General features: G+C 41.1%; 3 protein-coding genes and 1 non-coding gene across 8 annotated transcripts; all 4 read left to right on the forward strand.

Annotated features, from left to right (window-relative positions):
• Positions 1 to 1,720: 1,720 nt before the first annotated feature.
• sdhc (succinate dehydrogenase complex, subunit C, integral membrane protein) lies at positions 1,721 to 6,427 on the forward strand. The gene is made up of 6 exons (XM_074688863.1): positions 1,721 to 1,816; positions 3,104 to 3,163; positions 3,308 to 3,409; positions 4,459 to 4,520; positions 5,729 to 5,892; positions 6,171 to 6,427. Exons 1-6 carry the CDS (start codon positions 1,800 to 1,802, stop codon positions 6,273 to 6,275), a joined length of 510 nt encoding a protein of 169 aa, XP_074544964.1. The 5' UTR covers positions 1,721 to 1,799; the 3' UTR covers positions 6,276 to 6,427.
• A 1,640-nt stretch (positions 6,428 to 8,067) lies between these two features.
• trnar-ucu (transfer RNA arginine (anticodon UCU)) lies at positions 8,068 to 8,141 on the forward strand. The gene has a single exon. It is a non-coding gene; the product is annotated as a tRNA-Arg (tRNA).
• A 2,037-nt stretch (positions 8,142 to 10,178) lies between these two features.
• On the forward strand, positions 10,179 to 144,638 carry cadm3 (cell adhesion molecule 3). Of its 3 annotated transcripts, XM_074688710.1 has the most exons (12): positions 10,179 to 10,467; positions 12,146 to 12,304; positions 67,017 to 67,166; positions 93,876 to 94,028; positions 103,016 to 103,153; positions 119,631 to 119,801; positions 120,386 to 120,476; positions 131,871 to 132,043; positions 132,428 to 132,853; positions 134,616 to 134,636; positions 137,312 to 137,437; positions 140,457 to 144,638. In XM_074688710.1, the coding sequence occupies exons 2-12, from the start codon at positions 12,214 to 12,216 to the stop codon at positions 140,573 to 140,575; spliced, it is 1,659 nt and encodes a 552-aa protein (XP_074544811.1). In that variant the 5' UTR covers positions 10,179 to 10,467; positions 12,146 to 12,213; the 3' UTR covers positions 140,576 to 144,638. The 3 variants fall into 3 exon arrangements, with proteins under 3 accessions (XP_074544811.1, XP_074544809.1, XP_074544808.1); XM_074688708.1 differs by lacking the exons at positions 132,428 to 132,853; positions 134,616 to 134,636 and having other exon boundaries at positions 10,188 to 10,467; positions 137,321 to 137,437; XM_074688707.1 differs by lacking the exons at positions 132,428 to 132,853; positions 134,616 to 134,636 and having other exon boundaries at positions 10,194 to 10,467.
• Positions 144,639 to 148,261: 3,623 nt separating this feature from the next.
• On the forward strand, positions 148,262 to 276,523 carry kirrel1b (kirre like nephrin family adhesion molecule 1b). Of its 3 annotated transcripts, none has more exons than XM_074688305.1 (16): positions 148,262 to 148,348; positions 150,626 to 150,768; positions 228,468 to 228,617; positions 233,210 to 233,359; positions 236,556 to 236,713; positions 241,467 to 241,617; positions 242,185 to 242,290; positions 244,789 to 244,937; positions 246,965 to 247,092; positions 247,547 to 247,673; positions 250,746 to 250,846; positions 256,573 to 256,789; positions 259,395 to 259,502; positions 264,716 to 264,843; positions 265,314 to 265,424; positions 266,993 to 276,523. In XM_074688305.1, the coding sequence occupies exons 2-16, from the start codon at positions 150,723 to 150,725 to the stop codon at positions 267,632 to 267,634; spliced, it is 2,472 nt and encodes an 823-aa protein (XP_074544406.1). In that variant the 5' UTR covers positions 148,262 to 148,348; positions 150,626 to 150,722; the 3' UTR covers positions 267,635 to 276,523. The 3 variants fall into 3 exon arrangements, with proteins under 3 accessions (XP_074544406.1, XP_074544407.1, XP_074544408.1); XM_074688306.1 differs by lacking the exon at positions 148,262 to 148,348 and adding an exon at positions 149,307 to 149,435; XM_074688307.1 differs by lacking the exon at positions 148,262 to 148,348 and having other exon boundaries at positions 150,373 to 150,768; positions 265,350 to 265,424.
• Positions 276,524 to 288,358: the final 11,835 nt, after the last annotated feature.

Genomic DNA, 288,358 nt, shown 5'->3' on the forward strand with positions numbered 1-288,358 from the left:
TGGCTGATATTAAGTTATAGCACATGAATCAGTAGCAGTATATATGCCAGCCTTAATGTACGGTAACAAGAAATTGCTGCGCAAAATTGCCAAGGATATGACCGAGGTAATTCAGAAACCATTACTGAGTTTGCTCCCTTCAGAGTGATGACAGGTTTATATTTCAGATGTAAAATGTCCCACTCAATTATTTAACACCAGTAGAAAAATGTTCTTCATCTGTATTAAATAATCAGAACATGACATGTTACCTGATACAAATGTTATCAGATTTTAACTCTCAATATCAATTGCTTTCAGTCCCAAAATTTCATTGCTCAGGCTTACATTACCCTGATCTCTTCATCTATTATGTATTTCCTGGTGTATTTTCTTCACTGGACACTCGTTACCTCACTGTTAAAACAGTCAAGAGAAAAGTCAACTCACATCAGACTGTTTCCACCCCAGCTACTCTGGAATCAGCTCTTCCTGGAAGCTCTCTGCTCAGAGTTATTTAAATATTCAGGAAAGGGAAACCTGGAAATTATTCTTAGATCAAGTTGAAGAGGCTTTCAGCTTTTGTAGAGCCAACCACAATCTGTATTGAGCCCTTCGTGGTCTTTTTGAACACTTTGTGGAGCATGCTTACTCTAACAGGTCTTTGAGAACTCAGTACACGCTCCTTCAAGGCATCATTAACCTTATTAACTATTCAAATCAGATTGTGGGTGTGGGTCAATACTTTTAATTACTGTTACATGGATTTATTATTCCTTGACAGTGAGCGCTTGTATTTTTTTTTACATGTCTCTTCAAATCTCATCGTCAGGCTGATCATTTTACATTTTTATTTTGATAATGAAAAATTGGGCCTCATATTTGAGTGCTGAGTTCAGTCAACCTTTTTTTGTATAAATGTCTTGAGGGGCCTTGAGGTGGGTAGAGCAGTAGCAGGTTTAGATGTGGGCTGTCTATGAAAGTATGTCTTTTTCATGTCCTTTCCCTAATAAACTCAATGGACTGTCAGTGTAGGTGTGTAACATCAATAAACTGGACTAGGGCTATATTGATAGATATTATTGAACTGCACATTATAGAATATGCCAAACTGAGACATATGGTTGTAAGCTTTGGATGCAAACATAATAGTAAATGTACTTTTCCTGATCATACCATTGATTCATCAGCAGGCTGGCCATTTTCATATTAGATTGACTAATAAAAAAAATTGAAATGGTTATTGGTTTCAAGATTTTATTACAGTTTTCACAGAAATCACAACCATGTCATAAGAAGAGGTAAACAATTATCTATTCAAACTTTGTGAGCAACAGTGTCATAGATAAAAAGGCAAACAGGAAGTTTCTTGGATTGTTTCAGCAACATTTGAAAAGATGCATATAGCTTGCCTTACAGAGATGAAGGTGAGCTGCAGATATTCTGAGTGTGTTTGTGAAATTTAACAAAATATTTTTATTCACTGTTTTATTGGTAGCATTTTTCTTATTTTTTCTTCTTTTACAGCTTCTTAGAATATAAAAAAAAAAACTGTAAAAATATTTATTTGCTATCTCATAAGTATGGAAATGCTTGTTACTGAATTACGTGGCTTGGAAGACCATCAAGCTGAATTAAACTGAAAACAGTGTGGGTGTCACCTGTAGTGACAGCTTTAAACATCTGTCTTCACCTCACTCTTCACTCTGACCGACACTGACCTTCTCCACAACCCAGGACGCTGAAAACCTTCTGGCGACTGTTCAACTGAGAGTTCAATAACATCCGGTGACATCATTTCCGCCCAATTCCTGTCAAACATGGCGCTGCTTCTAAGGTCAGTATATCTGTGCGTCTTACATTTTGGGGTAGAAGAAAACATTTTTATGTCGTTTATCAGAATTATCACTTTAAATAAGCATGTCCGCGTGATAAAAACGCTACAACCGTGAACAACCCGCTCGAAAATATCTCCTTACCTTGGTGTTTGACGCGCGTTTACGTAAACATGCTACCACACAGCTAACTGACATTAGCTCACGGGCTAACGCTACCCCGTTATCGGCTCTTTCTCAGATAACGGAGTGGACTTTGGCTCACTAAAGACGGACTCAAACGCTTTCTAAGAACGTTTTCGGCCTCACTATGAACTTTATGTGTCAAATACGTAATCCCCCACACGTTAAAATGGCTAATATTATACCTCGTTTGAATGTGAAGTCTAGAGCAGTTGCCTGAAGTGAACCCACAGGTTTCACATGATCTCTTCATCTCCGTCCTCAAATATAAGTCTAAAACCAATGGTATGTGGGTTTATTTTTAGCCAGGTCACTCATATTTGAATACCTGTCAAACTTAACCAAAAGTTTTACGGTCTTCTTCTTGAAGTGGATGATTTGAATTGCCTGTGTTGTATTCTACGACACTTTCGATAGCAGTCCCTGGAAGTGGAGTTGCACAATCTCATTGTTACACTTACGGACATCTTAGAGGACAGACTTTTATAATGGTTGCACAACAAACATTAATTCTTGATGTTTTCACAATAATGTTGGATGAAAGTGTGGGAGTTGGTACCCCAAAGCTGCGGAACAGCCAGAGGTGATCAGTCCCTTGTTTTGCTTTCTATTAGAGACTCATTTTTTACAAAAAAGCTTTTATACTGTGATTTTATCTCATTTTGACTTTGATTCTATTGGTTTTTTTTTTATTATTTGTTTATTTTATTGTTCTGCTGCTTTTTTTATATCCTAGTACTGCCCAGTGCTACATAAACAAAGTATTATTATTATTATTATGACCATTCCTTTTCACACAACTTTAAAAAAATCAAGTCTTGGCAAGCTGTCAGTTACCTCCTGTGTCAAATTTTTGTTGCAAGAAAATGTTTTGTGGCTTCATGTTGGACTCAGGAGCTCTACACAGCAGTTCATCAGCTTTTCTTGGACAATAGATTCAAGACTTTCCGAAAATATTGATACAGGTGTAAGGAAGATGAGGAATAGTGATCTGAATGTGTATGTTGAGCTAAAAAAAGGGGGAAATGATTTGGAACAGTTTTGACGTATGTGCTGCTTTGTTGTTTTGCTTATACCTGTTCCAAAAACGTTTTTCTTGACTGCAGGACGTTTGCCCGTCAGGGTGTCTGCATCTCTAGACCGAGCTACAGTATCCTCTACAGACAGTAAGTTTTGTTTGTTTGTGTAATGTTCTGTGAGAGAACGGCTTCAAGATACACATCACATCCTACCGTGACTGATGGTTCTTTGAATTAGTGCTGTCCTTTTTTCTCCTTTAATCCAAATAATTTCCTCTCTCTCTGCTGCAGTGCTGCTCCAATGGGGACCACAGCTAAGGAGGAGATGAACAAATTTTGGTCCAAAAATGCCAGACTAAACAGACCCATGTCTCCTCATCTCACCATTTACAAGTACGTGTTGTTATGCATGTAAAACACAGTATTCCTCTGGCTTCTTCAGAAAGTAATGAAAAGAAAATGGTTAAGACAAAAGCTGAATGGTTAAGATATAAACAACTGTCTTTCCTGGAAAACATTATATACTGCTGTGTAAATGGACAGAGGTTTGTGGAATCTGTTGACCATTGTGGCAATAACAGCTCTATATGTTGTACTACCTTTAACTCACGCATCAGTATGAACCTCACAGGTGTTGTCATTAAAGAAATTACTCAGCTGCTCCACCTCAGTGTTAACCAGAGTTTTCTTAAAAGCTGTTTTTGTGTTACCATACACCTTTGAGGATCCGGTTGAAAACTCTGACAGTAGTGGCTTCTTGTTTATGTTTTCAGATACTTCATGCACCGTAATCAGTTCTCTGTGTGACTTCTTGAAGGGTGTTTTTGTAAAATCTGGCTTACTTTCCTTGGTTGTGGGTGTTAGAACCAGTTTGGTTTTCTTTTTGATGTAAAGGATACAAAAAGTAGCAGCATGTTTCATCAACCATAGCCAATGTGAAGCTGTGTTGTTGTTAAATAACTTAAAGACAAATCATGCCTTCTGTCTTATCATTTAAACTCAGTCTTTTAAAAGTGAAATTTAAATCTCGTTAAAGTTAATTTGTAGCTCATGCAGCTATTCAGTCTATCAGCGGTTCTCAGACAGCAGGTCATAGCACCATTATAAGACATTTTTATTCAAGGCAGTTATTGGAACACTAAAACCTGCTGTAAAGACAAAATATTAATTCAGTATGTGACTCATAATTTCTCATCAGGTTTCCTCCTTTGTCGTTTGCTTTGTGAGTCCCAGTCTCTTTGATGTAGCTCTGCTGCCTGAGGCTGCGAAACAGAACAGTTTTTTAGTCTGTGTAACGCTGCAGTGATGCAACGTATGATGGCTAAAACTGAAACATAACTGTTAGAAATTTGAGGAGCCATGGCAATAAGGGCCTGAGATGCTGGTTGTAACTCTATGATGGATTTGTGTATTTCATTGTATGTAATGTTTGTGTGTCTCAGATGGTCTGTCCCCATGATGATGTCCGTCACACACAGAGGAACTGGAGTTGGGCTCAGTGGAGGTAAAACACAGTTCTTTTTTTGTACTTCCTTTCTATAATTCATGAATAAAACGGTCTATTTGCTTTTGAAAAGTCAGCTTTGGAGCCAGTTTGATCCTTTGAATATCCAGTTTGTACCATACAGGTGATAAATGATGATGAGCCGTGTTTGTGTCCTTCCTGTTATTATTCTAATACTGAAGTGAAGCTATTCCTCTGCCACTGTCAGCATTTGATTGACCCTGAAAGCTCTTCAGGGCATTTTAATCCATGGCTATTGATTGCTGCTAAGAGCATTTACTGGCATTACAACACCGAAGTTGTTCAATACAATTCATGCCTTCGCATGGGAAAAACCAACTCTTAACACTGGCCTGCTAACAGCTTGGACTCATTTACCCCGTGTTACATAGCACATTAGCGCTGTTGACCTTGATGCAGCATGTTGGAAAGGGGGATGTCCAGTTTGTTTATTAATGTGCTCAATAAAGGTCAGTAGCCTCCTCTGTCAGTTTGGATACAGCCACACTTTATGTCTCCTCTTCCCAGCGAAACACTAACTGTCACTTCCCTGTGTCTGAAATCAACTCTGCCTCTCACACACGGCTTTTAAACTCAAATTATCTCCTGCTGGGAGTAAATCTTACACACTGCATTGATTAATACCATTTTGATTGTAATTTCTAGATTTCCTGCTGCTCTTTTCAATAAGGTTTTGCATTTGTAATTAACAATTGGGTATAATCTAATGTTTGGTTTAAAAGGTCATCCATTTACATGTGCAATGGGGATTATTTCTTGCTTGTTTTAATGCAACTCTCCCTTTGTGTTAACATCGATCCACACTTTCTGTGCATTTCCTCGAGGAAATAAAGTTGGGTTTCTTCGACCATTAAACCTTTTAATCATCCAGACAGAGCAGAAATAGAAGCTAGACAGGACCATTGAGCGCAGCTCATTGTAAAAGGCAGACCAATGACTAGCCTGCTTGATACAGACCCATTGTTTTGCCTTCATTCTCCAGACAGCAGGGAAAATAGTCTCCTCAGAGCTGAGACAATCTGATGTTTCTAAACAACTGCCCGGTGGAAGTAGAGTGACTCATGGAGACTAATCTAAGGCAGAAGAATGGCAGCAGCCTGGAGGTCTTTGAAATGTTGACTGTCTCACCTTTGTGTGTTTCTCACAAAACAAGCATCTCTGGTCTCATTACTTCTGTTTATGTTTAGCTATCTCAGCCTTCGCCTTGGCTGCGCTGGTATTACCAGGAAGTTATCCGTACTACTTGGACTTGATTCACTCACTGTCCATCGGCCCCTTTCTCATCGGTTTGGCCAAATTCGGCATCGCCTTCCCTGTATCGTACCACACCTATAACGGCATCCGTCACTTGGTAAGTCTTCATAAATCGACTCACAGATGTTGAAAATGTGTTTCTTTTTTCTCATATCATGATAATTTAAAATCATTTTGTAGATCATGGCTTGGGCATGTTATTTCTGTCATTCCTTTTTGGGAAACATCTTTTTGCCAAATAGTTTGTCTTTGAAGACTTCTCATTTTACTTGTTTTGAGAACGTTGAATTGTGTTTGGTGAGATTGCTAGCCAGTGGTGGTTCTGAAGCTTAATCTTCTTCTCTTTCTCCTGTTTTTTCTTGTGACTCAAACCAGTGGTGGGACATCGGAAAAGGATTCAAAATCCCAGAGGTCTACCGCACCGGCTACACAGTCATCGGTCTGTCTGTCCTGACCTCCATAGCCGTGGCTTTCCTCTAAACACAGCATGAGAAAAGCAGCAGAAAAGAGGAGGGTGATGAAGGGAAAGTTGACTGATGCACTGTGGGGAGTTTTATGTATATGTTCTGTTCTGGCCTGCTGCAGGCCCTGTTTCATCTTAAATATTAAATAAAAGATTCTATTATGCTGTATGCAGATAATGTGTTGTGATGTTTTGTCCCTTGGAATTAATTAAACGGTGGGAAGCTCTGAGGTCATCAAATGCAGCAGGAGTGCAAAGTGCATGCAAATGTGACCCAGTTTGTTTAACACTTATTATCCACTTGAACAGCAACCAGCAGCCAGTTTTAGACATGTCCTACGAGCTGTCTCCTCATGTAGTTTGTGTGATCGTGCTGTGACGTCAGGTCCGTTAATCACTTCTTTTGCCCCTTGGTGTTTATTCACTGCTTACCACATCCAGTGTGCCTGCAGGTCAGTTCTGTGCACAGGAGGCTGTGTGTGTGTTAAGAGTAGCTGTTTACTGTAGGCTGTCATTCATATTTTACCTATTCTAGGGCTGCAGCTGCTCAGATGCATTTTTTAACACCAGGAAAGCGAGTGGCTGAAATGTGAAGAGGCAGCCCAGTGGTGGAAGCTGTGAATGTGAGCAGGCTCCTCACCAGCAGCCTGCCTGAGGCTTTACCTCCCACCGAGACAAAGACGAGCTACACACTACACCTGAACAGCTTTTGTCCTGCAGTGTGGGTAAAAGCAAAGCCATGATGAAATGTCAGATACAACTTCACTTATATGGGGTACAGTGACAAGTGCACACAGGGGGAAGCGAACAACGTTAAACGTTCAGGAGAAGGGGCCGCACATGTGGTTTTGTACCACCTGGTTTGAAAATGTGTCCGCTTAGATAAATCGAAGTCACACTGAGAGAAACAACAGGACCACTTAGTCAAGTTAGCTGCAGCGGAATTGGTTTAGCAATTTGTTACCCTGTGGCTCAAAGGGAGAATGCCTGTCAAACTGCATTTCTCTTCACTGTGCTGTTGATAGAATTTATTTGTGAGCACATGTGATCAAACATAGTGTTTATAAAAGGCAAAGGAAACAATCTATGGCGACTGTCACTGTTTATAAAATTCAAGAGGCAATTCAATGCTTTCCTTACAGTTTTATTCTCCTTAGACTCATTAGCACAATAACTGGACATAAATTGTTGTATCTGACTAAATAGTTATCAAGTATATAATCAACACTTGCACAGTTTCCCACTGTTAGGGATTTTTTAATGCAACAGATTTGGATGATTAGAAGGCATACTTCCACTAGTGCCAGAAATCCATCATGAGACTGCTTCTAATCGATTGTGACTGACAGGAAAATTACTCAGATTCTGCAGACTTTAAGGCTAAGGTGGTTTATAGTCTACTCACACTAAACCCTGTAGAAATATTCCCTGTTTTTAAAAGAAAGCAAACAGAAGTGGTAATAAAAACATGGCCTGTTCACTGGAGCTATTCCCTGCAAAGAGTGAACATTTTTCCACACACTTACTGTTGTATTCACAAAGTAAGAAGTCCAATCTTCAAGCTTTGCTCAGATAACATCACTATTGTGATGTTTTTATGAGATAACCTTTGTGGAAGCAACGGGGGATGGGAAGTCTCTATGAGGCATAAATAGACTACTGATTCAGCAGCAACAGCACCCCCTACCGGTCGGTCATGTATTTTCCACAGGGCTGCGGTCCTGATGCTGAGGGAGGATGGAGAGGATGCTGCACAGAGCAGGGAGGGGGAGTATAAACCCGCTTTTGATCGAAAAAAATGTGTCACAAGTCTCTGTGGCGCAATGGAATAGCGCGCTGGACTTCTAATCCAGAGGCTCCGGGTTCGAGTCCCGGCAGAGATGTTCTAAGATGGGATGTGGCTTTTTGGATGACAGAAAATAGAGTGATGAGGTGTAAAAAAAAGAAGGAGCGTAGTTATATTGCCTTCGCAGCTAGGATGCATCTAACAAGGCTGCTCTGTCTGCAGATAGACGGATGGCTGGCTGAAAGGATGAATGATGGATTGCTGGATGAAAAGACAGATCGTGGCTTCCAGTGATGTGTTTATTTTGCAGAGGTCCATCACCCAGTGGACTGGATTGTGGGATAAATTTCATATGAAGCCTTTTCAGCCAGAAAAGGTCACTGCTTTAATATGCAGATTTGATACGGGCAAAACGCCTAAACCCTGAGCTCCGGTGTGGCAACACAGCACGGGCTTCATTACCAGCCTATTACTGTCCGGGCTGCACGCGCAGGCTCCGCTCTCATAGACGACCATCACGTAGCAGGCACCGCAGGACGACACGGAGCCGCGTGGAAGCGTCGTCGTGTGAAAGTCAATGGACCCACACACACACACGTGCGCGCGCTCTCTCCTCACTCACTTCTGGTTGGCTGGCTCGCGCACCATTTCAGCACCTGGGGCTGTCCACCCTTTTGAGCCAGAGCTAAAGCTTTTGTAATGCAGCGCCAACAACAGAACATTTAAAGCTTTTCCCGTCCTCATAACAAGTGTTTAATGATGCCAGATGCTGCTTCCAGTCTCCCATTTGGTTCAGAGACTGAGGGAGGGATAAACTCTCCGTTTCACTTTGAACATAAAGGCCGGGAAATGGTGTCATCTCAAGACTGTTGTGTGCAGATTTTGTATTGAAATACATGCTCTTACTATAATGTGGAGAATTAGAGTCGTCATTATGTATTTTTAATTTACTGCAACAAGAGTGTGGTCTTTCAAGGACCCCTGAAGGTGGACTTTAGTTCCAACTCTTTAGCTTACCCCAACCATGTAAGCCTGCAGCAGCCCTGTTTCTGTTTACAGTGTGGAGGCAGCTGCTTGCTTGAAGATCTCCCGAACAAACCCCGCCACTCCAGCCTTCCCCAGCTCCCGTTGATTTTTCTATTATTATTTTCTTTTTTCCCTCAAACCCACCCCTCCTCTCCCCTCCCCGGTGTCACTTTGTCGCCACCAACCACCACTGACTGATTGGGCTGTCGTGCGGCTGCCGCCATCCATGTTTAACCCCATCATGCCTCCCCACACACAGACCTAATCCGCCAGTAAAACTAATCCCTAATCCTCTCTGGCAAGTTGAACAACCCCTCCCTCCCTCCTTCTCCCTCCATCTCCCTCCCTCCCTCCTCTGTCCCTTGGATCCTGGTTCCCAAGTGGGTCTGATGCATGCAACGTCAGAACTGTACAATGATAAAGTTTACAAGCACGCAAAACTGAATTCCAATGCCTATAAACAGGGATGTGGACGTTATGTAAGTATTATACAAATTTGCAGCTGATAAGAGCTGGAGCCACTGTAAAAGGGCTCAAAGAAGTACTGCAGGGAGGGAGAGAAAGTCCCAGAACTCCTCAAAGCAAGGATTCATCTTCCCCATTTCGCAAATTATCAGTCCTACGGGAAATACAGCGAGCCCATCTGCAAGATATGAGTAATAGCTCCTTAATATCAACGATAAGAGACTCCACATAAAAACTGTGACAATCACAGAGGACCTCTGCTGCTTCAGCTCAGGAGAGATTCAAGCCAAAACCTATAGAAATTTAAGAGAGATACTGGACCTGCTCTGTGTCAGACCTGGTGATAAATTCTGCAGAGCTTCAGCAGGAAATCCTCCTGTAATGTGCCACTACAGGAGATGATAATAAGAAAAACCCGATAAGGTCAGTGTGGACTCACCGTGGGGCATTATGGGAACATTATGGTGATTTTTTCCGGTGTGGTGAGATCACACTTCACGATCTCCTCCATCTCCCTCATGTTGCTCTCAGCCAGTAGGCCCCTGCTCTGGCCCTGTTATCCCGATGGTACGGGCCAAATCGTATTAAAATCCCCTCCCTCCCCTCCCTTCTCTTCCCTTCCTCCCCTCCTCCCCTCACCTCCCTCCCTTGTCCCCTCCCTCTCGTCTTTCAGACAGACTGTTTTTGCTGCAGTGAACGGCAGCCGTGGAGAGCGAGCGAAGGAGAGATAAACACAGAGTAGAAGAAAGAGAAAAAGAAAGCAAGAAAACAAAGAGTCAGAAGAAAGAAAAAAGGAATAAAAAAAGTCGGTGAAAGAAGATTGAGAGGAAGCTCCGGACAAGCGAGTGCTGCGCATCAAAGGAAGGACCTTACTGGGGACCTTATTGGAGACCAGCGACAGCAAAACCGGACTCCGGAGACGGAATATAACGGTGTGTGTATGTGTGTGTGTGCATGAGTGCTTATTGCCGTGCATTGCTTTGCAGTTTGTATTATTGTCCGGCTGTAGCCTATAGGGCGGACAGGAGACACCTGTCAGTGGTGACGCTTTTCCGTCTCCAGGAATGTGTGTGTGCGCACTCTGGGTAGGTAGGTGGCTTGTTGGGCTGGTGTGTGTGCGCACATTTGTGTGTGTGTGTAATCCGTTATGCCAGCCAAGAGATAGAGAGAGCGAGGGAGAGCTGTATAATCCCTACATGTTCCATAATTTACTCTGAAAATGGGTTTTGTTGTCTTGCAGCCTGCGCTGTACCCAGCTCCTCTCCCCTTTCTTTTCTGCGTCTCTTCCTGCTCTTGTGGCTTTATCGCTTTGCAAAATTAAAACATCTCAACTAGGCAACTGAGTGCAGCAGCAGCCGCCTCTCCCCAGCCGTCACAGGAGTCTCTAAATCTCATCCCATCAGCTCCACATCTCCCCTGCCTGAGAGTGCAGGAGCAGGTGTTGGAGAGAACAGGCTCCAGTGCTCCCGCGCTCCGTCGCAGCGATCGTCGCAGGCCACCACGCACGAGCTCTTATTTCAGTATCTTGACTGTTATTTTCATCGTTACTACTATCACTCTGCACCGACAACAACTTCTGTCAAATCACGCCCAGAGTGTCCGCGTTATTTCCCCGTGGATGCACTTGTTCTAGTTTTGTTTTCATTTCTCGCCATCACTCAACAGGAAAAGGCTGGAGCAACAATAAACACAGCTCCCTCCCTCCCTCCCTGCCCCTCCCCTCTCAATCCCTTGCATCCACATCCCCATCCCATGCCCCCTCCATCTGCCCCCACTCCCTCCTCCTCCTCTCCCTCTATCCCCGCCCTGTAACCGCTCGCCCGTCCCGCAGGCAACACTCCGGATACACCGCTCCTCTCCCTGCGTTCACAGAAAAGGGAGCGTTTCGCAGATGGACCGAGCGCTCACCTCGGCTCAGGCTATTTTAAGGATTGTGCGTGCGTGTGTGTGTGTGTGTGTGTGTGAGAGAGAGAGAGATGAAGAGAGGGAGAGAAGTGTGTGTGTGCGTTTGTGTGTGACAAAGAGAAAGAGAGAAAGAGGACGAGTGCTTAAGCAGCTCACATGCACGCGTGTCCAGTAATGTGCAAAGCGCACCGAGTATTCTCAGCGGGCGACAGGTGCATCCCTCTCATGCTGCTGTATTTTCCCCCTCTTTCTTCTTTGTCTTTGTTTTATTTTCTCGCAACCAACTGAGGCAAACGTTCCTCGGCATTATTTCTAATTAGCGCGAGTTAGTTGAAGCTGTCCAACGCACTCGTTTTCCTTCACTCCACACGCGCACAGCTTGTTAAAGTGGATGAGTAAATCCCCTTTCCTCTTTTCCCCTCATTACCACCCATACACCACCACGACCATCATCAACGTTCGCCCTTACACACACCCCACCACCACCACCCTCAATCTCTCACTTCCTCTCACCCCTCCTCTCTCAATCGCATCTCAGTATGGTATGACACAAGCAGATCGATGAATACCCATGGAGCAACGCGCGAGTAGCGTTGGGCCAAGCGTTTATTCAGCAGCAGCCAGCCAATGGCAGGGGACACAATTAGTGGCCGGTCTTCCTCGCCCTGCTTGTTTTCCTCATCTCTTCTCTCTCCTTCTCTGCAGGTGACACTCCAGAGCTCCTCTGCCCCTCCTGAGGATTCAGCGAGACAGGCGGATCTGTGCGTCCAACCATGGCCTTCCCATCAGCCCCCTCCGCATTATGGAGTGTCAGCTTATTGACAGTACTATTCGCAGCTGCGGTTCACAGCAACATTGTCTACGGTAAGCACCTCTCCCTTTCACTTTATCTCTCCACTTCCTATTCTTTCCATCTCTCCGGCTCTCTCAGGGCCCCTGACCTCCCCGACCTGCTCTTTCTGTCTCTGGTGGTGCCCCTTATCTGTTGACTTGAGGCTTTTTTGTTGTTTCCTGTATTATGACAAGGGAATCAGAGAGCCGTTAATAAGCACATGGGACACTCCCACCTCCCTGGACCCCAGAGGAATTCCTGCCGTTGTTTTTGAGGAATGTGTGTGACTTGCACGTGGGCACTGGACTCCAATATGAACAGTACAGGCTCTTGCTGGAGCGACTCGCTTGCCCCATGACCTCCTTTTCTTTTTGATACCACATCAACAATCACTTTGATACGCTCTCACAAAAGTACAAAAACAAGCACTCGCTCACGCTCCAGCGTTCTTTCTTTCATTCTCACCTGCTCAGCATCTGTTCTCCTCACATGTGTGCAGGCTGTATCTGTGTCAGAGGTTCATGCTGCCTGGAGATAAGCAGTAATCATCTTGTACTTTCTCAAATAGCAACACAGAGGCATGCACACCTAACACTCACATCCTTTAGAGACACATGACACGCATCATGGCAGAAGCTCAACCTGTGATGAGCTGGGTGCTGCTGAAAGTGGATGGTAAGAGAGGATTTGATGAGAGAAGCACTTTGTAATGATATCATCCCTGCTGTGAGCACTGAGTGAACAGGAATACACTGTTCAGTGTGCTTTTTCCAATTACATAACACTCGAGTGACTGGCTGCCGGTAATACAACCTTTAGAGGGCAAGCTGTGCCGATGGCAAATGGTGCATCATGATTGTCACTCAATCCATGGAAAATTGATTGACACAGGTAGAATCCTGTTGGCATTTTCTCATTACAGTTTGGATTTAATTGCACTGAGTGTTTGGTGAAGAATTGCAAGATGATCCAGCAGGCAAGACGGATTCTAATAGACGTTCCCTGATTTGCATTTGCAATATATATTCTCAGAGGCCGCCCGCACTCACTTGCTCACCCACACAAATTCGCCAATCTGAATTCATCTTTGAGTACACTGTGCACGCACAAGCATGGACACACGTGTGTGCACACAGATATGCAAGCGCACGCTCCACATTTACTCTACTTCCACTTGTTTTATCCACATCAGCTGTTTTTACTTTCTGTTGAATTATGCATTCCTGTGTTTTCTGAGCATTTGTGGATGAAATGTGGGGAAGAGGAGGGCTGTCAGTGGGAGCTCTCGGTGGTCAGCGCAGTTAAAAGTGAGAAACGATCCGGCTGTGCCAAGAAGCCGGGATGAGGTCACTGCTAAACAAATGCAAATGTAGGCCTGTCAGGGCCCAGAAAGCTGCTGAAAATGAGAAACGCACAAACAATCTCCAGATTGCGGCACTGATGATGAAATATCAATCTCTCATCAGTCCGCTGACCCCGGCCGTGTAGCTCGTCATTGAAACCCAAGCAGGGGTTCGTTATTTGGGTTTGAAAACGATTTTGGCTCGCATTCAGACGCACGTCACTTTTGATTAAGGTGTGCCTAGCAGGAGGGCTGACCATGCATGACCAATTCCTGCTTTGGTTTCACCTAAGCGCTGTTTTACATTATCATGTCAGTCAAGGAGAATAATTAAGCCTGGGACGTCTGACAGTGTTCAGGAGATGAGAAAACACGTCAGAGATTGCATTTGAGAGGAGAAAGGAGGCCGGGGAAGGATTGCTGGCTTCACAGTTTTACTGTGCACGTTGTAAACCATTAAGCTGTACTCAAGGTCTTTTATGTCATTAATTTTTGCTATCAAAGCATAATCACAGTCCCATAATGATTGTACTGAAACAAAACTGATAAAAATTCTATAGTGAAATCAATTAGGACCACTTTTGTGTAAACATTTTAAAATGATGTTCTCTTGCTGTGTGAAAAGCCGATAATTATAGTAATACAGCATTTTTTTCAATCAGTGGAGTACAGGAAGTGCCTCAATGATGCCCAGACTTTGTCACCGGCAAATATCTAAGTTAGTTCCAGTAGGACCTGAGCGAAGACAGAGCAACGTTGCCAAAAATTCAGCCAAAAGGAAACTATACACACTTTATCTCTTGTTTGGTGTTAGTTAGCTTCCAGACGTTTGAGCAATGTGGCAAACAGTGATGAGTCAGCTTCAGTGGTGGATGTGAGTAACGCACAGAGCCCAGGTCTATCGCTCACATCTGCTCTGATTCGACTGATTGTTGTTGTTGTTGTGACCCAGCAGCAGAGCTGTTAAGCAGAAGATGGAGCAGGGGCGGGGCAGTCAGTCACATAATGCCGTCATAATGGAGATCTCCATGCTAAGAGGTGCTGGAACAGAAGGGTCTACTTAGCATAAATAATTCAATGTTATGTATTGGAGAGAGGAAAAACGATTAGCTCAGCAAATCAATGCAGGAGCAGATGAGCCATCAGAGAGCAGAACTGCCCATCACTGCTATACTCAGAGTCCACAGTGAATTAAAAACATGCAGACGGCTTGTCTCTTTTCATCATTCAGAGAAGCAAAGAGAGAGGAAGCTTCCCCCTATGACTTATGTGGTTGATTATCATGTCTCGAAGGTTTAAAAATTCCCTTCAACACTCAACTCCAAACTCTTCCACTTCCTCTGACACGTCTTCATTTAATGTATGTCAAAGTCAGGGAACGGCAGTACTATAACCCTGTATTTTCTGCTTCTTAAAGTGACCAGGCTTCCTTAGAGCGAGTGAACGAATTGGGGAGACACTAATTGCGCGCCATTTGACATATCCATTTCCACAGCTGGATGTGCAGCCATGCGCCGCGGATGGAAAATGCCTCTCAGAAGGGCACAGATTAGGCATGCAATTGGCCGGCTGTGCCCTGGTTCTGTACTGCTGACCCAGTTACCTCGGGGCTTCTGTGGATTGTGGAGGGTCTGTCCATGGAGCTCTCAGCAGACAGTGTGTAGAATAGCAAGCTGAAGCCTCCCGTCAACAACCTGGACACCAGCTCCATGGCAGCCTGTTCGCAGACCCCTGGAGAAGGTTTGCCTTCGTGGCAAGAAGCATGCCTAATAGTTTGTTTACCTCCTCGAGTTCTGCTGGTCAGGACAAGTGAATGAATCCCTGATGTTTCCAGCTGAGACCAATAATGAATACGGATTATCAGACGGCAGCAGAGCGGACCAATCGTTAGTGTGCGAAGATTTATAGGCGGGAGGGCTCGGCATGTGTTTGTCTCTGCCAGCGGTTCACTTTATCCTGTAACAGAATGGGCTCCTTCCCCAATTGACCGGCTCTTTCTCGTTGGCTTGTGGCCCACTTCCTGTGTGTGCCTCTGTTGTTTACTGTTGACTTCCTGTGTGCCAAGATGGGGGAACATTTGGCTAATACACAGAACGGCTAGCACACAATAGCAGTAGGCGGTTTGGATGGGAGGCCTCTGCCTGTTAACAAGGCTGACTGATAAGCAGTGACTCATTAACAAGCCGAGGTACACAGAGCCTGGGGGAATTACCGCCTAGCCACTGTGACATTAATAAGAGGCCTGAGCTATTTTTCCATTTGGCTCTGCTGGCTAAACCACTGGTTTCCAATCTCAACTGTGGCGATTTACTGGCTCGAGTGCTTTTCCATTTTGTTTCAGCCACTGGTTACCTGGACTGACTGGAGCTGGGCAGAGCAGTATTTTCAGTGTGGGCTTCAGTTAATGACATCTGCTGCTTCAATAGAAATGCTGACACCCCTCATTAGTTTGCCGCAGATTCATTCAGAAACATCTGGGGAGGAGCCCAATTAATCCTCCTCATCCCGATCATGCCAATTAATTAGCAATATGTTTGGTTTTTAAAGGGAGAAAAAAGCAGTGACATAATCCAGCACATATCCCAGATTTCAATCAATGAGATGATGATGATTCTGACACAGATCCAATTAGGCATCTAAAACACACAGCACATGTAGAGGAGCTCCAAGCAACTGTCTCCTATCACAGTCTTAAATCCAAAGCCATATTACTTCCCATTGTCTCCTGTGTTTATTTTCTTCTGATCCTTTAAGCGTTTTGTTGTCCTGATCACTTTCACGATTATGAACTGGATCCTGATTGGCTGGCATTAGTTTGCAACAGATTCACATCTGGCGGAAAACCAATTATTTCTCCTGTTCATCATGCCGATTAATTAAGGCGCTGTGGCTGATTGATTAAACTCCCAACAAAGCTCCAACCAGGAGCACTTGAGCCCTGGGGAGGATTTTCATCACACATTATGCATATTGCTGCGTCTTCATGTCACATTTATACAGCTCCTCAGACAGGCTGAAACATCACACATGCGTAAGCGTTAGGGAAAGGAACTCACAGCTCAAGAAGGCACAGCTCAAAGTGTTGATAAGTACTAAGTGACTAAATTAAGCCGAATTAAAATGCAGCAACGCCCCAGTATCATCGCATCTTGGAGGGATCAGGGGCACCCAAACAAGACTCATCCATTAGACCTCATCAATCTGAGGCAGATCTCATCCACCCGGGCCCCCTCTCAGGCTGCGTGAGATTACATCAGAACAGATCAATCTCGCCTGCCAGCATCATAATAACAGCAAATGGCATTTGGAAATTGAAAGAGAGGAGTGCTCAGGAGAATTTAGCGGAGCAGTCTCTGCTTCCTCTTAGGTGCTCTTAAACACGTCACCGTTGGGCGGGTAAAAATTACGGGTCCGACATTTGCGGAGCTGTCAGCTTTAGATCATCACTTCATAAAGACAGAGCAGATTAAACAAACCTAACAACAATAACAACGTCAGCCCAGAATAAATTAATTCACCCTCTTTTCTGTCAACAAGAGCCCCTATTATCGGCTCTGCACTCCCCTGGCTTCCCTTTGATCAGGCCCTTCAATCTCAGCCACCCCCACAAACCAGAGCCCTCTGTTCCCCTCACTACCTGCCAGAATCACAGAATGGTGTTTTAATTGAATGCTGCAGGGAGGGTTGGAAATCACCCATCCTATCATTGTTTCATGGATGGTCAAAGCAAAGGCTCCCTGGAAAGGTGCATTGGTTTGTGGGAGCCCATCACCGCACACTGCACTATGTGTGAAACTCCGACCATGACGGGGTGCCGGAAGACGTGAGTGCATGGCTGTAAAAGCGCAGCGCTTCTATTGATTGAGTCTGAGTGCTGAGGGTTTCCCCTTGAGCACAGGAGCTCCACCAATGAGAGCGCAGAGGGTGCTCCTGTTTACAGCCTCTTTTTTGATGATGCCATCAGTTCAGCCGGTGGTGTGGAGTGTGTCTGTGGGGGGAGATCTCAGCGCTGATACCACGACCATAAAGCCATTTTAATTCACCTCTGTGCTGTCCAGGGAATTCTCCCCGGTGTGATTTCTGCTGAGGAAATCACCGTCCATTCACAGGGTGGTGAGCCTTATTGAGCCTCTAACATACTTCTGTCCCATTAAAGCGGCTGTTCGGAAAGTGAAGTGGTTCTCCAGGTCGGCACTTTAAACTCTCAATGAAAGAACCTGGTGTGTCACAAAATTAATATTTTTAATTTTAACTAATCACATAGTAGTCTATAGATAACTCTGTAAAAAGGGATGAAGTTTTTAATTCTCCTATCAACTTGACAATGGAGAAATATGCTTGCTTTATGCAAATAAATGCCTATTTGTATTCCAGCAGTTTAAAACAATGACAGACTGTCCAGAACATTCTGGTGAACAGACTCAAATGTGCTTAAAAAAACAGGCTGAAAGCATTAAATGAAAAACTTAAGCCCTAAAAAACAACAGATGTTACATTTCCAAGTAATACCAGCACAATACAATGTCCAGCTTTAAGGCTAAAGGTTAAGCAAACATCCGCTGTTATTTTAAGAAGCTTGACACAAAATGATGAGCCTCATCACAAGAACAGACACATTGTGCAACAAGTTAATTTTTTTTCCATCACACAAAGATCATTCTCTGGATCCTTCACACTTAAAGCAGTAATCTCACACAATGGGACTTGATGTACTCGGGTGATAACTCACTTCACATCTCGGTAAATGCAAATAACTTGGGTCTTGTTAAGAGAACCATCTGGCAGCTCTTTGAAACTGAACTTGCCATTCAAACAGCTCGTTTCAGTATCCGTTTCTGAGCAAGGTTTTTTTCTTTTTTCCCTGCCTGCCATTCTCAACATTACTGCTGCTCTCTTCTTGATTTCCCACAAGGTGTGCTGAGAGTCGCAATCACAGAACATGCACATGCTGAAAGCCTGTAGAAGAAAAAATAGGTGGGTTAAAGGAATTTTTCACAAATGTATTAACAACAGGTCATTAACATGTTATGAATAAGTCATTAACATGATATTAATGTGTTATTAGCGTATCATAAATGCATTATCAACATATTTGTTGATGTTTTTAATGTGGTCCAGCATGTCAACACAATAGCTTTTACGGCTTTTGTATAAATCTTGGCAGTGTGTGCATTTCAAGTTTTGTTTGAAAGACAATTTGGTGACACCTTAGCATAGCCTAAAGGTAGGGTCTGATGGATATTTTGTTACTAGTTAGTAAACACGACATTCAAACTGGACTCCCCCTCCTTGGCTCAGTGCCAGCAGCAGCACCACACCCTCTTCCTCTGACCAAAGCTACGTGAACACATTCACCAGCCCAGCAATCACCTGAGGCATTGTGTATGTGGGAGAGACTTGAGAGCCGTACACCTGACTTGGCGTGTTAGCACAAGCTAATCATGGGTATTTGACACATACTTGTTTGGCAGAAAGCCAACTCCTGTCACTCTTCATCCAGAGCTGCTCTCTAAGGGCCCGAAAGCGAGTGAAAGTCAAGCAAAGCTTCACCCTCTATTAGTAAAAAGCTTTATCCGATTGATGTTTTGTTGCACTTTGGTTGTGTTTTTCTTTCTCCGTGCTACGTTCACTATCTTAGCCACTCAGGATAGCCTCTTTCAATTACTAATCAACATGCAAAGTCAGTTGCTCTGGCTGGTGTAACCACACTTAATATCTGCCCAGAAACGTCCTGACTCAGCCAAAACATCAACATACAGGCAGAGGAGAGGGTTTGAGGCAGACATAGACACTGACACACATGTATAGAGAGCCTTGGGAGACGATTAAACAGGATCATTTCTGTAAAAATTGGCATTACGAATAGGAAAGTCCTCTGGACTCTACCTTTAGATGAACTTTTTGTCGGGTCATTAAAAAACATCCAACTGTTTGTTCATTAATGCCAGAGCCGTCAAGTCTTCAAATTTGAATTTGTAAACTACTCAATTATTCTCAGTGAAAATGTCTGAGAATGAAGCATCTCCATCTTTTTTTCAGCCTTCAAAACTCATAAAAAAGAAGCTGCTCTACTGCAAGCTTACTTGTTAATTTGACTTCCTTGCTCTTTAATAAATATATAATCTGAAGTATGATGGATATAATGTGTGATAAATCTCCCAGCTTAGGATGGAACTGCCTACAGTCGGAAGCAGAGTCTGGCACTTGTAGATTCCCTGCTGATACAGAGTCAAAGTGGATCAGCAGCCAGACTGACAGAGACCTCCAGGCTGTGTCCTTTTTTGGCACAAGGAGCAAAGTTTTTGATAGTTTCAGTCAGAGCGATAAACGGGGAGTTAGCTGCAGCCAAAAAATCTGAGACAAAGATGTTCTGAGAGTATATTATTGTACTGAAGCTGTTTGGGATATTGCTTCCTATACGTCGTATCCCTTTTTATATTGTTTCTCACTCGTGTTTGTTGAGAGCAGATATATGGTTTCAGCATTCACACTGTCGGATGGTTTCGTATTGTAACACAGCTTCTGCTCCGTGGAGTTCATTTATGCTTCCACTGCACTGCTGCACTCCTTATGCCTCACAATGACACTTTACCGCGCTGCTTGAATGCTCATAGCTCTCATATTCATCTGCTATTAAAATGCACTCTGTATTATTTGAATGTCCTCTATATTAAAACAGTACCTGGCGTTTAGTGTATGTGTTTTCATCACCATTTATAGCCGCATTGTAATTTGATTGAACATTTCACGAGCCCTATACAAAGCGGGGAAGCCGTTCGGGAGGTTGCTTGTCAACTAGAGCGAGCATGAAGGGTGTGGGATCATTAGATTTGATGCCATACAGCCTGGATTTACTTTTCATCGAAGTGGAAAAGGTCGTCTTTTATGAGTCTTTCCTGGAAGGCAACAACAACAAAAAAAAAACGATGACGTGTGGCTTTTTGCTGCAGTTTGCAACTAAACTCGGGAAGAGGAGAAATAGTGGGAGCTTGTGGGGATGAAGTGAGATACTGGTGGTATCTTTGAGGGGATGACAAAACTTTGGAGTGAGCTTAAACTTCTCTGCATTGTTTGCAAGAATTAACACAAAGTGTGTGCACTCCTTCCTGGCAGAGGTTTGATCACTCTGTAGGTGGGTAAGAAGACCTGATAACTTTCATACCACATTGCACTTTATTCACTGTTTAAGCAAGATTTTTTTCTCATCCAGTCATAACCTCGGGCGTTGCATTTTAATAGAAGGTATAAATGAGGTCAGGCTGCTAAATGTTTAAACAGAAAGAGGAGTAAATAGTCTCTTATCTTTCTCTCACTCTACCTCTACAACACATTTTTCCTGTGCTTTGTCTTCATTGCTTGAATACCTTCATTGCAACATGTGAATAGCGTTATTGTGACCTACAGAAGGTATCGCTTCTCTTTTCATGAGATTTGCTGCTCCTAATGTTTCCTTTCTTGAGAGGAGAAATAGAAATCATGATCACTTCAGGATTCCAAACATCAGCCCATTGATGAAACAGAAAACGAGCATGTAGGCTTTAGTGTGTTAGCCTTGAGTTTTTCTACACTGATGTGTGTGTGTGTGTGTGTGTGTGTGTTTTCTTGTGATGAATGGTGTAGAGAATGTATTGTCTTCATTCAAACATTAGATAAGGTCAGCCGATCAATCTAGCAGTCAATCACCGTGATGCAAGTGCATGCAAACTCACACTGCAGCCGCTGGTCAGACGCAGCCTTGGCTTTTCTTCCTGACACTGATCCGGGTATGATGAGCACATGATGAGTGGATGTTGCTTTAGACGACGGGGCCATCGGCACGTTGCGTAACTGTGAGCTACCGCGCCGGTTGGAGACAAAGGCACCAAATAGGCATCTCTAATCTCCCTGCTGAATGAATCCGAAACAAAGAGAGGAGGAACGCAGACATAGAGGCTTGGACACACATAGGATAAGCTGATTACCCAAGAAAGGAGGGAGGCCGAGGGGAGACGGAGGGAGAAAGACAGAGGCATGCACGTGAACAAGAAAAAAATCCATACAGTAAAGGGAGCGTGAGGGCAGGGGGAGCAGGAGAGGAGGGGAGGAGATATTTCTAATGATTGGGTGCACAGCTCAGAGAGAAAAGGAAAAGATAGCGCAGGGAGAATAAAGGTGAACGTTGCAAAAGCATGGCGTACCACATGGAGCATGCGACAGGGAAATGAAGGGGAAGCATATTTGCCTGTGATATCCTCCTTAGCCATGCGACACAATCAAAAAAACAGGACATTATGCAAATGTGAGGCTGCTACGGCAATATAATCGCTACCTGAGTCATTTCACCTGCTCTGCTCTCTAGTCGCTATATATACAAACAGAATTACACCCAATCCAGGTGTATGGGCTAAATATACAGCTAATTAAAATTAATGAGATTTACTTAGAAAAGAATATGCTCCTTCTCTAAGCTGCTTATCCCCGCATGAGAATCTACTCCACACACTGACACACACACTGACACACACTCACGCGCACACACCTTTGCCAGAATGCTCCAAAATAAACACACTCACACATCGGCGGCTTGTTTTGATTCACTCTCCTTCATTTTCTCACACTCGGCTATGCTGAGAGTTGAAGATCTTCTTGCACACACAGGCGCACACACACACAGTGTTTCTCTATCTGTCTCCACACACTCTGAGGTACTTGAGTCGTGAAAACACAAGCACATGTATATTGACAGGCATTGAGAGATTCTCAGAGAGCCACACACTCACACGCACAAAACAATTTAAGGAAAACACTTCTGTACATATTTATGCATGCAGACGTGCACAAGTGCAAACACAACCGCACAAACATGCTTTGAAGGCCTTCTAGTCTTTAAATACCCCTGTGAGCCAAGCTGTTGACTGTCAGGCGAAAAATTGTGTGCGAGCCCGCCGTGCTATCTGTGTGTATGCAGAAGATTGAGTGTGTATTTGTGTTTGTGTGTGTGTGTGTTTTGCAGGCCAGCCAATGAATGCATATATCCTCCACACAAGGGGCCACTTCTGTAGGCATTTGATATGTAACGTTTTCCAAACTGCTTACAGATAGATTTATTTTTTTTCTTTCTCGTAATGTGGTGTCCAACCAGGGACGCTTGGTTTCATAGTGAGCAAAGTGCTGAGTAATTAAACTCCTCTTCAAGCCCTCTCTGTTGAAGGAGAGGAAAGAGGGGGCTGGGAAAAAATGACACAGCGTGAATTAATCACACAGTTTATTAACAGACTTTTGGTGGAACTCTGCCGTCTCCAACACGGCTTCTTTTGGCTCCCAACCAACTTCTGTTTCACCCGACCCCCAGCACGTACAGTAGCTTGCACATGCACTTCCACACATGCACCCGCTCCCTATCTCCATTTCTCTCCTTCTGTCGCCGCTTCATTTCTCAGCTTGGTGAGTACTCGAATGTCATTATGACTTTTGCTATCAAAAGCAAACAGCGGGGCAGGATTGAGGAGTACACGCCAGACCTCCCGTTCTCCTCGCTGAGAGTGCCACAGCATGTCGAGTGCTATTGTGATTGTTCTGGCTCTATTTTTCTCTGTCTTTTCAACACATGGACAGGCCTTTTTTAAAAGAACAGAGTTATTGACGGAGCTTCTGCTGTGAGGCTCAGCAAAACCACGTGGTGGAGTTTCTGAATGGAGCACCTCCCCTCCTCCCTGTATTTACAGTACAATCATTCTCCTTTGCCCTCCGTGTCAATGAAGATGACTCCATATCTGCCGGCAAATTCGATCCCATTTGCGTAATGCATGGGCAGACGGCACAAGTGAACGATATAATTGAGTTAATGAGCTACATGCCCTTATCTGCTGTTCATTCATACAGGCAGCCCGAGGCGTGACGACTATCAGCCTCTTACACAGGCTACTGTATGTTTGATGAGTCCCTTGAAGGGAGAATTTGATAATGTAGTCAAACTTCCTCAAGGCAAACTGTTTTGATTTGTAAGGCAAGGAAGAAGGAGTTTATCCTCTGTGTTTCCCTTTCTTTCTCCCCCTCTTATTCCACTCTGAATATTTAAATATTATTGTGATTTATTTATCGCGGCTCAGTGTTCTGCTGCACCGAGCTATTTTCAGGTTGATATCTTCACAGCCAGGAGGGAGGAAACTTGTACATGGGAGGTGTCACGCTTGACTTTGTGTCGGTGCTGGCTGGTGAGCCTGGGAGAGCGTCTTTTTGTTGTTGTTTGAAGGGTTCGGTGACATTTTCTGGTTCTTTCCCCTCTGAGGCTGAAAGAGTCAGCGCTGGCCTGGTTTCATCAACCTCCCGGTACAATTTAGCATGGTTGTGTTTTGAAAGGACGGAGAGAAAGGAAGGGTCATTGACGTCATGAGGTCAGTTGACGGTGGCGGGATGACTCCATGCTGACATTCTTCCTCACCGTTGTGAATTGCACCTTTATTCAGCTTACATGAAAAACCATGGCAACCTGTTTTGAGCTGCCATCCCACTGTGCAGAGTCTTAAAAGGGAAACTATTTTAAGAATTCAGCGGAAAAGTTATGTATGCCTACACATTGCAGGAGATAAGCCAACAGTGAAGTTCACTTTATAGCCTATATGGGCTGAAAATAAAAGAAGCTTTAGAAGGGCCTCTTTGTAAACCAAACTTTGACAAAGTTATTAATTCATAACTGAGTCTATGACAGAAGTTGACCTTTAAACTTAAAGCTTCTTCAAGGAACTTTTGGTTTGTGACAAGTTTGGTGCCCCATGTGGACAAAGCAAGCGGCAACCTCTGGTGTAAAAATGTGAGACAATGCTGAAGTGCTAAAATCTGCTGTTTCCTGAGTGTGTCCTCTTGAGGATGGCTTTGGAAGTACTGGAAGTCACACACACACCAATCCAAAAAAAAGCTGTTTTCACAGCAAAAATTAACCAGTTTACAGTCTGGTACCAAAAAAGCCTCATGTCTGAATCTGAATGTCTGATAATTTTACTATACAGGGGGTGAATATTTCTCTCAATCAGAAGTTTAGAGGATATTAAGATTGTGAGCTCATCCAATCAGGAGCACAGCTCAACTCACGTGACTGATGCGTGCCCTATAGTTGTACTCGAAGCCCCCATTACTTTCAATATGGCCGAGATTTGCTTCAAAAGTCTGTTTCAGAAACAGACAGGTGACAGCGGGGAGACTATGCCCATTAGTTTTACAGTCTATGGGACAAAGCTAACTTCATGATGTACAAAAGTCCTAATGGTTTCTTGAAAAAAAAACCATCCTGCTCTGTTTAAATTCTAAAATGTACCACTTGTTGACAACCTTTGTGGTTGAACATTGCAGTATCGATGCTTCTTGCCAATAAATCTTGGGAGAGGATCACACTGGCAAACAAAATCATGCTTAAACACACTTCAACCCTTAAGTCAAGTTTGTTTGGCTAGTGTTACCGCAGTTGTGCTGTGCTGGAGCAAGGTTTACTTCTGTGATTTGGCACAAGAGGTGCACTTCAGCGCGGTAGACTTTATACACAAGCACGTGGACATGAGGTATGATCCATGACCCATGAACATTGCGACAGCTCCTCACGACAATCATTTTAAACAATAGCAAGGGTGTTAGAGGGCTGTGTCGGACCAAAACAACTTAACATAAGCCAAAAAGTCACTGTAGTTGTAGCCGTAGTTGTGCTGATTCTGATGAGATAGCGCTTCTTGTAAACAGATGCTTTACGATGGCTTGGGCAGGCCATGCATGCGCGGGACATTTGGCAAAGTTTGCACAGGCACAAAACGCATACTCATATCCGTTGCTCATCTCACAAATGCATGCGACTTATAGCTGTGGCACCATTTAAAAGGGAAATAAACAGACTTTCCAATGGTATAAGATTTATTGCCAAGAAGCAATGCTACAAAAAAGAAATGATCTAGCTAATAAAACATCTGAATGTTTTACAACCAGATTGAAAACCCTGGCATAAGCTTTAAAGATTATCATTCTCGTCAAAGATTGTGAAACAAGTCAGACGTAGTTGCACATCTCCATATACAGTGAACAATGCAGAAACCCATTTACAATTAATGCTATACAGCTTTTTCATTTAACAGATGTGGCATGATCCGACACCAATTCTTCATTGCATTGGCTTAATTAGTAGATACTGGATCTGTTTGAGTTTGCAAACCTTCCTCTCACTGGCTTTTAAAGTCCTGAGCTGAAACAATTAGTTAATTTATTGATCGGTTAAACAGCAGAAAATGAAATGGCTTGATAATCGAGTCATCGTTAAAGCAATTTATTAAGCAGCATCAGCTCTCTGCCTTCAGCTTCTTGATTGCTTTCTCTGGAGTGATAGCTGGCTACATTTTCCTTGGATTTGTATATGTTGAGTTGAAAAGAAGACGCAATTTGAACGAAATACTTCTGGCAATGACTGGTGGAAAAAATCAGCGGATATTTAATGGTAAGTCGTAGGTCTTCTAAGCTTTTTGTTGTATTCGAGTCGATATTTAAGATTCAGAAAGTTTTGCTGCTGTGCTCACCGGAGTCAAGTCTCAAGACACAAGTGCACATCTTTGAGACAGCACTGCAACACAAACTTTCTTATTGTCAGACAGGTCGAGGGGGGTGGTTGTTCACCTTGATCCCATTCTGCTCAAAGTTTCTGTCCTTTAAAAGGAGTATTTTTCTTGCCACTGTCACAAAGCATCTCTCTGTGCAGGAACCATAAGGTATCTGTTCAACAGTAAGAGCACAAAGGAAACCCTCTTTAGAGATAACTTTAGTCATGATTTGGTGACTTATGAGTTAGAAAGGCAGGCTTGTTTGACTGCACTGTTTAACCCTCTTTATATCTTAAGATATCTGCTGAGTCACTGTGCTTGGCTCTGTCTTAAAGCTTCACTTCAATAGCTGGCATATTGAGACGTGCAGTAACTCCATCTTTAAAATTACAGCCATTTCTGATTAGCTCTGGCCAGCACATCATAAAGTGACTGGTGCTTATTCCCCAAACAGTGAATGTCTGTCACAGCTTATGCAGACAGAACTACTCGAGGAGTCGCTCCCATTGTGACGGAGTGACATCAGAAGACGCAGATAATGCTGGTCTGTGGCTTAATTGTAAATCTTCCAATTTGGCTCATCCTCAGTGAGCTGCTTCTATCAATTTTCCTGTCAGAGTCGATTCATTTAAAACCAAAAACCAAAAGCGCTTCTAAATCACGCCTGATGTATAAAGCTTCAAGCAACAAAGGAAAATTCAACAGAGAGACACTTGTGAATATTTCAATGAGCAATTGACTCTATTATAGAGGTCTGCCAGCAAAGCCTATACATTAAATATTCATAAAAGCAGTGTTAATATTCTTATTAGCTGCTATCTGTGTTTAGAAACACACAGACATGTAGAGAAAGCATAAAATATCTGATGTGCTATAATCAGGAAGCACCTTCCTGTAGAGCAGTGTTAAAAACATGAATGTACTTGACAAACACCAAAAAGCATCATTATTTCTTTATACAAAAATACACTACAGTAAGGCCTCCAAAGCTCCACTTGGATACCGCTAAGATAAATATTAATAATTCAGAGTGCCAGGCGTGAAAGACAGGATGACAGAATAACTATTTATACAGCACTTTCAAAGCAGAGTCTCATACATATTCACTGTCAGGAAAGTTAATCCATTAAAAACAAGAAACAGAACAATGATGCAACACCTGCCATTTGTCGGATGATTTCTCCCAAAGCGCTTTGGAGCTTGCATAAATTTTTGAGCAGCGCTGGCCCGAGGGGGAATCCCTTACCATGACAGTGTTAGTGCAAGGATCTATCCGCGGAGGAACAGCGATGCAGCAGATTTTTATGCAAGATTTGAGTGGGTAAGGCCAGTAGAGAATGTCAGACTTTAGGGAAAAAAGACTCCTTTGCTCACTGATACGAGACTTTTTCATATCTTAAAGTGGTACATCCAAGGTAACTGGACTTTGAGATTCTCCTCCTGCTTTCAGCTCAGTTTCAAACACCATCATGGTCAAACAGAGAGTTAAGGGGTTTTTGGTGCTAAGGGAGAAGAGTATTGCCTGGGTGCATTTCATTTTCAGAAGCAGAAGCAGATCCTAGTTGAAGATGATTACTGTGTCTTGACTATAATTTCTCAAAACTGATGACTATTCGCCAATAAACTCCACCCTTTTCTTTATTTACAAGGAGAATTTTTAGCTGTTCACTAAAACTTTTATGATGCAAATTCCAAAAAGAACACAACTTAGTACATAAACCTACAAGACAAGCTCATTTTTTACTGTATTTCAGAAGAAATGCTTTAATCTTAAATTGAGGTTATAAAAACTCACTTTGCAGCTTCTCACATGCCTCACAGAGTAGACCACGCTGTCCAACAGCTCATAACATCCATGATACTAACTGTGACACGGAGCAGTTCATCCAAGTAATGGGAGACAAAATGGGCTGTATTGTCACACATTCATTCATTACTTCCAGGCACCTCTTTATCTTCTTTGGTGTCTTTCTGTGGCCCTTTGAGAGAAACACACTGAAGTGAAACAGGGCAGAGGTCAAACAGCACGTCCTTTGAATACTCCATCCATCCATTCAGAGCTCAAAGTGGCACTCTCGTCCTAAGTTTCAATAACGCAGAGATTTACTCCAGGCTGCCCTGACTCAGGAACTATGCTGATGTTTCTTTTTCTTCTTTAGAAAGACAAGAATTAACCTTTCTATTTGTTAGCTGATGAATGCCTTTACCCCATTAATGGCTTGAGTTATTATACAGCGACTGGTAGCCTAGAGATGCTCTCCCCTGCTCTGCATGTGTCTGGATTGCAGGACATAATGTTCTTCCTCTTTTCTGTCTCAGATATGATTGTGGCATTGTGGCAGCAGGTATTTAAACTCCTCTGTGCCTGCTAGCTGTCATTATTTCCCCAATCTTAAGACCAGAATGAGAGCTTAACTAGTGTTTTGACCACAGACTGTATAAAAAAAGATTAAAAAAAAAAGACGTAGCATCTGTGACGTCATGAAGCCAGTCCGTGGACGCAGCCACATTTGATGTGACGCCAGCTGTGAGTTTCCTTTCGAACAGCTACAAGGCGCTTGTCAGTCACGTGACCTAAGCTGTGTCTCTGATTGGACAATGAAATGATCCTGATATCTTTTGAACCGCCAATTTTGAAAAAAATTCACCCACTGTACAGTGTGTGCCGATTGTAAAATCAGCGTTTTAGACCCAATCCAGTTTTGAATCAGGCTGTAAATATGTTTTTATGCTGCAAAAGTCTGTTTTTATGGCTGGGTGTGTACGTGACTTCTGGTGTTTCTCTAGCCAGCCTCAAGCAGATTCGCGGTGAACAGCAATTTAAAAAGATGTTGCCTGTGGTTTTGGCCACAGTGTCAACAGGCAGAGGTGAAATGTGCTTGATTCCTCTCTTCAGATTTGATATGATGTGACTGTGATCATGTTGTCTCTGGCATTGCTTTTGCTATTTTAATCACAGCTGTTGTGAGGTCTTGACCAATCAAATTTAGAAGTAATAGGAAGTAATAAATAGTGTCAAACCTGTGCTGAAATTCAACTGAACTGTCATTTTTTTAATTATCCTGCATGTGGCAAGGTCTGAGCAACAAAATGACATGCAAGTATTAACTCTGACATGGAGTTTCCCATGGGATCTGTCACTTGTCACTTGATCAGCACAGGTTGAAGTCCCGTGTTAGCTTCCCAGGCCATTTAAAGCACAGTTATAGCTCTGTATTCCAGAGCTCAGGGGCTCTCGCCTGGGGAGAAATGATCATGCCTAATAATCTAGACTGACTGTGTAAGTAAGCAGATGACTGCTAATGTAAAAACACAAAGTTAGCTTGGGCAGAAGAAAATGTGCTAGTTTTCTTGAGTTTTGATCATGAAGCATCAGGAAAAGTGAGATGTCAACCCTGATAATTAGACCATATAAAGAGTTCAGGGATAGCAAACTCCTGAAATATGTTTTAACAGAGAGCATCAGGTCACAGACACATTTCACAGTGATTCGCTCATTACTTGGTGCTATAGTTAGTCTACACCTCTGTTTGTGGATGAGAAAAAAAAAGTCAGGCCAGAAGCAAAGTCCCCAGCTGTCTGGACCAACATGATAAGCCGACAACAACATTGTTATGCTTGAGCTACAAGGCTAGCATGGCTAAAAAAGCTGGCAAACGTGGACCATAAATAAATTCTGTTATAGATGCCTCTCAGTCTGACGAATCAGCAATAAGTGGAAATGTAGAGATCATAAAACCAAGACAACAAATAATTGCTGAAAAGTGAAATCATCACAGCAGCACGATGTCAGCATCTCCTCCTCCTTCTCTTCCTCTCAGGGCTGTGTTGTAGTCAGAATGTCAATCACAGCAGCTCGTGCTCCCCAGCCAATAGACAGTCAACAAATTACCATCGGGAGCGGAACCCGGCTGTAAATGCGATTGGGTTGGATTTGAGTCTGCTCTCTCGGCTTTGGATTTGAATAGAATAGAGTCTGTCCTCTTCGATATTTTTTCTTTTTTTCTGGCTCTGTGGCTTCAGAAAGCAAGATTAGATAGAGGTAAGGGAGGGAGGGAGACGAAAAGAAGGAGGGAGGGAGGGAGAGGAGACAAGAGGAAAAAGAAAAACAGAGCAAGAGAGAGCATCCATGGGTCTTTAAATTGTAAGAGCCTTAAAATTAATCTAAATTTAAGGCCTTGAATAGTGTGGAAAAGCGTGAAACGTCTGTATTAAAGGTCTTATTTTTCTGCCGCTCTATGATAAGTGTCTTTGTCCTGCATGTCTCCTCTTAGATTATTCCAGAGCAGGCCAGGGTTAGCGACGCACAATAGGCTGTGTAATGTTTTATTCATCATTTCTGCTTTAGTAAACAAAATTGGACCTTGTGTTCCTCAGCAAATAATTCCATGTTGTCCTTTTTATTACACTGGCCATTCATAATTTCAAAGTTTTTATTAGCTTAGCTGAATTGCAAATATTTTCTTTTGGCAGTTTTATCATCTTCTGTTTGTAGCACTGTAAGATCTGCTGGTCCTCGCCACATTCTGACAATAAAGTAATTACCATAAACAAATGACACTATTACCGGGATGAGAGACTCCACAGGGTCCTATCAAGTTTGATTTGGCAGGAAATATGTAAGATTGCAGAAAACACGAAGCCTGTATGTTCAGGTATAAAGCAGGTGCCATAGCAACACTGCCAGGGATACACATGAAAATATTCATGAGTTTATGAGAAATGCAATTCCACACGTACTCAATCCAGAGACTAGGGATGTTCCATAGTGACTAATTTCCTACTGGAAACTTGAATTTAAATAAACCAACACATTTAAAGGTAAGAGAAAACTCAGGAAACAGGCGACACTGAGCCCAATTTGTTTAACATGACTGAACATGAGATCCCAGTCTGTGGGTAAACAATGTTAGATTAGTTTGCCAAGTGCAATTTAAGCTAGCAGAGCTAGCTAGCTAGCACCATTAGCCTTCAGACTTAAAAGAACAGAGCAGGAACATGTAAGGTCATCTTGGGGCTAAAAAAAAAATCAGGAAGCCCAAATTTACAGTCTTATTAAATCTGCTCACAGTTTGTCTTAAAAAGGACATGATTTTAACCAAAGTTCTGCCTCTTACCTGACCACTCTTGTAGGCGAGGTGGCAATCAGGTTTTTAAGGAGGGCCATCAGACTTAGAAATACTTTATTAATCCCCAGGGGGGAAATTTGGTGGTACCAGTTGCTCATCACACAGTACAAATGAGGTAATAAAGTAGACAATAAAACATAATATACATAGCATAATAGAACGGGCAATAAAACAAGAAGTGATAAAATAAGTAAACAGTAAGTGAAAAATAGTTAGCCTTAAGTACCAAGTGTATACACAAAATAAAGCAATATTTGTATGATGGATGTGACAACCACTTGCACTGCATGGTCATCCTTTCTGGACACATCTCTGCAGTCTGCAAAGAAGATAACTTATGAAATTGTGCAGTAGTTACAACTATACAACTTAACACCTGTGCCCTGTTAGAGCCTGAAATGTGAAAAAAAGTGATAAAACCATAGACTATAAAACATGGACGTCATCTCAGCTAGGTCACCCATGTGTTCCTGAAAGAGTAAAAAGAAGCGGATCCACAGACAAAGCCACATAAGTTTTGACGTGGTCTCTCTAACAGCTATGGGGCACCTGTCCATCAGTCGTGTGAGCTGAGCTGCGTCTCTGATTGGACAATCAGACGATCCCTCCCTACAGTGTGCTTTTAAATACTGTAAAAGTCAATTACTTGGATTGGTCTGTGCTTGGTTTCTGGTCTTTCTGCAGCCAGCCTCAAGTAGATTCTCGATGAACAGCAACTTCTAGCACTTCTGCGTAGGCTTCATTTTTCTAAACCAGATGATGCCCCTTGGATTAAACCCCTAATACAACAAGATCCTAAACCCAAAATGTAACATCTTGTTATATTTTGGGTCAGTTATTAATTTTTTAGTACATTTTGTACTCCAAATCAACAAGTCTTTGGCCTTCGTTGCATTTTGAGTCTTTTTTACAAATCGTGCTCTCACATGCCCTGATAGTGATAAGTTACATTTTGGAAATTTTTCCTTCTTTGAATCAATTTCTATTCTTTATTGACTTACTTCTCATGTTTTCTCTGTCATCTCTGTCGTCATCCCACAAATATTATCTTCTATTCATTTCACCTTTAACCCCCATTTTGCTACATTTTTGGTCCCCACCACCTCCTCCGGGAAATATCCAACCATTTAGCTGCCAAATGTTCCATTTTGTTCACCAGCTAGTCACTAACTGCAGTGTCTGCCTGCTCTTTGCCACCAAGCAGGTGGTGTTTAGTGGGTTTTCAGAGCTTCTCTTTTAAAAACAGCTGAAAGGAACATTCTGGGAGCACTGAGAGTGAACCAAAACTGTGAAGTTGCAGCAAAACAATTAGACTCTCTTTAGTGCTGTAAAGCGAAGAGGAGCTGCAGATCTCAGGTTATTCTTCCCAGCAGATTCATCAGTATGAAAAACAGATTTGCATTTTCACATGACCAGTTGAAGGATGTTGTTGTAAATGTATTGATTTAAAGCCTCTTTGATTAACATTTCTCATTAAGGGAGCAACAGATTGAGAAAGAGGGATGCTGTGGTGGGCGATGGTCCCCTTTACTGACATTTTACTTCCTTCATGAGTGATTGTGTAATCCCAGAATATCTGACAGATTGATGATGTTGTAAACAAAGGTTAGACCCGGTCCAACATGTGTCACATTTAGACCTCACAAGGCAACATTTCATTTCAGCAACCCCGAGCGGCAGCAGGAGATCTATTAGCTCATTAGTAGTGACTCATTAGCAAGAAGTCATGTGATGTCGTAATCTTTCTGTAATGGTAGAGCTGTGTGTCAGTAATCTTTGCACTGCTCTGACCTGCTTTTCCTCCTTTTTTTCCACTAAATGAGTAAATGTCGGGCAGGCAGGTGGCTGCTCTGCTCACTTTATGGCATCTTGCTGGTGTTTGTTTCCTGCACTCGAGCTTTGATTTATGTGCAGTTTGCCAAGAACACTTCCTGCGTCTGACATTGTGCTGGTTAATTAGAACAAATGTAGAAGGTCTCAATAGTGGGATGCTCTTCTTTGCTGAATCCTGTGGAGAACCTGTGATTTAGCCTTATCAGACATGCACTTTTACTGTAAAATATTGCCTGTAACGTAAAACGGAAAACCTTGGGATATTCCATCTGAAACCTGCAGAGAGCCTGTGGAGGCAGAGACAGAGCGAGTGCTGCTGTGACTGAGGTCTGGGTATTTCAGGATAGTTGTCTTGCAGTCTAATGTGGTTTGGCACTTGAGTGTCTAGTCAGGAGGAGATATACGGCTGAATTTGCTTGAGTGGCTGGCTGGTTTCTGAATAGAGGAGCTCTGGTTTCCCTGGTTGCTGATTGCCACGGTCAAGACTTTTCTCAGCTATTTTTCATCCTTGTTTTCTTCTCTGTGTCTCTTTTAGTCTCATCTTCTCAGCATCTGCTTCTGGTTGTGTCCTCCTTTTTCCTCTTCTCTCCTAATTTCCTTCTTTTTTCTCTTTGTTTGTCTCTTCTCCTCTTTGTTTCCTCTTCGTGTTCTTTTATTTTTGGCCTCTCTGTTCCTCTTTTTTTCCCTTTGTGAAGCTTTCATCCCTTTTTTCATTTTTTCTCTCTCATTGTTTCTTTTGTTATATTTTTTGCCTTTCTTTCTTTTCCTCTTTTCATTTTCACTTCCTACTCATTTGCCTCCCGCCTTTTAACCCTTCTTCCTTGTTTTTCTCTTTCACCTTATGTCATCACTTTTTTTCCTCTCATCTCTTTTCTTTATTTTCTAAATTTATATCCCCTCCTCTCCTCATCACTGTGAGTACTTTTCTCTGTTCCCCTCTCATCCTTTTCTTCACTTGTCCAAGCCCTCTCACTTTATCCTCACCCTTTTGCCTTCATCCACATCGTTTCCCTCCCTGCCTCCTCCTCTGCTCTCCCTCTGTTTTTGTGCTTGCTGTTTTACCATACTCTGCAGGGAACACTCCTGCGATGCCAATTATATTGACTGAAGAAAAGGAGCAAGAGAAAGAGAAGGAGGGAGCCGGGAGGAGGAGGAGGATGAGGAGGAGGAGGGTTGGAAGACCTGTGCATGTGTGCACAAATGCACACATTCATGCAGATTTGAGGGGATGAATTGGAGGGGCTGGAGGTTTGATTGCAGAGGAGGAGGAGAAGGAGAGGAAGAGAGGGATGATGAAAGAAGGGGAGAACCGGGAGAAAGAGGACAGAGAGAAATTGGAGGAGAGCGAATCCGTCTGTGAGTGTAATAGTCTCCCGCTGTCGAACCCGAGGGAATTCACAGACTGCAGAGGGGGAGAGAGGAGGAGAGGCATGGCTCGAGTGGGAGAGGAGGGAGGAAGAGGGGAGAGGCTGGGTGCGATCACAGCAGAGGAGGAGATAGAGAGATACGAAGGGAGAGCAGGACAGAGCAAAAAACAGAGACGGCAGGAAAAGAAAGATGACTTCAGTCCTTTCCTCTCGGATCTCAGCTTGTAGGGCTCCACTCCAGGCAAATGTGGCTCGTGACATTAAATAAGACTCAGCGTCATGACGGAGTGTATGAATGGAGAGCATAAGTATATCATAGTAATGTGCTGCTGCTGCTGTACAGTGGCTCAGCCTGGAGAACTACTTATAATGTGTCAGTGGGAGTCTGTGCACTGACTGTTTACTCTGTATGCTTTTCTCTTTATGCTAAGCAGTAGAGCTTGACAGATTTAAGATCTTCCAGGCAGAAACCTTAAAGGAGATCACTGATTTTCTGATACAGGGGCCGATTCTGCTGTTTACACATTGATGGAGAGTCTGCATCACATTGCAAAGTTACTCAGATGGCTCCTATTTAAAGTAATGACTTTATTGAAGAATGTATAACTTCTTTATTGAGTTTCTCCACCCACTCCCATCCTCCACATGTACAGGCACTGAACCCTGACAGAAAGGTTGACCTGGATATTTTTGTAAGACGCCCAAATATGGAAATTCAAAGCCCAGGCATGCATGAACCTGCAAATAAAAGTGCAAACTACAGTCTTGAGAAATGAAAGGAAATGTCAAAAAGTGCAATTCCTGGAGTGTCCACTTGAGGCTTGTCCGAAAAAGCCCTAGTAGCCACATACACACCCACTTAAATAATAAAATAAAATAAAATAAAATAAAATGAAATAAAATAAAACAAAATAAAATAGAATAAAATAAAATTAAATAAAATTAATAGAATAAAATAAAATAGAATAAGATAGAATAGAATAAAACAAAATAAAATAAAATGAAATAATTTTAGATTAAATGAAAAAAAAGTTTAAACTAAATATACTTACATAAATTGTACTGGGGTGACTTTTTTTTTTTTCAAGATTTATAAGTTCTTAAGATATTTAGGTTATGAGTTTTGCATAATTACATAAATGGCTGACTGGGCCAGCACACTGTGGCTGTTAGCTTGGAGGCTCAAAGCTTGCCTCTTTCTTTAGGTTTCCCTAACTTTTCAGTTTATGAACTCCAACGTACCAAGGCCAGAGACTCACGACACCCTACTATAGGGAAGTTTTTTTTTTTAAGTCAGTCCAGAAACAGACAAAACAAACTCCTACAATGCTTAAAATAGGTGATGTGTATCAAATTAGACTCCCTATGTGTTTCCTACATTAATCTGCCTCCACTTGGGAGTCTTAAACAAAGACATTTGGACAAAACAGCCAACATTTTCTATCAAACTGACCCCTATTTGAATTTGTATTTTACAATAATGAATGAAATATGCAATTTTTAACAGTTTTTGGTCCTGGAAAGCACTTTGCAACCCCTACTTTGGGAACTACTAGTATAAACCTATCCCAGTCATTAATATGAGACTTCAAAGCATCCTTGACATGAAGATACAGTCTCTACTTTCTATGAACAAGGATTTGTGAGACACACTTTGGAGAAACCAAACAGATGTGACTCTGGAAAGAGCTGCTGAGTAATTCCATGAACACGGGGGCGTTAAATACCTTTTCAATGACCACTTACAGAAACATTTACCTCAGATGCCCTGTGAGAGCCAGTCCCTGTACATATGGAACTCATCAATGGATAGAGGGAAAGTCTTGATATGAATCCAAAACACTGTTTTCAAATCAAGCCTAAGTATTGTTTTCTGCAGCATATGATCTGTTCAAAAACTTTTTTAATGAAAGCACAAGCTGGAAATCAGATCAGACCAATATGGACTCAAACAGATGACAGAGTAGTACTTGTGATTGCCTTTTTGAACTGTGACTGAAAAATCAAACACCAAATAATCAAATTTAAAGCATGGAATCCCAGGCCATGTAAAAACACATCTAAATTGTAAAAATGAAAGACTGGGGTTTTAATTTGGGGCATCTAAAAAAACATGGTGTTCAACAGTTTATCTGTAACATGTGTGGAGTGGAGTGATGGATAATTCAGGCTTTCTATAGCAAAAAACTGGGTCTGGTTGTGTGAATTATGAGTGTCTATGTTCTGACTCACCTTCATGTTATCTAACCTTGCAGATTATTTGTGCTCTATTTGTTGAGCTTTTAAAATATTAGTCAGCAAGATTACTGCCTTCAGCTCGCAACAATGAGAGTGATGGTTTTTCATTTTTCACTCATAACATTGACAAATTTTATAAAAAAACAGAGAAGAAACTCGATTTGCAGATATGTCCCCATTTCTTTGGATAATCCCCAGACTTGGCTGTGAACATTTCTCAGCGGAGCTACTCTTTTCCAAAAAAAAAAAAAAAAATTATCATTGATTTTTGCAGCACCAAACAAAATTCCTCTCTGTTCGATTAAAGTAGGACAGCAACAGAAAGCTCAAAGAAGAAAATCTCACTTCTGCACAAGTTCAACCCAAACCAGTGTGGTAGTTTTTATAAAAGACGTCAATACTGGGACAGTCTAAACACTAAAGATGTGTAGTGGCTTAAATGTAGCAGTCAGCTGCTTTTCACCAACCTACTTATAACAAATGGCATATAAGGCTGTTGTCTTTCAGTCTGCTAGCAAATTAATACATCAAAAGCTGGCCGATTCTATGCCCTTTGCCCTCTTAAAGAGTCAGTTGGTTTGCATTGTTTGTTTGAGGCCCACCATAACTGCAAAAATAACTTGGAGACACATGAACAGGTGAGGAAGCTGGATTTGAGCCAAGCACCAGCTTTCCCCAAAGTACAAGACTGCTGTGCAAAACGAAAGTTAAACAAATTCAAAAAACGAAACAAAACCAAACCAAACCAAACAGAATTGACTTAAAATCTTTAATGTCCCCCAGGGGCATTTAGGTTTGCAACAAAGATTTAAACAGATATTCATACAGCCATCTTTCATCTCTGAACCATCTTGTACATTTGCCTGATTCCCAAATGGGACCCCGGAAAACACTTAGAATCAGGAAACCAACATAAACCTTCCACATATATATATTCAAGGAAAAACCTTCTATCGCCCAAAACTTGTGTTGCCCAAATAAGGACATCTGGTACAGAAGGGACGCCTAACACTGGGGTATAAAAGAAGCTGCCCACCCTTGGTGGAGGTTGAATTGGGAGGGGAGGATGAAGCTGAGTTGAGTGTGGGGAGATTGCTCTTGGTTGATTCTCTGCAGACATCTCATCTCACTTTGTTCAAAATAGCCTGATGTGAATAAAGTTTTTTGTTTCAAACTGACTGAACTCTTAGGCTGATTGGACACCATGGTTGTGTCTGAAATCATTCACTCATTCCCTACTCCCTACCCACTACATAGTGAATTAGATGTAGTGGACTGTATACTCCACTCAATCAGCTTAATTAAAACAACATTTCAGACACTACTCACTCACTCGCCAACCGCTGACATTGACAAAATTATTCTTGCGTTGATCATGGACGGCTGGATTCACAGTTAAATTTTTTCTTGGACACTACAAAATGGCATTGATTTCAGTTCACACTAATATTATACTAAGCATAATCTTGACAACAGTCAAATATGATAAAACATTTTACACATTATTTTTAAGTTATTGAACCATATATTCCCGCAGCAACTTATGCTCTGTCTGAGAATGACAAGGTTCAGTGAATGCATCACCCGTGATGAGCAGTTTAGCTGCTAACGTCTGTGTTGTTTGTTTCTCTGCTCGAAGTTGTATAACATCCGAGAGATAAACAGAGAGCTAAGTGTCATTATCTGACATTTTTTAAAGTTGTTTCATTTTACCAGTAATCAGTAATCATGTAATCAGCCATTTCTGCTATTTTAACGGCAATACATGATTGTATGTGTTACCCACATGGTGAGCATCGCACAACCCATGTCTTCTTCTTCTTCTTCTTCTTCTTCTTTTTCTTCTTCTTTGTCTTCTTTTATAGTCTAAGATTAGAGTATTTGAAAATTCAATGATGAAGTGTTTAGGCAGAGGAATTCGGGACCCGTCCAGACCAGGCCTGCAGGTGACCTTAGGAGGCCCCACACATTGGGAAAAAAAATTAAATAAAAACAAACAAACAAACAAACAAATAAATAAATAGATAAATAAAGTAACAACACTAGCTGCATGGTTAAGTCAAAACACTGATAAGAGAAAAAAATCAAACATATTATAATAAAATTTGTCTTCTTAAACATGCTGATTTACTTTAACGATTGGTTGAAAATCTTTCTAAACATGTAGAGAAATCTGATCAAACCTGAACTTTCAAATAAATAATAATCAACGACTGAGGATAAGCCTCCAAACAGAGTCTGTTTTCAGTCTATTTCCTAGATAGCAGTGCTTCAAACACCAAATTAGAGTTTGTCGTTTAGAAAAATGGTGCTCAGAGACTTGGAGAATCCATAACAAAGAGAATTAAAGCTGTTAAGGAGGTTCTTGGGAAGCAAAATTTAGAAAAGACTGTTGTTACTATTTATCAGGCGATAGATGTTTTATTAGGATAACAACCACTTCTGAGGACCTCGCAATTATGCTCTAAAAAGTGGAACATAAAAAACAGACAGCTGGGAAGATGAAAGAGGAAATTAGGGAAACTTGCGCTCCATGGGGTAAACATTTCTTGAAACTTTAAAGTGGAAAGTTTAAAGAAATGCAGCTGTTTTTCATAGTTGCCGACAGTTTTAAATTGTGTGACATTTCTTAAATGACATTGATGGTACAGTGCGCATACATCTGCACAGCCTGCTGTACATCCGTCATGCATCTGTGCTTGCACGAGTGGAGATATAGTGAAGGCTGTTTGGTGTTTATCCAGCATTTTAGCTTGACGTATACCTTTATGATATAAATTTATAGCACGCTTTGGAGACTGGATGATAAATCTTGCTGGTGTTTGCCTTCTTATACCACATATTAGGCAGCTGCGGCGCTGACGAAACGATGGCTCCTCTCTGTCCACAGCTGCAGAAAAACAATCTGGTACACCTGCATCCAATCCCTGATCTTGAACATTGATTCCTTTTATTATAAGACATTCCCTCTAATGTGTCCCAGGCTTTGGTCTAGCTTTGAAATAAAGTAATGTGTTGACTGATGTCAGGGATTTGCTGAGGGTTTAATGGTCAGGAAATGACTTTTAATGTTTCTTCAGAGGAGCACTGACAGGACTGAAATGTTCAAAGAAAGTTGGAGTCTTGATGATTTAAGTTTGAATCCAAGGTTAGAATAAATTACAGTAAGTAGTTTGAAATGGATATCGGTGACATTAAAGCTTCTTAAGAATAACAGGGCATTTTCTCTGAGCGCACAATACTTGAAAGGTTATGTAAATGCTGCTTTGTCTTTTGATCGACACTGACCTCGGTTCTTGCTTTAGTCACCTTTGTACCAGTGGTAAGATACCACTTTACTGTTAAATAAATACCCTACATTATCTACAGCCTGATGCATATCTTTGGCGTGTAGGTGGGTGTTTTTGCTATTTTAAAATTCATCAGGGTCCAGGGTTGTAGATGAAGCTTCCAGGAGATCTCAGGTGAAATAATTAATGACTTGATCTCACTCTGATTTAGTGAGTAGAAATTAATTTAGCAGATTGAATAAATCTAGATATGCATTTTTTTTTATCTCAACATGTTTAGCCTTTTGAATCTATGCATTTTAGGGACATAACATGATAAAGTCACCTTTTCATCTTACTCTGACTAAAAACTGACAAAATGTGAAAAAAATTGGTTCACCAATGATTTCCCACCTGGGTCTAGAAACGTACAATCTGACGGTCCATTCAGAATCTGCTCAACTTGTGAAGTCACAAAGCCTGCCCCCTCACCTTCAGAGCAACACCTTTGGAGTTGAATCTTTCTAATAGAAGCTAATAGCATCTCTGGAGAGGCAGCATTCAGCTTCTATGCTCCAAATATCTGGAACGAAATAAAATATCAGGTCTGCTGAAACTCTGAGCTCCTTTAAATCCAGGTTGAAGACTCACCTTTTTACAGCTGTCTTTTATTAGAGCATTTGAACAAATCATTTTAATATCTTTTCCTTAAAGAACAACAAAAACAACAACAAAACCCTCTTGTCTTAAAATCTGTTTTAAAATATGTTTACTTCTTTCTTTCTTTCTTTCTTTCTTTCTTTCTTTTATCATGTTTTGTTTTATTGTATCTTATTAATTTTAATCTGATTTTGAATTGAATTTTAATTGTTTTATGTTGATTTGTTCTGTCTGTTAAGCACTTTGAATTGCCTTGCTGAAATATGCTATATAAATAAACTTGCCTTACCTCTGCAAATGAGCTCAGTCTCATCCGATGGAGGAGGAAGGGTCGGGGTGAGAGGGAGCTCATTTGCACTTAAAGGGACACACACACACACACACAAAAGCATCTGTTATGAGTACTGCACTGGTTTATACATTACCAAAACCTCCTCTGGTGATCGATCTATTTCAGAATTTGACCAAAGTATGAAACAGACTTTTCATTTAGACCCCAAGAAACTGTGTTATATAGTTGGAAATCGGTTGAATATGCAAAGTGTTGGGCTAGCTAATTGTAAAATGTGATTGAGATAAGCTCCCCAGAGAAAAGTAGCCAGCTGATCTACAGCTAACCAAGAAAGTAGCTAGGTTACATCACAGATACTTTATCAGTTTGAACCAGTTGAAGTCAGACTCAGTGGATTAATAAACATCTTCATTTGGACTGCTCAGTGCTAAAACTCTGAGCTCTATCTATGAACTTTCTAAAACGCAGATTTGGCTGATTGCATAAAATCAACCTTGCATTTTAAAGCACAAGTTTAGTGGTAAAACTGACCAAGATAAATGTTGTTTTGCATTCTCAATATTTAAAGTGCTGAAATATTTCTGAGACAGATGAAATAATGGGGAGTTTTTCTTTGTTGTATGTGTAATTCAAAGAACTTCTTTAATATGTAATATATTATTATTAATATTAATATTAATAGTTGTACATTATGCATTTCTTCTCCCTCTGATGGTGGTTTCCTGCTGAGCTAACATCTCCCATTAACTGAACTGTGGTTTCCTATTGGTGAGGTGGACTTATAAATACATGTATTTGCCAATAGCAGGGACATTGTAAGAACGACCTGAAGGATAAGGCAGTGATGGTATCGTCATGCCGCAGATATAAATCTGTGTACCAGCTGGCATCATTCTACGACCCTTAAGAGCTTGCGCATCAGCTTCATTGGCGAGCTGCAAAACGTAGCGTGTGTGGAAGCTACTGCACTGCTTAATCAGCTAAACTGGAAAAGCTATTTGTTTGACAAAACAGCTATGCTCATGCTAATACCGCTAATGCTGCTATTTTGAGTGCTGTCACGGCCCAACTCTGACTAATCCTTACCTTTATAGTTCAACTCCAATGTCAAATGGGTCACCAGATGGTCACACGGCCGCGCCAATTCTGCGCAGTATGTGGCCATGACAGTTAGGACCACGTGGTGTGACCCTAATTAGTCAATTAGCCCACGAGAGGAGCCCTAACGAAGTCTGGAGCCGCCACGCCACACAGCATGCACGCACTTGAAAAATGCCACTCAAGCCTCTATTGTTTCTCTGTCTGTGCCTGCGCCTCTATTGTTTGGCGCAGCGAGCCCCCTCCTCGTCTTCATCTTCCTCATCATCCTTTCCCTCGCCTTGCTTTATCATTGATCTCCATTGTCTTGATTGGGAGTGACAAACCATGAGGGCCGTCTGAAAGGTTGCGTTCGTTAGTGGGCGTTCGTCGTTACAAGACACACAAAACATTCCTGAAGACATGATGGGGGAGGAGGTGGGAGCGTACAAGGGTCACTGGGGAAAAGAGACATGCCTGCAGAGAGGAGGACAGCATTCCAATACACTGTACGAACACAGATATTTCTTCTTCTCTCTGCGCTTGTTCCATTAAGACACACTCCAGAGCCTCAGCCATCACAAACACACGACCAAAACACTCTTTGTCCCTTCATGTCATTTTGCCGAGCAGTTTCAGACACAAAGATGAGAAGGAAGGAAGGAGGTCCGCCTGAAACGAAACAACAAAAAACATCAAGTCGAACATCCAGGCCCGTGTAGCTCGGCAACAATTACAGAATGAGAAGAGATGACGCGTTTATTTGAAGCAGCCAGGCAGGAGGGATACCAAAGAGACTGACTTCAGTACCACCTGCAACTATCAGGACAGGTTTTTTCCGACATCTCTCTAACTGTGCATGGGGAAAAATCCAGTCCCTGAAGCCTGCATGCTCCACTGATTTTTAAAATAATTTGAATGGATTTCTGATCAAAATCTGCGCCGACAGCAGACTTGAAGGAGGGGTGATGAAATTATGAGAGCTGTTAGGGTAAGCAGAGTTTATTCAAAGGCTTCTTAGATGGAACAAACTTACACATACACTGACCAGATAGAAAAATCTGACTGAATACTCTTTTCAAAAAGATTCCCCTGCAAAAATGAGTGAATATATGTTTTTCTTCTTATCGAGTAAAACCAAGAAGTTGGGAAAGTTGGGCAAACTTTTGGACGGTCATGGTGCAGATTGTATGCACTGACCAAGTGTGGCAAATTCAAGGTTTCTCAATTAGTTTGTCAGCTACCGTTTTGAAGCCACAGACTCAGGACTCCGGCTGTCACAGCCTTGTTTTCTGAGTCAGCAGTTGTCATATTTTGTTATATTTGGATGTGCATAAGCCGGGTCACCTTGGCGGCTGCTTATCAATCAGTCCTGCGAGACAGCTTTGTAGCTCTTTTGTCTCCTAATGGAATTATAATCTACCAAATGAATACCAGGCTGTATCAAGCTGACTCCAAATCAAGCAGCAACCTTCAGTGGGAGAAAATGAAGCCAGTGTGGAAGTGCAAAGAACTGCAGTTTGTCAGCTTGAGGCTGGCTGCAAAAGCTGAGGAATCCTCATTAGAGCTCATATTAAAATGCCCAATTTTACAGCAGAAATAAACATGTTTACAGCCTGGTACAAAAACTGTTTGGGTCTCCATGGCTCATTACTCTATTTATGACCAGTGTATGGGGCTGATTTCTTTTGTATAACACATCTGGCATGATTAGAATAAGGCTAAGAGTTACGCATACATTTGCATGATTATACCTCTTTGGCTGTCAGGTTTGTCAAGGTGGAGTCAAAATGTCTCATTATAGAGCAGTATGTGACATCACTGAGATATCTGGTTGACACAAATCTGTGTCTAAAACCATACCTTATACATAAAAATCTATTTTTTCTGTAGATCTTGTTCGAGAATCAGCCAATGGTACAAATTATTATGTAAAAAGAAATAAATGATGGAGACATCATCCATGTTTCTGTACAGTCTACACTTAAATGATACAGGATTATGAAGCAGTGTCTAACGATGAGATACAGAAACACTTGATCAACCTCCTTGATGAAGCTATGGTAGCTTTTAAGGACATAAAGCTCCTATAATACACGATAGATATAACTTTTCATCATTCAAGTTTCATTCAATACTGTTCTGTGCTTCTGTAGAAATCATAGTTATGCAAAATGGCCTGGATGGACTCGTTCCTTAAGAAGATGTTAGAGGCTCATTTTTTGTTTTCCTGCAATATTACTTAACTTAATGCCTGAATTAAATAACAGTTATTAAAAGAAGTTTTTATCAGAGATTTTAAAACTAATTAGAAAAGCACTCAGATAGCGCAGACCTCCACCAAGCATATTGTGATTGTCAACACTTTAGTCCTACTTTAATGTTATACTCCCTTTCAGCAGACTGTCTGCTACAATTTGGTGTTAGTTGCAGGTTTGTACGATAATTTGTTTCCTGACAGTGTTGAAAATTATGATGACCCAGTACATATTTCATATTCTGGCTCTTAGTATCCAGAATATTGCCAGGATCTGGAACATACTTTTACATCTGCTTGAAATGATTGTGACCTTGTCTTGTATTCTTTTGCAAAACAATCTGACCATTTATAGTGGAGTTATATACACAAACATATGGTGAAAACAGCCCTATCTCACAAGGATTAAGAATCCTTTAAAATAATACCTGGACCCAGACGGTGATCTGGATTGCCACCAAAATTTAATCACTTCTTTCTTATTTCATTTTGAACATTTCCTGAAAATTTCATCAAGATCCATTTGTTAGTTTTTGAGTTATGTTGTTCACAGGAAAACAAACAGACAGACAGACAAACTCTACCGAAATCATAACCTCCTTTATGGAGGTAAATATGGCACATACAATAGTTATTAATAAGTGATATGATATTTATAGATATAATAGGTTCACTCTCTGACCAATATAGTGGAACATAGTGCATTCAATACTATCCTTGGTATGTGTAGAACATAGTGGGATGTATAGGTCATCTCAGCAGTGTTGAGACCTGACATTTTATATCACAGCGACAACAGGCATCAAGGAAATGAGATGTTTATACCCAAATTTAAATATAGTTGTAAATTCATATTCCATTTCCTCCAAATGTGTTTAGCTAAACATGACACACTGCACCAGATTTGAGCCCAAAAAAAGCCCCTCCGCCCCCTGCTGGCCATTTAAAATACTACATACTGAAAGTCACATCAGCATTGGATTATTCTCCTCCTCTCCTTTTAACAGTTTAATTTAACAAGACCTTTAAGAGAGACATTTTAAAAAGCCTCCTCTTCAGTCCATCTCATTAAGCACAATATATCACACAAAGACTAATTACTGATAAGAATCACAGCTGAAGAGTCTGAACAGAAGAAAGATGACATTAATACATGTGATTAAAAAACTGGAGGAGAGATGGCACAGGCGAAAAGCAGAAGGTGTCCTGGGTTTTAATATTTCATTCAGTGTAAACATCATACAGCTTCACTGAAGAGCTGGGACTGCTTGATGTCGATTCACGGTTTGTGATGCTGGTACCAGATGCAGAGAGGATTTAGAAGATTTGAACAAAGTTAGTTTAACTTCACTGGAAGCTAAACGCTAAAAGTGTATGCTGATGGATGATATAAATCTGATGACATATTTTTGTAAGATTTTGCTCGGCTTGTATCAGTAGGTCTGTTTTTTCTTCCTCATGAAGAAAGTGCCTCAGTATTTCATGCTAAAACATCTCTAATAGTCCCTTAAATGAGGATTGCGCATCTTTTTCACTCCCTGAAGGAGAATCTGGGATCCATCCATCAAAACAGTGTTTGTGTACCGACAGCTCTGCCAAACCAGCTCTGAAAAATACAGCTCTGTTTATTTATTCTACGAGCTCATCTTGGACATTGGACGGTTTATGTGTTGTGCTCCACTAGCTGTTGATTTTGGCTAACGTCACCCATTAGCTGCCTAACCTCGCAGCCTCGCAGCTTTCCCTCCCCATGATTGAGCGCCTTGTTTTCCGTTTGTGTCAGGCGATGACATTTAAGTTGTGTTCTGCATTTTCCAGAAGGAACCTGCTGTCTGTTCCCGTTTGTCAGATGGGCCTGGAGAACAATTGAGAGAGAAAGGTGGAAGTGTGTGTCTGTGTGCGTGTATGTGTGTTTGTGCGCCGATAGACGACAAGGGCGACTCCATTTCTTAGGTCAAGCTTCGGGTCACCTCAGTTGCCCTGGTAACCCTGTTCTGGCTGGGTTGCTTGGCAACAATCCTCTTTTGTTCCAAATGATTTAATTTGAAGCATATCTTCCCTCGTCACCCTTTGCTCACAGGCTCACCCTTTCCTTTCCCTCCATCACTCCCTCTGTCCTTCTCGACTCAGCTTCCATATTTTCTGAAGCTTCAGGACTCTTCCTGTTTTTCTAATCTTGGCCCTTCTGCAGGCATTCAGAGCACTATTCTTCTTCTGCTTGGCGTTTGGGAGCCTGCTGCTGTCTGGAGGTTTAACCAGAGGAGAGTGTGTGTGTCTGTGTGTGTGTGCAGTCTACGATGGTGACTTTGCTTTCCTCTGGGTGGCTAATGGATATTTGTATATTTGTTTCTGGGAATGTTAAAAAGCTTACTTCTACTTCTGATTTGAGCTGCTTTGACAAAGGAAAAAGTTTCTATTTGGTGATTGTTAACAGTTAAGAACACATTACCCATGAGGACCGTCCTTTTAGCTCTTTCTTATGCTACTTTTTTTTTGATAGAGACAGCTTTTGGCAGGATGCAAAGTTATGACATGATGGATTGATTTGTGGCTACATTAAGTCATTGACTGTGGGGGCACCAGAAGTTAAACTTTCATGCCCTAAGTGCAGAAGCTTAAAACAAGCAGCTTGATTTCCATACCAACCTTTGGCCACTCAATTCCTCGCGTTGTCCTATCATCTCTCTGAATACAGGCACAGAAGCCAATGTATGACCTCATGATTAAAGAGGGGGTACTCTGCTTTCCCATATTTTCAACATGGATATAAAGTAACAATGCTCAGTGTTTATACTAAACGTGCAGATTTTCAAACCGCTTCAGATTCATGTTGTAGAAATCCCTGAATTTGTCTGTAAACTGATCAACTGTTCTCTGTGAGTCACAAATAGCATAAATTCATAGGTTGTACCAACAGGATTGATTTTGTTACATCTGATGACACAAACATACAATAAAACACATTTTGTATAACACAAGCTGATGTGCCAGCACTCGCAGATTACATAGAAAACATTGTCTTCCCAACTGTCTTCTGCATGTTGCAGACAGACTAAAGAAAATCAGGGTAACATCATTGCATCAAACGGTCTTGAAAGTTGTAAACTACTCTTGCTCTGCCTAAAACACAGCCAGTGAGTGGCACCAGGTGATGACGTAGTCGGGATCAAGTGGCGTCTCGTTTCCAAGGGATGATTTTTTAACCCTTCCCCTTAGCCCTTGAAACAGACGGCCAAGTGGTAGGGGTTGACAAAGGGGTAAGGCAAAGAGGAAGAGCTAAGGGCTAGAATTGGGATCGGCCCTAAAACTAGTTAGATCTTCACAAGACTTGCTGAAATGATGAGGTCATTGCATAAGGATCTCTGGATCATGTCAAGTTGGAGGGTAGGGCCTATAACACCAAGGTCTGCCCATAGCTATGCTCTAAACAGGCCTTTAAAGGGCTAGTCCAATCAGAAAGAAGTGGGTTTGTGAAGTGGAAATCTTAAAGAGACGTCAGCTAAAAGGAATTGTTTCAGACAGAGGCTTAGATAAGTGTTTCCAAAACACCAGTGAGTGAAAAATGGGGAGTCTTTTTTATCTGTGGAGCTAAAAATCAATAAAACACTACACCCCTCTTTAAACTTTTTATACCCTGATTTGTAAAGATGAGCTATATTACAAAACTTGATGAGAACTTTACTGGTGTCACACAGTTGGAAGTCCTTTGTCCTTTAGATAACAGTCAAGTGATCACACACTGGCATAAACATCAAATCCTCTTCACACTGTTTGTGATATTTTATTGAGTGATAGATTTTCAGTATACTAACAATACAGGCTAACAGAAAAACTCCCTTTTTCTAATCTCACTTTAGTCTCAGCCATGAGGACAAAACGTTATGCAACAAGAAAACTATCTAAGGGAACAGAACTATTCCTGCTTGATCTGAAGATAGACACTTAGAGGTGAGTGGTGAGTAGCGAGTGGCGTATAACAACCTGGTCCTTTTTTGTAAAGTCCCAGTGCACCCAGATTCAGTATAAAAAAATAATCTTGTCTCTGAAAATCTCCTTTTACTATGGAGGTCAGTGAAGAGGCACCTGTACAGGAGTGAGCTCAGGTCAAAATCATTGAACTCTGTACTATGCCCTTTACATTCAAACATACAGTTACTGTCTGAAGGTTAGAAGACATGCAACCTTCACTCTGTTACATAAATACTGAACATCTAATTCCAAAACCATTTGCAATAATCTCCTGCTTGAACGTCCTCTGGTCCTCTTGGAAAGCCGTCCATAAGATCTGGTAACCTTGCTGCAGGGATTTGCTCCGCTAAAAGAGCATTAGCGAGGTCAAGCACTGATATTAAACACAAAGTGAAGAGCAAGACCTTGACCTTGCTCTGTGCGGTAGGGTGAAGATGGGTTCAGACAGAAGAGGAACCTCTAACAGTTGCAACATTTTTGGACTGAGACTTTGAAAAAAGGTTGCAGACTGCAGAGTTAAGATGAAAAAAAAGACTCACAAGGATTTTCAACCGCCTTTGGCACAGATTCTTTGAATGATTAGGCAGTTTGAATACAAAACTATCTCATGGTCTGGTACATTCACCTAGTAATTGGATCAGTTTTTACTCCAGTTTGTGCAAAAACATTTCTGGGAAACATAATTTGGTGTAATTCTGATGTCATTGAGATCTTATTCCGCTGAAGGACCAACAATGATATTGAATTATCATCTAGTTAATGCTCGAGAAGGAGTGTGTGAGTGCCTGTATGTGTTTGTGTACTTCCCAGAACTGAGCAGAAAGTTTTCCTGCTGTGTTGTTATTGTCGTTTTAAGTATGGGTGTGTCAGTGCAGAGAGATGGAGAGATTGTGGCTGAAGAAAGGAGTGAGAGTGCAGGTTCTGAAGTTCCCCACAGCGAGTCCAGTGATCTTAGTCTAAAGGGCAGACTTCTGGTAATTGACTACTCATTTCTTTAAGTGGCCTATTGGCAGGGCCAGTCAGTGCATTTGCCAAGACATTAAAGATTTCACTCTCTTTATCTCCCCCCATGCCCGTTTGTGTGTGTGTGTGGTTTTGTGTATGTGTGTGTGTGTATGTACAGATAGATGGTGTGGCCTGATTTTTTTTTTTCTCTGTTGCCAAATGATGCTCTCCGGTTGGCTCACATGTAAACTGGACGCGCAATGCAGGGTGCATCTTTTCAAAGTGAAAAACATTGCCCTGTCTTTATGTATCTGTGTCTAATTCAGTTCATTTAGAAAAATCAGCTTTAAAATAATGAACAATTAGCACATTTTACAAGTCGCAATACAAGAGAGGTATCAAAACACTTTAGAAAGATGATTATAGAGCTAATTAAGATGTAGCAGGAGCTGGTAAAATGGATTCAGTGTGATAAGCCACTAAACAAAGCTTATCTGACATTAATGTGCAGGTTCTATTTTTGTCAATCCTTTCTTGTGTATGTAAAAAAACTGTTTAGGCATAGTAGTCATGTAAGCAATGAGCAATCATAATGTAAAACAGAAAACAGAAGCACGCACCCTATAATGTGTGACTTTTGGAACTCTTTTACCAGATATAAAACTTCAAAGAGGGGTATTATGTTTTTCTATGTCTTAAACATGGATATAAAGTAACAGTGCTGGATGCTTGGACTGCATGTGTACAGGTTTCCAAACCACTAAAGAGTCATATGTTGTAGAAATCCTGGAATCTGTCTGAAAATGGCTCAAAACAGGCTGTTCTAAAAATGACGAGATCTTCTCAAGACTTGCTGAATTGATGAGTTCATCACACAAGGATCTCTGGATCACGTCAAGTTGGAGGGTAGGGCCTCAAACACCAAGGTCTGTCCATTGCTCTGCCCTAAACAAGCCTCAAAAGGGCTGGCAAATCAGAAGGAAGTGGGTTTGTGAGGTGGAAACCTTAAAGAGACAGCAGCTAAAAGGAAGTGTCTCATTAGTACGAAAAACAAAGGGGTTGTGTTCTGCTGCAATACAATTAAAGCCACTATTGGAGACAGTAAGAGGAGAAGGACTGTACAAACCTGCAAATAAGCACAGTGCCCTCTCTTTAATAGTCTGATGTCATGGTTTGCATCTTAAAAGTTAAAGCATGTTTGATTTTTCAGTACAGACACACTTCCACAACAACTATTACTCTACTCTACTAACTATTAGTATTTCTGGGTGCTGTGTTGCCAAACCTGCCATACAATCAACGTCTACATATCCTTCAAGATGATTTGTTGGATACCTGTTATGGAGTGGATTCAGAGCCCATATGTATGGCTATGTGATTACTTAATCTGACACAGTCACTAAAGTAACAGACAAAAAGATTAGGCAGTCTTATCTCAGCAGTAGGTGGCTAAATCAGCCTTTGTTTAAGCATTTGTTCATTTTAGTGTAAACTGAGGTGATGCAGAAAAAATCAATTAGAAGACGGAGGGCTCAAGGAACTTAAATTATTCACTATAGCCAAATTCAATTCATTTATATCATCCTTGTTGAGTGTTGATAACAAAAAGGTTGTCAGCTGCAGACTCGTCCAGTTAAATGTACTTCTAAGGATACTTGGCTTTCTTCATACTGCACCAACCGCAAACATTTAGACACAATAGAAATTCCAAACCACCATTTAATATATAACATATATATGCCTTGAATTCGGCGCCTCCTGTGGAAAAGCTTAGAACTTCTTGTTTCAGTATCGATTTTGTCCATTTCATGTTTAACAAATGTTTTAGATAATGCAACTTTTACCTTCACCCATTAAGAACTTTTGCCATAAAAAATTTAAACAAAAGCTGTTTTGGTGACCAGCTCATGTAAGTGGCAGCAGTTCAAAGTCTTACAAATAAAAAAGGTAATGACAACCATCAGTTTGTCTCTTTGTTGTCTCTAGTGGTCTTGTTTTAATTTGATGGTCATATAAAGACAACACCATCTTAAAGGGCTGTTTATACAACAATGGTTTTAGGGTGAAATGCAAAAGTTTTGTTGCATTTCAGCCTCGCGCTTACACAGAAACGGTGTTTTAGCCGACCTATAACGCAAACTTTTTAAAACAACCTCCAGAGTGAAATTTTCTGAAACGCTGCCGCCGCAACTGTTGCCATGTAAACAGTAAGCCAGCGTTTCATTGCTTCCTGTAAGCCCACACAATAGTACAACAGTACCATTGTTATGATCGTCGTGGCCTACCATGTTGTGCTTGTGTTGCTCAATCTGCTAGATCTGCTAAATGTCTTTCAACAAAACGTGCATCTGTTACTCCACTTTTGCACTTAGCATTGGGCAATACACCAGATGATCAGCCCAACTCTACTTCGGTGGTCATCTACCAAAAGCGGCATCTGGACTAGACAGTTATAGCGCCATCCACGGGCCTGGCATGCTTTCTACAGCGTTCTTAGTCCCTCTTTTTTTTCACTGCATTTTAGCGTTTTTGGATGAAACGTCATGTAAATGAGGCCTAAAACTCCTCACAGGGGCTTTAAACTGAGACTTTAAGGGGTCTTGGAACTGTTGTCACCTTTGTCTGTTTAGCCATCCAGATCTTTTCTGTTTCCCTGAATCATCCTCCAAAAATGTATGACCTCTAAAAAGTGACATACAACTTGAGAATGTGACTGCAAAGTAATATCCTTCAGTTCATCAAATGTTGAAACTCTATTGCTTTCCCTCCTCTGCATCTTGTTCAGACTAATGTCTGTGTTGAAGCATCATTTCAACTTTCTCTGGTTAAGTTTAGGAAACAGAAGTTTATGTTATGAAGACCCACTGACTGTTTTTGCACTTGAACTTAGACTCGGGTCAGAGTCCTGTGTTGTTTGACCGGTGTATGGCCCCAAACCACAACCCCAAGTTGCCCGTGTTGGCTTTTCTACCACATTACCAGACATTACCACATGCTGCACGGCTGGAGCAGTTGCTTTGAGGGTTGGATATTGTGCACTGAAAACCTGCATTGCAGAGCCCAGCACATCAGCCTCCCTCTGCGTCAGAAAAGACCCCCAAATTGGGTTTCATACAAATTCTTGTGCATTCCTTTTTCCGGGGATAAGTACAAACAGTGAGCAAGAAATGCCTTACATGCAAGTAGCAGGAAAAATCCCTCTGCTGCGGATCAGCAAGGGAACACTTTCAAAGGAAACACAAATAGGGAATTTTCTCAACCGGAAGATTCTTGATTTGACTAAGTCAGACTGCTGAGGCATTATATTAACCAGTTGAACTTCAGAATAAGAGCAGTGGATTTTGTCCTCCTGTCACTTAGAGTGGATTTACCGCAGAGAGAGATCATGAAGAGGAGGGATGATAACAGAGACGATAACTCTGCTTGCTTATTGTATTAAGATAGACTCAGAAGAATGGGAGCCCATCCTCTCTCTTATCAGCTTCTGCTACTCTTTCTTTCTCTCCACCCTCCTTTTCTCTCATCCCCTCATTCTTCTCCCATCCCTCTGTCTCCTCTTTGACTTTCTGTCTCTTTACTCCGCTTCACTTCTCTCCATCTTGCACTCATTGTTTTTTCATGCACTTTCAGTCTTTTTTTGCCCTCTTTCGAAGTCACCCTGTCATCTCCCCTCATTGGTCCCATCTATCTATATATGCTTATTTCTGCCTCGTCCTTCGCTCACCTCACACTCTCCATCCCTCTTTCCCTCCGTCTCATTCTCCCCCCTGTTTCTCCCCTGTGTCTTTCCGCCTTCTCCCTCGCACTGCCCCAACTCTCTCTGTCTTTCTCTTCCTGGCAAATCATTATTCTTTTTCTTTTGTCAGCAGTGATGCTGCTGCCCTTTTCTGCAAGCTGAGCCCCTCTCCCTCCTCTCTCCGTCTCTTAACCCGTGCTCTCTTTTCTTTCTCATAGCGCTCTTCCAGTGGCAGGGTGGGGCGGCCGGCTTGGCGCCTCGCTGCTGCTGCAGACACTCTGCTGGACTGTGATGGGAGTGGTGTGTGTGGGTGTAGGGGGGGTATCTGGTGGAGGATGAGGATGAAGAGGTATGGGGGGGAGTTGTCTGAGCTTTTAGCTAACTATGTTTGACAGGCAGCAGAGGAAGGGTGGGGTGGCAGGGCTGGTGCTGCTGGAAGTAGACAGAGGGGGTACTTGATCAGAGAAGGGTGGGGGCTGCTTTAGTCTCCCAGAACTCCCTGCAAACGCTCAGCCCAGATAAAAAAGGCGGGCTTGAGGACAAACTAAGGGCTAAGGAGTTTGTTTGTGCTAAAACGGCAGGTGGGGGTGCTTAAATCCCAATAACACAGCCCAATCCTAGCCCCTGTACTTCTCCACCCACCCACCCCGCTAAGATTAGAAGTAATTTGTTCAGTGCCCCCAGATGACAGCGACAGGACGGCTGAATGAGAATCGCAACAACCGTTCCTCTATTAGGAGGCTGCAGAGCCGCGAAAATCAGGCGGAAAACAAAGCATTTCGCTACACCCGCTCTGCTCCGCACTTCACAGGCCAGAGAAGTGTTTGTCTCATAGTGAAAAAGGAGGCAAGGGAGAGAAGCGGGTTGGAGGGGGATGCTACTTGGAAAAAAAAAGAAAGATAGAGACTTGTTTTTCATTGCAGATGTTTTCATTCACTTGGTGAATTTTTCAAATATCTGGTTTGAATTTGCAGATTCCAAGCTGAAACAGGAAAACACGAGATGTTAGGGAGGGATTAAAAAGGGGAGGAGAGGTTGTAGAGGTTGGAGGTGGACAGAAGGGCACACACACGCACACACACACACACACACACACATAGACACTGTATATACTTATTGTTTCAAACACACACACACTTACCCAGGGGGATGGGCAGATTTGGGGACAGCTGGGCAAAGATGGATGGGGTGGGGGTGGCTGCTCTACGTGCACGAGTCTGAATGTGTCCTCTGTGCGCACAGTGGTCATATGTTTAATCTGTGTTTCCACCTGTATCTGATGGATTTTAAGCACATTTTATGTATTTATTTCGCTTTGAGAGCACAGGTTTTGTTTGTTCTTATGTCTTTTAGGAGTGTGTGACTATGTGTGTGTGCTGAGCCCCTGTGCACAACCCTGAGGGGGGGGGGCGTCCTGGCATGCCCGCACCGTGCCAGTGGATGCCTCTGTGTGTGTGTAATGGCCTGTATCATACCATGCCATATCAAACCGCACACTGTTGGCTGCATTTCCCATCAAATGTGTACAGCATCAGCACCACCAAGACACATGACTCTGTCTGTCACACACCGCAGCACAGTATTCCCTCTATGCAGCTGCAGTGGAAAAACAGGCGCACGCATGCCAACACACACATGCACTCAGCCGCAACCACATGCAGATAAAAACCATCTCATAAATCAAAAAGATACTTCTTCCCACACACTCGTGCACAAACAGATAAAATCCTCCCTGAAAAAAACAAACACTACGGCACTTTGAGCTCAAACACACACTTGGCGTGCAAACAGATCCACACAAACATAGATAATAAGCTTCCTGAGTCCAGAGCTTTCACACACACACACACACACACACACACACACACACACACACACACACACACACACACACACACACACACACACACACGCATGAGGAGGCATCCACATACTTAACACACATTTAGATAATTACCTCCTTGCATACAACTACAATTATCAGCCTTGCATGCAACACCTTGAAATTCACAACACACGTGCACATGCAGATAATAAGCTCATCATGCAAACACACACACACACACACTCACTCAGGCCTGCTTCAGAGGATACATGCACAGCCTCTTGTATTGCGGTAAATAAAGTTCATTAACCCGCGCTAATTAGCAGCAACACTGTAAAGCCTCCCTGGGAGGACAAAAAAAAGGAGGGAAAGACAGAATTAAGGATTTCAAGAAGCAAACGAGTTGATCGGGAATTGGGGGAAGGGAGGTGGGGAGGAGGCTCGACAGAAGGTCGAAGAGGTGAGGGAGGATGAGAGGAAACTGAGGAGGACATCGGGGCAGATGGAGAGGAGGAGGAGGGGGGAGATAGAGGGAGACAGATGGAGAAGGAAGGAGGAGAGGGGGAGAGCCTGGAGGAAGCTGTTTTAATTAAAGGAACAGTTCTTTTTTTATTTTAGAAGTAGGCTTATTTACTTTATTCCTCAGTGTGAGATAAGAATTAGATCTTGTCTGTTAATTCAGAGCCATACTAGCATCAGGACTTACAGGAGTTAGCCTAGCTTAGCTTAACAACTTGAGGAGAAATTGCAGCCCACTGAATTAAATAAATACATAAAATGTTGTAATTCACTTTTAAAATGCATGTTTCCTGTTTTTACCAGGATCCTCTGTGCAGCTGCTCTTTAAACTGAAAACAGATACGGTTACTGAGCCCCTGATTTCTGCCCCTGTGCCAAATCTGGCAACCTCACTGGAATGACAAGACTTAGGCTTGTTCCATGGATGTAAACAGGGAGCTGGATGAAGCAATGCTATTCATCTGCAGCTGCCACTCTGCCTCAGTGTGAAGCACTGGTACTGCAACAACAGAAAAAAAAAGTATCCTGTCAACATATTAAACATGCAAGGAGTACAAGATAGGTTTGAGACAACAATTACAGCAACATGTGAGCTCATTTCTTCTAAAGACAAAACTCACAATGTAATTAATGCTGTCAGGAGGAAAGAGAAGCCTACTTCTTTTGTTGAAGTTAAAGTTCATTAGCATATTGTGTAAACGGAAATAATAGAAAAGGAGAAAAATATGGAAATCTATGCCTCTGTCCTTGAATGAGACTGACAGAGTCCTTCTCCTGCTGCATGATGTTTTAAGAGGAAGCCGAGCAAACATGAAGCCAGTAATTAGTTCTTTCCATCAAAACTGCACATAGGCTGAATTAAGTGGACTTCACCGGCAGTGCATGACTTCCTTTAAAGAGCTCTCATTAGAACTGAGAGGAAGTGACTGACAAAGGTATGAAAACACTCATTAATAGAGTAAAACATGTATTTGTATGACACAAAGTATACCTCTGTGGGTTTTAAATGTTTCAGGAAGAAAAAGTTAACACAAGAGCTTTCTTTGAAACAGACAGAGCATTAAAGAAGAATAACTCTTTTTAAAGTCAGTTTTTCACATGTAATGCTTTAACTTCTCAAAACCCTCAGGAAGCTTAGAAAGGCTATTTTTGGTGTGTGGCGTCATTCCAGTGTTTTCAGCATGAGGGAGAAAAACACTGGATTTGGAAGAAGACCAGGTAGAAGAGACTCAACTACTGCTAACTGTTTTTGGTTTAGAAACATTTGTTTTTATTTTTGGTAACTGGTGGTTTGCTCTATTTTTATATTACCTCATCCTTTCAGGTCATACATTTGTTAAGTGACTTAAACCTCAGTTTTCACAGTATCTCCATACAAATTCCCTTTACTGTAAAATCTAAGATATAAGTCACTGTGGTATTTAAGACAGTCTGCTTTAGGGAGTCCCTCAGGGAAGAAGGTTTAAGCCCTCTCCCTCTGTGATGATTTTTATTGTGTTCAACAAAGTCCACGATGTAGTGTCTGTGCAGCTGTATAGCTTTCTCTACCGTCTGTTTTTTCCACGTGGAGTTTGTATCCTTCCAGCTTCCAGTGCAGCAGTGCATTAAGTGAACGATAAGTGCCAGAACAGCCGTTATTCACTTCTTGGTGGGTGTATCCTGTGGCCATCTTCAGTAAATCATTAGTGTTATGTTCTCTGTTTACGGTTAATAAAAGATACCACACAGTGGTGATGATTTCACAGCACTCATTTAGTAAAATAAACCCTCAGAGTCATACAAGCTGAATTTCTGCATCATGGTTGTTCTGTCTATGACTTTGCTTTCGAGTTCCTCGGTTACGACAGGGCCGATGATGATTTCAAGAATGGCAGAGCCCATGAGACCAGTTTTATTTACATTTAGTTAAAAGCCAAACACTTTTGTTATAAATTTGGAGATTTTTTTTGGCTATGCTACACTGTGTAAAGGCAGGGATATTTTTCTTACTCCAACTTAAATTCACTTTGTTTTTTAGTTGATGTTAAACACCAAGCATTTCTTTTACATGACTTAAAGAAGGGGTATTGTGCTTTCTTTAAGGCTTTATACTGTCTCTTTGGTACCCTGAAGTAGCCTTACATGATGTAAAGCTCAAAAGATCCCTATTTCCCCCACACTGGTGTTTTAGAAAACACTTATTTCAGCTGCGAGGAATGCTTCCTTTTGGCATCTGTATCTTTAAGGCTTCCCTCTCTAAAAGACCCCTTCCCTCTGATTGGTCATCCCTCTGAAGACGGGTTGAGGGAAGAGCTATGGGCAGCCCTTGGTGTTGGTGATGAAGCCCGCTCAGCCAACATGTCATGAACCAGTTGAGAGGTTTTGATGTGATGACCTCATTATTTCAGCAAGTTTTGTGAAGATCTCACATGATACTCTCATGATACATACAAACTATTTTGAGCAGTTTACAAACAGATTTGAAGATTTCTCCATCATATGAGTCCGTATCATTTGGTAATTTTTTTTTACATATTTCTGTATGTGCAACCAGCACTATTACTTCACATCCACATTAAAATTTGAGAAAGTCAAATACCCCCTCTTTAATCATATGACTGAATTCTTTACGATTTCCATTTGAACTTATTAACAGTTTTTGCTGTGCTCCAACGAGATGACAATCATTCTAATTTACCAAACACAGGAGGATAAACTTATAGGCAACATTCATAAATTAATTTTCCAACAAGATAAAAAAAGGACCCCAAACCTTAAAAAAATCAGTTATACAGGAAAAATGGAGGAACTCGAACTGAAAAGTCAATAATCCTGTTTTCAAAAACCATTTCTTTATGTTCCTCACACTCTCTCACTCGTGCTCTGTTGTCTCACTTCCCCTCCCTCAAGTTTTTCACACACAGACTCTCGCACGTCTCCTTGCCTCAGTTTTCATCACTTATCCTCCTCTACTTACCCTTATCCATCCATCCATCTCCTCCCCTTTTCCTTTCACTCCTCATCCCAGTCAGCCCTCTTCCTCTAAGTTCTCTCACCTTGTTTTTCCAGCGAAGGAAAGTGTAAATTGTGTTGCCTTAAATACCCGTGTCGTCCTCGGGCTTACAGCTCTGAGAAAGAGTGGGGAGTTAAAGAGTGGAGGAATGGATGAGAGGAGCGAAGAAAGAAGAGTAAGCCACAGTGTTTAACTTAACGTCTGCTAAGGATAGATAGGTCTTTCTTTTCATTTTTTGCAGTCGGGGTGTTTAGCCTGACTTAACTGTTTAAACTCTAGCTGAACTTAATTTCCCCTCTTTAACTTTGCTCTTAAGTAGCTTCAAAGGTAAGAAGAACACTTGTATCTGTATCTGAGGCTTATAAGGGTTGTATGCTATATCAGAAAGTAGCTCTTGTGGTGTTTGTGTGAGCTGTTTGGTCAGGCTCGATAATTCAGTTGTGGCGCCAGCATGGTTAAGGTGTACTGTTTAATTTGGCAACCAAGAAAACCTTGGCCATGGCAGCCATCTTGCTACCCAATGCAGCTAACCCCATCCATCTCAGGGAATAACACAAGCTCATATTTACTGCAAACATATCTGTGACTAAGATTTGACTGATGAGACTGCAACTGTTGCTGCGACATGTTCTCCTCAGCATTGACTCATTTGTATTCATAATGGAGCTTCAGATTTCAGATGCAGAATGCATATAAACATCAGTAAAACATTTAAGACCATATGTTCAAAAACAGCGGCAATTTGTCACATTTATTAGCTTGCATTAATTAAAGAGCAACTTTTGGTTTCCCACAACGATTTCACAGCTTATATCTGTCCAATTTTTATTTCTGTGATGAGATAATCATTTGGCATCAAAACTTGTCTCTAATAATAGTTTGACTGTTGTTATTGTTGCTGCTGTCTGCATGTGCCTCTGTATTCTTGATTTCATTTATTCAAACCTTTATTTATCACATCGAGACGCTGGGTTTCATTTTCAAGAGAGCGCTGTCTTGATTTAACACAAACATAACACATTGACAGACACAGAACACAAATGATCTGTTTGAGACCAACGCTACGACATAAAATCACAGTTTAGATGTTTTATATGTGCTCTTGCTCGTCTCTGTTTATCCATCTGTTTCTCTCAGTCATACTTTCTGAGCTACATGAGGCAGATGAGTGTCCACCAATGATTCCAGCTCTGTACCCAAAGTTTCTGCTGAAAGGAAAGCTTGATGGATCAGTGTGAGATCTTTTTTACATATTTTCCAAACAGAACTGTCTGTTAAAGCTCTTTATCCACAGTGTTGTGATTTGGATATTTAGTAACTGACTGTTTACATCAGTTTTGGAGTATTTCTTTTAAATTGAACTCCACTACCATTTAATTCTACCAACACATTGCTTTAACTGAGTGATATAAAACTTAACTGCGCATTGATTCATGCTCATATACTTTACAACATCCAGTGATTTGTAATTATAAGAGGAGCTTATCTTCTCAGACACAGGATGTATTTAATCATTAGCAAGGCAATAAGAGCAGCTTTAAGCAGTGTTTACCAGCGTTTTTCTAATTGATCTAGAAACTTTTTGGTGACTCAGCATAATTTGACCTCAGATTTGGCATATTTATGTTGCAATAAATACCAACAGATGAGTCAGGTTTTGCTTAAGGTGTCTGCCTGTGACTATGAAGTTTGTCCTACCTGTTGCCTTTAAGCTTTTAACTGCAAACAGTATGCACCAGACAAGCTTGATGAAGGATGTGTTTAATTGTCAGTGAAAAATTTGAGACTGTTTGCTCAAAAAGAGGCCATAAGTGATGTTTATCTTGTATTAGATGATGTAGAAACTTCTGATCTTCAGCAGTGGTTTTACTGACAGCTGTTTCTTTCTTCAGTGCCTCTAGTTCCTAAATGGTTTTATAGTTGAGCTCTATGGAACCAGGGGTGTCCTGATCCGATATTGTTATCAGATACCAGTCATATACCAGAAAAACAAAACAAAACAAAAAGGAAGCAAAAACACTGATGCAAATGCAACAACGTGAATGCAAACACGTCAACATGACAATGCAAAAGCCACAACACAACAGAAGTAAAGCCACAACTGAAGTTAGGGGACAGTTTTCCTAATGGACACAGAAAAGTTGTGAAAGTAAGTTAATGATTGTTTTCTTTTGTAACTTAAGCAATTGTAAATATAGCTCAGATGCTAATGTAAATAGAGAAATATAAGTACTTTGAAGGATATCACAAGGTGACAGCTCCACAAAGCTATATTTATCAGAGATTAAGTTATGTTATGATTAAGTTGTGGCCGTACTTCTGTTGTGTTGTGGCATTTTCAAATCTTCTGACATCCATCGGCCAACGTAAATATCAGATTTTATCGGCCTGCATCTATATATGCAACCCGATACAAGCCGTACATTTCAGACTTAGCTCCAGCAGCGCCCGGATCAAGCGTGGAGAGCCCACATGTTTACAACAACAGCTAGAGCTAAGGTGCTAACAAACTAGCAAGGAGTAGGAGTGATGTCCGTCTGTGACAGTATTTTTTGTTAAAAGTCCCAAAACCACATTGGTAAGCCTGTCATGCACAAGTTTACCTTGGTGGTACAGAAATGAGGAAGTTTAATACATTTAAACTTAACCCCCCCCCCCCCCCCCCCCAGGCTTACTCAAGCCTTGAAGACTTACAAAAAGAGCTGAAAGTAACACCAATCATCCTGATATTGTAACGGCTCAATATCGCTACTGGCTAATACTCAAGGCTACTATATTGCTTTCATATCGGAAGTGAAAAAGTTGTGTTGGGACACCCCTAAACAGAACTATAAATAAAAACATCACCCTGTCACTTTAAGCCCTACGAGAGCTGTCTCAAACAAAGAAAGTGGTGTTTACTGATTTCGGTTTATTTGCTTTCAAAACATATTTGTGTCCTGAAAAGTGTCACTCCCTGTGTGAAAATGTTTAACCCAGAAAAATACAACTAATTACGCCTTGAGGTGTTACAGTTTTTAGCGCCTAATGAACCAACAAATTATATACTCTGCACAAGCTTTACATCAAGTCTCATTTATTGATGCTTTGGCAACTGATCAGCCTACACTGGCTGGAAATATTAGCAGAAGCTGAAACAGTTAAATTCTTCCCACACAGCGCTCTAACTGAACTGCATAAAAGTTATTTATGTATTAATATTTGACCGATAGGGCTAATGAGGTTGCTGCCATGCTCATATACTTTACAACATTAAGTGATTTGTATTCATAAGTAGAGCTTTAGTGTTCAGATGCAGAATGCATTTAATTATCATTAAAACATTGAGGCCATATGCTCAATGAGAGTGAGATGAGGCTTGCTAGCATTAATCAACACTGAAACTTTTTTGTTTCTTAGCCGTCAGACTCCACTTTAGTTTTAATTAATTTAATAGTGGTAGATGTCTGATTGTGTTTCTGTGGTCAGTCCAAACTCCTTGATCCCTACTTATGAAGTAGTGGGCTCTGTTTCAGACACTACATGTCGTATTACTGGATGCTGAATAATAATGTCACTGCTATCAATCATTAATAGAAGAGATATGGTCTACTTTGTTTCCTACCAGTAAATTAACACAATAGTGCAGACGTATTAATTGTGTACGCTTTCTATTTGTGCAGAGATGATTTTTACACCACGTTGTTAAAACACACAGTAATAGTATGATGATGTGAGTGTTGCAGAGTAAAAGAGTGAAACTAAAACATACTGCTCAGCTCCAGACAGTTGATGAAATAATGAGACCACACTTACATTCATGCCAATATGTCTTTATTTCTGGTGTGTGCACTGACTTTTGTGTCTTGTATCTGTCATCATTATGTAAAACTAACAGTACTGTGGCCGAAATCCTTTAGTCTTTATGAAACAGCTTGGTTTCTGTGAAATGCCACCAAATATTGACTTTCTGCACGCTCTCCTCTCGTCTGTCAGACACTTCCAGTGCACCTGGTATATACTGCTTGGTTGATTGTACAGTACTTATCATTATGCATTGTGGGATACACATGCACTGTTTAAGGTGTAGTAATCCACTCTAAGTATTTGGACAGCTGCACAAAATCAAAATGCTGTGTTAACTAAATTGAAAGCAGTGGGTGATTTTTAACACAGCTTGTGCAGGGGCGTGACCAGACTTTTTGATCATGGTGGCTAGATCGGGCACTGACCTATGTGGGTGGGGTGTTAGGTAAAAAAGTATCATGTATTGTTCACTGTTAGCCCAGCAACCTTGGTTGCACACTTAAGTAGGTTGCCCAGGTTTGGATCCAGCCTGTGGGCTCTTTCCTGTATGTCACTCCCCACTCACCCTGTTTCCTGCGCTATCCATGGACCTGTCCTGTGATGAAAGGCATGCAAACCAGGAGGGGAAAAAACAAGTTCAAAAACGAAGACCGTAATTGGCCTCTAGTCTCTGCTCCAGCATAGCAAAGAGCCAATCAGGTGTTAGATGTTAGATAAGATTATTTATTGTTTATTTAATTTGCTGTACCCTGGAGCACAGCTGGTCTTCCTGGGGTCCAGGCTAAAAATCAAACATATTTACAAGTCTATAGTATATTAGACATGCACCGATCCAATGGATCAGTGCCGATTTCCTTAGTTTTGGGGGATTGGTGATCAGAGATCGGAGATCAGTGATTGGCCCATTCTTACATATCAAACTGATCTTATATACCTCTGGGAAGGTCTGAGAGCTAGCCTTTCTTGCTTATAGCTCTGAGACCTAAAACTCAGAACACTTTATTGGTTGTTTAAGTTAAAACCTAAAGATTTTATTGTTTCAAAGGTATTGTTTAATGGTTTTCAATGGAATAAGACTGGAGCATTGAAGGTGTATGCTGTCAGTTATAAAAAATAAAAAGTAAAAATCGGGATTGGCCCAAATCGGTATTGGCAGCTCAGCCTTTTTAAGATCGACGATCGGCCAGAAAATTGTGATCCGTGCACCCCTGCAGTATATACATCTAAATTAACAGAAATGCAACAGAGTCTGTACAAACAATCACATTTTGAAAAGAGAAACAAAAACATATGACATACAAATTGAAACGGTAACATTTTTCAGAAATAAATTAATAAATGTTATCCACAAAACATTGAAGGACACAACCACTATGTGCCTATTGTACTACAAGTATGATGAGCCAATGTGTTTTTTTAATTGAAAAAACAAAACAAAACAAAACAAAACAAAACATGTATGTATTAATGTAGTTCATGACAGTTGTGGGGAGTTCCATGCCTTCATTGCTCTGTATTGTACATTTTAGGAAATTAGTATTTGCTTTTGGTAATGAAAACTGTCAATTGGTTGTCTGTCTAGTATTGCATACGTACCATTCTAGGTTGAGTTTAAGTTTCTTAGACTGGTATTCAGGGTTTTTAAATTGCAGAAGTTTCCATAGTGCCAGAAGTCATAAAGCAGTCATCTTGTCCTCCACCTTCAGCCAGCCCAGACTTCTGTGCATGCTATTGATACTAGTATCACATGGACATTGCAGAGCCACAGGTGCTGCCTTGTTTTGTATGAGCTGCAGTTTAATTAAATCTTTTTCTCGTAGCATTTGACCATAGTAATTAATTGTAATCGAGCTGTGAAAGGACAAGAGTATTCAGTGCAAGTATAGTTAATTTGGGGGTAAGAAATTCTCTGTTTCTCCTTACTGCTGCCAAAGACCATCCCATTTTGCGGACAATATTTTCTGTGTAAGGCAATGCCCAAGAGTTTGATTTATTTTACCTGTTCTCTAGGTGAATTACTGATTAAGAGTTTAAGCTCTGGCTCAGATAAGATGGGAAGTTAGCACAGGAGATGGACAATCATAATTCTAGAGATCCCATTTCAACCCCTCTGGACACACCTCTCAGAAAACTTCTTTAATCACTCAACTCGTACTTTTTTAGCACAGTTAGCAGACAGCTGTTTGTTGGTGTCTGCTTCTGGTTTCTCCTTTAAAGAGAAATTTTCACTTCTTGTTTCTTTGTGTTCCCAGCAAATCCAGCTGCTTCCTTTTGAATAATTTAATAAACATTTTTATTAAGCCCTCTGCTATGATCCAGCCTTTCAAGTGATTTGCCATTTTTAAAATAGAAAATAGAAAAAAGAAAAACTTATTGATTATTTGATTGGCACCGTGTGCCTAATGAACAAGCTACAGGTGCTGCTTTGGCCTCCCAGATAAACCCTGCAGGTTCATGGATCGAGCCTGTCATCTCCGAGGCGCCTTCTCACTTATCTTACTTTAAGGCCACCAGTGCGGCAGATCAATAATCTGAAATGAAAATAAAAGACTCTGAAATGACCAGATAATAGAAAAGACAGAGATATATGTAGAAATCACACAGGTGTTCCCGCTAAATATGTGCTATTGATCCTTCTTTACTTTTCTAGACTTTGGTGTAATATGAACAAAACATTAAAAAGAAGAAGAAGGATGCGACAATTTGCACATTGTTATAAAGCTGTTTCAATGCTGGTACCATAAAGAAATACAGTAGATGTGCAAAAGAATCATACACATGGATCAGATGGGCATAGCATGACTTAATAGCTGAAAAAAACATCATTTATATCAGTCAAGGTTAGTGCCTTGGATACATATTTCTATTTCTTTATTAGTCATAAGATTTTATCAGTTGGAAGTTTGAAAAAGAAATAAGTCAGAACAGCGAAGTGCATTAAAATGAGCGATAGTGGATCATCAAAAAAGAAATGGCCTTAAGTGAAATGATGTATCTGGATAGACTGTAAGATTTTCTCCTCTCAGCGTCCCAGATTCTGCTCCTTAAGATCTAACTATTTACCCCTGGAATTGTTTTACATCACAGTTATCGCTTTAAGCCTCGAACACAGGTTGTTCTCCGCTAATAAATGCCAGCACTCCCTCGCAGCCAAACATTAAACACAAGTTTGGCCAACTTGCCGGAGCTCATTGCGGTTGGCTTGATGACTGATACACTGGGACAGCCAATTCAGCCCAAGTGTTCATGCCAAGTAGAGGAGCTCTTACGATCAGCCGCAAGAATTAGCCCAAGATGCTATTAGAGGAGACACTAATCCGAGGTGCACTTGACCACACATTCAGCCCTCAGCCATCATGGTGCTTAGATAAACTAACCACAAGGTCAGAGCTGCAGTGAAACACCACAGAGAGAGAGAGGGAGGACTTACTCCTCACGAAGAGCTCTGGAAGCCTCTCAGCACTGAGCTGTACCTTTAAGACCTGTTATAGCTCTGAATCCTCTCAGCCCAGAGGCAAACCCAAGGCAGCTTTTTCTTTTCTAATATCTGAAATGCTCATTTTCCTGTCCGGCTTCAAAAACTACAAAATGATGCTGCAAGTGTATGTTCTGCAAATGTTTTGATGCTACATGCAGTCACCTCCTCCTCTGCATCCTCTCCTGCGTGTGTTCCTCTTCTTTTATGCCTAGATGGGAGTTCCGCCGTAGCGCACTTAAGCAGATGTTCTTCCTGCAAGAAAAAAAAAAAAATCAATTCCACCGCCAGTGCAAGGATGTGATAACGCCACAACACTGAATATAAACCTGTCTCCTGCTTGACAATTTGGTTCCAATTAAACTATTTATACACGCCATATTTTCAAGGGTGAGGAGAGCGCTTTGAGGCACGTCTCCTGATGAGATGTTCTCTCGGTCGGCTTGGTTTCGTTGTCAATTAAGCCGCATTTTTGTTTCGCTTTAGATTTGCTTGAGTGAGTGCTGGCATGTTTTTTGAAGCACGGCTTGGTCTGCTCAAGGATGCAATAACTTTAATATGTAAAAAGCAGCGTAGTGACCATGCTCAGCATCACTCTTTATAAGAGCTGCAGCATGTTTTAAGTATACGTCTGTTATTCGGGTCCATGTAATTGTCTGCCGTGCTCACTGAATGCAAAACAGAGAATTAGCCGGCACCATCACCCGTTATCAAGGGAGTGCTGTTAAATACCATAATTTGAGCCAATTTAAATAGTGTTGCACACCCAGGCAGTTCACTGTGCAGCCTTTCTGTTTTTTTTTTTTTTTTTGTGTTGCTCCTGTTCCAACCCCAGCCTTTAGAATCCCTTCATTATGCCGGGTCATTTGTATTCTCTTTCTCATTCCCTCTGACCTGCTCATTTCCATAATGCCCGTCCCGTTTGAGCTTGTTCTGAACCAGTCGATACATATGCATGGCGTTAAAAAGTGACACAGATATTGACAAAAGAGGGTTACGGAGCCATTAGAGGTATGAGACAGTGCTCTTGTTGTTGCTTTGACCTGCTGAGAACCACTGCCTGCCACTGCCTCTTCATCTCTGCTGCTCCCTCAGGTCGTGCAGTCTCTGGATGCGAGGCCCGTTACTGACTCATCGCTCTTACATTGGCCTCGCAGACATACAAGCAGATAGCCATTTGTCTGCTTTTTTTGTCCCTCTGACAGCATGTCCGTGTGTGTGCGTGCATTGTGTCTCTGCTTTCAGAAAGACAGATAGAGATATATAGATAATCTGACAAGCAGAGAAAGAGGGGGAACAGGGGGGAGGTGGAGAAGGAGCAGGGCGAGTAATGCGTTTTGTGGGTTTATCTGATTTGTGTGGGTCTGTTTTTTGCTTGTATTTTCATATATACGCAAAGTCTCTCTGACTTCTTTGGGTTTCTTCTCTATCGCTCTGTCTTATGAATTTCTCCCCCCTTCTCCCCTTTTCTCTCTCGTTACCTAGACGACGACCCCTTGCAGCCAGTGACCTCAGATGAGACAGTGTCCGTAGGAGGCACAGTGACACTGACCTGCCGGGTGGCAGAGAGCGACAACTCCTCACTGCAATGGTCCAACACTGCGCAGCAGACCCTGTACTTCGGAGAGAAGAGAGGTAAGAGGGTGGAGGGACATCGGGGACGTTATAAACCATGGAAGAGTCAATAAGCCAACGCCATCTCCTCCGCTGTGCAGTAAAATGTCATTGATTTGCTTTGCCAGATCTGTGGTCAGGGGAACATAAACACTGTCTGTGTCATAGCCTTTTGCAACCATCAGTGTATCCTCAGACATGAATAAGGTCAGTCCTTGAAGAGTTCAGTCCAGCAGAGGTCTTCTACTTTGCTTTGCTAAGAGTTTGGACCTATATTTCACAGCTCCCAGCAGCTCGCTCTAAGTATAAAACAATATTTACGGTCAGGTGATTATACACTTATGTAAACATATGCATAAATTCACACAATATAGATCTTTTTACCATTTACACTGAAGCTAAATGCTGCTAAATACTACAAACTGTGCCTCTAAAGATGCTACGAAGAGGATCTGTTTTAATTGGACTGCCTCGCAACTTTCTGGCTCGTGTGTTTGTTTTGGATTTTCAAGACAACTTTTTACTGGATACAATCCTAGACACATCTTGCTTGGCTCCAAGTGAGGTGGCATCACAAACTGCTCCCCCTGGTGGCTGGCTGCAGTATAGGTCAAAAAATCCTGCATCTCAGCCATTCCAGATGAGCTGTTGTCAAATTTAAAAAAATAATACACCTTGTAGAAATGTTTCTCAAATCCAGTTCTTGTGTTGATTTGAAGATATTATTGGGCTGACTTGAATCTAGGTCCTCTCCTCTCTGAGAAGTTTTGTTTCCATTAGTTATTAGACTTTAAAAACGAGGCTCTCCATCATATTTAACAATGATTGACAGCTGCCATTCTTGTGTATTTTTTTTGTAGGTTGTAAAATATGTTGGGAGGGAGAGTCAAAACAAGATTAGACTCTTGAATTAAAAAAAAATACTTGTTTCTTTTTTTAACCCAGCTTTACTCAGAATCTCTTTAAGAATCATACAATGGTAAATGGCGGAGCTGTGCTGTCCACTCTTTATACAGTCAATGGATACAATGCGACAAGGTGAGGTATTTATCCAACAACAAGCAAACATTGTGAGTTTCTACCATATGTCAGTAGCCGGCTATGTGAAGCGCTACTAGCAGCCCGTTGTGAAATGTGACATAGTGAATCCTGGTTAGCTATGTCCTGCCAGTCATCTACCAAGCAGAGCTAACGTAACCTCACTCTTCATTTTATTGATAGACTCTCAAGTTTGAACAGACCACTGCAGAATAACTGCTGACTGAGCAGTTTAGCCCCTGTGTTAGCCTTTAGCTCAGGCACTATCACTCTCCCATATAGCTTTCTTCTGCTCTTCTGTCCTTTTTCTGTCTGACAGTTAGGCTCCAGTGTCCACCATCACTACAAAATTAATCACAGAAATTGTTTTCAAACAGAGAAAAACACAGATCTCTCTTCTCACTTCTAAACTTTGTCAGCCGTGTGTTGTTGTCACAGAGACTTGGACACGCTGTAAATCAATCCAGTCTTGCTCAACCCAATCAGGAAGCTACGAACTGGCATTTCCAGAGAACCTTTATTGTTGCTGATAATGTCATTTTAAAGTGTGGATTACGATCGGGCATTTATCTAGAAGTGAGACTTTTTCAAGATCACTTTCAAACTCCTCACAGCCCCTTTAAGTGATTTGAGAACAGTTATTAACAGTGAGCAGTAGCAGTTAGGTGACTAACAACTTTATGTAACCCGAGAAAAAAATGTGACTCACATACATGAACTGCAGGAGAGAAAAACTTCAACTTTAATCCCAGACATCCCTCTCCGTTTCAAACACATCAGCGCACTTTAACCTACACACATCATTAAGTTGTTGAACCAATTAAGGACCTTTTTGCCTCAAAATCTCCGTCAGCATCGCTTGTGTGATGTAGGCACTTTGAGACGCTCCTCTCCAGCATCAGACACGGCTGCTTATTTCGTGTAATTTCAGTGTCGCTGCTGCTGCTATCACGGGCGATAGACCATGCAGAGGATACTTCCACACGCTGCTTACTGATGTAGTTTCACTTCAGAGGAGTAAAGATTATATATGCGTCTGGGGAAGATGGATGCATTTACACCTTTCAGTATGTGGTTAAAATGCATCTCAAGAGAAAACAGTCTGGGAAGCTTCTTGGAAGCATTTTAACTTTGAGATCAGATTTCACGTGTGTGCAGGAAATAACAAGATGTAAATGGAGTGAACAAAATCGGAGAGGCGTTACATTTTATACAGAATGCAGCCGCTAATGCATATTAGTTTCAGAGTAATGTCATTAAGAGACAGACTGATTGCTGTAAAGATGTTTGCTTTTGCATCTTTGCTGAAGAAGACACTGATAATTACTGTGTACACACTGGGTTAAAAGCTTTGTTTAAAAGAAAAAAAGCCCCAAACAAAGGCATTTGGAAACAGAGAAAGCAAACAACATGTTTTTGTATAACTGCACGGTGCCAAAACTGCTCAGTAAGTGCAACAAATGAAAACAATCTGATGGCTAAAGTGCGTCAATTGATTTCATTTAAACTGCAACTTCTGGCAGAAAAATAGTCCCCACTTTTCAATTATTCATTTTGTCCAACTTGATGGTCTCGCTGTGAAACCGAGCCCCGGTTATTAAAGATAATTTATAAGGAAAGACATCCCACTCCAGCATCACACAGCAGAGCCTCTTTTTTAGAGGTGAAAGAGGAAAAAATGACACTGAAAATATGGCGCTTTGGTACTAATGATTACTTGTGACTGTGCTGGCTCAAACCCAGAGTTCAAAACACTGACAGCAGTGAAAAAAAGCACGAGGAGCGGCCTGTTTGAGTATGAAGGCGGATACATCACAGAGACAGGGGCATTTCATTTTCCATTTGGAATGATGAAACAACATGAAATGCCCTCAAATGAAAGTTGAAAATGATTGGTTCATTATTATTAGGCAATAATTAAAGAGCTTAACAAGAAGAATAATAGCTCAGGTCAGTTTGTCTTTTGACTCTTCTTTTTCTGTCCAGTATCAGCCTCAGTTTTTGGGTGTCATAAGAAGACAGGTTCGTGAAGATAGAACCAAGGAGAGACAGGAGAGTTTGAAAATTAGAGACAAGTGGTAGGAGAAGGAGAAAGACTCGCCTGTGCGCAAATACCACACTTAGCAGCCAAAGTGATAGAAAGATGGAGTTAAGGACAGCGAGAGAAGAGACGGATGAAGCGGAGAAGTTTTCATTGCAGAGGGCCAAGATTTCTGCAACAGACAATTTGGAGAACAGAGAGGCGAGAAAGAATGAAGTGGGGGGAGGAGGAGGAGGAGGAGGACAAATGGAGAGATCAGCGAGTCTTTACTCCAGATGGAGCTTCAACCACGAAAGTGAGGAGAGAAATAGAAAGCGAAGCTCTTCTCTGCAATGATAGAACTCTTAAAGGCTGACCTCGACTTTGGAGGGAATTGAGGAGAGTATTGGAGGAGGAGAAGGAGGCGGAGGGGGGAGTGAGATGGAGCAGAAACTCCCCACCGCAGTGGTCCAACATGCACAGCAGATGCTGCACTTTGGGAAGCAGAGAGTTGAGAGACAGAGAGGGTAGAGGAGGATGATGGGGGCTCAGGATTCAACTCCTCGTGTCTTCTCTGCAAAGTGAAGCAGATGGAGAGGGAGAGTGATGAGGAGAGAGGGGGTGAAGATCTGGTACTGTGAGGAGAGGAGAGAGACAAGAGAGGAGAAGTGAGGAGAGATTGATGCATTAACAGCCGCAAAGAGAAGACCTGATGACAAGGGACGGACAGAGAGGGACAGAGGGAGGGAAGAGGAGAGGAGCCGAAGATGATGCTGAGTGAAGACAACAGAAAAGTCTTTTTTAGGTTGACAGTGTTAGTTTGATAAAAAAAACGTGAAGAAACAGGATGACCGATGAGATGAAGTCCACAGGCCCTTATGCACTGAGACTTGTCTTCATTTGTGACTTAATTTTTTTATAGTTACTTTTTTTAAAGTTGTCCAGTAAAAGCAATAGGTATATCTTTCTTAACTTAAGCCTAAAGAGGTGGGGTCGTATTTTTATTTATTTTTTTATTTTTTTGCTAACCTATTTTAGTGCTCACATTTTTCCTGTTAAGAACAGGGAATGCTCACAATATTGCTAAAAAGAAAAAGCTTTTTTCTCTAACCTGTATTCATTTCTTTGACTGTTTTGAGACAGAGTAACACTGGAATGATGCTTTATCATCTCGGGATAATATAAAAAAACTATCTCTTAGGCTCTGTTCACAACATGCACCAAAATCCCTCAAATCACCCTCAAATAGTCCTGAAATTTTCAGAAAAAGCAGCACACATGAAAGCCAAACATACAAAATATTTTTACACCAACTTTACCAGGACTGTTCCTCAGACCCTCCTGGAATAATATCAGAGAGAGGCTGTGATAATCTGGGGAAAGGACACAGAAAGGAAAAATTGTACTGTGGAAAGTTTGCTGTCAATTTTGAGCGAGTAATTTACTGTAACAGACTCTACAGTGACGTTACTGTATTTTTACCTACAGTAGTGTTACTGTGATTGTAAATACAGTAATAATACTTAAAAGGTGTTTACAGGAAATAATGAGCACCCTGCCTGTGGTTGGTTACTGGAAAAACTACAACACCCTCTTTACAGCATGTGAAATAAAACAGCAAACAAGCAAGAAGAGGTGGCGGTGTGAATACTATGGAGGAGGATTAGGGCCACTGAAAAGAATAAAAAGTCAAATTTTTTAAAAACATTTTTTTCAAAAAAAAAAATAAAAAAAAAATCTATGATTATAGAATTGAATTTAAAAAAAAAAAAAACTTTTTTTTTTTTTTTAATGTTTTTTTTTTCTCTCAGAATTCTAACTTCTTGTCCTCAGAATTCTCAGATCAAAGACAGAATTTTGGCATTTTTTTTCTCTCCCTAGAATCAAAAGTTTTTTTTGGTCAGATTTCTGACTTTTTCCCCCAAAATTCTAAGATTTAAGTCAGAATTCTGAATTCTGAGGGGAAAAAATGCATGTATTTATTTTTTTTTTCCTTGGCCCCAGTCCTCTTCTGTTGAGTACCATGTTATTAGAACCCCAAAATGAGATACATTGAGAAATGACTAAAAAATATTCAAGACAAATGAAAGAGGCATCATTTTTAAGATGTCTATTACATGACATGGAGCAATTACCCTATGACTTTTACTGCATGCTTTATGTTTCTGCTTGACAAGAATTTCCCTCTCCCGGTCTAATACTGCTTTGTCTGCCAGGGTAGACTTGGAAAAGTTTGGGGGCAGGGCTTCAAAAAGTCTTTGTTTTAGAAAATTCTGGGGTAGAAATATGCGAAAAGCGCTTTATTTGTTCATTCAGGGACAAGAACATTCATATGAAGACATGTTATTGTGCAAAATGACAGGTGTAATCCCAACATTTATTCTTCTTTCAACTCAGTTTGGGTCTCCACCAAGTCTGACGCATAAACGAGATGCTTCACTGTTCATTTGTAAGTTTCTAACTTTGTTGATTAGCAGTTTGGTGCAGGACAGGTGGCATACAATGGATTTCATTATGTCTGTTCTAACAACCTGTGAAAAGTGAAGGCAAAAACAGATGAGTCGTCTGCAAGGACAACAGAATAATGTGCTGGCAAAGGCTGTGCCGCTCCACAGAGCTCTGTGGAGTTTGTGCGCTGGCAGGATTTTCAAGAGATGAGAACGAGCTGAGGAAAAACTTTTCATTTTATGGTGGCTCAGACTTACAAACAAGCAATTGTGCTTCATCTGACTCTTATACGAGCGTAGCTGTTGACCAGATTCTTATAGTTTTTTGGGAAAACATCCAGACAAATATTGCGGTTGTGCCGGCAGATTTGAATATGAAAGATGTGATTCTGTCTGTGGGAAGGATGCAGTATCTAAATCCTGGTCTGAAAATCTTTGCACAAACATTGTTGTTACTGAAAGAAAACTTCTTCCAAAAGTTACCCACAGTATTTTAAAACTTTGTATTACAGTGGTCTCACACTAAAAAATTGCGCTTGGTAGTTTTCTCTAAACCAGCCAAGAAAAGGAAGACGAAAGAATGACAGACAGGTAATAAATGGATGTTTGGATCTTAAAAAAGTCAAGCCAGACAAAAAAAAAAAAGAAAAAATTGCTGAAAACTCCTCGGCACTTCAGAGTGTAAATGATAGATCGAGATGAAGCAGCAAGTCATCTAAGCAGTTGGCCGAAACAGCAGCGCTCAGACAGTGTGCTTCAGAGCTGAGACAGCAAGAGGTGGAGGGATGAGAGCAAGGAGAAAATGAAGGATACACTAGAAGAGGAATGGAAAGGGAAAGAAATAAGCCAGTCGATTGAAGTGAGTAGGTAGGGAAGAGGAGAAATATGGACTCCTCACCAACACGCCTCAACACAGCACAGCATGCACCAGGCTTTGAAGGGTTCGGGCCTGACAGAAACGGAAAGGTGGAGGGAGTGTGTGGGGAGTGCGGCGTGGACCAACAGAGTGATGTGGAAAGAAGTAGATGAAGAAAACGATGACTGACATCTCCTCACAGTGATGGTCGCCACACCGCAGAGTACAAACTGTACTTAGGCTGGATCACAAATCACAAATTTAAAGGCACGAAAGAGAGACAACAGAGTAACCAGGGTCTATTCCTTCAGAAGTGAAAATGAAATCAGCAGAGGAGTTCCTGAGATCTGTTTTTTTTTTCTCTACTGGTCAGCGTGATGGGACTCGGCTGTTTTCATTCTTTTAAAAATGGATCAGATAAAACCAGACAAGAAAATTACTCACATTCTCAGTTTGTTTGTTTCCTTTGTGAACAATTTTTTAAGGTGTCTGTGGTCTCACTTGCAAGTTCCAAGTCTTCTTCAACACAGTATGAGGTTAAATGTGTTAGAATTGGTTCAAGTTTATTAAAAAGCTGACTCTAAAGTGTGGTATGTTTAAGGGCCTGGGCACCTGTGGTTAACAAGCCCCAGCAATGAAAACAAAAAGATACAGAAAGTTTTTAAATATGAAAATATAATCAATTCTACCAAAAGATGGCATTATCACAAAGATAAACTCAAGAGTACATTCACTTAAAAAAAGAATAGAATAGGGATAATATCCTTCCTGATTGACCCATACCCTTCCTGACTTACTGAGAAATACCTGACTTTCTGGCACCTTACCTGACTAGGCCTTCAAATACCATATCTGACTGACTGGCTGATACCAACCTGAACAAAAATAATAGTACCCTACCTGACTGATATCTTACAATCTATATGACTGATACCCTACCTTCCTAACTGGAACTCTACCTTATTGACTGACTGACTCACTGACTGAATGACTCACTGACCAACTGAGGCCCCGCTTACATGGCAATGTTTCATCCAAAAATGCTAAAAGGCAGTGAAAGAAATCTGGGATTACACGCCCTGCTATTGAGGGCCTGAAAACGCCGTAGTACGCATGCCAGCCCTGTAGGTGGTGCTATAACTGTCTTGTCCAGAAACCGCTTTTGGTAGATCAGAGGTCGGTAGGTCAGAAAAATCCCACTCTGGAGGCCATTTTTAAAAGTGTGCGATTCAGGTTGGCTGAAACGCAATTTCCGTGTAAATGTGAGGCTGAAAACTTTTGCGTTTCACCCTAAAACCGTTGTCGCATAAATTGCCCCAAGGGACTGACAATAATTTCTCTGCAAGCTTGACAGACTGATACCCTACCTGATTCATACGCTGATGGATACCCTACCTGCCAGACAGCTTGAAACAAGACTTCAGTGATCGGCTGAATGACTAACTGATACCCCATCAGACTCATGATGAGTCTTCTACATGCCAAACTGACTGATACCATGCCATACGGAACAACTGATGCACTGACTGATACCCTACCTTACTGACAAACTTACCGACTAACAAGGACATCATACCATCTTCACCATCTGATACCCCACCTGACTGGTGGTGAGTCTTCTACAAGCCTGACAGCCATACCTGATTTACACACTGAGTGATACCCTACCTGCCTGACGGACCAAAACATCACCCAAACAACTGACTGAATGACTGGCTGATACCCCACCTGACTGATGATGAGGTCTCTACAAGTCTGACTGATACCCTACCTCACTGTGTGACTGATCACTCACTTTAGTTGTTGCAATTTTATCTTTTCACAGCCCTTATCCTAAACATCTTTTTGAACATGCCAATCTTACAAACAAAACACACCAGAGAAATACAGAATTGTGTCTACATGTTTTATTGTAATAATAATCTTTTAAACTTAAAAAATCCCCCCCCCCCCCCCCCCCCCTCCTTTTTTTTTTTTTTTTCCTAAATAAACACAGCTTATCAGTTTTGCTTTTGCACAGCCATGGACAGGAATTAGAATAAGGTTCCATATGGATTTACGCAATGGTGAAATAAACACAACAAGCTAGTTTTAAAAATACTTGCAGGGTTAGCAGGATTATAAAAAGCTGGACTATTATCAGACTAAAACTTAGGCAGAGCTGAAACTAAAGAAAGAGTATGAAGACAGAGTGGCCATCATTTTGTTAGAGAAAGAAGAGAAATGATAAAGTAAAAATGATGCGTGAAGAATACAAGGAAAGAGACCTTGGGTTTAAATGATTAAAAAAACTTCTTTTTCATATATGATGTGAAAAATGATGCAAAGCCAAAGCTGTGATATATGAAAAGTTGATGTGTTTGTGTTGCATAACCACAGGGTCATATCAATTCGATCCAGTTCTCTGTGGCAGATCCAAAGCTCTCGCTGACTTTTATCATTATTTAGCCAAGGATAGCCGTTGATATCAATGTAATTTGACCCTGTGATACAGAGAGACAGAGACACACTAGAGCAAACAGTGTGGGCACATTCAAGGGACTTTTATAGCTACCAGAAGTGAACAGAAAGACCAAATATGTATACTTAAAAAAGCAAAGGAAAGAAACAAAACTGGGGAAAGCAGTCTGGTTCCAATGGAGCAGAGCTAATGAGAATTCTGCAACTATAACTGTCTAGATAAAGATAAAGCAAAACAGGAAATTAATTGTTAAGGGACATAAAGCCCAGTTGTGTTTATTAAAGCAGATACAATGACTTTCTCTTTTTTTTGGCCACAGCTAATCCTGTCCTGTATTAATCTGAGCGTGAACATTCAGAGCAAAGGGAACCTGTCATTCCACTGTGAGAACAAATGATCTGATAGCTTTGGCAAATATGGGATATTTTCATACATTTTAAGCCTTAATTCCAGATAATGTATTTTAAGACCCTTTTAAGGACCCACAGATACCCTGGAGGGAACGTGTGGGAGTGGATGGGTGGATGGATCAGGAAGGGAAGGAAAAAAAAGACCCAGTGCTGCTAATAGAAGAGATTAGACTGCTAGGAAAGCATGAACACAGATGGGTTCCTCCATTAGTGCTAGACTACCAAGAGACAAGGACAGGGACGACTGGAGAGGACTAAAGAGAGAAAGAGAGGGAAGTGGACTCGAGGGAGACAGATTAAGGTGGAGAAACCCGGATGCTTAAATTAGGACAAAAAATGTCGACAAACAGGTCAATTTAATTACAGGTATGGTTTAAAACTAGCTTCAATTCAACCTACAGCTGAAGAAATCCAGGCTGTGTAATGGAAGGTGTTGTCATCTTATAAGTTAGCATTGAAAGTTGTCAAAAATAACTTTAAGTTTCTGGAGGCTTATGTTGAGTTTGACTCTATTAGCTGAGTTTCTTCCCAGGTATGGCTCCACAGTGAGTAACCACAAGTCTTAAAAATAGTCTCCACTCCAGTGTGCTAACATTCCACTTGACATCAGGGTTCGGTCACCTGAACTTAAGGCTCCGGGGTGAGCTATAGTTGGCACGAGTAGTGAAATAATTGGGGAACCACAGACAAAGCTGGGTGACTTGTGTATCGTGTCAGGAAAAGAGTTAAAGCCATGGGCATCCCGACGACCGCTCTGATGCTTTATTCTTCATGATGAGACTCTGACCTCTGGGGGACGCTCCGGGGTGCCTTTGGTAGACCCGCTTATTTTCTCCATTCGTCATTTTGTCTTTGAAATGTCAGGAAACAGTGAAAAATGTCCATCATGGTTTTCAAGAATAAACTGCAAGGCTTCTTATTTATTATTCGATTTTTCCTCTAGGATATATATATATAGTTTATGATGATGTTAGAAAGTAAACACAGGAGAATGTTCTTATTAGAGGAGCTGAAACCTTGGAAACACAGTAGATAAGTAAATGTTGTGCTGTTCATGCATCATTAACTTTGGCTCCTACTTATCATTTAAGTTACAAGCAATAGTGAGTGGGTGGTTATGTGAAGGAGAATCCTGACATGGTGAAGAAGAGCCGTGCACAAAAGAACTGACGACTAAAGATACAAACAGGTTTGCTCTGAGAATAGATCTAAAGATGAGCTGAAAAAAATTATTCCTTGCAGCGCCTACGAGTTATTCTGATCAGCCAGCTGGCGGGTAAAACAAACATTAAACTTGAAGGTAAAGTCTAAACATCCTGCTGCTTTACTAATCACACCACAGAGGTCAGAACTTGAAGTTTTCCTGTGAGTTTTCCAAGCAGATGTAGAAATTAAGAGCAGCACCTGCATCACTGTTCTAGGTCCTCTTTCTAACAACTTTTCCGTGGTTCCAGTGTTTTTGTCTCCTTCAACCAGTCCTGTAACTCTGCCAAAGCCCATTGCAAGTTGCTGATTGTGGGTGCTTTGTATCTGTTTTTCTTCGGCTTTGCTTGGCACTTTGTACGTCCTTGTGTGAATCCTTCATGTTGTTGACCAATCAAAAAGTAACGTGTCAGTCACCAACAAGGTCTCTGAAGTCACACTGCCAACAGGCATGACGACATGAAATCACAAACTTCATATACTAGATGTGCGATGAAGCCTTTCTGGGGACTGTGTGATCAAGTTGTCCCTGGTTGCTTTTCTGAATTAAAGGGGCTGTGAGGACTTTGAAAGTGATCTTGAAAAAGTCTCCCTTCTAGCCTGATCGTAATCCACGCTTTAAAATGAGATTATCAGTGCCAATATTGCTGGTTACAGGTTATTTTAAATTGCTACTTCTTAGCTTCCAGGTCTGGATTGATTTATGATTTATGGCACGTCTACGTCTCTATTGCTAAAAATGATTTCTATGACTAATTTTGTAGTGATGGTGGACACAGGAGCCCAACTGTCAGACAGAAAAAGGACAGAAGAGCAGAAGAAAGCTAAACAGGAGAGTGATACAGCCTGAGCTAAAGGCTAATTAGCCTTTCACTCTATAACACATGGGCTAAGCTGTTTGTGATAATGTTCTTTCCAACCCACAGTCAGCAGTTATTCTGCAGTGGTCTGTTCAAACTTGAGAGTCTATCAAAAAAATGAAGAGTGAGGTTACATTAGCTCTGCTTGGTAGGTGTCTGGCAGGACATAGCCAACCAGCCGTCTGCGCTAAATATAAACAGCTCCTAAACTACTTACAAACTGACAGTATTTACTTGTCACGTTAGCCTACAGATACGTTGGAGCACCAGGCTGCGGATGTCGCTAACATGTAGCCAGCTGCTATATTTGCTTGATGTCAAGTTCCAAACTGTAGCGCTACGTAACTGTACTAGTAAAAACCTTTCCTCAGTGCGTTGTATCCAGGAAAAAGTTGTCTTGAACAAAAAAAAATTGTTTCGATCCGATCTCCATTTAATCCCAAAACAAACAAACGCTTCACTAAAAGTAATTTATGACAGTGTGCGGAGACTCCGGGCCACAAGGTGGCGAGGGAGTGCAATTAAATCATATCCTCCTCATAGCATCTTAAACGACAGCAGTTACAGGGGTTTGACCAAGGGGCAACATCCGGTTTAGAAAAATGGAGCCTATACAGAAGTGCTAAAAGTTGCTGTCACTTAAGGCTGGCTACATACCTGAAACCAGGCACACAAAGAGCCAAAAAAAGACTTATACAACATTGAAAAGTATATTTACAGCCTGGTACAAAAAACGGCTTGGGTCTGAAACGCTACTTTCAACACACACTGCATGGGGGGTGGATTTTTTTTTCTAACTCTGCGGTTTAGAAGATGTTAGGATCATCTGATTGCCCAATCTGGGACACAGCTCAGGTCATGTGACTGACAGACGCCCTATGGCTGTTGTAAAGGAAACTCAAAGCCTGGGTCATATCCAATGTGGCTGCATTCGCTGATTGGCTTCATTTTATTATTTCATGAACAAACGGGTGGCGTCGCTGAGACTATGTTTTGTACAGTCAACGGGTTTGACCAATCAGAACAAGAAGTGATCTTCCTGGTTGTAATGAAGCTTGAGATTACACTTTTTTAAGGCTTTCTGTGTTTGTACCCAAAACAAATGGTTGTATGTTGGCATTGTGAGTAAATCAAGTTTCCAGTGTTGCTAGGCTGTGTAAAATGTGGTATTAACTAACTCTTCTTAATCAATTAACTCTTCTACTTTGGCAAACATCTTCTTCTTCTTCTCTATTTCGAAGAGAAATTTAGCTCGTTAGTAAAATGATGATCTCAATGGTTTGGTTTAATTCACCCTTAAATGTGGTCCCACAGTCAAATAAATCCCAGATACGATCTTCATTCTCTGTGTTGCAGAGCTTTTCATGATGTTATCAAATTTACATAAATATTAGAAAAAATGCAAAGCACCAGGACAGAGGTGTCCTGAACTTCCCCACCTCAAAGTGAGGTTGAACTCTCCCACCAACGCAGTCTCAAAAACAATTAAATAGAAGAGCACAAACTTTAAAAAGTCTTCATGACACAGATACACAAATATGAGAGCTGCTTTCTTCTTCTGTCGAAGGATTATTGAGACAATAAAATAAATTGGATGCTGCATATTTACCAGTTAGCTAACGATTAACTTTCAGCTGGAGGAATAAGGAAGAATGAAGATGTTCTCTTTGGTGTGCTGCTCTTGATTAGAAAAAAAAAACAAAATCTTTGCGAAACACATGGGACCATTTCTTCTCCGATTCAGAAAGTAAACCAAGGTTATCAACCGAGGGAGGAAAATTTATCTGCCCACCCAACTACTTCATTTTTTACACTCCCACTCCAATTTGAAACTACATCATGCTTCCAGCTGTGACCCAGTCATATAACACTCCTTATTTCTCTTTCTATATGTACAAGTTCTTTGCAATATACATTTCAAGCTGTTTTCAACCATAAAATTTCATGAGAGCAGCAGGCAGACATGGCTCACAGACAGAAATGTGCCCCCTCTAAGGCTTATTTTACAGTGTGCTGACAATAAATATAGACATGTAGTGCAAATACACACAATTTGAGGTTTGTGAACCCATTTCCTCCCTCCTGAAAAAAACTGTATATTTGCTTTCAGTCTGGCTATAATTTTATTTATTTGTCATATGTGGTTTCCTTCCTTTCCATAAAAGCATATCAGCCACCATCAGACAGCTGATCTGCCTCAATTTCACACAGTAATGGCTCTCGGGTGATTTACAAAGCATGGTGGACGAGGAGGCCCGTGCCTAGTGGGAGAATATTGAGTAGGCGGACTTTAACTGTGGTGGAAATGACTGTAACTTGTAAATCAATTCATTTAAAAACACACATCAAGCACAGCGTTAGGCAGTCTTAAGTACAAAAAAACAATAAAAATGACGGTGTGATCTCCTCTCAGAGGACCAGAGAAAATGACAACGCCTGCTCAAAACACTCCGCAAGACAGTACTCCAGATGCACAGCGTGTATTGTTTTTTTTTTGACATTTTGTGAAAAACTATTGATCCACATCCCATCAGTCAAAGTTTTCTCGGTGTCTAGGAAGGCTCTCTTGAGAATGTATTAACAACAACCATCACAGCTCTGAGAGGCTGCAGGAGAGACTTCTGAAATGTAGCACTTTGAAAGATGCACTTTCTTTTCTACAGGATCTGTTCGTATCATTTGAACTCTGTATTTTTCATTGTGTCCTCAAAATAATCATTCTTTTTTAAATCAGAGACACGTGCAATAGAAGAAAAGAAAGAGGGATACAAGGATTTTAAAGTAATGAACAATTTTTTTTTAAAGTTAATAAAGTAAAATATGAAAACAATCTCCTGTGTGTTTCTGAAAATAACACTTTGTAACTTAAAATCAGTTAAACAGACTTAAAACAGTGCAGCTACACACACATCTAAGTGCATGAGAATAATTGATCCTAAATTAATCCTCAGAGGAGGGTGGAGGTAGTCTTTTAATTCGCTTGAGCAACTTTTAGAGAAGTCTACATACATCAGTGCATTCATCTGAATTTTGTATCCTTGCAGCTTCAATGCTCTTCTGTTCTATTGTGTTGTGGCAGCTGTAAAGCATCCCTTTGTAATTGATGCATTACGTCTTTGTGGCACAAAGCCACTTCTTCTATTGTAGCTTAGTTTTGCAGCTTTAGTTCATCCTTGTAACCAGTTTTGTCTCTTTGCAGCTTCTTTGCTACTCTTTGTAGTTGTTTTTGACTCTTTGCCAGTGTTGGGCTTCCCTCTTTGTTGTATCATCTATTTGCACCTGTTATGGTCCCCTTTGTATGTGATGTTATTTTTAAACTCTGCAGCTCCTTTGCTTTTCTTTGTAGTTGACTACTGTATCGTTGCTGTTATTCTTCTCTTTCTGATTGTTTTTGTCTCTTTTTCGCTGTTGGATGGATGTTCTGCTTCTCTTTGTAGATGATTTTAGTTTATTTTCTGTTATACTCTTCTTTCATTATGTTTTTTTATCTTCATGACTCTTATGATCCCCCCTGTTTTCGTCTCTGTGACTGCTGTGCTTCTCTTTGTAGTAATTTTCTGTCATTTTGCTGCTGATGTGCAAAATAGTGTGAAATTTTTGTCCTTGAAGCTTTTATGCTACTCATTTTTCATCTTTGTTGCACATATGCTATTTTTGCCTTGATGATTTTTCTTGTAGTTGTTTGAGGCTCAGACACTTTTGTGTCTTTGTGCCTGAAGTGCGTCTCAGTACGGCGAGCATTTTACGGCGTTTCCATTGACTTATCCCGGGACAGGTCCCCAAATAACCGAGACGAGCAGTCCCACTTTATGGGACCCTTTCGTATGGGTGCCAGACTGAACTGATCTGCTCTCGGAAGGTGGAGCTACAACACTGCAGACTGTTGATTGGTCAGAGGAATCGTCACTTGCCCCGACGGCAGCTACATTTCTCATGGCGGCTCACAGTCTTCTCTGAAACACAGCTTGATTGCACTTTGTATCAAAGAGCTACATGCCAATCACAAAGAGGACGAAATGCTGCATGTCTTCCATCTTTGCTCTTTGTTTACTGTGTTTTTTTTTTTTTTTCTTAGTTGGATTTATTAGTGGGGTAAACTGTGTCGCGTTGCTACGGCGTCATGCTATTGTTTAACAGCTGTGGCTTTCGGCATCTGGCTGACACGACACCTACCACTAGAGGGCACAGTTTTGCTGTGGAAACGCAAACGGGATCAGGCTTAACTGTACCAAACCGTGCCAAACCCCTTTGAACCGAACCGGACTGCTTGGTGGAAACGCGGCTTATGTAGCTGCTTCTTGTCCCTGGAAATTTCATTTCATCACTTTGTTGCTAAATCTGGTCTTTTTTAGAGTTGTTTTTAATTGTAGAGGTTTATGTCTCTTTTTTTTTGTTGTTATTTTTTCAGGGGTTGTTAATGCTTACCTCTCTGTTAGTTTTCCATTCTTTTGAAGTTGTTTTCTTTTGTTTGTTTTAAAAGGATTTTTTCCTCTGAGTTGTTCATTAAAAAAGTGAAGTTTTCTTCAAACTTCCCTTTTGTCCAATTGCTGATGGACCACTTTAAAAGCTATGGTGTTAAAAAATTTAAAAATTTGAAAAAAAAAAGAGGAAGAAAGAAAGAAAGGGAGTCACGCACTGACAAACAAACTTAAATCAAAGCGCTTCAGGACATCAGGAGACATCAGGAAGATGGGTAAAAATATTTCCCACTTCATTTTGCATTAGTCTGATCTGCCGAGGTAAAATATGAGCAGTGAAGTTAATGTGATGCAATGCAGGGAAGCAGGAGCAGCTGAAAGCAGCGGGCTGATAGTGGTGGCCATTATGATAATTGCTTCCTTGCCTTCTTTTCACTATAAAGGTGAGGAAAGATGAGAAAATTGGCTGTATTTCAGCATTATATTTTTCGACTCTGCTGTGCTATTTTTCTAATCCCTTTGCACCAGTCTGGGAACCCAGCGTGAGCTGTGTCTTCTCTAGGTAATCTAGCTCTAAGGGTGTGTCGTCGGTCAGTGTTATTTGCCAGAAAATCCCGGTGGACATTTTTAGATGATGTAAATACAACATGGGATTTCATTGGCGTGTTGCTCTGAGCTGATACACTGTCGGGAGCATTTCTCTCTCAGGTTTTGACTGGAACTAATGCCTTCTTGCTTCAGTTTGCACAACCTTGGGCAAAGTTTGGGTTTTATCCCGCTTGGTTTGCATCCTTCCAATGATTTGGCATAAATTTGTGCTCCCACTACTGAATGAAAGTGTTTTTAATTCCGTGTGAAGACAGGGCATGGGAGGCAAGTGGATTGAGAGGGAGGGAAGTGGATGAAACAGACAGAGGTGTGTGTTTATCAAGCGTTTCATAGTTGGCGCACTGATCTGGGATCAATTGGTGCTCTCAGATCAGTGGGGACAGAATGATCAAGGGAGGCCCGCGGTCACTGAACCCAGATCAGCTGTCGGAAAGGACGGATAATTAGGGAGCTGGAGAGAATATTCACAAGCAGATGGGCGGATGGTGGCGACATGTGTGGCGAAGAGAGAAGGAAGGAGAGAGAGAGGCAGTCACTTTGGATGTGAGTGTCAGCTAAATGGTTCAAATGTAAGGCAAATTTCAGGGACAGAGAGGGAGAGATAAAGAGAGAAGGTTGAATAATAAAACAGATGAAGAAAGAGGGGAATAATGCAGTCGACTGAAAGAGAAATAGACTCAGGGGAGCAGGAGGGAAAGGTAAAATGCAGATTCAGTTTGAGCCAAGATGGAGATGAAGAGAGGCAGAAGACGGGCAGGAAATTGAGACTGAAATATAAAAATATTGGTCTGTAACTGATGTACTTTTTGCTCCTGCAACACAGGTTTTCTCCCCTATCGTGCCAATAACGCACATTTGAATTTGAGAGAGTTTTTGGGCAGAGTGGAAACCTGGCTGGAAAGGCACAAGGAGGCAGGAGGCAAATGAAAAAGGAATATATGTATGTGTGCTCGGTATGTGTTGCAAGCGAATTCCCCTCTTCCTGAATGTTTGAAGTTGAAAGAGCATGAGAGAGATGGAAGGAGGAGGAGGAGGATGTGGTGGAGGTGGAGGAAGAAGACGAGTAGGCGAAAATAGCTGCTGTGACCAGATCAACAGTTGGACCTTTGGGGAGTATCGAATCTCGAGTTGGAGCTGCAGACAAGAACCACTGTCTGGCCAAACACACACATACACACAAACACACAAACATACACAGGAAGAAGCAGACTTTGCAGACACAAACAGGGATGTGCAGAAAGGTCTGTTCGCTGATAAGCAGATCATGTACTGGGTATGTAATCAACACTCATAAACGCTCCATCTTCTCCCCTCAAAGCTCTCCAGACAGCACTTAGAAACCCTCAACCTCTTTTACATAAAGGATTTGCAAAGTGGAAGAAGATGCTGTCTGTAGACTTATTTCTGCTCTTTGTAAACTCCCTTTTTAATTAAATCCTCAACATTTCTCAACATGGAGAAACACAGGGGTCTCCTTGATAATTGAACAACGCTATAGTGCTCCTGGAGACCATTCACGCCTGGTCCTACTTATGCCAGAGCAGCATGCATCTCTGAAGCATGAAATGCACTCCTGAATGTATATAATTGCCTTTAGTTGTTATAAAATGGCACAGAATTGGTATTAAATGATGCATTTCATTTCTTATTTGCCTTGTTAATGTGACCGAAGACGTGTTTTCATCGCGAGGTGTTTCACTCCAAATCAGGCTGTAGTCTTCCCTAACGTTCATCACTCGCAATGTTTAGATTTCAAATGACATAAAGTGAGGATGCTGAGTGAAATGTAGACTTAAACAGAATTTGATTTTTAGTGTAAATTCAACATGGTGGAAAATGTCACTGCTACATAAAAAGAAATGTGCTCATTCATAGGTTGAGGCATAGGGACATGCATAGCGCTGCATCACCTCTTCTTTGCACATTATTCTGTAAAGGTTTGGGACCAGTATCTGACATTTTTAAAGTCAAACATTGTCCAACTCTGGCCTGAGATTAGATTTTAGCTGCTCAACCTTTCAGGGTATTCTTTGTTGTATTTTTTGTGTCATTTGCACCAAATGCTTGCAGTCAGAGACAGGTCACAGGCCACTTTAGCACCAGGACCCTTCTACTACAGAGCCACACTGTTGTAATACATGCTGAGAGTGTTACTGAAATATGCTCTGCGTTGTCCTGGTGGCAGCATATGTTGCTTCCAGACCTTGGGCTCTCATGCATCCCCCATGCTGTCACAGATGCTGGCTTTTGAACTGTGCAATGATAACCAACTGGGTACCGTCTTCTTAAGGGCAGAGGATGCAGGGTCTATGTTTTTTTAAACACCAGATTGAAGCACATGTGGTGAGTTCCAGTGCAGAGTCATGTCTGTTTTTAATCCTTGATGTTAGTCTTCACCCTTATCTCTGTGTTCAGAGATTTCTGCTCTGATTCTGTGACTATTTTGATCTTATCATGTATGTTAAGGGCCATTACATGACGTACACGACAACGGTTTTAGGGTGAAATGCAAAAGTTTTGTTGCGTTTCAGCCTCATGTTGCTCCACTTTTGAACTTAGTATTCACCAATACACCAGGTGACCAGCTCAACTCTACTTCAGTGGAGATCTCCCAAAAGCAGCTTCCGGACAAGACAGTTATAGCGCCAACTATAGGCTTGGCATGCTTACTACAGCTTTTTCAAACCCTCTGCGTTTTTTTTTTTTTTTCTGCGTTTTGGCGTTGTCAGATGACGTTGCCGTATAAACGGGGCATTAGATCCTGGGTTCCACAAATTCTTTGCAGTTTACTCTGAGGAACTCTATTCTGAAATTGTTTATCTGTTTCCTCACACAATCTCTCACGGAGCATCAAATCTATTTCCATCTTTACTGTTGTGTGACTCAGCCTCTCTGGAGTGCTGAGTCATGTTTCTAACCTGTTGCAAATTAATCTGATTAGTAAGAAGATGTTCCTCCAGGTGTTTTAAAAAGCATGATGTTTTGACAGTTCCCTCAGCTTTTGGATACTACAGAAACTTTTTTTTCAGTAAAATGTAGGTTTTGAGTTGCAAACCATCAACATTATTTGATTGAAAAAAATTCACAACTTTCTACTTTTTTTTAAATTGTGGTTGTACAAAATAAGTTGCATTGAAACAAACAAAAACAAGCAAAAGTAAAAAGCCTTTGAAATATCTCTACACCACATCTGAAACCTGTCAGAGAACTGTTAGCTCACAAGTAAGGCAGTCAGTGAAAAACTTCTATTACCTCAACTTTATTTCTCAGAGCTTCTGATATTTCTCTGTCTGGTTAGCAGATGGCTCTGATTGCTGTGAAACCCATGAACCTCAGATGACGTTGCCATGGAGAAGAACTCAGTATGAAGCACAAAACAAGGCTTTAGCAGATACAAATGTCTCATTGTTACAAGCAGGAAGAAAACACATTGCTATTAGCGCTGAATTCATGCCACACTGACCCTAAATCAGAGAACAGCTGAATGCTGTATGAGTTTTTTAAAAAAGCAAAACTTTTAGCATTCAAGCATCAGCTGGTGATCTGTCCAGGGTTTACCCCACCTTGTGCCTTTGACAGCTGGGATAGGCGCCAGCCCTCCATGACCCCGAAAGAGAAAAAGCGTTAAAGATGATTGACGGATGGCTGGATGGGTGCGTGGAAGCCGAAACCAGACTGTGCAACAGAAAAGTTCAGCTCTGCCGCTGGAAACTTTTCTTACCACACGGAAAAAACATAAATCTCATTGAGTGAACAGTCATTACCAGTCAGAATATTTCATTACACTTTACATATGCCATGTTGACATGATGAGTCATGTTTCAGCGTATTATAAGCCAAAAATAAGGATGTTTGTAATGAGCACAATTTTGCACTTAAAGCTTTTTGAAACAAGGTTGAATACTTTTTCCTCAGAGTCTCATTACAAGATTGCTGCATTGGTACCCATTTCAAGTTATTACAAACTAGAAAAGCAATCAGAGAGCGCAGACCTCCACTAAGCATATTGTAATTGTCACGCTTTAGTCCTACTTTAATGTTATACTTCCTTTTCAGCAGACTGTCTGCTACAATTTGGTGTTAGTTGCAGGTTTGATGATAATTTGTTACCTGACAGTGTTGAAAATTATGATGACCAGAACATATTTCATATTGCCAGTATCTGGATCAGACTTAAACATCTGTCAGAAATTATGGTGACCTTGTCGTGTATTGTTTTGCAAAGCAACCCGACCATTTATCATGAAGTTATATACACATATGGTGAAAACGGCCCTATCTCACAATGATAAAGAATCCTTTAAAGAAATCCTTGATCCAGACAGTGATCTGGATCACCTCCAAAATTTAATCACTTCTTCCTTATCCCATTTTGAACATTCCCTGAAAATTTCATGAAGATAAATTGGGCACTTTTTGAGTTATGTTGTTCACAGACAAACAAACAGACTCTCCCAAAAACATAACCTCCCCGGCAGAGGTAACAATGAAATCCTATTTTTTGATGACTCAAGATTAAATGAACATCTTGACTTATCAGGTCAGTGTGGTTTGAACTTCTAAAGAAGAACACCATCAAAACCAAGATTCAGTATTTCTTTGTAAGAATAGTTAATGCCTGAAACTACTGGGGAAGTTTGTCATCCTCATTAAAGCGCTACATACAAGAGGACGAAACTAGAAATAAACTTTCACTGGTGTTATAAGTTTTAGAAATGTGAGAAGTTGTGATCCTCACACTTAGACTCTCAGAGTTTGATGTCCATCCAGTCCTTGGAGGCTCTCCAAAAACAAGCCATCTGATGCGCACTTTGAGAAAAAAAGACAAGACTTAGTGACAGTATCTCAACTACCGTACAAACACACACATACACACACCTTTTCCATTAATCCATCTTATCTCAATAAAGTCATTACATCCCCTCACTGCAGAAACAAAAGCCAAACAGCAGAGTGTGACCTATTGGCAGACAATTTATGTTCCCCACATCGCGAGCTAAACAGTGCGAGGCACACGTACAATTTTCAGGGGCCTGCAGATCGATACGACCCCCGTAAGTAGATATCATCATTTTTGAAAATCCATCACACCACTACTCCCGAGCAATATACTTTGTTTGTAATGAAGAAAAGAAAGAACAAAAAAAAAAAAGAGGGAGAAAAGCCTGGAGTCAGAAAAGATTAGAAATGGGTGAGATGTGAGAGAAGGAGGCGAACAAGAGTGAGAGAAAGAGAGGAGATCGAGGAGAGATGAGGGGAAGGGAATTAAGGAGACTGATAGTTGAGCGCAGGGTCCAGAGGGCATGGATAAGTGTGCGTGTGGGTGTGTGTTTGAGTGAGTGACCGTATGCCTCACACAGTCTCACACACACATTCACCTACCCACACCCACACCCACACCGAGAGGGTAGCTCATGAAGACAAATGTAGTGACCTTGCTTAGCGATAAGGCATGAAGATAAAGTAGTGTTGGATAAAATAACCGAAAAATACCAGAGAAACAGAGGTGTGTGTGTGTGTGTTGTATGTGTGTGAGAAGGCTATAGAGACAGACAGGTAAATAGACAGATGGAGGAGATGGAGAGACAGGAGGATCTTAGTGGGACAGAAAGAAAGCAAGAACAGCAGACAAACAGACACAGATGTGGCTCAATACTGAGGACGGCAAGCAAACAACATGGTGTGAAAACACGCTGTGGCCACAACACACTCTAAAAAACACACTCTCACACACACAATGTACAAGGTAAAGCATCTGAACTGATTACCTGCCAGAATCTTGTTTAAATTTTTACTCACCTGGACTGTTTGAGTACTAAAACATAGCAAACTACAGTATCAGCCAGAGGAGGACAGTGAAACAGATGTTAAAGCATTAGAAGCTGGAATTTGAAGCCATGTGTAACTGAGATACTTGGCTGTTAGTTTAAAGGAAAATAATCAACTTGAGTTTTTCACAGCTTGAAGGATTTAGTCAAGTGAAACCAAAAGAGATTATTAATAAGTCTTGGAGTCATTAAAAGCTCTTGTGAAGATTTCTTTACTGGTTGTGAGACAGACTGAAATGAATAGTGTAACACCTTTTTTATGACTAACAAAACTAAAAAGACCCTCAGCAACAATACCGACTCTTTCAAAGTCGCTTGTTTCTAACGCCTGAAACCTGAAAACTGACACCCTGCTGAAGGCACAACCAATTTGTCACATTGTAACAAGATAAAATTTACATGGAGTGACTTTTAAACTGATTAAAGACAGTAGGATGAGATTGTTCTTCAGAGAATTCTACTTTTGCATGAGTAGGACAGAACTGAAAAATTAAAAGATGTATGTTTGCCCAAGGGAGGCGCCATTTTCAACACAAACAACAAACTTTCAATAGACTTTAAACAGTCTAAACGTAGCAACTTGTCACCCTTGAGCTAAAAAAAACAAATTAAAACCACAGTTTTTTTTCTTCCCCTGCAAACAAACATTAGCATACTTTGTAAACTGACGGCAGAAGTCACATTAGCTTCTTCTAGAATTAGCCTGCCAGCGGTATTAATAACTAGCTAGAGAAAAAAGCTAGAATTACGATGTTTAGTTTGCTTTTTCTGGCAAACGTGGTTTAGCAACTTCTTTGGTTGCATATCAATATTAGGCTTATCAGCTAGTGTACTGACGAACTCACCCCGATGGGTGGCAGTAGTGCTCAGTTTTGATGATAAGCGCTAATATCAATGCATGTTTTCTGCATTTTGGTCAAAAACTGGTGTTTTGCAGTCAGCCTTGATTAAGAATGGGATAAAGTAGAAACAAACTTTTTTGCTGATGAAGGAAAAGAGTCTACTTTCATTTTTGGTAGTTTTAGTGTTTACATTACATGTTTATCTAGTCAGAGAACTCGCTAAAAAGAAAAAAAAAACAAAAAAACGAAATCCTATCAAGCGTTTTTTTCTTACTTTCAGTTTAAAATGCCCTTTTAGACTTAATATGAGCCACATTTGCCTGATCAGTCCAGAAAAAAATGTCTTATTTCAAGTTATTTAAATGCAAAAATGAGGTCTGAATTGCTTGTAACAAATTAAAAAAAAAAATCTGCCAGTGTAACAAGAGAAAAGTTATTTGTATTACGACATTATTCTGGTTTCAAGCAAAATTTTCTTGTTCCATTGGCAGATTTTTTTTTTTACTTGTTACAAGCGATTCAGACCTCATTTTTGTCTTTTGCCAACTAAAAACAAGACCATTTTTTTCTGGACTGACTCTGTCTCTTATTAAGTCTAACCAGAACATTTTTACTCAAAGTAAGACAAAAACACTTGATAAGATTTTCAGCAGACAGTAAGTTAAAGGACTTAAACTTCAACACAAGAATGCAAGTCACGCTGACAGATGAATGAGCTAGTGTCTTAGCTTCCCAGCTAGGTATAGTCATGATGTTCTCAGGTTTTGTAAGGTGATTAATGGTATTGTGATGCTGTAAACTAAACCGAACATGTTAACTTGCAACACATGCAAGTTATGGGTAACAGTTCACCTCCTTTGTTTTTGTTTTTGTTTTGTTTTTTCTGTTGATACGTTACTATAATAGTCAGTGATGAAAACCTCTGTTTGTTTTCTTTTTTCTTTTTACATCTTAGAAATAATGTATTCAATTCAATTCAATTTTGAACAGAGCCTAGACAAACCCAGGGTAGTAAAAATTCACAATGGCCATAAAGCAAGCATGTAAAGTCTCTCAGCTGGCAGCCCTGTTATTATGAACCTGCTTTTCTTTGCTATGCTATGCCCATGATATCTTTTATTTGTGAAATAGCAGGCTTTCAGAAAACTCACCTGGTGGCTGTGTTTACCTCTTGCAAACCCGAGAAACCAAAAGTATGTCTGTTTGTCGAGCTGAGTCTTTTTAAACTTCCAGCTCTTGTGATTCAGATTTGGGACTGTGAGATTAAAACAGGGCCACCACCACTCAACACCTCAAAGAAAAGTCTTCAGGACAACCTACCATATCTACTTCATCACTGTAGTTTCTTCTGTATCTGCTTTCTGTTTAATCTGGATGTTAAGTCCTCCTGGGCTGGGTGGCGTAAGAGAACAAAGGTGGTAAACCTTTTGAGAAAGGGAGACGGGTAGACATTTCGATAGACAGATAGAAAGGCAGTCAGACAGACAGACAGACAGACAGCAATCACAGAGCACAAACACCGCAGAGGTCAACGCTATCACGGAAACGAGCGGTTATTTCGTAGCATTTCATCATCATCATCTATCTTGGTCGCTTGCGCTCTCTCTCCCTCTTTCATGGCTGGATTTCTCATTGATGACAAAGCCATTTATGTCTCTCTTATGTTCCCCCTCGCCTCCCTCCTCTTCATCTTCCTCCTCCCCCACCCATTCCTCACTGTCTCCCTCATGCTCCTTGCTATTTATGCATCCTCTGTTTTATACCTCTCCCTTTCTCTTTCTCACACTTCCTTTCGTCTCTCATTCTCATTTTGTGTCTTCTCTCTTTTTACTCCCCTCTTTGTCTTGTTCGCACTCACATCTCAGCTATTTTTTCCTTCTTTCTCTCCCCTGGTCTTCATCACCCCTCCTCCTGCTCCTCTCCCTCTCCCTCTTACATCATTTTCTCTCTAAACACCTCTCCCCCTCCCTCCTCTTTCTCCTTTCCATTTTACCTTTCTCTTTTCCCATGATTTAAATTCTGCACATCATCTTTCTTACTTTCCTCTTTACCTCTTACTCTGCCCTACCCATCTTTGCTCGCTCCTTCCCTATTTTCCTCACTACACCCCCGTACACCTCATTTTCCCTTCCATTGTTTCCTTCCCTACTTTCTCCAACTTGTGCCTTCTGAATTCTCCCTTTTTACTCCTCTTACATCTTTTTCTCCTTTTTTTCCAATTCTCCTGCTCTTCACCCTATCTTTTCTTCATCTTTTCTTCCAATTCCTTTTCCCCCTCTACCCTGTTCCCTCCACAATCTTTTCTCAATCTTTCTCCTTCACCTCTGCCACATTCCCTCGTTTCATCCTTTCATCTCCTGAACCCTTACTCCACGATCTCACCTCCCTCTAACCTCCAATCTTTCATCTTCATCCTTGCTTCACCTAACTCCTCTTTATCCATCCTCCATGTCCTTCTCACCTCTGTCCCTTCAGGCTTCTTCCAACACCCTTTCATCCTCTCATGTGTCCTTCTCATGTCTTCTTTTTTTTTTGCTCCTGTCCTTCTCCCCTCTGTTTTATGTTACATGTTTTTTCTCGCCTTCTCCTAACTCCTCAAACTACTTAAAGGGGCTTTGGGGAGTTTGACAATGATCTTGAAAAAGTCTCCTTTCTAGATGTATGCCTGATATTTATCCACACTTTAAAATGAGATTATCAGCACCATTATTGCTGGTTACGGGTCATTTTAAATGACGTCTTCTTTCATTTGGGTCATTCAGAACCAAATTGCTCTACGGCACATCAAGGTCTCTATGACAACACCATGCCGGCTGACGAAGTTTAGTTGTGAGAAGAGATAAAACACTGAGATCTGTGTTTGTCTCAGCTGAAAAAAAATTCTGTGATTAATTTTGTAGTGATGGTGGACACAGGAGCCTGACTGTCAGACAGAAAAAGGACAGAAGAGCAGAAGAAAGCTAAAGGGGAGAGTGATACAGCCCAAGCTAAAGGCTAATTAGCCTTTAGCTCTGGCTGTATCACTCTATAACACAGGGGCTTAACTGTTAGTGATAATGTTGCCTCCAACCCACAGTCAGCAGTTATTCTGCAGTGGTCTGTTCAAACTTGAGAGTCTATCAATAAAATGAAGAGTGAGGTTACGTTAGCTTTGACTGGTAGATGACTGGCAGGACATAGCTAACCAGGATCTACTAACGTTTCACATTACGGACATGTCTTAGAGCACCAGGCTGTCATCTGGGCTAAATATAAATGGCTACGAAACTATTTACAAACTGACAGTGTTTACTTGTTGTAACGTTAACCTACAGATGCGCCAGAGAAGCTGACTGACATAAAGCTGGCTGCTACATTAGCTTGATGTCATGTTTCAAACTGTAGTGCCACATAACTGTTCTGTTGAGTCCCTTATCTTGACACGTGGTCTTGAACAAAGAAAATCTGTTTTGATCCGATCTCCATTTATTTACAAAACAAACACACGCCTCACTAAAAGTAATTTACAACAGTGGACTCTGGGCCACAAGGTGGTGAGGGACTGCAATCAAAACAGATCCTCCTCATAGCATCTTTAAACTTGTATGAGAAGCAAACAAACAAAATGAATGACTCAATGCTTTGTTGAGAAACTCTGGAAAACTCTTCTTATATCTTCTTCTCGTATAACTTTGAAATAAGACCAATCATATGAGCGTATTTGTCATTTTTGATGTTGTTTTTCTCTCCTTCCTGCAGCGCTGAGAGATAACCGCATCCAGCTCCGAAGCTCCACAGCCACTGAGCTCTCCATCACCATTGGAGAAGTGCAGCTGGCCGACGAGGGCGAATACACCTGCTCCATCTTCACCATGCCGGTCCGCACTGCCCGAGCCACCGTCACTGTACTAGGTGGGTCACACACACACACACAAACACACACTTGAATGCACAGCACACATTCACTCATAAAACATGCAGCACTTTGGGGAAAATCTATCACACTTGTTTACCAAAACTAGAGAACGCAGCCCTTGAAACATACCGTTGGGAAACTGTTGCAGGAGATGCTCCTGAAAAAAAAGCGAGTGTTTTGCGTTCTATTTTAATTGTAGAATTCCCCCACACAACCTTTCTTCATCCTCTCGTCCTTGAAGGAGGATCCCTCTCTGTGAGGCCCATCCCAAGGTTGCCTCAGATTTTTCTTCCCTATGAAGAGTTCTCTAAAAATCTGTCTCTTCTCGCCGAGACTCCGTGGTGCAGATTGACATTCCTGCCTTCTTTGTGTTCATACTCAGACACGTCTCCTTTGAGACTGATTGACGGCTGTGAAAATCAGTTTGAGTGCAGTCGATCTTCATTTCTCCAAAAACCCGTAGGATTTGACAAATAGAAATGGATGACTCGGAAGCTTCTGGCATCTTTTCTGACTCTCTCCTCTCTTGTCGTGTTGTTTGGGACAATTTTACAACAATGTCTACTTTTATACTGCCTGCCATCTTTAGACTGCACACAGAAAGTGTGGAAATATGGCTCAAATTCACCTTGAAACACCGCTGAGGCATTGTGTCAGCCTGACCTACCCTGCAGAGTGGAGCCTCTCTCAGAGCAGAAGGAAGTTTGACCCTGTGGAAGTTTGTTGTAAGTGTCACATTCAGGAGAGGCTGCCTGTTGGCAGAAGGCAAAGTGCTGGTCAGTTTCTCAGTTATATAAAGTTAGAGGGCTTACGAAGGACAGAGGTGAAAAAAAGGACTGCAATCAATGAAGCAAAGGCTAGAAGAAGCTGACTTTTAGTCTACTGTACTGTAAAGCTGCAGCACACTGGGTCCTGTTGTACATGAATCCATAAAAACCATCATCACGAAGCCTGATTATGTCTTATCATTACCTCCTGTAGGAGAGTGTCACATGTGTTCAGTCACATTTATTAAATGTACATTTCATCTTATGTCATCGTCATCTCCTTGCACATACACAAGGTTGATGTAGCACTGAGTGTCCCTGATGGAATTCCTCTCTGTATGGGAGTAGAACTAATTAGCATAAACAAAGGATGAAAAATTCAGATTATTTAAGATATAAAATGAGGCTGGAATGTCTTTGAAGTAAAATCCAAATGAGAAGTGATACAAATACCACGTGATAAAAAATGTAACAGTTAACGAGACTCAATACCACAACATGATACCATATGATACAAGGCAATTAAACACAGTATATGATGTGATATGATACAATAAGAGGCATTTGCCATATGACACAATACTATGTGATATGGTACTACAATACAAATACTCAGATCCCCTTTACAGTTTTTCTTAGTTGCTTTGGTCCATTTCTTGAATCATCCTCGCCATTTGCAAAACAGTAAGTGCAATCATCAAAACAGTTTGTACGAATAGCAAAACACCATGGGTTCTGCAAAAGCTAGTCTTTAGCTCAAAATTCTTCAAAAGTTCATCCTTCAAAAGTAAATATCTGTGTCAGTGAACATGTCAGTGCATCAGAATGTCGAGTCCTTGTATCATTGTGTATGAATAGGACAGTCAGAGTGAACTCTAGAAGGACGTTTTGATGTAAACTATGCCTAAAGTTTTGATGACAGTTATTGTAAATTGTAAGTTACATCTTAGTGTACGTGGGAGATTGATTGCAAGAGACTGGACAAAATTAGCATTTTTGCTCTCACTGTTTGTGCTGTAAGTTGTTGACTGACCCCATCATTATGATGCTGAAAGGAGAAGAAGGTGCTGCATAGCACAAAGAAAAACAAATAACAAAAGTAGAAATGTGAACATAGATAAGTCTCTTTAGGGAAAACTGTTCATGCAGTGCTGCGGGACTTACAGGTCAGTGCAGTCTTCCTACACCTCCTTATGTTCCTGTATGCTGGGCCACAAATTCTCAACCACATCACAACAAAGATCTTCTCTGTCCACAAAAAATCGGAATAAATTACCAAACTAGGCCTTTGTAACCTTATGATTGAGAATGATTTTGATTGAGAACCTGGTGCACGAGTGTGATAGATCTTTATTGTCCTTGTACAGGAAATTTATTGCCACTGTACAGAGGAAAGTTCACATACATACCTACCAGTTGATGCTTCATGAGATGCATGTTTAAGCTATTTTAGAAAACTGGTTTGTTATTGGTTGATCTGATGCTTTCCATTTGTTAGAGACAGTCAAGATTGACCAGGGATTAATTCAACAACCCAGACAGATTTTGCAAATAAGTCCAATGGAAATGTGTGGAATGCGATGATCTCATAACTAAATGTTGGGGTGGGTGAGACTATTCAACAATGACCCCTGATAATCCATTTTGATCGACATGACATAAACAATTGATAATGTAGGAAACAGCAGATAATTGTACAGAATCATTTGCATGGATATCACAAAGCATTTGCAAATTGTTCAAAGAAATGAGAAACTGCTTTTTTTACTGTGCACAAGTGAAACAATGATGTGAAGATTTAACAAGTTTTGTAGTTTTGAGAATTTCAACTCTGCCAATTCTGGCCGAGGAAATGAACCAAAGCAACTGAGAAAAACTGTAAGTGAAAAATCAGATACTGTCCGTTTTTGGTTTAAGTTATCCTAACTTATTCTCTTTGCTGAATCACTTTTAGGCTAGCAGACATATGTAGGAGGTTGGAGTGGGTAAAATCTATAATGAAAAGGATAAAAATGGTTCTTAAATAAAATGAAATATAATTACATGTATAAGTAATCCTGAACATAGTCCCTTTCCTGTAGCGCATTGTTGTGACCCCCTGGCCTCCACAGCCATGATGTGTTGATCCAGTCTGATCCAGATCTTTGCTTATAGAATTAACCTTTCTGTAAGGTTACGACCTGGTATAACTCTTGTGAGGAGATAAACCTGCTCCACTCATCTCCTTTGAGATGGATGTTATCACCTATGTGTGTGACACTTCCCTGCAGCCTGCCATAAATTGCGGTCAGCACTGAGCAGGCCTGTTTATTGATCGGATATTGGGCTAATCGGTTTTAGGCTGCCACAGACCGTCTTTCAAGTATTGATTTTTATTAGTCGAGTTGTTATTGTCCCCCCATGTCGGTTTATTCTGGCTGTATCTCATGGTTTCACTTGATGATGAGAACAAAGCAATGTGCTTGGCAACAGTGTAATGCACCAACTAATGGCAGCACAACCACAATAGAGACTGAGAGTATGCACAGGAGAGACAGCTGGTCGGTGTTCCTGGGAGGTTGCGGTGGACAGATTATAGCCAGCATTTTAAGGCCCCCGGTGCCACTTTTAAATTGCTGTGTAATGGAATTGAGTCATTCTTGGTGCTGATCATGAAAAATCCCCATCCATTTACTCAACAAACAGGCTTCAATTTGACGTACTTGTAATCTTATTTGTGATATTTAGCCGTGTTCTTTTTTTCCAACTTGTTTTTCATGTTCTCTCAGCTTTTCTAATTCAATTCAGCATCATTTGCCAACAAATTGTTGGATGAAAACCGAGCTGCACAGTATTTCTGCCTGATTTCCTTTGAAAATACACTTAGTGGAAACAAGAGATGCTAAATTTTGAAATGTGGGGTGGAGCAGAGTGGGCCATGTTTACAACAGCTCACTATTGACTGAAAGTTGACAAGGTTGTTGCCCAAATTTGAGGTTTGTCAGTCAACAGCTGTGGCAGCATCCTTGAATCAACCATTTAGTTGATATTTATTCAAATGTTTTGGCAGCGCTGCAAGGTGTATTGAAAAGGATTCAATGTAGTCACTGTGGACAACAGCCGGAGCAAAACGCCTGCAATGTTAATGTGATGCTTGTGTGACGGGGGAGGGGATTTTGTGTTTGTGTGGAGCAAGGGTGAAGGCGGTCTACATTAGCTCTAAATCAAGATGAGAATCACTCCTCCGTTTTTTCTTTTCAATCAGCAAATTGTGATTCAAGATTTTTTCCACGCGCTGTAATTGACAGCTGTGACACTGTATTCTGCTTCCATAAATATTTCATGACCCCTGAGAGGGAGCCAAAGCATTAAAAATGTATGGTAAAATGTCGAAAATGCACAGGCCCCTACGGGGAAATCAGCCAAAGATACCCAGTTTTGGCACAGCGGTGTTCATGCGTATGTTTTATTCCTGCTTTGACATGAGCAGTGTTTTGATAGGCACACACACAAACACGCGCAGGCGTATCACAGCTGAGTGTGGTCAGTGAGAGATGCCTGCATGTCTGTTGAGCTAAAATGTGTGTCATGTCTCTGTGCTCTCACTCCTGAGCTAAGCAGAGAATAATTTATAATAGCTTTATTCTCTTTTCTTCTGCTTGTAGGAGAAGGGTCTCGACAGGGCTTCTCCAACAGTTCTGTATGTGCAGTGTTATTCCCTCATTAATATTCAATGCTCCTTTACAGCCAGAGAGCTTCCGCACACAGAGCACTACATCAAATAGTGCCGTATTAAAAAATTGACCATGTTTTTATTTTTTTGATCTATACCTGGTTCTCCTCTCTGAACTTTAAATCGATGTTTTCCTTTCTACGTCTTTTCATCTATCTATCTATCTATCTATCTATCTATCTATCTATCTATCTATCTATCTATCTATCTATCTATCTATCTATCTATCTATCTATCTATCTATCTATCTATCTATCTATCTAAGAACTTAATTGTCATTGTAACAAGTACAACGAAATTGAAGTCACAGCAGCAATCAAGAAAACAAAAGTAAGAAAGTGTATAGAAAATGCAAAAAGGTCCGCAAGAAAATAGATGATGACAGATTGTCCATCATTCTCCAGTTCAGCCAGCCTCCACCTCCACAGGGTCCAGGACTGAGCTTCTTCAGTCATGCTCCATCTCTGTCTCCTGGATCCTGTCTGCTCACAGCAGGTGAAGCTCTTCCAACATGGTGTTGGTGTCTGATGTTAGCTCCATTAGCCATGTCTGTGAATAGCATGATGCTACTCTGCCCTCTGGTATCCCCTCTGTTGCTGGGTTAGCACGGCTAGCTCGTCCATCTTATTGGAGATAGATCTTATGTTCCCAATAATGATGAATGGAAGGACAGGTTGATGGCGTCACTTCTTAGCTCACACCTGAGAACCAGCACGTCATCCTCACCTCCTTCTCCTCACTTGTAGGGAAACATCAGGTCTTGCACCAGTTAGCATTGACATGCTACAGGCTACTAACAGCTGAGTTCACATGTAAACAATGCAGCCATGGTTACATGTAGGATCTCCAGACAAACACAGGAGAAAAAGTAGTAAAAATATCACTGAAGCCACAAAATGTTTGGTGTCCATGACCAACAAATGAGCCACACAAAGTAATGATCTACTCCAAATACAAAGATTACGAAAAAGAGACGAAAAAAATTACAAGAAACGAAGAGAGAGCCGCTGCATCTATCTATCTATCTATCTATCTATCTATCTATCTATCTATCTATCTATCTATCTATCTATCTATCTATCTATCTATCTATCTATCTATCTATCTATCTACATTCCCTCATTTTTCTCTTTCTTACCTGCCAAGCTCTTTTTCTGATTGATTTATCATCTGTCACTTCTCTCTGTCCTTTTCTTTACCTCTATCCCTCCATCAGTCCATGGACCCTCTGTGTCACAGAGATGTCATCTTTAAAATATAAAAACCCAATATATGATATGGAATCCTGTCACTTATAATAAAACTTTCCAATTTCACTCCTCCTTCATTCCTCAGTCTTCCCTCCCCTTCCTATCATTCCTTTCTCTTTCTGCTTTCTTCTTTCTTTCTTTCTCTCTGAGCTTGTGCTGATATAGAAGTTGTCCTCTCTTTTTTTAATCTCTCCCTCCTCTTCCCACCACTCTCCCTCTCCTCTCCTAATGAAGGCGGTATGTGGTAACAGAAAACTGAATGTTCTCCTTTCCCAAAGCAGAACGAGGATAAATCCATCCAACACTTTGAGAAAAAAAATGCCACCCACAGCGACTCCAGATTGAAGGACAGCGAGGGAAGTTTAATTTTTGTCTTTGCTGCTTTTCCACCGTAAAGAGAAAAAGACAAAGAAAAGAACGTTCAGCGTGTCTGTGTTCTCCTACCTCTGCGTGTGCTCCAAGTTCACACAGTAATTAAGCTTTGGTGTTTGTTGTTGTAAATGATCCGTCTGATTCTGGAAGAACACCTCAGGGAGAGGGAAGATGTACCGTGAAATTTTGGTTTGGCTGGAGGTCTCTCACTCGGCTGAAGTCATTTTGAACCTGACCTCATTTCATCCTTCTGTCCCTCTCAGTTTTTCTTTCAAACTATCAAACGAGGCTTCAGTGCCCTCCTAAAAACCATTAAGTCTGACTGAGTCACTCTAACTCCCATCTTGGCTTTTAACTAATGAATTCTGGGAGTCTTATTTAATAATCCGAGCAAAATTTAATTTCCATGACATTTTGAACTGACCTGAAGTACAGAGAGCCAGCCGTCGCACAGTTTTATTTACCAGACTGATTTGAAATGTAGAAGTGACGGGGCTGTCGGAGTTAATGCAGACCTCATGCTGCTGATTTTTAAGCAATAACACATAATTATTTTTCTCATTGAATTAATTGGATTTCCATGTTCATCTCAGCGGGCAGCCATGCCTCCCTCAAGGATTCAACTGCATATATGTAGAAATAAATACTTAATATGTTTGCCATGAGTTGTGTTTGGATCTTAATCTAATGAAAGAGTTCATTATTCATTTATGGGGGTACTTATTGTCTCCACATTAAGCTCCTGCAGATGCTGCTGTTAGATTTGGGGTTTTACTTAAGCTGGGATTTTAAACATTTCAGTCATTTAAGTATAACAGAGAAAATCTGCAAACATGCCACGACTCTTATTTACATAAATAACAAAGAAACCCAGATCACTTTCACCTGTTAGACCTTAAAACCAGCAAAGGTTTGAAACAATTAAAATTTTATATAGCTTATCAGGATATTTGAATAAACCATGAAAACTGGAATTTAAGTTGCACATCTATGGAAGTGGAGTCAAACCAAAAGATTCAACAATGTACAGTTTCTGTGCATATGTGTAACTCTTCATAGTACCTGGTGGTTAACCTCAGCCAAACCACTGCAACACACCAGATGCGTCTCCACTGCAGCACGGCTCTGTGGCTGGTCTGGTAGGTCGCAGATTATATGCAGTCATCTTATTTTTGCTGGAACTGTGGCCCATAAGTTCAGCGTAAGGAAGATGAAGCAGGACAGGAAGTTGTGATGGGAAACTACTTAAAAACACCCAGTGACTTTCAAAATAAAACAAACCGTGCCAAAACCACATCGTGTTTAGCTTGGCTACAATGACAAACGGACATAATGTGCTGAGCCAGACCAGGAGTCAAGAAGGTTTGAGGTTTCACAGCCCAACATGAATGAAGAGAGACTTATCAATGGAGTGGGGAGTGCAGGAACTTCTTGGTCTCGTGGCTCAAGCTGTTTGTCAGTCATGTGACCTGCCGGACTGAAGGGACAGCTGGTGTGAGTTGACGAACACAGTCAACATGCACCGGGGCAGAGTTGGACTGCAGTCTTGCAAAGACTCTCACTGTCCACTCTTTCAATTAAGGCTGCAAAATTCTCGGAACTGTAACGTCAAGGAAGTTTTGATAAAACATTCAGAATATTTCCAAATTTCCCAAGCTTAGCTTCCCATGGATTTTTTTTAAAGAAATGTTCTGCCCCTTTGGTTAATGCTTGAATGGTACATCTCACTTTTGATGTTGTCTCTTCCCCAGTAACAAATGAATATCTGCTTCCCACACCAGCAGTTTGGAACTGATGAGGCTTCTCAGATGAGAGGCGAAACATCTTCCCAAACTCTACACGGTCCAGTTGTCGTGTTTTTTTTTCAGCATTCGGAATATGTCTCACTTTGTATCCAGCAGGCTTTGGGCAGGGTTAAAGAATCCAGAATTTCTGTTAGAGCTCATTTTTAACTTCACTGTCAACAGATCTGTTAGGAAGCAACATCTGCTCTTTATTTCTGCATTTGTCACTGTCGTTTAAAGTTTGAGTGTCTGCACACACATGAAAAAAAAAAAGCTGTTGACTTTTTTGTGAATCCTCATCATACCCTACTGTGCAGACATTTTGCTACAAGCAGTCTGATGTGAGTCTGGGAGTATTCGATCCGTTCCTCAGAAGCTGTTACAAATAGCCAATGAGGAAATGATTCACATTACTGGTTTATGATCTGCCACCACGATGGTTCATGTGCGGTTAGTCAGAGCACCAATAAACCCTCTCACTCTTAAATATGCGGTCATGGACCAGAGAAACAGACTCTTGGTATAAAATCCAGTTCCAACAGGGATCTCAAGTATCAACCCCTCAACCTTACCCTGTATTTTTTGAGTTTTTCTGGTGCTTTTCCAACATTTAACGATGCCCTTCTTTGCTTTCGAGACACCGTCGTCATTATCCGGACAACTTTAAGTGGTTTCCTGTCCGTGTAAAACTCTGATATCCGAGTGCACCTGGCCTGATGGACACTGATGAGGAGACAGCAGGTTTGATGCCGGATGAAGGTCAGAAGCGGTAGAGGAATTTCAGCAGCTGTGCAGCAACTCCGGACCATTTTTAGGGCAAATCATTGCAAACTTACATCATTATTTTTCTCTCTCCAAGCTGTTCTGTGTCTGAGCTTTTAGAATCGACCAAATAAATTTGTGCTCGTCTGTGATACTGAGGGTGCTGTGTCAAATCTTGCTGTTACTTTTTTTCCCCCACATTTTGACACATGTTTGTAAAAATGTGCTACTTGGTTAGAGCTCAGCCATGAGCCTTGACCTCTTTCGCTTTTCTCTGGCTACAAGGTGAGCGCCACAGGATAAAAGTTTTCCCTCTTTTTCTCTCTCCTTCTCTAGGTGTGCCCGGTAAACCTCAGATCTCAGGCTTTGAGAATGCAGTGCCCGAGGGGGGCAAAGTCACCCTGACCTGCACCAGCACCGGCAGTAAACCCCCCGCCAGGCTGCGCTGGTACCGAGGAGACCAGGAGCTGGAGGGTGAGGCACACAATGAGTGTGTGAGGATGCAGTGTGTGTGTGTGTGTTTGCAATGTGGGGTCAGGAAAAATGTGTTGGCCGTGTCTGTTGTTGTTGTACTCATGCTGGATCTGAGTGTGTGGTAAGGAAAGTGTATGGGTGTGGTTGTGTGTGTAACTGCAAGGATATTCCGCAGGAATGCGAGGATGTGGTTTGTGCTTGTGTGTGCATTTATGTGCGTGCCTTTTTAGGCCTGCAGCAAGTGTTTGTGTGATCCTGCAGAAATAAGTGTGTGTGAGGACTTGTGTCTGTTTTTGATTGTGTGCGTTTGTGAGCTTGTGTGGGTTCAATCCTGCTGTGTGTGTGTAGCGTCCTTGCCACGTTGCCTGCTGTCGCTCCGCGTGGCCTGAAAGATCATGCTGTTTGTGTGTGTGTGAATGGAGAAAAGGCATGCTGTGAGTGTGTTTGAGCCCTTCTCTCCCATCACTTCTTCACGACCTGATCCTTTAAATTAATTCCCATGCATGCATCCGAGAGCTGTGTGTGTGTTTGCTTTTATTGTTTTCTTTATGTGTGTGTGTTTGTGTGTTGATGCTGAGCTTATTTCTGCATCTGTGTGTGTGTGTGTGTGCTTGGCTGTGCGTGTGTGAGTGTGTGTGTGTATATCATCCACTGAGGCTGCAATGTATCTGCAAACGAGAGCGACACAACAGAGAGCGCAAGATATACAGCGTGGGTCGGATCGAGCCGGGGATAACGGCAGAATCCGGCAATAAAAAGGAGGGCGGAGGAGAGGATGAAGGGATGAGGCCGAACAGAGAAACAGAGATAGGGAGAGCTTTGCATGGGGTCAGACTGCCTGGTCTTTTGTTACTGATAAACAAGAGGAATGAACAGGAAAGAGGAAGAGAAATGGAGCGCGCAGGGGGGATGTCATGGGAGGACAAATTAACTGGCTTTCTTCTTACAGATAAACTAAAAATCAAGGAAACGATCGACAGCCTCTGACTCACACCACTGGTATTGGCAGTGGTAGCCTTTCTTCAAATCACGCCTGTGTTTCCTGTAACCCCCCACCCCCCACCCCACCCTGCCTTTTCTCATTTTTGTTTACCTCATCAGTCAAAGGTTTTCTGTTTTGCTTTACCGAGCAGAACAAACATGTCGGAAGTGTTGTTTCTGTCGCCCTTTTGCTCCCTCCACCATCTGCCATCACCACAAACTCTTATACCCTTTAAGCTCTGTTTGCACAGGCAGAACAGCACCCTCTATCTGTTTGTAAAGCTTTCCAGATGTCCCGCTAAATCTTAAGACCACAAACTGCTAGATCATGGTCAGAGGCCTTTTCTTCTGCAATTACACTAATATGATACGATGATATAATGTGATAGATATTTATTGATGTGGAAATGCTACACTCAGGCTTTGTAATGCAAAAATGCCTGTCGCTTGTCCTGACGCCTCGGCAGTGTTGGTGTTTGCTATAATTATGGATTGAAATGAATCGAAAGAATGGACTGAAGCTACAAAGAGATGGGAGAGGAATAGGAAAGCTGGCTGCCTGAGGACAAATTATCTGGTCTTTTTGTTGCTGAAAAGCTGAGAACAGGAGACAGAGGGGAAGAGGAGTCTGGAGATTGTTGCTTTTTAAAGTGATCAGATTTTTGTTTAAAGGGTCAGCTCACCCAGAACACGAAAAGATGTCTTTTTCCTCTTACCTGTTATAGCATCCAGCCACGCTGTTATACTCTTGAGATTTGTGCCGACGATACAATATAATGGAGGTGAATGCAATTTTGTTTGTGCAGCACACAACATTGAAAGGTTTCATTTAAAAAATTCTGCTGCAGTACGTCTCCCCAGAAACAATGTTTTGATCGCTCAGGATAACCTCGCTCAGTGTGGGGAGATTTCACAGGAACTATCTCTGCTGAAGAAATAGTTCTTTGCCAAGGAGATATGTTTATGTTGGACTTGGCTGCACTTCATGATTTACATCAGGTGCCAATTCATTCAGCGCCACTCGGAGAGGAGAGTGCCCTTTATGTGGCAAGATGGAGGGAATGGGCTTTGAGGTGTGAGAGATAGATTGGTGTGTAGCACATTAATGAGTGATAATGATGCATGTGTTATTATCACACAGCTGTGTTAGTACTCAGCTCTGATTGGTCAACAATCTATGAAAACAGATACTATTCCTAAGGATCAATGCCAGAAACAACCTGGTCTGTTGAATCTACTGAAATGAGACCCAATATTTCACTTCTGTTGTCGCAAAAACTATGGGCAGCAGTTTAGCTCAGTCCAGGGACTTTGTTTTGTAACTGGAGGGTTGCTAACCCCCCAACTTCTTAGTGTTGTACATCCCTTTGGACAAAAGCATCTGCTAAGTAAAATTGTTCATTCATTCATTCATTCATTCATTCATTCATTCATTCATTCATTCATTCATTCATTTATTCATTCATTCATTCATTCATTTTCTATACCACTTTTCTATAAATTGTAAATTGTAAAAATTGTAGTTCACTTACAAAGCTGCTCTAAATGTGAGTCCAGGTCCTGCTCACCCTGTCATGGTTATGATTGGCACAGCCACCTGCTCACCGTACAAAGTCCCATGCAAATGTGATATATTTTAAATCAAGTCATGCTTGTTGCCACTGAGGCAAACGTGTTAGTGAACATTTTTAATGTCTAAGTTATTTAGCTTTTCTTTTCATGAGATAATTATTGAAAAGGCTTTTTTTTTGTTTGTTTTTATTGGAATTTGAACAAAATAAAACGTTTTCTTCCAGTTGTTGGAATTTGTATATTTGGTTCAATGGAAATATTTTAAACTTGTTAAGCATACAAGTTGTCTTATGTACTATAAAAAAATACAGTTGAGCAGGAGCTATTGTGAATCAAAAAAGAAAATCAAAGAGAAGAAGGGAACAGCTAGAGCAGGGGTCTGCAACCTTTACTTTCACAGGAGCCGTTTTTCCTCAGCTCACCTGGATTGAAGTCATTCAGGAGCCACAAAATCTACTTTATCTTCACAATAGAGACAAAAAAGTATATAAAATGGATACTTAATATCTAGTTAATAATTATCTACACCAGAATTTTTTTTTTTAAATAATGAAATTGTACATGTATTGACTTAGTTTTTTTCTTAGTTTTCAAAATATTTGCAAAAACAAATTAAATTTGCACTAGTTCTAAAATTTCAACAATTATGCAAAAAAAAGAGATTTCAAAAAATTGCAAAAAACTAAAAAGACAATTTGAACTTTAAAAAATTTGCAAAAATGTCATATTTTTTTAATTGTTTTTTTAATCAGTGTTAACCCCTTTAATCATCAATACCTTCTGTAAGAAAAAAAAAAAAAAAACTCTATGTCAGTAATATTTTTGAAGCTACAAAGGGCCACTGCAAAGGAGTCAAAGAGCTGCCTGAGGCTCCAGAGCCACAGGTTGAAGACCCTTGAGCTAGAGCCATAACCCAGAGCAGGTGGGCAAATGGTAAAGAGACTTGCTAACTAGCTAACCAACTTGCTATTTCTTCAAAATAATCAAAAATGTCCTTTAAGCAATATAAAGCTAGATGAGGAAAAAGAGATGGAAAATTACCCAAGATAAATGGGAAATTTAAATGGCTGCAGATACAGAAGTGTTGTAAGCTAAGGTTATAGCAGTGGTGTGCTAGCTAGTTTTAATATAAATAATTGTATTAATTCAGGTAAAACCATCACATTGGCCCAGAGTTTTTAGCCTGTCCAGCATGAATGGTTCAAACATCTGTCCATGAGAGAAAGATCCAAAAAGATTAACTTGAGACAAGCATGAAACCAGTGAAGTAACAGTTGGGTCAAAGTAACCCAAGCAGCTGTTCAGCTGGGGATGAATGAGTTTCAACTGCTCTGACCCAGAATAATCCACCCAGCAGTGAGTTCCTACAAATAACCCCACATGTTTTTTTAAGCTTCCCCATGCTCACATCTCATCAACAAGCTCCTAAGACTTTCTCTGTGCTTAATATTAAAGCACATTAGTCATTGTGTAACTCTTGCCGTGGCAATTCATTGACCCCAACACATCAGAGTTGTTTTTGTGGGGCTTAGGATTCTCATCCAGTCTCAGAATTTGGTGTAAATGAACTCGGCGTGGAAAACACAAGTTCTTCTTAGGTTTTGGGAGTGGTTATGGGAAAATGGCTCTGTAGTGCCCAACACAAAATCATGTATCATAACTATTGAAAGCTTCCCTGGGCATGTAGATTTACAGTAGTGATTGTAAGTTTTCCCATAATCCTTTGCTTAATGCAGCAATAAACTGTTCAGATATTTTAAAGTACATGGAGATTAAGTATGCTGGAAGTTGCTGCTTGCATTGGGTGTACGATCCAGAGATTTAAAACTTGGTTGTCAAACAAAAAAGAGCCTGAGGATTAAAATTTCTGAAGATCGTGATCAGTCCCTGAACGGCATGGCTGCTCAGCTCACTGAGTTTCATTGTCTTGTCATTAAAGACAAAGTCATCAAAGGGTTCAAACTGCCTTCAAACTTTATATGTTTGATATAAATCCTCATCAGCACTCATTTGCATGCTAATCGTCCATTTTCACAACAACTTTCAAAGAAACAATGCTTCTTGAATCACCGTTTTTGCACAAAAACAATGTTTTTTTGCCAATACAGTGCAAATAAATCACGGAATATATCAGCTTCAAATTACATCATCATAAAACATCCTAATTGAATGTAATCCAGGGTTCTGCTGAATAAATGGCCTTGTTTGCTACGGGTTGAATCCAAATTAACAGGGACCATTGGTTCTGTTTTGTTTAATTTGGATGAACCGACCCTTTGAAAAAAAATAGGAGAACAGAGAAAAATAGAGACAGACAGAGAGAGATTTGACGGAGATCAACTGGATGTGAATGATGGTGTGTTCGGGGCCTCGCCCAGCCGTCCTGACTCCAGACAACACCAATCAGTCATCGCTGGAACGCCACTCTCTCTTCCACACAAACAGCCCGTCGCTTCAGCACACAAACACTGGTAATGGACAGATGATAATCAAACACACACTCTGTCACACAGCGCTCATCTCCGGCTTGATAGCAGAAGAGCACCACAGGTCAGCGTGCTATTATTACAGCTTCTCAGTCATGCAGTTGTAGTCTGGGCATGTGTGTGTGTGTGTGTTTTGGATACACTGCTGCTCGCCACTGCTTCTCTGACAGCCTCAGTGACAGTAAAAGCAAAGAAGGACAGAGAGAGAAAGACGGGAATGAGGGCGACGCAGACGCAAAGAAAGTGTGTGTGTGCGTGCATGTGTGTGTGTTTGTGTGTGTGTGTGTGAGAAAGAGAATATGAGGGGCGCCTTGTATCAAGGAAGTGACAGTGAGGGTCTGCGGAGAAAACAGAGAACAGAGGGTGAGAGTGAATGAGCAGGAGTGTGTGTGTGTGCGTGTGTGTGTGTGTGTGTGTGTGTCAGGGTGCATGAAAATAGATGGAGACTGCAAAGATACAGAGTTATAGAAGTTTCAGAAATTTGATAGAAGTGAGAGACTGGAGGAGGAAAAGAGAGCAGACAGGGAATTAAGAAAACCACAGACGACGAAGAAGAAGAAGAAGTGAGGCGGCTTTGCGGCTGAATGGGAGCACAGACTGGGGGCAGAGGATGAAGAGAAAGGGGGACCAGTTTTGAAGGAGAGGGGGACGGGTGAGCGCAACAGGAGAGAGGAGAGGCTGACGAAATGGAGAGAGAAATCCGGAAAGAGGATTTAGATAGAGAGAGGAGAGGGGGGAGAGGAGGGGAGATGGAGGAGTGCGGGAAAGGGAGTGGTAATTGAGAAGAATGAAAGGCTAAGAGCTTTGAAGACTGTATTAGTTGTACTGTGTGAAAGGGCTATGGATCATTTAGTGACATCGATGTATTGGATTGGGGATAATGGGGATTTATGGTGGCAGTTAAGGCCATACCAGCTGAATACCGTCCCAAATTGTCATAATGCAGGACGAGGGGCGGGTGGTGAAGGGTACATGGGCGTGTGTCCATATGGAGCAACATAATGTAAGACAGGAGCCAGAAAGACGAGAGGTAGAATGAGACAGAAACCAGTGTTCAGATACTAAAAATAGCAGCAACGCGATGCAAAAATGACCCCTCACAAGTAAAAGTCCTTCATGAAATTTAACACCTCAGTCAAAGTACAGAATCTGCATCATTTGCTCAAAGAAGTAGAAGTTTCCTTTTTTGCATAGTGCTGCCTCAGAGACTTCTGTATAATTATGCATATTATATAACACCTGCCTTTTTTCAGCTTTAATAACGCCACACACAAAGTAGCTTTGAGCAATAAAAATGTTGAGGGCGAAATGTGAGCCTAAGAAGATTTGAAAATGAAGTGTTAACAGAATAAACAGATTTCACATAGCCTGGATTTGTTGTGTTTTTGTTTTTTTGTTTAAGGATGGAATACATTCAAGTCATGACTGTCACTGTTTCCCAAAGCTTAGAAGAACATCCTTGTTGAATCGGTTATTTTGTCACAGAGGGAAGATTCTGCAGTGATAGAGGAATGAAAAAAAGTGAAACATCAAATTTATTTTTTCTACAGCAAGTGAAGGCTGGACACTTTTCATTGATAGTATCCATTGATAGTATTCCTGAATCAGTTACCGGCAATATTTCTCTATCCGTAGGTTTATCAATTAACAGTATCAACATTTAATATGAAAGAGTAAAGCAAGAATGGACTGTATTCACATAACTCCTTCTCCAGTCCTCCGACCACTCAAAGTGCTTTTCTACATCACATTAACACCACATTCATACACTGATTGCAGAGGATGCTATGCAAAGCTCCCATCAGTATTAACTAATCCCATTCTCAAATCGAGCATACAGTCATCAGGGACAGCTTGGGGTTAAGTGTCTTGCAAAAGGACATTTTGTACCAGGGAGTTCAGTTCTGCTGTAAAAACAGATATGGCGATATGGGCTCTAGTAGAGTTACCTTGGCTGCTGTTTGTTTGAAACATGGATGTTGTCTCAGTGGCGTCACTTTTCGGTTTATGAGGCAGGATTTTGAAGGACAGAGTTGGCACTTGCAGCCAAAAAATGCTGACTCAGCCTAACTTTCAGTTTATGTAGCAAGAAGCGGAGTTAAGGCAGGCTCATAGACTGTATGATAAAAAGATGTGGTCTCTATGACATCACCCATCTGTTTCTGATACTGAGTTTTGAGGCCTATTGTTGTTGGAGTCATATTGAAAATGATTAACTCAACCTTGCTTTAGTTGGAGTGGTGTTGCCCATTTGCCAATGAGATGAGCTGTGAAAAACATCACCTATCAGCTGTTCAGACTTGACTCATATTATGCACCAGGCTGTAAGCATGTTTTTTTTTTTCTTTTGTTAAAAATCGTCTTTTTATAATTGGTGTGTGAATTTTGGTTCTTCCAGAGCCATCCTCAAGTGGACACTCTACAAACTGCAGTATTTTTTAGTATTTCTGCTTCAGCTTCATTTCCTGTAGCCTGAGGTTCTACCCAAGGCTTCTTCTCGTTAAAGGGAAGTTTTTCCTTGCCGTTGTAACTTGCTAAATGCTGCAAAGTGCTGTACTCGTGGTGGGTTAAGATGAGATAAGACTTTTTTTCTTGTCTTGATGTTGGGTTTTGTTGATAAATTAAAACTTTTAGACCTGTTAATGTTTTTGGAAAGCATCCTCAGATAATGTTTGTTATGTTTTAGTGCTATATAAATAAAGATAGATTGATTAATCAAAGTTACCGCTCTGTGCCAGTCAAGTCAGTTGGGGTGAAGTGTCTTAAGCCTTGTTCCACCAAGCGGTTCAGTTCTTGGTACAGCACGCATTTTTTGGTGTTTCCACTGACAGAACTCCAAATAGCCAAGACAAACCATCCCACTTTTTGAGACCCTTCTGTTGGGGTGCCAGACTAAATCAATCAACCCCAGAAGGTGGAGCAACAACACCACAGACTGATGATTGGTCAAAAGAACTGTTAGGGAATTGTCTTGGTGGCACACAGCCTTCTCAGAAAAGCTTGATTGCGCTTTGTAACCAAGAGCCATATGCCAGTCACAAAGAAGACAAGTTGAGGGATGTCTTTCAACTTTGCCCTTTGTTTACTGAGCTGCGTTTTTCTTCTTTGTTACATTAGTTAGCGGGGTACTCTGTGTCGCACTGTCATGGCGTCATGCTATTATGTAACTGACGCAGCTATCGGCACTCCACCTACCATGTGGGTGCACGGTTGGTGCTGGAACCGCAAATAGGATCAGGTTTAATTGATCCAACCCACACCAAAATGTACTGATCCAAACCAGACTGCTTGGTGAAAACAGGGCTTTACAGTAGGGCACTGTGTAAAAGGCTTTCATTATGGCCAGTTAGTCATATATCATACTATTAATTTCTTCAAAAAAATCCATCAATTAGTGTAAAGAAAAAGAGAATTGAGTTTTTCTGACCACACTCTTCACATGTGTATCCCTGCTGTATGAAACAGGCATTTTAACATGTGCATTGATGGGAATTCCCTTGACTTTTGGAGGCAGCCTCTAGTGGTCACTTGAGGAACTGCAGCTCTCAGTACTTCTGCAGTGGCCTAATTTTATAGCAAAGTTGATGCGTCTTATTTCGTTTCACTGTGTGTCTGAAATTGATAGCTTTGCAGTGTATTTTGAAAGCAGCATTTCCAGTGTAATACAAAGTGCTACTTGTTAAGTTCATCATGACTTTCACTGTGGAATAAATGGAGTGAAGTTAATGACACAGCGTTAGTATCTGTGCAGATGAAAAGCAAAGAATATGTAAATGTTATCAGTTTGAATGACCTTTACTGTTAGAAATAGGTCTATTTAACAGAGACATAGACAAAACCCCAGAATGATCTGCAGTTACACCCACCTGGGTATTCAGCGTTAGGTCTGATTCAATCTCTTCATCAATGAACTGACCTTCTATGAATGCCCCCTCACACACCCTGATCCGTTTAAAGCTGAAACCTGATGACCGTTTTCGATTATTTTAAAATCTTCCTCTTATCACAGCACACAGGGCTTTTCGCTGAGCGTGCACGGCTGTTTTCACTCACATTTGACTGTCCATTCACAGTCACTCATATTTCACACCTCACTCATGCCAAGTAGAAGTGCGGTCTTCTACTTCTGACGGCTGAGCGGCTTCACTGGAGTAGCCGGGGGTTAAGCTGCTTGTTCACTTGGCGAAGTTGTTGAATAATAATGAGTTTTACTCACTCATTTACTCTGCGTTCCCACCACGCGGTCTGACGGGGCTTTTTTCCTCATGTTTAAGCAGATTGAGATCTGCTGATGTGCTGCAGCTGACAATTTCTTGCTCCGGTATGAAATCCTTTTATTTTTGATTATTTTTTTTTTAGCTAAAGATACTGTGAAACTTCTCTGTTACAGTTTACTCAGACAAAAGTGACAACTTTATTTACCCATTGTATCCATTTAAGTGTCTGAAAACCCGAAGCAGTAAATGTCACATTCTAAAGGTCTTCAGTTTGACTTCTCGTCCTCACAACAATGTGAAACACAAAGAGGCTGCAAATACCCGCTTTTCAGAGATGGATCAAAGCTAATGATTTTTACACAATAAATGTCTGGAAATGACACATTGATTAAAGAAATCGTTACAAATAAAATGCTGTGAACTTGGCAAAGAAAGCAGAAAGTTCCACTGTTATTATTCTATTATAAGTAATCACTGCATAAGGATCATTTCTCCATTTAAAAAATGTTAATAAGGATGAATCATCCCACTCGCAGATCAATAGGTGTCAAGAATTTCCTTCCGCAATGAGTGTCACTCAGTCAAATTTGCATTAAAAACACACCAAGCCATCTCCTCCCACTGGCAGAGTCATTCCCTGGAATATAAAACCAACATTTTACATCTCATTAGCAGACTAAATGATTTCGGTTCCATCATCTAATCGATTAATTGACTAATTGTGCCAGCTCTAATGCAGAACCTATGTTCACGAGCACGCTCCTCCAGCCTTGAAGGCCCCACCAAGCGGGCTGCAGTAATTGCTGCATCCAGTTGTTTGATTCTCCTAATATGATTTTTATGGCGGATTGTACACTAGAGGTTTGAAGCATCAGCAGCACCGGAACCTCGCCTGCGTCCCATCACCACCTGGGGGGGAGTTAGTCTCAAGGTTGTTCCAGTTGCACACCTTTTTATTTGAAAAATTGGACTTTAAATAAAAAAAAAAAAAACGTGCAGGCTTCTTATTAAAATTTCAGCAGGAGTCGAGAGCATAGTGGAGCTAAAATATTAAAGGGGAAGAATGCTGCACATACACTTCTACTAATTGAATATTGATATTTATTTTAATGATTTAAAAGTCATTAAAATGATGACTTTGATGAAATGATATGTTTTTATATTTGCTGGATATCTTGGTGAGTGGTTTTAAAACTTTTGAACTGTTGCTAAAAAAATGTAATCAATGAATCGACATTCTAATAAAATAACCCAACCTGTTGGTTTACAATTTTGAATTTTCTTGCCTTTTCTTATTTAATTTAAATTTTTTAAGGAGATTTTGGTTAATTTAACGCACTTATCCCTTTATAACAGGCGAGGATCCACCCATAAATTATCGCAGCTACACCGGGGTTTAATTTATGTTAACAGATGTGTTCTGCTTCTTTTTAACAATGATCCACCTCCACTTTTTACACCTTTTATTTTACCTCTGCACACAGAGGACTAATCTTTTCATTATACCAAGCGTCTAACTTTTTTTTTTTTTAATGCACATTAATAAAACCTGCACTAATTGATTTTTTCACCCTCTCGGGAGCAGCAGAAACAAGCTTCGAGCAACATTTACATTTTATTGCCTTATAAAGTGGATATATGTGAACATGGTGCATTATCATTCATCTCCTTATGTACGAATCCAGCTGATAAGTAGCAGCATGATAGTTAATTTGGAGTCATGTTAATGTCAGCTTGATGAATGACAGTGCGGTGGGTTTTGCCCCCGGGAACAGGTAGTAACACTAATAGAGAAACAGAACAGAGAGGTTATGCAGGCTGAAAACCAAAACATTGAGCTCAAAGACACTAAAAACCCCATGATGGGGTCAGGTGATAACCCCCTGTTGCTGCAGAACCAAAACTGGTCTGTTGTCATATTTCCCTGCAGGCTTTTGTAAATGAGAATGAAAATATGTGAGAGATGGCTGGTTTACTGGGAAGAATTCATGGCTTGTATTTAAAAAGTGCTTTAGAAAGTAGTAGTAATAACATCACCAATGTATTCTGAGCAGGGGGTTATGCACTTAACAATTCTGACAGGGTGAGCAGGGCTACCAGCTAATTTGTTCAAATTCACATTAAACTGAACATTTAACATTTTTTTCTGCAAAAATATGTATATTGATATACTGTTCTCATTGTTTGTTTGGTGACTTTGTGGAGATCAGAAGCTCACCAGTTCTGCTTGTGGTGTCTGGATTGCAGGACGAGACGTTGCCTCACTTTTCTTGGAGGGCTCCAGTAGCTTCTCAGGCTTCTCTCACACTTGTGAAGAAATAACTGTTATTTCCTTACTCTTGAGACCAGTCGGAGATTGAAACTAACATTTTTTGTCATAGTAGCGACAGGCACAGGTGAAATGTGCAGGAACTCCTTTTCGTGTCCCTGGCACTGCTTTTTCTTAGAGAGTCACTGATTAATGTTGTGAGATTTGGACCAATGAGGGTCTAGTATTCAGAAGAGTCTGGTAAAAGATACTAAAGACGTTTTGTCATCTTGAAATCACTGCATTGAGACTGCAGCAGATAAGACTGGTAATGTCATCATCATAGTATTTGTCCTGTGTAAGCTAACTCCATGTTTCCACAAAAGAGGGCTTTAAAATAACTCACAACTTGCAAGTTGTTGATTAAATGATTAAACTAAAATTGAAATAGAGCTTTTGTTTCAAAACCAATCTGCAAATAAGATTTTTGTATTAAATCCAGGTTGTAGCCCTTCACATACTTTTCATTTTGTTGGTCAAACTTTGGAGCTGTTGCAGAGATTTCTGCCCCTATCCTGTCAGAGTGATGTAGAATAGACTACCATCATCTTTTTTCTGACTCACGGCAGTGAAAGTAACATTTTTAAAAATTCAACAGCACCCACTGTTTCCAGAAACAGTATTCTGGTTTACTGAGAATAATCCAGGAAAAGCAGGGACACACAGCTTCCATTAGAACAAAGTTTCTTTCAGAGGAATACTGTTCTCTGTGCAGCCGGCTCTGTGGATTATATGGAGTATTGATGACCCTGTTTCTGGAGTGAGATGGTGCTGTCGAGTATTTTTAAATTCATCTATAATTCTGTGTGAAACATCATCGCGCTCAAATGTGTATTGGTGTAGACAGAGAGATTTCAAACCTTGGATGAATTCAGAAATAATCCACAGGGCTCAGAGGCTTTTATTTGTTTCTATCAACAATTTGGGTAGACTGGCCCTTTAAGAGCAACAGAACCTGTTGCTGCCATCCTGAGCGATTTGCTTGTTGCTTTGCTCGCAGCAGCTGACATGCAAATCTTCCCTGATTATCTAATAATAAACTGAGGAAATGTGAATTATGAATAATTGTGCATCACTGCTATCCTGGGAAGAAAAGAGAGCCCTTTAAACTGACTGCGTCTTATTTTTCCCCCTTAATGAACGCCGTCGAGTCACTTCTACGACCCTTTGGGTCTGAAAACTTATTAAAGCTCAAATGCATGAGGTACACAGGAGTTGGTGAGTAAACAAACAGCATTTCTCCATTCCCTGGCCTGGTGTTTGGGACCCATGGTCTTTAATAAAGGCTGTATACTGTCTGTATTTGTGTGCTGATGGAGAAAAAGGGAAGAGAGAGAGGAAGGGAGATAGCAAGAGGAGGCAGACAGTGACGAAAAGACTCCTCTGAGTGGCGTGGGATTATTGAAATGCACCTGGAAAGTAAACTAATTTTCTCTGCGGGTCAGAGGACTGGTTATGGTAATAAAAGGAGAGATGTCATTAGATTCAGTGGTATTTGAAGAGTTCTCTGGAGGGGGAGGATGAGGAGGGAGGAAGAGGAGGAGGAGGTAGGAGGAGGAGAAGGAGGGAGTATGATATTTGTGTGTGAGAGAAAGAGAAAAAAGTGTGTTTTCCAATCTGCTCCCCTGCCTCTATCTCTGTCTCCTCTGTGTATATGTTATTCATGAGCTTGACCTACATGTACCTGTGCTTGTGTGTGTAAGCATGTGTGTGTGCGTGTGTGTGAGTCCTTGCTGGAGAAAGTGATAAGGTTCCGGTCCACTTTCCAAGATTCACCAGCCACTTTCACGCTCTGACCACCCAGTTTGATGTTCCCTTTTTTTTCTCTCACAATAGAGTGTGATCTGGGGATGACAGTGTGCACTGTTTATGTTTTTATACTTTGTCTTACTGCTGCAAGCAAGCACACACTAACACACCATGCACCTGCTTCATTCTTCTTCTTCTTCTTCCCCCTTTTGTCTGCACAGACAGCTGCGGCTGCTGCTTGAAATGTAAAATAAAAACAACAAAAAGGAAACAGCAGCAAATAGGAGAGAGTGCATTTCACAACTTAACATAAAGCGTAGAGCAGACCTGTTTTATCACTTCAAATAACAGTATACGGCTGCAACAGATTGCAGTTAAGATGCTGTAGATTCTTTGTATTTGCAAAGATTAAGCTCTGTTTGTGGGTAAAGTTGCCTCTCCATCCTCTCTCTTGCATTACATCATGTGAAATTCAAGCTGTCTCCTAAGCAACAGTGAGTCCAGAGAAAGCTGGACGCAGCATCAGCATCAGATCTTTTGCCTGCCTGGTCTCTTTGGTGTCCTTCAGCATGAAACATCACAGCCTGGCCTGGTTAGTAAACATGAGCAGGCGTGCTGTGTGCAGTTACTTGTGTTACATTTGAGAAAGCTTCTGGGTTTTCACCTAGCTCTCACTGCCATTCAGAGCTGCCAACATGCAGCACTGATATACCCAGCTGTGAGGATTTCATGAGAGTGGATTTTTCTTTACCTTCGCCTCTGAATGATGAGGACGATGTGGCTGAATTTAAGATTGAAACAGTCTGGAGTTTAGCAGGAAGTGAAAAGTCGAGACAGGCGTACTCAGAGCACTATTGAGTGAAATAACTATTTTGTAAGAAAAGTTGTCATTCAAATCCAGAACCTTGTTATCTGAGGGTTAGCTTTTTCAAAGGAAGTACTTCAGATTACTTATCTTTCTCAGGAGAAAAAGCAGTGTTTGATGAACAAAAAAGCACAATAAGTCTTTACATGTATGAAGGTGAGGTCAGCAAGAGTCTGGAATCTAAGCTTCATTACTGAAAACAAAAAGCCAGGGCTGTCAAAATAATAAATCAATACCACAAATTCCTTTTCACACCAGAGTGGTGTTTTTAATTTTAATTAATGCACACATTCTGTGATTCTGACCCTTTGATTAGAAACCGGCGCAGTAGTGGTGTTATGGAGGGAAAATAGCAGCAAATTTCCTTTGGGTTTAGAAACAGAAATATTGTTCTGTGAAGGACTTCATTCTACATTTTTCAAAACTTAAAAAACATGGATCTACTCAAGGTTGATAACCTGGAGTAGGTTGTTAACCTTGAGTAGATCCATGTCTGTTTAATCACAAATGCATGAACAGGCATTGATTTTCTTATACAATGTTTGGATACAGTTCAGTTCCTAGCTAATGTGAATTAAACTGCACAGAGATTCATTCTAGAGGTTAGATGCATGTGAGGTTATCTGAAGAGGAGGACAGTTTGGATAAATGCAACATTTTCATCTGTCTTCGGGTTGCAAACATTATGTCTACTACTGCTGCTGTGTTAAAGTCATTAGTCTCCTCTCATCCAAACCTTGTAGTCCCAAAAAATCCCCTAAATTAAAGAACAAGTCATCTGACGAGGAAGTCCCCAAGAGCAGCATGCTATCGAAACATGTCGACATGGGGTTGCATTAGGACTTGTTCTGGTGGGGCCAGAAAAAGGAAAATTTACTTTTGCGAGAAATTTACTTTGAATAAAAGTTATTTCTGAAGTCTTGATTTACCAACAAAAGAAGAACAACAATCTACCTTATTAAATAAAACACTGTAAAACTGAAAAAAAAAAGGTTAATCGAATTTTTATGTTTTGAGGCCTACTAAAAATTTAACATATGAACCAAATCATTTCTGTTGCAAAAAATTATCTATATGTAATGTAACATTAAGTTTTGAGTTCTACATACTAAGACCTCTGAAATGTAAAAGTTTTGCCAACTTATTGTACTTGTTCAGAACTTCATGTAACTTTCATATGTATAAAAACTTTAAATTTTCATTTAACTGCAAGGTAGCTAGCTGATGCTCAAGGCTGCTAGCATATCGCTAATGACTGTGCCTTAATAAGTAAGCTAAGATATTAAAGCGGCGTTAACCTGTAATGTTAACAGTAAATTGGAGCCGCACTTAGATTGAAACCAACTTTACACCACAAACGTAATACAGGTACTGGATATGAATACTTTGGAGTAGTTAGCAAAACTACTTAACAATTTTGTTTACTACACTAAAAAGTCATTTTCAGGCCAACAATTTTAAGTTTTCATTTTTACAGTGCATGAAATCAGATGAGCTGACAAACTGCATGATCCAAAATAGTGATACCAAGCTTTTTCAAAGCAAACAATTTAATTAAAACTAAAAGAGCAAGCATTAAGCATGTTTGTCACATGTTGATAAGAGTTTTAGAAACTTGAAAAGTATCCCTTTGAGGTACATTTAAGGGATAAATGTGGAGGAATCATAAGCAATTTTTCACAAGTTAACTTCACTAGAGCTATCAATTGCAGTTAAAAAAAAAAAAAAACACTGCCAAAAATCTTTGCATTGAATCTGTTTCTATTCCTCCTCTGACTGAGTGGTCATTCTAGACACTCAGAAAGTGAGAGGACCGATTTGATGCAGCTAATCTGAGCTACCTTGAAGCTAAAGATAGTCCTGCAGATATCATGACATGTAAAGTTTAGGGTCATCCTGGAAACTCTTTCTATTGGATGAAACATTTGTTTACATCACAGAATGAGTCAGCAGAAAAATTATCCCTCCGTGAACCAGAGAGAGGGTGATTCTGCTGTGTGGAAATGCACAGTTAGACCAACAGTGTTTGTGGCATATAGTGATAGATAGCAGAACAAAACACCCTGAGGTGCAAGGTAACCGCACAGAGAAGGCATTTTTCATTTAATGGGAACAAATGAGGGTCATTGCAGTTGTGTACAATGCTACGACATGAAAGCAGCACATCCTAATTACACTCAAAGAGCTTGTTTCAGAGCCTCAGCGTGTGTGTGGCGTGGGCTTTTGTATCCTTGCTTAAGATGCAGACACCTTCTTCCTAACCCCCCTCTCTTCTCTTCCCGTCCATGTCCACCCTCAGGACGCCCAGATGTGGTGGAGCCCGTTGCAGGTGATCCCACATACAACGTGAGCAGTGAGCTCACCCTGGAGGTGAGCCGCAGCGATGACAACGCCCTCATCACCTGCGCTGTCGACCATCCCTCTCTGGCCCCGGGGGACAAGAGGAGCGAGCACGTTCTGCGGGTGTTGTGTGAGTCCCGTGGGAAATGGGGTACAAGTGGGGAGAGGGTGCAGGGGATGCTGGGGAAAAAAATAGAGGACAGGAATATACATGCAAAGTAACCTCAAACTGCTCAGTGTCTCATTCCTCTTTTATCGTGCAGTAAAGGCACGTGTACAGTTTGATCTCTGCCCCAATAATTTCACATTAGCTACCTGGAATAATGAGCACACAGGAATTTCACCTTCCTCTCCTCATGCACTCACCCAGACTGGAGTCAGTGTGGATAAAAAGAGCAGGTTATCATCTGAAATGAAACTAGAAATGAATCTGAGTCTGTTCCTGTGCTGCCACCCGTGGGCGACTTATTGGTACTGCAGCACTGAGAGAAGAGTGATGTAGTTGTGTAAGGGGGTTATGTCATTGTGGGAGGCAGAGAGAGGGAGACGCCTACAGGATGTAGATGGGAGTAGATGGAGACAGGGATGAATGAGACTATTGGTGCTCTGTCCGTGTCTGCTCAGGTATGAGTTCTGTGTTATATAACGTTACTCTCTGTGTGTCTCTGTTTGTGTGTGTTTCTGTGTGTGTGTGTGTTTTTCTTCCTCACTCAGACTCCCCTAACGTGATGATCGTGCCTGAAAGCGATTTACCCAGAGAGGGAGAGAAGTTTCATCTTCAGTGTTTGGGCAACGGCAACCCTGAGTAAGACAAAAACAAACATATGATTTATTCACTGTACACACACCAGCACTAATTAATCACAGTTTATATATTCATGATAGTAAGCTTTTTTCATATTTCACTTTTTTCAAACAAATTCACAAAGTGCTAAAGAGAAGGTGGACAAACAGCACAGTGAAATGATCAAGATGGTCAAAACTAATTCTAATTTGCATAATTCATCTTTGTTAATACTCCTGGGTTCACGTAGCAACACAGACTGAGAGCCCTGTGATTGGTCAGCTGTGTAGCATCTGGTTTCCTGCATTAACTTCATTTCCTGTATCACTGCCTACACTGATTACTGCACTGCAGCTGTACTTTCCACCTCCTTCCGATGTCTCCTCTCTTTTCCTCTCTGTAATAACTTCAGTATGCTGCTAAAGATTTATCTGCTCCAACTCCAGCATCGCATGCTCAGATTCAGCCACCAAGGTTTCATCTGTCAGCTAGCATTTAGGGGTATTGCAGGTGGACACTCCAACGTTTAAGTACGTACTGCTTGTGATGCCTCTCTGGGGTGTAAAGTGAAGAGGCAACGCACAGGCTTTGCAGTCAGCAAACAGTATCAATAGCTTCATCAAATATCATCCTGTCAGCGCTCAAGTTCACTGAGTCACTGAACGAAATCTGCTACATTTTGCTGCATAACAAAAACTTAATTCCGCATTATACTGGTGGGGTGCTGGAAGACAAGAGGCTGAATTACAAAATAATCAGACAGTGAAAAATTACAGGGAAGAGGAGAGACTCAAGAAAACTTTTAAAATGAGAATTCACCCAGCAGTCTTTGAGGAATGATGATTCATCTGAAAAACCAGCCTGCAGTCTGTTGGTGTATGCCAGGGGTGTCCACAGATTAAGATCTTTTTGACTGGGATGGCCCCAATAGCTCTCACTGACTTTTTCAGGAGTGGTAAGGTCATGTGTGTGCAAACATTAGGCTGTATATTAAAACAAGCAGCAGTAGTCTGCCTTGAGAAATGAATCTCATGCAGAAGTGCTAAAAACTGCAGTTCTTTGAGATTCTGCTGGACATTGGCTGCAGAAAAAACTAAAAACACATACACACCAAGCCAAAATGGTCAGTTTTTACAGCATTAATTAACATATTTACAACCTGGTGCAAAACACAGGTATGGCTTAGTGATGGGGAGTTCAGCTCTTTGCAGAGAGACGGTTCTTTTGGCTTCCAAACGGCTCCTAATTTGTCATTATTTGTGGTCTCATATTTCAGCCAAACCTGGCAAATATTATTAATTTATGTATTGATGAACCCCTTGTGTTTTTTTTTATAAGAAGCCTCATAATTGCCTCATCCTGTCAATTTGCTCTGTTACAAACATAGGCACTCTTAATCAAACTTTTTTGAAGAAACAACAACAGCTACTTCATTGATTGGTGTTGGTCATATTGATGTGTTTTCACGAAGGAAAACAGAAAAAGTTGGGAGCCAACTCCAATCGGGTTAGATTCAGCTCTCAAGAGTTGCAATTTTTGTGCATGGCAAGTCGCTAGAAAGGCTCTGAAAAGCTTGTTTCTCTACGACACACAATGTAAGGCACATGTGTCAAATTTAAGGCCCGTGGGCCAAATGTGGCCCGCCACACCATTCATGTGGCCCGTGAGAGCTTAAAAGTTCTGATTGTCTTGTCATAGATAAGTCAAAAGGGTGCATTGACCATAAACTACATTTCCCACAATACCTACCAATTATGTTACCTGTGAAGTGACAGCTTCCCACCACTAGAACGCAATGTTTTCACATCAGTGTCATTTTACGAGCTAGTGGAATTGAGAAATAAAACAGTGATCTCAAAATTTCCAGGAAGAGAAAAGATGATGCAGATGGAAGGCTGTTTCAAGAAAGATGGGAAGGCCAACTTGGCATTTTGACGCCAAACATGGAGCTAAGTATGCCAAAGTGAGTGGTCAAGAAAAGCAACAAATAGTGCAAGATTTAAAATGCAAACTGTAATCGTAGCAGGATGTGTTAGAGGCATTGAAAGCTAGCTTTACTTGAGTAGAAGTATGGATACTAGAGTTTAAAAAGACTTTTGTAGAAGTTGAAGTATCAACTCATGCTTTTTGCTCAAGTAGAAGTACTGGTTTCAAAACTACTTTAAGTATAAAAGTAAAAGTAACTTAAAGGGGGGGATGCCATGAAGGTCAAAAGCTGAGGCTGTGTCACAGGGGCCTATAGTTCATTTAGTTCACTCCCCTCCTGAGTCTCTGACATGGACATCTTTATACTATGGTACATAGGTCTGTTATGTCCTTGCTAAAGTGTGGCGTGATTTGTGTCACGTGCTAAATGATGGCGCGATTTCAGGATAGGTTTTTTACTTTTTTTTTGTGTGTGTCTTTTTAAAAGATGACCAGCCGGAATGAAACAGGAGTAGCGAGGCTATTTTCAAAAATGTGCAGAGTAGAAAGTACAGATGTTTGCCTGAAGATATAAGGAGTAGAAGTAAAAAGTCATCTGAAAAAAATTAAGTAAATCAAGTAAAGTAAAGGTACCCAAATTTTCACTTCAGTAAGGTAACAAAGTATTTTTACTTCATTACTTGACACCTCTGATTGTGGCTGAAGAAATTGCCCATTCTGCAAAGTCTTTTTCAGAGGGTGCATTTTTGAAGCAGTAGTTGCATTTATTTTACATTGCATTTAGTTACATTTAGCTACTTAAAGGCATGGCTGACTTGACTGACAGGCGGTCACCCTGTAGATGTCTGTAAAGAGGCCTAAGACCCACCTCCTTGACTCATCCAAACTGTGGCAAGCTCGGTTTAGTTCAGCATTATCAATGTGGCTCCTGTCGACGATGATTTCAACACCCTGTATCAGAAACAAATGCGTGACTTCCCGCAGCCTATGTCTAAATATTATACAGTCTATGATTCAAATGAACACCACATGTGTCCATGGACTGTGAAGCAGGAGTTTCAAGTATCCAGCACAAGCATGTTAGCTGCCTGTGGCTCTCTCTTTGGAGAGAAAATGAGATGAAAGTGATCAGCCGTAACACAGTCCCAGATTGGCAATCATTTCATGATGTTTTAGCAATTACTAATCTCTGGAAAAGATTCCCTCATAACAAATCTCTTATAAGTGCTGCTGAAAATCCACTCATGGACATCGTCTTCAGAAACGATTCTCACGTCTCAAGCTGTTAGTCAGACTTGAAACGATGGCGAGTGTGTTTTGTTTTATAGAAATCGATGCAGTCCTTGACATGGAAACTGAGTCTGTTTTTTTCTGACTGAGGCATGAACTGATGAACTGATGAACTCCAATAAACAGTTTGGCTGCTGCTTCAATCAGAGCATACACACAGACACACACACACAGACACACACACACAAACACACGCATTGATTAAATATAAAGGTGTCAGATTACATGGCAGGCACACAGTCACACAAAGAAAAACCTTCAATCACACACATACACACGCAAACATGCACCATTACACCTGCAGACTGCATGTGCTACACTAGCACTTCACACACGCACGTTCACACGCTTGAAAGCAGTCACATGTTTGACATGTTCAGTTTTTGACACCTCTTCTTGCAAACAGAGACTTGTTTGAACATCACACACACACACACACACACACACACATTGGTACTGTTACTGAAACACCTGCTTGTACAAGCTTACAGGTGTTCACTGACAGAGTGTGTGCGCACACACACACACCCTCCTACCCAGGCCTCTCTGCATTATAGATGAACCTCCAGCCAACCAGCGCTATCGATCCACTCTCCTCTCCTCCCCCCTCTTCCTCCTTCTCTCCATCTTCAGGTATCTCTGTGTCACTCACGCCTCATTCGCTCCTCTCTGTCTTGTCACAACAGCTTCTTGCCCTCCTCCTGAAACTCTCCTCTATCTCTCCTCACACCTTTTCCCTCCCGCCTCTCCTCCTCCCTTCCCCCCTCGTCAGCTCATCACAGGAGTCACTCGGAATAAGACTAGCGGCTTAATTTGATTGGCAGCTGGACAGATAGAGGGGCGGGGTAGGAGGAGGTGACTGTCATTGCATGTGAGTGCGTTTACAGGCGGCGAGGGAGGCGAAAGTGTTGATGGGAGAAAAGCGAGGTGTGAACAGTGTGCTGAGGTCACAGGTTCAACTCCAGCGGGGACCACCTCAGCTAGAAATCTATTTATTTGTGATACAATTAGACTCAGTGGATGAAAGCATCCATTAAATGATGTAGACTCTGTATGAGAAACACTTTTGTCTAAATGAAAGGTTCTGTGTAGTTAAAGTGGCCCTGACAGCACAAGGGTTCAGGGTTCAGCTCCCAGAGGGCCTCCTGTTCTAAAAATGTACTTAACTCATAGCACAGGGAGAGGCTGCAGATGAAAGCATCTGCTGAGGAGCTGAGGTTGTATGTAAAATAGAAAGAGAGGGTATAGAAAAAGAAGAGGAGCAAAAAATGACAAGGGAAAGAGAGGTGGAGAGGGAAAGACAACAAAACGGCAGGAGAGGGAGAGGTGGAGGGAAGCGAAGGGAAGCGTGGGCGGTGAGGAGACAGAAAGATTTGGTGACAAGCAGCGAATGACTAAGACAGAGACAGGGAGAGCAAACAAGAGAAGGGAAGTGTGTCTGTGTGTGTGCAAGATAGAAAGAGCATGCTCGGTTATGTGCACCGCCGCTTTCGGATGAGCCGGTGTCCAATCAAATCAGATACAGGTTGCCCCCGCAGCTGTCAGTCAAAACCCAATCACTGCAACGACACCTTTCCTCCGACAGAACGCAACCACTCTGATTCTTCCTCCTCCTCCTTCTCCTCCTCCTCCCCAGCTGCCCTCCCCAATCAAACTCAACGAACGCTGCACCCGGTTCCATGACACACACATACTTCTCTGCGCGGTCACATCCTGTCAGGTTCAAAAGAAAACTTACCGAATCAAATTCTATACTGTGTTTCCTTGACGCCCGGCGGCAGGAGCTTTCTATTAGACCAGAAAGGAATTTGTGCTCCACATTCTATTATATCCCCATCTATTCGATCAGCACGGCCCAGGAGTGCCCACAATTGCATCACATTTCAGAGTTTGAAGTCGTTTAACCGAGTTATACTCTCTAAGAGCGTTCACTTAAGACTTTTAGAGCTGAAAAGCTTTGCATAACTCAAGCCTTATGGCATGCAAGCTTCCTCATGTGTGCAAGGTCATATGCTCAGTGAGAAAACAGCAGGTGACATGTAACTGGATTACAGTAATCTGTAACCTATGAAAGGATAGGGTCGGCTGTTTTTTTTCCGCCGAATCTGTCTTGTTAACAAATCCCTTGAAAAGGCTTAAACAAACATGTACTGATACTTCTGACAGGAATTAGCTGAATCAGAGGTGTATTCTGTGATGACTTTGTGATGACAGTGCAGACATATCATTGAGCCAGGGTGACCAGTGTGGAGTGGAGGCGAAGGTCCTCCTGTGGTGACACAAAACAGCATGAAATCATCACCGCCAGAGCCATTCCTCTTTGGTTTGTTTGTGTATTTTGTCTCTCTGGAAGCTGTCAGACCTGAGCAGCTGATCAGTGGGCTGTAGGTGGAGGAACACGCATGTGATGCATCTGAAAATAGTTCTGAAACAAAATGGTTTTCTGTCAGCAAGGAAAAGTGCTGAAAATGTCTGAATATTGCACACATTTTACCAACATTATTGTTTCTGTCACTCATCGGAGAGAGAGAAAAGTCTTCATCTCCTGTAAACAGTCATCTCACAGAAAACAAAATAAACCATTTTCGATGTCCGTTCTGGTCACTCTGTAAGTTTCCAAGCAGAAAGTGACATCTCACCTGCCTGTAAGTCAACTCACCTGTGCCACTAATCATGCATACGAATAAAGAAACAAGCATTCTTGTTAACTTTTGTTCTAAAACACTGTGTTGTAATTTAACTTCAAATTAAACTGACATGTGGACACATAGACTGTAAAAAAATGGACATCATCTTGCTAGTGTGGTCGCCACAAAAACTGCTCCCTCTGGTGGCTGGCTGCAGTATTGGTCAAAAAATCCATCTCCCCTGTCATTCCACATGGGCTGTGGTCAAACTTTAAAAAATCAATGTACCTCATAAAAATGTTTCTCACATCTCACATCATTGTGGTGATTTGAAGATATTATTTGTTTGCCTTGTATTCAAGACCTCTTTTCTCCGAAAAGTTTTGTTTTCATTAGTTATAAGAGGTTAAAAGCGAGGCTTTACGTCACGTTTAACAATGACTGACAGCTGCTGTTCCTGTATATTTTTTGGGAGGGTTGTAAAATACATCTGGAGAGAAAACCAAGAAGAGATTAGACTCTCAAAAGGAAAAATAATTATTATTTTTGTCACCCGGCTCCACTCAAATTCTCTCTGAGTTTCTCATAGCCTCTGCTCCACAGACTGGATCCACGATGGCGGCATCTCTGACGGCAGGATGTTGGCTTCAAAACCGTACAGTGGTTAAAGGCAGAGCCTCACTCTTTTTAAAATAACTACAACTTTGAACTATTAGCCACATTTAGGGACACTGCCTATAGGTCACCTTTTGGTGATATTACAACATTACACCCATTTCGGTGATAAAAACAATGTATTTATGTAAAATAACACTAAGAACAAAGCACTGATAGTAAACTAATAACACTACAATACATAACTTCTTGTAAAAAGACAATTTTTTTTATTTTTTTTTTAAAAAGGCACACCAGACAAAAGGTTGGGTCTCAAGAGTATAATTACACTCCCTGGACTTCTGCAGCCAACCTCTAGTGGACACTCCAGGAACTTCATTTTTAGCACTGCTGCTTTGGCTTAGTTTTTTAACATTGGATGTTGCCATTTTCTCATTTCACAGACTCAACAACCCGACAAAAGCTAGCCTGACATTTATTTTTTTTTTCCATTCCTCTAAAAGAGACAGTGTAAACCCAGAACTTCTGTTTAAGTGAAGGAAAAATTACAAAAGCTGAATTACTCAGAATCATCTTTCTTAATTCTTATTCATCTTATATTGTTACCAGAGGCTGGAACAGTTAATAAACAATTAAACTTAGGGAACTTTTAATTTATTTACAAAGACGTCTATTTGTTAGCAGTTAGTTTCTTTAATCTTTTCAATGCTTCATGGCGAGCATGTTAATTATGTATAATAACATCTTGTTTATTTGTGAGAGTAAAGTCAGGTAATGTGAAACGATGGCATTAAAGAGAAACTAATTTATGGATATGAAAGGATTTGATAATAGTAGTCATAAGAAGAATTGAGGTATGTGTGCAGAGCTGTGGCTGTTTGTGCATGTGTTTGAAATTTAAGGCTCTTTGGAAACTTTGGTAAAAGCTGATCCAGTCTGCAGAGGTTGATAGCCTAGCATCTGACTGACACACTTATTGTTGACAAGTAACTCATACAAAAACACACACACTGTTCCTTTAACTTGTGGATGAAACAAAAACACACGTACCAAAGTGAGCACAGATTATGTGGTGTTAAATCTACAGACAAAAAGTGTGTGTTCATCATCAGCCTGAGACTGACCTGACAAACTGCAGCTCCTCTGTTTATGTGGAGTTTACTGGACCAACACTCGCTTTGCTTTTTGCTTCATTTTGGTCTCAACATGCTCCTGTGGGAAATATATGTCACTTACGCAGATAAATCCTCCATCTTCACCAGCGAGCAGCAGACTTTGTCTGTCTGTCTGTCGTCTGCTGCTCAACGGAGAGAGGCATCAGGTTCATCAGAGCTTTTTTAAGCTGTAAACAGCTGTCTGATGCAACTACACTCGCTTTCATCAAATCAAATCAGAGGAGTTGTGAGCCACCAAACCAGTGGAGTGAACTAAGAAACACTGGAGATCTCAGGGGAATTGGAGCCACTGTTCAAACTTAAAAGCAATCAGCAGGTTTGAAAAATATGTCCATCTTTAAGAGGGAGCCAAGCTAAACCAACACCAAACTGGTTTTTAATTATCTCTGAGTGTTTAAAGTCTGATCGGATGATGGAAACTTTGTGTAGAATTAAATGTTGGATCACAAAGACTTAAACATTACCATAACTTTGCAAATCCTTCATTAATAATTAAGGGAAAACAGCCTCTGGCTCATTTTTAAAGCAATAATGATTATTGATGTGAGCGGAAAGAGAATCCGACACCAAAGTACCCATAATTGCAATAAAATAATGTCTTCAAGCACACCATGACTTTTGTGCAAAGTTTATTAATGCATGAATGCTAAGTGGGAAGTTTCCTGCTACGCTGAGCTCAAAGCAAAGAATGAATCCAGACAGATTTTAGACTCGCATGATCAGCTTTATCTGCATGATCTTACCAATCATGACAGTGTGTAACAGAGATTGACTTTTCAGCATTATGTTTAATAACACTACACCAGTTACAGCCTGTAAATGTGGAGTTAATTGCTCAGTTAATCGCACATTATCTATAATTGTGAGGCACTGGGATACAGCAGCTGATTATATTTTATTGAAGGTGCTGTCAAACATGGTTCAGACATGTGTTTGAATATTCATCTTTGGATCTGCTTCAGGAAGTTAACCAAACACTGGAGCTTTCTCTTTTTTCTCTTTTTTTTTGGCTTTGTTAGGATTTATATTCCTCAGATAGCTCAAATTCAAAACTTTGAACTTGCACAGTCTCCTTAGTGTTTGTACAGCAGCAGGTGTCAGGGGACCAAACGATGTTTCTCATTAGCTTTGGCTCTGAGTTTTGCCCAGCAGCAACAACAGATAGAGTTGTGGTAGAGTTTGCTTCTCTCAGACATCAACCAGATTATAATATAGCGGTCTGAGCAAGGTGGGTCTAGAAGATATATTACTTCTGCCTTTACAGACAGAAAAAAAACAACCTGGTCTCTGTAGTGAATTTACGGGTTGCACCTTTAGGTGTCGCTGAGATTTTTTTCACTTTTTTGAAGAGCGATTAATCAGACCGGCCCGCTCAGGTCTGTCCCCGATTCAGACTCCCCCGTCAGTGTAATTACTGTACAGCGCTTAAGGACCCGCACATTTACATAATTGATTCTTTTATCGCGGCCCGTCTCGCTATCGCTCTCATACACAATCTGTTATGCAGAATGGATTTTTTAACGCTGCCTGATTTGAAATGCTGATCGCTGTACTGTTGTCTCCTTCTCTCACCATCTCTTTTAATCTCCTCTCTCTTTCAATCTGCGACACTTCTCTGAACCCACTCCTCTTTTCTGTCATTTTTCATCCTCCTCTCTTTCTCACTTTACCGCTGCGGAAACTCTCAAAGCTCTGCCTCGCTCTGCCATTCATACAGAGGGATTACCAAAGGCCCGACTGGCCACAAGCCCAGGGGCCCAAGGGGTCAGGCCGCCAAGAGCTCACAGCCTCAGATTCAAATGACTGTTGACATTTTGTGTTGGACAGTCATGAAACAACAAAGAGCGGTCCCACATGAACTAAAATGACTATAAAGAGGCAGACATTACAAAGTGGTGAACAACCAGCGAGAGACAAAAATCAGTTCTAAATTTAACTAAAATGGCTCAAAAAAACAGACAGACAGGAATGAGGGATGCAAAACTATTGCAGACGTGAAGCAATTACAAAGATACAAAAAGAAACATAAGGGGTGGGACTTTGACTGTGAGGAACAAACAAGTGGCAACCTCTGGTCAAGTGTCCCCTTGGTATGTATTCACATACACACCAAGCCAAAAAAAGCCATTCTCACAGCAGAAATTAACTTATTTACTGCTGGGTTCAAAAAACGTCTCCTGTCTGGATCACTAACTTCACTAATGGCACTCAGAGGGTGAACTTTTTTCTAACTCCACAGGTTAGGGGGTATTAAGATTGTGAGCTCGCCCAATCAGAGGCACAGCTCAGGTCATGTGACTGACAGGTGCCCTATAGCTGTACTCGAAGTCCCTACTGCTTCCAAAATGCTTCAAAATCTGTTTCAGAGGCAGACAAGTGACGTCAGGGATACTACATTTATTACTTGTACAGTCTTTGGGAACAAAAACAGCAAAAGTTGGACAAGAAGTGAAAAATGACAGACTTCAAAGTGACCAGAAACCACTTTGGTGACTATTAAGAGATGCTTAACAACTAAAAAGAATCAAGTTGTAAGCACAAAGAGATGCAAATAACTACAGGGAGACATGAGCTAGTAACACAAAGTAGTCAAGAAAGCACACCATGGAACTACAAAGGCCAAAAAAAGCTGAAATCTAAGCATGAGTTTGTTTTATTTTTAGTGAAAATTGTGCCATTGGGCTCAATGTCAACCACATTCACCTGAAAAGTCCTGGATTGGTTGCTAGGAGTAAAATTATGTGCTAGTAGGGTGAGAAAAAATGTTCTTATTTATTTTTTTATATTACATTTTTTTTCTTATTAAAAAAAAAAAAAAACTTGACAGGAACATTCATCTTTCCCCATTGGCAGATCATTTACAAGCATTTCAGGCGTCATTTTTGTCTTTTGATATATTTTAATAAGACCTAATGTAAAATTAAATAAAGAAGCAGCACAACTTAAAAAAAAATACAATAAAATAATAGTAAAACATAACTCTGATTTATGCTACTTTTCTGTCTTTTTCTTATTTTTGTTTAGAATTTTTAATATTTTATTTAATTTAAAAATATAAAATGTAATTTTGAACATTTTTGTGTTTGTTACTGTGTGTAAATACTCTTCAAAAACAATAAATATATTAATGAAAAAACAACATAAAAGAGTTGCATCAAAAGTACAAATATAAACAAAAAGAAACAAGAGATACCCAAAAATGAAACAGATATAGAAAAAAAATGAACACAAAACTTCAACGAAAAGACACAAACTACTACAGAGAGATAAAAAAAAACAACTACAAAGGACTGAAAATGAGGACAAGGATAAGCAGGCCAGCGACAAAGAGGCTTTAGACTGAAACAAGTGAGTCTTTCTCTGAAGTCGGAGGGTTGGTAGTTCTTTTACGTGTCTCTGCCCAGAGGCCTATTGTCTTCTAATCCACCCAAAGTTGTTAATTCTCCCTCAGCTCCGTCTCTCTTTCTCTTCTTTTACATCCATCTTTTTTTGTTATTTGCTCTCCTCTCCTGCTTTTATCTTCTCTTTTTACACCGCTGTCCCTCCCAGCCTCTCTCCTCCAACCGTTTCTTCTCTTTCTCTGAACATCTTTACTTTACCCTTGATCATTTCATGTTTTTTTTCTATCTCTTTCTCCTGCAGCACTTGTCACAGCCCCTCTTCTCCTCTCATCACTTCGCTCCTCTTTTGATTTTCACTTTATGTTAGTCTAGCAGAGCACATACAGTTCACCTCAGGACTCTCATTCTCTCTGTGTCACTTTTCTCCCCCTCCTGTCTCAGGCCCACCGCCTACATGTGGGAGAAGAAGGACGGAGAGCTCCCCCCACTGGCCAAACCAGATGGTGCTTACCTGCGCTTCGAGATGCTCAACAAATCAGATAACGGCGTCTACCTCTGCAACGCTGACAACGGCATCGGAAACAGCCAGGGGGAGTACACACTCCTGGTCCAAGGTAACAAGAAAAAGTCAGAAAGAGGGATGTGTGGTAGTGAAGGGGGGAGTGATAAAGGAAAGAGTTGTCTTCTTCTTTTTATGTTTCTTCATCACCTTTTTTATTTCTGTCGTTTCTTGTGGCTTTTGCTTGTACTTCCATCTTTTTCTCTTCTGATTTTCTTTCGTTTCTTTCCTCCTGTTTTTTTTATTCTTTTTTTTTTCTCATCCCACCGCGCCACCATAACCACAACCGCCAATGCTTACCATCCAACCGCTTCGCTCGTACTTGCGCTTCTTTCCCTTCGCTTTACTGTGTCCCGGTCGTTGAATCATTGGGCCATTTTTTCACTTGGCTTGCTCAAACCTGCGCCAAATCTTCCTCCAACTCCTCCCCCTGCTAAAGATCCCATGGACCCAGACTCCCTGGAAAGCACCTCCCCATCCCTTGACTCTACAGCCGCTCCATCTTTACCTCCTGACTCCTCCTTCACCTCTTCCTTGTCTCCTGACCTCCTCCCATCCTCCTCTCCTCCTGAAATCTTGTCTGGTTCTGGCTCTGGTCCCGATCCTACCTTCTCCTCCTCCTCTCCCCCTGATCTTGCTTCCTCTTCTGAACCCTCCCTTTCCTCCAACCCCGAGACATCCCCTGAGTTGACAGCCGTCCCCGAAATCTCCACCACCACCCTCTCCAATGTCCTCTTTCCTGACCTGACCTTCTCCCCTGACTCTGCCTCCCCTGCAAGTGTCACCCCCTCCACTGCCACTCGCTCTGACTCCTCCCTTACTCCCCCAGTTTCCGTCCAGCTGAATGGAGTTTACACTTTCACAGGTAAAACCATCAGAGTTACACACTTCCACACACACTTGCAAACAAAGGAGACGCATATGGTTCTGTAATCCACCATGGTCTCACGGCAGCCATTTTCCTCTGACATCACAATTAGAGCTGGAAACTCAAATGCTGATGTTGTGACTTAGATAGATCCAGTTTTCACTCCTTGGAACAATGAATAGAAAGTTTTGTAGGGACATTTTGATGACTCATTTACTGCTGTAAGTCTTTGATCTACTTCTGATTAAAACTGATGTTAGCTGGTTAACCTGAACTTTAAAACCTTATGCTAGGCAACACCCTTATCATGTGATGTGCTACTATCAAACCAAGCAATGTTGAAAAGTGATCCCAATGGGGACATCCCATAAAAAATGCAGTTCTTCAACTGTCCACTAGAGGCTGGCTGCAAAAGCTGAGGAATCCCCATTACTGCCCATGTTGAAACGCCTGTTTTTACAGCAGTCTTTAAAGGATAAGTTCAGTTTATACAGCTTTTACATTGTTTATAGAATGAAGTAGAACAAAATACTCACCCAGAGGGCTTTCCTGATCCAAGCAGTGCTTCGGGAGATATTTAGATCCAAAATCGTGCAGTGGTATCCGTCTAATGGGATCCATCGGGGCATAGACAGCGCCGCTCCTAAAACTGCATTAATGGTCCAAAAACTCATGTTTTTCACCAATATTCCATCATGGTCCGCTCCAGGTTAGTCCTCTGCTACAGTCTGTGTCACTCCAGACAGCGCTGTGTGGCTGTACTGACCTCTGAACTCACAAAGACTTTGTTTACGTTTGTCCCTCAAAGAAAGGAGTCAGCTCTCCAGAGAGTACTGCGCATGCGCGGAGGGGCAAATGTAAACAAAGTCTTCGTCAGTTCAGAGATCATTACAGCCACACAGCACTGTCTGGAGTGACAGACTGCAGCAGAGTACTATTTTAAAAGTTATTTTTTGGGCTTTTTTTGCCTCTAATTGGATAGGAGGGAGGACAGTAGGCAGTGGAAGCCACAGTGTTGAATTTGTACCCTGGCCATCCACAAGAGGGCGAACCTCATGGAGCGTGACCTAAACCACAAGACCATCTGCACTCCAAGCATTAAGTGCTTTATGAAACGTATAATAAAGTATAATTGCACACGATTGTTCAAATTCCTTCTTTTTTGTATTTATATGACTTCAGACTGCTCTGGAGACATGTCCTTTCAAAATAAAAGAGGCAAACCAATACCTAAAATTGTGATTTTTCATTTATCTAGAAATTTGCAGCTTCATTCTCTGATGTAAATCTCCTTAATTTACCCAAATCTGGAATTCTTATCCACCTCACACTCCCTAATCCTCAAACACAGCAGCACTACTTGATATTTGTATTTGTTAGTTTTCATCCCATCCTGATATCAGTGGAAAATTACTGTCCTGTGAACATGGTGAATGCAGTGTAAGGCCCTTTAAAGACTTTTGAAGCTACTTCTGTGATATTTGTTCCTGTGCTTTCTGGAGCAGCCAAAGACGTCAGCAGTTTGTTCTTACGTGCTGAAGAAACAAACAATGAAGGAAAAAATGGCATTCATGTCGCCGTGTTACATCTGGTTGATGTTCTTTTTTTTCTTGTTTTCCTCTTCTTCTGTTTAATAACCCTTACCCCACCCAACACGCACTCCTTCACTCATCCAATCCACCATCCTTCTGTCCTTCCATTCATCCATCCATCCATCCATTCATCCAACAATCAATCATCTACTCATCCACTTGAGAAGATGCTGCAGACAACAATGCAGGTATATCTTTTTCCACATGTCGCCTGTTGTTCTGACTTTCTGTCGTTCTTAATTTTGGTCTGTCCGTCTGTTTATTCGTCTGTAGGTCTGAGTCTGTAGTTTGTCTTTTTTTTGTCTGTCACTGTAGAGAAAATCTGATCTGGGGACACTTTGAACTTTAGAGCGGGGATGAATATTTCATACCTCTGCCCACATAATGCTTTGTTGTTTCCTATACATGAAAGAGAAGCCTCAAAAACACATGCACACACACTTTCACACCACACACACACACACACACACACACACACACACACACACACACACACACACACACACACACACACACACACACACACACACACACACACACACACCCACAGTGCTGACCCTTTGAGTGGTACAACTCATTGACACTGTGTTGCACTTCCTCTGTATGTGTTTCTCTATATGTGTGTGTGTAATGTTTCTGTGTGTGTTTGTGTGTGTGTTGGGATGGGAGGAAAAAGAGGGGTGTAGGTAAAAGGGGGGTGGGGGGATAGGCTTCGTGGTGTTCCCGGGTCTTGTCTGCTTTCCTTTGATGCTGACAGCAGGATTTATGGGCTCATTCTCAGTCTCGCCTCGTCAGCATGCCCCTCTCACCTCCACGCCGGCCAGCCGGGGTGTGCGCTTGACTTTCCGTGTGTGTGTGTGTGTCATTCCGACTGGTGCTGAGAGTATCTCCCCCCTCCACACCTCTTTTTTCTCCTCCTCTTCTCCCTGCTCTGTGTCTAGCCTCTGGTGGGATGTTGTCATGCCCTTTCACTCCCTGAAATTTAACTTTCTCCCCTAAAAACTGGTCAGTTCGACCCTGGATTTCAGGTCCCAGCTGGTTGAATGTGTCCTTACCTCCCTTTGACAGTTGTATTGTTTGTGCACACTTCTGTTTTTTTCTCTTATTGGTTTAAGAAAGGCTGTCTTTGTACCCTTTTTGTTTTTTTACACCACTTATTTGTTCCTTACATGACATCCAAAAAAAGTGTGATCCAGTCCTCTATTTCCAACCCCCTGTTCCCATCTGTTACTGTATCATCTGTTTTTGTAGTCTTTTAATGCTTTGGGGATGTGAGAAGCGCTGCTTTCGAGCCGTGCTTGTCTGAGTGACTTTCAAATTGACACCCAGCTTTGGATCGTGTCGGAAAAGCCTGGCGAAATAAATGATGTATCAAATTATTTCTGCGTATATTGCTTTCTTCTCAGAGGGGCACATAGCTAAAGTGGTTGCAGTGAGGGAAAAATATCACTTCTCTGCTGTTAGGTGAAATCTTGTATCCTTAAAAAAACAGTAAATGTAAACTGTAACTCAAGCTTCTTCAGTAAATTATCCACATTTTTCATGATGTGAGAATATTTTCCAATCTAACCATTCAAGTGCTACCACATCAAACAAATATTGAGACTATTTTTTTCTGTACTTCTTCAGCATAATTTACTGTAAATTCCTGGGAATTGTTGGCAGTTGCTATGGAATTCAGCAGGATCAACAATGTGCAGTTTGGGTGCAGCTGTGTAGCCTTTTCTAGTATCATCTGCCTCTAGTACGCCAAATTTCTTGGTGACAAAAGATAATCAAAGCACATAATTTTACTGACCTGAATTGGCATTTACTGAAATTCAAGAATGGTTTTCTACCTAGCATTAAATTCTTTTAATTTTAATCTTTTGGGAAGTAAAACAGTTATCTGTTTATGTATTAAAATTATTTTTCAGTGCTCTGTAGATTCTTACAGTCTGCTTTAAAAGAATGCATCATACCTTGAAAAATAAATATTTGATGTACATAGAAGAACAAAATTGTGCATCTTAATCATGCTGTACAAACTGTTTTATGGTGATTAAAAATGATAAAGATACATAATTTAAAATAGTAGCAAATGAAGTACGTAACCATAAAACACACTAAATGCATTAAACTTTTATAACTGGAGACCAGACACTGAATTAGCATAAATCTTATAATTCTGATCTGATCCAGTTATAGTAAAACTGTGTCTGGGGCTCCTGAGGCCTGCAGCCTCTTCTGCATTTGCATTGCATCGTAACAGATTAAGTTTTTCAAATTTCCCATTTCATATAAGAGCATCAAATCCTTCAGTTAAAATGGAAATCAGCACAGCTGAAGGGGACAAAGATTTCACCCGACATCTGCACACACAGGCTCACACAAGGATCTTACAAGTGCTGGAGTCTGTGGTGGGCAAGCTGCACAAGCCTGTTGCATGTTAGTCACGAACAGTAATTAATGGAGGGTGACGCGGTGGCCCCTTTTCTTTCGCCTGGCTTTTTTCATATCCTTGTCTTTGTCTTGTGAAGGTTTGTCACTGCAGCCGGGTATTATTTATTGACAAGTCTTCTTCACTCCCCTCTTCTTTTCTTTCTGCCTTCTCTCTGCCACTCTCCCCATTATTCTCTCTTTTTTCCCTCTATTTCTGCTGTCTTTCATCATCCATCTTCAACCATATTCACCCCCTGCCCCTCCACCCTTTCTGCTCTCAATCTCTGTCCTCTTATTCTCCACCATCTCTACCTCATTTTCTGTCACTCCTCGTCTTCCTTTCACTTAAATCCTCCCTTTCCCTCTTTCTCATCATCTGGTTTTCTTATCTTTTCCACATCTCTCCTGTCTCTCCTCCATCACCACTCTCTTTCTCTTTAAGACCCTACAGCCATGTCGACCTCGTCGGGCGTGGACCACGCAGTGATCGGAGGGGTGGTGGCTGTAATCGTCTTCATCTTGCTCTGCCTCCTCATCGTCCTTGGAAGATACCTCATCAGACACAAAGGTCAACTGCTCACACACATGAACATGCACAAACACTCTCATGCATGCCTGCATGAGTGTACACTGAGGTACACTTACATAAATATGGATACACACCTCAAAACATGCATATGCATACGGAAGTGAGGGCTCACAGACATGCTAATACCCTCATACCTTAATATAGATTCTCAGCATACAGCTCAATTACTTTACCCTCAAAACTCTGGAAGACATGAAGAAATGAAACTCGTTGAATGTTTGTTCATTAACTCGGAATTCATTTTTCACGTAATTTACAATGAGATTAATGTAGCATCACGTTAGCAGCATATTTTCAATTATATGCTTAAATATGGGATTCAAAATGATGTGGTGGAAACACAATTGCTTTTTGGCCTTGATGTTGGTTCATACCCTGATGTTCATGTGCTCGGTGAGTCAATATTTTCACTCTGATCCAGGTCTTACAAAAAAACTTTTAAGGATGTAAACAAACAAAACAGAAAAAATCCAACAATCTAGAATCGAGTGGTTCAAGTTTCAGTGATTCAAGGCTCTGCAAGGACTTTGTAAGTGATCTTCAAATCGTCTCACTTTTGTTCGTAAACCATGATTCAAAAGCGTGAGTTCCCTGAACTTTTCTGACTTACAGCGTCTCGCTATGTCTCTGTCACCTCATATCTTCTCCTCATATCCATGCTGATCTCTCATCCAAAGAGCACATCGCTCTCACCCACAGTAGTTTACCAGCAGGATTTTGATTGACAAGCTCCACCACACTGGGCTCCCCCACCATCAGCTGGAAAACACAATTTACTTCTATAGACGCGGTAAACAGTTGCACGCCAGTGGCAGCGAACACAGACATTTTGATATCGGCTAGTTGAAAAAAAAGAGGGGGATTTACAAATCTCCTCTTCTTCGTGTATTCATTTGATTAGTCATGCACTACAATTTTGTAATGTCCTAGAATTCAAATTCTTTGTTTGGGGATCTTAAGCAGATATGACATTAAAATGCAATCAAAGTCCCTTCGATGGCACTACACTATACAGAAGGGACAAAGTTTAGATGCGAAAAGCAAGATTTGTCCTTTTTCTTGAAGAAAGGGATTTTTTGGTTTAATTCTGTAGTGATGGTGGACACTGAAGCTGGGCTGACAGAAAGAAAAAGGAGGTCAGAGTAGAAGAAAACTAAACAGGAGAGTGATAGAGCACAAGCTAAAACATGGGTTAACTGTTTGTGATAATGTCCATTCCAACACACATGCAACAGTTATTCTGAAGTGGTCTGTTCAAACTTGAGAGTCTATCAATAAAATGAAGATTTAAGCTGAGTTTACAAAGTTTGTTTGTTGCGTTCAAACGGTGGTGCTACATTACTACAAATAAACACATTACCTCGTCGCTTTGTATCCTGCAAAAAGTTGTCTTGAAACATGAAACGTAGTTTTCGCAAAAGATCATTTGCTTTCAAACCAAAGCATGTCTTGGCAGGAGTCAGGTCAGAACAGCAGTGGGTGACAGTGCTCATGGGAAATGGGGTTTTTATTGTGGAAAAACAAACGCTATAGATTCCAGCCAAAGGTGTCACTGCATTCAGTGTCAAATGTGTGGTTCTCACAGAGCCTTAAAGTCACAGGCCCCAGTCTCCACCCCCACAATAGTGAGGACACCTTTGAAGATAAGGCTGAAATGTGAATCTGTCAAACTTATAATATTCGCGTTTACGGGATAAAAGCCAAAGAGCTGTAGTCAGCAGGATTTAACTGAAGTTAAAAGGAGGTTGACAAAATAATTAAACTCAAATTAATCTTGCAAGCTTTTTCCAGAGCTTTCAAAGACTCATGAATGTCCACTTTGATCTCTTTCCGCCAATCCACTGAAATCTCCTCTTCCTCCTCCTCCTCCATAACTTTAAAAACATCCCTGTTGAGGTTTTCAGTGATAGATGATATCTGTTATTTCCGTTCATTCAGTCTCACATCCAGAGAGCTGGTGGTCATGGCTGAAGCACCCTCTTAGGCGATAAACACTTGACCTGAGCGCCGTACTGTGGTCATGTGATGTTAACTCTATTAAATCTAGTCAACGTCTTGTGAAAAGGATGTGATTAAATTTAAAAACAAAATTATTATTATTATTATTATTATTATTATTATTATTATTATTATTATTATTATTATTATTATTATTATTAATTAATTAATGTATTTATTTATGTATTTATTTATGTATTTATTTATTTATTTATTTATTTATTTATTTATTTATTTATTCATTCATTTATTCATTTATTCATTTATTATTTATTTTCTTTAGGTTCTAGTATATAATCTAATACATTGGTTTGCTGATATATAACCTCTGTTTAAATTTTGCACCAAAATACAATAACAAGATGTTGGAGGAAAAAAAAACAGAAACAAAAAAAAGGGACAGAATGTATAATTGTTCTTATGTTTAAAGTGAGATCTTTAACTGGACTATAAAACCATGCTTAGAAAAGCTTCATTATTAAGTCACATGTAAAGATTTGATGTAACTGTATCATAAACTTTTTCAGCAGAGAGAAGCTTCATCCTAACTTTAAAGCACAGGGATTTTATTCTTTCAGACAGTGGATGTAGCTAACCTAAATGCACTTGTCAAATAAGTTTAGCCCACTTTCTTATCTAGATGTCTGGACTTCTCTGGCTCTGCATACCATAGCAGCACTCCCAGGGGGGGATAAAACAAAGACTTGATTTTTTGACCAATTAAAACAGGAAAAAGTTCCACAAAGTAAAACCTTTTTTGTAAGCCAATTTTTATACTTGAAAACTTGCAAATTCAACCACAGGTACGTCCAAAAAACTACCTGAAGGGATCATTAAATAACATCTGGGAACATCTTCTCTCTTAGCTTTTTAAAGAAGTTGCTGCCCTTGTGGCGTTTTGTCATTTTACGGTGCCAGTGTTTGACTTTTACTGTTTCAGCAATCTTATATCCTCGCCCCGTCTTTTTCTTACCTGTTTGTTCCCTCTGTCTCTTTGCAGGAACATACCTGACCCACGAGGCCAAGGGCTCAGACGACGCCCCGGACGCAGACACAGCCATCATCAACGCAGAGGGAGGCCACTCTGGTGCAGAGGACAAGAAGGAGTACTTCATCTAGACAGAGGACGGAGCAGTGGAGAAAAAAGAGGAGGAGGGCAAAGATGGAGGATGTGGAGGAGAGAAGAGGAAAAAGGAGGGGAGGAGCGAAGGGAAATTAAAAAAACCTCCATTTGTTTTCACGACGCTTCAGTTCTTCACTTGGGCGGAGGGGTGACGGGAGGGAAGGGGAGGGAAAGAACTGTGGGCAGGATTGAGCGATGAGTCGAGCTTCAACTGGTACTACCCTCTTTTGCATTGATACAGGGAAGTGAGATTTGCACTGACGTACGGACGAACTGAAGTCACACACTCCAACACACACACACACACACAAACATACATACAAACACGAGTCAGCTTTGGGAGAAAAACCTTCTCACAGACTTGAACAAACACGAGCCTCCTACTAACATGTCTGAATGAAACATCCACACATTTGTACACACATGCATCCGATCCCATTTCTAACTGTCAGCGCCTCGAAAAAGCAAAATTGTAACTCACATTCCGGTTTCCTGAGCTGATATTTCACTTTCCACGCCACCTCCTCAACATTTAAACCCCAAACCAGCTCTGTCTTTTCACATCTGTGTCCTCATTCCCTCCATCTAACAAGGCAGTATCCCTCTGTAAACATCCCAGCGGCAGAGAAATCCATCCAAAGCATATTATGACTGACAAACATAATCTCCCTCCTTCTCGCAGTTTAATCTTTTTATACCATCAAACCTCTTTCCTGCGTCCTCGCAAACCCTGATACGAGCCGTCGAATTTCCCACAGCGCAGCAACCATTCAACATGCAACACCAAAATAGCATTCCCGCCTTGCGCTACCAAGCTGAGGGGCTCCAGTATACATATATAAATATATATATATAGAATTATATAGCATTCTTTTTACTTGACAGAAAATGTTTGGTGTGCTGTAAATACACAATCTTTCTCTTTCTCTCCTGTCTTCTCTCTTTCTCTTTCTCTACATCTCCCTCTCTCCTGTATCTCTCACAGTCTGTTACTGCATTACAGTAACTTATATACTCCGAAAAGACAAAAAAAATAAAAGCCTGCCTGTTTTTATTACATGCGTGGAAATGCAGAGTTGAAACTATCAATATCTGGGGAAAAAAATATAAAAATACCAACGATGATGTTGCGTTTAACTAACCTTAACTGCAAACATTTGTATGAGGAACGTTTTCTTTTTCTTTGTTTTGTTTTTAATTTTTGGGACTTATGAGAGAGTTTCTCTCCCCGGTGTCTCAGTGTGTTACCGTCAGTGTTAACAGTTTACAGTGTCCGTCAGTCTAGGAGTCCATGAACCCAAATTTATGACTTGAATTTTCAGTTTGAAATTCAAGATTTGATTTTTGTTGCGCCACCTCCAGTGCCGCCATTGCTCCATGCATCCTCAGCCCTCAAACACTGAACTGTAGCAAAACCTTCTTCTCAAGGTGTCAAAAGTGTTTGTTGGAGTTTTCACTGCCCGGTACATGTGGACCGCCTGGGTTATCCCCCCCTACTCAGGCCCTGTATTGCTTGACTTGGCCTTTTGTCTCCCTGCAGCAGGCTGCCTGTCTTGGCGAGGCCACCTGGCGCTAAATTCATTGAGCAGTGACATCATGACTTCCTCTAAAAAGCTGGCACAGCCGCTGCTTCGGGAAGGTGAAAATGCTAACTTGCTTTCCACAACCGGACCGCCTACTCATATTACGACCAAACTTCCTGGCAAAAAGAGAAAAAAAAAAATCCCGCTGTGTTGTTGTTTCTTTTCCTGAGAGCAGGAATCACTCGCCAGCTTAGCGAAAGGTTCCCATAAAGAAAGGGCGTTTTATTAAAGGGTGGGAGTTCGCCTTGGCTCAGGCGAGCTCCACTTGGCCCGGTCGCGGAAATTGATTGCAATCTAACTAAGAGGCTCTGGGCTCCAGACTGTACACATGCCAACATTTGGCTTGATGGGCAGAGAGCCGAGCCGGAGTCTGGCTGCACTAACACTGAACAAAGTCATTTAGGAACTTAAACGTCCTCTTCTCTTTTTTTCCCCTCCCTCCCTCCGCTCCACTCGTCCATTTCTTCTCATTCTTTAATCAATCATCCTGTCTGCGTCCTGATCCACCTTCACCCTGCCTCCCCCCCTCCTGTCTCTCCCTCCATCTCTGATCGATGTCTGTTTCTCATGCTGTCGTTCAGGAGTCCACGTAAACGTACAGTAGAAGTAGAGCCTGTAGGTTTGTCTGCGTGTGCTAAAGGTTCTTTGCGACACTTTTCCCAGGGAGTGTTTCAGAGGGAAATCCATTTGCTGTTGTCAGTCTACCCGTAGACAGTTACGTCTGTGATAGTTTTTGTACAACCTTATTTTTGGGAATGTTCAGGGATTGTGCTTTCCGTACCTTTCCCCCCTTTTTCTTGCTAACTTGCTAGCTGCTTTAAAAGGAGCGGCCTGGCTGGTGTGTCTATAAGCTAGCTATACTTCAAAGGGTAATGAGACCTGAAGCAGGGTCCAGCTGTTTTTCTTTTCTTTACTGTGGAGGATATGTAAGCTGACGCTGTTTCACACTTGGCTGTACCAGTGTTTGATTCTTGCTGGAGGCTGTTTGGATGTGAACCAGACAGCTTTAAACAAACTAAGATGAATATTTGAACAAATTCAGAGCCGTGTTTGCCCCTCGACAGCTCGTCACAGCGCTCGTGTCTGCAGATCAGAGGACAGGCCTTGTCTCTCAGGGTTTCTTGTCCCCTTTGATGAGTAATCTATGATTTGTATTTAACCCCAGTCTAATCCTGCGAATGGAGAAAAAGGAATACCTGCCTCTTACTCAACAAAGTGTAGTGTCTTTTTAAAAACTAATGGACCTGTATTTGCCTGTAACTTATCGTCCTGTCCTTCGTCTTAGTTAATGTGCTAGCATGTAGCTTGCATGAGAAACGGTTGGAAATGTAGATAGCGTTGGAAGATTAGAAGTGCCGACAAGCTCCCTCTCCTGAGACAAGAGTGGCGGTCTGCCCGGCTGACCTCCCTGCTGTTCTCTGATCTGCAAACATAAGGCCATGACCCAGTTAGACCCGCGTGAACGTCCCTCAACGCTGCAGAGCTCAGAATAACGCTGAGAGAAGTGATGGAGAAGCAGGACTCACTCTGCTTTCTCCCAGCGACTGCTACATCCTTCCACGCAGGGGTAGAGCGGCGTTAAATTGGGACGTGGAGTCGGTCTAATTCATATTTCATTGCATCGGTGCAGTATTGACAAGCTGTCACTGGATGCTAGTGGACAGCAGCGCGTTCCCCCCATGATTCAGTCAGTCTGAGTGTCCTGCCCTAACACTTAACCTTCACCACCTCCTCTTCAGGCAGCAGCACACCACCTGCCACTCATCTCTCCTTTTTGTAGTGTAAACAAATTGATTTTTAAATTATGTTTCTCAAAGGTGTGCATAATCTTCAGTGTTTTATTTCAATTCAATTGATAATCCTTTTTTTTTTTTTTTATTAGGTTTTCCAAAACTTGAAGTTAGCTGTTTTATTTTGGCGTGTTAGATTGTTTCAACAACCATTTTTATATAATTTCATGTATATAGTGTTGCCTTTACTGGATACAAGCGCACTCATACACACTTTGCGCACACACTTTGGGTACATACACATCCACACACATATCTGGATATGCACGCAGGCATGATGTCTGTGACTATGGTGTATTTGTTCATATGTGTGTGTATGTGTGTTTGTGTATGAGTGTGAGGTGTGTATTAATTGACCCAAACAGACTCCGGAGACACTCTTTACATGTGATCCATCAACTGTTTTATTTGAATGACTAAAAAGACGTCTTTTGTTTTTGGGATTATTATTTTGGATGAAAAGTCTTCCTTTTGAATAAATATCCATATCACATGAGAACAGTGCTGTCATGTATGTTGATTTGTACCATGGCTGATGATGTCATCAGGGCGAGGCCCCAACCGCATGCTGTGGTGGGCGTGCGTCTGTTGGCTGTTAAACGTTCATACAGAACTTGTTTCATTATGTTTCAGTTTGTTTTTGGTTCAAATACCAGTTCAGTTGTTGACTTCAATAAACATGCATTTGGGTTAATTTCACATCTGTTGTCGTCGATTCTCTCTGCTCAGAAAGTTCATGAACAAGGTCTGATCCAGCTGACGAAATACTCCTCCAGATGGTGATCTAATCCTCTGTATTGGTGTTTCATTTTCCTGTGTCATTGATTTTTTTCACCACTACAAGCGTACGTGACAATTTCTTAAAAAAAAAACACATTCCATCACACCTAAGAAATGTCTCAGTCCATCGATATCGTTAGCCTTTGTGATTCCCTTATCAATTCTTTGCATTGTGCCAGAGCCGCCGGGCCTTACGTTGACTAGTCTGCTGCAGCTATCTTAGCTTAGCAGTTAGAAAACGTTTCCTGAGAAAACTCTGGTTCAGGATTTTCAGCTTGAAGTTTTACTGAAGAACTGACTTCAGAAAGAAATGTATGTTATTCTCCCTCAGGAGATTCAGATTGAGTACATTCGAAATTGTATAAATCACCTTATTTACCAAAATAACAAAATAGCCCAAGCTTGATGCTAACATATATGGGAAACTGCTTTGAAACGCTGGCAATTAGCTTACATCAATATAAATTCAGCTTAAGAATAGAATTTCAACTTTTATCACAGACACATTTCACATCAACTCTTTGTAAAAAAATACAGAGAATTTCAAATGTCAAAAGCTAACAGGCAGTTGAAAGGCTCGTGGCTGACTTCATAACTACGGAAAGCGTCCAAACAACTTAAACCATTGCTATAACTACTTTGAGACACTAGATGGCCCACTTGAATTATCAATATATACAACACAGTACATCAACGTCACATTGTGTGCAATTTTTACCTGTTTCTGTATAATTATGCCCAGAAATATTCAGACTCAGGGACCAATTAAATTTTATTCACTTACAGTATAAACTCAATTAAATGTTGTTGACACAGAAAACCTGTAAAGCTACTTTTTGTACCAAGAAAATTCATAACAGGAACTGATTAGGGAATCAATGAAGAATCAGATCGATAAGCAGAATCGATGAGGGCACCGGTATTGACAAAATCTTATCAATTCCCATCCCTTTCCAGAGGTACGATGGTGGCGGAAATTTGTAGGTGATGAAATTGAAAAAGATGTGGTCCACAGTGATGAATTTCCAACTTAACAAGTAAAATATGTACATCTTTTTCCTCTCTTGACTTGAATTTTACATTTTCTATGATTTAAGGGTATCCGCACTAAACTTAGCATGAACACCCAACTGTGAACCCCCTCATTGAAACACGACTAACTTCTCGAAACAACTTTCAAGTTCTGTTTAAAAAGCTAAAGAAGATTAACAAACTAAACACATTTACATAAAGATAGTCAATATGATTATCTTCTTAATCCTGTAAACTCAATCACATCTTAGATTTTTTTTTTTTGACAAATCCAGATTTCTCAACAGGAAAGTGTCTTTCTCCATCTAGCATTGAGTCCTTACAAGTGAATTTTAAATTCAAAATTCTTGGCATCATATTTTTTTTTTAGGTAAAATGGCTCAGGTTTGCACCAGCCACCAAATTCAAGTCCCAATATCATCAACAGGTTCCATCAGACCAGACTCTTTGTGCTTTCTTAAATTGTAGTTTAAGTTAATGTCCAACAGAGGGCAGTACGATGCAATGATTCAAACTCCTTCCCTCAACACTCAGACCAACACTGCTAGACTTTATCTCTGATTCAGTTAAAAACATTCGGTATTGACTCAAGTCTTAATGTCAGATTTTTTTTAAAAAAAAAGAAAGTTATTAAATTTTGCTTTTTTCCACATGTAAAAAAAAAAAAAAAAAGTTGACTCCAGCCGGTTGGTCTTCTGCTTTTCTCTTTTTTTCCCCTTTTTTCTCTTTGGTTTCCTTTTATCCCTCTTATCGCTCCCCTTCCTCTGATGCTTCAAAGACTGTGGTTTGCAGAATATTGTCACCACATGTTGATACCCGTGCATAGGTTAATAATGAGCCTAACACTACACATGTTGCTTAATTACACTGTGAGTAGTCACAGCCTTCACACAGATGGATGCTGAGCGCTGACGTTGAACACTGACCGTGATAAAAAACAGATCCTGTTGTCACATATGATCATTTTTATAGTTTAAAAATTATGACTTTCTCAAACATTGCAACATATTTGCAGACTGTTCAACATCAGATCTCCATCATCCTTATGAATTAATCACTTCGAACAGAGAAACGCTTTTTTTTGCAGATCTCAACATAACTGCACATTCTCTCCTTCATCCATACTGAACTGTTTGAGGTAGAAAAGTTGGATGTTTCACACAGGGGTGGGAAAAAAAATCCCATTATTGGTGATTTATCTTTGTCCTGGCACAATAAGCTTAAATTCTAAAAATAGCACAAAATTAGACTTCTCAAATTGAGTCACTGCATCCCAACTTTGTGACTCCTTCTGATGATGCTGATTACGGTAATCCTGCACTAATACCATTAGGGTCATTTTGTATTCTCCAGTTAATCCAATAAGAAGATGTATCATTACATTATCATCCTGTAATTAACCAATTATTGTGAAATCACTGTATCATGGTGTTGGTTGTTTTCAGGAATTAGCCTGTAATCCCCATCCTGTAGTACTAGCCTATGATGTGGGTCAGTAATTTTCAACCATTAGAATTACCCCGCAAGATAATCTCTGGAGGTCAAAGGTCGTTATTAAAATTCACACTGTAACATCATAGAATAAGGAATATACCTACATTTCTGGCTATCATGAGATATGACACCAAAAAAGGCAAATGCAGAGGGATCCAGGATGGTAGAGTTGAGGGACTTTGTGTCTTTGTGACTGTATATTGTTTCTTATCTACTCTTCTAATCCAGCAGGAACGTTGCTAGTTAGCATTAGTTAAACTGAGATGTTCATCATCTTTTCAAAATCAGATAACTAATTAAAAATCAACTTCTCAGAATAACAAACAATTGGATATCAATCCAAGTGTTTGGTATTTTAGTTTTCTAGTCTGACCCTGCCACACATGCGTAGCTTTGTGAACACCTATATTACTCTTGGGAATCAAAACATTTGAGAACCACTGGAGTAGGTAATGAAAAAATAAATCACGCTGTCACACTGGGTTTCATTGTGCTCATTCATGTGCGAAAATTTCATTTAAAAACTAAATCTTTTCATAAAGTGTGTTCTTTGGTTGTCCCGCTGTGTACAAAACTACAGTAAAACAATAAAATAAGAAGAAGAGGTATCGCTTCACTTCTGACCTTGCATTAAGAGGCCAGATACTTCCGGACTCATGGCTCCCAAACAGGAATAATAGAAAACAGAATCTGAATTTTACCTGTTTAATGCTGAAAAAATATTTCTTAAAACCATGATGAATACAAAAAGCTGATCTGCCATCTTTGGACCAGATGTTTTTTTTGTCACAAGAAAAATCTTTATCAAACCACTTCCTAAGTAAAGTTTGTTGTGTTTCCTGTTTTGTTTTGTAGTTCTTGCTCCCTCTGTATAATTTTTTAGCTTTACGCCCTGCCTTTGTGTGTTTCCCTCCACTGTGATTACTCTCATTAGTTTCACCTGTGTTCACACCTGTTGCTACTTAAGCGTGTATTCAGTCTCTGTTTCCTCCTTCACGTTGTTGGATCAGTCTGTCTATCCTGAGTCTTTGCCATGATTTTGGATTTTTCAAATGAAACTTTTAATGGGGTTAAGCTTTATGGATATCCAGTGAGTTTTGTTTTATCTTTTGCACTTTTCTTCTTTTATTGGATAAACCTTCTCAAAGCACTTAAGGGTTCATCTCCTTTATCTGCTGCCCATACTACAAAAAAACCTGAACTCTTCTCAAGTTTTTTTTTTTTGTCTTAATTTAAGTAACAATTGTCTTGTTATACTCGATATGAGCCTAATTTAACTTATCAGTTCAAGTATCAGAAAAATGTCTTGTTTCAAGTTGTGTAAAGACAAAAATGAGGCCTGATTTGTGCGTAACAAGTGAAAAAGTTCTGCCAATAGAACAAGAAAAATTTGCTTGAAAATTTGCTTGAAACTAGAATAATGTCTTAATACAAGTAACTTCTCTCTTCTTCCATTGGCAGATTTTTTTTTTAACTTGTTACAAGCAATTCAGACCTCATTTTGTCTTTAAATAACTGGAAATAAGACATCTTTCTCGACTGATCAGGTGAATGTGGCTCATATTAAGTCTAAAAAAAGACATTTTCTATAGAAAATAAGACAAGAACAATTGATAAGCTTTCAGTTTTTTGCAGTGCATGAGCTGGAAAGATATCACTTAGCATGAGAACTGGAAAAGTTGTTGAAAGAGAATCTGTCAGCTCAGTTGTTTTTGAGGGTGATGTTATTTTCACTGAAGCTTTGAATAATAAATCAAAATATCAGGTATTCAATGATGATCTACAGTGGAAAAAGCAGTTATTCTCAGTGTACTGAATCAGTTCAATAAAATGATTCGTTCAAAAGATTCGTTCACTGAATCGTTCAGTACTTCTCAGCAGCTCTGCCTGTGAATCAGCTCAGCAGGAGATATCAGGTTAGATCACTCGCTTTGCAAAGTCTGACGTGGGCAGGAAAGCAAATGTTAGATGAAATACTGACTACTTCCTTGATTTTGGAGAGATAAGAGAGAGATGTAGGGGCAGGCGTGACACGAGGCTCCCAACTAACTCTGTCCTGTTGGTTTAGTTAGCACGTGTCACTAACGTTAAGCTCGAGCGACTCTTGCGGTCTAGAGAGACACAAAACAGGAGAGAGGAGAGTGGAACTGACGTTGAAAAATGAACGACTCTTCTCAGTAAGTGACTAATTTTGTTAGTTTATCCAGATGATTTGTTTGTTTTGAATAAACTCTTGATCAATGGCATCACTAACCAAAGATCCATTGCTTCAAAAATGTATCTTTATGCTTTAAGTTGATTTTTTTGAGGTATTACGATGGCTTTGCCTGGAGTACTTGTTTCCTTTCAAATTTGTATTTAGCAAATTAATTTGTTGTACAAGCTCCATGCTAACAGGTTAAGTATTGACGTCTATGGTGGCTTCTTTGTGGAGTGGCCACTTCTCCATCTTTAGCCTACTGCCCTCTACTGGGCTGCTGATGAAGTGCAATTACTTTAAATGTTTCTCCATGCATTGCTGGTCAGATTTGTCTAACCTTCTTTTGGCCAAGAGCCATTAACTGGAAGAATTTTTCAATTAACTAAAAGTTCTCTGGTTGAAAAGCAGCTAATGAAGAACTCAACACAGGAGCTTTAAGCTGAGCAAACCCCTTTGTTGTTGAAAATAAACAAACCTGCATTTTTTTTTCTGCCATAAATTTTTCACAAAGCAGCAGATTTTTATTCATTTTTTATGAAGGATAAAAAAGCAAAATCTGTTCCATGTAAAAATACCTGAATTTATCATATCTGATTATTCCCGAGATAAAAGTAGTAAAATACATCTGTTCTGCTCCTTTTTGGAGCCTCTGATTTAATTTAATAAGAGATTTACGAACATACCCTACCACTTAACAGTCCGTATCAAAGGAGCACTCAGTTGTGAAATTAAAGCACTACATGCTTGAAGTTTTATGCTCAAAGCGCAGTTCTCGCCACGTCCGCTGGAGCGCCCTCCACCTCCTCTCCGTGGAGTCCAAAACGGAGATTTTGGAGCGGGGAGGTGGTGGTGGAAGGAGGGAGAGCGAGAGGGGGTGTGTGCTACTGATTGTATGAAAGGAGGGGGGCAGAGAGGGGTAGAGAGAAAGAGAGCAAGAGGAAAAGAGGAAGAGAGGAATTCAGTCCCGTTTAAATGGGAATCTGGAGCGCTGAGAGGAAAAGAGACACAGACTGAGAGGAGAGTGCAAACAAAAAAAGTGGAGACAGATTTATTTTACGCACGGGAAAAACAGGGAAACGAGTAAAAGAAAGGGGAGGAGGGGAGAGGAAAAGACTCTTTGGATTTTTTTTCTCTAAATTTGGCTTTTTTCACTCTCATGACTCAAAGAGGATTCCAGTTAAAGTCACCCGCTCGGGAGGAATTGATGGTGTCTTTTCGGGGAAGCAGAGCCGAGGGGAGGAATCTGAATGCGCTCGGCTGAACCATGCCAGCCCTGTGGATCATAACTTTGGCGATCTCTCTGAACCAAGGTAAGAGATGTTTAAACACTCACAAAGTTTTCCGTCTGACGCCCTTTTCGCTTCTTTCCCCTTCCTCTTCACCCTACTCTGTGCGGGCGTCTGTGCGCTTTGTGGGTGTCATTCTGTCTGCTCTGGCGCTGCATGTGTTTGTGCGTCCCCATGTCTGGAAATGTGGGCGCGCACGCGTGTGTGTGTGAACGTGTTATGTTGTTATAGATTTGTGCTGCCCCGGACATCATCATTATAGCCCGCAGGCGCTGAAGGCAAAAGAGTCATAGGCTGTTCAGGGTCTCCGCTCTGCTGGGGGAAAAATGAGATTTAGAGCGCTGACACAAACGTTGCGTTCATTTTTCTTCAATTACACGTTCATGAGAGAGATGTGCAGCATCTGCACGCGACATTGCTTTGACGTGACCTTTGAAACGCATGAGCGGATAGATTGGGTTGACACAAACAAACGCAGCGTGGGTCAGCAGAAGATGTGTTACAAACACACGCACGAGTGCACGAACACTCACGCGCACACACAGACTGCGCATAGCTGCCAACAGGGGATGATTGATGAGGCGAGGATCCAGTGCACAGTCTGGCTTTAACATGAGTCACACAAGATCAATTTCCATCGCTCTGGCGCGTGCACGCACTCAACGCACGCGCCAGGCACGTGCGTTCCTTTAAGCTCAGTGTGTTTCTAAGAAAAAGAGTTAAGACAAGCACAAGTGTCCCTCTAGACAGAGAGAGGCTCTCTCTCTCTCTCTGTGTGTGTGTGTGTGTGTGTGTGTGTGTGTGTGTGTGTGTGTGTGTGTGTGTGTGTGTGTGTGTGTGTGTGATAGAGCAGGAGTGAGAGATAATAGAGACCCATACCTCCCCCTCCTCTTCCTCCTCCACCTCTTAGCATGCAGGTAGAGTCTGGTGTGCTCATGACCGTGCGCGTGCCCGCGCTGCAAACGAGCAGGTGCCAAGAAAAATTCATATTTTACTGTAAAGACGGAGACATATTCACTGGACTGAAGGAGAGCCCCCATTACTAATATTAATGTCCCTCTTTATCGATCACCTTGATAGATTGCCCTCTCTGTCTCCCCCTCTTTCACACACACACTCACACACACAGACATGCACACACGCTTCACTGAGAGACGGGATGAGTGTGCGTTTGTGTTTGAGGGCAGTCACGGCTCTAAAGGCAGGGGTGATTAATTGAGGTGGCCTGATGTGAGCAGTTCACACTGTGTGTATGTGAGTGAGTGAGTGTGTGTGTGAGTGTGTGTGTGTACCTGCCTCAGCACCTGGGTCCCCGGTGCCGCAGGCCGCCGGTGTGATGAACCACAGACGGTGATCCACACAGACAGACAGTCAGAGGAGCTCCCAGGCTGCAGCAGAGCCCACCGCCTCAGTGCAGAGTAGAAGGTTATTATTCCTCCACACGATGGAGAAGAACAGAAACAGAGCTGAACATGAGGAGAAGAGGAGGCTGAGGGACTGAGGATGAACGCTTTGGTCTTTTGAAGAGGATATAATAGAATGAGTGAGATCGGATCAGCTGATGTAATGATAAATCTATGACAATCAATCAATAATCCGGGGGCTCAGAGTAATTAGGGCTAAAGATACAGAGAGCTTTGGCTGAAGTGGATGAAAGAGTAGAGAAAAGAGCGTTAATCAGATCAGGGAGGTTTGATTATTGGAGCTAAAGAGAATCAAACAGAACAAAGCAGGGCAGAGAAGAAAGAGGAAAGAATAAGAAGAACAGAACAAAAGAGAACAAGACAATAAAAGAGGAAAACACTTTTGAAAGGAGCAAGGAGAGCAAGACAGAGGAGGACAGTAAAGAACCATAACGCAGAAAGAAGAGCAGGGCAGAGAAGAATGGCAAATCAACAGAGGAAATCCCGAACAGTGCAGGATTCAGACTAAACAGGAACAGAACCAAACAGAGCAGAAACCTGAACACGTAAGAACAGAGAAAGAACAGAAACACAATGGAGGAAAACAGCAAAACTGAGGTAGAAAAGCGAAGAGCAGAACAGAAAATGAGCGGCAGAGACCTACTGAGGAGAGGAGAGGGAAGAAACAGCCTTGAAACAGAACAATACAAAAGGGAACAGGATCTAAACAGATTGTTAGAGAGCAGAACAGAAACATAACAGATCAAAATGACAGCAACAGAACCATTTAAGAGAACAGAAAGTGAGGTGAAAACAGAAAAGAATCACAACTGAACTTCACGTCATAAACTTTACACTTAAACCCACCAGACTTGCTTACATATCAACATCCATTTCTAATGATGTTCAAACTTCTGTTTTATTCACGTCATCGGCCCTGTGAACATAGCTGCTGTTTTAACGATGCATGAAATGAGAATTTAAAATATGTCGCCCATTTTTCAAAAACTAATCAAAACACATCTTAAGAGCCCACACACACTGAATACGAGCCTGCCTATAGTTGGACAAAATACAGTGCACTGAGAACACACGCAGTGTTAACGTATTACAAGAAGCTAAGCTAGCGTAGCTGCATGCTCAGCTGAAGTACAAAACAAGAGAGCAAACGGCACAGGAGAAAACATGGATCATCTTCTCTACCATGGCCTTACGTGACACATTATGTTTCCAGTTCTTTCTGAAGCCACTGTTCTATCTCTGAACTGTAGGGGGCGGTGTAGAGGCAGAGAGGAAGTGATAATCAGCACAGCTACAGGGACAACAATGCCAGCTTGTCTTGAAGACAAACTGATTGAACAAGTCTGGATTTATTTGTATCTGTATGACGTGTCACAGCCACTGCACAGCGACACTCATGTCCGTCAGTGAGCCAGAGATGGGTATGTTTAGTTTTAGAGGGTGGCGTGCTGATCTAAATGGAAACAAGTCCACTTCCTGTTGGAGGGAAACGTTGGGAAAGCAGAGCAGGGTGAGTTCATCCACTGGATGTCAGTTGCCTGAGCTAGCATGACAATATGTCACTCATCAGGAAGCTGAGGCGCGGGAATAACATAAGAGACTGATATGTGAGTTATACTCTTTGTCTCCACAGACCTTGAAGTTGCAAGTGGCCTCAGCTCTCACGTAGTGTACAATTATGATCATGAAGCAGTTGGTTGTGTGCGCAGACAGAAGGGTAAACAGCAAGTATCACAGACCTAAGAGGACAAAACAAAACAGAGAAGAGAGACAGTAGAAAACAGAGAAAAGAGAAAGAGAACACAGGAGAGAGGAGAACAGAAGGAGCACAGAGGAGAACAGAGACGAACAGAAGAGAGAGCGGAGCAGCAGCTCGTCGTCTCCAGCTGAGTCGGTGTAAGCCTGTAAATGTGATCAGAGTGAATCCGTCCCCTACATGCAGCAGCTGCAGTCTAATGTGTGTTCAGCCTGTTTGGACTCTTCCAGGTGTCTCCTGCCTGCTGACAGCTCTGACCGGCTCCCCCTGAGCGGCCTGCTCCATTCTCCAGTCCACTGCTGTCCCTGGCTCGGTAACACGGGCCAGCTACATCTCTGTGTGGTTGACCGCGTGTCTGTGGGCCTCTGTAATTACACCGCTCGGCCCTGTTTGTGTGAATGTGTGTGTGTGGGGGTCTGGTGTAGCGTGTTGTGGCTGTGATCCGACACTGTGCTGCCAGTGCCGCTCTGGCCACAGGCGAGGAAAGCCAGTTTCTCAGAGTCGATTCTTGAACAGCACTTTTGCTAGAGCTGAACATTTTTGCAGCCTGATCATGCAAGCAAAGCAAGTAAAGCAATTCTCGCTCTGCAAGCACCTGTCCCATCTCTCGCTACACACACACACACACACACACACACACACACACACTCCCTTTCTCTCTCTCTTCACACACACATACATAGACTTTCTTTTCCTCTCCTCCTCCCCCCGCTCTTTTCTCCCGTCACAAGAATAGAGCAGAGGCGCAGATGTAAAGAGACAGGCCAAAAGACAGAGAGATGGAGGCAGAGAGAGACGAAGAGAGGAAGAGACAGCGGGGTTCAGTCCTAATCTGTTGACAAGAGGGGATGTTTGAGGATAAACAGAGGCTGAGCACGACTGCTCAGAGAGCCGAGACAGAGAGGAAGAGACGGCCTTATTGGCGCGAGTTTCTATTTCAACAGCAACCCAGCTGGACCATCAATGTTTGATGCTTTACATTGGCACAGGTTTACACAAATGTGGGCTGCAGAGGCATTGTTAGTGAGGTCTCTATAGATATACCTGGAAATATAAAGTCAAAGGCACGATTCTCCTGAAGATTAAAATCCCAAACATCTTTCTGAATCTAAAAGAAGTCTTTGATTACATCCATGTTGACCTGAATATCTTGAAGCCTCAGATTCTCCAGAAAAAGTTGACTCTATTGCTGTTTCCCTGCTCAGTGATGGACTGTATGTGATCACTTCTGATCATTAGTTTCGGCTCTCCACTGTTCCGCCCTCAGACAGTTGTGTAATTCCTTTATGAATCATCAACAACAAAAATACTCTCAGATGGGGTTTTGTGGGTTAAATCAGAACTCTTCTACATCTCATGTTTGTGCTTTTTTTCTGAGATGAACCTCTACTTTATGTAATTTCACAATGGGGAAAGCTTAAAGAAAGCTTTTTGTTTGGCGTAACGGAAGGAACCCCTGTAGATAGTGCATTAGATAAGATCTGATGTTTCATTTCTCTTATCGCCAAAGTATCTTGCAAGCTACCTGGACTTTTTGGGGGTTTGTTATTTTGGCCTTGAAAGAGTCAGAGATCATGCCCAGAAAGTTCATCTTTCTTACCACCCGAATCAACTATTGCCTGTGATTGGAACATTGTTGCACATAGATTTCTATACAGTGCAGTAAATTTTGTTTTCTCTTCTTTAAAGAGACATTTGAATTTTGTTGTCGGCCCGAATGGTTGAGGAGTTACGGTAACTTAAAGAGCACTTGTAAAATTGGAGCAAGTTTTTAAGTGTAAAGGGGTCAGCAGGGAAAACAGACTTGGTGTTCTATTTTATGCAAGTGTTTGGTCAACTAAACACTTTTAATGTGGTCATCCTCGCTAATTGGTAGGGATAGGGACCAAATTAGGTACTTTTATAGGTACCAACCAAATTCTGTCTGTAGTACCGAGTACCGAAAGGTACCATGTTTGCGTACCTAAACACAACCCTCTGACTGCGAGAGAGTTGAAGAGTAGGCGATTTTCCATACTGGAGATGAACACAGCATTGCAAGGTTATACAGAAGAATCAACACCTTAGATTAAAAAAAAACTTTGAGATTTTATATTAAACAAATTGATATTTATTACCATATAAACACGCAAAAGTACCAAAAACTGGCACCGCATCAACACAGATTGACAAGTACTGGGCATCAGTATCATTTAGTTTCAAATGTGAAAGGTACCCATCTCTACTAGTTGGTACCAGATTAGGTTAGCTAAATTATTAAAAGTCTTGTCACTGAAGCCCTGAAGAACTGGCAATGTCTTTTGTCTAAGTTTAAATGTCTGGTTGGTGGTGGTTGCTGCAAGGCTCTACTACCTGGATATAATCAAGTTTAGATGACAGATAACGTCAATGGATTGCTTTCCCTTTGTCAGGAGCAAGTCTTTATCACACATCTAAGTGTTTGGGATCTTGACCATGATTGTGGACATAATGGGTTGTGAGGTCAGCAGGTGCACTGGTGATGCGGGCATTGCACCGGTTTAGACTGGGATGGAGCTTGGAGAAGGGACTGAGTCAACTAAGGTTGAGGAGCGAAGGACGTCTGGGTAGACTTGTTTATTGCCAAAGTACACCGTATGTGTCTCTGCTCCGTCACAGCATTGGATCTGATAGGTTTCATTTTATATCTCTCCATCTCCGCTCTGTTGGGTTCCCGCTGCATCTTAGCCCTGGCAGTCCAAAAACCTGCTGGATCAGATGACTAAGCTTTCTAATTTAACCAGATTTTGGACTCACCAATTTTCATAGTGCAGATCAAGTTAGACAGGAAGTTAGGCACTAAAACCCCATTTAAACATCTTGTGACTTTCAAATTAAAATAAACCAGGTGGACAGCAGATCCCATTTAGCTTTATAACAATAACAAACTGGCATAATAAGCAGAGCCAGGTCTAGGGTCCTCAGGTTTGAGGTTTTACATCTCAGCATGAATGAGGAGAGGATCATCATTGACGTGGGAACTGTAGGAATTCCTCAGTCTTGAGACAAGAGGGCACAGATCCAGTGTTTTCCTGGGAACACCACGGGATCAACCCTGATGGAGCTAGAACATGATGCTGGGGGAGGGAAGTCTGGGACAACTTGCTTGGACTGCTGCCATGACGACCAAGTCTCGGATTAGTTTATAAGAATAGATTGATTGTAAAATTTGTAGATAGACAAATGCCTACAAACAAAAAGAAGTGAGCTTCTGATGTTTTGGCCTTCAAAGCACTGGCCCTGTGTGTAGTGCCTTTAAAAACTGCTTTTACTCTCTATCCTTAGACACATCCTGTGAAGGGGTTAAAGCCCTGTGGGAAAAATAGAACACACTGAACATGTTCTTCTCCTCGGTAGATTTTATCATTTGAAGCACCGCTGATGAGCATCGCTTGCATGACTGCTGTAAGTATGAGTCATACCCCCAACCTATGCGTTGGTGCCATACCGCGGTGAATGTGCCACACGAGCACACATGAAAGGTTGAGTGACTCTGTCGCTCTAATAAGGCGGTAAAGACGATCCGCTTCCATCGGAAATCCTGTTCTCTCAAATGAAGATGATTAAAAATGACATGACAAGCCTTGTTTAAGAGCAGAGCGTAGGTTCAAACAACATGATGGCAGCTGAATTATCTGTGTGTGCGTGTGTGTGCATGTGTGTGTGTGTGAGGGGGTGCCTTCTCATTGTACAGCCCTGCAGTACCTGACAGATCTGATATCCTTACGGCCCAGGAAGCGTAATCTGAGGTGACAAGTAACAGCAATTAAAAGAAATAAATAAAATAACTGCCACAATTAGCTCCTGCTTAATTCACCACGATGCCTCCATAATCTAGTAATCTGCTAAAACGACATCGGCAAATTCCCCTCTTCCCTCCTCTGTGAAGGCTGTGTGGGTTATAGGAGTGTGTGTATGTGTGTGTGTGTGTGTGTGTGTGTGTGTGGGTTGATACTGAAGAGTACAAAGATCAAAACAGAAAGCGTCGACTAGTATTAGGGCTGACACCCGTCAATCTGGTTGATATGTCAGCCTGGATGAGGGAGGAGAGGACTGGGAGGAAAAAGGGGAGAAGAGGAGGAGATCCTTGGAGCACGAATCGGAAGAATCTAAAAAAGGAGACAAGGAAAGAAGGAAAGAGGTGAGGATAAGAGTAGGGGGGACTCAGGTGAGCAGCCAATGGGCCACAGGAGTGCAAGACAAAAACATAAAAAGGAGAAAAAGCATGAAAAAGTGGAGGAGAGGTTGTTTGAGGAGTGCAGAGAGCTGAAGGAAGCTGAGGGAGGATGAAGGCAGAAGGAAAATCAGATGTGTGAGGATGACAGGAGTGGAGGCAAAGGAAGAGCACAGGGTCAGGAAGCAGAGGCCAAAGAGTCAGACTGAGGAGGCAAGAAAAAAGGAAGAGGGAGACTGCACACGGGAGGAGGATATAACAGGAGAGCTTTCAGAGAAAGAGCAAAGAAAGAGGGAGGAAACATTCAAGAGAGCAGACGAAAGAGGAAGAGTCAGAGGCAGTTCTGAGCCGGAGACACCGAGGAGGAGCTGGAGAAAGAGGAGTGGATGAAATGAACTGAAAAGAATAGATGAGAGGAGCAAGAGATGTTTTCAAGGAAGAGAGGAAGAAAGGAGGGCAGGAGTGAAATAGGAGTTCAGAAGAGGAGAGGAGACAAAGGGAGGAAACATTTAGGAAAAAGAAGGAAAAGAGAACGGGAAGGATGGGAGTGTTTGGTTGTAAACGAAAGAGGAGCAGGTGGGAGGAGTACAACAAAAGATAACAGGAGAAACTGAAGAGGAGATGAAGGAGACAGAAGCAGCAGGATGAGGTGAAGGTGGAAATTTTGGAGGGAAAACAGCAGAGGAGTGAAGGAGGGGGATGGAGGTGAAGAAAGCAAAGGCGGAGGAGTGCATGGAGCAAGGTTGTACAGCTCTGATTTATTATTTGCTGAGGCAAAGGTGCAGGAGAATACAGAGGGAGATCAAGGGAGAGGAGGATAAAGAAGAAGGAGAGATCTGGTGAAGGAGGAGAAGGTAGTAGAAATAATGAATAAAGGGAGGAGTAAGAAAGAAGAAAGATGAGGACATGAAGGAGGGTAGATAAAGAAAGAGGACGACATAGGTGGAGGAGAGGGGGGTAGAAAAGAGGAGATGAATGGTTGGAGGAGTGTCGACAGCTGGAGGAAGAAAATTGAGGGGGAGAAAAAGGTGGAAATAGCAGGAAGGAAAAAACAGGATGAGGAGGATAAAAAAAAGAGGGAAAGAAGATAAAGCAAAGGAGGAGGCGAAGGTGGTTGTGGATGCTGGATTTATTATTTGGCTGAGACTGGAGAGAGCAAGAAAATAGAGATGATCACAACAGAGGAGGGGAGAGAAGTGAAGGGAGTAAAGGAGGAGCAGAACAAGGTTATGGAGCTCAGATTTGGATTTGGCAAAGGGATGAAGTAGGAAAAGGAGAGGCAGAGGAGGGGAGAGGGTGAGGACAAGGAGAATTTGGAGGAGGGTGAAGGAGGGTTGAGGAGGAAACACTAATGGAAGAAGAGAAGAAGGGAGGATGCAGGAGTGAAATGCAAAAGGAGGAGTGGGAGCAGAGCAGGGTTGGGGAGCAGAGATTTATGCGTGGAGAGGGTTGTAGCGAGGGAGCAGAGGGAAACAGCCAGGCCTATTATAGATGGGGCTCTCCTGGGAGAGCAGGGCCTGGAGTTTTCCAGGCATTTCCAGCATATTTCACCACTGTTCCAGGCGGCACGCTGCACTGCACAAAGCTCCGCCCCCCCACCAGAGTTCTCAGCCCTGCGAGGATAAATAAAGTGGGTCTCCGTTCGCTGCATGTGTGAGTATTCAATAAAAGTGATAAAAGGCTGGAAGTAACCCTTCTTTGCCTTTTTGGAAGAGAAAGTGAGAACCCAAGCTGCCCCCTCCCTGTCCTCAGCGGAGACGCTTTCAAAGAAATGCAGGCATAAAAGCAGCAAAAGCATAAAAGTGCTTCCTTTTATATGAGAAAAAATGTCAACAAAAAGGGCCGTGAGATCAAATAAGCTTAGTGTGGAGGTAGTTTATGTTTCTCTCTCTGCTTCTTTGTCTGCCTGTGTTTCCTCTCCCTGGCTCACCCGCTGTCTGAGAGTCTGAGTGCGTGTGGAGGTGAGTGAGAACAATTGAATGGGCCTCCCACATAAAATCCATTCAGAGACATCTTGAGGATTAAGAATGAGAAATTGTCCGGCGCAGTGAATTAAATCAATCTGATCCATTACAAGATCACACTCACAAGCTTTTCCCTTCTGTCTCTGCCCTGGATTAAACATGCTGATGGACAACCCTGAATGTGTGTGTGTGTGTGTGTGTTGGACTCATTCTGCACACCAACCACTGTAATGCTCCCTCCTGTGTCATCCAGGAAACAATTAGGTTATCATTTGACTGACAGATTATCCTTTTACTGTCCGTCTAATCTGTTTCAAGGGTTGGGAAGAGATGAGCCTCATTTAAATGCCTCATCCATGGACATCGTGGTGTTTTTTGGGCGGCAGCATCACTGGGTTGAATCTAGTCAGGGACCTCAGCTTTGTTATTGTCCCTCCATTCCTTTTACTTTGTAGTGCATTGTAAATACATTCCTGTAGCCCAAGCAGAATGAATGTTGAGTTCTGTAAATTAGTGTTCAGTGTATGTTAAGATTTTGCTTTGGATTATAAAAATCATCAACCATAAACTACAAATTCAAATAATCTAAGGCCTATTTTGGCTTATCTGTTGAAAAAAAATCTTGTATGATTGCTTATGTTCCCGCTATTTTAACAGTTTTGCCAGAGCTGGGCACACATTTGTTGTCTATTAATGGCCAAATATTGGTTTCACTTCTTTCACTGACTGTGGAAAATCTTTTAATGTTTCCAAATGTTACTTCCCAGTTATCTGGTTGGAGTATCCTGAAAGACACCAATCCATGTGCCTATGTCTGGTTTTATAACAACACATTGGCCAGCAAAGTTTGGCATTGCAAAGAAAGAGCTGACCCTTTTTCTTGAAGAAAGTAACCTTGATTTATTTTGTCGTGATAGTAAAAACTGGAGGGAGGTTTCGTTAGCTCTGCTTGGTGAGGTTGGAGTTGGTAGATGAGCACTGGTTGGACATTACCAGGAGTCACAACATTACACAGCCATGTCCCTGCTCCAGCAGGTCACAGTAGATGCGCAACCATCCGATTTTGCTGTACGCATCAACTCACTGTAGGGAGGATCAAGCAAGACAAGAAGCTGTGACTACAAACTACCTAAAATCTCGCAGTGACTTTCAAAATGAAACAAACTGACTGTTAAAACCAGATCATATTTAGCTTAACAACAACAACAAACAGGCATAGTGAGCAGAGCCAGACCAGATGTCAACAGGTTTGAGGTTTTACAGCCCAACCTGAATGAAGAGAGGATTATTAATGGAGTGGGAAGCGTGGGAACTCTGTGGTCTTGTGACTTCAGCTGTCTGGCAGTCATGCAGCTTGCTGGACTGAACAAGCAGCCAGTTAGTTAGTTAGTTACTATGCTACAAACTGAGTTCGCAGCATTTGCTTGTTGTCACATTCCAAAGAATGCAGCACAAAGTTGCTACAAACAGAAATATACCCTGAAGAAAAGTAGAGTTTTAAGTTCCTTAAACTTTTGGTTCTTCGTTCATTTGCTTCCAAAACAAAAGCAAGCATTTAAAAGAGTCCTTACAACAGAGGGTGATAGTGCTCATGGGAAACAGAGTCTTTACCTTAGAAAGACATTATTCCGGCCAAAGATAGTTTCCCTAATTGCCTTTAAAGTCATCATTTTTACATTACCTGACATTTTCTCCACAACTCTTTGAAAAAAAACATGTTTATCTTGTCTTTTTCCCACCACACATAAAAAGTAACTCTGACTTTGAGCCTATAACTGCTTCATGAGTCCACCATAGTCGTGATGGTTCTTCTTTTTACTGGCTGCGTTACAAAGACTGATGCCTCAAATACACCAGAAACATCTGCAGTCCGACTCCGTTCCTTTGTGTGTTGACTGCATTTGTCAACTCAGTTTGTTTTATTTTGAAAGTCACTGGGTGTTTTTAGGTAGTCTCCGGTCACACCTGTCCCACCTGTCCCGCTTGATCTTCCCTATGCTGAATTCACGTATCACAGCAAAAATAGGATGACTGTGATATGACGGAGCAGCCACGCAGACGTTTGCAATGAAACGGATCCAGCATAAGTTGACACATTGACCTGTACGGAAACCTATTTGATCCGTTTGCCTTGATGAAAAGAGACGCACTGCCGACGCATGAATCAGAAAAGTAATTATACTTTAGTGTCTCCAGAGGAAAGTGAGGAGATAACAGAATTCAAAGTCAAAGTAAGAACAGTCTGTGGCTTAGTTGTTGCTGCTTTACAACATCATTGCATTAAACTTAAAATACTGTACATACATCATCATATCAACACATTTCAAGTCCTTTCCTTTCAACCTTGTTGGACTAATCCTTTGAAGATGGCGTATCATCGTCAAACCAAAGCTGCTGCTAGAGGAAAAGTTTGATGTTTAAAACTTCCGCTTTTCATCACCCCAGTGTGTGACAATCTCAATCTGGATTTTATAAACCCTATAGACCCAGAATCCACTGGCTCCTCTTTCACTTAATTTAACATTTAGCGCCATCCAATCTCCCCCACAGAGGCTTTTCCAAACTTATCCCCCCTTATCTCAAACTCAACTCGTGTAACCAAATGATTTTATTGCGTGGGCACCAAGACCCTTTATTTGAAGTCTCAATATATCCCTCCATCCTTTTTATTTCTCCTCCTTTGGCGGATTTTAAACGGTGATAAAAGAAGCGGCAGCGATTTAAAGATGGAGATGGACAACATGATTACGGATGATGAAAGCCGGTATCCATCACCACCCACTCTGTTTGTGTTTCCATCCTCCCTCGCTCCGTCTATCTGCCTGTTCCTCCTCTCTCCCCTCTTATGTTTTAATGTAAGTCGATAACTATCAGGAACTGATAACACCCGGGGCTGCGCTCGGCTAGGCGAGGCTCGATGAGGCGAGGAGAGGAAGAGGCGAGAGCAGGAGAGCAGGGGTGGGTGAGGTGGTTAGGGTGGTGGGGGTGACACTATCGCTCCTCGGTGAAGCCTGATATGCTCGGGTGCATGGGAGATAAGCGAGCTGCTCTCAGCGGTGGCGAGGGAAGGGAGGCGGTGACGTCACGCTGCTAGTCTTGCTCTCCTGTGGCGGTAAATTAACTCACAGCGTCACAGGTGAAGATTATGTCAGAGTGAGATTTGCCATTGTTCTAGAGAGGAGATTACACTCCGGGATGTGTGTGTGTGTCTGGTGTGTGTGTGTCTGGTGTGTGTGTGTCTGGTGTGTGTGTGAGTCTACAGCTTTGTGACGCCTGCATCTTAAGGTGTATGTACTTACTGTTTACAACAAAACTTCTTTCGCCGTAGACATTTCGACCTGTCAAAGAAAGAAAACACCAGTGTAGATGATAAAAGATGCGACTGTTGCATTCAAGTACTCCAGTGAGGGACTTATTTGTGACAGTGAGCTGATATGCACAAAGCAAAGGACCTTGAAGTAGCTCATTTGAAGTCAGCAGTTGTTAATTTAACTGATGCCTCTTCAACACAAACATCTCAATATGCTATCCATAAGACGGCCATCTAAACAACTGTGATGCTTCATTCAAGTGTCTATCCAACACAACAGTTCTGCCATTGGTTTCACCTCGAGGCATCTCTAACCTTTTCACACAAACACTCTTGAAAAAAAAAAATCCTAGGCAGCTTGACTTAGAGATATCCTGGCATTATAAGGATCAACATCATGTCAAAAAGACACTGCTGAAGCCAGAATGAGGGATGAGGTAACAAAACCCAACACCAAGATGACAGACTTGGCGTTTGCTGCTGCATGTTTATGGATGTGTTTACAGTCTCAACAACAGAGTAGAAAAGACGACACGGCCTCACACATCTGCTCACCTCTGCTTGTGGTATTTTTCTAGAGGTTTAACAGTGCACACTTTGTGCTGTCACACAAGAAAATTCATTAATTTTATGTTTATTATTGAGATTATCGGTGGCGTGATAGATGGAGGTGATAGTAAAATTCTCTCGTGTGTATCTGGGTCAGTCAGATGACATTAAAGGAACACCTCTAGGCTGCTCAATGAATTGTGTTTTCATCATGATTACAGTATGAAGACGTGCGGCAAAAGGTTACCCCAAACGATGGGATGTATGACATATTGACGTTGACTGATATAATGACTTTACCCATTCACTTCTGACACAGAGTTTGGTAGATGTTGTATTGAGAAAGCTGACCAACCCAGCACAGTGTGTGCAGATAGAGGAATGTGTTATTTTAACTGTAAAGCTCAGCTTATTTTGCATGTTGTATATGTGATTGTTGGTGTTTCTGCATGCAGCCTCTAGTGGATGCTTGATGAACTGCAGTTTTTAACACTCGCTCAACCGGAGGTTTTCACTTGCCTGAAAGTTAACAAGGAGACAAAGACATGGCACTTTCCACATTTCTATTACAACTACAAAAAAATTATATTGAAAAGTGGATCTATACCAGTTTAGTAGTACAATAAAGACCACATTGACCGTGGCATGTGACTGCAGGAGCTGAAGCCAACTCCATCAAAGTTGAGGATGCAGTTCAGAGTGCCTTAAACTAACTGCCTGTCCAGTATGCTTTTCCTAGTATACAAAAGAGCAGTATTTTATAAACACATATGTGTGTTCATAACACTTTTAATTAAAGCCAGAGGACAAAATAAAGCCATATTGGCCCTAGAAAGCTTGTTTTTTTCCCTTGACTGGGACTGAGAATAAATCCTCGATATCACCGCTTTTATCTGTGTGTGATGCACTTTTCTTTAATCTAGTGGATCAGCAGGAGCAGCACAGCAGCATTACCTCGGTGGGAAAGCCAAGGCTGAATCATTCTTCTGAGGAATAAGTCAAGCAAAAGTGGGAAATGTTGTTGCTTAAATCACTTGGTGCAACCCAGTACCAATGTTTTTTTAAATTAAAACTAAGACTAAAACTAAAATATTTCAAGTTTTCGTCAACTAAAAAATGAATAAAATGAATATTCATGTAGGCATTGATGTCACAGAGTCAAAGTGTTCTTAAAGTAATGTTACATATTTCATCTTGATCAGGCACTTAACACCTTTTGCAGTCCACTTCTATATGGCAAAGTGATATCTTTGAACAAAAAACCTACCTCAAATAAAGACCTTATGGAGGTGGAATGGATCGTTTACCTGAAGCAGTTTTCAGACACCTAAATGTACTCAATTCACAAAAGAAAAACCAGACCCTCAAAACTAAATATCACATTTTAGGACTTTTGGTGAAGGTCATAAATAAAAATGTACCTCTATGAGGGGGAATAAGGAGCCTGGTGTAAGTTTGTGAGTGAAGCCAAAAAAGTGTGGGTCCTTTTTTTTTTTTTTTTTTTTTTTTTTTTTTTATGTTCTTGGAGAAAAGTACTGTGTTGTGAGGGTGTGTGTGTGTGTGTGTGTGTGTGTGTGTGTGTGTGTGTGTGTGTGTGTGTGTGTGTGTGTGTAGCAGTGAGAGAAAGGCCATTGAAAAAAAAGTGTGTGCTGTGCAGCTACGAGAGATGAAGAAAGAGAAAGCTTGCAGGTTTGTGTGCCTGTGTGTGTGTGTGTGTGTGTGTGTGTGTGTGTGTGTGTGTGTGTGTGTGTGTGTGTGTGTGTGTGTGTGTGTGTGTGTGTGCAAACCCACAATATATGGCGAGGGCCAAAGGAAAATAAAAGACTGGGTCTGCCTGCTCAAGATTGAGGCAAAGCGAGAGGGAAGCAGGGAGAGAGAAAAGAGATGGAGAGGAAAAGGGGGAGGGCGACTGAGATGGGGTTAGTGAAAGCGAAAAAGCGAGCGCGTTGGGAAGAGTGAGAGAAAAAGATAATTTCTTAGCTCTTCTTTTAAATAAGTGTGTTTCTATAGCAACCATTCCAACCAGCCACTGGAGAGAGAGGGAGAGGGGGAAGAGGGGGTGCACCAGAGAGAGAGTTACCATAGCAACGGAGGAAGAGGGAGAAAAGGGACTTGGAGAAACTTAAAAAAAAAAAAGAACATATAGGGAGGAAAAGTAAAAGACCTGATAAGAGAGAGGGAGAGAATTTACAGGACTGCAGTGAAGGGTAATCGGGCAGAGGGAAAGTTAATTAAAAGATTTAATTAAAGGCTCATTACTCATTGAAAAGTGATTACATGACTTTACTTATAGAGGGAGAGGGGGAGAGGTGGGAGGACTCGATTGGAGCCACCAGGGATCTCTGTCCTAAAAAAGTCCCTTTTCTTCTCTGCTGAAACAATGTGAGGTGGAGAGATGAGGACATGGGTTGAAAAAACTCTAAACAAAAGATGAGACAAAAAATAAAAAGGATCTGTAATGAAAATTAAAAAAAGTTAAGACAAAAGCCTGTTCAGACAATCAGCAACCTCCGGCACAATGTTGAAGTGCTTAAAACTTCACTTCCTTAAGTGTTCAATTAAGGCTGGCACTGAGCATAAAGGAAACTACTTAAAGAAGGGGTGATATGCCTTTACATATTTCAAACTGGGATATAATGTAGAAAGAAAAAAAGAAAGTGTGCATATTCTCATATGTTGTAGAATCCCAGAATCTATCTAGAAACTGCTCAAATTGATGCGTTCTGAAAATAGCACGAGAACAAGAGACTTGTGGATATGATGAGGATCTCCTGACTGGTTCCTGACATGTTGAAGGAAAGGGCCTCAAACACGAGGGTCTGCTCATAGCTCTGCCCCCAGCTGGCCTCAAGAGGGCCGACCAATCAGAGGGAAAGGGGTTTGGGAGGCTTAAAGAGACAGTAGCTAAAATCAAATGTTTTAGACAGTAATAATTATGTAAGGCCACTGCTTGGATCAGGGATCTCAAATTCGTGCCAGGGAGGGCCAAGAGGCTGCATGTTTTCTTTCAAACCAAAAACTCCACCAGCTGATTTCAATGATTACCTTACGTTCAAGCAGAGAGCAGGGACTAATCAGTAGAATCAGCTGGTGGAGTTTTTGGTTGAAAAGAAAACCTACAGCCTCTTGGCCCTCCATGGCACCAGTTTGAGATCCCTAGTTACTTTGGGGAAAGTATAGAGCCTAACGAACCCCCCCCCCCCCCCCCCCCCCCCCCCTTTCAGTGTGAATAGCTCATTTCATCATGACCTTGGGCCCTCAGAAACTCTTGGGTAATGCCACTGTGACCTCGACCATGTATCATATTGTCTATGGTTCGTAACAGTTCTTCTTCTGTTGGTTGATTGACATCAAACCACCTCAGTCTCATCACTGATACTTCATGTCTGTAACCATTTCCTGCTCATGTAAGGAAGGCGATTCCCCATCTTTAATGGTTGACCAAAAATCTTCAGCTTGAAGAGCCATTGTGTTACTGCCCCCTACACCAGCCAAAATCAAGTAACAGCCACAATCAATTAATTTTATAAATTTACAACATTGAAAAATGAGCGTCATTGCTATTAAAGCTTTTGAAACACTAAAAAAGTTTCATAAAGATGGCTTGTCTAAGAACTTTCTCAAACTCATAACAACAACATAAAACTTTGGTGTGGTTAAATAATTCAGAGCATTTTGTTGTTGTTTTGGAATCTCTGTTTTTTTTCTGCTTTGAAGCCAGAAAAGTTGAAGTCATGAAAATAAGACAGTGTGATGGAATGAGCAGTCTAACTAAAGGATCTGTGTTATAAACGGCAATCTGAAGAGCTCACAGCAATCTCAACACATCCTTCAGTGCTGAAATTATCCTGAACTATCATATCTCTCTTTGATTCCACCAAGGCTGCAGAAAATGTCTTTAAACGCCATAGATGACAAAAGAACACATCTGTGCAACATTAATTGAAAGCAGTGAATTGGCTTCTGTTGTTGTATCTATTTAGTGATGCACTAATGATGGAAAAGTTGCATTATAAGTCTTAATCTGCTCATTTACAGTGTCTGCGAATTTTCTTTAATAGTTTTTCTTGCTGCATTTGGCAGCTGTGATGATTTCAGTCTGGGTTATCTGTATAAATTCTTCCTATATTGCTCATATCGTACTAAGCTCTGAGTTAAGTGTGATGACAGACCTGTCCTTGTTTGTGATTGGTCAACAGCCCTGAACAACAGCCCTAAAGCATGGAAATAGATTTGTACATTTTAATGATGTCTGTCACTACCTACACAGACTCCAATGCATTTTTACACACAGGCTAGGTGACAGTCTTGCCGAGGCCTGGGACAACATAATATTACATGGCCCCCCTAGCCTCCCCATAACTTAATGAGGGCTTCCCTGCTTACATACATTAGGATGGATGTTATCAACATGTCTACTATGGGCTCCATCCAGGGTAGTCCAAAAGGTACAACTGCCATAAAGAATTAAAAAGGGGGTAATGGGAATTTTTTGGGCCTTGTACTGTCCCTTTACACGGGGGGTGTCAAACTCATTTTCACTGAGGGCCACATTAGTATAATGGGTGCATTTAAAGGCCCAGATGTAATTGTAAGACAGAATAAAATGTAGCTAAATGTAATTAGGGATGGGTACTGAATCAGGTACTTTTAAAGGTATCGATTGAATTCTGTCAAAAGTACAGGGTACCGATTCACGTAAAACCAAAAGATATCATGTTTAGGTACCTAAACGCATCCTTGTGACTGTGAGGGAGTGGAAGAGAAGGAGATTTTCCATGCTAGACATGAACACAGCATTGCAAGGTTACATACTGAAGAATAAATTTGTTAAATTGAAACTTTTTTACATTTTATTTTTAATTAAATTGATATTTTTTACCACATAAACACAAAAAAGTAACAAAAATTGGTACCAGTAAGTATAGGTACTGATTGCCAGGTCCCTGGCATCAGTACCGTATCGTTTCAAATGTGAAAGGTATCCATTCCTAAATGTAATGTAATGTAAAATAAATTAAACTACTATTCAGTGCACGGCCTTTTAACACTTAAGACGGACTCGTTTTTCTCCTTAAAGCACAAACATATATTCGCCTTTCCATTTTTCTTGAAACAGCCTTCAATCTACATTAACGTTTCTCTTCCTGGACATTTTGAGATGATTGTTTTATTCCTCAAATGAAAAGACTCCAGTCTAGTAGCAGGTAACATGATTGGTAGGCATTATGGGAAAAGTAGTTTATGATCAATGCACACTTTTGACTTATCTATTATAAGACAATCTGACCTTTTAAGCTCTCACAGGCCACATAAAGTAGCATGGCAGGCCACATTTAGCCAGCGGGCCTTGAGTTTGACACGTGCTTCACATGATTGGCTCAGAAAATCCCTAATTATATCCAGGTTCTCTCAAATGTGTTTTAGAAAACCCTTATTTTTGCTGCTGTCTCTTTAAGGATCCACAAGCCCCCTTCTCTCTGATTGGCCAGCTCTCTACAAGTCTGTCAGCGGCAGACCTTGAGGCCCACCCCTCCAGCAAGTCATGAACCAGTTTGGAGATCCTTGTGCAATGACCTCATCTTTTCAGCAAGTCATGTGAATATCCCATGAAGATCCTGTGCTCTTTTTTGGACAGTTTGTTTTGAGCAGCATACAGACAGATGTATTGACTTCTACAATGTATGAAAGTATAGCGTTTTGAAAATTTGCACATGTTTAGAATGGACATCCAGCATTGTTACTTTAAATCTGTGTTTTACAAAAAAGAGGCTTATATAAGTCTTACCATCTGCTGTGGATCAGATTATACATTCACAAGAGAGAGCCCCATTGATTCAAACACCTCTCTTCCTGCAACCTATGACAGGATTCAAGGGGCACCACACTCCATCAACACCTCCTCCACCCATGTTAAAACCTATGATGGAGATTTGGGGTTGAATGGACTTCCAGTTGACTCTGTACCCAGAAAACTCTGGGTTGAATATTCAAGTTGATGAACTAGCTTTGTGTGACCACTCCGCACAGCCTACTTTGTTCAGATAAGTGAAGCCTAACCAACAGATAACCTGGATAAGCTTAACTTGCACTGTGCTACAGGCTGTGAGGATACTGGGGTTTTGTTTTCAAGGAGCAGCAACAGAACTGATAAAACCCTCTCCATCAATCTTTTAGTCAGACAGAAAATAAGCCCAATTATGCTGAACTGGAGGATCGTTTACAGAATTATTCACTGAGATTCAATCATTATCTCTTACAGTACGTGTTAGTGAGAAAAAGAACGTGATCGTTTCTTTCTCTGTCGCTCTGTAGAGGAAAAAAAAGAGAGGTTGTATAGCTGTAGTGTATAGAGCAGGCAGAGAGAGAGATATGAGCTGCAGTGATAATAGAGGGTACGCCTGCTGCCTGATTGTCCATTCTCAGCTCTTGACCACACATGACCTCCATCACTGTGTGGAGAAGGCAAGCGAGCAATGAGAAACACAAGGGGGGGAGCCGGGGAGAGTGAGAGGGGGAGAGGATTGATTGGGAGTCCCAGAGTTCAGACAGCTCCGACCACAGAGGCCTCCATCTGTTTCCACCTGAAAACACTGAAGCTACACGCTGATCCAAAATAAGAGCAGACAGGTGTCGTGAGGGGGGGGTGAGCCAGGATTCTTCCCTGTACAGGAACAGAAAGTTTGATCGTTTACAAACAAGGAATCCAACTTTTGTTTTTTTCCCTTCAGTTCATTGTATCGAGACATTATCCCAACAGTAATGATTTATTCAAAGAGCTTACTTCAGTGAACAGAAAAGAAAACTGTGAAGAGTCTGTGGACATGTGGAATGATATCTGGCGTCTATGTTTGAAAAGCTATGTAGCATCAGCAGCAGCAATCTAATGAAGATGTGACTTTAATTAATGACTGCTATCAGGTAACTGCGTGCAAGTGAGGCTAACAACCGGATTGGATGTCTCCCATTATCTCTGACTCCATTGCCACATGGACTGTAAACAATCTGCGCTAAAAAGGGCCAAGAGTCGTCATGTGTGACCCATTAGCTACAGGGGCAACTCAAAAAGTGGACCAAAGCTCTCAGAGGTTACGTTATGTAGATAGAGGTTGGGTGGTGGACCTTGAGGTTCCCTTCCAAAAGTAAGAGATGATGGAGGGAGCATGTTTGGAGTGTAGCGCAGCAATGAGTTGCCAAGTGCAGTTCAGCTTAGTAAAGAGAGAACAACACCTCTCTTTAGTTGAATTACTGCTCATTCAGATAATATCACCCTGAATATGACCTCCATGGTCAAAATGGATCACAGACATGAGCAGAGGTGTCAAGTAACAAAGTAAAAATGCTTCGTTACCTTAAGGCGGGAACACACTACAGGTTAATCAGGCTGATTTTCTTCCCGATCTCCCCATTATGATCAAAGCCAGCAAAGGCCCGATTGTCGGATGACATCATGTGTGATTTTCCTGTAGTGTGGTGTGTGTTAAGAGTGATTTCTTCTGGTCAGAGCCACTCAGAAGGCCTCCGATTCAGTGATCGTAGATAATTAGCATGTTTAATATTTGCGACTAAAAATCCTGTAGTGTGTGGGGCGCTCCGAGAGGAGCCGAGCAGGTACAGCATGTAATGTCACGCGTACAGGAGCAAAGCCAATCAAGACGTGAGCTGATTCAGCTGACTGATCGAAAAGGGAGTAAGAAATCTATCTGTAATACTTAAAACAACTTCACTCACCTCTAACTCACGTTGTTATTCATACAGCCCATATCCCCGCTGTCTCCACAACCTTTTCCATAATCCCTTTTCTTTCGTGTTTATTTTATTTATTTTTTTAATTCAAGAGTCTGAAAATAAACATCTTTGCTTTTTCTCGTACATCTGTCATGTTTGTTTACACATGAAGTCATGTTTTACCACACAAGATTTGGAATATTGAGCGTGAAGAAGCTGAAGCTCTGCTGAAGAATCTGTTAGTGTGTGGTGTCTTAGAGTGCAGACCACACACTGTAAGATCAGGAGAGAGAAATCTTGTCCAATCTGTCTTTTTTTATCATCAAGTGTGTGCTTTCAAAATGTGTGAGGTTTTAGAGAATCCTGTAATGTGTACCAGCCTTTACTTAAATAAAAATTTTGGGGTATCTATACTTTGTATACTTATTTTTTAGCTTATTAGCTTATTATTTTTAGACTTTTTACTTCTAGTCCGTACATTTTCAGGCAAATATCTGTACTTTCTAACCCGCACATTAAGAAAATAAATAAATAAAATAAAATCATTCCAACTTGCCATTGTTTAAGACACACACCCAGAAAAGTAAAAACCTATCTTAAAATTGCACCATCACACCTGCACATGACACAAATCACGCCACACTTCCCCAAAAACATAACAGATGTCCGTGGCAGAGACTCAGGTTGGGGGTGAACTATAGGCCCCTGTGGCACAGCCTAAGCTTTTGACCTTCATGGCATTTTTACCCCCTTTTGTTACTTTTACTTTTATACTTTAAGTAGTTTTGAAACCAGAACTTTACACTTTTATTGAAGTAAATAGCTTGAGTTGAAACTTCAGTTTCTACATAAGTCTTTTTAAACCCTAGTATCCATACTTTTACTTGAGTAATGAATCTGAATACTTTTGACACCTCTGGATATGACTCTGTTTTGTAACTTTTAACAGTTACATCAGTGATCAAAGAGTGTTTCTCATCCAAATGATCCAATAAATGGTCAGGACTACATGATTCGAGTTTGTTTTGAAATTGGCCGCTTAACTTCACCCAACTTCTTGTCCAGGTCGATCTCTTCTGTTAAAATTGACGGTTGCTTGGAGCAGGCTCTTTTGAAAACAGATGCTCACTGTGTGAATTGGGCTTCAGCTTTCCCCCTTAACTTTCATTTTTGCTTTTCTGCTGAGTACAGACAAAAGTCAGTTTTTAAAAATCTTCATTTTGGAAGGGTTGTTTTTGGAAACCTATATCCTAAGTGACCTTGAACTCTTTTTAAGTTCAAATGCAATAAAAAAAAGCCTCAGACCAACTGACTGCTTGACAGAAAGCAAATACTGGACTCCTAGACTATATCTTCTAAATTCATCCTACTGTTGCCCTCTACACTTTCTCTCAAAAATCAATACTTTGCATTTCTAACATTTCCCAAAGTTCTACTTTTAGCTGTAATGCTTCTCTGGTGGATAATACCAGGATCTGACTTCTATTTTTTTACACAATGATCTGTTCTGTCAACCTCCTTATCACACTCCAGACATTTTACGCAGACAGCGGTAATTGGTGACGAACATTAGCCTGGATGAGTAAACAGTAAAAAAAACTGCTTTGATTGGCGTGCATTAGTGCTGGAAAACACTACCTGCTTATCTCGAAAGGTGTCAAAAGTCAGCCGTTGATGAAGAGGGTGTTGATGCCTAAGGCATGTTGTCTTACAATAAAACAGGAGAGCGGATGCAGGTGATGTGACGTGCGTCATGTGCAGCTTATTTCTAATGCCCATCATTGTCTGAGTGAATGTGAGATGTGATAGACAGCTTTATGTAGAAGGTTTGCTTTGAATCTGCAGTGTGCACTTCTATTCACTGAGCACCATAACTGAGCAGTATTCAGTATATACTAGTTCTGTTAAATATGAAATTCTTCTCTGTCTGCTTTTCGTTCAAAGAGTTATTGTCTGTGTACTGAAGAGGAGTAAAAGATCTTTCTCCTTTTTCTGCTATATGTGCTTGAACCACCTTCACTGGCCTCTGTCAGTGCAAAGCAGATTTATGTGCTTCTGAATCCTGGTTCATTTCAGCCCTCACTCACTTCACTGAGTGGTAAATTAAGAGCTCTGAATTATAACCCTACAAAATGGATGTAAAAGCTTAAAATGAACAATTGTGCTCTGCGCTGTAGAACAAAAGTGTACATCATCGCCCCAGTCATGGAATTTTATATGCATATTGGATTTAAGATTATGATTCAGATTCAGATTAACTTTTAGTGAATGTACAGGCTTGAATTTATGCATATACCCTCTAGGAGTGAAACAGAACTACACACACACACACACACACACACACACACACACACACACACACACACACACACACACACACACACACACACACACACACACACACACGCACAATCACACACAAACATTTCAATAGAGAGCTCAAAATGTGTGGGTTTGCCTGTGGTGCAGAGTCCCTGAAGCTTTTTGGGGTTAGTGCCATGCTTAAGGGCAGTAAGACAGAAAAGGAGGAGACACTAAAGAGGCACCGTTCATCCCTGATACCTATAAAATCATCTTTAACTCTTCAAATTCATATTCTCTGGTTCATCCTAACCTCAAGTCAAGGACTAATGGCAAATAACCGAGCCCCTTAAAGGTAGGGTCTGCAGACTTTACTAAAAAATAGGATGCCTGCTCAATCGTCTTATACTGGCCTCTTTACATGTGTGTCAGTGTCTCTGTCTGCCTCAAACCCCTTCTCTGCCTGTTTCTTGATGTATTTGTTGTTTCTGGGTGGCAACTAGGCGGAGCTACTTTAGCCAATCACAGCATGCCCAGTGCGCAAGTGACTTTATGTGTTGATAGTAGCTAGTGGAAGATGCTTCCCCCAGCGGCCACAACAGTGGACATAGCATGAAGGAAGAAAAACACAACCAAAGTGAAACAAATGGCAAATAGATAGCTTTCAGGCATTTGGAGAGCAGCCCGGGATGAAGAGCGATGTAAGTTGGCTTTCTGCTCACCAGGTATGTGTCAAATTACACGTGGTTTGCTTGTGCTAACATGTCAAGTCAGGTGCACGGCTCTGGAGTATCTCCAAAGTAGAAATGCGATACTGCAGATGGCTGCTGGGCTAGTGAATGTGTTCACATAGTCACGGTCAGAGGCAGTGGGAGTGTGCTGCAGCTGGCACTGAGCCAAGGAGGAGGAGCCCAGTTTGAATGTTGTGTTTACTAACAAGTAACGGAAATTCCTGCAGACCCTACCTTTAAGGTGTAGTACAATCTTACATAGTAACTGTGATAGCTTAGCTTAGCCAGGCATGATGACTACATTCAAAAGGGTAACATAAGGGGTCTTAACACCTGAAAATGAGATATGAGCCCTTTGGATTTAAAAAGAAACAACATTAACAACAAAAAAACATTAACAATGAAATGCTGTCCTCAGCTGCTAACTCTGGTTAACTCCACCTTCAGTTGTTGTCTTGCAGTGTGCGACAAAGTGTGATGGATCAAGGCTTAAGAAAAGAGGTGGGCTCTTTGTGGCCGTATCATTTGAAAATCTGCCCTCAAAATATTCTACTCTGGCTTGGAAAGGACAAAATTGGCGCAGGAGTCTTTTAAACTGACATTCTGTTGGTTAAAAAAAAGTCTGGTTTCACACAAACTTGTCCCGCAGTGTCTTAACAGCATGTGTGAGAGTTTTTTGGGGTTATTTTTGCTTCATTTCTGGACATCAGGAAGCCACATGAACCATCATTCATATTCAGTCTGTGACCCAAACTTGCCAAACTCGCTCTGGCACAGATGTGTTTTGCAATTCATCTTCATACTTTATTTCTAGACCTTGACACAAGTGAAACATAACAAAAAAAATCTCACAAAGAAGTTACTCCTACTCCCACTTATTTTACCTAACTTTAAAAAGAGTTCTTCCAAAGCACACTGCAGCCTAAGAATTATTTTGTTCTAAATTATTGAAAAGGTGCTGTGCTTTCATCCAACTTTTTTTTTACAACATTAAATGAAGATGCTTCCTCTGTAAAGTTAGAGTGTGGGTGCATGACTTTTCAGCCTCGATTGAATCTTCCGTCTTTCACACAGAAGCCTTCTGTGCCTCCGCCTTCATGATCTGCTGTTTTCTTTGCAGCACAGAAACCAACTCGCAGATTTGTCCTTTGAAACAGCTCGCATAAAGGCAGCCCGTTATACACTAGACGGAGCAGGGTGAAATTAATGGGGTTTGGAACAAAAGCTTTTTCGAGAAAGATTTCCTGACTATTCCCCATGCAATTACTTAATCCCTTGTAATTAGTCTCCTTGTTTGAAAAGGAATATACATCCTTCGTCTCCCCCTCTTCCCCCTCTTGAGATGGGAGATGAAATTGCAGAGAAAAACAGCACAAATGTCTTTTGTGGAGCACTGAGTCTCTAAACATGCACACAGTCTGGCTTTGAACAGCAGTTATGTTATATGCAGTCATTAATGATTTACATTTGTTATACTCAGATTCACAGGGATAATTATGAGGACTGGCCTTTATAATTAGACATAAACACGGGCCAGTTCTCTGCATAAATTAACCTTTTTGAATTTCAGCTTCGGTGCACTCAGACATCAGACGGGGGGGAAAAATGTTTATCACTTCTTCTTCTCTTGGTTTTTATGGACAATCATTGTGTGGGGAACTCACGGCAGCAGATAATGAGGAGCACACACTCATTTCAATCCTGGCTGAGCCCACACAGGACAGCTGTCTATTTTAAGCTATAGCTTCTGGCCAGCGAACCATTAGCCTGTTTTACACCGATAGCAAATAGCCATTAGGCGTAACTGCAAGCCAGTTAGCCAACAGCCATCTGCCGCACGCTGCAATTATGCTGCTTTAAAGTGCTGCTGGAAATATAGTAATTATGAGTTGAGCATGCATTAATGACCCAACACAATGGTAAATACGTCTGGGGAGCGGGGAATTTTCAATGATACCTGCGGTAACAATCTGTGTTCTGAAGAGCCAGAAAACTCCATGAATACTGATGGAGTTTGTTAAGATGGATTAGTTTGTTGTACAACTCATGAAAGAACTGAACTTTTCAAGCCTCCAGAAATGTGGCAAAAATACTAAAAATTTTATGTTTGGCACCAAGTGGGGAGCCTCATTAGGCATCATCTGAGACCTGAGTGAAAACAAACATTTGGAATGGTTTTAAATAAAAAAAACAAACGGCTAATGTTGCTAAGACTGTTTCTCAGGGCTGTGTGGGTGTGATCACATTTTGATTGACGTCTAACCGGCTCCAGTTGCAGCGAGAACATTATGCTCTCTTAATTAAAATCATATGCTTTTTAAAACCATAGACTGTATATAGAGTGGACAGCACTCCGCCATTTATCATTGTACGGTTTTGAAGCCAAAATACCGTCATCTCAGGCACCACCATTGTAGCAGTTTGGAGCCAGAGTCTGCGCAGTAGAGATGATGAGGGATTCTGGGAGAATCTGAGTGGAGCTGGGTGACAAAAATAATATATATATTTTTTTCTTTTGAGAGTCAAATCACTTCCTGACTTTACCTCCCAACATATTTTACAATCCCTGAAAAAAATACACGAGAAGGGCAGCTGTCAATCATCGTTAAACGTTACATAAAGCCTTGTTTTTAACCTTGTGTAACTAATGAAAACAAAACTTTTCAGAAAAAAGAGGACTTGGATACAAGACAGCCAAATAATATCTTCAAATCAGCACAATTGGCCATGAGAAACATTTCTATGAGGTGTAATAATTTTTTAAAGTTTGACCACAGCCCATCTGGAATGGCTGGAAAGCCGTATTTTTAAACCTATACTGCAGCCAGTCACCAGGGGGAGCTGTTTTTGTGGAGACCTCACTTTGAGCCGAGCAAGCGGACGTCCTTTTTTTTTTTTACAGTCTATGTTTAAAAGCAAACAGCTGCAATTTAAAGTGAAACCAGACATGTCCCAGCAGCAAAATCACACCAGATCTGTCTCGGCTTTATCACAGCATCAGATCTGAGAGGTTTATATATAAGTCAGTGAGTTAACCAACACTGGTTTCACTTCATTGATTTCCAGCTGTGTTTAAAATACCAAAGCCTTCAATTTCTGCTGAATGTCTGAGAAACGAAACATCAATTTACAGAGAGCAGGTCTAACAAAACAGCAAGTCAGGCTCTGGAACCAAGTCATTACATCCAGTGATCTTCAAAACAAAATAAACCTTAACAAAAGTAAACTAAAGCAATAAACTGAAATAATGATCAGGCCAGGAATCAACAGATTTGAGGTTTTTACAGCCCAACATGAACAAGGAAGAGAAGCTAATCAACAAAGTTGGAAGTACAGGAACATCTTGAGACTCCAGCTGTGTGGCAGTTTTGCTACATGCAAGACTGAACATGCAGCCAGTTCGAGTTGATGAATAGGAGATCCAACAGTCGAAATGCAGCAGTGTTAGGGTGAATCTGGCATGTGTCAGTTGGTCGTAGCTACGATGATTTATATATGTCTTATTAATTTTATTAAACCAACATTTTTCTTATGATGGTGAAAAATTCAGCCAGCCTAGTGCGAAGGAATTACACTCGAACCAAAGCAGATGTCTATCGAAACAAACCTCAAGTGGACACTTGTGGAATTGCAATTCAATATATATATATATTGGCTTTATTTCTAAAAACTTGTATGTATTACTAGTATGTACTGAAGAAAATGCAGAGGCCATTCAAGGCCACGTTTACATGTAGACTCCAGCACAGATTCTTCCTTTGCGTTTCCAAAAGCCACCCGGGTTTACATGAGGACGGCGTGAAAACTATCCACGTTCATACGACTCCAAGAGGACAAGTCACAACGATGTAGTGGCCATGCACGGCCAGTAGTTGGCGATGTGGATGTATGTGTGTATATATGCTACTCGGAAATCAGCCATCATTGTTGTGGTTGTTCTTTCTTTTTCTGCGGTTTTATTGTGTGGGACAGTTGGCAATCCAACCTTGAGGCGCATTACCACCACCAACTGGACTGGAATGGCTTAACTGGAAGTTGTGGCTGCGCGTGCAACCCTCACCTGAAACTGCGAGTGAGCATGCGGTGACGTCAATGTTTCACCCTGAAACGCTCTGCTCTGTGTTGATATGAGGCTTGGTGGAGGAGAGTTTTGAAAACTCTCCACTCTGGAGAGCATTTTCAAAAGTTTCAGTTTTCGGACGAAACGCAACGCGGTCAACTTAACGCAAGGCCAAAACGCAACAAAATTATTATTGGATTTGACCGTTTTTGGCGTTGTGTAAACGCAGCCTTAGAGTTTCCCAGCCAATTGGTTTGTTTCTCATGATTTAAAAAACCTTAAGTTTCTTTGGCTTCATATTAGAGTCTGTTGTCTCTTTAACAAAGATGAAGTTTGACCCATATGCCGAAGTGTCTTTGAGCCCAACACTTTGTGGATGAATGTAGCAAATATTGTAAAAACGCTTTAAATCTTTAGGAGACAAGAGAAAAGCAGTTAGTACGTACAGTCCATTTAACATTTACATGCAATGTTGGCTGGCGTCCCCCTCCACTCACTTCACACTGCGCCAAAAAGTTGGCTCTGTGGCATTATCTGGTGTTATAGCGCTATTATCACAGAGCTTTCCTCCTGCTGGTGCAGAACACCTGCAGAGAAAATAGATCATTAGCTGCTCTAAATTCCCCAAACTGAAAATGTAAACAGCCAAAAAGTTACCATGTGGCGTTTTCAGCAATTTGACAGCCAAATTATGCACATAAACTGGCATTATTACATATTTATTAACATAGCTGAGCCAAATTAAACCCGTATATGAGGAAAAATGTACAGAAACATTCATGGCAATATTTCAAACTTTGAATTGCTCTCATTCTGTATACCTTTTAGAGGCCTACTTTAATAAACAGAAGCCTCTATAAACAGTTATGGTTGTGTTCTTGTGTATTCGGAGCCATAAGTAGTAACTGTCAAAAATAGTTTTAAAGCTTCATAAAGTCGTATTGCCATCTGAGCTCAGCTGCAGCAGTCCTGGATGAGCTGTGAAGGCATCAGGCGCCAAATGGAGTAGCTGGTTAGCCTTTAGCTGCCAGCTCTCTGTGCTGTTTCCCATGATGCACTCTGCTCTGTTCAATGACAGTGGGCTCATTGATGCTGCCACTACTTGCTCTCGGTGTAAATCCGCAGGCTGTGTTTGGTGACTCTTTTCCTGGCAATGACAGCCGCTGTAGTCAGCAGCACATTCAGGTCAAGCAACTTGACTCATTTCGTCACATTCAGCCACGAGCCTTTTTGCTTCCACAATGCTCTGATTAAGCGGTACAATAGTTGCAAATCTGCTGGCGTGTTTGCTGAAGAGTAATTACTAGCGTCTGATAAGCGTTCTGGGGAAGTTTCCCAGCTACATGATTTCCACCGAGGCTTTATCTCAATTGAATGTGATTGTCTTTTGCCGAATTGGCTCAGCCATGATCCTGGAAACTGGCCTTGTCTCACACATGATAAGACAACAGATTGCCTTGTACACCATCCAATCAAGAATAATGCTGCAAGCTGTAATAATTTACACCATCCGTCAGGGTTTTTCCACAACTACATGCCTTCTTCATCAGAGAGATAAAACTGCTGCCTCGCTGGCACCGTCTGAGAATCGTAAATGGCGTGTTGGAGGCGCTAATTGGCCACAAAGAAGCAGGCTCAGGCTACTCACAAACACATCATACAGCATGAGCGCTGATGCAAATTGAGCTGCAGCTCTGCAAGGAGATGGGAGATGGAGGGAGGGATGCTGGGATGTGAAGAAAGGAGGAGGTTTCCCAGTTTCTGTTTTTCACTTTTGTCTCACTCTTTCAGTTAGAGCTGACAACTGGAATACAAACACCTATACCAATGTGAGACATGGAGAGAGATTCAGTGAAAATTGATGTGTATATTGTGCTGGTACCAAATTTAGCATCTGTATCTATTAACACTGACCCTTCTGCTTATTAAAATCGCTACCAATGGAGCCATATTATGACAAAAAGACTCATAGAAAGCTTTTTCCCAGCTGTCAGCAATATACCCATGAAATATTTGTCAGTATCTTTGACTAAAGAGGAGATGTGGTTTGAAATGGGTTATATTTGTGTGTTAAAATGGTCTGTAAGGCCTTTTGTATTTCTGTCCAGTAATCCTGGATGTTTTGGCATTCACAGAGGATCTGGAAATGGTTTGCAGCTGGCAGCCTCGGTTTCTCCCCAGCACGGAGGCTTTCCATTGTCACACAGTGCATTCATAAATGCAGTGATTTGAAATCAGAAAAAAAGAGAAAGAACAAAGAACACTGGTTCCCCACTTTCTTAATGTGCTTTTTGTGTTGTGTTTTTTTGTGTGTGCATGTGCGAGTAGGCCTCGCTTCCTCTCCCAGGATCCCTCTGTTTGCGTTACCATGGGGATGGCATGCTTCCTATATCCTTACTCCTTCACTTCACCCTCCCGCCCCGCTCCTCCCCCCTTCTCACAACCACTACCACCTCCACCACCACCTCTCTCCTTTACTCACTGGTTTCAGTGTTACCATGGCGACATGTCTGTCTCCTCTCTGCCTGCTACCTGTTTCAGATGCTGCCCCGTCTCAATGGGTCAGTCTCTCCATCTATCCATCCATCTGTCTGTCTACCTGTCTGTGTCTGTTTTTACTGTTTGATGCCCTTCTTTGTATAGAATAGAATAGAATAGAATAGAATAGAATAGAATAGAATAGAATAGACTTTTCTCATTAACATTATGTGACGGACATTAGAATTACTCCATTTTGACAACATTGTTTTCTGGCTTCCACACTCATATAGCAAAAATCTCAAGAACAAACACATGCTCTGTACAGTCTAGAATAATATAAACTGATGGGTTGAGAATGCACATCTCAAAACAAAATAGAACAAAAAACACACATCAGATAACACATACCACACAATAATTAAAAGAAACATATTGCAGGATAAATAATGTTTATTTCACCTCTAAGAAAAGTGTAAACTGTTTTGGTTAGTGGTGTCTAACTCAGATTAAAATGCATATGATGCATCACAAATGATGTGTATTGCACTCTGTTAGAAGTGTGTCTAATTGGTCAAGAAAAAGTGACACCATAAATCATGCGTATTGCTCTCCTTAATACATGTGTATTACATCAAAAAAGTAGAGATTCTGGAGGCTGATGCAATATATGTATTACACCTCTAAAAACAGGAAATTGCACTGTTGTGAAAAATTATAACAGACCATATATGCCCTTTGACCTTTACTGCTCTCTGTTTAGGAAACTTGTATTACACCATCAAGTAAAACAACAACACAGTGTAGATAAATGCTCTTATTCAAAGTGTGTATCACACAGACAAGAGAAGTTTAATGCACTATTAAAGAAAGTGTTTCCACACTTATTTAAAAGTCGTACTGTACAGCTCCCCAAAAAATATACTGTATTCCAAAGGCTGATACAAGAGCGTAGAATTATATGTATGGACTGTATAAACATGTCCACACCAATCTCAACAACTATGGCTGAAATGTCCCGACAAATATTAAGTTTCAAGGGAAACAAAAACAAATACATATGCAGCACACAAAGAGTGAAATCCTTACCCACTTCATCACTGCCTGCCAAATATGTCTCTAAGGACCACCTGGATGCCAGTCAAGAAAAGGCAGGTGAAAAAAAAAAACTATGTATTGAAGTATCAGGATTTTTTGTTTGACAACTGTAAATCATATTTTGTTCAAAAATCCCTTTTTTTCAAATTTTAATCCTTCATTTTAGTCTTTGTTTATAAGTTGGATTGGGGAAAAATTGAGATGCCAGATCCCCGGATAAATCCTGAAAACTGACTCATATGGAATATGCATTTTTTGGGAAAATGTGTCCCCTAATATATTTTGTAGACATTATCATCGTCATTCAAGATTTTTACTTGGTGTTAAAAAAAAAAACCCAAAACGCAAAAATCAGAAATATGGGAAAATCCCAATTTAAATGGGAATTGGCACATCAAAAGTCAAAAAGAATCGAATCAAGGGAAAAACATATGGTCCCAGCCCTGGTGAAAGACATGTCACCATTAATGTTACAATCAAACCTATGCTACTGGGCTAATACAAATGTTTTTGCCCTTTTGGAAAAAATACAGCACACCTGGGATGAAGGGCCATCACACAAAACATTATTTTTCATGTAAATGACACAATGTCACAGTTGAAAAACAAACAGTCCTCAATATATTCTAGTGGTTAAAATATTGTGTCCTTGTTTATTTGTTTGTGTTTGTTGTTCCTGCACATTTGTCTGTCTGGTTGTTTTTCCACCATCCCTCCCTGTGTCTGTGTTTGCTTTTCGTCTCACTGTCTTTTCTCTCCCTCTCTCCGGCTGACTGGCTGCCTGTCTGGCCACCAGGCTTTTCCACCTCTAATCCCTCCTCTCTCCTCTTTCTGCTCTGCTGCTCGGCTCTGTTGTTCCCCTAACATCCACCTCTCTCCCCTCTCCTTCTCCTTCTTCTTTTTTTTACTCTTTTTTTTTTTAACCCCCTGACTGGATCGTGCGCTCTCACATCTAAACACTATCCACTGAATGTCACTGGGAACACACAGGGAACATGAAAAAAGAAAAGGGAGGGATTTAGGTAATTTTCGCAGACGGCAGCTGTTGCTATGGAGACACAACTTTTGGATTTGCAGGGTAGAGCGAGGGATGAATAGAGGGATAGAAAGAGGGGAGTATAGAGTAAAAGAAGGAGGGGGGAGGGAAAAATGTCTTTCATTCAAGGGGTGCAATATGGAACTGGCTGTTCCCTTAACATTTGACATTTTGAAGAAAGAAACACCTGAAGACGACCGTTCAAAACCTTCAAAGAATCAAAATCATTTTGTTTAGACAAAGAAAATCAGAAGTTCAAGCTTTCCTCGTAAACAAAAGAAAATGAGATATGAAAGGAGGAGTCATGGGGTACACGTTGGCCTTGGCCCATCTTTTAAGCACTCTTAATTCAAAACCAGAACATTGTTGGGATCAAAATGAAGAAATACCTGAAGAGAACAATTTAATCATTTTGATTCTGAGGAACAAAACCAGAACTCTGAGCTCCCCTCTTTAATGAAGCTTATTTGTTTGAATTCGGGGCTGTCAGTCACTACGTAGGAGTGCGTGCCAGTATTTCCAATCGGCACTATTAAAGATGAAACCCGTTTCTGTGTGCTAATGCATGTAGAAAACCACTTCATTAAACTCTCAGCGGTACACTCTGGCCTTGCTTTGTTCTGCCGCTGCTGCAGTTTTAAAGCCAGATCATCATGTTGGAAAATAACAAGAAGTCATTTTGAAAAATAAAGAGCGTCCAAATGAAGCCAAACTAAGCCATCATCTCTCATGAAGCATCTTTGTTACTGTGAATATGTTTGTCTCTCCCTTCCACATGATGAGAATCCCATTTCGGAGTGAATCGAACCCCCTCCTTCCTTTCCCTGTCTGCGTGCTAATGCATTTAGGAAAACCACTTTATTATAATACGCATTTGAATATTCATGGTCGGCAGGCAGGGGGGTGATGGAGGAGACTGGAGCCTTTGGGTATTGATGTAGAGCTGTGGAATTAGCCGCGAAACTGCTATTGATTCAAGCTGTGAGGACTGGAATATGAAATGCGAAGGGTAGGAGGGGAGTGGAAAAGGGCAAAAGACCTTATCAATGAACTTGGGGAATGAAAGGGAGAGTGACAGAGAAAGAGGGAGCCCTGTGAAAGAAGAAAAAAAAAAAAGAAAAAACAGATTATCAGTCAGAGGAGGATTGAATTAAAGGAAGACAGAAGGACAGAGTGGTTGAAGAAGGAAAAGAAGATTATAAACACAGAAGGGGGCGAAAGACAAAAGTGAAGGAGAGAAAGAAAGAGCACAAAAGACTAAAAAGAAAGAAAGAAAGAAAGAAGCATGATGAAGGACTAAAGGAAACACAGATGACTGAAAGAAAGATCAAATAAAGTAAAAGAGGGAGAGAACAGGGTGAGGGGTCAGGTCTCGCCGCGAGTGGCGCCTTAGCCTGGAGCCGCCACGCTACAGCAAACCTGCCACCCCCAGACGCTGCAAATTGTTGATGGGAGGACTAAGTTGACTAATGTCAAAGTTTACGTTTCATTACGGAAGGCGGGGGCAGGAGAGAGGATGGAGGGAAGGATGGATGCAGAAGAAGGAGGAGGACAGGAGGGGGGAGGAAATGCCATGCATTCCATTAAGTGGCCAGAGTAAACCACAAAGAGAGGAGGGGAGAGGAAACAAGAGAAATGAAAGAAATACAGGAAAGAGAGGAGAGGTGGAGGAGAGGGAGGAAGGAGGGGGGCGAGATCGGATCATTGGACTTAAAGACAGATAGAGATAAAAGAAAGGAGGAGGTGGAGGAGAAGGAATGAAGAGCTTGATTCATCACCGCCTCGTCTGTATTCCTGACCTTTGCAAAATGGAGTTAATGTTAGACAAGGCAGCACTTAACATTCTGACGGCCTCCATGTTTGCTCTGTAGTTGCTGAGGCAGAGACTAAGTTTACGCTCAGTATTTGATCTGAAAATTTCATTTCTGCACAAAGATTGTTGTTACCAAAGATGATAAGTATTTTGTATTACTTTTCACCAGATATTCCGCGTATGTTTCAGAAATAACTAAAATTACCCAAGTTAGCTCTTTTACATTGCAAATCTCAAAGGGTATAATACTGAAACTCTGCTGTCACTTTCCCTTCCTCATACTGTGACTTAAAATCACCATACACTGAATAAAACATGTGACATCAGTCATGGAGTTCTTCCAGTAGTCAATGATGGTCATCACACTGATAATGCCAACAGCCATGGTTCTCCCACCTCTTTAGTAAAAGGCGCCCTCTTTCTCTTTATTAGTCTTTTGAAAGTGCCAGATATCTACATCACCTGTCAACTTCAGAAGAAATGGGATATGTGGTGAAACTGAAAGTTTTGGGTACTTACACTTGCACAGCCCACGTGGAATTTCGCCAGAAGTCATTTTCAGGGATGTTTGTGTCCATCTTGTTGAGAGTCCTTCCCTTTATACCGCCGCCATGATGAAAGCCAAGAAAAGTATGAACGATGAAATTTATCTAATGGGCAGGGCCAGTAACGCTACAAGTCCAGAGGTGGAGGGCGAGAAATTCTTATGAACAGGGCCAAAGTGGGTGATATCATTAATTTAGGTGCTGTTTACACAACAACAGTTCTAGAGTGAAACACAAAAGTTTTGTTGCGTTACAGCCTTGCATTTACAAGGAAACATCATTTCAGCCAACCTAAAACGCAGATTTTTGAAAACAGCGTACGGAGTGGGATTTTTCTGAAACACCACCGACACTGTTGCCCTGTAAACAGCTGGTGTTTTCAGTGGAAACACTGACGTCACACTCCGTTTCGCACAACCATATACAACAGTACAACAGTACCGTTGTTACGATCGTTAACATTACCATGTTGTGCTTGTGCTGCTCAATCTGCTGAATCTACTGACTGTCTTTTAACAAAATGTGCATCTGTTGCTCCACTTCTGCACTTAGTTATTTACAAATACACCAGATGATCAGCCCAACTCCACTTTAGAGAAGATCTCCCTAAAGAGGCATCTGGACAAGATGTGTGTTTTTGGTCCTTCGTATAGCATTAAGCAACAGAGCAACAACTGTCAGATTTTTCTTTAAAAGTTTTTGAAAAAAAATTGGCAGTAAAGTCTAGTAATTGCCCCGCAGTATGTCACAGTAGAAAGTGTTTCTCGCCCTCCATAGGGACAGTTCCACGTGTGTTACGTCACATGACAACAAAGAATACAAGACCCTTCACATCTGAGTGTCTGTGGTTGGAAAGCTGAGTTTTTCAAACCAAAATTGTCTTTTTTATCAGGAGGAAGGGCAGCTTTTAATACTTCTGTGTTGGCTTCATATCTCCAGATTGTTGTCTGGAAATCACACATTGGGACACCAACATCATGTTTTTGGGTTATTCACTATGACAGTACAAATGCAAAGTGATATGTTTCAGTGTTTCAGATGTTTTCAAGAGGCTTTTGACTCACTGTTATGCTTCTGTGACTTTCAGATTGAGACATTACAAGGGCAAAAAAAAAGTCCTGCACTGAAGAGACAATGTGCAAGCAACTGATACTCAGTACTGCCTGTTCATCCAAGGACTGTTGTAAACTTGCTGTTCAATCCAAAATATCTGTGAAACCCTCAGTTTCCATCATTTATCTTCAGAACTCAAAGAGCCTTTTATTTTGAAATCTAATCAAAGTGAGAGCGTTTAAACCATGAGGGTAGCATCCATGGAGTGGAAAATTTCTAAAAATACTGCAATGAGGGGAACGAGGGGAAATACATACCCTGCATGACGTTCTGATACATCTCAAAAATAGCCGGGATTGAAAACAACAGTGGCCAGGGTTACTTAACTTTTCTGTTTCATTTATCTCCAACAGTCAGCCAGGGGGACAAATGACTGTGCATGTCTTTTTTTTTTTGTTTGAAAAAAAAAAAATGGAAGACCTGTTTCTCTGATCCCTGCCTCGCTCTCATCAAAGAAAATTGCATAATTTTTGAGTTGATAGCATCTTTGGAAAATGAAGAACATAACCTCAGGAAAGCCCTTTTACTGAGCTCAATACAAGGCTGCTTTTATTAGATGCAGAAACTGTTCGGGATATTGAGACGTTCACATGGCTGTGAGATAAACTGATTCAGGCTGGAAAATGTGCAATGTCAGTACACGTGTGTTGCCTTAATCTGTAAATTTCAATGTGATAGCTTCATCTCCAGGCATGTTCTTTCAAAACGTGGCATCACCAAGATTTGTCATGGAAAAGAAACATAAACAGGGTTAAAAACATAAAGTGTGACGGATTTAACTGTATTCCTAAAATTCAACCTAAATTCAAAGACTTCTTTGTTTAGGACTCATCTTTGAGCAACTTTAATACCCCATTGCAGCAAAACGCTTCCCAGGCTAAACAGAGTTATTTCAAAGATTTTGTGTAGTTGCATCACTACAACAGAGAAGCCTCAAATCAACAGAAACAGGATTCCCGTTAAGTCTGATTCATGTGGCTAAACGGTTCATGTACTTTGGTTATTGATGCTGTGCACAGACACAGCCCTCACAAACTGAGCTGCTGCAATAATGAAGATAAGAGCTGATGCTGCATTCACTGTCCTCTGTGTCTATGTGGGTATGGCCTGCTTCTGTGTAATTAGAGGCCTCCTCGTCTTTTCAGACCACGTAGCAAAGTTCTTCATTAATAAGGTGCTAAACCAGTCGACATTTCCCCCGCCAGTTTAAAGATTTCACTCTAAACTTCAGGGTTTTTACGATGTTTTTCAGAGACGGCAAGCTGAAAAGTCGATTTAGTGCTTTGGGATTTAATTCTGCTCTTTTGTTCAAGATAAGAAGCATTCATTTGGAGACAGGGAGAGGTTCGGGATCACATAGCTTAGAGGGGTAGTTTGAGTTTTTTTGAGGTGGGCTTGACTTCTCAGTAGTAAGTTTACTACACTCGGCGTGGCTCCTATTTGGAGAGTTCTGTCAAGTTGTGCTGCTTTGTATTAAAAGTAATGCCTTATTTCTTCCACTTTCCACTCACTGCATAAAGACTTTCCAATTCACATTTGTCCAAGTCCCAAAGCTATGGAGTCAAGCTAGGCGTCCTACACCTGCTGCTCCCTATGCAGTCAATCTTCATGTTCGTGAAGGCGACGGGAGCTGGACTCTCTCCACTCCAAGCTTTAAGCGTCCATGGAAGGGCAGGGAGCTCCCAGAACAAATTCAACCCGACAAATTCAACGTGATACATGTCTTTTATGCAGCGGTACATAGCTTAGCTTCATCTGTGAGTGCAACTCTCACAGTTGATTTCTTGATTTCTCCATTTGCAAAATATGGAGTCATAAGGCACCTCACAATTCAAGACTGATGAAATGGAAAAAGAAGAAAGGGAAAGGTGACACTGAGAGTGAGATGGTTAGAAAGAAGCAGATGTGCCAAAATTCAACAGAGAGACTAGGTTTGTAAATACATATCACAACATAAATTAAATCATAAAGATAAAGTGTGCATTTTAGAGCATTACAGATGTGTTTCAAATTAAGCTAAGGGTAGGGTCTGCACAAATTTTTGTTTCTTGTCAATAAACGCAACATTCAAACTAGGCTCCTCCTCCTTGGATCAGTGCCAGCGGCAGCACACACCCACAGCATTGTGAACACATTCACTAGTGTTTCTAGGTAGGAGAGACTAGAGAGCTGTGCACCTAACTTGGCTTGTTAACACAAGCTTATCACGAGTATTTGACACATACCTTTGTCAGGAGCTGGTCTCCAAGTTTCTGAAAGTGAGTCAAAGTTGAGCCAAGTGTCACCCTGGTTTAAGAAAATGCTTTATCTGTCTGGTGTTTCATTTCACTTGGGTTGTGTTTTTCTTGCTCTGTGCTCTATCCACTGTTGTAGCTGCTCGGGATAGCTTCTTCCACTCGCCAATCAATATGCAAAGTCACTTGCACACTGGGCACGCTGTGTTTGGCTAAGGTTACAACATCTACTAACTGCTGAAAACAACCAAAACAACAACATTCAGGCAGAGTAGAGGGTTGAGGCAGACACTGACACTGACAAAAATGTACAGAGGCCCATAGGAGATGATTGAGCAGGATTACTCCTATAAAAGTTGACATTCTACTTTTAGGAAAATCCTGCAGACTCTACCTTTGAAGTGAATGAAAATGCATATATACTCTAGAGCTTAGGATACAAAAAGAGGTGCATGTGGACAAGGTGACAGAAGATGGAGTCATGTAGTTTTCATCTCAGTCTGCCTCTGCCTTTGGGTACCTCTGGGTACACCAACAAAAGCCTATAGTTGCCATTTATCAGAGCCCATCTGTGCGGCCTGAAAGCAGCGGCACCTTGAAGTTAAATGAAAAAAAAAAAAGTCTAAATGTAGAGACTTGCTGACTCATGATAAATGGGACTTATTCGTACAAAATGACTCAATAAGGCAGAAAAACTATGAAACAATTCAAATAAACAACTGTTTGCCCTCAATCCGAGGTTATTTCACTGCTTTCTTATTCAGGGTTTCGCTGTGAGTCATTTCTCTTGTTTCTTTCCGAATGCTTCAGACTGAGAAATCTTTTCCCTTCTAATATCCTCACGTGTCCACTGGTGTTCTAACCTTGGATCAAAATGCAGCGCTTCAGCAAACTGTCACAGCTGCGCTGACACTGTATCGGTTCCTGCTCGGGAGGAAAGGAGCAGAAAGTGGATGTTTTCTCATCGCCGTAGCCCAGTAACAATTTCCGAGCAGGATTCAGGCCAAGATGAGTCAGAGTGAGACTTCACTTGGGCAAGCCTTGAACAAATGCCACGGACGCGCTGTGATCCTGGTTGTAACAGATTGTTTGCATTCTGAGATATCTGGTCGAGGCAGAGTCTGAGGGAAGGGCCTCTGATTCTCCCATGATGCCTCTGTTTTACAAAACAGTATTATGTGACCGGCCCTGTGGTGTAATATATCTGCCCACTTACTCACTGGTTTGTTTTTAGGGCATTTTTGACTCTAAGTCTTTGTTTTGTCATCTCCTTTATAGATTTGACTTTGCAAACTTGGTGGATTTGCAAGTAACTCAAATTATTCAAACTCATATAGACCCGTAACTTTTCAAATTCTGCTAAAGATCCCAAAGTTTCCAAGGTTGCCAAGCATGTCAGCTTAAATGCGGTGAAATGTGAATAAAAGATGCACAAGGCGGAGAGATCATTTGCATCTGATGTAACCGTGCAGCCATAAAACCTCTGCATCTTGCTGGGATATTTCAAGTGCAGGAACATCCTTTTACTGGATATAAGCACGGTGTGGAGGAGATACTCTATAATTTAAGTAACTTTATGGCTTAAATCAAGAGCTAAAAGAGGTTAAATGTTCTTAAATCCACCTCTAGGCAGAGTTTAGAAGGTTTGGAAGAAAAATCTGCAATCTGGAGATACCTTTAGCATCAGGCAGTGCTCATGAACAGCCTTTCTAAAACATATACTGAAAGGCACTATAAGGCTGTAAATGATACACAAACAGATTTTATTGTTACCCCTCCAGAGATTGTAAACAGTTTGTTTTGTGACTGTGTTTGTTTGGAAGAGAAAGGGAACAAAACCTGCCTTTATTCTGATGTTTTTGATAGAAGTGTGACGCTCATTCAGGCCACGAGAGGAAGTGAGCTGTTTGTGATTCATATCTTTGACTGTTTGATATCTAAAAGTGTGTGTGTGTGAGTGTGTGTTTGTGTGCTTTGAATGCGGGTAAACACTGAAGCAGGTTTTTGTGAGCGCTGAGATGAGATAAAGAGATGGAGTACATGTGAGCACACTTACCGTCAATACGCAGTGATCAGCGACACTAAGCTGACTGGTGTGCAGAGATTGTGCTTTGTGTTACCAAGTATAACCCATCATTTTCCTTTCTCAGGTCTCAGAGACGTGTGTTCTTTTCTCTTTAAAGTTCAGATTTTTTTTGAGTCTGTTCACAAAGTGACAATAGAGCTAACGAGACCTCTTATGCAGAGACATCATTAAAACCAGGACAGCTAGTTTCTTCATCTTCTTGAGGCTTGAATTTATTGTTATAGTAGCTCTTGTGTTGTTTGCTACGGCTTTAAAACCAGTTAAAGTCTAAGAGTGGTCATGTGTGTTGAAGCATGATAAAGGAGAACTATCTTGCCAAGATCTACAGCGTACTTTCCTCATCTTAAAGTCATGGTCACATTCAAGTATCTTATGTGCTTTTAGTGGTTCAAAGAGGACGTGCTTCACAAACACAGCACATTTACCAGTTTATGTTTGATTCTAACTCGGCGGTTCAGAGGATATAAAGATCGCAAGTTCGCCCCAGAGGCACAGCTCAGGGTCACGTGACGACAGGCGTCCTATAGCTGTACACAAAGCCCTTGCCACTACCAATAAGGCTGCAATAACCAATGTGCTTCATTTTCCGTTTCAGAAACAGACAGGTGATGTCAGGGAGACTATGTCCATGTTCTATACAGTCTGTGCTTTTTAGAATAGAATAGAATAGAAATTTATTGTCATTGTAACAAGTACAACAAAATTGAAGTCACAGCAGCAATCAAGAAAAAAAAAGTAAGAAAGTGTATAGAAAGTGCAAAAAGCTCCATAAGAAAATAGATGACGACTGCTTGTCCATCATTCTCCAGTTCAGCCAGCCTCCACCTCCACAGGGTCCAGGACTGAGCTTCTTCAGCAGTCTGTTCAGTCTCTGTCTCCTGGATCCTGTCTGCTCACAGCAGGTGAAGCTCTTCCAATGTGGTGTTGGTGTTTGATTTTAGCTCTGTTAGCCATGTCTGTGAATAGCATGATGCTACTCTGCCCTCTGGTATTTCCTCTATTGCTGGGTTAGCATGGCTGGCTTGTCCATCTTCTTGGAGATAGATCTTACGTTCCCAATAATGATGGATGGAAGGACAGGTCGATGTCGTCACTTCTTAGCTCACACCTGAGAACCAGCATGTCGTCCTCACCTCCTTCTCCTCACCTTGTGGGAAGACATCAGGCCTTACACCAGTTAGCATTGACATGCTACAGGCTGCTAACTGCTGAGTTCACATGTAAACAATGCAGCCATGGTTACATGTAGGATCTCCAGACAAACACAGGAGAAAAATAAGTAAAAATATCACTGAAGCCACAAAAAGTTTGGTGTCCATGACCAACAAATGAGCCAAACAAAGTAATGATCCACTCCAAATACAAAGATGATGAAAAAGGGACAAAAAAATTACAAGAAACGGACAAAGAAGAGAAAGCTGCTGCAAAAGGCAGCCATAGCCAACAGGGGGGCGCCTAGCAAACAGAGTTTTTACGAATAAATGGTAACTTTGTGCTTTGAATATGAAGCCACTGTAGATGAAAACTACAGTCCCCAGATTATCCACTTGAGGCTGTATCGAAATGTCATTGAGTCCCCATTTAGTCCTACTCTATTGGATTTAAATTTACAGTCTTCTATAGGAAATTATATCAATCAATTAATCTTTAGTTATATACACTAAATCATGACAAATGTTATCTCAAGACACTTTCCAAACATTATCAGGTTTAGACCCCTTAATGTTGACAGTTGTTTGGAGGGCAGAAACCCAACATCAAGACAAGATGAAGAGTCTTTTCTTATCTCAATCCACTGGTCTTAGTATTATGGAAACATATTTGTATCCTTTGATCTTAATCAAAGTTTCAGGCCTTTAAAACTTTATAGTGTTGGTTTGAAGCCCTTGAGTTTCCTGTTGTGTCCGAGCAGCGCTAGAGTATCCTACTAATGAGCAATGTAAGTCTCTATTGAATCAATTCCAATCATCATTTGAGTTGATTGTAGTTGTTAATTTTGAGAACACAGTGTTGTCTTTTGTTTAAGTCATCAATAGAGCCTTCCATTAGTTGAACTTGGTTTCTTAAAACTTGGACTCTAATTTGATTTATGCTGACACTAAAAACAGACTAGTCGCCTCACGCTGCTTTTTAGCTGCTTCAGAGACTTAGAAAATAACTCTTGTGCTGCTTTTAGAGCTTTCTGATTCATATGTAGACATACCCCAGCGAGGTAAAGCACTTCAAACAAAAGCCCCAGTGTTTCAAAAAGGAAACGTACCTCATTTTATTTGTTTCATGTGGGCGCGTGCTGTTACAGAGCTGCTTTCAAGACCTTTTGTTATCAGGGAGTTATCTGTGTGTGTGTGTGTGTGTGTGTGTGTGTGTGTGTGTGTGTGTGTGTGTGTGTGTGTGTGTGTGTGTGTGTGTGTGTGTGTGTGTGTGTGTGTGTGTGTGTGTGTGTGTGTGTGTGTGTGTGTGTGTGTGTGTGTGTGTTAGTGGGGCTTATAGGCCAAGGCGCTGCTTCCCTGCTGATAGTCCTGTGACTAGGATGTCCTCCCTCGAGCCTCCCTCGCATCTTCCTCCACCTCCTTCATACTTTGTTTAATGAAAAACCTTCTGCTTTCCCTCTTCCCTCTCTCTTCTCTACACACACACACACACAAACACACACACACTCACACACACACACACTCACACACACACACACACACACACACACACTCACACACACACACACACACACACTGACAGAGATACATTTACTGATACCCAGACACAGTAAAAGCAGCAGTACAAGGACCCAAATAAAAAAAGCACATGAGCAGACAGATAGTGGAGCACACACACTCTCTCTCACACACACACACACACACACACACACACACACACACACACACACTCAGAATCCCTCCTGACACAAACAGACGCATGTGTGAAGTGCACATACACACATTCGTCCCATGGCTCCACGTCTAGGAGCAAAGAGCCGCCTTTAAGAAAGCGCGTCCTCCGGTCCAACTCCACAGAGATCGCTTTCATTTCCCTTCTCCCTGCAGCAGTCGGTCACAAAAACACGATTTCGCTCACTGATGATTTTTAGAGTAAAACTAAAATGAAAAATTCATCGAATCGAAAGAGAAGTCCAAGATTTTTTTTCCTTCTTCCAAAAGGTGCTGGTGAAATTGGTGGTGTGTGTATGTGTGAGTGTATTTGTGTGTGTGTGACAAAAAATGTAACTAATGCATCTTTTCTGTGTCACCGCTAATGTCTCATGTCACAAGAACCTCCAGGGGCTACACACACACACGTGCGTGCATCATACAAGACCGCTTGCACTCAAGTAATTATAGATATGGTTCATGCACTTCACACACACACACTAAAAGCACACACTCATACAGATACGTTAACGCAGATCTCACATACAGACACTAAAAGGCTTCAGTGTCTTAATGTTTACACACTCACATGCATCACACACATGCAAACACTTATGTTCACACACTGAATGCATCTTCCTGCTTGGCATCATCGGAGTGCAAACTGTCACTGTGGATGTTGGAAGAGGAATCAGTATGAATCTTCTCCTGGAAGAGAGCAGAGAGGATCAATTCTGCTTATCATAACATAAACACAAACACACACGCATTGAGTTAATATTCAAATACACACACAGTATGTATATGTGTGTCAGCATGAGTGTGTTTTTGTATGTGCAACTGTGGAGGAGCAGGGGTTGACCTCAGGCTAGCAGCTAATTAAAACTGTTTTAGAGAAATGAGGGTGGGAGACAATGAGAGGGAGAGGGAGGAAAGGAAAACATGGGAAAGGAGGAGTGGATGGATATATTGAAAAGAGGGAGACGAGGGGGTGGAGGGGGAGGTGAGAGGAAATGACTGGAAGGTAAAGAGAGTGAGAGCGACAGAGTTTTCCGGGGGTGTTTTTCAGCTTTTTGGTGGCATTTTTCTAAATTTAGTGAGGGCCTGCTGTATGCTGCGAGGGTTCAGCTAAGCTGTGAATTTGTGCAATGTAAATAAAAAATCAGGCCACATTTTACCAAGTAGGTCTCCCAGTTTAATCATTTATTCAAAAGGATAAGAGGGAACAGCACAATAAACTGTCTGTAGCCTTTACTGCAGATGTTTTTTAGAGTTAAAGTCTTAAACCTGGAAGTGACATACCTGGTTATGATGGAGACATCAAGCTCCTGCTTAGAGCTGAAGTAAAAAGCCCAGCTAAAGCTAAATACATGCATGCCTCAACCTATGCAGATTCATAACATCACACCAAGCAGCCATCAGTACCAGCAGTGAAATTAGATTGTGCCCTTTTGCTAATGTGACAAGTTTTCATGCTTCTGTGAAAAGCTTGACTAGATTTTGAAACCTGGCTTCAGGGATTTGCTCTTTTTTGAGTCACAAGAGCATCAGTAAGGTCAAGTGAATATCATGTTAGACCTTAGGGTGTTGCACAGGGTTGAGGCCAGGGCAAGTCAAGTTCTTAGACGCCCAAATTTGGGAACCATTTTGGGAGATCCCAAAGAGATACGTTACGACCATAGACTGTAAAAAACAAATGGACGTTATCTTGCTTGGGTCAAAGTGAGGTTGCCACAAAAACTGCTCCCCCTGGTGGCTGGCTGCTGTAAAGGTCAAAAAATCCAGCTCCCCAGTCATTCCAGATGGGCTTCGGTCAAACTTTAAAAGATAAATACACCTTGTGGAAATGTTTGTCACATCTGATTATTGTGGTGGTTTGAAGATATCGTTTGGCTGCCTTGTATTCAAGTCCCCTTTCTCTGGAAAGTTTTGTTTTCATCAGTTATAAGAGGTTTAAAATGACATTTTACGTCACATTTAACAATGATTGACAGCTGCCGTTCTTGTGTATTTTTCCAGAGATTGTATATTATGTTGGGAGGTGGAGAGTCGAGAAGTGATTAGACTCTCAAAAGAAAAAAAAATATATTATTGTTGTTACTTGGCCCCACTTAGATTCTGCTGCCAATGGCTCCACCTGTGCCGGAGTTATTTTAGCTTTAAAACCCATACAATGGTGGACTGCATGGCGCCATGCTGTCCACTGTATATACAGTCTATAGTTACGACAAACACTCCATAGCCTGTTCTCAATCCCATGGTGTGAAATGCCAACCCAATGTCACAACAGGGGATCTTTCTTTAGACTTACAGGTTACACATTTGCACTTTTTGGTCCAGTACCAAGTGTGGGTCCATGTGTGGCAGAATCTTGAAACATTTCCAAATTTGCTTCAAGAGACATGATAGAAAGTCCTGGTTTTCCTGAGTCTGATTTTGATGGCATTTTGAGAGATAGTAGAACAAAAAAACAATAGATCTGAAGCCTGTGCTCTGGGGTTCAAGTCCCCCAACTGATGCAAAACTAAACCCCCCAGTTTAACCTAACCTACCTTGACCAAGATGTTCCCAAACTGGGGGTCTCATGATTCCAAAATCAAAAACAGTTTTCATTTGAATGTTGCATCCAAAATATCAACACAGGGTTTAAATTTTGTATAAACCCATGCAAACAGAACATGTTTGATCTGTCTCCATTATTTCTTTGTTGCCACAAGATCACTGAGGTGACTAAGCCAGGCTAACGACGGGATCAGTGGCAGCAGATTCATTTAGGAAACAGTAAAATGTGTACTTAGGCAGTCTAATTTCTTACATATTGAATTACCCTTTATGTTCATTTTTGTCTGTTTTTGAATCAGTCTGTGTATTCCCACAGCAGGGGGTTGTTGTTCGACAGCTCTGCTATTTTGCGGGTTGTGGGATGGAAAACAAGCAGACCTTCACATGAGCCACCGATTAAAACCAATTAAACAGAGGTAGCTTAAAAGATGCTGAAAAGGGTAGTTTATTTTTTCTTTTCTTATCAGGTAGAGGATGTGTGACACACTTGCCAGTAGGAAGTGTAATACATCTGAAATACACTAGATGCGTCTTCAGTCCAGCTCTGCCTCATCAGTACAGGTTTCCATTCAAGTCAATGTGTCAACTTACACTAGATCCACTGCGGTCCGGCTGCATCCCTGCTCCGGCAGGTCGCAGCAGTTACGCAACCAACCTATTTTTGCCAGATGCCGGAGCAGTGATGCATCAATTTACCATGGGGTGAATCAAATATGACAGGGAGTTGTCCATGAAAACGTTGTTACAATCTTCGCTGACTACCACGTTGTGTTTGTGTTGCTCAATCTGCTAAATCTGCTGACTGTCTTTCAACAAAATGTGCATCTGTTTCCACTTCTGCATTTCTGCTTTCACCATTACACCAGATAATCGGGCTAACACTACTTCAATGGAAATCTACCAAAAGCCACCTCGGGACAAGACAGTTATAGCACCAACTACAGGCCTGGCATGCTTACTACAGCGTTTTCAGTCCCTCAATGTTTCCGTGAAATCGCAACTTTCTTTCTCTGTGTTTTTCCATTTTGGGGTGAAATGTTGTGGCGTAAACGGGGCCATAATGACAGGAGCCAGACCAGGAGTCAACTTGTTTAAGATTCTACATCGCAATGTGAGTGAAGAGAGGCTTATCAATGGAGTGAGAAGCCTGGAAACCCCTCAGTTTTGCGACTTTAGCTGTCAGTCAGTCCTGACTGATCGGACTGATCATTCAGCCTGTGCAAATCCACAGATGAGAGCGTAACGGAGCGGTGCCAGATTGGAGACGCATCTGGTGTATTCCCAGCATTGTCCACAGGGGGCTGGTCAGCCTGGTACCTTTGTGCATTAACCAGACTTCAAGAACTGAGCTGGACTCAACAGCTGCAGACTGGATCTGTTGAACTACATAATTTGACTCAATTAAAGAAACCGTGTTAGAGGAGCCCACATGAAAATTTCTGTTCTGAAAAATGTTGCAGAGCAAATACTTACACTAACTTTCTGAAAGTTTGCTAAAACACTTGGTAGAGTTGAGCCCGATCCCATCTGCAGTCACAGCTTCTGTGTCAGTTCTTCAGCAAGTTTCTCAACAAAGGGATCGATCAGGATCCCTCGAGAGAAAATACACAGACAATCAGGAGGGACTACATGTGTACAAGTGAAGAAGTATTTTCCCAGTAAGATGTAGAAATGGATATGTGCCACTTGTATTGAGCTGACCTTGAAGATGTCTAGACACTGATGCTGGTGGTGGTGAAGGAAGGATGGAGGAAGTGATGAGGGGTAGAAATCTGAGGCACTACATCCAGACACTTGTGATAAAGAGTGATGGTGACTGGGGAGCAGGAGGGTTGCAATGATCCATGCTGACACGGCAAACTGATGGAGCTGAGAGGAGAACAGAGGTTTGGCAGAAGCAGGATGATTGGTCGATAGGGGTCGAGGAAAGGTCATGTTAAGGCCTGGTTGGTGAATACTTTAAAGAGTAATCATCCATGTTCAGATTATGGCAAAATGAGGGGAAAGAGTCCGCTGTGAGGAAATTAAATATGAGACAATCTTTTCATTTGAACTTTTTTTGAACTATTGGCATATATGTCATTTAAGCTTATTTAAATAAACGTAGTGTCCCTTTAAAAGGTATCAGGTAACATTTTGACTACATGTACCTTGATGCAAAGTAAATGCTACACTTCGACTCCTCAAAAGCAACTCCTGAGCTTGACTCAGTAATTTTGGAGCAACAAATATTCAAAAATTACCCCAGACACCTGCCGGGCTGTCCTCAGGAGAGTGATAAATAGGTCAGGGGAGAAAATGAGAGGATGATGTGTGAAGAAACTAGAGAGAAAAAAGTAGAGCAAGGAGGAGAGGAAGAAGAGAGAAAGAGAGCAGAAGTGAGGTCAGCAAATGTGCGAAAGTGTGAACAGACGGAGACACAATGACCTGGATGTGTTGAAGGGAAAACTTGGAGCTGAGAGAGTCCCTGCACTGTGTCATCACTTATTTTTAAGTGTGTGTGTGTTTGGAGTTGACTTGTCTCGTCTGCACAGCTTTATTATCCGAGCTGAATTTGATTGAGAGGCAGTGAATGAAAAGGGGGGGAGAAGAAACACAGGACGCTCATGTTTTATTCACACCGCAAATACAAAATCGATGTCTCGGTGTATAATTCATGCATCTTCTTAAATATTTCACTGTCAACAAGCCAATTAGCAATTCGAAGGGGCAGAGTAGTCATGTGCATGTGAGTGTTTGCAACTTTTATCATGTGTTCCTCCCCTTTGTGTGTGCAGCTTTCATGTCATTCACCCCCATCTCTCTCCATCTGTGTGAAAATGAAGTGAAGGGTTGGTATGAAAGGAGCCGAGCCTGCCAAACAAGCTGCTGGGTCAGGGCAGAGGAGAGGAAAAGCGGGAGTGCAGGGGGAAAAAAAGGAGGAAGAGAAGAATGTGTTTGTGTGAATTTGGGGTTGCTTGTGGCGGGGGGGATCACAGAAAGGAAGAGGAAAGAGTGAAAAGCCGAGATTGAAGTTTGATCTGTTTGTTCTCTCCTCTCGTCCCACTTACATGTCCCCGTGGAGCCCGGAGAAGGCAAGCAGGGCTGGTGTGTATGTGTGTGTGTGTTTGCATGAAAAGTGCGCCGACACAACCTCGTAGAGCAAAAAAAAAAAAAAGTCAAAACAGCTCGAGATAAACAGATAAACAGACAGATAGAAATAGACAGACTGACAGCGAGTCGGGGAAAGATGAGAGAGAGGAGACATGAGCTGGAGAGGGCACAGAGATGGAAAGATGAAGACAGTGGGAGATGAGTTTTTTTTTAAAAATAAATCTTGTACACACGTGCACATGCACACAAAAATACACACAGCAGCAGGAGCAGCCGGGAGTGATTGACAGAGACCGACAGACACGCCTACAGACTGAAAAAAGGATGAGCGGAAAGAGAGTGACAGAGGGAAGGGGAAAGACAGAGAGAGACGCAGTGATCCACAGCCGTATACAAATCGGAACAGACAGCAGAGAGACAAACAAAAAGACAGACATACAGACAGACCGAGTGACAGTCACTTGCTGTATTTGTCTGTTTGTGTCCTCAGTTGCTCCTTTAAACACCTTCTGACCCGCTGGTTTTGCACATAAACATTGGATTTTTAGCCTACAGTATGCCTCGACAGCGGTGATTCATGTGAAAACTGAGGCTGCTCTTATCTGCTGTTTTTAACTCCCAGTTTCTGGCAAAGCCTGTCGTTAGCAGGGAAATCATCTGCAGCACAGGAAATGATGCATTTTCTGTTGGTTTGTTTTAAACAAATAGAAGAAGGAGATGCAGTCAAGTTTCAGTCATCTCAGCTTAATGTAGCTGCAAGAGACAAGGACTCATCAGTGTTACTCTTCATGGATGTGAGGATCAAGGGAGCTCATGCTGCAGCTCGATTTAGAGGTCATATCCATCAGAGTTTGCAAATTAAGACTTCAAGTGTACTGAGAAGTCAACAAGGGATGAGCCAGCTGAAGTTTCTGGAGAAAAATATGCAGATATTTGACTTTAAAAGCGTTTTTCAACCACAGGAACTTTACCCTGGAACTATATGCATTTCACCCACTAGAGCTAGGATCTAAATACAGTTCTGGTTACTAAATTTAACCCTGAAATCAAGCTCGCTTTGCGGGTAGTACTTTCCAGATTTCCAGGAACTTTGGAGGCTGGGCAAGCAAACTGAACATTTCTGATTGTTGGAGCACCCACTGTGTTTTTTATTTCACCCTCTGTCCACAGTAACATTACACACAGCTGTGACGGACTTGGTGTAATAACACCTTGCTCCGGAGCCTGTTAGTGTGGATGTGTCCCTGTCAGCTCCCGTTTCCTGTTACAGTTTAAAGAGTGACACAGTAAACTGGACACCTTCAGCTGAACGTGTCAGTGAATATTGAGTTTACATCAGCTGTCAACACACAGAAGAAGACCTCTGGGATACATCTAGATTAGTATCATATACTTGTTATAATATTCTCATCTGATAAGTATAAAATGATAGTCTAGAAGGGTTTTAAAAGGATGCAACCCACTGAAAGTTTTCAGTCAACAGGCTTGTTTAAAAGTTGGGACACGTGAATCTTTAGGCTTTAGACAGCAGAGCAGTCGACTGTTTTGCTGGCTGAAGCTGTTTGGGGCTTTTAGAAACAACTTCGACTTTTAATAGTCAAAACTAATCCATCTGCAGCAAAACAAAGCACCATCAAAATCAGCACAGGCTGAGTGTCCTCCATGCTTATCAGTGTATCATTTGTTCGATCCATATTAGTTTTAGAATCCAAAATCGGAAATGATACAAACCAAAAACAAATAGAACAAAAATCCCATGATAATTCCATTATTTCGTATTCTATTTTTAATTTCAAAACAAAATCAAAACAGCAAAAAATAGGCCGTTGTTTGTTTTCTGATTTTTTTATTTGAAAATGAGAAATTAAATATGTCATCATCTGTTTTCCAATGTTAGATTCTAAAACGGATATGAATTGAACGAATGATACACTGATACATGCTAACTGTGGTGCAATACTGGCCTTTGATGGTGTGGCTTCTCCTGAATGGCCTTTGTCATTGTTTTACTGCCCTCTACTGGTCTTGCAGTGTTTTGCAATTACTTTTTTTTTTCTCCATACATCACTGGAAGGGATGGTTACCAAATGAGGTACTTTTATTGGTACTGACCAAATTCTGTCTGTGGTACCGAGTACCAATTCACATAAAATCCAACAGTACAATGTTTATGAACCTAAATGCATCCTTGTGACTGTGAGAGAGTGAAAGAGTTGGTGATTTTCAATGCTAGACATGAACACAACATTGTAAGTTTATATATTGAAGAATAAATATGTTAGAATAAAAAGTTTTGAGATTTTTTAATTACACAAACTAATATATATTCCACATGAACTCACAAAATTACCAAAACTTAGTTATGTTTAGTACCGATACTGATTGAGGGTAAAGGGCATTGGTACCGTAAGGTTTCAAAAGTGAAACCCTCTCTGATCACTGGTCTGATTTAGATAATCAGGTCATCTACCCAGATGGAAACGCAGACAAGTGGAAAAAAAATGTAGTTGTTGGGAATTTTTTACCAAGAGCTAAAAGTATGAGGACCTACTGTTTGAAAATCCCCTTTAGTGTAGCCAGGGTATACTGAGATACGTCTTTAGTTTTAGACTGTTAATCTCCAGATCCTCTACTCTGAGTTTGAAACATACGATCAGTTTGAAGGACTCCTCCTCCTTCTGAATTGTTTCAAGCAAAACAGACAGCATTATAGTCTAAGAACAGATAAAAATGAACACAATTTTAAATCTGAGACGCTGAATCCACATTGTGAATTGCGTTTAATGTAAGAAGAAATAAGAGTTGAGAGGAAAATACAACTGACAGGGGCTTTGTTTGATTGACTGATGTCTTGCACATTGTCCACAGGGGTCACATCCTGAAAACTGCACATCAGTCTCACAGCAGGTTCAGCACTTAGTAACATATCAGCCTCTGTGCTGCTCTGCACTACAAGTGTGAAAACATGTCTCAGTTTCCTGTTGCACTCACAGGAGTGAAGTGTGTGTGCCGTCACACAGCAGGTGAGGACAGCTGCAGTGATTAGAGGTGAAGAGTACCTGTTTCATCTGTTCGGATGACACACACGTCTAAAAACAGACTTCACTGCTGCTTAGAGTCGCGTCTTCTATCCTATGAAAGACGATGGCAAGCAACAACTCACAGGTACAACAGTCTGTCAGTATTTTCTCTGTCATGGGTCAACACAAACAGCAACAGCCAAGAGAGAGAAAAAATATACCACCCACTCAAAACTGGAATTTCATCAATTGAGAGACAAAAATCTATGCAGTCGTCTGAGCTCTGCTTCCTCTGTGACAGCGTCTTTGCTGTGAGAGGCTGCAGCTGTGCGTCTCCTCGCTCCTGCTGCTGGTGGAGGGAGATTAAGAGCAAGACAGTTTCCATTTAGAGCAGTGATCCAGCCTATTACCTTAATTCTGCGCTGGCAGCAAATTTCTCTAAGATCACTTTTTAAAATGTATTTTCCCAAAGACAAACTTAATTTTGGGTAATTATCGGGGCAAAGGGAGTCTTGGACTCCCCGAGACAAATTCTCAGGAAGTCAGGAGTCTCTCAATCCAATTGTGATGCCGTGTCCCAGAACTGCAACTAAGTGTGACTCACATTATCTCTTCTTGTTGTAGCACAGTAAATGAACAGCATGGTGCTCTGAATACCACCTGCTGTTTTTTTTAACGTCTGTTAGATTCATCCTTTGTTACTCACCTGGAACTCAAGCTAGTGCTCTGTTTATAGAGGTGACCTGCCTACCGATTGTCGTCTTAATGAAGCCTTGTAGCATCGCTGTGCATAATGAGCATGTGTCACCTGTGTTGATGCATGATGCAAACACAGGCAGGAACTTGGATGTCACTATTTTCCCACTGAATTGACATACAAGGATTTCATAAGCTTTAACCATGGGTTTGGGCCATAGACTGTATAAAGCATGGACGAAGCATCTGCAATGTCACCTGTCTGTTCCTGAAACCGTGAAATGAAGGCAATCCACGGACGCAGCCACATTCGCTATGATGCCCGGCTGTGAGTTTTTCTTCGAGAAGCTGCAGGGCAGCCGGCGGTCACGTGTCCTGAGCTATGCTTCTACTTGGAAAATCGAACGATCCTAATAACTTCTAAACCGCAGAGATGGAAAAAAAGAATCAGTCATCGTTCAGTGTGTGCCGATAGTGAAATCAACATTTTAGACCTAAGCCTTTTCTTGAACCAGGCTGTGAATATGTTTTTAATGCCGTAAAAGTCTGTTTTAAAGGCTGGTTGTGTATGTGACTGCCGTTTTTTCTGCCGCCAGCCTCAAGCGGATTCTCAACAAACGCGACTTTTAGCACTTCAGCATAGGCTTCATTTTTACTGACAGAATTTTGCCCCTTGGTTTGGGCTCTGTTTAAAAAAAGGAACGAACTTCTCATGAAATAAAAACAAGGCACTAAATCAGCATCAAACAGTCAAACAGTTATCAAACTTTAAATTTCTTGCAATAACTTTGCTTAAGAGTCTCATTATATTTTGATAGTCATTTAAAATTTTGTTTAGTTATTTTGTTGCCGTTGTTTTGTTTCTTGTTGAACTTGTCCTGTCCAGCATCACAACAGTAAAGTTATGGTCTGGCTGCCATATTGTGCAGGACACATTAACTTTGCCAAGAGGAGCCATTTGTGCATAAGGCTCCCTTTGAGTTTTAAATGATACTTTTTATTAGTGTTTTGTATTTTCTTTTTTCTGTTTACAGCCAAGTTCAAAGACTACTGCTTGAGTGGACCAGGGTGATATCAGAAGTAAAGAGTGTAGAAAGAGAAGGAAACGGGCAGAAAGGGAAAGAGAAAACAAATCAAAACAACAGTAGAGAAAAACAGCAACAACAGAGCAAGTGAATACAGACAGAGGAACCAAACAACCGGCTGCTGAGCCTGAAAAGAAACAGTATCCTGAGGGCTTTGACACCACAATTACTAGGAGCACCAGTGGAGAAAAAAAAAGGAAAAAATGGTCAAGTTGATATTAAGGATGATTGATAATCCGCCCCAACACATTGGTCTTAACTGAGGCGTAATAAGACTGAAAATAGGCTGAGAAACTTTTTAAAGGTAGAGTCTACAGGATTTTCCCAAAAAATATAAAATGTCAACTTTTACAAGAAAAATCCTGCTCAGTTGTCACTTCTGGGCCTCTTTACATGTGTGTCGGTGTCTGTGCCTGCCTTGAACCCTCTCCTATGCCTGAATGTTGGCACTTTGGTTGTATCACAACATTTCTGGGCGGAGAGTACACTGCAAAAACTGAAATCTTATCAAGTATTTTTGTCTTATTTTCAGTAGAAAATGCCTTTAAAGACTCAATATGAGCCAAATTCACATTACCAATCCAGTAAAATGTCTTGTTTAAAGTTATTTAAGGACAAAAATGAGGTCTGAGTTGCTCGTAACCAGTAAAAAAAAATCTGCCAATGGAACAAGAGAAAAGTTACTTGTATTAAGACATTGTTCTAGTCTCAAGTAAATTTTCAAGCAATTTTTTCTTGTTTCATTGGCAGATTTTTTTACTGGTTACAAGCGATTCAAACCTCATTTTTGTACTCTGATAACTTGAAACAAGACATTTTTCTGGATTGATAAGTTGAAAGTGGCTCATATCGAGTATAATAAGACAATTTTTACTTCAAAAAAGACAAAAACACTTGATAAGATTTCAGTTTTTTGCAGTGTAGGTGAGTTTACCTCAGTCAGTCACAGCGCACCCAGTGAGGAAGTGGCTTTGCGTGCTAATTAGAGAGTGGAAGAAGCTATTTACGACAGAGGACATAGCATGGAGCAAGAAAAACAGCAAAAGTGAAACTAAACTCCAAACATAAAACATCACTTTTTACTTGATTTAGAGCACTTTAAAAACAACTCGGGATAAAGAGCAGAGTTGGCGTTTTGCTGAGCAGGTATGTGTCAAATAACCCAGTGTTTAGCTTGTGGTGACATGCTTAGTCAGGCACACAGCTCTTGAGTCTCTACCAAGTTGAAATGCCATGCTGCAAGTGGTTGCTAGACTAGTGAATGTGTTCACGTAGTCACGGTTGGAGGAGGTTTGGATTTGTGTTTACAAACAGGTTACGAAAATTATTACAGACCCTACCTTAACATAGAGCATGGAACAAATCCAAATCAACATGAGCAAACCTAAAATGACTTTTTCCATATTTTACATTCTTTGCAAAAGCAAGATCAGATCTTCAAAGTCTGCAGACACTGAGGGATCTTGCACTTACATCAGAGGGAGAAAAAATGATGAATGTTGAATGGTGTTGGGCTGTGAAGTTCTGACAAAAAAAAGGGCCTGCACAGCTTTGGCAAGCTTTCACACCCGCTCAGTGCAGCACTATTATATATGTGTGCATTACGAAGCAAAGATGCTGCATGCGAAACGTCAGGCATTCACTGTGGGACGGGTGGGGAATCACAAGTGAATTTTTAAAATGCAGGGGAAAAAGTAAAATGTAAATTAGGTGTGTTTCCATCAGGCGTGTTGGAGGAAAATAAATTAAATTTCCACAGACTTTCGAGAGCTGATTTCTATTTGGCAAGTTGTTATCGTGCTTTCGTGTCGGGGAGTGTAAGCGGTATTTCATGCTTTCATTTTCAAGATGGAAATCAAGGAATGCACTTTGCATATGGTTAAGCATCGCCCAAGCGTTATACCTGGGAGATACAACATGAAGCATCTTTCCTTTTCACTGCGAGGTCACGGTTCAAACAATGCAGCGCACAAAGAATTTCGTAACCTGCAGACCTATATTTTCTACCTTGAGTGAGCATAAAACCTGACATTTACATTCAGCTTTTCTACTCCTTGGAGGAAAGCCCAGTTCTTTGCATGGTGTGTTACTACAGTGTCTCCATGAAAATTCACTTTTTATCTGTAACTTGTCAACAGTTTAGATCTAACCGTAAAAACACTTCAGCTGTGTGACAGCAGAAGTCTTTCTCTCAATATTTGCTCATCATTATTGAGGTTAGAGGATCCTCATCTATGTTTGCAGCTGATATTTTTCAATGTCCTCTTGTTTGAAGGGCCAAAGCGAGGTTATTTCTCTCTACACGGTTTCACTTCACAGCAGAATCTCATCTCCTCTGCCTCAGCGGAGTTCACATCACCAATTCTTATTGAAGGGGAAATCGCACAGCCATTGCTGAGTGAGGTCGTTATTTGGATAATGACTAATCTGCTCCCGACTTAATTCCATTCCTCTGATCCAACGTCCAGGTTGCAGTCAGAGGATGTGGCTAATGATGTGGCTGCAGTGCTGTCTGGGAATGCTCACACACACAGATGATGCTTGCAGACATTCACTTGTAAGTCACTCACTTGCTCACAAACTGTTAGCACTTGTATATGAGATTGCTTCAGTGTTAACGCATTGACGCATGCATTTGGCCTTCACCCCATCAACTAGATATTTTCCCTCTTCAGTTTCCTCTCAAGAAACATTTTTCCCACAGTATTTTTTTCTGCTGTGTATATGTTCTTTATCTCCTCCTTTCAGGGCTTCTCTGCTCACGTTTTCAAAGAGACACGGTTTCCTTAACTCCCACTTTACATTAAATGGAGACTTTTAACCTCCTATGCTTAACATCTCTCTGTACCTTTAACATAATTCTTCATTTGGCCTGTTACTCAAAATCAATGTCATGTGAGTTTTAAATGATGTTAGAGAATAATTCACTTAAAAGCCTCACCATAACAAACAAAGTTGCGTTAACCCCTGCCTTGTAAATGTATAACACATGAAAAGATATGAAATCCTTTCTGCCCCAGAATTCCTCGTTAGGCTAATGTTGGCGAAAGTTTGTCACTTCTCAGGACACACAACTTCTGCAGCCTTCAGCATGTTTTAACAAAACCCCATCATAGGCTTTGATGTAACCTGACACGCCAGCCGGACAGTTTCATATATCCGCCATCTGGGTAGCAGCTCTTCGGATTTGTTTTCAGAGACGAGACCTTCCAAAAAAATCAGCAGCTGGTGATTGGACAACCGTTCTGCTCGACACACTCACCACAGACCAATCCACATCAAGCCACAGTATGATGTAGCTTCTGTGCGCCGCTGCTGAGAAACAAACGAACAACAACTGAAGACAACTGCTGCCGTTTTTGTAAAGTGAACTTCAGAATCAAAGGAACGCTGACAAGTACGAAAAAAAGTATTTGAAGCAGGCAAAGCACTTAATCAGAAAACGGTTTCCGGACAGTTGCAAGGACTGGGATTCTGCTGGCCCCGCAGCTCCCGCCTCTTTTCCTTGATCTGATTGGGCCGTTAAGAATTTAGCCGAGTGAATTCATTGGTCAATGGAGTCTGGCGAGCTGGATCTACAAGTTTTCAGAAACTGAATCAGGCAGGTCCCGCTGTCCTGTTTGGATCCCCTGGTGAGCCGCTTTTGGCCCACAGGCCGTATGTTTGACACTCCAGACTTAAACGGTGTGCATTAACCAAACAAGATGGTAAAGTAATTTAAGCCAGATATTAGGCCAAGGGACTGAAGATTGTGATCCAACCCAGGACTCGTGTTAACTGATGTCTGAATTTCCTGAAGTGTGGTATCAAAATGATTATTTTACTGCTTAACACCTCATTGCAGCCTCTAGAATCTTTAATATTACATTTGCTTCAGTTTTTGATTACTTTTTATTGGCATCATGTGTTAACATTCAATACAAATCTTTTAAATTCAATGTAAGGCTAACAATATTTTACATTTTTTTTGCAATTAATGTGCTGCCAGAAAAAAAACTGGTCCCCAACTATGTGACGATAAATAAATACATAGATAAATAAATAATTTTATAAAGGGGGCAGCAACAACAAAAACAACAGCAACAAAGAGGGGGGGAAAAGACATTTAGGATACAGATTACAAAGATACATGTATTACCACTATTCAAAATAACTGAAGTGAAATTGAAGTAACATGGATTTGTGTTACAGAAATTCATCAATTTTTCCTTCACCAAGATCCTCCTCCCTTTCTCTAAAGTATTAACATCCTTAAGACAAACAAGCAAATAAGCTATACAAATTGAAATTAGATACGACATAAGGGGAAGAGAAGAGGAGTCAAATTGGAAAGAAGTCTCTTCTTTCTAATTTGCTTCGTATTCAGTATTTGACAGAATACCTGCAAAAAACTGTTGAGTGGAGCAGACTGTGGAGTGTCACCAACAAGATGTTACTGCACACATAGCATGAACATAAATAAAATTGAAGAGCCAAGAGAAACTAGGAAGAAAAAGAAGCTTCTGTGAGATTACATATGTCTGGAATAGACGCCCAGATCGTTGAGTGTGAGGTCTAGAGATCTTATGGAATCAGTGAGAGTGTTATACGAGGATTGTCATGTTTAAATTCACCATGCAAAAGAAGATTTCAAGCCGTCATCACTTGTTTTTTTGCATTTGCCTGCCAGAAAAAAATTAGAAGACCTCTTAATATAATGGATGTTGATAAAAATGTTTATTCCTAATATAAGTTTTTAATCAGAGATGTTTCATTCTGCTCCAGTTTTCTTTGTTACATCCCAATGCATGCGTTTAACATCCTCTTATACTGACTTACCTTCATCAGCGTTATCCTTACCCTGACTTACATCATCATGACAACATGCCCTCCCCACATTACCCTCAGTCTGAACCCAATCTGAGTCTTCTGATTGAAACCGAACCTAAACCCTTTAAAAACCGTCAGAGGAGTGTCAACTAGCTTCGCTCCTCAAACAAGTCCCCGTCCCAACAGAGTGTGCGAGGTCATGGTGTCCTCACAGAGATAGAAAAACAGCAGCTCACACACTCACATTCATCCGTGCACTTGGTCTAATTTTTATCGAATGCAACATTCACGGCATTGACCTGCTCACTCATACGCACTCATTCTAACATGCACCAAAAAACACACATAGACACAAACAGAACCACACACAAACACACACACACACAAACCCACACGATTGCTTTCCTCCTCTCACATGCCTTTTCACTCCGTGCTCATTTGGTGATGTTAATGCCAGCAGACATGTACAGTGTGCTCTAACAGCGGAGGGAGGGGAGGGTGTGGGTATGTGTGTGTGTTTGAGCGTGTGTGTGTGCAAGCGAGTGTATGTGTAAATGTGAGTGTGCGTACATGTGTGTGTACTTACCGCTCTTAAAAACCAATTAACAGTGCACAGCAGCAGCCACCCCCCTCCTCCAAATGAAGAGGTGAATTAAACATCACCGGGACCAGATGGAAAGAAATCAGAGAGAGAAAGAGAGACGGATGAATAATTGAAGACAGAGGGGATCATAAAAAAAGGGGGAAATAAAACTGAAATAAGAGATGAAATGAAATGTAAGAAAGCAGAAGTCAATTAGAGAGACTGGGAGAGAGCTGCAGGGGAAGCAGATAGGAAGAAGGGAGGGTTTGATGCAAGTGTGTGTATGTGTGTGTGTGTTTGTGCCGTGTCTGTGTGCGTGTCTCCTGCCTACTTTCCGGAAAAGAGTCAACTAACACAACCCAGTTGTTTGAAGTCGACAGCGGCATAATCAGGTTGGTATAGGGATGATTAGACCGTGTTCCCTTTTACGAAACTGAACTTCACTCGAAATGAACGCCACTCTGTTGGAGTGTGTGACAATAAATAAGCTGTGAAGCAGGGGCCCATTTCCCAAAGCTGTTTGTGAGAACTATACTGCCAAACACTGACAGCTTTGTGTGTCTCAATTGTTGCTCGCAAATTGCAAACAGGTCCATGTGTGGAGCGGGTCTCTTGCATACTCCAGTATGGTTCAAGTGCGGTACAACTTCTGATTGGAGGAGAGTGAAGTGAATGAGACAAGAACTTTGAGCCAACAAGAATCAATACTTAACTTTTCACAGTAATCAAAACTAACCAACACTGTGGGGTTTTTCTCTTAAAGAAAAGACCTAAGTTAGGACATATACATCTCAAATACATTTCACTGTTCATCATTTTTTGGAGGGTGTGTACAGCACTTTGTAAATACTCAGAGACATATGACATACTGCAAAAGAAGTAAAAAGAAGGAGTGGAGATCATGTGTTGTAGGCTTTTTTAAAAAGGAGGTTTGAGTTGATGTTTAAATGATGTAAGGGAGTCAGAACTGCTGATGTTTGGAGGGAAAGAGCTCCCAGGGGTTGTGGCTGCTGTGGCAAAAGCTTTTTACCCCCCAAGGCGCAGGACTTGGTCTTGGCGATGTGTTGAGAAGCTTGGTAGTGAGATGGTGAGTGGTTTTACAGAACGTTGGTCAAGTAAGAGGGTCATCAAGTGCTTTGTATTTCATGAGGAGGACCTTGAAGTGGACTAGGTGCAGAATGAGGAGCCAGTTAAGGCGCTCAGTTTGGATTGAAATGCTGTTTTGCTCTTCCTTCCCATTGGTGAAGCTCCACAAGCAACAGCAGCATTCAAGGAGAAGTAGCTGGTTTAAGTTTGAACCTCCATTCGTGAAGTGTCTGTAATCATTAAAAACTTCTTAAAGACAAATTCAGTCATTTGCTTCCTATAGCTACCAGAACATGTGAGCTGAGTGGAGTGCTAGAGGAGTGGGGGAGAGAGCAGGAGAATTTTGAAAAGAGCGCAGAGAGGGATTTTTCTTCTTTTTTTTTTAAGGATGGGAAGGTGGAGCAGGGTGCTGTTGAAATCCATTTTCGCTTTGAGCCAGCAGGATGCAGTCCTTGTTGGTGTTGAGAACTGAGCTGTAGGCGGTAGGGGTGGGAGAAAAAAATGAGAATCGATATATCAGGAATTTTTTGTTTGATGATATCGAAATCCGGATTCTTTGTCATTTTTTTTCTTTCAATTTCAAACTCCTCATTTTAGTCTTTGTTTTTAAAGTGGACAGGAAAAAAGTAACCACTTTTCTCCAGCAGAGGATGAAAAAAAAACAACTAATACAAATAATGAAAATAATAATAATAGTTTATATATATATATATATATATATATATATATATATATATATATATATATATATATATATATATATATATATATATATATATATATATATATATATATATATATAAACTTAAATTATAAAGCAACTTTAAAAACAAATCACTTACAATGTTCTCTCTGGCTCTCTGACTAACGTGATGTGCATTTTATGGGAAGATATGGCTCCTGATATAGTCTTTAGACGGTTTCGTCATCATTTAACTTTTTCACATGGGCTGGTGTCAAAAAAGCAAACTAAAAATTGCAAAAATTGTAAATTCCAAAGAATCTTAATTCAAATTGAATCGGCTCCCCAAAAATGGTAACGGAATTGAATTGCGAGAATAGCAAAGCAGGCGGGGCCTAGGTAGAGCAGTATTGTGGGACTTTGGATACCTTTGGTAGCAAAGAGTAAAATTCTTGCTGCTCCACTCTGCTCATGCTCATGCTTGGCGCTGGTGGCTACTCGCTAAATAAAAGGGGAAAAAAACAGTTATGAGTTGTACTAATTAATCTGTTCTGCGATACTGTCAAAACATGAATATGCAAGAAGTCGGCCCCCATTGAAAACGGTCCCCATGGTAACCCATACCAAACAGTTTTTATACTCAGTTAATAAAAAACTAATCTGAACATAACTGTAAATATGATATCCTATTTAAAACCAAATCTGTTTGCTTATTACCACACAACATGCCTTCAAAGGTTCTTAGTTAAAGATTGAATAGAAAGGGGTTAATAAATGATCTTCTGTCGTGAAGTGTGAATGCATGCCTCATTCCACCTCTGCATGAGTGAAGGCCTCAGTCTGGACACCCATTTCAAACCGCAAAACAAGGTCAGCTTGTGTTGAGTAACGACAAAAGATGGCAGAGGCGATAGCAAATGGAACTACTCATAGACGTACCCAACAACCTTTAACTGAAGTCAGACAGACAGAAACACTGAGCCCAGTGGTGTGATCACAACAGGTCATAAAGAAATCCCGAGGTTACTCACACTTATCTTGAGGACAGAATGATGCCGACCAGTCAACCCTAACTCTTCAGGGACTCACTTATCCAATATGTTTTGTTGCTGACACCAACATTTTTTTGGAGTGGATATAAAATTCTGTGTTTCCGGCGCCACTGGGTGGTCACACATTTATTCAGTCACAGTTGGCCAAAGTGCTGCAGCAACAACTCACCCAGTTCTCTGAGAGCTCTGGTACTAAAATTCACATCAACCCTGAGTTTTACCAGAGGAGAAAATCATATCCTCTGCATTTGATTTTGCAAAGTTTACATGTGCAAGTTTTTTCTTGTTACCACTGAAATGAACCATACAAGTCTGATAAACAGTTACTTGTTAAAGCTCTTGCTAAAGGTGCTTTAGGGACTGTCTTTGGAAGTAAATGTTCTGTTATGTTACTTTTCTTTGTTAAAAGACAACTTTTTGAAGGATGCAAAGTTACGAGGTAACATGTTTGGCTTCTCTTTGCATACTGGAGAAGTGTAAGAAAAGAAATGAGCCATGAAGCTGAAACTCTTTTTTTATTCAGGTTGACACACTATTTTCTGGATAAATAGACATTCTTGCTTTGGTTTTGACAGGGTTTCCTTGGCTTTTGCAGCCATTTTGTGTGTACACTCAACGCACTGCATTTCTTTTTTTCTCACTTCTTCATTTGCGTCATTCTTAAGCACTGGAATTTGCTTCTTGAGTGTTATGCATTCTCATCCCTCCACACATTTTTTAAATGAAACGACTGCTCTTAAATTTTCACAGCTCTTTTTTATCAACAAAGTATTTCAGTTATTTGAAAATCTTTTTGTCAGCAACAGTAATGTGTTTTATGCGACGTGAAGTACGTTGAAGCATACAAACTTGTTTTTGAGAGAAGGGATTGATGGAGGAACCTCAAGTATCAGGCGCTGTTGTGAAGCATTTCTCTGTCTCATCAACGTCAGCCTCTAAACTGGTTTAGTTTGAGTGTGCAGGGCAGGGGAAATGTCTGCGTGATTGTATCCAGTCACGCTGTCTCGTAGGGATTTTGGGAGAGTAATTGAGTACGTTTGTGAGTGCGCTTAGATTTGAGTGTGCATTTTACTCTGCGGGCATTTGTGTACTCTGTGCAGTGAGTGTGTTTATGTGTGTGTGTGTGTGTGTGTGTGTGTGTGTGTGTATGTGTGTGTGTGTGCTGTTTGGTAATTGCTCCTGCTTCGGTTTTTGTTTTGTGTACTTGTGCGTGTGTGTTTGTGTGCTTGTGACTCATGCATGCAGCTGCCTGTGTGCATTGGATTGGGTTTTTCCTCTTCTACACAGTAGTAATTGCCCCTAGATGAGTTTGTAAGTGTGTGTGTGTGTGTGTATGTGTGTGTGTGATTTCCAATAACTGCTGGCTTTGCTCAGCATCTCCTCTGCGCTGGGCGTCACGCTGCTCCTCTGTTCTGCTGGAAATGTTTGCAAGGGGAAATAAAAGCAGCGTTTGGTGGCGAGGGGGGGGGGCACTGGGAAATCACTGAACTTCTGTTTACAGCAAACACGGGGCGCACCGGGACACAAAGTTATGATCTCGATGTCTGTCCCTCAGAGTCTGTCCCACTTGGTTCTCCTCCGTCTGCTCTCCTGTGTGTCTGCGTCAGATCTGTGCTGCGAGCTTCGGGTGTATAAATGTTACATGAATGATCTTTTCTGAAGTCTTAAAATAAACAAGGTGGAAGTAAACACACCGTCCCACAGGAATGATGCAAACGTCCCTCTTGGCCAATCAGGAAGAGACAGGTCGGTGTTTTCTGACCTTTGTTTGTAAATGGCTGCAGGGACATATGGCTCTGTGATGTGACACAGGACTCGGATCACTCACTTTTTGTATGTTCTGAGCTTCTGACTCTCCACTATGGGCTCATGAAGACCAGAAACATTCCTTTAGAGACATGAATACAGCAAAAATCCAATTATTAAAAAAAAACTCTGAGATGCAATGATGCATATAACATTGTTTGCATGCACATGCACCATGCCTAACCCTGATCTGTTGTTTTACTTTCCTTTATTTGCTGTCATACAGTGATATTCAGCCATGCAGCACATTTTCCTAATGTGTTGAAAGAGGAGCAATGTTTTATATTCAGACACGTAGAAATCATCATTGTGAATCTTTTATAAGGGAGGCTGTCACATTGAAATAATGTCCTCATGGAAACTGTCCATCAAACTACACGGTCCATCAAAGACAAATTCAGATTCATTAAAAACAAGATAAAGTCACTGATGCAACCAGTAAAGAAGAAGATAAGCAACAGGAGATCAGATTTGGTCAAATTAAAGCTAGTCGACCAAAAAGCCATGTATGATGAAAAGGACTGCAAGTTTTTTTTTTTTTTTTTCAAATCTAAAAGGTCAAAGGACAGTCAGTTTTGGGAATTTTGGGGGAGCAGAATAGTTTTATTTTGGAGATCCACCAGTTTTATATGAACCCCACATCCATTTCTAATCCTCAAGCCAACTCATTCAGCATTTACACTTTTCCGAGTCCAATAACACAACCAAACAACAGAGCACCCCCCAACCAAGAGTGACAGGAATTGCATTATGCTGTCAATAGTTCTCGTGACCCCCGTTGGCATCCTGGACAGCGGTTATTCGTCGCCTCATGGATCTGTAGCACTGTCTGAGTTGATCCTGGAATCGCCGCCCATTCTTCCACCAGTGCCGCCCTCAGCTGCTGCTGAGTTTCGGGAGGATGTTCATGTCGGCGGACACGCAAACTGAGCAGATCCCAGATATTTTCAATGGGATTTAAGTCTGATGGCTGGCCAAGGCAGGATATGGACGTCATTCTTCTCCAGGTGCACACACGGGCCACATGGGGTCGCACATTGTCATGCTGGAACAGAGCTCCTGCCCCAACTTGGTTAAGAAAAGGTAGCACCACAGGCCTCAGGATCTCATCCCGATAACGGAGACCATGGAGGTTTCTTTTGATGAAAACCAGGTCTGTCCGGTGATTTGCCAATACAGCTGCCCCAACCATGACACTGGGACCACCCCACCGGTTCACTTGGCGCACACAAGGTTTGGCATACCTCTCCCAACGTCTTCTGTACACCCAATCTCGGCCATCTGCTTTGAAGCAAAAAAGTATTGAAACTGTAAATAATTTTACATTTACAAACTGACATCTTGCTGCTAACCACTTTCCATAAAATTTACAGCAACCGCTTTACAGTGCATGATCAAGACAAGCGATTACCAAAAAAAGACAACCAACGTGAAAAAGTCCATGGTTCATCAAAATACTGAGAAAGATACCAAGTACACTTCCTAGATCAAAAAAAAAAAATTACTGATAACTTTGTGCAACCACTATTCCTATATCCCTTTGTTCCTCACACATTCATTAAGTTTATGTACCAACAGCAGAGCTGCCTTGCTTCCACAGTGATTCTGTTTACTTGTCAGCAGCTTTGATCTGTTTTTATTGTAATGTAAGTTATATTCATTTAGATTTCATAATTTTGAACTACAATAAGTTAAGTGCATGAGTCGGTTTTCCATTTTAAACACCATAATAAGATCAAAACACAAAGGGTCACTATTTTGGTCCAGCAGATAGTGCACACTCCCCATATAAACAGGAGCTTTGTTCTTTGAATCACTGGTCACCAGTTTAAATCCCAGCTTTATGTCATCCCTCACTCTCAGCTCAGCATTTTCTGTCCCTCTTTTGGTCTTCTCTGAAAAAAGTCAGTATGATACTTCATGGTTAGGTTTTTGCTATTCAAAGTTTGAAGCTTCCTCTAAAAACGTGTGATAAGATAAAGTTTGGGCTGGTAATTATCTCAACAGTAACATTTTTCATTTTGTCAAAAACTCATTTTGTTTATGCAGAGGATTTCTGTGGAGACGGTCGCCTCTAATTTCCACTCAGCTCTCACAGTTCTTCACTAAGTAATGAAATGTGAAACAGTGATTGAGGTAAAACTATATAGGGTTTTTCAGTCTTTCTTTTCTTTCCCTTTTCATCGTCTTCCAGGTCCCTCCCCCTCCCTTACCCTAAATAACACACACAAGCACCCAAACAAACACTCACAAACACTTTTACTCTCTTTTCTCCCCTCATGCAAACACCTTTTTTTTTTACTCTCCTCTCCACACTTTGCCCTTTGCTGCCTTTACAGAAATGGCAAATGTATGCACACGGCATACACAGCACAACAATGACAGATATGTATGCAGGCATGCGTGTGAACACGGACAATGCTCATACACACACTCACACTCACACACACACTCACCAAGACTCAGCGTGCTCTCTCTTGCCTGAGAGTGGTGTGCGGTAGTTGAAATGAGAGCGAGCTGTAGCCTGGAGGCAGAGCAGGGACATGAATACACGGAGAGGGTCAGCGTGGCAGTTTTAGGGGTGGGGGGTGAGGAGGATGAAGGCTTCAGGGTGCGGAGGAGAGCCGTTTAGGGTTACAAACCTCACAAACCATCCCTTCATTTCCTCACAGGAATGGTTTGCTTGCAGGAGATTGTGTTTGGCCTCTGGTGGCCTTCGGCTGTTAGGACATGGTGTGTTCAATGAATAATGAGACCGTGTCTGATAAGATGACAAGACGTCCCACTTTGAAGTCTAGAATTAAAATATCTACGAGCTTTTCTTAGGTCTTACAAAGACGTTTCCTATCCTTAGCATATCAATCTGAATTCCCACATGAACAACACAGAGCATGCCTGATTTCTGTGAGATAATTTTTGAGATTATACTTCTAAAATTCTTCCTTTTCCATGATTACTGAGTGGATTGAAAGCTACGTAGGAAGGTAACAGGACAATACATAATGAGACCCACTTCTGTCAGTTACAGTGCAAACAAGTTGATGAAATGTGAGATACTCAAAGATGCTATGAGGAGAATCTGTTTCAACGATCTGTCGTGAAGGTGTGACTTTAAACCAGGCATGCATTCATTTTGGAGCAGTTTTTGTTCAACACAATTTTTTACCAGATACAACATGATGAGGTGAGGTATTTATCAGTTCAGTTACTTGAACACTGTGGTTTGAAATGTGACGACAAGCAAATGTAAGTTTGTACTGTATGTCAGTTGCTGGCTGTATGTGGTGTTACTAGCAGCTCGGTGCTACAATGTATCTATAGGCTAATGTGACAACAAGCAAGTTGTGAGTTTGTATACAGTAGTTCAGTCGCTGTCCATATGTGGCGCTACTGACAGCCCAATGCAGTGAGACATGTCAGAAATGCGTAATGTTAGTAAATCCTGGTCATGTCCAGCCAGTCATCAGACTACTGCAGAATAACTGCTGCATGTGGGTTGGAATGAACATTATCACAAACAGTTTAGCCCCTGTGTTAGCCTTTAGCTCGTGCTCTGTCACTCTCCCATTTAGCTTTCTTCTGCTCTTCTTTCCTTTTTCTGTCTGACAGTTTGGCTCCAGTGTCCCCCATCACTACAAAATTAATCATAGGAATCGTTTTCAGCAGAGAAAATCACACATCTCTACTCACTTCTAAACTTTGTTAGCCAGCATGGTATTGTGGTAGAGAACTAGGGGCGGTTTACACGACATCGGTTTTAGGGCGAAACGCAAAAGTTTTGTTGCGTTTCAGCCTTGCTTTTACGTTGAAACAGCGTTTCAGCCGACCGAAAACACAAACTTTTGAAAACGGCCTCCAGAGTGAGATTTTGTAAACTGTAAACTGACGTCACACTTCGCTTTGTGCGAACACATACACCAGTCCAGCAGTACCGTTGTTACGATCATTGCCATCTGCCATGTTGTGCTTGTGCTGCTCAATCTGCTGTATCTGCTGACTGTCTTCAAAAAATGTGCATCTGTTGCTCCACTTCTGCACTTAGTATTCCCCAATACACCAGATGATCGGCTCAACTCTACTCCGGTGAAGATCTCCCAAAAGCGGCTTCTGGACAAGAAAGTTATAGCGCCAACTGCAGGCCTGGCATGCTTACTACAGCTTTTCGGTCCCTCTGCGTTTCCGCTTAAAAGTTGATTTTTTTTCACTGCATTTTAGGATTTTCAGATGAAACATTGTGTAAACAGGGCCCTAGACATGCTGACCCGAGCTGCGAAGTAGCAAATAATCTGTATTGGTGCTGATTATCTTATTTCAAAGCGTGGATTACAGTCGGGCATATATCTGGAAAGGAGACTTTTTCAAGATCACTTTGAAAATCCTAATAGCCCCTTTGATTGAAGGGAAATAGATCACTTCAGAGATATTCTTGAATACAAGCCCATCTTGTTTACTGAGCTGAAAAAAAGTACTTCTCTTTGCCTAAACATTATCTTAAGTCATCCTCCAGCCCAGCAACCCTGAGACTGTGGAAGGTAAGAAGCCTCTGCATTGCTTCTGTAGCCCACCTACAGGGAAAACACCACCACAAGGGGATCTGAATTGGCTCCTGTAGTGAAGTAACAACAGGAGTAATTTGCAAAGGTATGCTTTTAACACCACTCTCACTCCCTAAGTGATCCTGCTTCCTCCTATGCTGTCATGGTTCTGCTGAGGTGCTACAGAACCAGTTTGAGCTGGGCATGCTCAGTTCTCAGTTATTGTCTGCAAAAAATCAAAAACTGATGTCTGTATTCTGTCTTTGTCCCAGGGGCGGCAAAGAAAACAGTGCTTGCTTTTATTTTAACACCAAAGTGAGCCAAGAAAATATCCAGCACACCATTAGACCGGCTACAGCAGCAGAAGCAGCCTGAACAGTTGTTTCAAGGCAGCTTTCATGTTTAGACCAGGCAACATTTTTCCAATCTTCTACACTCCAGTTTTGGTGAGCCCGTGTGAATTATAGCCTCAGTTTCCTACTCTTAGCTGGCAGGGGCGTCACCTGGTGTGGTCTTATGCTGCTGTAGCAGAAGTAGTCAGTTGGTAAAACTGATATATGTCACTTGGTGTAGCTTGTGTATTATAAAAAATCTGATTTTGAGCAAATAAGTGACTATGAATATGACTTTATCAGTGTACTACACTGTAAAAATTAAATTTTAACATGATTTTAAACCAAATGAACTGAATATAGAGAGGAAACACTGATGTCTAAAGCATCTTGACTTACTCCGTACAACAAAACCCATATTTTCAAGTTTAGAAATGAAATATTTTAAATAAACTTTCAGATGACATTTCATAAGAAATAACTTATATCATCATTACACTTGGGTAACTTCTAGGGAGATGAATTATTTAATAACTGCCATGCTTTTATAGTTACACCATTTGACATTTTAATTGGACTGATTGTGTAATTGGTTAAAAATGGTAGAAATGTAATTTAAAATATAATGACACAGAAATGCGAACTACACATTAAAAGAAAAAAACAGCCAACATGTTTTTTTTAACAAGTTTGAAACATATTTTTGATTCCAACCCATGTTGATCAGTGTCCTGTAGTTATTTCAGTGTCCGTCATTTTCCTGTTATCAACCAGTCGTCTGTTTTCCTCTGACCTCTGGCATCGACAAAACATTTTTTCCCCAGAAATCTGCTGCTTACCTGATATTTTCTTTTTGAGACTATCCTCTGCAAACTTCAAAGATGGTTGTGGGTCAAAATCCCAGTAGACCAACAACCAGTTGCCACGGTTACATGAGGAGTTTTTCGTCTTTAAGAATGGAATCTTTCTGAGTGACTTTTCCAAAAACAATAGTATACATGAAAAGGAATATTCCAATCTGTGGTCTACATGCGCCACTGTAATTAAACAGAATAGTCAAAGGGGCATGCGCAGAAAAATATAAACATCACAAGATTTATCAAAGATGGAGGACGACATTATTTTTTTGCGAGTGTTTCATCCGTCTTGTCTTGAAATTATGTTTATTTCTTTCAAAGTTTGGATCAAAAACAAACTTTTCACAGCAGTCCAGTGCTGATGCTTGAGGAACGTCTCTAGTTGCATCTTACGTCATATCTGAGCATGCGCTGAAAGAACATACCCCGACAACTTTCCATTTGAGTGGACACATGATACCTCAACCGGTTTGGGGAAAGGAATATTCCACCCCTGTGAAACCGATTAAATGTCCAATTTGGTTTGGCACTTTTCTTGAATGAGGAATGAGGTGTATACAAAGGTTAAATTCTTTCCATTTGAGCAAATAAACCGAATGCAAGCGGAATATTTGGGTCCATGTATATAGGGATGGGCACCGGACTAGGTACTTTTATAGGTGCCGACTGAATTCTGTCAAAAGTACCGGGTACCGATTCACGTATAATCAAAAGGTACCATGTTTAGGTACCTAAACACATCCTTGTGGCTGTGAGAGAGTGGAAGAGTAGGTAGTTTTCTATGCTGGACATGAACACAGCATTGCAAGATTGCATATTGATGAATAAATATGTTAAGTTGAAAAAAATGTATATTTTATGACTGAACAAATTGTTATTGTTTTACCACATAAACACAAAAAAGTACCGAAAATTGGTACTGTTGAGTACCAGTACCGATTGCCAGGTACCGGGCATTGGTACCGTACTGTTTCAAGTGTGAAAGGTACCCATCCCTACATGTATACGTGGCTACTGCTGTGTTCAAAGTCCTGTAAATCCCCTTTCTCCCCCATCGTGATGTACGGTCCGAACTACAGCAGCTCATCTCCACCATGTCTGCATACCTTAATGCATTGAGTTGCTGCGAGGTGATTGGCTGATTAGATATTTGTGTTTACAAGCAGCTGAACAGGTGTCCCTAATAACAGTGTATGACAGATTTCCCAACGTCCTCCCTCCTTTTTGTCATTTTGATCAATTTGGATTTCAGATGTGTTCCTTCACTGTCAATCAGAGTCATGCTCACTGTTAGCTTTGCTAGCCAGCTGTGGTTTTCACCCAGCACTACAGCTCAACTAATCCAAGAGAGACAGGGTTTTCCACTGAATCTTAAAATCTTACGGCTCAGCTCATGTATAATAGAATATGTAGAGACTTTCATAAGCCTTGTGTACTTTTCTCTTAAACACCGAGTGTTTGAATTGATAAAAGGCTGGTGAGATAAAACTAAGATGTTTAATAAAGCTCAGTCTGATGGAAAAAAAAAAGAGGACAAAGAGAATAAAAGATATTAAAGACATTAAACATAATCTGTTTGGACTCCGAGGCTGTTATTCTGGAGCTCTGTCTATCGTTCCACTGGGTCATTATGCAATAAGAAGAAGAGGGAGAGGAAGACAAGATATACCTTACATCATCCCTCAGGGTAATGATGCAGGGTGGGAAGAATGAACAGAAGGAAGGAGAGGAGGAGGAGGAGGATGGGAAGACAAAGAGAGATGCAACTGCAGAGAGAAAAAGGTGGGAGAGAGTGTAGGAAGAGGAAAGAGGGATGGATCAGCAGAAAGAGATGAAGAGATGGTGAAAAATGCTACGTGGAAAGGAAAATAGTAAAAGTTTGGCGAGAAGAGCAAAGGAGAAGAAGATAAGAGTGAACCTGGTAACCTTGAGAGTGAGACAGGTGATAGAGAGGGAAGTGAAGGAAGCAGGAGGGAAAAGGTGAGCTCATGGGAGAGGAGACAGACGGGGAATCTGAAAGTGTGTGGAGGAGGAGTGTGTGGAGGAAGTGTGTGTGTGTTGGAGGGGGGAGGAGGGAAGGGGGGGTATCCCGTAGGGTTAATTACATCTCTGTTCTCTGTCAGTGCGGCTCGCTCCTCTGCGGTCTGAGTCCCTGCTGCAGGCTGACAGGCAACACACACACACACACTTACTAATATGCACTAATACAAACGCACATTCCCATAAACACAGATAGATACACACAAACATCCGCACACTCATACATCATGACACACAAACAGAAATGATCTCTTGTCTGCTCCTTTTTGTCTTTCTGTCTGTGTCTCTCTGCTTTCTTTCTATCTCTATCTCCATCACACACACACACACACACACACACACACACACACACACACACACACACACACACACACACACACACACACTTATACACAGAGTAACTCATCAGCCTGTCCCAGGAGAATATGCGTTGTTCTGTACAGAGTTATACACGAAGACGAGGGCCCCCGCTCGTAATAGCTGTTAATTTTGCATAAATCATGCATAACATGACCCACATGTAAATCACTCATGTCAGCAGGAGATCACATCCCAGCAGCTCCTTCTTCCTCCTCCTCCTCTTCATCTCCTCAGCAGCTGCAGCTCCCATTTTTCACTCTTTAGCTCCTTTGTTTGTTTCTGACTCCTGAAGATGAAAGAGGAAGATGCAGAAAGTTGCAGACTTTCAAAATAATGATCGCTCTCTGAGTCAGGTTTTGAGAAGTGTCAGATGTGTATCCTGGCGGCTTCATCAGAACAGGATCAGTGGATGAAAACACTTATGGCATTCTTGGTAGTCATTAGCTGAAAGTGTGTCTACCTGCTTTGTGTTCTCCGCTTTGAGACTTTCTGAGAAGATAAATTGTTCCTCTTTGGTACAGCTTACCCTACCACTGCATGTCAGGGCATGTTTGAAGAAGAGTTTTTAACCTTGGTTAAAATTCAAGTTAGTGCTTGAAAAACTTTTATTTCAGGAATTTCTATAAGCTCAAGGATTTCTTTTGTGTATTTGTAATAATTCAGCTTTTATGTCATCTTTTTTCTCCTTCTTAAGAAGTAATATATTATGCACAGTACAGAGCATGTAACAACTGTTTTCATCAGCCTGTTCAGTTGACCTTCATGTCTTCCACATCTTACAAAGAAGGTAAACAGACTTTCAAGATGATTAAAATAGAAGTTGTATAAGATCCTGCTATAGGTGTTGTAGCCATCCCTGCAGCAGAGCTTCAACAAGGTGATGGAAACAGTGCGCAAAGATTTAGGTCCATATTAACATGATAGCATCACACAGTTGCTACAGTTTAGCGGCTGAACATCCATGATGAGAATCTCCCGTTCCACCACATCCCAAAGGTGCTTTGTTGGATTGAGATCTGGTGACTATGGAGGCCACTGAAGTACAACTCGGTATCATGTTTGAGATGATTTACGTTTTGTGATATGGGGTATTATCCTGCTGGGGCTATCAATCAGAAGATGGGTACCCTGTGCTCATAAAGGGGTGGACATGATCAGCAACGATACTCAGCTCAGGTAGGCTGTGAACTTTAAACCACGTATGGTATTAGGGCTGGGACGATATGCTTTACTCCTGATTTGATTTTTACGACTTTAAATTGCAAATCATTCTTTGGGAGTCTTAGTTTACTTTTTAACACCAGACAATGGGTAAAAGTTGAATGATGAAGATGAGTGTGTCTACAGACTATCAGGAGCCAGAGTTTCCCAAAAAATGTACGTCATATGAGTCCATTTTTAGGATTGATTCAGGGGATCTGACATCCCAACATTTTTCCAATACAGCTAAAAAACCAAAGACTGAAGTGAGAGACTAAAATTTGAAAGAAAAAAAAAGATTTTCAAACAAAAAAATTATATTTTAAAATTGTTAAAAGAATAAACAAGAGTGTCATTAGATTAGGAACACTCACCAGATTTCATGGACTGATGCCTTCAGAGAGAATCTATTATATTTGAAAAAGGAAAAAAAGGGGCCTAGGAGGAGTTTGAAAGTGATCTTGAAAAAGTCCCCTTTCTAGATATAGGCCTGTTGGTAATCCACAGTTTAAAATGAGATTATCAGTGCCAGTATCGCTGGATACAGGTTATTTTAAATTGCTACTTCTTAGTTTCCACGACAGGCAGACCAGGACCGGATTGATTCACCGCACATCCAGGTCTCTATGACAACACCACGCCAGCCAACAAAGTTTTGTCGAGAGAAGAGATAAAACACAGAGATCTGTGTTTTCCTCTGCTAAAAATGATTACTGTGACTAATTTTGTAGTGATGATGGACAGGAGCCTAACTGTCAGACAGAAAAAGGACAGAAAAGCAGAAGAAAGCTAAACAGGAGGGTGATACGGTCCGAGCTAAAGGCTAGTTAGCCTTTAGCTTGGGCTTTATCACTCTATAACACAGGGGCTATGCTGTTGGTTATAATGTTCATTCCAATCCACAGTCAGCAGTTATTCTGCAGTGGTCTGTTCAAATTTGAGAGTCTATCAATAAAATGAAGAGTGAGGTTACGTTAGCTCTGATTGGTAGCTAACCAGGATTTACTAATGTTACACATTACAGACATGTCTTTGAGCAGCAGGCTGCCAGCTGTGGTAAATATAGACAGCTACTAAACTACATACAAACTGACAGTGTTTACTCGTTGTCAGCCTACATCGGAGCACCGGGCTGCCGATGGCAGGCAGCTACAACGTTTGCTTGATGGCACGTTTCAAACTGTAACACTACGTAACTGTACTGATAAATACCTTACCTCGGCGCGTTGTATCCAGTAAAAAGATGTCTTGAACCAAGAAAATTTGTTTAGGTCCAGTCTCAATTTAATTCCAAAACAAACACACCTCACTAAAAGTAATTTACGACAGCATGCGGGGACTCCGGCCTCACGGTGGCGAGGGAGTGCAATTAAAAACAGATCCTCCTCATAGCGTCTTTAAACATTTTACATGTATTGGAGGTGATATTTTAAAAGCCACATCATCCGTTTCATCCTCGGCCACAGGAAAAAAACAACCAGCTGCAGTGGTAAAGAGTTTTAAGGAGGATCTTACTTTAAACTTCAAAAGAGACTGCATCTCTAACAGCTCACAGTCACAGCAGTCGTCTTCTGGATTCAGTGTTCAAAAAGAAAGTTGACGAAACATCAAAGTGCTCCCTGTGAAGTCTGAAGATTCCTGTCTACATTAAAACCAGCCTTCTGCACAAATAACATGACAGGTCGTGTAATCCTCCTGACAAATCAGTGAATCTCCCTGTTGTTTGCACCTTTGTGCTGGAATCCTGCTGAGACGTGTCCCCCAGAGCCACGGCCTGCTTTATTAAGCAGTTTTGCCTTAATTAGCTAATAGGATTGTTTTAACCATGATCCAAGAACAGAATAGCCCACGGGAAGACAAACACTGACTCTGTGGATGTGTGTGTGTGCATGTATCCTCGCCTGTGTGACTCAATGCATGCATGTGAATGAGTGAAGTGTGCACATGTGCATCACTTGAGCGTTGTGTGTGTGCAGCGGTTTAGTACAGTTGTGTGTGCCCGTGTACGCTGGTGTGCATGTGTCATCTAAGGCGCCAGCTTCTTCTTCTTCCCTTCCTTAATTAACGCGCCTTCTTGCAAGACTTTCTCTGGAATATGAAACAATTTTACCTGATGATGCAAACGACTGAAAACAGCAGCGGGTTACTGCCTCGCCTCCTCACCTGACACTTTCTCTTTATGCGAGAGCACTAATGTATGCCGGCGCTACACTTGTAGTTTTTATATCCGTGTATTTTAGTGGCTCTGCAATCGCCAAAAGGCTTATTTTGCTGGAGGAAATGTGAGTGTGTAAGCAAAATCCTTTGTACTGTGTGATGAAAAAGAGCAGGCTGTATCACAGCTTGGCAAGGATAGTCGTGCTACACAGTCACACATACACACACAACCATGCGGACACACGCACTTTAACTCACAAATGCCCACGCAGAGACACACATAAGCCCCAGTGAAGTCCAGGGAAAAACTTGAAAAGGGGGCAAGAAAGAGACGAAACAGCGTTAGAAGGCACAGAGGAATGACGAATATGCTAATCCAGGCAACTGAGCTCTAGGTCCAGTTAACAACTAAAATCACTGCAACAACTTTATACGGAAATACATGCAGAAAAATGCAGCGTTGTGCAATATATCTGCAAGATTTCACCCTACATCTTTGAGGGGTACTACTGCAATAACTCTATTTTAACAAAGTTGAGCCTTAAAAAAAAATCTGGATTCCAGGCTTCTTTTTTCTGCCCTTAAGTTAAAATCAAAATAATTTTTTTGTCATTTTTTGATGATAATATCTTTGTTGACGTTTCCACACGTCTGTGATATCTGACAGGATTATCTACCTAACCTTACCTTCTTGTATTTCAGATAAGATGGGCTTCTAATATCCCTTAAAGATCTGTTGGACATGCAAAATCTTTCCAGATCTTTCCCTGCAGATCAGTGAAAATGATAAAATCTCGTATTTGTATTTGACAAAGTTACCTTAAAATCTGAAGATGCCATTTTGCCAGATCTGCGATCAAGACGACTGAACTAGGCACTACTCTGGTGCTTAAATGGATAAGTTGCAGATGCTGACAGTATCATTTTAACGATCTTTGATGGATCAGATGTCCCTGTAGTCTATTTGTAGTGGCTAAAGTTTTCTGATGTTTACTTAGTTCTCATGTTCCTAAAACCGCTTTGGATGGAAAAACGAGACGACGTGTGTTTATGGTTTGACAATGGTAGAAACGTTGTGTCGCCCCCGTCCTTCAACAAATAGAAAAACGAAACTGAAAGCATTACAGCGTCGCTCATTCAATCAAATAAATTACGTCATCACTCACAACTGGTGCATGTCAACTAAGACACCAGATTAAAGTTAACTTGTATCTTATACTTAGTTCTTATATTTTCTTTTAGCACCAATTTAGCTTAAAGAAACATGAATTAAATGCAAGCAACTACAACGCAACTACCACACACCACCTGGCAGACTTGTACTGTAGATGTAAGGGATATGAGACAAATCCAAAACTTTCATACCATTTAGCAATTTCACAGGTGAATTGTTTTACTCCAAAGTGGGGCCAAACAAAGGAAGTGGAAATTCTCGTTAATCAAAAAGGTTGACCCATGCCCCATCTGTTTTAACCCTTTAAATCCTAAGGCCCCGTAATTGGAGGACTTTGAAGTTGCTCAGATTAAACAGGAGAAACTTAGCTTCAAATGCCGTTAAGTCATCCTTTAACCAAACTCTCTGATCGTTTGAGTAATGCTGGCGTTATTACTCTGAGTCAACTCTGCACAAATTTCACAGGCGTCCTCTTTACTTTGACACCAGAATGATTCAAACATACCAGATGCAGAGATATACTCTTTTTGATTTAATAGGCCAGGGCTTAAAAGGTAAATGGATGAGGCCTTTTTTAACCTATACTGTAGTTAGTCAACAGGGGGAGCTTCAAATGTCTTGGTTTAAAAGTCTTTAAAAACTTGTGCAATTGTTTTTTTTGTTGTTGTTGCAGAGTGGGAAGTAGTTGGTTGACTGCTAACAGTTGACATTTTTTAACATTTTTGAAGTATTGTTTTGTTTTTCTTTTATTTTCTCAATGAAATGTGCTCTAGGTTCTTTAGTGTTGTATTTTAAGATGGGTCGATGTGTTGACACAATTTGCAAACAGAGGCACTTAAGTGGGCCTAAATCAAGGCAATAGCATTAGAGTGCCCCAGCCTGAGGTCAACATCATGATGCTTAAAATGAACTGGATGATCCTGGAATCTGATCCCCTTAGGTCCAGAGTTTGAGAATAAAATCTGTGAATTATCCTCCAACCCTTCATTCATTCACTGTGTTTGTGCATCAAAGCAGGAAACTCAGCTCAAAAGCTCACTGTCTCATAAGAGAAATTCTACTCACACACAGGGTCCATATTAAAACACACTCACAATAAAAACACATAATAAAAAGGGGCTGTAAAAACACCATATACACAATAAAGACACAACAAATCATCCAAACAGCCTCCATATGGACAAACACCAGTCAATAAGACCAGGGAGGGACTGTGTGGCTCAATACAGTGCAATAAAAGATGGCGGCTCACGGCCAGGTCACAATGAAGGGAACTTAAAATTGATTTCCCTCTCTTGATGTCCCTCTGTTGCAGTGTGGTGCATTCGCTTCTCTCAGGAGCCCGCAGACCAGTCAGTGGTGCTGGGAGAACGGGTAGTGCTGTCCTGCGTCATCTTCAACTACAGCGGTATCGTACAGTGGACCAAGGACGGCCTGGCCCTCGGCATTGGAGAGGGTCTCCGAGGTAAGAAGAAGCGAAAAGATCCTGAAGTGACAAAAAAAAAAACCTTACAGCTTCCCCAAGCTGCAGGGATCAAAGTGAAGGGAAGAAGGGGAATAACTCAGCTACGGTTTCGGTTCAGTTTTGACTTTAAGAACCCTGACAAAAGCTATTATGCCTGAAAGTGTAGGGGTTCTTAACATTAAGGGAATGAACAGTGTGCAGAGAGGGAGAGATTTAAGAGCCAAGAGGCGTGTGAGTGACAATCTGGGCAAAAATGAGTCCTGTATATCATGCTGAATTAGAGAAAATCCCTCACACTGCTGACAAAAGCAGACGCACATTCGCATAAGCCGACACGCACATCCAGAGTGACTTACTGTGAGTGCAACAGAGGAGTAGAATACACTTCATTTCAAATATAGGGAAGCATATAATGCAACCAAAAGAGAGGAGAGTAAAAGGGTCAGAGCCACAATAGACAGAGAAAAGGTATTTTTCTACATGCAGGAAATGGCCAGAGGAAATTTAAGAGCACCAAAATAAGAGTAGCAGATGATAATGTCTGTGAAATTGATGAAATGCAGCTACTGATGGCTCGTTCTCTGAGCCTGTTATGAATTCACAAAATGCTTCGGGAAGTGGAAATTATCTTTTGGACTTTTATTGTTTGAAAGATGGAAAAAAAAGACTCAGACTCATAACTCAGTGCTCAACTGAAACATGGTTATGGAATCGACTGAAATGAAGCTCTTTGGAGTTCCTCTTGACGGCCTAATGTTCATTGTCTTTTCTTTATTTCTCTGATTTTAGGCAGATGGTGTTAGGGTTATTTTGGTTTTGAACAATAAAGTTTAGGTGATCAACACTGAAAACTAACAGAAGCTAATTTAATGTGTAGTCTGTGAAACTCTTTGTAATTGAAGGGAAATCCTTTCATCTGTGGCATCTGATGCATTTGATCCCCATGGTACCTGAATATGAGTCTCATCCTCAAACAGTGAAGGGAACGACATCCCGTCTCATAGATTACATGTTGGTGAAGTTTGAGTTTCAGTCTCTCTTAAATGTCAAACCTAACGTCAAAACAGTCTTCAATTCATCCCCATCCTGCACCTGTGACTGTCAACACTGTGAGACAAACCTTTCATCACCTGCTTGAAACCCTACATGAAACTATCCGACGACTGAGAGTGAAAGAAAACAGTGATTCAATCTGGGAATGTCACAGACGTTTACTTTATTGAACAATCTAATAATGTAACATTATAAACAGTGAGTACGTTAGCTCTGTCACCGTGTGACCTTTCTTTCTAAAGGCAGGATCACATTTATTAATGTGCCGTGAATAAATGCACCAGGAGCCTTCATAGTATGGCACACAAACACCTCCCCCCGACACACACACACACACACAGTAGAAGCACATGCACACAGTCACACACTGACAGTGCGACATGTGATTTGAATCTTGTGTTTGACTCAATTCAATTCACAGGTTCAATAAAGGTCAACATCTCTTCCTCTTTCTTTCTTTCCCTTTTTTTAAATCTTTTTTCTTTACATCATTTTCTGTTTTCTTTGTTTCTTCTTTTCTTCCTTTTTCTCCCTGTTTTTCCCACTCTGCTTTTTCTTCATCTCCCTACTTATAATTCCCTCTGTCCCTCTTTCTATCTTTTTGTCTTTCTTTCTCCCCTCTCTGCTTCTCTTTTTCTTCCCCCACCTCTCTTTCATTTATTTTGTCTCTTTCCTCTCTTTTTTGGCTCATCCTCCCATCTTATACCCCTAATTTTCTGTCCGTCTGTCTCTTTCCCCTTTTTCTCTTTTATTTTTTTTCTCTTTTCTTTCTCTTTTTCTCTCATTCCCATTTCTGCCTCACTCTTTCTCTTTTATCTCCCTCTCCCTCTTTCCTTCTTCTTCTCATTGTGTCCCCCTTTCTCCTCTTTTGTTTATTTTGATCTGTTATTTTCTTTTTTTCTCTCTTCTTTACTCTTACTCTTTCCGTTTTCATTTTCAATCTTTTTTCTCTTTGTCTCTCATGCTTTCCTTTCTTCCTTCCTTTCCCTTCCTCCTCGTCTCCTTCCTTCCTTCTATCAGTTTCACCTCCTGTGATTCTGTCTTCTCCGTCTTCCAGTAACAGCTCCATTATCTCCTTTCATACATTTCCTAGCTCCTCTCCCCTTTTCTTTTCCCCTCTACCCTTTTTCACTCCCACCCTCTCCTCCTCTCTTTTTTATCTCCTCCCTCTCCTCCTCCTTCCCTCCTTCCCTCTTTCTCTCCCTAATGCTCTCTTTGTCCTTGTAGCCTTCTGCGAGCCCTGCTCTGCTGACAAACACACCAGTGTTTGATAAACACGTTGTCCTCTTTGTCTCTTTTTCTCTGCTTTTCATCCATCCATCATCACCTTCTGTCCATTATTTATCCTTAAGTCGTCTGTGCGTCACTCGTCCCTTCATCCCTGACAGACTGTCTCTCAATCTCCTGCTCCTCTGGTTTTATGGTGTGAACACAAAGTCATGTCTTAATGGAGGGGAGTGTGTGTGCACGTGTGTGTGTGTGCTGTTAATGTGTTGTGTCTCTGGCACGTAGTATTAATGTACTCTGATCTGATGAGGTGTTACTGGTGCATGAAGTCTGACATATTAGAGGTTGTTGTTGTGTGCGCTGTATGATTTTACACAGCTGTTGATGACAGTGTGGGAGTGCAGATTGAGCTGTGAATTCATACCTGCAGTTTGCACGCCCACACACATGCAGGAGATGTGCATTCATTTGCAGACAGAGCCAGCTTTTCTGACAGCAGATATGATTGTGTGTTAAGATTTTACACATCACATTTAAAAAAAAAAGACCCCAAATATACACGGCATCAATTATTTATGTTTTATGTTTGCAGGTCTCAGTGCAAACACCTAAGACACATTGCACACTTCCTGCAGGCATCAGTTTATTGTTCATCCTCCTCCACCTCCTCCTTCTTCTCCTTCTCCTTCTCCCCGGGGTGCTTTCACCTCTGTGGTTGCTATGCTGCGAGGTGCTGGAGTGGATGATGTAATCTCCACTAATACTTTTGCCCCCCCGCACCCTTCTTCCTCCTCTGCGCACCCCCCAACTCCCTGCCTCCCTCCCGGCTGCCTCCCTGCTGCCTCTGCCATCTGAATCCATGATGTCATGTTAGGATTGGGCACGGAGGATCAATGAGTGCCCCCTAGTGGGACGTCACGCTCAATTATGTCTTTGTCTGAGAGGCGAGGGTTCAAACAGGGAGAGGAGGGGGGTGTTGTAATTGGAGTGGTGCTGCCTGTAGTTCTGCAGAGTGTGTAGCATACATAAATTGATGTGGCATTATTGTTTATGTGCCAATGTTTGATCTCTGTGTGTTTGTGTTTGTGTGTGTGTGTGAGTGTGTGCAGAAGCCCTCCAGCTGTTTGTGTACTGTGTGCATGTTTGTTTATGAGCTGTGGTGTTGTTTGTGCAGGGAACATACTTTCATGCTCTTCAGAGTGGGTTATCCAAAAAGCTTCTCAAACAAAGCTGCTAATGCTAATGCTAGCTTCACATTATGATGAATAGCTCTGACTTTTTCACACACATGCACGTCCTGTTTGCTTCTCTCCGTCTTTGATTGATGGGTTTAATACATTAACAATTCAGCCTGATCTATTTCAGAGGAGTGATTACGTCTGCTTTATCTTGTGAGTGAGTCAGGTGTCAGCAGAAAACAAGAATACAGTCACCGACACTGAATCAGAAGCTGCGGTGTCAGCTGAGTCACCAAGTTGATTCTCTACTCACCAGAAAAGAATAAAGGCAGATTCTTCCTCATTGTTAATATTATTATTGATTACGACTGCTCCAAACTAGTCATCTGAACCCGACTGCCTGTGAGGCGTCACAGTGACGTGCAGTCCACTATACGACATCCTTTCCACTTGCGTCAGGGACTGGTGTGTGGAGATCTAGATGATACCTCTGTGTCCAACACAAACAAAACTTTGTTCATACATGGAAAAAACTTGATAAAGCACCTGCACGTTTTTGGGAATGGTTCATTTTGTGTGATCAGTCTGTGCACAACTGGATTAAAAAATTTAAAGTAATAATAAAAACTCATCAGATGATCAACGTGGGCGAATACATCACAACAAAAATAAAATTCTCTAGACCTCTCCTTCTTCTTTCTATTCATAATTCTGAACAAAAACTTTTTCTTTAAACCTGAAAGAATGTTCTTTTCATAGTTCCTCCCTGAAACTCCTCACTCCATGGTTTTTAATAAAGACCTGATCCTCAGATGAAGCTCTTTAGTGAAAGCAGAGCTATACCGATGACTCATCGCTGTAACAGCATCACGTAATGTGCCTCTTCCCCCATGCCAGCCATCATATTAAACAGCAGGTCATGTTTTCCAGGTGGTACACTATTTTTAAATTACATTCCACAAGTTCTTCCTCCAAGTGCGTCAGGCTTTTGTTCTGACCCGTAAATAAACACCCAGGACTTACAGTGGAGCTAAAACAGACTCTAACAAGCGTATGAATCACAAAGTGAGTCTTCTACTGAATCTGTCTACGTATATTTAAATGTGTGTGTGTGTGTATGTGTTCCCCCTGCAGCCTGGCCCAGGTACCGTGTGCTGCGAGCTCTGGATATCGGCCAGTACAACCTGGAGATCTCCCACTCTGAGCTGTCTGATGACTCTTTGTACGAGTGTCAGGCCACAGAGGCCGCGCTGCGCTCCAGGAGGGCCAAACTCAACGTGCTCAGTAAGTCAACAGGCTGCACGTACTGTGGCCACTTTCCTCATACGTCTTTGTCAATGTCTTTTATACTGTGTGTGTTTGAAAAACCAGAAGATGATTTGAGAAGAGGAGTGAGGCTGTGTGGTGGAGATAATCAGTTTGTTTGCACACTCTTTAACTGACATCTGATCTTGAATATTGACCTTTTTTACAATCTAGTTCACTTCCTCGGGTTTACCATCTCTATTGATAAGAATTGTCCCTTAACTTTTATAAAAGTAGTGCTGTCATGATGGCAGATTTTCCCATCAATGTTTTTGTTGTCAAAACATACTGTACATGATAATAGTATTATCATTTGTGGGGAAACTTAAAGGAAAAAAAACAACCATCAAATATGCAAAAGAAAAGTAAAGGGTAGAGAAGCGGTTCCCAAACTTTTCAAACTACGTACCCCCTTTTACCTCCAGACATAGCTGGAGCACCCCCAATGCCTGAAACTTAGTCTTTATAGCTACACATATGGTATCAAGTTTAATAAAGTAGGCTACTTTTTACACAGGACAAAGTGTACAATAATGGGCCTAATGATCTCTCACATTAGAAACAGTGGGGAGAATAACATTAAGTAACAATGTAATAATGACAATAATAATTTCAAAAATTTGAAAGTCAAGTATTGTCGCTGAGCAGTGAGTAGCAGTCATTACTATGTAAAAAATATTCAACATTTAAATATTTAAACAGTTCACCCCCATTCAAAAGTGTTTAAAGTATTTATTTAATTGTTTATGTATTTCTTTATTGATAAAATATCAAAAAATAATGGTACTTAGCTGTAATTACATCTACACCGCGCACCCCTTAGCGGCAGCTTGCGCACCACACTTTGGGAATCCCTGGGCTAGACTAATACGTTTTATCATAAACATCACCCATAAACACAATGTATATATTTACATGTTATCATCCATGTCCAACAATGTGCATTGTTTTTTATAATAACGTTACTTCAGCTCTGCAAATACAGAAACACAAGCACATCAGCTTAACGTGGCAGCACACTGCAGTACAGCCTGGTCTGCTGAATGACGTGTGCACGCCCGTGCATACTAAAGACCCCTGAGCTGCCCCCAGATGTCTGTGTGAGCCTTTTTCATATTTACTACCAATAACCCTTCTAAAATATTACCATTGCCTCAGTACATGAATATTTATCATTTCACAACTGGATAAGATAATTTGCAAAATAGCAAAAATAAACATGAGGGTGAGGGGTGTCAGTGTCCACATTCATTTCACATTATAATGGATCCCACACTTATACCACAAATGCACCCACTAACTTCTGTGTGTGAGATTCAGGCTGAATGTTGTCCACAAACACCTCCTAATTTTAAGGTGATGCAATAACTCCCAAACTGGCATGAAAACTTATAACAGCTGCAGATAGAGTTCCCTGCTTTCATCTGCCCTCTGCTCTGACATGGTGTGTGCTGCAGAAGAAGCTACATACAGGGGTAAAAGCAAGCTACCCAGCTGGTTTCCAATCTTCTTTTTTTCTGCTGCTGCTACTTCTTTGTCTTCTTTTAGTTTAGAACCAAGCAGCAAGCTCCAGTCAAAAGATATGAGGCCTACGCAAAAGTGTTAGAAACTAAAGTTCTTCGAAGTTTGCTCGAGGCTGGCTGCAGAAACACTGAAACTAACATGTTTACAGCCTGGTTCATAGACAGTTTGGGTCTGAGGAGTTCAATTTTCTATCAGCACACTGAATGGAGGAAGAAGTTTTTTATATATTGTTATTTCAAAGTTTTGAAGCTAAAAAGTTTGCAATACAAGGACATGGCTGACTCAACTGACAGACGCTCACCCTGCAGCTGTCAGAGGCCAAAGGCCCACCCCTTTGTCTAATCCAATCGCTAACAAAACTAGGGGAATCTCAGCATGACCAATATGTCCTCCTCAGAAGCAGCTGCTGGTCAGTCAAGGAGGGGAAGCTTTTTTTTTTCAGCATCATAAATTTGTTTGTTTATTTTTTCAAGAAAATGATCTGTGACCCTGTTGTACCAATCAGGTGTTTTTTTCAGGGATTTTTTCAGTATTCTCTCACCGCTCATGGTTTTTAAGAAAGGTAAACTCACTGGGGATCGATAAAGCTTCTGGATCAGTCCAGAACAACTGAGAAGATGCTCTGGTGGAGGTTTATACTTCAAGATCGCTGACTGGCTCATTTCACTGTCAATCAAAAAGGGATTCGGCCTCAGACAGATCGACCAATCATCATGCAGAAGCCCAGCGTCCAGGCCAACCCATTGCCTCATAGACCCCCAGAGATGCTGAGCGTCCGATTGGTGGGACAAAGCCCAGCGTTTATCCAATGACCGTCCAGTTTCCACAGTGGAAGCTTCCACAACCCACTCTACGCTTCCCCGCTGAAGTCAGAGGACGCCCAGTGTCCAACTGTGTTAAAGCGCTGAAACGCTGCTGAGATGAATGAGAAGGAGGTGGAGCCAGTTACCTATGATAGGTAGCTGATCCTGAACAAAAGATGAAGGAATTCTAGCACATATTTTGTCAATAAAATGTACACACAGCAGTACATATCACCACTTTTTTTTAGGGACCTTTTAGGGGAAGCTGAACTTCCTTTGCAGTCTTAGAGCAATCACCACTGGTCCTCCTTCAAAGATTGGCTTCAAAACTCTGTATCACAAACAAATGGGTGACATCACAAACACTATGTCCATTTGATATATAGTCTGTGCTGGCAGCCAGCTTTAAGAACTTCCTGAACTATGATTAGTCATGCCATTATTGTTGAGAGTGATTTGTTTCATTATTCAAAAGAAGCAGGAGGAGAATATTAGCAGAAAGCTGTACATACACACAGGAAGAAATCAACAAAGATGGAAGACTTTCCACAGAGGGCACCAAATCAGAAAGTTTTCTGTGGTAGCTTTAAAGGGCAAAAGTAAAAGTTCAGAATATCATTCTGCAGGTTGTTGGCAAAGATGTATGCTTTATTTCCAACATATGAAATTTTAAACAAGTGAAGACTAGTTTTGATTAGAATGTCAGTGCACATGAAAAAGCTCCCAAGTTTAAGTTTTGTGTGTATATAGTGTATATATGCGTACATCTGTCGGTATGAATGAGTGCATTTTTGTACAGATGAGTACTTTAAAGTGTGGATGTTTGTGTGTGTGTGTGTGTCCTCCAGTCCCCCCTGAGGACCCAGTGGTGGATGGGTCCCCTGAGCTTCTGCTGATGGCTGGGACTCCGTACAACCTGACCTGTGTGACCCGAGGGGCCAAGCCTGCAGCGCACATCCAGTGGACCAAGGATGGGGTCTTGATAGAAGGAGCCTACCAGTCCACGGTGACTCACACACACACACACACACACACACACACACCTGACACACATGAAGATATAACACAAACACACATGCATACGTTAATCTTCATAAAACGTAAATAAAACCATGTCATGAGGAACAATCAGCATCTTCTGACACCACTCAAAGTGAGTCCTCCCACTTCTAATTTCCTCTTTAATGACAGCGGGTCACTCAGTCTTTCTGTTTGTTTGTTTCGATGCTTTTTTCGCTGCTGGCTTTGCAAAAGGGAATTACTGTATTTACACCTCAGGCTGCACATCACCCCTGGAGTCCTGCATTAGGCAAATACAGTGAGCAGTGGAAGCAGTGTAGTGCAAAGAGTCAACACAGGATTATTTATTAAGGTTTCTGCTTGAAGAAATAATAACGTCTGGGCCGATGGAGACTCTATTTATTAAATAACACCTCTGAAGGCTTGCAAATTGAAGACGGTGACCTGCTTACCTGAGGGTAGCAGCATTTTGTGGAGTGTAACCTTAAAGATTTGGGATCAGATGAATTCAGTCTTAAAATATGTGGTGATAATGAAAGAGCATAAACAGCACATATGTTCAAAGCAGTGTCTGTTTGCCACGTTGAAGTAAAATTTTCTGTGTTTCAAATTTTAAAGCAACATCTCTGTCAAAGGATAAAGTTCAAATAAAGTTTTGTGAAAAAAAAAGTGTTTTGGACAAAGTTTGAATTCTACCATCTACCATCAGATTTTCCAAAATAAGAGATTTGTTGAATAAATGACATCGAGAAATGAGAATCTAACATTTTCCTTTCTCTCTTCCTCTCGGACCTGAAATTACAGCTTAGTCATCCTCGCTCCGTCACTCAGTATTATTAAGCTGTTTAACATTTCATTTGATTTGTAATTGAAGTGTTTGAGCATGACAACAATCCTGAAAATTACAGTGATTATATTTATGACTTCTTAATGTTAACAGGTTTTGAAGACTGAACAAAAGGCGATGAGGTTTGAAATGAAACTCGACTGGAGCTTCATGGTTACTCATGCTCTTCTGAGTCACAGTTTTACATTTGTGTTTATTATATTAAAAAAATGCAACAAGACAAGGTCAGAGGCACAGACACAGCAAATGTACAGAATAAGGCATACAAATACAAAAAAAACAGGCAAAGTGCATAATGATTAACAGAATTAGGCATTCATAAAATTTATAAACCACACAAACAAGTGCCTACATGTTTCTTCAACATCAAATCATGTTTATTTTTATCTGTACGTTACATTTCATACAACAGTAAACTTAATGAGCCCTAAGTTTAGAGATCAATCAATACGATACAAACAGCTGTCTGACCTTTCACCATCAGTGTGATCAATCCAATCATTTACTTATTAATCAAATTGATGATGTTGGACTTGGTGTTGGAAATTTCTTGCTGCCATTGGTTTGGGGTACTTATTTGGGGGACCATTTGTAGCCCCCCCACCTCCCAGGACCAAACAGAGAGGAGGAGAGGGGGAACAAAAAGAGGAAGGTGTAAGGGTTAAATTCTTCAAAGAAGCCCAGCTTTAAGTTTGGTTCAGCTCCTGACACTTTTCTAAATAACATTTCAACTGGACTGGATGGGAGGAAGTTGGATAGAGACTTGGGTTAAACATTAACATTAGTGCTGTCAGGCGATTTAAAAAATAATCTGATTAATCACAGGATTTGTAATTAATTAATCAAATTAATCACATTTTAATCTCTTGATATCTGCTTCAGGTCCCCAAATAAAGAATCAGAATTCAAGGACATTACAAAATTATAGTGCATGACTAATCAAATTAATACACAAAGAAGAGATCAGTTGTAAATCCACTTTTTTCTATTCCAACTGGCCAATATTAAAATGGTTGTGTTTGCTGTCACTGATGTTGTGCAACCGTTTACTGTGTCATTAGAAGTAAATTATGTTCTTTAGCAGGGGGAGGCGGGGTTTGTCGGAGCTTGTCAATCAATATCATGCTCGTAAACTACTGTGGGTGAGATCGCTGTGCTCTTTGGATGAGAGCTCAGCATGGATATGAGGTGAAGATGTGAGATGACAGAGGCATAGCGAGACACTGCAAGTCTGAAAAGTTCAGGCAGCTCACGCTCCAACTGAGGATGAGTCACTGTAGTTCAGAGAGAAAGAGCAACGTGATCGTAGGGAAAGACGATGGAGATTATGGAGAGGATCAAAGGATCGAGCGCTTGGGATGAATGTGATCAAACAAAAGTATGTTTTGGCTGTTGTTTTCTTTAGTAGTTTTGGTGTTTACATAGTCATAGTCAACAATATTATTTGAGTCTTCAAAGATCGTTCAAGATGCCCCGAAAACAGCCCATAGCCTAATTTTTTTCAACGCATTAATTTGTAGTGTAATTATGAATCTAACTAACACGTTACAGTGATAGCCCTGATTAACACAGAACAAGTGAAACAGACAGAGAGGCCCCAACATTTCACCTGAAAATGTGAAAAACGTCAGGAAAAAATCAGTGTTTGGGAAACATTACAGAAACGATATAACTGTAGAAACACACCCCTCCATAGACCAGAAAAGTCCAGCCGGCTGCTTAAAAACAAAACTGAAGAAGTGTTGCAGCAGATGCACATTTTGTTGAAAGGCAGTCAGCAGATTCAGCAGCACAAACACAACATGGTAGTCTGCCAGTGTTACTTCTGTTGTTGTACAGTTTGCACATGGTAATTTAAGTTGTCACAACAAAAGTGGAATGTGCAAAGTGGAATGTGACGTCAGCATTTCCACTTTAATCTTTAACTTACTGTTCGCACGGCAATGTTTCAGAAAAATTGGACTTTGGTGGTCGTTTTCAAGACTTTCTATCTTAGGTCAGCTAAAACGCTGTTCCCATGTGAGGCCAACAGCAATACTTTTCATGTAAACAGCCCCTTAAAAAGATGCTATAGAGGTCACTGAGTAAAAAATTAAACCACAAAAAATAGCAAAGGTAGGAGGCAAAGCTCTTTGTATCAATAACAACGAACAATTTAACTTTAACTTTAACTTTTTTTTGAGTCATTCTTCAGGCTCTTTATGCCTTTAATTGAAGAGGACAGGAGGTAACGGTGAGAGTGGGGAGTGTGCATGTGTGAATACAAAGTTATGGTAACAACCCTAACAGCAGCGTTAATAAACACAGCAGCTAAAATAAAGACTTGAGTTAATAAAATTGGAAATATTAATACCAAGGGTTACATAAATAATTAAAAATGAAAGTTTTCATCTCAAGTCAGCCTCATAAGATCAATGCTTATTCAACTGATCCTGAGTTTACATATGAAGTGTGTTTAATTGCAGCATCTCCTCTTATCTTTCAGTTGTGGGTATTAACATCATTTACATCATTTACATCACTCACACACAACAAAAGATATTTGCGTCTAGAGCCTGAACATTAAGACACCGCTTTTTTTCACACATTATGTTAATGATAAAAGTTCAAGTCTGTACTGACGGAAGACGTGTTTAATCAACGCACACACACGCGCGCACGTGGACTCACTCTGCATGAAACACTCATCCTGTCAGTCAGATATAAACATGGTGACGCTCACGTTCCCGCTGATGTATTCCACTCTCTTCTCACCCACTATCACACTCTCCGTGCTCCCATAGACCCCCTACACACATGAAATCATGCCTCTGAGCGCTCACACACATTCACACACACACACAATTGCACTTGTGTTTTTATATGCACACAGAGGCAGCGGCAAACAGTGACTCACACATTCAAACACAGATGTTTTTACATCTTGCAGCCAGTTTCCTGCCCCCCCCCCCCCCCCCCCCACACACACACACACACACATGCTCATACATATTGCATGCTGCTCTTATGCTACAGTGTTACTGACCGCGCTCACACACTGCTGTGCAACATGTGCACACACTCTCAGGACAGAGTCTGTTGCTGCGATGCAAATCATGTCACATCTAGAATCTGAAAGCAAAAAATGTCTTATTGTGCAGGAGAGGAGTGATGTCTCTCTCTGCATGAGTGGAAAAACATTTTTTTATTGTTTTCTAATTAATTAGCAAACTGTTTATGATGAGAAGTGTCAAACATTTCTAAAAATGTCCATCACAGGGTCCAAAATCCAGAGATAATGTCCCTGAATTGCATCTTTTGTCCAAGCAATTATTCAAATCCTACGATGTTCTTAATCTGCAAAAACCTTTTAAAGTGAGAAAAGCAACGAAACGTTTCAGCACCACTATGTTTCCTTTCTTTTGAAGTGTTCAGCTCTCATTATCAATGCAAATTCCTCTGTCATTAAAAAACTGAATTTCTCATGTAAATTGGAGGAACATTTTGTTGGCACTAATTCTCCAACACCAACATCCAACTTTTGAACCACGTAGATAAAGTACAAACACGGGTTTCTTTGAAATGTCTTTTGAATTCTTCTTCACTTTTCTTATTTTCCTTTTCTCCTGTATGCATCATGTCTAAAATGTTCAGATTGCAGTTTCTGTTTTCAATTTGATGTCACCTCTTTAAACTTAGAGCCTTATTAGTAACCCCCTTGTGTGTCTCTCCTTTCCGTTCCTTGCTGTCTCTTTCATTTTTCCATAATAATAATTCCAATTCCCCTTTTTTTGTCCTTTTCGTCCTTCTCCATCCATCATGCTCCTCCTCTTCTTTGATCTCCCCCTCCTTAAATTCTGCCCACACCATACTCCTCTCTTTCCCCATCATTCCTCATTTCTTCTCCATGCAGGAGGTGCTGCCAGACAGGAAGAGGGTAACAACCAGGAGCTACCTTCCCATCACGCCCGCCGACACTGACAGCAGCCGCAACTTCACCTGCGTGGCCAGCAACCCTGCAGTGCCGATGGGCAAACGAGCCACTGTTACTCTCAACGTCCACCGTATGTTGCTCTTTTTCCCTGTCAGAGAGGCTCAGGTTACTGTGTGTGGATGCAGAGTAAACTCAAGCTACACTCTCAGCTGGATGCTACAGTGTTTGACAAAAGATAAACTCTGAACCTGAGCTGGCTCCAGGCTCTAAGCATTGATTCGGCACCCTCCTTTGGGCGGACAGCTTTCTCAATAATCGGTCCAGCGTGTTGATTTTCTGTAGCTTTCAGAAAACTTAAAACTTTTTGTTTTAAAAGGAATTTCAGTCAGAGAGAAATGAGCTCTGATTGCCCACACGAAAAACTGAACTTTGGGTTTTTAATCAAGAGAATTGATGAGTTTCAAAGCCTGGGTAGATTGTAATTACTGTGAAATAACTGCAGTAACAGTAGATATTGCTGAACCAGAGCTGTAGAGAACATTAAATGTGAATCTAAAGTTTATAGTTTGTTTGGAGTGCCTATGCAGGAAATCAATCACCATGCTGCTCTGCACTAAATCGGCTGTAACACGGCAACCATTACTTCTTTTCCATCTGTGTCTTGAGTCTCACATTAAATAAGCATCTCTCCTCACAGACCCTCCCATGGTGACCCTGTCCATCGAGCCCAGATCCGTCCTGGAAGGCGAAAGAGTCACCTTCACCTGCCAGGCCTCTGCCAACCCTCCTATCATGGGATACAGGTATGGAAGAAGTTTTGAGACTCAAACTGTCCATGAAAAGACTAGATTTCTACTTCTAAAGGTGTAATCTGGTGTTTCGTATTTCACAGGGACATATTTCTTCTGACTTGTTATCTTGAAGTCTAAAACAAATCTTTGATAGCCTCAAAAAATTGAAACAAGTCCAGAAAAATGTCAAATTTTAGGATATTAAATCAGGCTTTTTTGGCTCATAGAGCAAATCTGCCAATGATGTTAAAAAATGATATTGGCTTGGTAGGTTTATTGAAAGAAGAATGGTGTCTCAATTAGGGCTGCACGATATTGGGAAAAAATTGTATTATTAAAGTTTAATTTTCCTGCGATATTTATTTGATATAAATATCCCTGAAATGATGATCACAGACCTTCACCTTATTACCTCCGTCTGCTACTGTAAATGCTATTAATGTTAGCAAAGAGTTTTAATCATGCTGATTTCTCTTTATTGATCCATTATATTTCCTGCAAGTGAATATTCTCACATCAGGTCAAACTTTTAAAAACACACTCCTGCACAGAGGTCCCTCATTTCAGTTTTTGACCACAAACAAAATGTTATGGGGTTATTTATTAAAAACAAGCAGCCATGCAGCGGCTCACAAATTTGTCCTCCTCCCACGTTTTGCCTTTTTTGTAGGTTTGAATATTTTGCCAGACACATGAGTGAAAGTAAAGTTTAGAGACATTTCTGGAACAAGTATTACATATTGCATCACATACCCTTGTGGTTCGAATATTGCACAAACACATACTGCGATGACGATACCGGAACAATATTTTGTGCAGCCCTTGTCCTTGATACAAGTCTGGACATGTCCAGGTGAGTATGACTCATAATGATAAGTTTGTTGATATATTTTGTACTACAAAAAAAAAGGACATGAAGACTTGTGTCCAAGCTGCAACCTCCGGTCTGAGAATATGAGACAATGCGGAAGTGCTAAAATCTGATGTTTCTGGAGTGTTTGCTTGAGGCTGGCTCCGGAAGTAGCGGAAGTCACAAACACACCAAGCCAAAAAAAGCCATTTTCAAAGCAGAAATTAACCTATTTACAGCCTGGTTCAAAAAACGTCTCCTGTCTGAGTTGCTAATTTTACTACTGGCTCCCACTGTACGGGGCGTGAATTTTTTTCTAACACAGCCGTTCAGAAGATATTAAGATCCCGAGCTCCCCCAATAAGAGGCACAGCTGAGGGTCACGTGACCGATAAGCGCCCTATGGCTGTAGGCAAAGCCCTTGCCACTACCAATATGGCCGCTATAGCCAATGTGCTTCATTTTCCGTTTCAGAAACAGATGGGTGACGTCTGTTTCTTAAACAACGGCGAGACTACGTCCATGTTTTATACAGTCTATGCTTGTGTCTCAGATTTCAGTTTTTGCATTGTATGTCTCCTATCACTGGTTTAGATTGCTGCCACCAGACAGATTGTGATGTCTGCAGTTATCACATTTAAAACTTAAAATATCAATGTCTCCATTTGTGGCTAAAATTAGCTCCTTTAGGTATCTCAAACTAGCACATTTGCCCTGTTACATTACATCAAAGCCATCACAGTCCACCTCTCTAAGCTCACTGAAGCAGAAGCAACACTCTGAATCAGTGACATACCCAGTATGTGATATGTACATCAGAATCATTCTTTATTTCTTCACCATCTGTTTTATCAATAAGAGAAACTTTATGCTAGTACTGACTTTGACAGCATTGTTGCAACTTTATGCCAACTTCAGAACGAGATAGACTTTCCGCAGCTGGTCGATCTCCTTTGGGGACACTGTTTCATTGATACCTGCAGTCCGACTTCAACAGCCAGACTGCACTTCTGTCTAATGCCCATAGATTTTCTTTCATTATTCCAATCTTCTTGTAACCACCACCTGGAGGAGATCCTGAATTGTAATTTCTGCTTGCAGAACAGAATTGGTGAAAGTATTGAACAATTGTACAATTAAACATTGACTTTTATCTAAAGTGACAGCACTGAGGCAGGGAAATTGCTAAATGCTTAGGCTTTAAGTCAGTGGTTTTAATCTGAGGTTAGAGACTCCAGCAGAGGTCCCAGTGTGGGCGCTCTGCCAGGTACTAAAGCTCAGAGCCCACTGAGTGTATATGAGGATGTCGTCTGATGGCAGATGTGCAATACGGTTGAATGATTTTGAGCCATATATCTGGAAAGATATAGGAAGGTTGACAGAAATTAAGATAGATTTATTTCTTAAACTTGCGATCAGTCCTGCAGGCTTTGACATCAACTCACTTTAAATGTTGGTTTAATAGCTGTAATTGATAATAGAGAAACATCATTGTCTCATAGAGGAAATCTAACATTTGGATCACCTCCAAAGAGTTATTAAAACCCATCGTGCTTCAGAGATCTCCCACTGTCAAAATGAAATAACAATGATTTGTGAAGCTGGAGTATTTGTGTAATGGTTATGTGTGCGTGCATGCACGTGTGTGTGTCTCTGTCAGGTGGGCGAAAGGTGGCGTGCTGCTGGAGGGGGCCAGGGAGAGTGTGTTTGTCACCACAGCTGATCACTCCTTCTTCACCGAGCCCGTGTCCTGTCAAGTCTTCAACGCTGTGGGAAGCACCAACGTCAGCATCCTGGTGGACGTGCACTGTGAGTAGAGGGTAACACTCCTGAGCTGAGTCAGACTGGGTAATGATGGGGTGCGACATTTATGTGTACTTGTTTAAAGACCCGTGCTGTATTTGTTTTGTTGCACTCATGCTATGCATACATTTACAATAGATGGTGATTGCAAAAGCTGTTCTTTAACTTCTATCCATTTCTCTTTGATTTATTGATCATTGATGTTGTAGTCAAACCCTATTGGTTAAGGTAGAGTCAGCAGGATTTTCCTAAAAAAAAAAAAAAATAGTCAACTTTTAAAGGAATAACCCCGCTCAATCGTCTCCTACAGGCCTCTTTACATCTGTGTCAGTGTCTGCCTCAAACCCTCTCCTCTGCCTGTATGCTAATGTTTTGGTTGTATAGAGATGTTTCTGGGCAGACAGTAAGCGTAGTTACATCAGCCAATGACAGAGCACCCAGTGCACAAGTGACTTTGTGTGTTGTTGATCACAAGTGGAGGAAGCTAACCCATGCAGCTAGGATAGTGGACATAGCACGAAGAAAGAAAAACACAACCAAAGTGAAACAAAACGCCAGACAGATAAAGCTTTTTTTACTAAACGAGTGTAAAGCTTGGCTCAACTTTCAGACACTCTGGCCATGTCCACACGTAGTCTGGTATTTGTGAAACCGCATATATTTTTATATGTTTACGCCTGTCGTCCACACCAAACCTCAGCTTTACGTTGCTAAAAATGATATTTTCTGAAAACTCCGGCCAAATTGAAGGTTTTGGAAAACTCTAGTTTCATGGTTTCGGTAAACAGTGTTTTCGGTTCTCGAACATCACAGCTGAATGACGGGGGCTCATTCTCATTGGCTGGCACGGGTTTTACATCAGGAAAACACTGCCTATTGCGGGTTTGGCATGCTGGGAGCCGCACTCACCTGCGTATTTACCTGCTGCGTGTGGACGAAAGTATTTTTTAAAATGGACGAGGGGGGATACTTGTTTTAAAAAATACCCAACTACGTGTGGACTTGGCCAAAGATAACAGCATGGGACGAAGAGCGACGCAAGTTGTCTTTCTGCTGAGCAGGTATGTGTCACATAACCAAGTGATTAGCTTGTGCTAACAAGCCAAGTCAGGTGCACAACTCTGGAGTCTCTCCAACATAGAAACACTCTTACCTTTCGTGTTCAACGCTGAGCGCCTGACATTTGTCTGCTTGTTCCCTCTCTGGCTTCTTCATGCTGCTTTCTCAGAGTCTTTATCTTTAACATTTCTTATATAAACGACAGTAGGTGTGCGCTGCTGCTGGCACTAAGACAAGGAGGAGCTCAGTTTGAATGTTGTGTTTGCTAACAAGTAACGAAAATTGCCTCAGACCCTACGCTGAAAATGCAAAGTGGTAAGGTACAGGGGAATCATAGTAGCTGTATAATGTAGCGTTAGAGTTGGCTACTGTCCCGCTCTCTGTATTGACAGATAATCCTTCTGGTTTCTGATCAGCATTAACATTGGGCCCTTTACCCCTTTACACTAGCAGCAGATCTGCTAAACTAAGGTGGTTCACGTTCTCTCCTTGCTTCAAGCCAGCAAGCTGGGTTACTTACCTTGAGTTTGAGTGAGTGTTTCTCTCCCAGGACTTCTAATCATTCCTTTTACTGGATAAAAAAGAACATTTTTTGAGGGAACCAGCCCCTAGATTGTTTGATTAGTCTTTTTCCCATGAACCAAGGTTGGCTGCAACCAGTTTGCCCATCAGAACGTACAGCAGACCTTCGTGACAGCAACGTTCAGACTAACAATATTAAAAAAAGAGCTTCTGTGATAAATTATTATTCTCCCCGGTCAACTACGTGAACAGTTTTATCATGCACTGTTTGAAAAGTTCCACTTGGATAGCTTTGGCATAAAAATTTGGGGCAAAATGTATTTTTAATCTTTTCAGATTTGGGGTATTCGAGTACGAAAAGAAACAACTCCTGTCTCCACTTTGTCTGTTTCAGCTTCAATCATTTATCTCAGCCTGACCACAGTTTGTCTCTCTCGCTCTGTCACTCTCAGTCGGACCTATCCTGGTGGTGGAGCCCAGGCCGGTTACCGTGGACGTGGACTCTGACGTCACTCTGAACTGCAAGTGGTCCGGTAACCCCCCACTCACCCTGACTTGGACGAAGAAGGGCTCCAACATGGTGAGAGGAAACCATCGAACCTCTCTCTGACCTTTGACCTTAAACTCTTTTTCTGACAAAATGATGAAGTGTAAAAGTCAAAACATGATGTATTTATGAAAAAAGAGCTTATCAATATCTAAGAGCCAGAGCTCATAAATGTTTGCTCAGATGCAAAGCAGGCGATTAGAAAAGAGACTGCGTCTTCATATCTTAAATCTTTAATTCATGGCTAACAAGTGAAGAAAAGCTCCAGGAAAAAAAACTAATGGAGCCTGCTGAGTAAATCAACATGTTTTATGAATTAAATATAGATCCTCCTCTCTTCCACCCTCCCTTACTCTTCTCGTTTTAACATCTCTCCTCTCTGTCTGTCTGCTCTCCATCTCACAGATCTACTCTCCTGCTCTTTATGCATACTTAAGCTTGTGTTATGTGTGTGTGTGTCTCTCTGTCTCTGTCTGTGTGTGTGCAGGTGCTGAGCAACAACAACCAGCTGTATCTGAAGTCAGTGAGCCAGTCCGATGCAGGCCAGTACGTCTGTAAAGCCATCGTGCCCCGGATTGGAGTGGGAGAGACTGAAGTTACACTCACTGTCAACGGTCGGTACTTGCCAATAATTTGTAACCCATAGCTGACAGATATTTCCGTGCATGATGAATTCAAACCTCCATAGACTTCAGTGATGTGTTTTATGCCCTGTAATCACTCCATACAACATGTTTGCATCGCCGTCCCTGCCACAGCACTCCATGGGCCTTGTATTTCTGTCATCCTGGCTGATTTATTCCCACTCAAACCCGACCCAAACCCCACTAATAATTCTTCAAGCCTAAAAAGTTCTGAGGCATTTCATTGTCAAAACACTTCCTAGCGAGAGACCTGCGATAACTTCATAAATCAGAGCAGATTCAGGATAACCCAAGCATAAAACACCGGGTTCAGATATACTCCTTAAATCTTCTGATGAGGTGTCAGACGCACCAAAAAGGGGTCGACGACATTCGTTGACACAGCCTTGTGGAATATGTGGTCTTGAAAGCTTGATGAGTAGCTGGTACTTTGTCACTGGGCAGAAAATATTTTAGTATTTTGAAGGAAAGTATTAACCCTGCCAGCAAATCACAATGCGTTTCTTCCTGGAGGCACAACTTCTCCAAAACTACACCTTCAAATAATCTATCGCAATCATTTCTCTCCCTTTTTTTATTAAATATTGAACACAAAACTTTAACTATACTCCTGCTTTGTTACCCCTAAAATTGTTTTCCATTTATTGTTCAGCAAAAGGTTTCACCCGTGAACAGAACCATGGCTGCATGAAGTCACAGTGGAGGGAGAAAACTTCCCATTTCTAACAAATACAGCCCTGTTTTCTCTGCTCCTCATGCTCAGAGAAGCTCCAGGTTCTCTATTTATAGAGTTGAAATAAATTATCATATTACATAATTTCTTCTGTCTATCAATTCTTTTATTGTGTCTGTGTTTCTATTAATATTTATATGATTGTGCTTTGTTCTCCAACTTATTTTACACTCACTGAACTTACTTCTTGTCTTTATACACACAGCGCTCCGCCCCTTACTGTCTCCCTTTTCTCTATGTGTCTGATCTTTTTACATTATCAGCAAAACATCCTTGAAATTTTCATTTATTCATTCATTCATTCATTCATTTTCTGAACCGCTTATCCTGTTCAGGGTTGCGGGTGGCTGGAGCCTATCCCAGCCTTCATTGGGCGAGAGGGGTACACCCTGGACTGGTCGCCAGTCAATCGCAGGGCTGACACATAGACAGACACCCATGCACGCACACACTCCAACAGATAATTTGAGTGTTCAATTAACCTGATGAGCATGTTTTTGGACTGTGGGGGAAAGCAGGAGTACCATGGTGAGAACATGCAAACTCCACACATATTGGTAGTGGCAAGGGCTTCGCATACAGCTATAGGGTGCCTATCATTCACATGACCCTGAGCTGTGCCTCTGGTTCGGCGAGCTTGAGTTCTTGATATCCTCTAAACGGCCGAGTTAGAAAAAATTTCACCCCCTGTACAGTGTGTGCCGATAGTAAAATTAGCGACTCGACAGGAGACATTTCTTGAACCAGGCTGTGAATAGGTTAATTTCTGCTGTGAAAATAGCTTTTTTTGGCTTGGTGTGTTTGTGACCCCCGATACTTCAGGAGCCAGCCTCAAGCGAACACTCGAGAAATATCAGAATTTAGCACTTAGGCATTGTCTCATATTCTTAGACCAGAGATTGCCACTTGGAATCGAACCAGTGACCTTCTTACTGTGAGGCTGAAGCACCAACCCTTGTGCCACCGTGCAGCCCACTCCCTGAAATATGTCCGGCTTAAAGCAACATAGGTTTTGAAAGGTTTCACTCAGTATTACACAATAAAAGCAGGTAATCAGCGTGTTGATGTTGAAACCTGGTTTATACTTTTGTGACAATTCTACATCGCACTGTCTATGTGATCGTCAGATCGCCTGGTCCTGGATGGTTACATTTCTGCTCGCTTTTTAAAAGTGATTTCAGGCAAATTGTGTAAATGCTGTATCCATGGGCACCACAATCTCACACAGCAGACCAGTCACAGGGCTTGGGGTCCGTAACGCTGCATTATGTAATAACGCCACAATATGTCATAATGTAATAGATTGTCACATTATTATGTAATAATGCCGCATTTTGTAATGATCTGCAGCATTTTGTAAAAAAAGAGTCTTGAATGCAATAGGTAATAAACTTTGCCACATTATGGAATAAGTTCCTATTTTTTACATGTGGGAAGCTGGATTTTCTAATAAGTAATGCAATATGTAAGAACTTGTTACATAATGCTGTAAAGTGTATAACAGGTTGTGTTTAAGAATATTATTACAAAATGCAGCAGATTATTACAGAATGCAGTGTTATTACATAATGAAGTGATAATATATCATATTATTATATTGGAGCATTATTATATACTATGGCGTTACAGGGTCCATGTCGTTTTGAGGTGTAGATGCTTTTAGAGAGAGGTGCCCTACGGCTATGTGCATTTGCCTCGGCACAAATAAGGGGCTAGACATAGGTTATGGTGTCAATCCGTCACAAAAGTGTAAATCATGTTGCAGACTGACATCAGCAGCAACCAGCTGCACTTAAGCTTTAAAACAAAGGTGTATAAAGGTTTGTATTTGGCGAAGATTTTTACGCCAATTGAGACATTAACAGGAGAGATGTTCTCCAAGACCTCTCCCTCTATGTCTTTGATCACCTGCAGAGCTCAGCCAGGGGTTGTGTCAAGGGTTATCAGACGATATAAGAGGAGCAGAGACTAGATGTTGCCCAAAATGCTGAACAGGCATGAAAATCTTTTTAAGAAACTAAAAGTGACTGTATATGGATTACCCCAGTTTCTGCTTCGGTGTCCATTTTCCTGAGGTCCCCACTCACACACTTCAGATTCAAAAAATATAAATGTGAGGGCAGTTTGAAGGTTTTCAACTTCCATCAAATCATCACTTAAAATGATGCAATCCCTGTTGACACTTCTAAAAATAAAATTTAACATTGTAATGACTTATCTACTAGTTGATAAGTTGAGCACCACTGTGCATCTCAGACCTTCAGAGTGCCTGCTGCACCATCCCTCTTATGTGTGTATGTCTCCTCCAGGCCCGCCGATCATCTCCAGCGATCCAGTCCAGTACGCCGTCAGAGGGGAGAGAGGAGAGATCAAGTGTTACATCGCCAGCACCCCCCCACCTGATAAGATTGTAAGTCCATCCTTGGAAGTTGTAATCTGCTGCCGAGGTGCTCGACCTTTTTTCAGATTGCATCTTTCCTCAGACCTCAATCCTGATAAGAGTAACCTCTTTGTCCACCCTGAAAACAAAATGATTTGTACGTCCTGTCTTCAGCCTGTGTTACTATCTCTGCTATCAGCCCGGTCCTCTGTCTGTGTCACGAGTATGTGTGAAGGATCTGTTTTTTCTTCGTGGTGAAAACTGTGACTCATCAAAATCAGCTGCTGGGTGTTTTGTTGAAGTGAAAGAGAAGACGCACAGTGCTGTGCTGCAGGGAGGCTGCAAATCATTACAAAACAGGGACACAGCTCCTTGTGTTACCATATTTTAATATATAATTTTTTACAGATACGCTCTTCTCTTAAACAGGTTTCTAAGTGCAGAAAGTGCAAGTGACAAACCATACAAGGACTCAGGTTTCAGAGGCTGTATTAGGATTTATGCCAACTTTCTCAGCCCTGTTAATCACCGTCTGCCCTTCAAAGATGGTCTACAGCTGTGTCTCCAAACCTTTTTGTGACCTTTACAGCCAAATCTGTGTCTTCCACCTCTTGACGGTGAATTCTAACTGATGTGCTCGATGGGTTCATCCAAAGATAGATTTGTCCTTCTCTTATTACTTCAGCTGAAAAACTGAGAGTGATGAAGGAGGTCAGACTCAAGCTGCAACCTGAAAAATTTAAAAGAGGCCAATGTGGAAGTGCTCTTAACTGCAGTTCCTCAAGTGTCCACTGGAGGCTGAGTCCAAAAGCAGAGGAAACTCCACTAACACTAATGCAAAGAAGCTGATCTTTACGGGTGAAAATAAACATGTTAAGCAAAAATGAATAAAATAATAGGAATACAAAGCTGTGCTCTATTGATGCTGTACAAGGAGATGGACTAAGAGGACTTTTGACAAACTACAAAAAAAATAGGAACGTGTCTGATTCAGACAGGTTTATTACTTCTATAGGAGTGATTTCCTATATGGCCTACACTACCATCTCACATATGTACATAAACATTTACAAAATATCTGGTAACACTTTATTTGAAGGGGTATGAATAAGACTGACATGACACTGTCATACCCAGGACATGACATCCGTCATTAAGCTGAAAGGGGCTTCATCCATGCTTAAGAGTGTTATCATTAAGTGTCATTTGGTCTTTTTTTATCACCTTGAATGCAAAGTTGACATTGTTTGGGATGTCTTTGTCATGATAACTTGATATAAACATTTCATAACAGGCCTAAGTATCAAACTTTAGCTTATCTGTTAGCAGTACATTTACCAGTCATGTGCGGTTGGTGTTGAAATGGGCTGTCATTACGCCATTATAACAGTATCATACAAGTTTTCATTAACTTTAAGTAAGGTGGGACACTTTGGACAAGTCATTTGTAGGTCATGAAGTGCTGTTATTCAGGGAAATGATTGTAAATTAATATCTTAACAAAAGCAACAGCAACAAAGTCAAGAAAGACATTGACAGGTTCTTTTGTCTTGGTTAATGTCAGTTTTTCCTAATAAAGACACCCCACACAGCTTTGTATTAGAGGTGACATAATTGACCATGCATACGCCCTCAAATAAAGCGTTGCCAAATGTCTTTATTCTTTTGGTTAACAGTTCCAGCTAATCAAAATATATGGGTAAATGCATTTAACAATGGAGGAAAAAGTTAATGCTGAGCAGAATTAAGTACGCATTATTGTTGGTGCAACCCCTTGACACATTACAGGTTTCTCATGTAGTCATTTGTAAAAATCAATTGTTCCAACTGTGCTAGGCCAGTTAGAAATTTTCGATTGTAAAACCTGAACAAATAGAGGATCATTATCATGCATTGCATAAGCTTCTTACTTCATGGACAGTAGGGGATGTGTTTCAATCTAGGATCTAACTGTCAGGTATTGCTATTTGGACACACTGTACCTTTAAGATTCTATCAATGTGTTCATGAACAAAGCATCAAAAGTGCTCTGACTGGATATATTTGCTAAGTTTCCATCATGAAAACAAGAAGAGGGGCTGCAGTCATGTTATATTAAACATATCACAAAAAGTAACTCAGTCACCGTCAAAGGTTCAGAGCACAATCCTCGCCATATTGGTTTCCAGTGTAAATTGGACCAACCAGCCAAAACCATTCCAATCCACTGAAGCCTTTCCGAGTGGTCGCCATCTTTACTTGACAGAGAAGTGTTCAAAGCCGCTGACTGTAATAAAATATCCCCCTGAATGTGCCGTAACTGCAGCACTACCTACTGTTTTCATCCCTCCTTTTCTTTTTCTGTGTGTTGAGTAACAAAAGGAGGAGTTAGGCGTGTGATGTAAACCTCTGAAAAAGAAGGAAACACCAGAAATCTCATAAATCACAATTATGAGCTGGAAAATGGAAATAAATCCAGTAAGGAGGTTTGAATTGACGGCTGGAACGGTGGGAGCGAGTGTGAGGGTGAAACAGATTGAAACGAGAGGCAGAGAGATGGAGGGAGGGTAAAACTCTGTACCTTTCAGCGTCAATTATCCAATTGTGCAGCGCCGACATGACAGAAATCAGAGCTTTTAGAAGCTTCAGCCCCCTGCCGCAGTGGCAGAGAGCTCAGAGCGTATAATGTGATCTGACATTATAGTCCTGGCTTAATGCAGAGACACAAAGACTTATAAAATATGGAGTATGATGCTGTGTGTGTGTGAGTGTGTTGTATTCAAAAAAGCATGTGTGTTAAAAAGGAAGAAAAAGGGGCTGAAGAAGAAAGACAATGTAGGACAAAATTATTTAGAGAAAAATGATAAAGAAAGGAAAAGATGATTTCTTTTGAAAGACGTGGTCCACAGGGACAGAAAGGAAACATTACATAAGACCATTCAGGGTAAAAACTGAACAGATTTGGGTTTTTCTTCCCTCCCTCAGCCGCATTTGATCATATTCACCTTTTTATTTCTCAAAATCAGGTTAAAAGGTACATTAGCCTGACATATGGCTCTATCTATATTTGATACCATAATGCTCCATATTTAATACCCTCAAATTTCCACCTCAGCAGATCTAAAGTAGAGGAACCTGCTTGAGTTTTTATCGCTTATGTACTCTCTGCATCGCTGTGTGTGTGAGTTTTTTCATGCTTTCTTCAACACATCAGGAAAGAGTATGCTCTGTTTTGCCGAACATATATTCTTTAATCTTTCTGGACACCAGCCCATCTGTTCATTAGACGTGTGTCTGCAATGATGTTCGTGTGTGTTTGTCTGTGTGAGTCATTCCAGTTAATACAACATAAGATTAGATAAAAGGAAATTAGCATTATTGATCCCTGAGGGGAGATGGAGGGATTGCGGCTGATTTTGGATAAAAATCAAACAAATTTAAAAATAATGAAAGAAGTGTTTTTGTAGTGGTAACACAGAGCTCCTCTCACCTTGAAGTATCCAGCCTGCTGTGATGATTAGCAGCAGATTTATAGATTTACAAATGTTTCAGAGTACAGATGTAGAAAGCCTTTGATCTTAACTTAATCCTAATTTGACGTGGACCATCTTTTACATTTTAATGCACTCCTTTTAAGTGGCGGATCACACAGAGTCAGGTCCAGAGCATGTTTTGCATACAAAGTGTTCTCCAATGGCCTGTAACAAGTGATCCTGCACATTTCACAGGATGCTTCAGTACACCGAGAATTCAACACAAATATAAAACAAATTAAAGTCACGATGATTCAGAATCTGCAATAAGTGAAGCTAAACAGAGAGGTGGATAAAAAGCAGCAGAGTTTTGCAAAGATTAAAAAGTCTTTACCTGTGTGGTTGGTTTCACACACTCAGCATGGAGTCAGCTGTCAGACTCAGTAGTTAAAGTAGACTTGTCTTCACACAAGACCAAATCAATCCAATCCGATCCACTTCATTTATACAGCACATTTTAAAAACACAGTAAAAATCAAATAAGAACATCAATAAAACAAATAAAATAGAGGTAACACTTTACTATAGTGGTCCGCAAATTTCATCACACTTAGATAATACTTAGACAAAGTTTTTTCTTATTTATTTGAAATTAGCACATAACTTCTTTAAAACAATGTCCAAATTCATTGTCACAAGTCACAATTGGTAGGTTACTGTTTTGTCCTGTTTCTTTGAAATTTACTCCAAATTGCAAGGTAAGACGTAACAATTAGCAAATAATTTATTTGAAATTAAATCAAGTATTCCAACATTTCTGCTATTTCAACAGAAGCAGGTGATGAATAGCTGCTTAGTTCTTGAATAAAGAAGTTAGGTTCATTGTTTCCTCTGATAATTACCTTTGAAATGTTAAGTGAATAATTCAATTTCTCAGTAAGCAGTTGATAGTGAGCTTTTTGTTATTTAATTTCACCAAGTTCTTCAGTACCCAGTTTGTTGATATGCATAATTGAGATCACATGCAAAATGATATACCTTCATGATTAGGCCTATAATGTTTTACATGATACAACGTAAGGCTTCAGATCTGATAGTCACCAAGAGTAGGGTTGTAAATTGGCATTACCTGATTGTGAAAGACACTGTGAGGACAGGCGCACTGCAAAACAGAATCTGGCCAGAAGTTATGTGCTAATTTTCACCAAATGCTGATGAAGTTTCAGGCGCAATTTCAAAGAAATAAGAAAGAACTTTGTCTAATTATTACCTAAGTGCGATGAAATTTGCAAACCTCTAAAGTAAAGTGTTACTAAAATGAATTAAGATAGCACATAGAAACAAATAAGAGCCATAAAAACAAAGGAGTTAAGACCATAAAATACATAAAAGAACGGCAATCACACAACTTCCATGCTGAGTTAAAAGCCAAAAAATAAAAATCGTGATCTAAAAGTTGGTAGGGTGTGTGATGTTTTAGTTTCTAGTGGCAGATAGTTCCACAACTTGGGAGCTACCACCAAAAGAAGATGATCAGCAGACTACAGGGACTGCTAGGGAGTGTAAATATTTTGAAAGTCAGAGATTTACTGTGGTGGTGATCCATTTAAAGAAAAAAAAAACAATCAATAAAATTTTAAAATAGATTCTAAAATGAACAGGAAGCTAATGGAGGGACGCTAGAATTGGGGCGATGTGTTCATGCTTTCGTGCACCTGTTAAAAGACGAGCAGCTGCATTTTGAACTAACTGTAAGCGTGGAAGGGAAGCCTGAACTATATCAATGTAGAGAGCATTACAGCAGTCTAACCATGTAGAAATAAAAGCATGAATTACCCGCTCAAAATCGTTAAAAGATAAAACCAGTTTAATCTTGGATATAAGCGTTCTGTGATAAAAACTGGACTTAACAACTGAGTTTATTTGTTGATCCAATTTAAAATCACTGTCAACTTTTACACCAAGATTCAAATCTGTGGGTTTAAAATAGGGTAAAAGAGGGTCCAGGTCCCTGAGAGGGGCCTCCTGGGCTCTACTAGGGCCAAAAATGATCAGTTTGGTTATACTTAAGAGAGCTGCCATCATCTATTTTTTATTGGCAGGTAAATCTGAGGGTCGTCTGTGTACAGATGGTAAGATATCCCATGCTTTTTTAAAATTCAGGCCAAGTGGAAGGAGGTTGAGGGAGAAAATGATGGGACCAAGAACAGAACCTTGAGGAACTCCTCAGGTTAGGGGGTCACAAGAAGAGAAGCAGTCACCAACTTTCTAAGTTGAAGGATCCTCTCTCATCCTGTGTTCCAGGTTTGGGCCTGGAAGGAGAACGTGTGGGAGAAGGAGAAGGGCACCCTGATGGAGAGGTACACGGTGGAGCAGAGTAAACCTCCATCACAGGGTGGGGCCGTCCTCTCCACCCTCACCATCAACAACGTCATGGAGTCAGACTTCCACTCGCCTTACAACTGCACCGCCTGGAACTCGTTCGGACCTGGGACCATGATCATCACCCTGGAGGAGACAGGTACGATAAAGGGACAGAATACAGCATGTAAACATTAATGTGGAAAGTGAGGTTAGTCTTAAGTACCATTACACTGAGTCCAAGGTGTTTTCTATAAAGGTATGTTTCACAAGAGCTGGATTTCCAGATATCTCCTGTCCATTATGTCAGAAGTTACACATCACAAGAAGCTTTTTCTGATTTTCTTCTCTGGCCATGGACAGAAAAGCTTTCAAACCTTTAGGGGCCAGTCAGAAATCAAACAGTTTAAAAAAGATTGAGACATCTTTGCTGCATTTATACAGTAAAAAAAAAAAAATCTGTAGCCAGAAGAAGCAACCGAACGGTACCAAAATCTCTCATTTCATCTTTTGACACATTTTCATGAAGAAAAGGCAGCAGTAAAAACCCTTTAAAGGAGGTGTTTGTCATTTAGGCAACACAAGAGTGAAAAGAGTGGAAAATGAACATAAGCACATGGAAAAAGCCGCTAAGAGCAGGAGAGATGAAGACAAATTTTGTAACAGATGTTAAGAAAAGTACATTTTAGAATTTTACCTGAGTTCCAGAGAAAAACTTTAGGCTCCCTCAATACAAAGCAGTATGTTTTTGATCTCTTCAGATTTTGTATTGTACAAGTTTAAAGACCCTGTAAGGAATTGATAAGTGATCTTAAAATGGTCTCTTTTTCTCTTATGGTCATAATCTTCAATTTGAAATTTGCATTCCCAGCATCTGTGGTCAAATGTTTCCCACCAATCCAGTTACAGCTTAAAGACCCAAGGTCCCTAAGATGCCACTATGCCGGTTGGCAAAATTTGGCTGTGAGAAGCAAAATATGTCCTTTTTCTTGAAGAGAAGGATTTCTTGTATTGATTTTGTTGTACTGTCATACGCTGGAGCTAAACTGACGGAAAGAAAAATGACAGAAGAGCCAAAAAAAAGCTCAGCAAGAGAATGATAGAGCACGGGCTAAAACACGGTCTAAGCTGTTTGTGATCATTTCCATTCCAGCCCACATGCAGCAGTTATAAAAAAAAGTTATAAAGCGTGGTTTATGTTTGACGAGTCTGTGAGGTCCCTGCGGCTTCTTGCGGACAAATTATGGCATTTTAGAAGCCTTGCAAAATCCCGCTTTTCACACCTCTGAAAATTTCTAACTTCTGCATGGAGACACACGGACAAATGAGAGCTCCCTGTGTCCGAAAAACATAAACTCCTGGAATTTATTAAGGCTGTGAAGACGTGCTTTACTCGCGATTTGTTTCTAATACAATTTTTGGGTTGCTGATTCAATTTAAGTTGTGATATTAACAATTGTTTCTATTTTTAGTTTGTTTTTGTAACACCAGACCATGTGGTAAAGTTAAATGATGATGATAATGTCTACAGACTAATTCAGGAGTCATAATTCCCCATAAAATGCACATGACATGTGTCAGAGAGAAACATTTCACCCTCTGCTGGAGAAAAGTGGTAACTTTTTTCCAATCCAGTTTATAAACAAAGACTGAAATGAAGAATTGTTTGCCAAACAAAAAAACAGATATATCGATCTTCGATTTTTTTTCTCCCACTCCTAGCGCTTACATGATTCATCACACAGACATCACTGTGATAACTGTGCGATGAAAATTTCCTGATGTGCAATTGAAAACTCAGCAGAGTCTATTTTTCCTCTAGTTTAGCACTGTGGTAGACATGGGTTTGTGATGCACTGCCCCCTGCAGCTTGGGAAGGGACGCTGTACGAGGTGATAAAAAGTATAAAAGCCACTTGCGTTACATTTGTGCAGCCTTAAGAGTCACATCTTCATGGCAATGGTGATGGTGCTCATGGGAAACTGAGTCTTTATCCTGGAAAAACACTTCAGATTCTTGCTAAAGGTGTCACTGCAATCAACAGCAAACAGATAGTCCTCGCAGGGCCTTTAAACTCAGCTTTCCCATTCAGCTGAAGAGTCATCAGTGTGTATTTCAGTCTGTTTCATAAACACTGAATCTCTCCTCTGGAGCTTTAGAAATCACTCTGCAAAAGTTGCATTAGAAAAGAAAATGTGATCTCTTTGTTTCTCAGACCCAGTGCACTTTTTGTTAAGAACTCCACTCAGTGTCACTAATGTTACTCTAGGTACGATGCTCTCCTTTCTCTTACGATCTGCAGTGCCCTTGAGCAACACTGTTTCATGGTGGCTTCAGCTGGAGGACACACAGGATAGATAAGAGTGTTATGAGTCCATTCTGGCTCTCTACGCATTTTATTTTGAGAGTGCGCTGTGTCACATTACATTGAGAAAATGATTTCTTCATGCTCTGTCAGTCTTATCTGCCTCTTATTCTTTCAGCTGTCAGATTTCGCAGGCTTCAGAAAATCTACCAAAACATCTCAGAGAGAGAGAAAAGGAGGGAGAAAGAGGGCTTGGATTTGTCCTCACATGTGCACTGACAGCGTTTTTATCCGCCGTCTGACTCGCACGCCTTATCAACATAAGCAGGCCGCAGAGATCTAGCATAAAGCTTCTGTAGGACACAACAGGATTTGTGCTTAAACGATGCAGGTTTCTGTTACAGTGAGGCAGCAGCTGTCCCTCAACCCCTCGACCCTCTACTGCTTGTGTTTGTTTCAGATATTGTTCCAGTGGGAATTATCGCCGGTGGTACGGTGGGCTCCTCCATTCTGCTGCTTATGTTCCTGCTGGCACTCGCCTTCTTCCTTTACCGCCAACGCAAAGGCAGTGAGTGCACACAGTGGTTCTCTTGTGTATCTTTGTTTTGGCACACACACACTCACTCATATATATATATACATGCTGTTATGTGTCTATCACTCTTTCTTTCATCCACTCTTTCTATCTGTCACTCTTCCAGTCTGAAGAAAGGAACACACGCCAGCGTTATAGCTTTTTATTCAAATGAGATTAATGAATATTCATATAATATGGCAAACTGCCGTAAAACGCCTACTGCATGTTCCTCCTTTCATGCCACTGACATGCAATTGTATGATGATTTTGTAGCTAAATCGTGTTTATGTTCCGCTCCTGTTCAGAGATAAAGTACATAAATATCAGAGCAGGAAACAAGAGCATTCAGGGGTGAATAGTGTTTAAATGATGAATTCCTATATGTTATTTATACAGCCTGCGGCAATCCAATCAGCATTTATGAGCACAAACCAGAGAAGGGGAACATGTGGTGCCTTTAACTTGTTTCATTTTCAGCTGTTCCCATCCAAAGAGAGAATTGGGAAAGACAATGAAGGTGACTGGCAGAGTCCCCAGAGGGATTTTCGAGGGATGAGAGTGTATTTTCTGCTTTAAAGATGATAACGCCACAACAGAGGAGATATCATTTGGAAATAGAAACTCAAACAAACATTGTTGTGTCTCTAGATAAGCCGTCTTGCATTTGTTGCACGATGCAGCTCGAGACTACACAGACTTCAGTCTTGACTTTTAAGGTTTCCGCTTTTGGAAGATTGTAGCTTATGAAGACAAATATTGACAGCACTGTGCAAAGGATGTGTCATCCAAAATGAGCAGTGTATTTAAGGTTAAAGGAGGCAGTGTTTTTCACCCTGAAACATGCCTCTTTTATTGCCCCAGACTTCAAATGTTGCGTCTCTTACAGACGTCTGTATGACTAATTTAAGTGAAAGCCTTTTAATGAAATGACATTTAACTTGTTTAATCTCTACCTGTGCATATTTAACCTTGTGCTGTAGCAGCCTTTATGTTAATTTGACAGCACTCAATTCAGCCTTGTGTCACATTACAAGGTTAATAAGATTGCTGCCGTGACTTTTATGTAAAAGTGACTCTGGCTCTTATTCAAATATGAGACAAACATATAAATTTGCCAGCACATTGGGGTACAGTAAGAAGATTCAGGGTTAGAGGGGGTTTGAAATCCTGACACTTCATGCTTTTTCACATATCATTTTCGTTTTCTCTCATTATCAGAGGAAAAAATGAGAGAATTGAGACTCTTAGAAGAAGTTTTAGACACTTGGGGATCAGGTATTTTTTAAGTTTGCAATAAGAAGGATAAAATCAAAACAGTATGACTTTTTGATTTTGAGTCAAAAATGTCTTATCCTGACGTTCAAGGAAAATTGTCTGTTGCTACATTCCAACACAACATTAAAAGGAACAGTTTCAGTCAAGTAAGCAAGTATGTAATTTTTTTTAATAATATTTTTTTTACGTAAAAACAAAAAAAAGTGTGTCTTAAAACTCCATGGGCCAGTTGTTCAAGAATTTTATCCGGATCATTTTGATCCAAAATTGTAAATCCCATTTCTTGCTATGCATGATCAGGTAATTCTTCTTAGTTTTATACCGGTTTTTCAAAGCAACATCAGATTGGATTACTCTGGTCAGGATACACAGTTTTCAAGATTGCCAAATCTAGATTGTCAGTGCTCTAAATGGGACAACATATCATAATGTGGGCTATCAGCTCTGTAAAGAACAACAGGTGGGAGAGCCAACATGGGGGTCGTTGTAGGTGCCCCCATATCTGAGCCACAACAAATGAATAACATACATAAAAAAAAGTACCAAGTGGTTATTATGAAAGCGTCTGAAATGTTAAAAATAAATAAATAAATTTAAAAAAAAAAAAAAAAGAGGCTAAATGTCCAGTAGTGAGCAAAAAAATTTTTTAAAAAAAGTTCAGTGTCTTCTTCATCTGTAAAGAAGAACCCTGAACATTTTTTAAGCTCTGCTTTTAGAAGGTGGATCTAAAGTTTTTCTCTGGTTTGCTGCATTTTGCTCAGCTTGATTTGTTCCTCTGCCAGGAGTATCTGTGCTTCTGCTCTTTCAGTTTCTCTTTGTTTTAACTTTAATATACTGATTGCTTCATTGGTAGCCTAAATTAACTTTGTATACTTTATCACAGTAATGGTTAAACAAGTCAAGTGCAAAAAACAAAAGTATCAACACTAAATTCTACAATTGTTGTATTTTTAACCAAAAGTTTTTAACCAAAGTTTTACTATATTTTTTTATTAAAGTGAACAAAATCATACTAGAAAGTTCTGAGCGACACAAACTGAAGGTTTGATCCAGATTAAAACTAGGATTAGTTTACATGATTTAGGCCCCATTTACACAACAACGAATCAACAAAAATCTGCATCTACACGTAAAAAGGCAGAGGGACTGAAAACGCTGTAGTAAACATGCCAGGCCTGCAGGTGGTGCTATTATTGCCTTGTCCAGAAGCAGTTTCGGGGAGATCGCCACCGTAGTAGAGTTGAGCCGATCAGCTGGTGTATCGGGGAATACTAAGTGTAAAAGCGGAGCAACAGATGCAGATTTTGTATAAAGATAGTAAGCAGAAACAGCAGATTGAACAGCACAAGCACAACACGGAAGTTTGTGACGATCGTAACAACTGTACTGTTGTACTGTTCTCTGCGCTCGCGCGAGGCAGAGTGTGACATCAGCGTTTTCTTTGAAATCACCTGCTCACTGTTTACACGGCATCGATGTCTGCAGTGTTTCAGAAAAACCCCACTCTGGTGGCCGTTTTCAAAAGTTTGCGTTTCAGGTCGGCTAAAACACCGTTTCCGTGTAAACGCAAGGCTGAATCGCAACAAAACTTTTATGTTTCACCCTAAAACCATTGTCGTGTAAAAGGCCCCCTTATCCGGTTTTGAAATCTGTCCCTTATGAACAACCCGTTTTCAGGATTTAATCAAATCTGATGACCAAAATCCAATTGGATTACCTTTGAACAACTGGCCCCATGTGACACAATACTTACATTGTCATGCTACTGGACTAACTGGGCCTCAAACATAAAGGCAGAGCTGTGTGAGTCTATGGGGGTTTGGGATGGTGAAAGACTGAGTGATGGGACAAACTGTGTCTGAGTCCAAAATTACAAACTCATTCACCTTTCCTACTTGAAGAGTTTTCTGTAGAGGACTATCTAATGAGCGTTGGCACATTTAAAAATCCACTTGGACACCACTCGCTTGTCTCACTGGGCAGCGTTAATGACGTCTTTGCTGTCCTACAATTAAAATGTTGGCTTTACACCAGCTGGAAATCAATAACCAAGACGTGACTTTCAGAGATAACCGACTGTATTTTCATAACTGTTTGTTTTTCTTTGAAAATCAATCTCTGTGCCTTGACTTGTTTGTTTCATGCAAACTTGGAACAGACTGTGGTCCCATAGCTGCCATCACTGGAAGAATCAAACAGAGACTCCTTTACTCATAATAAAACAGCCTCTTGGTAAAACCCCACCAAGTAATAATTTTGCAGAATATTTCCAAACTGTAATCCAAGTTGTTTTGATCACAGATAACATCACTGAAAGCACTGGTTGCATGCAATTATTCGATCAATTTGAGGATGAACTCAGGCTGTGTCCACACATAGCTGGGTATCTGGGAAACCGTATCCATTTTATACATTTATGCCTGTCGTCCACATGAAACCGCAGCTTTATGTCACTAAAAACAATGTTTCCTGAAAACTCTGAAGAATTTGGAAAATTCCGGTTTCATGGTTTCGTGTAGATGCCAGGAAACAGAGTCACAGCTGAATGATGGGGGCTCATTCTGATTGGTTGGCACGGGTTTTACGTCTGGAAAACACTGCCAAATATGGGTTTAAAATACCTCGAGACGCACTTGCCTGCTGTGGGGCGAAAGTATTTTCAAAAAGAATGAGTGATGGGATATTCGTTTTTAAAAATACCCAGGTACATGATTTTTTTTTTCTAACTGAATTAAACACTGTTTCCACATACAAAAATGTTTCATGGTTAAGAGCTGTACAATCACGTTTTTCCTTGTTGCCAAGTTTACTTTGAAGTCTGGGTAAGTCTGCAAAAATTCAGACTCATGGAAGGTGTTTTAATTTAAGGTTATAAAGTCTGCACTTGGCGACCTCTTGGAGTTGGACAGCACCAAGCACTCCCACACTTATCAGAAATGCACCTTCAAGTCAGTGAGCCAGCGAGTGTGTGGATTGGGATTGGGCCAACAGGCAGCTTAAAAAAGGCAAAGTCTGGATTGGCAAAAGAAAGAGGGTCGGTGCAGAACGGTCACGAACCATAAACAACAAAACAAAGCACAAAGACAAGCTGACAAATGGGGAAATTAGATAGCAAGTCTTCCTCTACCTTTGCCAACAAGACAACAGCAGCCCATCTTTGGAAAATGTAGTTTGTTAAAAGCCATTTATAGTCTGAGAACTGTCTTACTCTGAGGCACTTTGTTTTTGTCCTATTAACAGAGCCAGAGGTGAACACAAACGCCTCACAGATTGAAAATGATGGAAAGATTGTCACTGAATTTCACAGAAAAGTGTTTTGGATTAAGATTACACATTGGACCTTAAAGTGATACTCCGGGATGGAACAAGTTGGGTCCTATCACAAGGTTTAGAGCAGAAATTACCCCTACAGCAGTGTTTTTGTGCAGCAGAAGCCCAGGGCGCTCACACCAAACACCGATATCAGATTTTTTTGGTGGGAGTCCGTTTATTTATGTTTTTGGTCAAGTAAAATATGGCCGCGTCTGAGTGCAGAGGAAACCAGCAGAGGAGCAGGGAGGGGGTCTTTGGTGTGTGGGCCCTGAGCTTCTGCTGCACAAAAACACTGCTGTAGGGGTAATTTCTGCCCTAAACCTTGTGATAGGACCCAACTTGTTCCATCCCGGAGTATCACTTTAATGTTTGGTGATAAAACTTAAATTTCTGCTTTAAAAAATCCAAATCTCATGACAGAAAGATGTTCCCAAAATTGTATTCCTCAACGTACCAGCTGCAATGTTGAAAAAAGTTGAGATGTATGGCAAAATATGAAGTCCAACAAACTTAAATAAGAAGATCAAATGTTGTTGTTTTACAATCTCCTCTCAAACAGGCTGATATCAAATTAACTGTTTACTGTCCTGACCCTAACCCCGAGGTTTCTCTTGCAGGCCGTCGAGGCGTCACTCTCGGTAAACCAGATATCAAGGTAGAGACAGTCAACAAAGAAACCCACAGCCTTGAGGAGGAGGCGGCCGACGTCTCCACAGCAACCCGCATGGTCAAGGCTATGTACTCCGTGAGTAGACACCCATATCTGAGTCACCCGAGGGCCGAGGAGAGGAGGAGGCGTACGGGTCAATGGCCTTAAATATTTAGAGGTCCCCACACAAAGGCCACAGAACATGGCAGGAGAGGAACACACACACACACTTTTATATTTTAGGTCCACAGACACAGAGTAACAAGGCCTGACCCAAAACAGACAAAAACATCCTTTACTCAGATCCTATCCCCGTCACACACACTTAAACACACACACACACACACACGTCTAAACACTACAGTTCAACCTTGGACATCTTGGAAAAAATGGACTCAATCCGATCCAAGATGCTTTTTCCAACGACTAATCGATTTTCGTCTTCCTCTCTCTTGGGATGAAAAACCTGAAACTCTGTTTTCCTCTCCCCTCCCTCTCTTCCTTTTCCTTTCCTTTTTCTCACCCTCCCTCTTTCCGTGTGTGTGTTTTGTTGTTTGATGGTTTAGTTTCTGCCCTCTGTTTCCCTCTCTCCCTCCACTCAGCCGTTCAAAGATGACATGGACCTGAAGCAGGATGTGCGGAGCGAGGGCGACACCAGGGAAGAGTACGAGCTCAAGGTAAGGCGGCTGGTTGTTGGTATCATCTCTCTGTCATGCATGGTGCACAAACATATCTCATACGCTTGTGGTCATCGCCAGCATGAAGTGCCAATTACCAGTTTCCACTTCCTCCTCAGGGTTGGTATGAGCACTTAGAGTTTAAACCCTGAGCCTGACAATAATAGAAAGGTGGACCAAGTGTCTTGTTTTCAAAAATCAAAACCATGGTCGAGGTGTTGTAAAACTGATCTTAGTGTGAATTCAGGCAGCCCAGCCCACAGAAGATCAGCTGCTCCTAACACCAACCTCATTAGCAACTGTATCTTTACCTCCACGTTCAAAAAGGGAAATGTGTGTTCTCTATAAACTGCTTTGGCTCTACTCTTGCTGCTCTCTCTGCAAACTGCTTTACAACCCAACTTCTCTTCAGCTCCTCTTTTTATTCCAACAATATATCTGACGCTGGTTTTATCAGTGTCACATGTACCGTCACTGATTTCCTGCTCTGTTGTGTACTCCTGGTGATCTTTGCTGCTGCTCTCCCTGCCTTTGCTTTTTATCTACGCACATAAAATAAGGGAAGTGTGCTCTCCAGTCCTCAGACTTTGGCATTTCTCATAAGCATGTGGAGGGGCCGGAAGCTCCCAGAACAGAGCTACCTAATAAAACTTATTGAACCATAACTAAATGTGAACTTTTTGCACTGGTCAGCAGGGGGCACTACTTGTGAAATAATGTGAAAACCTCCTGCTTTTTAGTTGGTTCAGCCTTTTTCGAATGACTTTATATCTCATTTGCTACTTTTTAATCTCATCATGATGTTAATTTTTAGGTTATAGTCCCATCTAGAGCAAAATATAAAAAAGGAAGGTGTGTGACTGATGTCTGTATGTCCATATGGCTAAGGTTAAGTCAAGAGGGGATGAGGAGGCACACGGGTCACTGACTACCTGCAAGGGTGAAGTTTCAGCTTCAGTGACTTGTCACAAGGCTGGTTAAAGTACCACCCATGTAGTCCAAATGTGGTTACCTCTGGTCACAAAGAACAAACAGGATGGCTTCAGTGCGGACACATGGAATAAAAACTCAGATTTACAAACCAACGGTCAGCGTTAGTTAACTGTAGCTGTTTACTATGAATACCCAGAGTCTGTGTTTCAGAGTTGGATGTCCAGGTAAGCTTTTTGTGTCCTAATATTTGAGATATTTGATGTTTATCATTGTGAGTGTACCATTGTGGTCAAAGTGTGCTCATACATATAATAAAAGCTACGTTTGTCATACACCCATGTAGTTTTGGCATAGCATGAACAGCAGCTCGCTAACATCTACATTTGCATCACAAACCATGCCAGCCTGTAATGTGATGAGGATAATCTGCACATATGACAGAATGATGCATTACTGAGAGATAAAGTAACATTGGATAACAAGAAATGAAGTGTTTCTTAATGATTGAATCCATTACAGGGTTATACAGACAGAAAAAGGGAACACACTGACATGCTGGGTGCTGTTTGGGTGTCACTTATTTTTTTCTCATGTAAAATTTAAATAAGACTAAAGTGATTTCTGTCTTTCATCAGGATCCAACCAACGGCTACTACAACGTCAGAGCCACCACCCACGATGAGGCACGCCCCCAGTCCCGAGCCATCCACTACCAGGGAGAGTTTCGCTCCCCAAACACAAACAGTGGTCCAACTGGTGCAACGTCCAGTGGACCTCCAACTGCCGCCAGTGGTGCTGTCCCCCCAAGCGGAGTCCCAGGGTCACGAGCAGGCTGCTATGACCCTCGTCCCCCTTCGAGGATGTCCCACTCTACTTACGCCCAATTTAACACCTTTACCAGGGTGGCACAGAGCCAGCAAGCACCCCCAAATCCAGCTCTACAGTCACCTGGAGATTACCCCGGAGACTGCGGCCTGCTGGACAGCAACCCTCAGCTGGCTTATGACAACTACGGATACCCGTCCCAGTATCCCACCTACCGCATGGGCTTTGCTCCGCCCATAGAGGAGGGACCGGCCTATGAGATGTACCCAACAGGACAGGGGACCGGACCAGGGCCAGGGCCAGGGCCAGGTCCAGGACCAGGTCCAGGGCCTGGACAACAGAGTCCTGAAGCAGGATTGGGGCAGTATGGAACCTCCACTCGCTTCTCTTATTCGTCTCCACCTTCTGACTATTCCCAAAGACACACGCAGCGGATGCAGACTCATGTTTGAGAAACACAAACACACACACTCTTTGACTTGCTTTTGGTGACAGCTGAACTTCAAAACTTCAAACACAAATTAATACAAAAAAAAAAAAGACTGACAAACCCGTTTCTTGTTTCGAAAGCATCCAGTGCATGGGATTCGGTTCATTCTCTGAACCACTGAAACACCTCAACGACCAACGCACAGCAGTTAGCAGCATCACTCAGCATCGTTCGCAGCAATACATGCATCACACGCAAAGCAACATTTACACACGTTTGCGAAAAACCTTCTGTTGTGCGCAGTGTTCATGCTCCAACTAAAGCAACAGCGAGAGCCACAATCAAGAGACAAAAGAAGAAGAAGAAGAGCACTTTGAAAGCAGGAGAAAAAGAAGAAGGAGAAGAGGAGCGCCAGGAGCAGAAGAAGCAGCAGAGGAACAGATTTTCCTTCCTGCAATTCTTATCTTGCTCTTGGATCATCTGCATCCCTGCATCACACACATTTTTACTCCCAAACCCATCTCTGTAAATATGTGCAAATGGAGATTTGGGTCGTATTGAATTTATTTCCTTGTACAAACCTAAACAGTTTGATGCAGTACAGTGACCCACAGCAAACCTTCCAATAGTCTAACACTTTTTGCAAATTCTGACTCAAAGATCCTGCAAAACCCACACACACACAGATCTTCAAAGACTTCTATGTTTATATGTATCGCAGCAACAGGGCAGCTTGGACAAAAACTTTATCTGGCACTTTTTGATCCTATTTTCTCACTGAAACCTGCCCATTGTTACAAGATCTATCTTGATTTAAGTGGGACAGAGTTTTGTAAAAGGGTGTAGTTAGTGACCGGAGTGCCAACGCTTATGTGCCAACGCACACAAACTATTAATGTGTGTCTTCTTTTGTAAAATTGGACGGGATGCTCGAGAAAGAGGTTTTGTACATGCCACAAATGGGAGCAAGCGGTAGCAAGTGTCTCTATATGCTTATTCTCCTCTTCATCTCCCATTTTTTTAATCATCATGATGCATTTCTTAACTGGACGTGTCACTCCAAGTCAATGCTGTGTGTATACAGTGTTTGTGAAACGAGGTGTGGGAGCGCTTTCTCATTCAGCAAACTTCTGCAATTTGTACAAAAAGATACCTCCCCTACCCTCAAGTGTCATTTGTTTCTCTCACTTGCACAGTAGAGTAGATTTTTTTCCATATTTATACCGAAGCGTATGAAGAAAAAAAACGGCATTCGAGACATTTTATAGTATTTTTATAAGGAGTTGTGGACCAAAGGTTCAGCATTTTGGGTGAAACTCACTTTTTATGTGTATGTGGAAACGTTCTGAGTTTCTTTAAAAAGCGATGGAGGGAGATTTCGAGGTAGATGCTGCGTAGACTTAAATTAGAAAATTTTGAAGAGCTTCTATCCAAAATGATGAATATCCATTAATCGCTTTGGTGGATATCTCTGTTTGGTGTGAAACTCTTTCAATGACTTCCAGTCTTCTGACTGGACTGCCTTTTAAGATGACGACATTCAAAAATGGATGGAAAAAAAAAAGCAGCTGCCGACTTTGAGCTGCGCTGAGAGCTTTGTGAAGCAAAGAGAAGGTTGAAGTGATGTCTAACATATCAAAATGAAGGTACAAATGGCTCTATCTAGCTCATATGGTACTTTGTACATTTCTATGTAAGTATGCTGGTCCGTTCAGTGCAACAGAAAATTTGGTGGCATTTTGTTGTCTGAGGTTTTTTCTTTAAATGGTGTACGCTTTGGTTTGTGTGATTCGCCTTTAACCGCATGGGTTCATAATTATCAGCTTTTAAAATGTTGCTTCTCTGCTCTGACTTCTGGATGCAGCTACTGTTCAAGTCCCGTGTTGTATAATTCTTCATCACCCCCATCGTGTAGCCTGGATTCTCGATGCTCGACTGGACAATTCATGATGTTAAAAACCTTATGTTTGCTCAGAAATTTACCACCAAGATGGATAGATGCTAAAATTGCCTGAAATTTATTGTGAGACATTTTTCAAAACCCAGTGATGGGCTATAGATGGCAAACATCAAACAGCTCCAAGTTGGAGATGTAAATGAAAATAGATGGACCCAAAATTGGTCTGGCATCAACTCTAACCCTATTCCTGATGAGCTTTAAAATTAAACCCTGAGTGGGCAGGTGCGCTCTGATATTAGTCAGTACCGCCAATTCCAGATTTCACCTTTTGGCACAGCAGGACTTCTTACCAGCTGCCAGTTCTTCATCCTGTCCTCTTATCTGTACAGATTCACTTGTGATTCATAACATCACCTCGACACCATGACCCACAGTGCACTATGCGGAGCCCACATCCTTTCATGGCATTACATGATGCTCACTTTCTGAGTTACCTCAAATAAAAGAGAACAACCAAGACTCTACAGCGTTTGAAGAAGAAAACCTGAGTCAAAAGAAGATGACCGCAGCTTCAGTCCTTAAAGCCCATGGCTTATGGTTTAAACAGTTTCCTCTTTTTATCTACTCCCCAGAAGTTGTCTCTACACCTACTTGAATATTTAATCATCATGTTTTTCGTTAAAATTTGAAGATATACATTGAAATCTCAACATCAGGTCAACAGTGTACTTTAAAATTGAATGGCCTCTCATTATCTTTAAAAAACAACTCTGGGTTGTGTTTGGAGCTCAGTATTGGATTAACATAGGCCTATTTAGTCTTTGGTAATGTAAAACATAGATACCCTTCAGAACTCAACAATGGATCAAGATTAAATACACAAACAAACATAGATATTGGTGCAAGAAAAAGTCAAGTTGAAGATGATTTCAGGATGGTTTTTAACACATATGAAAAACAAAAATCCATAAAAGACTCCTAATGTTTATTGAAAGGGGTTGTTGTTGGTTTCTAAGACAACAGCACGCCTGCAGTGGGAATTCAGAAGTGAGAAGATAGACCTGTGTTTTTCTCTGCTGAAAATTATTTCTGAAATTAATTTTGTAGTCATGGTGGACACAAGAGTCTAACTGTCAGACAGAAAAAGGACAGAAAAGCAGAAGAAAGCTAAACAGGAGCGTGATAGAGCACGGGCTACAGGCTAAAAGGGCTTACTGTTTGTGATAATGTTCATTCCAACCCGCAGTCAGCAGTTATTCTGCAGGGGTCTGTTCAAACTTGAGAGTCTATCAGTAAAATGAAGAGTGAGGTTACGCTAGCTCTGCTTGGTAGATGACTGACAGGAAATAGCTAACCAGGATTCACTTACGTCACACATAACCCACACGTCTCTCAGCACTAGACTGTCAGTAGCACTACATATAGACAGCTACTGAACTACTGCAAGAACTGACAGTTTGCTTGTTGACATGTTAGCCTAAGTGTAGCTAGCTAGCTATCTAGTTGCACTACATAAAGCAGGCTACTGACGTGCGGTACAAACTTACGTTTGCTTGTTGTCACATTTCAAACTGTACTGACAGATACCTTACCTCATAGCATTTTATCCGTTAAAAAGTTGTCTTGAACAAAGAAAATTTATTCCAAACAAACAAGTCTTGTGAAAAGTCACATTTTTGCAAAAGTGTGCGTGAGACTCTGGGCCAGATGGTGATGAGTCAGTCCATTTAAAACAAATCCTCCTCACAGCGTCTTTAAAAGTGTTCAAAAAATAAGATTTCTGTTTCTAAATCTCACCATTTCATAACCTAAAAATACTTCTAATTGGCCGAAAATTAATGAAACAAAAACTCTTAGTTTGGGCTTAATTTTCACAGGTTAGTTTTCCGGATTCCCATTTCTTCAAGAAAAACTTTGTCTCCTGTCACTTTCTCTAAATATTGCAGAACATTTCCCTGATAACATTTGTCCAAAGTAGCCAACGGTGCTGAAGGAAGCTCAGTGAAATATAGCTGCTGCTGTCTGCTGTAAAATCCCTCCAGTTGTTGAACTGATTCATGTGGGCACCCTGAGCTGTGTTAGGAAGAGTGCAGCGCTCAAATCACCGTTACACAACATTATGAGTTGATAAGCAGCAGCATCAATCTCTCCTTTATATTGAGCTTGGAATTATAACTCTGTCATGAATACAGCTGTTTTTCTGTTTTCATTTTTAAAGCATGTTAAATAATACATTTCTTAAACTAGTTTTGGCAGCCAACAAAAAGTGCTTCAACATTTTATTTTTACCATATCTCCAGGGCGAGTATTCTTTATTGGGTTGTCAGCGTAAAGCAGGACTTTATTCAACAAAGAGTCACTCACTTCTCTATCTGCCATACATTCATAGCAGTTAAAAATGATTGCAGATTAGACGGCGCTTCATAAAAGACTAGAGGCTGCAAAGTAGGCCAGAAATCTCAGCCCCTCCGCAGGTAATCATCAGGGTCTTTATATTTATCAGCCACACTATCAACCCCTCACAGATACAGTATATTATGGTAATTTTGTGCTATGGGGCAGTAAAAACAATATTTATGTCCCTTATTTTGAATAAACACTCTCAAAAAGGAAAGCCGAGCCATGCCAGCTCTGATTAGAAAATTAGATGGAGCCTTGTAGCTCCAAGGTCACTATATAAAGCATTTCAGTAGTTATAGAGAGAAGAACGGCAGCTGGAGCGCCCTTTTAAATTTATATGGTTATCACAGCCTCGGTACTGCATACTATTACCTCTTTACAACCTTTTTCCAGAGTTGTAGTCGTGCAGTATTTTACATGTGACTTGAAATGCCATCTTGTCCTTGAAGGAGGAAATTTGACGTCTAACCAAAAAACAGCAAGGCTGTCCAGACCCTTATTCAGTTACCTCTTTGGTATCTAAACCACTGGTAGTATAAAGGCCCATTTAAACTCCCTTTACAAACAAAATTATATCTGTCCCTTTCAAACTATGTTAGCGTCCCTGCTCACTTACTTTGATATGTCTTTTACGTTGGTTTTGCAGTTAACCAATACATCCACCAGGGGCAGCCCAGAGTCAAAAGCTTATGACAACAAAACTCAAAAACAAGCATTGCGACTGTGGAGGAGGTATTGCTAATGTACCGCTTGCATAAAAGACAAAAACAGAGTCAGCGTTGTAGGAGGGGGTGGTCGTTGAGGAAGTTAAATACATCGCGCAGGTTCCACCTTTGTTATTTCTTCTTCGCATCTCACTAAAGCTTTGTATTGGGTTGTAACGGCAACACTGCCCCCACGGTTTTCAGTGGTACTGCTCCGTTTTGTCCGTTACAGATGTGAAAGCTCCTGTGGGGAGTTTTTAGCTGAAACGTGTTGAAATTGACAGTAATGCTTTTGTATGAGCCAGAAAAAGCAAACCGGGCCATCAAAAACAAGACTTACCTTTCTGGTTTGTAATTCTTTACATCGGAAACCTGTGAGGGGGTAGGTGCCACACGACGACTTACAGCAAGTAAAAAAAAATTGGCTGTTTAGATACAACAGGCTGAGATTTGTTTCAGAAAACACACAAGAATCAGCAAAGAGATGAGGGTTACCACTTTGTCCACAGGGGGCGCCAAACTGGCACAAACAGGAAGTTCCACATGGGAGCTTTAAAATTCAGTTTATAAGCGGAAAAACATTGTGAAGTTTTGAAGGTAGCCTGTAATTGTTCTATCCACCAGATTGTAATTTCACGTCTTTTCTATCTTTCTTCCTGACAAAAGGTACCCACCAGAGTGAGCTTTTCTTTTCACATGAAGGACATCACGACATAGAAAACCTTTCTCTGTCTCAACAGTTAATAATTACGGAGCAGGTGTCACATCCCAGCTCTCATTAATATGTGTATGTTGGGGGGGTTGAGTTTGATTTTACAGAATATATAGTTACATGATCTCCAGCATCATCCTTGATGTTGTTTTATTTCTCCTTTCCTATCTAAAGGTCCTATTTTATTGATTTGTTGTGGTTTATCACAGAAAAAGACTGAACTGTGGAATGTGTTGGTTTGAACTTTATGTGCTCTATTTTATTTTAATTTGTGTGCATCCAATGGGAGGCTTTAATTGATCAACCCAGCTTAAAAAGGAGGGTATATGTATTTCTGCGGCCAAACACCTCCTCAGCCAGGCCACAAATAGCCAGAACTCTGAACTAGGCCAAACCAGGCTCGATCCAGGCCAGACCAGCAGCAAACTGCTCTGCTCCATGCTGTGCTGTGTTGTGCTAAGCGAGGCTCAGTGTCCATCATTTTTCTCTTTCGGAGAGTTCAGTGAGAGCAAAAAAAAAAAAAAACTGTGCAAAAATATTAACTGAGCAGACAAACAAATGCAGCAGCCATTGGTGTGTATTGTGTTATTAAGTGTCTGTGTGCTTGTTGTGGCTGGTTTAGCCCGAGTGTGTGTGGGTATGTGTACGTGGGCTGCACGCTTATGTCTCACACATGCTGTATGTATCCATCTGTGAACATGCATGTGTGTGTTAACGGCGTTTACAGCCTGTGAAACCATTTAATTCATACCATGAGAAACGTGTTGACGCTTGGGACCACTGACTGTGGAGCTTAGGGTTTAACTGACCAGGGTGGGATCGTCTGCTGGTATGATGGAGATTTCTCCTGAACACAGCTTTAAATTAGCATTCTGAAAACCTCACTGAAAAGTGAAATAACTCACAGATTATCCTCATTTTATTTTGCAGGTAATATTTTTTGTCTTTTTAACCTAAGAAAAAAAGATGATCAAAAAGTTTTGATTTTTTCTGTGATCCCAAAATTGTAGCGTTTATGCTGTCAGTGTTTTTCACTCAGAATTCAAACTGTATATCCATTCAAAACTGACAGCAAAAGCAGATGCAGGCATGTTCTGATTTCAAATTACTTTTCTTGTCTCTTTATGTTAACATTTGCTACATCTAGGGATTAAAAAATCATTTTTTGGCTATCTAGGCCACAAAGACAACAAATTACAGATTTCCCTCATTAAGGGTCGTGATTGTGGCAACTTTCTTGTGAGCTAATCGTCTTGTAGGATGGACTAGATAAGGTGAAAAGGGTTTGAGCAAAACTTGACAAATAGTTCAGTTTGATTAGCACCCAAGACTTGAAGACAAAGACTGGCCAGTGCTACCATGAAGTCATGCTGGATAAAAAGTCAGAAATAGTGTCATTAACCCTTTCTTTAAAGGGGGCTTTCACACCAACACCATTTGGTCCACAGTTTTGGGATTTCCCATGTGGTCAGAACCAAAATGATGGGCATGAAAGAAGACTATGGTCTGGTTCATGCCCAGTGTGAAAGCATTGTTTTAAAAGGTTCAGACCTGTATACCAATGACAGAGAATTATGACACTTCTACCGGAAAAAGAAAAACAATCACCAAAACAAAATGATCCGTGGAAACGCATAGGGAGAGGAGACGACAAAAATTCTCCGATAGCTGCTTGGTCGGACAGTTTTTAAGAGGCCAGCTGGAAAAGGCAAACAAGAATACTGAAACTTTCCACTTGTTCTCTAAGAGAATAAAAGAGAGAAGGTGCAAGAGGACAGGAGAATTTGGCAGCCAAGTGACCAATCATTGTAAACTACAGACATGCAAAGCACATAGTTGATGACGATATCACGTAGGTTTGTCACGTAAGGTCTGTTAGTCCATTTGCAATAATGACTGAATGTGAAACACTAACTGACCAAACCAAATATAATGTAACAAAAACACAGACCTTAGTCCGGACTTTTGGGCGTGAAAACACCCTTAGTCTTTCTGGTGGCCCCTAGTGGTGCAGAAACATGTTATTTTGAACCGAACGTCAACACATTTGGTGCCATTATAGGGCCTGTATCCACCAACAGCAGTCTGACGTACGGGCAGCTCCTGTGACCTCAACATCAGAGCATTTTTCACCAGCATCTACTGTTTTTTGGGGTGAAAATAGCTCACCCTAGTGGTGACTGTAAAGTCTGTTTTAAATTTATGCTTCACATTTGCTTTCATTTATTTGTATCTTCAAAAAAAGCTTAAATGAGTGCAGTTAGTTTCACTAGATATTGACAAAGTTGGTAACAGAAAGTCCATCCCTTGATTTTGATTAGTTGTTGTGGAGAAGCAAGGTTAATTACCAGTCTCTAAAGATGAACTGTTTAACTGAGAGTACTGTGAGTGCTTTAACCCTGATTGCTGAAAACAGTGAACTGCATAAGTTTGTCTGGAAAATAGAAACAAGCAAAAATACATAAGTTAACAAAAATCTGTCTGTGGACACAGGCCCTTGAGGAGTCTAATTCTAACACAGGTGCATCCTGGGTTTTTTATTATTTGTTGTGGGATTTTTACCATCTGACCTTTAAAGGCTCAAATTGATACTTAAGATAAGAAATGACCTCTACTATGTAGTTTTTAAAGAAAATTGACACGGTCATCAAAACACACTGTATCAGTCAAACCCTAACACAAAGCAGGACAGCTGGTTAGACAGACTGAAGGAGACATTAAGTGGCCTTAGGGCACGAGGAAGGAGACGAGCCAGTCCCCTCGTCCTTCCTCCAGCTGCTGAGCCTGTCTACTCGCTGAAACAGCTGCACCGGCAAGCAGGATTAACTGATGTTCAGCTTGGTGTCATTTAGCATATGTAGACAATGATAAGTACAGTGAGACGGATTCCATATTGCACCTGATGATGTCTGAAGTGAAGGTGTGCATGCAGGTGAAAGAGAGGGGTGTGTGTGTGTTCAGATGAGCAGATATCGTTCGAGTTATTTCAGTCTCTTTTAGCCATGGTGTGTGCTTCATTCATATTGGGTTTCTGTAATTTATTTCACCCCATTTATTCAAGAAAAAACTGTACAAAACGTTCAAGATATAATTAAAATGCTTCTTTATTTTCATGTTACTCTGTTTGAATTCTGTTTTTCTCTTTCAAAATGTATGTAATTATTTTTCCACAGTATTACAGAAAATAAAAGAAGACACAGCTTTCATAAAAACATCAGGTCAGTCTCTTTTATTTGGCTTTCCTTTTTTCTATTTTAAAGCCCATTTGCAGGATTCACGTTTATCTGCAGACACAGGAATGGACAGCTCTTCACAAATGCAGTGACTGAAATATGCAGCGAAAAAAGAAATCTGGGTGGTTGCAGGGTTGTTGTGCATGTGAGCTTCTGCAGGTCTCTTTCTGAAATTGTTGTCAGCACATTTTCCAAAGCGTGGCTCCAGGTTTCATCTGCTCTTACTTTAAGTTTATTTATGTCTGCTCCTGCTATGACAGTTCCTCATGTGGAGCAGCTGAAGCTGAGAGGAGTGTGTGCAGCACTTGAGGGTATAAACAGTGTTTACCTGGATGTGACAGGGGAGATCGTGGCAGAGAGCTAATACAAACATCTGCAGGGTCTCAGTCTCTCTGCTCCTCTTCACTCCTTTCCTTCCACATATCCTCTAGCTTTCTTCTCCTCTGTCCTTATCTCTGATCTTTTTACTTTGCTGGTACATTTCTTCTTCTTCTTCTGTCCTTTTCCTCATCTTTTCACTCTTGTTTTCACATACAGCTTGTCTGATTATCCTTCATTTGCTTTTTCCGTCTGCCTCCTCCTCTATCTCCTCTTCAGTTGTGTTTTGTCACTTATTACTTTTCCCTTCCTTTGCCTCTCCCTCGTTTTCCTTGCATTTCTTTTCTTCAGTTCTTCCAAATCCACCCTGTCTTCTTTTTCTTTTGTCCTTCCCTCTGTCATTGCCCTGCTTTTATTTCTTTTTTGTCTTTTTCTTTCTCTTCTTTTCGTTGCTCCTCCTCCATTTTACTTTTTTCACCACGTCATCTCATCTTTCTCTCTGTCTTCATGTGTGCCTTCTCTTCTTTTGTTCCTGTCCTTCTCTTCTTCTTCTTCTTGAACCTTTCTCTCTCAGCCTTCGAATTTTTCTTCTTTCTTTTTATTGTCACAGCCTCTTTTTGTCCTTTACTGACTTCTGTTTTTGGACCTTGCCCTGTCTGTGTTGAGCTCTCGTCCTTCATCTGAATTTTATTGTTCAGACTCTCCATCACCTCTCGTTTTTTTTTTTTTTCCTTCTGCTGTATTTCAGTTTTTATTCTCAGACTCAGTCTCTCCTTTTACTTTTTCCAACTCCAACCCAACCCTTTTCTCCTCTTTTTTCATTTTCTTCTCCTTTCTTATTGCTTTCTCCATTCAGAAAAATTGTCTCCTCACTCTGTTTTCTTCTCTTGTCCTCTCTTTTGTGCTTTGTTCTTCTTGTCTATTTTGTCCTCTTCTTTGAGTTTTCTTCTTCTCTTCTGCCTTTCCTTCCTTAATCATCTCCTCCACCTTCTCCTCTTCTCTCTTTCCTCTTCATATTATCTCCATCTCACCTTCACCTTTTTAATGATCTTCATCTTTGTTCTTTTCTTTGTCTTTTATATGCCTCCTCTCCTAATCCTCTTCTTTCTTCTTCTCTATTTTCCAACTCATTTCAACTTTTCCTCTTTCCTTCCCCCCTTTCTTTTCTCCCTCAGTCATCCTCTAATGTCTCCTCTTGTCAGATTTTGCCATAGGTCCTGTCTTCTTCCTGCTTTCTGCCCATTTCTTCACATCTTCTCTTTGAGAGCTTATCACTCTTTCTTTTCTTCAGTTTGCCTCTTCCTGTCTTTTTTTCCTTTCTCTCCTCTCTGCAACCTTTCCTTCACCCCATTCCTATAACTCCTCATTCTTTCTTAAGCAGTTGTCTCCTCAGCCCTCATTTCCTCTCTTTAAAAAAATGAGTCTGGAGGACAGAGAGAGCAAATAGAAATAACAGATATGACAGAAAAAAGGAGACAAGGACAGGAGAAAGACAGAAAGCATTACCCCCTCCCTCCTTCCTTCCTTCCTCGTCCTTACTTAGTGTGTAATAGTGATTATGGTCTCTGCGCTCCTCCTGCTCTCATTGAGGAAAAATGTCTGGAATAACCTTCAGCTCCGCACTCCCGACTCCAGCCGACCCCCCTCCTCTCCTCCACCACCTCCACTTCCATTTTATCCCCTTGTTCACATTTGGAGCGGTCGTTGTACGGATTATGGCCCCTCTCATGCTTGGCACGGCTCTCAGCGCTCCAGATATATTATCATATTAGTGGAGAATGATGTAATGCATTTCAAGACATTTGTCCTTCGCACACCCTCTGTCCCTCTGCAGATGATGTCACAGGCTTTGTGTCTCCGAGGCAGAGAAGTTCTGGGCTCAGATGTGGGTTTGGTTTGGTGCTGTCGCCATCTAGTGGAGTGAGAGACGGCAGAAATGAGAGATGAGTGGGAGTGGAGAGTGTGGGGGTAATTTAGGATGTGGGCAATTATTTATGAGGATAATGTGAGTCATAATAGACGTCCTTGATGTAACTGTACTGATGTGGTGCGTTGGGTCAGGGACAGACACAAAGAGACAGACGCAGCGGACATGACTTGATTACAAATAGCCTACAGGTTTGACTGTACAAATCGTGGAGCTCATTACAAAGGAACAGATTTTAAAGCTCCTGTGAGGAGATTTTATCTTGTTATGAAACAGACTGAAATTAATATTGACGTCTCTTTATGAGCCACAAAAGCAAACCAAGAAGGACTCACTGTTTCCTGAACCAACATTATGGGGAGGGATGAAGTAATATTAACCCTCCAGTCAGAGTCTGCTGATGGATGTTGGGGATATGGTTGAGATCAGTGTTTGAGGGTAGAAGGAGAAAAAGCTTAGATAAATATACAGATAACAGTAACTGCGAAAGGATGTTACACTACTAACCTAAGGACGATGATAAAGAGATGCCAGAATTAAAAGCTAGCAAAAGACAGTACTGGTGGTTTACTGGACTTCCTCAATATCAGGCATGGGCAAACTATGGCCCGGGGGCCACATGCGGTCCCTTGAACGTTAAAATCCGGCCCGCCAAACTTGAAAAAATTAAATCAATAAACCTTATTAATGTTTAATTTTCCCTGCAATTCTGATGTTTACCCACTAGATGGCGCACTGTAGATACATTGGCTTTGTTAAGGTGAAGCGTAGGCCTATTACTCCACATTTGCACTTTACCCTCTGACCCATCAGCCCCTCTGTAAAGATGAACGGACCTAAGAAGAGGAAAGTGGACAAAACAAAACTCATTGAAACACATGGAAGAGCGCATATGCGCACGGATAAGATGGAGTGAATCGTCAGCAATCAGTTACTTATAAAAAAAAAAAAAGCTCAGAAACATGTCTGTATAAACCTTCAATGTGAGTTATTAGTCTAATTTTTGTATAGAGACGTTCACATTTAATATTAAAAAAAAATCACACAAAAAATTTTGACACAATCTTTTTTTTTTTTTTTTTTTTTTAAACCAGGACAGAAAAAAACGCTTTTTCTGTTTTTCTGTAATTCCGTTTTTCCATTTAGGTTTTAAAACAGAAAAACAAAAAAAAAGTCAATTTTTTTCATTTTTTTAAATTTTGTTTTGAAACAGAATAACGAAAGAACAAACCATACACGGATTAAAAATCCCATTATAATTCCATTATCTCATATTCTAATTTAATTTCAAAACAAAATCAAAACAGCAAAAAGTAGACCATTATTTGTTTTCTGATTTTTGATTTGAAAACTAAAAATTGAATAACAAGTCGTTATCCGTTTTCCGATTTTGGATTTTAAAACGGATATGGAATGAACGAATGATACCCTGATAGTTACCAAAGCACTCCATCCATCTGCTCCTGGTCCAGCCCCTTTGTCAAATGTTACAACCCATTGTGGCACACGAATCAAAAAGTTTGCCCACCCCTGCTCTATATCCATGTCTGGTACATCTCAGCTCTGTTATGTTTTAGCTACTTGATGGTGCACTCTCATCCGTCAACACCCACTAGCCGTGTTTTAGGAACGCAGCAGAAAGCTGGACAGCCGGAGTCCCATGGAATTCCCACGGTTAACACTGAACCAGCAGTTTTTGTGCTAAATTCAGGGGCCGTTTACACAACAACCGTTTTAGGGTGAAACGTAAAAGTTTTGTTGCGTTGCAGCCTCGTCTTTACACAGGTCGGTGTTTCAGCCGACCTAAAACCCAAACTTTTGAAAACGGCCTCCAGAGTGGAATTTTTCTGAAACGCTGCCGAATCCGTTGCAGTGTAAACAGTACATCGTGGTTTCAGTGGAAACGCTGACGTCAAACTCCGCTTCCCCCGTGCACATATAACAGTCCATTAGTACCGCTGTTAGTTGTTACGATCGTCACAAATTACTGGATGTGTTGCGCTAGAGCATCTGGCAAAAATAAAAGTCTGCTAGCCTGCTAGATCTGTAACTTTACTGAAACACATCGGAGCACAGTCCATGGAAGGTAACACATTGACTAGAATTAAAACCAATCATCTCCAGAGTCGTGACAGAGCAGAGACGAGATGGAGAGTCAGGACAACATGAGACAGTGAACCTCTGAGGGGAATGAGGGCATAATTTATGGTTGTTAGAGTTATTGGTCTACCTCAATCTACACAGTATGCATACTGATGGACAAACATCTTTTGTCTGTCGTTTGAATGTTGCAAGAAAGTCAAAGTAAAGTAGGGCATTTAATTTGTGTCCCTTGAGTTCCTAACAAAAGGGAAGAGGAGGCCGACTACATGAGGATTTGGAGAGGAGCCTGCAGCTCTGTTTATTTAGAAACCTCTGATGATTATTGAAAACAAAGACAGACTATTCAAAAGCAAGGCCACACAAAATGAGCTGTGGGGTCTCTGTTAACTCTCAGCAGTGTGTTCACTTTTGTCTCCGCTTATTTGTGCGCAGAAAAACACCCTGGCCTCACTTCACTCTGTGGAAATTTAATGGAAGACATTCATTTGGGAATATGCAACTTGTGAGGGCAAAATTAAGCGGTAATGATCTGCAAACTAGACCTGATAGTTTCACATTATGTTTCATTGGTTAAAATGTCTTGACTACAGGTAATTATAGGTGTAATGCTAAATATAAACAAATCGTTGCCGACTTTTAACTAGTAACAAGAGCTGAAAACAAAGACTCAATACTTTAGGCAGGTGATGATAAATCCCAAAGGACTGGTTTGAAACCATTAAAGCTGTTTCGCTTCTGTTTTCTGAGGCAATCTACTAAACCAGCTCTAACATAATTCAAGCAGACACATCACTGACATCCTAAGTCATGGAAAATAACCCAAACCCCTCTTTAAATATGATGAAATTCCCTGTAATTCATCACTTTTTTGCCCAGTTTTGGTTTACAAAATTAAATGAACGTGCCCAATGCAAAAACTCAGTTTGTTCCACCGCACTCCAAAGAACATTTAAAGTTTAATGTAGATCGAAGGATTATTGAACACATTAAGCTGGCCTAGCAGCATCTGTGTAGGCTCCATGACTTAACTTAAAACAGCAGCTCACACATGAATCCGCTGCAGGGGCAGAGATTAAAAACTGAGGAGCAGCAGAGTTTGGCTCAGAAACTAACCTCGCTGTGGTGCAGTAGTTAAAGGTCAAACACAAACTTTGAAACACCTCAACTCCTACACATTTCCAATTAACACTGACCTTTCTTTACACAAGCAGAAACCCTCATCGATCTCGCTGATCGGCCTTTGACTAATGATCCCCACATGAAAGTCTGTCATGATGTCGGACACAGGAAGTCTGAAAATCTAATCAGAAGGCGTTATGTACTGGGAAGTAACTGGGAAGTTATTGTTTCCTCACTCTTTGGTACCTTACCTCTGTTATTTATCATCTTTTGCATTCTGTCTCGTGTTGTAGCAGTGTATTGTAATTCATCTTTCCAGCGTCTTTCATGTTTCCTGTTTTGTGGTCCATTTAGTTCAATGACTTCACAAGTTTTGTTGACATGTTTCCCTGCTGATCCCTGTTTTCTAGTGTTTCTATTGAACTTTGGATTCCCTTCTATGTGGTTGTTTTTATAATCTCTTGGCTTTAGTTGTTGAACCTGTTAATTTTCTGCATTTGGGTCCTCTCCTTTTAATTTGCTCTCTCTGGTGAGACGAGCTGTGTTAAAAATGTGATTGTGATCGGACAACATTTCCCTTCTACCTGTTGACGTTGTGACTTTGGCCGCGTTTCCACCAAGCAGTCCGGTTTGGTTCGTCTTGGTACAGCATACATTTTGTGGCATTTTCACTGACTTATCCTGGGACAGATCCCCAAATAACCGAGACCCGCTTTCTAGGACCCTTTCGTATGGGTGCCAGACTGAACCGATCCGCTCTTGGAGGGTGGAGCTACAACACTGCAGACTGTTGATAAGTCGAAAGAATCGTCACTCACCATGCGACAGCAGCTGCATTTCACCTGGTGGCACACAGCCTCCTCTGAAACGAAACTTGATTGCACTTTGTATCAAAGAGCCACATGCCAATCACAGAGAACGAATTGCTGGATGTCTCCCATCGTTGCCCTTGTTTACTGTGTCGCGTTTTTCTTCTTAGGTGGATTCATTAGTGGGGTACACTGTGTCGCGCTGCTATGGCATCACACTACATGCGGTTGTCGGCATCCAGCTTATACGTCGCCTACCACGAGGGGGCACGGTTGGTTGTGGAAACTCAAACAAGACCAAGCTTAACTGAGCCAACCCACTCCAAACCATACTGATCTGAACAGGGCTATAGACCCACAGAAAGGATCCTCATGCAGGACTTATAACAAAGAGGCTCTTTGGGGAATACTGGGGGGGTAGGGATGACAATCATAATGGCGGGAAAACACCAGGACAGAGAGTGAAGTGACCTGAAACTAGAGGGAGGGTGTGACTACAAAATAAAACCAGACATGGTAAAATTGAAGGACAAGACTGAAATAAAAAGTCCCAAACTTAACATAACCAACAAGACATGACACAAGGTGGTGAAAATATTAGATCCCCTTAACATTTGGAAATTTAAATTGACATGGAGAATATTTTCTGATAATGGTGTCATATATGTTGTGAGTTATTTGTGGTAAATAAGCATAGTTGGCTTGGGGTGCTTACAAAAGTGAAACATACCGTCCTTGTGTTCAAACACGCACCAAATATTAAACTGGTAGTTCAGTCACTTCTGCATTTTCTTGATTTCTCATGGTCAGAAGTTGCTGCTTGGTTTTGTTTAAAGGAAGGGTCTGCAGGGATTTCCGTTACTCGTTAGTAAACACAACATTCAAACTGGACTCCTCCTACTTGGCTCAGTGCAAGCAGCAGCACACACCCACAACCCTGTGTGGTACACACTCACCTAGTCCAGCAACCACCTACAGTATCACATTTTTACATAGAAAAGACTTGAGAGATGTGCACCTGACTTGGCATGTTAGCAAAAGCTAATCAAAGTGTTATTTGACACATACCTGCTCAGCAGAAAGCCATCTTGCTGCCCTCCAAGTACTCAAAAGTGAGTGAAAGTTGAGCCAAGCTTCACCCTAGTTTAGTGAAAAGCTTTCTCTGTTTGGCGCTTGGTTGTGTTTTCCTTCCTCTGTGCTACCTCCAGCTGCTCTGACTGGCTTCTTCAACTCACTATCTACACCCGAAGTCACTTGAGCACTGGGTACGTTGTGATTGGCTGATGTAACTACACTTACTCTCCGCCCACAAATATCCCAAAACATCCAAAAAGTCAACATACAGACAGAGGCAAGGGGTTGGGGCAGACACTGATACTGACACACATGTATAGATGCCCAGAAGTGACGACCGAGCAGGGTGATTCGTGTGAAAGTTGAAATTCTATTTTTTGGGGAAAATCCTGCAGAAATTAAAGAAAGCTCCTGCAAACATGAAGCCACATATTTGATCTTCTTTAGGTCCTGCTTTTGTCAGTTGCTCAGATTTTAGGGTGGCTCCTGGAGTGGACAATTGGTGTCAAGTTGGGCCCTCCTCTGGGCATGTCCCTGCTAGTTGGAAAAGAAAGGAAAAGAAAGTGAAATGATGAGGAGCTTTAGAAGATAACAGGTAGATGAAAGAGGAAGACACCACAACACCACGTGGGTTTTAGTGTTTCAGACCTGGCTAAATGAAAATAAAATGTCAAAGGACTTTTAAACTATTGACAGAAGACTTTATTAAGGTGCTGAGGTCAGTTTAAAAAGTCATGGATTTGTGTCACTTCCTGTGTCATCTTGCTTAGTTAGCCGGTAATGCACAGGATAATATTTGGTCAGTGGATGGAGCCTCTAAAGAGTGAGCACAAACCAGTGTACAGCTTTAGTCTCCCTCACAGAGTTTTACATTGACAAGGAAATGGATGCATGGAGAAATCTACTGTAACTGAAATGAATAAATTAGCATGAGAACAGTAAGGATTCCTGGCTTTATGCTGATCTTCCTCTTGTTGAAGTTGATGTCTACAATTGAACGCTAATTTGTAATGCAAATGTATTCAGAACAAGATCTGAGCTGCATTCTTTCTCTATTTGAAGATGAATTATTTGAGTCAGGGTCTGAAAATCCTTCAGTGATCAGTGAAAATTGTTTGGAGATTATTCCTCCTCAGAGTTAATTCTGCTAAAGCCTCTTCTTTCACTGAGTTTAGAGATGCAGAGATGTATCTGATGAGGCTATAAACAGCAGCGTGTCTGTGAACTGCTCTGGTTTCAGTCCACGCTTTGGCAGGACTGGAGGCTGGCTGCAAACACCTGTCCTGAAATAGGCAGGCAGAATTTAATGCATCAGACTCCTTTAAACTCACTGACATCTGAGTATGAGAAAAGACAGCAGAGAGATTAGCATTAACACAGCAAATTGGCAAGATGTAAACAAACAATGAAGAGGCTGTTGGAAAGTGTCCTGGCTCTGGTAGTGGAGCAGGAAGAGATTTGTTCTTCAGCTCTGTGGGTTTGAGGTCTTTGGATTGGGGATAGGAGGGATTAGGAGTGACTTGTATGCCATCAAAATGCAGAAGATGAATTTAAGGAAAACCTGTCATGTTTGCTTGACAGATTTGGCTTCATCGCTCACTTCTCCACTGTAAGTCATAATGAAAAGATTCACACTGTGGATCTCTAAAGCAAAGCTCTGCACGACATGAACATTGTCACATGTGATAAAACATAAGAAACTCGACAACCATGATATTATCTTACAATCACTAAAACTGTGACAAAAATAGTTGTACATTCAACATTTAAAAAAAAAAAAAGTCTGGATGCAGAAGTGAACTGGAATAATGTAAAATAAACAGGTGATTATGCAAATTAGCCAGACCCTCAACACTGCCAACTACCAGCTAAAAATATGTCTGTAAACATTTCTACATCCTTTTTAGCTTCCACCTAGCACAACATTTAACAAAGGATGTCAAATTAGGGCCAGCTTTTAAGCCATAAGTTACTACAGTCCTAGTAATGTCATCAAGGGTGGAGTTAGACGAGGAGAATGATAAGTCCCGCCCCTCACAAGGCAAACAACCAATCAGCTTTGGCCTGGATTGCAGGGCTAGATGTTGCTCACATTTGCCCTGCCTGAAAGGATTTTTGGGTCCAGTAGATCCTCGGGCTGCTCTGGGACAGAAGCAGTTAAGTTTTTGCCACAGTGTCAACAGGCAGAGGTGAAACGTACAGACTGCTTTCTGCAGGTCGATTGAATTGATGCCAAAACTGAAATGTAAGCTACTGTTTATCTAATATGACTCAATATGAGCTACAATTACCTGACAAGTTAAGAAAAATGTTATGTTTCAAAGTAGTAAATAAACAAAATGATGAAAAATTTTAAACTCTTAAGATTTTTATTAAGAAGCGGTTTCTATATCATATTATGGTCAAAAATAAGAATAATATTTTACATATTGTTTACATAATGTTTACTCATATTTGTAATGGATAATACAAATTTATTAAAACTCTAAATAAACCATAAATTAGAGCTTTAGAACTGAGTTTACCTGTGCATAAGAGCGTAAAACCTCTGACATCAGTCGGAGTAGAGTGAAGGTGGAAAGTTTTAGTGGTCGGAAAGAAAATGACGACTCACATAGAGACAAGATTTATTTTTATTTACCGCCAAGATAACCACATGGGTTTTGACACTGGTTGTAACTTTTTATAGTTCTTCAAGAGAATAAAGGTTAATAACAGAATGCAAACATTTTTCTGATGCTTCGATGCAACAGAAAGTTGAAACATCTGATAAAAGAAAAAGAAATGAAAAGAAAGAAAGAAAAGATAAAAATGTACAGAGGAGCGGAAATGAATATGAACAGCCTTAGGTTGTGGTTTGGTTTGTGTCTCAACAGCAAATACTGTGGTTATGAATTTTAGACATATATCAAAACTGAGATAAAAGCTTTAAAAAAGACACAAACAAAAGAAGCCCTAGTCGTTATTTTTGTGATAAGAGGTCAAAAAATCAAAATTAAGATTATGAAATTATGTTGGTGATGTTGTTTGCAGACACAGTGGAAACCATGTGAGATACCACACAGGTCACACTGTCTTTAATTTTAGACGACCATAGACCAGATCTTACACCCATATTTGGTACATTAACTTACAAAAGAAATGAAACTGTGTTCACACACTAGAACTAGAAAAGCACTAAGAGAGCGCAGACCTCCCCCAAGCATATTGTGATTGTCACCAACACTTTAGTCTTACTTTAATGTTATACTTCCTTTTAGTAGACTGACTGCTACAATTTGGTGTTAGTTGCAGGTTTGTATGATAATTTGTTACCTGACAGTGTTGAAAATTACAATGACCCAGTACATATTTCATATTCCAGATCTTAGTATCCAAAATATTTCCAGGATCTGGATCGTACTTTTACATTTGTCAGAAATTATGGTGACCTTGTCTTGTATTGGGACTACTGCACTGGACAGTTTTTGTTGAATTATCAGCTCTTTTGAGCAATAGTCCAGTGATTGGGTCAAAAAAGAAATGATAAATCAAAAAAAGGACAAAGTTTTGTTTGTTAGTTTGTTCACTGATTGTCTGACTCAGTGTCGTAGATTTTTCCTTTTAGATCTCTCCGTTTGTTTTTCTTTATTTCAATGTTCTTAAGGGAAACTGACTCAGTGAAGCTCTGGTTTTTACGTTACATCCAATAGACGTGTTCACTACTGTCCCATGAGAAAAAGGTAAGCAGTTTAAGTTGTGGAGAGTGTTTATTTCTTGTCTTTCTTTTTTTAAATTTCATCCAATTACTTTTTTAACATATTGTTTTTTTGCCCAACTTTTTAAAGTATGTTCCATCTAACTTTGTGGAAACATAACATCTGTGCTCATTTTAGTCAGATATTTTAGAAACTCTTAAAGCTTTTGATCCATTAAAACATGAAAGTAACTTTAGTCAAACATTATTTAGAGATTGGTATTTTTAAATAAGCCTCCTTGATAATAAGAAAAACCCTACCATCAAATGTGCAATAATCAACAACGTGCCAAGAAGGGAGGAAGTGTCACTTCATTTTTCTCAGAATTTTAACCTCACTCCTTTGTGGTTGTTGCAGCAGTGACACATAACTCAGACTGAAACCCTGTGGTGTGTTAACTGCTGTGAGACAGATCACACACTCAGACCAAACAGACAGGACAGCGGACACTTCATGATGTTTATCTTTGTGTTTCTCGGTCTACTGATCTGTGCAGAGGCAGAAGGTATTTTTTCTTTCTTTTTTACCAGCAAAAAAAGGAAGATAAGACAAAAACAGCTTGATTATGCTGTGGTATTCTGACTGCACAAAAATTAGAGAAATAAGCTTTGACAAAATACAACAACAATTGGTAAAATTACAAAAAAAGACAACATAATAAAAACTTTTTTCATTTTTTTTTGTATCAAGAAAAGTATTATTTCTTCTGC

This window comes from Halichoeres trimaculatus, unplaced genomic scaffold (genome assembly GCF_033239565.1).
Source record: "Halichoeres trimaculatus isolate MK-OKI-2021-1 unplaced genomic scaffold, fHalTri1.1 fHalTri1_scaffold_15, whole genome shotgun sequence".
Lineage (NCBI taxonomy): Eukaryota > Metazoa > Chordata > Actinopteri > Labriformes > Labridae > Halichoeres > Halichoeres trimaculatus.

Excerpts from the sequence above, each read along its gene's own strand:
- sdhc (XM_074688863.1), top strand. Across the intron at positions 4,521-5,728 it reads TGGAGTTGGGCTCAGTGGAG|CTATCTCAGCCTTCGCCTTG; the intron begins GTAAAACACAGT and ends GTTTATGTTTAG. Across the intron at positions 5,893-6,170 it reads ATAACGGCATCCGTCACTTG|TGGTGGGACATCGGAAAAGG; the intron begins GTAAGTCTTCAT and ends GACTCAAACCAG.
- kirrel1b (XM_074688305.1), top strand. The coding sequence starts at position 150,723 with ATGCCAGCCCTGTGGATCATAACTTTGGCGATCTCTCTGAACCAAG. Across the intron at positions 241,618-242,184 it reads TGTTACTCTCAACGTCCACC|ACCCTCCCATGGTGACCCTG; the intron begins GTATGTTGCTCT and ends CTCTCCTCACAG. Across the intron at positions 247,093-247,546 it reads CGAAGAAGGGCTCCAACATG|GTGCTGAGCAACAACAACCA; the intron begins GTGAGAGGAAAC and ends GTGTGTGTGCAG.
- cadm3 (XM_074688710.1), top strand. The coding sequence starts at position 12,214 with ATGGCCTTCCCATCAGCCCCCTCCGCATTATGGAGTGTCAGCTTATTG. Across the intron at positions 12,305-67,016 it reads TCACAGCAACATTGTCTACG|ACGACGACCCCTTGCAGCCA; the intron begins GTAAGCACCTCT and ends CTCGTTACCTAG. Across the intron at positions 94,029-103,015 it reads AGCCACCGTCACTGTACTAG|GTGTGCCCGGTAAACCTCAG; the intron begins GTGGGTCACACA and ends CTCCTTCTCTAG.